Raw genomic sequence first — 288358 nt, forward strand, 5'->3', positions numbered from 1 at the left:
CTTGTCTTTTACATGAACATCAGATCAAACCAACTACCTCCATACAGCATTGTGTTATTTTGGGAGGTACTTCTTTATTATCAATACTGATTTGTATTCTCCTGGTAACCTTGTTACATAGTGATGAACAAATTCAAGATGGAAAATAGATTTTTTTATGCTTCTTCATCAGAGTACAGTATGTAGAGTTAGTGTTGTTTTGTCTTCTTCATCAGAGTACAGTATGTAGAGTTAGTGTTGTTTTGTCTTCTTCATCTGAATACTGTTTGTGGAGTTAGTGTTGTTTTGTCTTCTTCATCAGAGTACAGTATGTAGAGTTAGTGTTGTTTTGTCTTCTTCATCAGAGTACAGTATGTAGAGTTAGTGTTGTTTTGTCTTCTTCATCTGAATACTGTTTGTGGAGTTAGTGTTGTTTTGTCTTCTTCATCAGAATACTGTTTGTAGAGTTAGTGTTGTTTTGTCTTCTTCATCTGAATACTGTTTGTAGAGTTAGTGTTGTTTTGTCTTCTTCATCGGAATACTGTTTGTGGAGTTAGTGTTGTTTTGTCTTCTTCATCAGAGTACAGTATGTAGAGTTAGTGTTGTTTTGTCTTCATCAGAGTACAGTATGTAGAGTTAGTGTTGTTTTGTCTTCATCAGAGTACAGTATGTAGAGTTAGTGTTGTTTTGTCTTCATCAGAGTACAGTATGTAGAGTTAGTGTTGTTTTGTCTTCTTCATCTGAATACTGTTTGTAGAGTTAGTGTTGTTTTGTCTTCTTCATCGGAATACTGTTTGTGGAGTTAGTGTTGTTTTGTCTTCATCAGAGTACAGTATGTAGAGTTAGTGTTGTTTTGTCTTCATCAGAGTACAGTATGTAGAGTTAGTGTTGTTTTGTCTTCATCAGAGTACAGTATGTAGAGTTAGTGTTGTTTTGTCTTCTTCATCAGAGTACAGTATGTAGAGTTAGTGTTGTTTTGTCTTCATCAGAGTACAGTATGTAGAGTTAGTGTTGTTTTGTCTTCTTCATCTGAATACTGTTTGTAGAGTTAGTGTTGTTTTGTCTTCTTCATCAGAGTACAGTATGTAGAGTTAGTGTTGTTTTGTCTTCATCAGAGTACAGTATGTAGAGTTAGTGTTGTTTTGTCTTCTTCGTCAGAATACTGTTTAGTGTTGTTTTGTCTTCTTCATTAGAATACTGTTTGTAGAGTTAGGGTTGTTTTGGCTTCTTCATCAGAGTACAGTATGTAGAGTTAGTGTTGTTTTGTCTTCTTCATCTGAATACTGTTTGTAGAGTTAGTGTTGTTTTGTCTTCTTCATCTGAATACTGTTTGTAGAGTTAGTGTTGTTTTGGCTTCTTCATCTGAATACTGTTTGTAGAGTTAGTGTTGTTTTGTCTTCTTCATCAGAATACTGTTTGTAGAGTTAGTGTTGTTTGGTAAGTTTAAGATGTAGTGTTTAGATAGAGACGCTGGGATATATTTTTGTCATTGGGGGGATTTTTAAGAGGATTTGGAGAGGCTAGACAAGACAGAAGGATAATTCATACTGATTGAGAAACCACGGGAAGTGAAGCATCTCATTTGCATATCAGGCTAATTAACTACTTTAAAAACTACCTCGTTAGTGAGGAACAAACCTAACTCAACTCTGAGTCCAGGAGAGAAGTGACCATGGCAACCCTTTATTATTGTTAATGTATTAACATGTTTAATTATTTTTTATGACACGATTAAAATCTTTTCGACTGAATTGCAAAAGAGCGTAATTTATTTCACATCACCTTACAAATGAATATGTTTTCATGTGAAGTAGTAGGGTTAGGAGGAATACAACAAGTGTTATTAGAATATGTCAAAACCGTAACTATGTCACTATAAGGACTTAGTTATAACCTATGCTGACATACTACTTACAGTATGTCACTATAATGACTTAGTAAGATCCTATAATGACATACTACTTACAGTATGTCACTATAAGGTCTTAGTTATAACCTATGCTGACATACTACTTACAGTATGTCACTATAATGACTTAGTTATAACCTATGCTGACCTACTACTTACAGTATGTCACTATAATGACTTAGTTATAACCTATGCTGACATACTACTTACAGTATGTCACTATAAGGACTTAGTTATAACCTATGCTGACATACTACTTACAGTATGTCACTATAATGACTTAGTTATAACCTATGCTGACATACTACTTACAGTATGTCACTATAAGGACTTAGTTATAACCTATGCTGACATACTACTTACAGTATGTCATTATAATGACTTAGTTATAACATATGCTGACATACTACTTACAGTATGTCACTATAATGACTTAGTTATAACCTATGCTGACATACTAAATCAAATCAAATCAAATTGTATTTGTCACATACACATGGTTAGCAGATGTTAATGCGAGTGTAGCGAAATGCTTGTGCTTCTAGTTCCGACAATGCAGTAATAACCAACAAGTAATCTAACTAACAATTCCAAAACTACTGTCTTGTACACAGTGTAAGGGGATAAAGAATATGTACATAAGGATATATGAATGAGTGATGGTACAGAGCAGCATAGGCAAGATACAGTAGATGGTATCGAGTACAGTATGTACAAATGAGATGAGTTTGTAAACAAAGTGGCATAGTTTAAAGTAGCTAGTGATACATGTATTACATAAGGATACAGTCGATGATATAGAGTACAGTATATACATATGCATATGAGATGAATAATGTAGGGTAAGTAACATTATATAAGGTAGCATTGTTTAAAGTGGCTAGTGATATATTTACATCATTTCCCATCAATTCCCATTATTAAAGTGGCTGGAGTTGAGTCAGTGTCAGTGTGTTGGCAGCAGCCACTCAATGTTAGTGGTGGCTGTTTAACAGTCTGATGGCCTTGAGATAGAAGCTGTTTTTCAGTCTCTCGGTCCCAGCTTTGATGCACCTGTACTGACCTCGCCTTCTGGATGATAGCGGGGTGAACAGGCAGTGGCTCGGGTGGTTGATGTCCTTGATGATCTTTATGGCCTTCCTGTGACATCGGGTGGTGTAGGTGTCCTGGAGGGCAGGTAGTTTGCCCCCGGTGATGCGTTGTGTACACCCTCTGGAGAGCCTTACGGTTGAGGGCGGAGCAGTTGCCGTACCAGGCGGTGATACAGCCCGCCAGGATGCTCTCGATTGTGCATCTGTAGAAGTTTGTGAGTGCTTTTGGTGACAAGCCAAATTTCTTCAGCCTCCTGAGGTTGAAGAGGCGCTGCTGCGCCTTCTTCACAATGCTGTCTGTGTGAGTGGACCAATTCAGTTTGTCTGTGATGTGTATGCCGAGGAACTTAAAACTTGCTACCCTCTCCACTACTGTTCCATCGATGTGGATAGGGGGGTGTTCCCTCTGCTGTTTCCTGAAGTCCACAATCATCTCCTTAGTTTTACTACTTACAGTATGTCACTATAATGACTTAGTTATAACCTATGCTGACATACTACTTACAGTATGTCACTATAATGACTTAGTTATAACCTATGCTGACATACTACTTACAGTATGTCACTATAATGACTTAGTTATAACCTATGCTGACATTGCAGACATATTACAAAGACGCCAGTAAATGACTTCTCTATATCTTTAAGTTGCGAGGCATTGTTTGCATATTGCATCTTAAAGAACCCAGGATGTCAGGTTATTTCACATGTTTGACCAACTAAGCCACCAAAGACGTGCATATTTCCCAAGGCAAGGCAATGCCATGTCTCTTTGTAGGATTATGACATATTCTCCACTAATGATATAGGATTGTGACATAAGCCAACTCTGCAGGGAGTGAAAAGCTGTCTCATTTGCCTGGAATAAAATTGTTTACATTCTGTGGCAGCTCAGTGACGAGAACTGATTCATTACATCGAACACCAACTCTGAGATAATTGCTGTTGCTTGTGATCTTGACAAAAACATCCAGCCATCTTGTCTTCTACCTAGCATAAGGTTACAGAGGCGTTAATGAGTGTTCAGAAAACAGGCCTCTGTTTGCTCCTCACACACGCACAATACACACACACACAATACACACACACACACACACACACACACTCGCACAATACACACACACACACACACACACACACACACACACACACACACACACACACACACACACACACACAGACAGTTATTGAAAAGACAGGAAAAACTGTATCTTGAACTGAACCTCCTCTGCAATTGATTGTTTTTTTTTCTAGTTGTTTAAGATAATGACTTTGTTGATGCATGGGCAGTCAGCGACCTCCACCTTTCTCTACACTAGGCTTCCAGCAGAATACTGCCACAAAACAGCTGGGGCCATGTTTTATATGCAACAACACATTCAGAATTTAATATACCTGTACATGAATAGAGAACTTATGATTGGCTCAATTTTTTTTTTTTAACCTTTATTTAACCAGGCAAGTCAGTTACGAACAAATTCTTATTTTCAATGACAGCCTAGAAACAGTGGCTTAACTGCCTGTTCAGGGGCAGAATGACAGATTTTCACCTTGTCAGCTCAGGGATTCGATTTTGCAACCTTTCGATTACTGGCCCAACACTCTAACCACTAGGATATCTGCCACCCCATATGACCTCAATCCTATCCATTAGGGGAAATCCACAACAAGTGAGACAAAATGGATGTGCTGATTTTCTTAACGGGAGAGTGTTTGAGTTGACTGTAGAAAGATGGCTATAGCTGGTATCTTGCGGCAGACTGGTGCTTAGAAAGTTGGTGCAATGTATCCAAGGGTTAATATGAAGCCAGTCCAGACATAAGCACTGATGTGAGGTAAGGAGAGAGAGAGAGAGAGAGAGAGAGAGAGAGAGAGAGAGAGGGTGAATGTGTGTGTGAGAGAGAGAGATATATGGAAACAGCAATAGAGAGAGAAGGGGAATGTGGGAGAGAGGGAGAGAGATATGGAAACAGCAATAGAGAGAGAGGGGGAATGAGGGAGAGAGAGAGAGGGAGAGAGGGAGAGAGACAGAGGGGGAATGTGGGAGAGAGAGAGAGTGAGGGGGAATGTGTGAGAGAGAGAGGGGGGGGGATATGGGAGAGAGAGATGGAAACAGCAATAGAGAGAGAGGTGGAATGTGGGAGAGAGGGAGAGAGAGATGGAAACAGCAATAGAGAGAGAGGGGGAATGTGTGTGAGAGAGAGAGAGAGATATGGAAACAGCAATAGAGAGAGAGGGGGAATGTGTGTGAGAGAGGGAGAGAGGGAGAGAGGGAGAGAGAGAGATATGGAAACAGCAATAGAGAGAGAGGGGGAATGTGTGTGAGAGAGAGAGAGAGAGAGAGAGAGAGAGAGAGAGAGAGATATGGAAACTGCAATAGAGAGAGGGGGGAATGTGTGAGAGAGGGAGAGAGAGCGAGAGAGAGAGCGAGAGATGGAAACAGCAATAGAGAGAGAGGGGGAATGTGTGTGAGAGAGAGAGAGAGAGAGATGGGGAATGTGTGAGAGAGGGAGAGAGAGAGAGAGAGGGGGAATGTGTGAGCGAGGGAGAGAGGGAGAGAGAGAGAGAGAGAGAGAGCGAGAGAGAGAGAGGGAGAGAGAGAGAGGGAGAGAGAGAGAGAGAGAGAGAGAGGGAGAGAGGGAGAGAGAGAGAGGGGGAATGTGGGCGAGAGAGAGAGTGAGGGGGAATGTGTGAGAGAGAGAGAGTGAGGGGGAATGTGTGAGAGAGGGAGAGAGAGAGAGAGAGAGAGAGAGAGAGAGAGAGAGAGAGAGAGAGAGAGAGAGAATGAAAGATAAAAAAGAGAATGGAAGAAAGAATCCAAAAGAAAGGGTGAACATTTTAAAGGCTACACTTCTGAAACTCCAATAAAGCCAGCTGGCTTTGGGCTGTGTTGGAAAATGGAAAATGTTCTTTAAGTGTTGGAGGAGAGCAGAGGCCAGTGGAGCGGATGGAGAGGGAGGAGTGCCCAGCAGCAGAGCTAGACCATAGCCATTCGACCCAGTGTGCTCATTTACCATGTTTAAGATTGTGTGACCAGGGGCTCAGCAGGACTTGAGCTACACAGTAAAAACTATTGAGCTAGTTATACTTAAAAAAAAATGAGGCAACTACATCTAACGTTAACTGCATGAGCTTTTTGAGTATTTCCAACATGAGGTATTTAAAAAATCTATATTATAAAATAATAATATATAATTATAATATAATGTCCACAAACACCAACATATTAAGTCCAGAATAATAAAAATGGCTAAGATCCAACTTAATTTGATCAATTCCAAAACTGTTATTAATCGATAAATGTACGTCATCTTTCTGAAGTCCATTTCAGTTGTCTTAATGCTTAACATTATTTAAGGTTTTGATGATTTGCCATTTTAGCCCACATTAGCAGGCATTGTTGGGCACAGTGTTCATTCCACCAGCAATAACTAGAGGTAGAACTGAAGTTTGCTGTGTTTGCCTGTGTCATTACTGTGTTTGCCTGTGTCATTACTGTGTTTACCTGTGTCATTACTGTCTCTTGACAACAAGGTTGATGAAATCCGAGCAAGGGTAGCATTCCAGAGGGACATCAGAGACTGTAACGTTCTTTGCTTCACGGAAACGTGGCTTACTGGAGAGACGCTATCCGAAGCGGTGCAGCCAACAGGTTTCTCCACGCATCGCGCAGACAGGAAAAAACATCTTTCTGGTAAAAAGAGGGGCGGGGGCGTATGCCTTATGACTAACGTGACATGGTGCGATGAAAGAAACATACAGGAACTCAAATCCTTCTGTTCACCTGATTTAGAATTCCTCACAATCAAATGTAGACCGCATTATCTACCAAGAGAATTCTCTTCGATTATAATCACAGCCGTATATATCCCCCCCCAAGCAGACACATCGATGGCTCTGAACGAACTTTATTTAACTCTCTGCAAACTGGAAACAATTTATCCGGAGGCTGCATTCATTGTAGCTGGGGATTTTAACAAGGCTAATCTGAAAACAAGACTCCCCAAATTTTATCAGCATATCGATTGCGCAACCAGGGGAGGAAAGACCTTGGACCATTGTTACTCTAACTTCCGCGACGCATATAAGGCCCTGCCCCGCCCCCCTTTCGGAAAAGCTGACCACGACTCCATTTTGTTGATCCCTGCCTACAGACAGAAACTAAAACAAGAGGCTCCCACGCTGAGGTCTGTCCAACGCTGGTCCGACCAAGCTGACTCCACACTCCAAGACTGCTTCCATCACGTGGACTGGGAGATGTTTCGTATTGCGTCAGATAACAACATTGACGAATACGCTGATTCGGTGTGCGAGTTCATTAGAACGTGCGTTGAAGATGTCGTTCCCATAGCAACGATTAAAACATTCCCTAACCAGAAACCGTGGATTGATGGCAGCATTCGTGTGAAACTGAAAGCGCGAACCACTGCTTTTAATCAGGGCAAGGTGTCTGGTAACATGACCGAATACAAACAGTGCAGCTATTCCCTCCGCAAGGCTATCAAACAAGCTAAGCGCCAGTACAGAGACAAAGTAGAATCTCAATTCAACGGCTCAGACACAAGAGGCATGTGGCAGGGTCTACAGTCAATCACGGACTACAGGAAGAAACCCAGCCCAGTCACGGACCAGGATGTCTTGCTCCCAGGCAGACTAAATAACTTTTTTGCCCGCTTTGAGGACAATACAGTGCCACTGACACGGCCTGCAACGAAAACATGCGGTCTCTCCTTCACTGCAGCCGAGGTGAGTAAGACATTTAAACGTGTTAACCCTCGCAAGGCTGCAGGCCCAGATGGCATCCCCAGCCGCGCCCTCAGAGCATGCGCAGACCAGCTGGCCGGTGTGTTTACGGACATATTCAATCAATCCCTATACCAGTCTGCTGTTCCCACATGCTTCAAGAGGGCCACCATTGTTCCTGTTCCCAAGAAAGCTAAGGTAACTGAGCTAAATGACTACCGCCCCGTAGCACTCACATCCGTCATCATGAAGTGCTTTGAGAGACTAGTCAAGGACCATATCACCTCCACCCTACCTGACACCCTAGACCCACTCCAATTTGCTTACCGCCCAAATAGGTCCACAGACGATGCAATCTCAACCACACTGCACACTGCCCTAACCCATCTGGACAAGAGGAATACCTATGTGAGAATGCTGTTCATCGACTACAGCTCGGCATTCAACACCATAGTACCCTCCAAGCTCGTCATCAAGCTCGAGACCCTGGGTCTCGACCCCGCCCTGTGCAACTGGGTACTGGACTTCCTGACGGGCCGCCCCCAGGTGGTGAGGGTAGGCAACAACATCTCCTCCCCGCTGATCCTCAACACTGGGGCCCCACAAGGTTGCGTTCTGAGCCCTCTCCTGTACTCCCTGTTCACCCACGACTGCGTGGCCACGCACGCCTCCAACTCAATCACCAAGTTTGCGGACGACACAACAGTGGTAGGCTTGATTACCAACAACGATGAGACGGCCTACAGGGAGGAGGTGAGGGCCCTCGGAGTGTGGTGTCAGGAAAACAACCTCACACTCAACGTCAACAAAACTAAGGAGATGATTGTGGACTTCAGGAAACAGCAGAGGGAACACCCCCCTATCCACATCGATGGAACAGTAGTGGAGAGGGTAGCAAGTTTTAAGTTCCTCGGCATACACATCACAGACAAACTGAATTGGTCCACTCACACAGACAGCATCGTGAAGAAGGCGCAGCAGCGCCTCTTCAACCTCAGGAGGCTGAAGAAATTCGGCTTGTCACCAAAAGCACTCACAAACTTCTACAGATGCACAATCGAGAGCATCCTGGCGGGCTGTATCACCGCCTGGTATGGCAACTGCACCGCCCTCAACCGTAAGGCTCTCCAGAGGGTAGTGAGGTCTGCACAACGCATCACCGGGGGCAAACTACCTGCCCTCCAGGACACCTACACCACCCGATGTCACAGGAAGGCCATAAAGATCATCAAGGACATCAACCACCCGAGCCACTGCCTGTTCACCCCGCTATCATCCAGAAGGCGAGGTCAGTACAGGTGCATCAAAGCTGGGACCGAGAGACTGAAAAACAGCTTCTATCTCAAGGCCATCAGACTGTTAAACAGCCACCACTAACACTGAGTGGCTGCTGCCAACACACTGACACTGACTCAACTCCAGCCACTTTAATAATGGGAATTGATGGGAAATGATGTAAATATATCACTAGCCACTTTAAACAATGCTACCTTATATAAATGTTACTTACCCTACATTATTCATCTCATATGCATACGTATATACTGTACTCTATATCATCGATGGTATCCTTATGTAATACATGTATCACTAGCCACTTTATACTATACTATGCCACTTTGTTTACATACTCATCTCATTTGTACATACTGTACCCGATACAATCTACTGTATCTTGCCTATGCTGCTCTGTACCATCACTCATTCATATATCCTTATGTACATATTCTTTATCCCCTTACACTGTGTACAAGACAGTAGTTTTGGAATTGTTAGTTAGATTACTTGTTATTACTGCATTGTCGGAACTAGAAGCACAAGCATTTCGCTACACTCGCATTAACATCTGCTAACCATGTGTATGTGACAAATAAAAATTTGATTTGATTTGATTTGATTTGTTTGCCTGTGTCATTACTGTGTTTGCCTGTGTCATTACTGTGTTTGCCTGTGTCATTACTGTTTGCCTGTGTCATTACTGTTTGCCTGTGTCATTCCTGTGTTTGCCTGTGTCATTACTGTGTTTGCCTGTGTCATTACTGTGTTTGCCTGTGTCATTACTGTGTTTGCCTGTGTCATTACTGTTTGCCTGTGTCATTACTGTGTTTTCCTGTGTCATTACTGTGTTTTCCTGTGTCATTACTGTGTTTGCCTGTGTCATTACTGGGTTTGCCTGTGTCATTACTGGGTTTGCCTGTGTCATTATGAGTGCTGATGGTTGGAATGGGTGGTATCATGAATCAATTTGTCTGACGGTTTTAATATCCGTTCATCATGATCCATTACACCTCATTGTCTTTCTTCCAACATGCCTACAACATTATGTAAAAGTATCATAAAGTCCCCCAAACATTTTTACCACATTCCTTTAAAAACAGCCACCTGGCAAGTTGTTGCAAGAAGTAAACATGATTTAGTTGAAATAAATAGATAGAACATTTTGCAGTTGTTTTGACACACAAATACTTGTTTCGATTATGCATTTATCATCTGTAGATTTCGTTTTTTGGATTTCAGTTTGGTAAACAACTGAAGTAAAGTACTAATTATAGTAAAGTAATGAGATGACATCTAGATTTTTGAATGTTAAAATAGATATATTTTCAAGTATAATTTACTAACCGACTGATTTTTTACAGACTATACAGTTGGTCCTCTAGCCCTGTCATCATCTCTGGGCTTATCCAGAATCTCCACCACTTCTTATAAAGTATGTATAGCTCATTCCAATAGGAATAATTAATGATTTCCTAGTGCATCATAGTGTATTATATTTACAGCTATGCTTCCATATTTGTATTGGAAGCAACTGCAGCCTATGTGTGTGTAGTCCTATGTAGTACAAAGGGCTGTATAAACAGTATGGGGAAAACTCATTGGCGGTTATGTGTCTCTTGGGTGATGGTATGACGAGGAAGCAGCCACGGTGATGGTAAACCCTCTTCCAGAGCTACATACACACACACACATACACACGCACACACAACCCTTCTCCCCCACCCCTGCGGTAATGACAGTAGCCGCCCGATGTGGCGTCCCTCCCTGCTCCTCTGAGCTGCAATATTAACATCCTGGCAGAAAATGATGCGAAGACCTGGGAAGTGCCTCGGACTGCGATATTCCGTGTTACCCCGGTAATCCCTGCGCGCCAGACTAGTTTACCGTAGCCTCTAGGCTTATAGCAGCCCAGCCATGCTTATACCTCCTGTTGACCCCCTTGACAAGTGACACACACACAAACACAGACACAGTTCAAATACACTTAAATGAGAAGAGTGTAGTACTATTTCACCTGAGTGAATGATAAATCCCCACAGCCCCTCTCAGTAGGATGAATCTCCAAGGCTTGGCAAAGGGTAGACAATCGGGTTCAAATAGCATTTGTTTTCTTTCAAATACTTTAGTTGGGCTTGTTGTCCCAATTGAATGAATAGAGTGGTCCCAAAAGTGCAAATCCAATTCATCTGGCACTCTAGTCATTTTCAATGCAACGGTCAAAGTATTTGAAAGAAAACAAACACTATTTGAACCCAAGTCTGGGACGGGGTGGTAGGTAGCCTAGTGGTTTGAGTGTTGGGCTAGTAACCGAAAGGTTGCTGGATGGAATCCCTGAGCTGACAAGGTAAAAACCTGTAATTTTGCCCCTGAACAAGGCAGTTAACCCGCTGTTCCCCAGTAAGCTGTCATTGTAAATAAGAATTTGTTTTTAACTGACTTGCCTAGTTAAATGAAAAAGCACAGGGCTGGTGCATAACTGGCATCATTGCACCATAGTAGAGTACACAGTGCCAGAGAGATAGGTGATGCAATACTATTCTGACCAGTAAAGAGTGAATGTAGTATGGTGAGTCATAGCATCGGTCTGAGAGTCCATGCTATGCTATTGAGAGATTGGCCTCACCACCTCTCAGCCATAAATTATAGATACAGTCATTATGAAGTGAATTTATCTTGTTAGGGTCCAAGCCATGGCTCTGTGTTTTGCTGTAGATCTTCTGCTCTGCTTGTTAAGTAGTCAGGGGGAAGGAGAGGGCCTTGCCAAAAGAGGCTGGCGGGATGATGTCTGCCTGAAAATCGACATAAACGCAGCAAAAAAAGAAACGTCCCTTTTTCAGGACTGTCTTTAAAAAGATAATTGGTAAAAATCCAAACTACTTCACAGATCTTCATTGTAAAGGGTTTAAACAGTGTTTCCCATGCTTGTTTAATGAACCATAAACAATTAATGAACATGCACCTGTGGAGCGGTCGTTAAGACACTGCTTACAGACAGTAGGCAATTAAGGTCACAGTTATGAAAACTTAAGACACTAAAGAGGCCTTTCTACTGACTCGGAAAAACACCAAAATAAAGATGCTCAGGGTCCCTGAGCATGGTCTGGGGTGATGTGTCACAGCATCTTCGGACTGAGCTTGTTGTCATTGCAATCTCAACGCTGTGCGTTACAGGAAAGACATCCTCCTCCCTCATGTGGTACCCTTCCTGCAGGCTCATCCTGACATGACCCTCCAGCATGACAATGACACCAGCCATACTGCTCGTTCTGTGCGTGATTTCCTGCAAGACAGGAATGTCAGTGTTCTGCCATGGCCAGCGAAGAGCCCAGATCAAAATCCCATTGAGCACGTCTGGGACCTGTTGGATTGGAGGGTGAGGGCTAGGGCCATTCCCCCCTGAAATGTCCAGAAACTTGCAGGTGCCTTGGTGGAAGAGTTGGGTATCATCTCACAGCAATAATTGGCAAATCTGGTGCAGTCCATGAGGAGATGGTGCTGGTGGCCACACCAGATACTGACAGTTACTTTTGATTTTGAACCCCCCCCCCCTTTGTTCAGGGACACTTTGTTCCATTTCTGTTAGTCACATGTCTGTAGAACTTGTTCAGTTTAGGTCTCAGTTGTTGAATCTTGTTATGTTCATACAAATATTTACACATGTTAAGTTTGCTGAAAATCAACACAGATGACAGTGAGAGGACATTTATTTTTTTGCTGAGTTTATTTATTGCGGCATTGTCAAGCATTGGAATTGTATAGAGAATGTGTTTGGCTTGCATCAAATGCATTCACACAGACACATACACACACTATAAGGAGTATAACGACACCAAGATGTTGTCTGGATCATGTACAGATCATAAGGTCTGACAGGAAACATGTATAGGTCTAAAAAGGGCCTAACATGGCCACTCATTCAAATAAAATACAACTTTATTAGTCACATACACATATTTAGTAGATGTTATTAGTCACATACACACACTATAAGGAGTATAATGACACCAAGATGTTGTCTGGATCATGTACAGATCATAAGGTCTGACAGGAAACATGTATAGGTCTAAAAAGGGCCTAACATGGCCACTCATTCAAATAAAATACAACTTTATTAGTCACATACACATATTTAGTAGATGTTATTAGTCACATACACATATATAGCAGATGTTATTAGTCACATACACATATTTAGTAGATGTTATTAGTCACATACACATATTTAGTAGATGTTATTAGTCACATACACATATTTAGTAGATGTTATTAGTCACATACACATATTTAGTAGATGTTATTAGTCACATACACATATTTAGTAGATGTTATTAGTCACATACACATATTTAGTAGATGTTATTAGTCACATACACATATTTAGTAGATGTTATTAGTCACATACACATATTTAGTAGATGTTATTAGTCACATACACATATTTAGTAGATGTTATTAGTCACATACACATATTTAGTAGATGTTATTAGTCACATACACATATTTAGTAGATGTTATTAGTCACATACACATATTTAGTAGATGTTATTAGTCACATACACATATTTAGTAGATGTTATTAGTCACATACACATATTTAGTAGATGTTATTAGTCACATACACATATTTAGTAGATGTTATTAGTCACATACATATATTTAGTAGATGTTATTAGTCACATACACATATTTAGCAGATGTTATTAGTCACATACACATATTTAGCAGATGTTATTAGTCACATACACATATATAGCAGATGTTATTAGTCACATACACATATTTAGTAGATGTTATTAGTCACATACACATATTTAGCAGATGTTATTAGTCACATACACATATATAGCAGATGTTATTAGTCACATACACATATTTAGCAGATGTTATTAGTCACATACACATATTTAGTAGATGTTATTAGTCACATACACATATTTAGTAGATGTTATTAGTCACATACACATATTTAGTAGATGTTATTAGTCACATACACATATTTAGTAGATGTTATTAGTCACATACACATATTTAGTAGATGTTATTAGTCACATACACATATTTAGTAGATGTTATTAGTCACATACACATATTTAGTAGATGTTATTAGTCACATACACATATTTAGTAGATGTTATTAGTCACATACACATATTTAGTAGATGTTATTAGTCACATACACATATTTAGTAGATGTTATTAGTCACATACACATATTTAGCAATGTTATTAGTCACATACACATATTTAGTAGATGTTATTAGTCACATACACATATTTAGTAGATGTTATTAGTCACATACACATATTTAGTAGATGTTATTAGTCACATACACATATTTAGCAATGTTATTAGTCACATACACATATTTAGTAGATGTTATTAGTCACATACATATATTTAGTAGATGTTATTAGTCACATACACATATTTAGCAGATGTTATTAGTCACATACACATATTTAGCAGATGTTATTAGTCACATACACATATATAGCAGATGTTATTAGTCACATACACATATTTAGTAGATGTTATTAGTCACATACACATATTTAGCAGATGTTATTAGTCACATACACATATATAGCAGATGTTATTAGTCACATACACATATTTAGCAGATGTTATTAGTCACATACACATATTTAGTAGATGTTATTAGTCACATACACATATTTAGTAGATGTTATTAGTCACATACACATATTTAGTAGATGTTATTAGTCACATACACATATTTAGTAGATGTTATTAGTCACATACACATATTTAGCAGATGTTATTAGTCACATACATATATTTAGTAGATGTTATTAGTCACATAAACATATTTAGTAGATGTTATTAGTCACATACACATATTTAGTAGATGTTATTAGTCACATACACATATTTAGCAGATGTAGTTGCATACACATATTTAGCAGATGTTATTAGTCACATACATATATTTAGTAGATGTTATTAGTCACATACACATATTTAGTAGATGTTATTAGTCACATACACATATTTAGTAGATGTTATTAGTCACATACACATATTTAGTAGATGTTATTAGTCACATACACATATTTAGCAGATGTTATTAGTCACATACATATATTTAGTAGATGTTATTAGTCACATACACATATTTAGTAGATGTTATTAGTCACATACACATATTTAGTAGATGTTATTAGTCACATACACATATATAGCAGATGTTATTAGTCACATACACATATTTAGTAGATGTTATTAGTCACATACACATATATAGCAGATGTTATTAGTCACATACACATATTTAGCAGATGTTATTAGTCACATACACATATATAGTAGATGTTATTAGTCACATACACATATTTAGTAGATGTTATTAGTCACATACACATATATAGCAGATGTTATTAGTCACATACACATATTTAGCAGATGTTATTAGTCACATACACATATTTAGTAGATGTTATTAGTCACATACACATATTTAGTAGATGTTATTAGTCACATACACATATTTAGTAGATGTTATTAGTCACATACACATATATAGCAGATGTTATTAGTCACATACACATATTTAGCAGATGTTATTAGTCACATACACATATTTAGCAGATGTTATTAGTCACATACACATATTCAGCAGATGTTATTAGTCACATACACATATATAGCAGATGTTATTAGTCACATACACATATTTAGCAGATGTTATTAGTCACATACACATATTTAGCAGATGTTATTAGTCACATACACATATTTAGCAGATGTTATTAGTCACATACACATATTTAGCAGATGTTATTAGTCACATACACATATTTAGCAGATGTTATTAGTCACATACACATATTTAGTAGATGTTATTAGTCACATACACATATTTAGTAGATGTTATTAGTCACATACACATATATAGCAGATGTTATTAGTCACATACACATATTTAGTAGATGTTATTAGTCACATACACATATTTAGTAGATGTTATTAGTCACATACACATATTTAGTAGATGTTATTAGTCACATACACATATTTAGCAAATATAAAACGCATGTCAAACATCCTTCCTCCCATGAAGTTTCTACGTGCCAGAACAACATGAGATATCAAAAATATGTTCCACTGCCGTTGGCGTGGAAACACCTTATTCCCTATATAGTTATCACCTACGTGGAAACACCTTATTCCCTATATAGTTATCACCTACGTGGAAACACCTTATTCCCTATATAGTTATCACTTACGTGGAAACACCTTATTCCCTATATAGTTATCACTTACGTGGAAACACCTTATTCCCTATATAGTTATCACCTACGTGGAAACACCTTATTCCCTATATAGTTATCACCTACGTGGAAACACCTTATTCCCTATATAGTTATCACCTACGTGGAAACACCTTATTCCCTATATAGTTATCACCTACGTGGAAACACCTTATTCCCTATATAGTTATCACCTACGTGGAAACACCTTATTCCCTATATAGTTATCACCTACGTGGAAACACCTTATTCCCTATATAGTTATCACTTACGTGGAAACACCTTATTCCCTATATAGTTATCACCTACGTGGAAACACCTTATTCCCTATATAGTTATCACCTACGTGGAAACACCTTATTCCCTATATAGTTATCACCTACGTGGAAACACCTTATTCCCTATATAGTTATCACTTACGTGGAAACACCTTATTCCCTATATAGTTATCACTTACGTGGAAACACCTTATTCCCTATATAGTTATCACCTACGTGGAAACACCTTATTCCCTATATAGTTATCACCTACGTGGAAACACCTTATTCCCTATATAGTTATCACCTACGTGGAAACACCTTATTCCCTATATAGTTATCACCTACGTGGAAACACCTTATTCCCTATATAGTTATCACCTACGTGGAAACACCTTATTCCCTATATAGTTATCACCTACGTGGAAACACCTTATTCCCTATATAGTTATCACTTACGTGGAAACACCTTATTCCCTATATAGTTATCACTTACGTGGAAACACCTTATTCCCTATATAGTTATCACCTACGTGGAAACACCTTATTCCCTATATAGTTATCACCTACGTGGAAACACCTTATTCCCTATATAGTTATCACCTACGTGGAAACACCTTATTCCCTATATAGTTATCACCTACGTGGAAACACCTTATTCCCTATATAGTTATCACCTACGTGGAAACACCTTATTCCCTATATAGTTATCACCTACGTGGAAACACCTTATTCCCTATATAGTTATCACCTACGTGGAAACACCTTATTCCCTATATAGTTATCACCTACGTGGAAACACCTTATTCCCTATATAGTTATCACTTACGTGGAAACACCTTATTCCCTATATAGTTATCACTTACGTGGAAACACCTTATTCCCTATATAGTTATCACCTACGTGGAAACACCTTATTCCCTATATAGTTATCACTTACGTGGAAACACCTTATTCCCTATATAGTTATCACCTACGTGGAAACACCTTATTCCCTATATAGTTATCACTTACGTGGAAACACCTCATTCCCTATATAGTTATCACTTACGTGGAAACACCTTATTCCCTATATAGTTATCACCTACGTGGAAACACCTTATTCGCTATATAGTTATCACCTACGTGGAAACACCTTATTCCCTATATAGTTATCACTTACGTGGAAACACCTTATTCCCTATATAGTTATCACCTACGTGGAAACACCTTATTCCCTATATAGTTATCACTTACGTGGAAACACCTTATTCCCTATATAGTTATCACCTACGTGGAAACACCTTATTCCCTATATAGTTATCACCTAAGTGGAAACACCTTATTCCCTATATAGTTATCACTTACGTGGAAACACCTTATTCCCTATATAGTTATCACCTACGTGGAAACACCTTATTCCCTATATAGTTATCACTTACGTGGAAACACCTTATTCCCTATATAGTTATCACCTACGTGGAAACACCTTATTCCCTATATAGTTATCACTTACGTGGAAACACCTTATTCCCTATATAGTTATCACTTACGTGGAAACACCTTATTCCCTATATAGTTATCACCTACGTGGAAACACCTTATTCCCTATATAGTTATCACCTACGTGGAAACACCTTATTCCCTATATAGTTATCACTTACGTGGAAACACCTTATTCCCTATATAGTTATCACCTACGTGGAAACACCTTATTCCCTATATAGTTATCACTTACGTGGAAACACCTTATTCCCTATATAGTTATCACTTACGTGGAAACACCTTATTCCCTATATAGTTATCACCTACGTGGAAACACCTTATTCCCTATATAGTTATCACTTACGTGGAAACACCTTATTCCCTATATAGTTATCACCTACGTGGAAACACCTTATTCCCTATATAGTTATCACCTACGTGGAAACACCTTATTCCCTATATAGTTATCACCTACGTGGAAACACCTTATTCCCTATATAGTTATCACCTACGTGGAAACACCTTATTCCCTATATAGTTATCACTTACGTGGAAACACCTTATTCCCTATATAGTTATCACCTACGTGGAAACACCTTATTCCCTATATAGTTATCACCTACGTGGAAACACCTTATTCCCTATATAGTTATCACCTACGTGGAAACACCTTATTCCCTATATAGTTATCACCTACGTGGAAACACCTTATTCCCTATATAGTTATCACCTACGTGGAAACACCTTATTCCCTATATAGTTATCACCTACGTGGAAACACCTTATTCCCTATATAGTTATCACCTACGTGGAAACACCTTATTCCCTATATAGTTATCACCTACGTGGAAACACCTCATTCCCTATATAGTTATCACCTACGTGGAAACACCTTATTCCCTATATAGTTATCACCTACGTGGAAACACCTTATTCCCTATATAGTTATCACCTACGTGGAAACACCTTATTCCCTATATAGTTATCACCTACGTGGAAACACCTTATTCCCTATATAGTTATCACCTACGTGGAAACACCTTATTCCCTATATAGTTATCACTTACGTGGAAACACCTTATTCCCTATATAGTTATCACCTACGTGGAAACACCTTATTCCCTATATAGTTATCACCTACGTGGAAACACCTTATTCCCTATATAGTTATCACTTACGTGGAAACACCTTATTCCCTATATAGTTATCACCTACGTGGAAACACCTTATTCCCTATATAGTTATCACCTACGTGGAAACACCTCATTCCCTATATAGTTATCACCTACGTGGAAACACCTCATTCCCTATATAGTTATCACTTACGTGGAAACACCTTATTCCCTATATAGTTATCACCTACGTGGAAACACCTTATTCCCTATATAGTTATCACCTACGTGGAAACACCTCATTCCCTATATAGTTATCACCTACGTGGAAACACCTTATTCCCTATATAGTTATCACCTACGTGGAAACACCTTATTCCCTATATAGTTATCACCTACGTGGAAACACCTTATTCCCTATATAGTTATCACCTACGTGGAAACACCTTATTCCCTATATAGTTATCACCTACGTGGAAACACCTCATTCCCTATATAGTTATCACCTACGTGGAAACACCTTATTCCCTATATAGTTATCACCTACGTGGAAACACCTTATTCCCTATATAGTTATCACCTACGTGGAAACACCTTATTCCCTATATAGTTATCACCTACGTGGAAACACCTTATTCCCTATATAGTTATCACCTACGTGGAAACACCTTATTCCCTATATAGTTATCACTTACGTGGAAACACCTTATTCCCTATATAGTTATCACCTACGTGGAAACACCTTATTCCCTATATAGTTATCACCTACGTGGAAACACCTTATTCCCTATATAGTTATCACTTACGTGGAAACACCTTATTCCCTATATAGTTATCACCTACGTGGAAACACCTTATTCCCTATATAGTTATCACCTACGTGGAAACACCTCATTCCCTATATAGTTATCACCTACGTGGAAACACCTCATTCCCTATATAGTTATCACTTACGTGGAAACACCTTATTCCCTATATAGTTATCACCTACGTGGAAACACCTTATTCCCTATATAGTTATCACCTACGTGGAAACACCTCATTCCCTATATAGTTATCACCTACGTGGAAACACCTTATTCCCTATATAGTTATCACCTACGTGGAAACACCTCATTCCCTATATAGTTATCACCTACGTGGAAACACCTTATTCCCTATATAGTTATCACCTACGTGGAAACACCTTATTCCCTATATAGTGCACTGCTTTTAACTGAAGCCCTGTGGAAATTAGTGCACTTTATATGGGACGCAACAATGGCCACTGTTCTGTCAATGCCTGTCTGTCATTATGAATGTGCTGCTGTCCATACTGTAGTTAACTGATGGGAGGTAAAGGGAATGAGCTAAATATGGAGTCGTCACTCAAGCACCTGTCCTTCTATCTCTCCTCTGCACTCCTCTCCCACCAAGATATTGGGGGTTTGAGAAAGCAGGAAAATATTTATACCACCTATTACACACCCCCATCTATGCATGAGTTTCAGGTACCCACACACTGTGTATAAGAGCATACACACACACGCACACACGCACACACGCACACACACAAACACCCACCTTCATCCAACTCTCCATTATCACACACCCTCCCCCTCTCAAAGTGCCAGGTGATCTTGTAGATAGCCCACTATCTCACCAATTACATTATGCAATCAGCCAGCTCAAATTCAGCACATTTTGTACCGGTGGTCATCTCAAGGTCCAACATTTAATGTAAATCTTCAGTTCAAATGCTCAGGGTATATGAAATGTTTTTTTTTTTTTTTGTGTGTGCGTGTTTGTTTTTGTATGTGTGTGTGTGTGTGTGTGTGTGTGTGTGTGTGTGTGTGTGCGTGCGTGCGTATGTATGTACAGAGCCTTAAGAAAATATTCCGAAAAAATATACTTTTTCCACATTTTGTTACGTTACAGCCTTATTCTAAAATGTATTAAATACAAAAAATCCCTCAGCAATCTACACACAATACCCCATAATGACAAAGCAAAAACAACAGGCTTTCAGAAATGTTTGCAAATGTAATAAAAAAAATTAAAAAAAATACTTACATTAGTATTCAGACCCTTTGCAATGAGACTCAGATTTCAGCTCAGGTCCATACAGTTTCCATTGATCATCATTGAGATCTTTCTACAACTTGATTGGAGTCCACCTGCGGTAAATTCAATTGATTGGACATGATTTGGAAAAGCACACACCTGTCTATATAAGGTCCCACAGTTGACAGTGCATGTCAGAGCAAAAACCAAGCCATGAGGTTGAAGTAACTGTCCGTAGAGCTCCGAGACAGGATTGTTTTGAGGCACAGTTCTGGGGAAGGATACCAAAAACTGTCTGCAGCATTGAAGGGCCCCAAGAACACAGTGGCCTCCATCATTCTTAAATGGAATAAGTTTGGAACCACTAAGACTCTTCCTAGAGCTGGCCTCCTGACCAAACTGAACAATCGGGGGAGAAGGGCCTTGGTCAGCGAGGTGATCAAGAACATGGTGGTCAATCTGACAGAGCTCGAGAGTTCCTCTGTGGAGATGGGAGAATCTTCCAGAAGGACAACCATCTCAGCAACCATGTTCAGAGTGCACATTCAGAGTGGATGTTCAGAGTGCACGTTCAGCGTGCACATTCAGAGTGGAAGTTCAGAGTTAATGTTCAGAGTGCATGTTCAGAGTTCATGTACTGTACGCCTCCACTGATGAGTTGTATGTTGACCAAGCTTACTTTTATCCTACCAAAGATAACTAACAAAGATAACCTACATGAAGATAACCTACATAAAGATAGCATAACATAAATATAACAAAACATAGAGATAACCTACATAAAGATAACAAAACATAAAGATAATCTACATAAATATAACAAAACATAACATAGAGATAACCTACATAAAGATAACATAACATAGAGATAACCTACATAAAGATAACATAACATAGAGATAACCTACATAAAGATAACATAACATAGAGATAACCTACATAAAGATAACATAACATAAAGATAATCTACATAAATATAACATAACATAACATAGAGATAACCTACATAAAGATAACATAACATAACATAGAGATAACCTACATAAAGATAACATAACATAAAGATAATCTACATAAATATAACATAACATAACATAGAGATAACCTACATAAAGATAACATAACATAAAGATAATCTACATAAATATAACATAACATAACATAGAGATAACCTACATAAAGATAACATAACATAACATAGAGATAACCTACATAAAGATAACATAACATAACATAAAGATAATCTACATAAATATAACATAACATAAAGATAAACTACATAAAGATAACATAACATAACATAGAGATAACCTACATAAAGATAACATAACATAACATAAAGATAATCTACATAAATATAACAAAACATAAAGATAAACTACATAAAGATAACGTAACATTACATAGAGATAACCTACATAAAGATAACATAACATAAAGATAAACTACATAAAGATAACGTAACATTACATAGAGATAACCTACACAAAGACAACATAACACAAAGATAACATAACATAGAGATAACCTACATAAAGATAACATAACATAGAGATAACCTACATAAAGATAACATAACATAGAGATAACCTACATAAAGATAACATAACATAGAGATAACCTACATAAATATAACAAAACATAAAGATAATCTACATAAATATAACATAACATAACATAGAGATAACCTACATAAAGATAACATAACATAACATAGAGATAACCTACATAAAGATAACATAACATAAAGATAATCTACATAAATATAACATAACATAACATAGAGATAACCTACATAAATATAACATAACATAAAGATAACCTACATAAAGATAACGTAACATAGAGATAACCTACACAAAGACAACATAACACAAAGATAACATAACATAGAGATAACCTACATAAAGATAACATAACATAGAGATAACCTACACAAAGATAACATAACATAGAGATAACCTACACAAAGATAAAATAACATAAAGATAACCTACATAAATATACAATAACATAAAGATAACCTACATAAATATAACAAAACATAAAGATAATCTACATAAATATAACATAACATAACATAGAGATAACCTACATAAAGATAACATAACATAACATAGAGATAACCTACATAAAGATAACATAACATAAAGATAATCTACATAAATATAACATAACATAACATAGAGATAACCTACATAAATATAACATAACATAAAGATAACCTACATAAAGATAACGTAACATAGAGATAACCTACACAAAGACAACATAACACAAAGATAACATAACATAGAGATAACCTACATAAAGATAACATAACATAGAGATAACCTACACAAAGATAACATAACATAGAGATAACCTACACAAAGATAAAATAACATAAAGATAACCTACATAAATATACAATAACATAAAGATAATCTACATACAGATAACCTACATAAAGATAACCTAACATAAAGATAACATTCTGTACATAAAGATAACATACATAAAGATAACATAGAGATAACCTACATAAACATAACCTAACATAAAGATAACATTCTATACATAAACATAACCTAACATAAAGATAACATTCTGTACATAAAGATAACATACATAAAGATAACATAGAGATAACCTATATAAACATAACCTAACATAAAGATAACATTCTATACATAAACATAACCTAACATAAAGATAACATTCTGTACATAAAGATAACATACATAAAGATAACATAAAGATAACCTACATAAAGATAACATAGAGATAACCTACATAAAGATAACATTCTGTACATAAACATAACCTAACATAAAGATAACATTCTGTGCATAAACATAACCTAACATGAAGATAACATACTCTACATAAAGATAACCTAACATGAAGATAACCTAACATAAAGATAACATTATGTACATAAACATAACCTAACATAAAGATAACTTAACATAAAGATAACCTAACATAAAGATAACATTCTGTACATAAACATAACCTAACATAAAGATAACATTCTGTGCATAAACATAACCTAACATAAAGATAACATTCTGTGCATAAGCATAACCTAACATAAAGATAACCTAACATAAAGATAACATTCTGTGCATAAACATAACCTAACATAAAGATAACATTCTGTGCATAAGCATAACCTAACATAAAGATAACATACTCTACATAAAGATAACCTAACATAAAGATAACCTAACATAAAGATAACATTCTGTACATAAACATAACCTAACATAAAGATAACCTAACATAAAGATAACATACTCTACATAAAGATAACCTAACATAAAGATAACATACTCTACATAAAGATAACCTAACATAAAGATAACATACTCTACATAAAGATAACCTAACATAAAGATAACATACTGTACATAAAGATAACATAACAAATATATATAACCTAATATGAAAATAACCTACATGAAGATAACATAACATCAAGATAACCAGACATGAAGATAACATAATTTAAAGAAAATGTACAGTAGGGCAGTTATGGGCAATAACCGTGAATTAAAAAGAAAATGGTCATAATCATCTTAATACCTTTATTTTATGAGGGGGGATAATAGTTTATTTTCAAGTAGATAGGTATAGTTACCCGAAAGCAGTTTTCATATTTACATGATGTGGGTAAAGATGATAATAAGGGACACCTAGTCCCTACAAGGAGCGGGGGCCCACGAGCTCTGGGGCCATTGCGCCTGTAATCAAATCGCCTCAGGACCTCTTGCCGTTGTCAAGGCTACAACGGCGCCAGCGCAATGAGTGGAGCTTACTCAGGTGTTTAAAAGTAGATATCAGACCAAGAGCCTATTGCTGTTTTATGATTTTTTTTTTTTTTTAAACGATCTCTCCGCAGAAGCGATTAGTTATAGGGATGATTAAAAACAGCTTGATTGCCATAGCAACATCAGGGAAACTGGGCAGAAGGGAGTGGTGCTTCAAATACAGCTGTTCTGCAACAACTTTAATTGAGCTTCTCATTCTCGTTAATTGCCGGCCTCAAAACATTATGGAAAGAGATTAACCGTACAGGAAGTTCTGGGGACAGGTTGTCTGGACACTAGACAGCCAATCAATTGGCAGACAACAGTTCTTAAGGGCTCAAATTAAAATATCTGTTTGCAAGTTTCTTCTTACTGGAGAACTGGTGTTTCAGTTGAGTGGTTGCAATGTGAACAGTCCCTTATCTCTGGTATATCTTGTCGTGCATCATTCAAGACTTAGTTTAAATTGTGTGCAGCGCGATGGACATATAATGCACAATGACTCAGGATGAGTTCAGAGGACCAGGGGAGTCTCTCAAGTTGGATTTCATTTCATTTACTTTGATTGCAGCCCATTTGTGAAGACATTTAGCCAGTCAAAACCTACTGAGTTCAACAATAAATAGTAGCTAAATGTATACTTAAGCTAAGGATTTTCCTCATTGTTAGGCTATGTGATGTGTATTTTTTTTATAACTCTATATAGTTATAAGTAGTAGGCTACACTGAATAATGAAACAATCCCTAGTAAGCTAGTGTTTTGAGGGTGGACTGACGGTATTATTTGGCATTAATAGACTGGTTTTACAGACAACTTCTATCCAGAGCACAACGATGGCTCATGTCATGCAGGTTCAGATAGGCTATACAGGACAGCTGTTGGGGGTTCCAGAGATACTGTGTTATGCCAGTGGAGAAGCTTCATTTACAAAAGTTCCCAGCAGTCAAAACAATTTGGGGTGTCAAACTACAATATTTCCAATATCACACCACAGTACCTTTGACCTCCAATCTCTTTGCTACTGTAGCTAGCACTATTAGTGCCACTGTCATTACAATAATTACTAGCTAGCACCATTAGTGCCACTGCTATTCAAATCATTCCTAGCTAGCACCATTAGTGCCACTGCTATTACAATAATTTCTAGCTAGCACCATTAGTGCCACTGCTATTACAATAATTACTAGCTAGCACCATTAGTGCCACTGCTATTCAAATCATTCCTAGCTAGCACCATTAGTGCCACTGCTATTACAATAATTTCTAGCTAGCACCATTAGTGCCACTACTATTACAATAATTACTAGCTAGAACTATTAGTGCCACTGTCATTACAATAATTACTAGCTAGAACTATTAGTGCCACTGTCATTACAATAATTACTAGCTAGCACTATTTGTGCCACTGTCATTACAATAATTACTAGCTAGCACCATTAGTGCCACTGCTATTCAAATCATTCGTAGCTAGCACCATTAGTGCCACTGATATTACAATAATTACTAGCTAGCACTCTTAGTGCCACTGCTATTACAATAATTACTAGCTAGCACCATTACTGCCACTGCTATTACAATAATTACTAGCTAACACCATAAGTGCAATGTCATTGCAATAATGACTTTCTAATTTAACTAAGCACGACAATAATCAGGATGAGGGTGATGATGGTAACTGTGAAGAAGATAATGATGATGATGGTGATGATGAGGATGATGAACAGAAAGAGGATAAATGAGAGGACAGTGTAGGAGATTGCAGAAAGATCAGTCTCAACTCTCAGAAGCTCTTTAAAAGGAACAGCACTGACATCTGGTGGAAACAGAGAGTACTATTGTACAGTCAAAGATGGTGGATAAATGAAGATGACACAAGACTGTTCCAGTCTGCTTATGGCCAGGCACCACACCCCAATAGGGTAATTGTTTGTCAATGAATCCCATCTCAATCAACTTTTTTCCTAGTAGAATGTAGACACAAATATAATACTTTTTTGTATTACAATTTTTCTGAAATATTTTATTAAAATGTGCAAATTAGGTGATATTAATGGCCCAAAATACAACCAAATTGATAAGTAGATGCAAAAATGTAATTTTAGCCTGTGGTGCCTGGTGTCTCTCCCATGGGTACCAATGCGATGCCAGCTGGGTCTGGTCTGCTTAGTTCACTGACTGTATATGAACCAGATACCAGCTGGTCTGGTCTGCTTAGTTCACTGACTGTATATGAACCAGATACCAGCTGGTCTGGTCTGCTTAGGTCACTGACTGTATATGAACCAGATACCAGCTGGTCTGGTCTGCTTAGTTCACTGACTGTATATGAACCAGATACCAGCTGGTCTGGTCTGCTTAGTTCACTGACTGTATATGAACCAGATACCAGCTGGTCTGGTCTGCTTAGTTCACTGACTGTATATGAACCAGATACCAGCTGGTCTGGTCTGCTTAGTTCACTGACTGTATATGAACCAGATACCAGCTGGTCTGGTCTGCTTAGTTCACTGACTGTATATGAACCAGATACCAGCTGGTCTGGTCTGCTTAGTTCACTGACTGTATATGAACCAGATACCAGCTGGTCTGGTCTGCTTAGTTCACTGACTGTATATGAACCAGATACCAGCTGGTCTGGTCTGCTTAGTTAACTGACTGTATATGAACCAGATACCAGCTGGTCTGGTCTGCTTAGTTCACTGACTGTATATGAACCAGATACCAGCTGGTCTGGTCTGCTTAGTTCACTGACTGTATATGAACCAGATACCAGCTGGTCTGGTCTGCTTAGTTCACTGACTGTATATGAACCAGATACCAGCTATGTCTGGTTGCTTAGTTCATTGACTGTATATGTACTAGAAAAAGTCTAGGGTACAGTACAATAATCCCCTTTGCATCATGGTCTGTGAATGACCTTTCACCTCTCTGTATCCTCTGACCTATGTGACCTCAATGACCTAGGTTAATACAGACCATGTAGACACACCTTTCCATTACAAATATGACCTGAGTTGCAATATTACACCAGTCTCTTAAGATTGCTTTTTAGAGGAATCTTGAAAGGGGAATAAATCAGAATAAAACGAAATGAAGGACAAAACAAATAAATATTAATGACCAGGTGAGGTATTTAGTAACATCAATATGATGTAATGAAGCTAAAATACTATACTTGTAAGTTAATGCAGATTCAGAGAAACAACTATTTTTGTTAAATTACTATATTGTTGAAGTCAATATAACGTCACAGAATATCCTAAATAATATTAGGGGAGCCTTCTCTGCTAAACTTCTAGGCTTCTTACAGCACTATAATAAGAGGCTGCGTCTGAGACCGTCGCCATGTGCAGTTGAACTTCAGGAACAACGATTATGTTGTGCTGAAACGGCACTGTTAGTTTATTCACTTACATTAGCTCTACCAGCGGACATTATACACTCATGACACTTGAGACAAAGTAACCACGTTAGTTGTCTGGGGATATTGCTGGGCTGTCTATCTCAAATGGGCAATTGGAATCAGATGGTGCAGTATTGCCTTCTGGACACTGGGTGACACTACTCTGTAAGTAAAGCCAGTGGCAATCCTGACCATTGAATAAATGATCAAAGTTGGCCCTCTCACTCCTTTATAGACGAACGCTGTTTTAACATAATCTCTACCACGTGTCTTGCGTGATTTTAGAATGTTATGTCTATAAAATCGCTCAGCCACAGCATGTATTATTAAATGGTCTGTATTGAGTGATGCCATATATAACAGGTCTTAGTCGTTTTAAATCTGAGGCTATTTCGTCTAGAACTGAACCCTTAGTATGGTCCTAATAGTTTTAGGTGCAGGGGCAAGTGAGTGGATATGTTGCACTGGGGAGTGGAGTAGAGTGAAGTTGCTCCTAGACGCTGATCTTGGGTCAGTTTTCCCCAGTGCTTTTTATTATCTTAAACCCTCAGTCATTATAGTGTTACTGATTCGGAACATTTGCTGATTCGGCACACATATCTGATTGGGAAACTGATTGCCCATATCAATAAAAAGTAATTGATTGAGCTGACCCCACTCTAGGAACTGAGATGGAGATGAGAGGGTAGACAGTGACTAGGCCACTGTCCATGCAAGGACATGGCGGAGTATGAATATGTCCACGTTTTATGGCCGTGCTTTATAGCTGTGTGAAGGAATAATTAATTGCATTGACCCTGGCCAGCCTGGTAGCCGGGACTGTAAATGGATTAGCTCTTGCCAGCGCTCTTTCATTTTACACAACATACATGTTTAGCACTTAAAACGATGGCATGTGCAATGTCAAAAAATTAAAAGTGGGCAAATTGACATTACGGCCTGCCGTGCCGCGGAAGAGCCCATGCGTTTAGTGCACCGTGACCAAAAGTGCCATGGCCGCTTTCTCGTCTCGGAGTGCTTATATAGGCTAGGTGACGGCCATACCTCTCTCTCTCCCCGACGCTGATGCAATGGCACAAGGTAGCAGATTGTCAAACTGCGGGCGAGTAGCCGCGGAGGGGACATGAACCCAATAATCGGTGCCACAGGGCCAACTATCAGTGCGGCTCCAGAACAGCAATCTGACATGGGCATACATGCGCACTGCAGTTTATAGTCAATTCGAGTCTCCTCCGACGGGAGCCACACGCAGCAGTGACTATTCCGACCTCAGCCTTCTCCAGGTCCTGTTTCCGCCGCAGCCTTTTCCACCCGATTTTGGACCAAAACATTGCCACTGCGTCAGACTCTAACTTCGTCAGGCCCCATCGCTCGGATCCCGCGGAAGCCTGGTGTGTCAAGTGAAGGTACGTGGTTTTTCTCTTCTGGGCTGGCGGTCTCCGTGCATGGTGAAACCGTAGTGAGGTGAGCTCCGGGCTCGGTCCATATTATTCCAGTCCATCCTTGCCTGGCCTGTTGACTGTGTCGCGTCTGCTCTTGAGTTCATGGTGACAGAGTAGCGGTCATGGTTGGAATGGCTGGTCCCTTTAACACCGTTCTGGCCGTGTGTGCTGTGTTAGGTCCTGCTCCGAGTAGCCTAAGCAAACAGTTGTTTCCATACGATCTGTGTTCAAAAACGTCGCATGCCAGGTGCACGAAAGAGAGTGCATGTCTAAAGCAGAAATCCACTTTAGGCTACAGTGTATCGTACAATGTATCGTGGAAAGTATCCATTGAATTGACTAACAGGGTAGGGTAGCAGGGTAGCCTATATCTGACATGCACATAATAAATTGTGAGGCATTTCAGATGTGAGAATGTTAACGTTCGGAGACCAGCTGCAGATGTGTTGTTGCTCATACGCTGCTGATGTTTGCACTATTGTGATGTTGTCAGGGAAACTCTTAGCTGCACACAGATGAACACTGGTTTAGAGGCGTAAATACAAAGTTAAGTGCTCTCATATCAGCTTCTGACCTCACCCCTGAAAACGTGAGAGAAATGTTATTGATACATGACATGGTCATATTTATATGACGGCGATATTCTACTGAATGGACAAACCCTGTTGTTGGAGGAGTGAATGCTGCTGATGCCGTAGCGCAATCATAATAGTTACCCTAATTAACATCAGAAATTACGTTGGACGCACATCTTCCGTGTACGCGTTAGACGCACAACTAGACAGACAGGGCACGGGCTCGTCGGGTTATTATTGGTTGATGACAGACAGTGGTTCGGCTAGCCTAAGGTGTCAAGGGAAGAGTCAACCTGGTCTCAGAGCATTTCGTAATATTCTGTACATAAATCTGAGGCACACCATTTAGTATGGTATATATTAATTTGTGATTGTCCATGATCCATTTCGCGTGATACATTATGAATTACAAATTGTATGATGAATACAAATTTGCAAAATGTACAATATGTTACGAATTTGCTAAATTTACAATATGTTATAAATTTGCAAACATATGATATGTTATGATTTCAAATTTGTTGTGGCTAACGTGGGCTAGGTGACTAACACTAAAGTTAACTAGCTGGCAAATTTTTAGGGTTAAGGTTAGGTGTTATAGGTTCAAGGGTTAAGCTAGGGTTAGAGTTAGGGGAAGGGTTAGCTAACATGCTAAGAAGGTTCAAAGTAGAAGAAAAGTTGCAAATGTCCTCAAATGCTATAGTTGTCCGTGATAAGATTAGAACACACAACCTTTGAGTTACTAGACGTTCGCATTTTACGCCTACCCATCCACCCCAACCAAACTCTTATTTACTTTTTTTGCCATAAGTAACCGTCTGTATTATGTACCCATGCCAAATGGAATGTATCATACTAATTTGACGTCTGGTCTATGAGACCAGGCTGGAAAAGGTGATTCTTCAACCCAGCCATCCATATGAGCACAAGATGTTGAAAATACCTCTTTCAACCAGTTTTGCTCACTGAGAAGCTTGGATCTGCATGTGATGCGACACGAGAATAACGAGCGGCCCATACTTCATATTGTGTGATCATTCAAGACACCGCAACACAGCCCTAGAAAGACTGAGAGCCTTGAGCTGCACACCGGATTCTGACTCAGTTTAATTCCCATTCAGATCCAGCCTTGTATATACTCACATTCTCTCTGAACATGCACATGGTTTAGATGTCATGTTGCTGTTGTTTTGCTAACTTGAGTTTGGGTTCATTTTGTGGTTACGGATGCATTCACAAGCAACATCATAATTCAATAGTCTATTGATCGATCTCAGTTGACATGGACTAAAGAGTAGGGTTGGAGCACACTATTCTGTTACATTGTATCATTCATTATGTAGCACGTCACTCAACTAGGGGCCTTGGAGCTATACACATCCCATCATGAAGCCAACTGGGAAGGGTCTCTGATGCTATAGCCTACACATCCCATCATGAAGCCAACTGGGAAGGGTCTCTGGGGCTATAGCCTACACATCCCATCATGGAGCCAACTGGGAAGGGTCTCTGAGGCTATAGCCTACACATCCCATCATGAAGCCAACTGGGAAGGGTCTCTGAGGCTATAGCCTACACATCCCATCATGAAGCCAACTGGGAAGGGTCTCTGAGGCTATAGCCTACACATCCCATCATGAAGTCAACTGGGAAGGGTCTCTGAGGCTATAGCCTACACATGCCATCATGAAGTCAACTGGGAAGGGTCTCTGAGGCTATAGCCTACACATCCCATCATGGAGTCAACTGGGAAGGGTCTCTGAGGCTATAGCCTACACATCCCATCATGAAGCCAACTGGGAAGGGTCTCTGATGCTATAGCCTACACATCCCATCATGGAGCCAACTGGGAAGGGTCTCTGGGGCTATACACATCCCATCATGAAGTCAACTGGGAAGGGTCTCTGAGGCTATAGCCTACACATCCCATCATGAAGCCAACTGGGAAGGGTCTCTGATGCTATAGCCTACATATCCCATCATGAAGCCAACTGGGAAGGGTCTCTGGGGCTATAGCCTACATATCCCATCATGAAGCCAACTGGGAAGGGTCTCTGGGGCTATAGCCTACACATCCCATCATGGAGCCAACTGGGAAGGGTCTCTGGGGCTATAGCCTACACATCCCATCATGAAGCCAACTGGGAAGGGTCTCTGGGGCTATAGCCTACACATGCCATCATGAAGTCAACTGGGAAGGGTCTCTGATGCTATAGCCTACACATCCCATCATGAAGCCAACTGGGAAGGGTCTCTGGGGCTATAGCCTACACATCCCATCATGGAGTCAACTGGGAAGGGTCTCTGAGGCTATAGCCTACACATCCCATCATGAAGCCAACTGGGAAGGGTCTCTGACGCTATAGCCTACACATCCCACCATGGAGCCAACTGGGAAGGGTCTCTGGGGCTATACACATCCCATCATGAAGTCAACTGGGAAGGGTCTCTGAGGCTATAGCCTACACATCCCATCATGAAGCCAACTGGGAAGGGTCTCTGATGCTATAGCCTACATATCCCATCATGAAGCCAACTGGGAAGGGTCTCTGGGGCTATAGCCTACATATCCCATCATGAAGCCAACTGGGAAGGGTCTCTGGGGCTATAGCCTACACATCCCATCATGGAGCCAACTGGGAAGGGTCTCTGGGGCTATAGCCTACATATCCCATCATGGAGCCAACTGGGAAGGGTCTCTGATGCTATAGCCTACATCTCCCATCATGAAGCCAACTGGGAAGGGTCTCTGGGGCTATAGCCTACACATCCCATCATGAAGCCAACTGGGAAGGGTCTCTGAGGCTATAGCCTACATATCCCATCATGAAGCCAACTGGGAAGGGTCTCTGGGGCTATAGCCTACACATCCCATCATGAAGCCAACTGGGAAGGGTCTCTGGGGCTATAGCCTACACATCCCATCATGGAGCCAACTGGGAAGGGTCTCTGAGGCTATAGCCTACACATCCCATCATGGAGCCAACTGGGAAGGGTCTCTGAGGCTATAGCCTACACATCCCATCATGAAGTCAACTGGGAAGGGTCTCTGATGCTATAGCCTACACATCCCATCATGAAGTCAACTGGGAAGGGTCTCTGATGCTATAGCCTACATATCCCATCATGAAGCCAACTGGCAAGGGTCTCTGGGGCTATAGCCTACACATCCCATCATGAAGTCAACTGGGAAGGGTCTCTGGGGCTATAGCCTACACATCCCATCATGAAGTCAACTGGGAAGGGTCTTTGGGGCTATACACATGCCATCATGAAGCCAACTGGGAAGGGTCTCTGGGGCTATAGCCTACACATCCCATCATGAAGTCAACCGACTACGAAGGGTCTTTATTTTCCTCTCGCTCATATTCTCTCAATCAGCTGTAGTCTACATGATTTATTTCATTGCTAGGGAACATACATTCTTTATTTTACTAGACACACAACATTTCAATCTATTTCAATCTAGGCACAAATGTGCATTTTATAACAGTTACTCAAGCAATTAAAAGGGATGCTGCCCATGCCTTTATATTAGTTACTCAACCATATAGGCCTACCTAAACCATTTGTTAGCTTGACTATTTTGAACAATAAGATTTGTAGCAACACTAGGCAGTTAAGATGATGAAATGGTCCCTCTGTGGAGAGGACAGCGAACCTCGACGCCTCTGCCCTTTGGACATCATTAATGCTTATCTAATACAGTGAAGCTTCGCAAATGGAAGCAAATTGATTGGGTAAGTAGCCTAAATCCCTCACTGAATAAGTAAACAGACATATATTGTGGTAACAGATACTGTCATTATTATCAGTCCGTTATCCCTGGCACGCAGGCGGGAGCACCATATTGAGGCCAGTCTTGAGATAGGCCTATTATTGGGCTTCAATAGACAATGGCTCTCATTTGTTCTCCGCAGCCAGGATAAACATTGGCTTTTGGATTTACAGGCCTACTGATGAAGTTGTAAAATGAGTGTAGTCTAATACATGTTTTAATAAAGTGTTTAATAACACCATTATCAATTATATACATTGCTGTTCTATCTTTATAATTTTGTAAAAACAAACCTATTTTTGATGGAATAGAAACTCTCTCTTCTTCTCTCTCGCTCTCGCTCTCTTCGGTTTGTAATTCAGACTTTAATCCTCTCATCCATAGCTTCATTCCACTTTCTGTCTATTTTCATTTTGAGACTAATCACTGAGGTTAGATGGGGTGGCATGAGGGTAGATGGGGTGGCATAATGTTAGATGGGGTGGCATGAGGGTAGATGGGGTGGCATAAGGTTAGATGGGGTGGCATAAGGTTAGATGGGGTGGCATGAGGGTAGATGGGGTGGCATGAGGGTAGATGGGGTGGCATAAGGTTAGGTGGGGTGGCATGAGGGTAGATGGGGTGGCAAGAGGGTAGATGGGGTGGCATGAGGGTAGATGGGGTGGCATGAGGTTAGATGGGGGTGGCATGAGGGTAGATGGGGTGGCATGAGGGTAGATGCAGTGGCATGAGGTTAGATGGGGGTGGCATGAGGTTAGATGGGGTGGCATGAGGGTAAATGCAGTGGCATGAGGTTAGATGGGGGTGGCATGAGGTTAGATGGGGTGGCATGAGGGTAGATGGAGTGGCATGAGGTTAGATGTGGTGGCATGAGGTTAGATGGGGTGGCATGAGGTTAGATGGGGTGGCATGAGGTTAGATGGGGTGGCATGAGGGTAGATGGAGTGGCATGAGCATAGATTTGGTGGCATGAGGTTAGATGGGGTGGCATGAGATTAGTTTGGGTGGCATGAGGTTAGTTCAGGTGGCATGAGGTTAGATGGAGTGGCATGAGGTTAGTTCAGGTGGCATGAGATTAGTTCGGGTGGCATGAGGTTAGATGGGGTTGCATGAGGTTAGATTTAGTAGTATGAGGGTAGATGGGGTTGCTTGAGAGTAGATGGGGTGTCTTGAGAGTAGATGGGGTGGCATGAGTGTAGATGGAGTGGCATGATGTTAAATGGGGTGGCATGAGGTTAGATTTGGTGGCATGAGGTTAGATTTGGTGGCATGAGGTTAGGTTTGGTGGCATGAGGTTAGATGGAGTGGCATGAGGTTAGTTCGGGTGGCATGAGGTTAGTTCAGGTGGCATGAGGTTAGATGGAGTGGCATGAGGTTAGTTCGGGTGGCATGAGGTTAGATGTGGTGGCATGAGGTTATGTTAGTAGTATGAGGGTAGGTGGGGTTGCTTGAGAGTAGATGGGGTGTCTTGAGAGTAGATGGGGTGGCATGAGTGTAGATGGAGTGGCATGATGTTAAATGGGTTGGCATGATGTTAAATGGGGTGGCATGAGGTTAGATTTGGTGGCAAGAGGTTAGATTTGGTGGCAAGAGGTTAGATTTGGTGGCAAGAGGTTAGATTTGGTGGCAAGAGGTTAGATTTGGTGGCATGAGGTTAGATGGGCTTTCAATAGTCCACAGTCACACAATCTGGATCAAATGACCAGGAACGATGATCTTCGAGGCTCACAGTTGTTTTTTTCCTAACAGGTAGTTTTGTCCCTGTGCCTTACATTGCTTTCTGAGCCACCTTGCTTCAGCTAAGAAGATTTCTCTTCAAACATCAGTTAGATTGTTTCCTCCGTTTGTTGCCGAGCCTGTCTACAAGCCTGCCTGTCCTCTATACAGTGGCGATTTTATGTAAATCTTGGTGGGGCAAAAAAAAAAAGTGGGATGCATGCCAGCAAAGCCACAACACAACACTAAACAGTACATTTAACTGCACTATAAAGGTGACCAACGGCCTACACAAAGCTGTCCCAACAGCTGTCCCAACACCTTACCACTGCTACACCTGGCTATCAGCAGAGCCTTGTCTGGCAGCGAAACAGTTCATTCAGCCTCATTTACTTCCTTTAAAAAAACATAGCTGATATGGCTGACTTTCTTAAACAAATGTGGTTTCTACTGACAGTTGAGAAGTACAAACTATGGCATAATGGGACGACAAGTGGATAAGAGGCAATCCGTAATTTTGATTAAGACATTAATGAGCGAGCTAGGACAGACGTAGTCAATGTAACTATTTGTTCAGCACTTTTGAAATGTACAGTGACAGAATTCAGAATGGGCCGTTCTTACAGTGTTCTCCCCGTACACTAATTTAGAACCGTAGGATAAATAAAGGGGGCATATAAGCGGACAATGAAAGCTCTTACAATATTCAATGATTACATTCCTCTAAAACAGGTTATAGGCTACATGTGCACCACCAACTCAGAACAGTAGGCAAATAGAGGGGTAAATAGACCAAATGATTTGGGTGAGGCACATGGTCTACTAACATCTTACTACATGACATACACTCAGTATTACTTTCTTAGGTACAGTACACATTATCTCCCTGGCATATTACATACATACAATACATTTTTGGACTCACATTGTTGTTCTGTGCTCACTTGAACAGGAACGTGGTGCGGCGGTCCTTCGTGGGCAAATTTAGTCATTAAAGTCTGGCATTCTCTGGATTTAATGTGCTTTTAAAACAACTGGGAACTCTGAAAAAAACAAGGTCAAATCATGATGACGTCATTGATCTTCAATTTGCAATTCCGAGTTGGATGACTGTTCAAAACGTATTTTCCCAGTCGGAGCTCGTTTATTCCCTACTTTCCCGTTGTCTTGAACTCACTGAAGTCAAGTTTTTACAGTTCTGACTTAACAGTTGTTTGGAGCTCAGCACAAATCATGCTTCATTGACAGCATGGTCAATGTTGAATGTTTATAATTTTAAACTTGGAAAAGAGCCCCTGAATCTCGGATTTGGAACAACACAGCCACTGTCACTAATTCCTTCCAAACCACTCATTGTTGAATTTGTGATTTTCAACTTGTGTAATTATGTCCAATGGCTGATTAGCACCGATACATTTTATCTGTAATTTCTCTTAATTATTTATCTTCATATGACAAGGATTTAAAAGGATTTGCCAGTAGATTGTTGACTTGATTCATGATGATGACTGATGATGATGACTAAGATTTTGAAAGTATGATGTTGACATGATCATTCCAATCAAAGCTACTGTAGATATAACATGATTTGATGTCATTTTATCTGTGGCCAATGACCTTGAGCCTTCTTGGATGGGCACTTATAAAGTAACTCTATGGCAACACCCAAAGGGCTAGAATTTTCGAGGTCTACCCTTAGACTTGGCGGTAACGTAGTGTCCAATCATGGTGCAACGCTCCATATTTTCTGCTGGCTTGCCCCACCACCACAGAAAGCACTGAGCTAGGCCGAAACACCTGCATTTTGGAGCTGCCTTACTCAAGAAAACAAAAAAGTGTTTGTAACGGGCTTTATTAACTCAATTATATATATATATATATGTATATAATTTTTTTTACATTGTTTACAAACTGATATTTGACACGTATTAATGCCAAAAAATATCATGCAAAACAGGCAAGCCCCCCCCAATTGTATTCTTATTATTTATTCCATTTTTTTTTATTTTTCTAAAAATGTGGGACTCAAAACAGGTGGGTCGCACTGCCTCTGTAGAACTTAACTAAACTGGTACCTTGTTCTTAGCACACCAAGATACTTTGTTCATTTCAAGCATCATAGTGCCGATTACACTACAGAAAAATAAGTGCTATCTAGAACCTAAAAGGATTATGTAGTTTGAAGAACTCCTTTCGATTCCAGGTAGAACCCATTTGAGTTCCATGTAAAACCCTTTGCACAGAGGGTCTACATGGAATCAAAAAGGGTTATTCTATGGGGACAGCCGAAGAACTCTTTTGGAGTGTATGCCGTGTTTGACTCAATGTTTATTGCCTTGATATAGGCTAAGTATACATCCGTTTTACATACCACTGTTTGCCCAGATATCTTAGCCTAGATTCCTTTATCAACACTGGAGGGATGACATGAGAGCTGAATAGAGTTCCCAGTTTACATGCCTCGTGTTACACAAATAAAGGCCCTGAGAGGGCGAGAGAGCATCACTGGTAGCTTCAGTAATGCCGCCAGGCAAGGCAGGATGTTAGCATTGTTTATACTCCCAGCTGTGTATTGCTTCCCAATTCCACTAATGCAGTCAATAGAGCCATGCTGTAGACAACAGGAAGTGCTGCTTTTCTGCTCTGACAACTATTTTTAAAACTCTTTAAAAATATAATCCTATTTTCTGACTGCGTGTGTGTGTGTGCCTTCGTACTTCCCTATGTGTGCATGTGTGAATTTAAGTGTTTGTGTACAGTACCAGTCAAAAGTTTGGAAACACCTACTTATTCCAGCGTTTTTCTTAATTTTGTACTATTTTCAACATTGTAGAATAATAGTGAAGACATCAAAATGATGAAAGAACACATATGGAATCATGTAGTAACCAAAAAAGTGTAAAACAAATCAAAATATATTCTATATTTGAGATTCTTCAAAGTAGCCATCCTTTTTCTTGATGACAGCTTTGCACAAGCATGTCATTCTCTCAACCAGCTTCATCTGAAATGCTTGAATGAGTTTCCACATATGCTGAGCACTTTTCCTCCACTTTTCCTTCACTCTGCGGTTCAACTCATCCCAAAGCATCTCAATTGGGTTGAAGTCGGGTGATTGTGGAGGCCAGGTCATCTGATGCAGCACTCCACAACTTTCCTTCTTGGTCACATAGCCCTTACACAGCCTGGAGGTGTGTTGGGTCATTGTGCTGTTGAAAAACAAATGATAGTCCCACTAAGCACAAACCAGATGGGATGCTGTATCGCTGCAGAATGCTGTGGTAGCCATGCTGGTTTAGTGTGCCTTGAATTCTAAACAAATTGTCACCAGCAAAACACCCCCACACCATCACACCTCCTCCTCCATGCTTCACGGTGGGAACCACACATGCGGAGATCATCCATTTACCTATGCTGCGTCTTACAAAGACACGGCGGTTGAAACCAAAGATCTCAAATTTGGATAGATTTTCACTGGTCTAATGTTGTGTTTCTTGGCCCAAGAGAGTATCTTCTTCTTATTTTCTTCTTCTTATATTGACTGACCTTAATGTCGTAAAGTAATGGTGGACTGTCGTTTCTCTTTGCTTATTTGAGCTGTTCTTGCCGTAAAATTTTACCAAAAAGGGCTATCTTCTGTATAACAACCCTACCTTGTCACAACACAGCTGATTGGCTCAAACGCATTAAGAAGGAAAGAAATTCCACAAGTTAACTTTTAACAAGGCACACCTGTTAATTGAAATGCATTCCAGGAAGCTGGTTGGGAATGCCAAGAGCTGTCATCAATGAAAGGGTCGCTCCTTTGAAGAAGCTCAAATAGTTTAAAACTTTTTGGTTACTACAGGATTCCATTTGTGTTATTTCATAGTTTTGATGTCTTGACTATTATTCTCCAATGTAGAAAATAGTAAAAATAAAGAAGAACCCTTGAATGAGTAGGTGTGTCCAAACGTTTGACTGGTACTGTATGCTTGCTCACCTTAGTCCACCTTAGTGGACGTAACCAGAAGTCCAGAAGTCCCCACAAGGATAGTAAACAAACAAAAATTTGACCAACTGGAGACATTTTGTTAGTCCCCATGAGGTCAAATGTTATTTCTAGGGGGTTTTGGGTTAAGGTTAGAATTAGTGTTAGGGTTATTATTACGGTATGGGTTAGGGTTAGGAGCTAGGGTTAGTTTTAGGGTTAGGAGCTAGGGTTAGTTTTAGGGTTAGGGTTAGGAGCTAGGTTTAGTTTTAGGGTTAGGGTTAGGAGCTAGGGTTAGTTTTAGGGTTAGGGTTAGGAGCTAGGGTTAGTTTTAGGGTTAGGGTTAGGAGCTAGGGTTAGTTTTAGGGTTAGGGTTAGGAGCTAGGGTTAGTTTTAGGGTTAGGGTTAGGAGCTAGGGTTAGTTTTAGGGTTAGGGTTAGGAGCTAGGGTTAGTTTTAGGGTTAGGTTAGGCGCTAGGGTTAGGTTTAGGGTTAGGGTTAAGGTTAGGATTTTGGGTTAAGGTTAGGGTTAAGATTAGGGTTAGGGGTTAGGGAAAATAGTTATTTGAATGGGACTGAATTGTGTGTCCCCACAAGGTTAGTTGTACAAGACTCTGTGTGTGTGTGTGTGTGTGTGTGTGTGTGTGTGTCCACACACTGATCTAGAGAGGGTCATAGAACAATCCCTGCATGTCCAGTAGTGGCATTTCACTGGCATTTTTTCTCTAAGGCTGGCATTCTCTCTGTCCCTTCACCTTCTGTCCTTGTCTTTTGAAGATGGTGGCAAAGAGAGATGAGGAATGATGGAGGAGCATCATCAGGACCCTCTGACCTTTGATGTGTGGCGGAACATTCTTATGATGTCCAACTAGCTTTCAGACAGACGGGTTATAGTTCACTAACTCCGAGATCGATTGCATGGTGTGTGTGTGTGTGTGTGTGTGTGTGTGTGTGTGTGTGTGTGTGTTTTTTGTTTTGTGCGTACATACGTGCGTGTGTGGTTTCCTTTAGGGTGTCATGAGAAAATCACTGATATTACCTCTACAGGGCAGAATCACTATGCAGACAAGGAAGAAAGCTCTGGGTAAATGTTTTTGCATGTTGTAAAACAGACTGTCTGTCTGCCTGTTGACACAGACACAATCACACAGCTAGTCTGGGGGCGGTTTCCATGGTGAAATGTTGTGAGGGACTAGGGAACTCAGCTCAGCTCGGGTTATCTCTGATCCATGGTGATATGATATGTACCGTTTTCCAGCAGCTGAAAGAAAAATACCTTGCGTTTACATGTGTGTTTGTTTTCTGTCCGTGTGTACATGCGTGCATGTGTGTGTGTGCGTTTGTGTGTGTGTGTGGGAAGTAAAATTCTGTATTTCATATTGCAGTACACCTACAGACCTATATCTATCCTACCCTGCATCTCTAAGGTCTTCGAAAGCCAAGTTAACAAACAGATCACTGACCATTTTGAATCACATCGTACCTTCTCCGCTATGCAATCTGGTTTCCGAGCTGGTCATGGGTGCACCTCAGCCACGCTCAAGGTCCTAAACGATATCATAACCGCCATCGATAAGAGACATTACTGTGCAGCTGTATTCATCGACCTGGCCAAGGCTTTTGACTCTGTCAATCACCACATTCTTATTGGCAGACTCAACAGCCTTGGTTTCTCAAATGATTGCTTCGCCTGATTCACCAACTACTTCTCTGATAGAGCTCAGTGTGTCATATCGGAGGGCCTGTTGTCCAGACCTCTGGCAGTCTCTATGCGGGTGCAACAGGCTTAAATTCTCGGGCCGACTCTCTTCTCTGTATACATCAATGATGTCGCTCTTGCTGCTGGTGATTCTCTGATCCACCTCTACGCAGACGACACCATTCTGTATACTTCTGGCCCTTCTTTGGACACTGTGTTAACTAACCTCCAGATGAGCTTCAATGCCATACAACTCTCCTTCTGTGGCCTCCAACTGCTCTTAAACGCAAATAAAACTAAATGCATGCTATTCAACCGATCATTGCCCGCACCTGCCCGCCCATCCAGCATCACTACTCTGGACGGCTCTGACTTAGAATACGTGGATAATTACAAATACCTAGGTGTCTGGCTAGACTGTAAACTCTCCTTCCAGACTCACATTAAGCATCTCCAATCAAAAAGTCGTGACAGCGTTTTATTAATTGATGGAAATACAATTGACCATCATGGTTATTGGTCTATAGATTGATTTGCATAATTTATTGAAATTAAATTAACCTGTGTGTGTTTTTGTTATTTATCATGTATCTTATTCATCCAACTCAACTATCACACGCGCATAGCTTACAGAGCTAGCTTACAGAGCTAGTTTACAGAGCTAGTTTACAGAGCTAGTTTACAGAGCTAGTTTACAGAGCTAGTTTACAGAGCTAGTTTACAGAGCTAGTTTACAGAGCTAGTTTACAGAGCTAGTTTACAGAGCTAGTTTACAGAGCTAGTTTACAGAGCTAGCTTACAGAGCTAGTTTTTTTCTTTTTCATATGAGCATTTTTGTGGAACAGCTTCATTTCAATAATAATGTTTTCGTTTCTCAATCATTGTGATGTGGTAAATCATAAAAATCGGATTTAAAATGATACAAATCGAAAAAATCCTGCTAATGCAAGAGCACTAGCCTTAGGTACACATCAGCACATCGTGATCCATTGGCGGCTAAAGAAATGAGCGCATGGAACTCATATCCTATAGGTCAATGAAGCAGTAGACCTATAACTCATTGCTCTTTCACACTGAGGATTGGTGATTATCGAGGGAGACATTGTAGAGACAAATAGCTTACTGTAAGGAACGATAGTTTAAAAACACAATTCGCAACGGATGTAAAAAAAAAAAAAAACTGTTCCTACATTTCTGCACAGCAGGCCAGGTACTTTTAAGCGTGCTCAGGCACTATCAGGACAGAGAAACCAGACGCATGCTCACTGCTCACTTAGATCACTCCAAACAAAATACAATGAAAACATCTAGAAATCTTGTCAATGATGGTTATGAAATAAGCCTAAACTTGTTTCTCACAAGTGTAGCAGATTCTGAACTCTGCAAACAACGTTTCAGCAAACAACATTTCCATTCCTAGAATAAGAATGATAAATGCCTGTAATTAATACATGAATTAATACATTAACAGAAATGAATGTAACCAAATGACGGCGATTAATGGTACATTTACTACAGGTGACATGCAGTGCATTCGGAAAGTATTCAGACCACTTGACCACATTTTCTTACGTTACAGCCTTATTCTAAAATGTATTAAATAGTTAAATGCACAGAGATACCGTGACGAGATCCTGAGGCCCATTGTCGTGTCCTTCATCCGTCGCCATCACCTCATGTTTCAGTCTGATAATGCATGGTCTCATGTCGCCAGGATCTGTACACAATTCCTGGAAGCTTAAAATGTCCCAGTTCTTCCATGGCCTGCATACCAGACATGTCACCCCTTGAGCACGTTTTGGATGCTGTGGATCAATATGTATGACAGTGTGTTCCATTTCCCGTGAATACCCAGCAGCTTAGTACAGCCATTGAAAAGGAGTGGAACAACATTCCACAGGCCACAATCAACAGCCTGATCAAGTGTATGCGAAGGAGATCTACATGAGGCAAATGGTGGTCACACCAGCTACCGACCGGTTTTCTGACCCACACCCCTACCTTTTTAAAGTTATCTGTGACCAACAGATGCATATCTGTAGTCCCAGTCTTGTGAAATCCATAGATTAGGGCCTAATGAATTTATTTCATTTGACCTATTTTCTTGGAGCTCTGTCGAGTTCTTGGTCACCTCCCTGACCAAGGCCCTTCTTCTTCTTCTGAACACAGTGGGTGGACGGTAAATTCAAATCTTCCTAGTCAGGTTGTACAGCGTCACTTTTTCCTAACGGAAACCCTGGTGTGCGTGTGTGTGTGTGTGTGTGTTTGTGCGTGTGTGTGTTTGTGTGTGTCTGTGTGGGCAGGCGTTTCCTAAGCTGTCCCTCATACTATTACATCATCATCATACCATCACGGTCACCTAATCATCCCCAGCTTACAATTGCCTCTTTCATCCCCCTCCTCTCCCCTGTAACTATTCCCCAGGTCGTTGCTGTAAATGAGAACGTGTTCTCAGTCAACTTACCTGGTAAAATAACGGTAAAATAAAAATACTAAAATAAAAAATGCCCATGAGGGATGCCACTGTTACAGCTAGGAAGTGGGTCTTGTGACATGGTCCGCTCTAAAGAGGGCATCCAGTGTGTGATTGCATGCACATGAGTGTTTGTGTGTAAGTGTAGAAAGGAGAGGGGACTTGGCATGCCCGGTGATCTCTGGTGATGCTTCTTCCACAAAGAACTGATTACTCAAAAACATGGAACCTCCAATACCTTTTTTAGATCTTTTTTAGTTTGTCATAAACCTACACTGCTGAGGGAGTCACTGCAGGGCAGGCTAGCTGAGGATCCAGGATAAAAACAGGCTCTGTAACCCTGTAGCTGAGTATCCAGGATAAAAACAGGCTCCGTAACCCTGTAGCTGAGTATCCAGGATAAAAACAGGCTCCGTAACCCTGTAGCTGAGTATCCAGGATAAAAACAGGCTCCGTAACCCTGTAGCTGAGTATCCAGGATAAAAACAGGCTCCCGAACCCTGTAGCTGAGTATCCAGGATGAAAACAGGCTCCGAAACCCTGTAGCTGAGTATCCAGGATTAAAACAGGCTCCCTAACCCTGTAGCTGAGTATCCAGGATAAAAACAGGCTCCGTAACCCTGCAGCTGAGTATCCAGGATAAAAACAGGCTCCCTAACCCTGTAGCTGAGTATCCAGGATAAAAACAGGCTCCCTTACCCTGTAGCTGAGTATCCAGGATAAAAACAGGCTCCCTAACCCTGTAGCTGAGTATCCAGGATAAAAACAGGCTCCCTAACCCTATAGCTGAGTATCCAGGATAAAAACAGGCTCCCTAACCCTGTAGCTGAGTATCCAGGATAAAAACAGGCTCCCTAACCCTGTAGCTGAGTATCCAGGATAAACATAGGCTCCCTAACCCTGTAGCTGAGTATCCAGGATTAAAACAGGCTCCCTAACCCCTTGGCTGAGTATCCAGGATTAAAACAGGCTCCCTAACCCTGTGGCTGAGTATCCAGGATTAAAACAGGCTCCGTAACCCTGTAGCTGAGTATCCAGGATTAAAACAGGCTCCCTAACCCCTTGGCTGAGTATCCAGGATTAAAACAGGCTCCCTAACCCCTTGGCGGAGTATCCAGGATAAAAACAGTCTCCCTAACCTCTTGGCTGAGTATCCAGGATTAAAACAGTCTCCCTAACCCCTTGGCTGAGTATCCAGGATTAAAACAGGCTCCCTAACCCTGTAGCTGAGTATCCAGGATTAAAACAGGCTCCCTAACCCCTTGGCTGAGTATCCAGGATAAAAACGTGGTTCTTTTTAGGTTTTTAAACGACTAATTGACCCGACATCGGTTAAATTATTTCTGTGAGCTCGATGCGCAGTTTCTTTATAGACAAATGAGATGAAGCCTGAACTGCGCAATGTAGTAGGGAGTTGTAGTTTCCAACAGGCCACTTCTCTACGTAGTTTAGCACAGAAAAGTTCCGGCGCCGACAGAGATGGCCGCCTCGCTTCGCGTTCCTAGGAAACTATGCAGTTTTTTGTTTTCTTACGTGTTATTTCTTACATTAGTACCCCAGCTCAGCTTAGGTTTCATTACATACAGTCGAGAAGAACTACTGAATATAAGATCAGCATCAACTCACCATCAGTACTACCAAGAATATGTTTTTCGCGACGCGGATCCTGTGTTCTGCCTTACAAACAGGACAACTGAGTGGATTCCATGCAGCGACCCAAAAAAAAAAAAACTCCGAAAAAGAGGGAAACGAGGCGGTCTTCTGGTCAGACTCCGGAGACGGGCACATCGTGCACCACTCCCTAGCATTCTTCTTGCCAATGTCCAGTCTCTTGACAACAAGGTTGATGAAATCCGAGCAAGGGTAGCATTCCAGAGGGACATCAGAGACTGTAACGTTCTTTGCTTCACGGAAACGTGGCTCACTGGAGAGACTCCATCCGAAGCGGTGCAGCCAACGGGTTTCTCCACACATCGCGCAGACAGAAACAAACAACTTTCTGGTAAGAAGAGGGGCGGCGGCGTATGCCTTATGACTAACGTGACATGGTGTGATGAAAGAAACATACAGGAACTCAAATCCTTCTGTTCACCTGATTTAGAATTCCTCACAATCAAATGTAGACCGCATTATCTACCAAGAGAATTCTCTTCGATTATAATCACAGCCGTATACATCCCCCCCCAAGCAGACACATCGATGGCTCTGAACGAACTTTATTTAACTCTTTGCAAACTGGAAAACATTCATCCGGAGGCTGCATTCATTGTAGCTGGGGATTTTAACAAGGCTAATCTGAAAACAAGACTCCCTAAATTTTATCAGCATATCGATTGCGCAACCAGGGGTGGAAAGACCTTGGATCATTGTTACTCTAACTTCCGCGACGCATATAAGGCCCTGCCCCGCCCCCCTTTCGGAAAAGCTGACCACGACTCCATTTTGTTGATCCCTGCCTACAGACAGAAACTAAAACAAGAGGCTCCCACGCTGAGGTCTGTCCAACGCTGGTCCGACCAAGCTGACTCCACACTCCAAGACTGCTTCCACCACGTGGACTGGGACATGTTTCGTATTGCGTCAGACAACAACATTGACGAATACGCTGATTCGGTGTGTGAGTTCATTAGAACGTGCGTTGAAGATGTCGTTCCCATAGCAACGATTAAAACATTCCCTAACCAGAAACCGTGGATTGATGGCAGCATTCGCGTGAAACTGAAAGCGCGAACCACTGCTTTTAATCAGGGGAAGGTGTCTGGTAACATGACCGAATACAAACAGTGCAGCTATTCCCTCCGCAAGGCTATCAAACAAGCTAAGCGTCAGTACAGAGACAAAGTAGAATCTCAATTCAACGGCTCAGACACAAGAGGCATGTGGCAGGGTCTACAGTCAATCACGGACTACAGGAAGAAATCCAGCCCAGTCACGGACCAGGATGTCCTGCTCCCAGGCAGACTAAACAACTTTTTTGCCCGCTTTGAGGACAATACAGTGCCACTGACACGGCCGGCAACGAAAACATGCGGTCTCTCCTTCACTGCAGCCGAGGTGAGTAAGACATTTAAACGTGTTAACCCTCGCAAGGCTGCAGGCCCAGACGGCATCCCCAGCCGCGCCCTCAGAGCATGCGCAGACCAGCTGGCCGGTGTGTTTACGGACATATTCAATCAATCCCTATACCAGTCTGCTGTTCCCACATGCTTCAAGAGGGCCACCATTGTTCCTGTTCCCAAGAAAGCTAAGGTAACTGAGCTAAACGACTACCGCCCCGTAGCACTCACTTCCGTCATCATGAAGTGCTTTGAGAGACTAGTCAAGGACCATATCACCTCCACCCTACCTGACACCCTAGACCCACTCCAATTTGCTTACCGCCCAAATAGGTCCACAGACGATGCAATCTCAACCACACTGCACACTGCCCTAACCCATCTGGACAAGAGGAATACCTATGTGAGAATGCTGTTCATTGACTACAGCTCGGCATTCAACACCATAGTACCCTCCAAGCTCGTCATCAAGCTCGAGACCCTGGGTCTCGACCCCGCCCTGTGCAACTGGGTACTGGACTTCCTGACGGGCCGCCCCCAGGTGGTGAGGGTAGGCAACAACATCTCCTCCCCGCTGATCCTCAACACTGGGGCCCCACAAGGGTGCGTTCTGAGCCCTCTCCTGTACTCCCTGTTCACCCACGACTGCGTGGCCACGCACGCCTCCAACTCAATCATCAAGTTTGCGGACGACACAACAGTGGTAGGCTTGATTACCAACAACGACGAGACGGCCTACAGGGAGGAGGTGAGGGCCCTCGGAGTGTGGTGTCAGGAAAATAACCTCACACTCAACGTCAACAAAACTAAGGAGATGATTGTGGACTTCAGGAAACAGCAGAGGGAACACCCCCCTATCCACATCGATGGAACAGTAGTGGAGAGGGTAGCAAGTTTTAAGTTCCTCGGCATACACATCACAGACAAACTGAATTGGTCCACTCACACAGACAGCATTGTGAAGAAGGCGCAGCAGCGCCTCTTCAACCTCAGGAGGCTGAAGAAATTTGGCTTGTCACCAAAAGCACTCACAAACTTCTACAGATGCACAATCGAGAGCATCCTGGCGGGCTGTATCACCGCCTGGTACGGCAACTGCTCCGCCCTCAACCGTAAGGCTCTCCAGAGGGTGGTGAGGTCTGCACAACGCATCACCGGGGTCAAACTACCTGCCCTCCAGGACACCTGCACCACCCGATGTCACAGGAAGGCCATAAAGATCATCAAGGACATCAACCACCCGAGCCACTGCCTGTTCACCCCGCTATCATCCAGAAGGCGAGGTCAGTACAGGTGCATCAAAGCTGGGACCGAGAGACTGAAAAACAGCTTCTATCTCAAGGCCATCAGACTGTTAAACAGCCACCACTAACATTGAGTGGCTGCTGCCAACACACTGACACTGACTCAACTCCAGCCACTTTAATAATGGGAATTGATGGGAAATGATGTAAATATATCACTAGCCACTTTAAACAATGCTACCTTATATAATGTTACTTACCCTACATTATTCATCTCATATGCATACGTATATACTGTACTCTATATCATCGACTGTATCCTTATGTAATACATGTATCACTAGCCACTTTAAACTATGCCACTTTGTTTACATACTCATCTCATTTGTACATACTGTACTCGATACCATCTACTGTATCTTGCCTATGCTGCTCTGTACCATCACTCATCATATATCCTTATGTACATATTCTTTATCCCCTTACACTGTGTACAAGACAGTAGTTTTGGAATTGTTAGTTAGATTACTTGTTGGTTATTACTGCATTGTCGGAACTAGAAGCACAAGCATTTCGCTACACTCGCATTAACATCTGCTAACCATGTGTATGTGACAAATAAAATTTGATTTGATTTGATTTGATTTGATTTTGAAAACATGGTAATTAACTACAATGACCATAATCCATTGCGCTCCTGCTTAAACTTGGCCAGTCTGTGCGAAGAGAAGAGAGAACGGGTGATCGAGATGAACAGAAAGCGGTTGCTTCGCTAACCTGAAAATACATGTGATTGATTGTTGTGATTGACATGTGATTGATAGTCTAAGTGATTGATAGTTGGCATTTAGCAGTCATAAAAGTATGCCTTATTTACTTTGAAGAAATATTAAAATTGTGATTTTGTCAGCATAGACATCAGCTCGAAAGAAATGAGATGATGGCTTTGAATGAAATAATAAAGTACTCAAATAAAACAAATATTTTATTAAAGTATGATAATGTTAATAAATTATAACAACCCCATATAGCCCAGTGGTGGACATAACAACCCTGCCTCCATCCAGGTTCAGAGTTAGAGAGATGGATGGATAGGATGATTAAACTGAAGGAGAGGCAGATGGGTGGGGAGGGATGAGGCAGTAAATGGGACAGTTGTGATGCAGGACCCCAGTCCAATAAAGAAACACGACCATATGCCTGGGCTTTACCATACTATATTGACATTGGCCCAAATCCACTCCTGCAAAACACACACACAACAGACAGGGACACACACAACAGACAGGGACACACACACACACACACACTCTCTCTCTCTCTCTCTCTCTCTCTCTCTCTCTCTCTCTCTCTCAGGAAAACACAAGCGTGAAAGTATGAGCTAAGCTGACAGAATGAGCACATTTCACACATTTTGTGGCGGAGTGTTAGACGACAGACCTCTCTCTCTGTGTGGGGAGAGTCACTGCCATGTCAAGTCCTACTAGGTTGTGTTCCAAATGGCACTCTATTTAATACTGTATGTAGTGCACTTCTTTTCACCAGGGCCCATAAGGTTGTGTTCAAATTAAGTGCACTATATAGGGAATACATTTGGGGATGTAGACCCTAGTCTATGTCCTCCTGAGGGCTCATAAATGCCCTCATGAAAGATCTTCATTGAAACACCTGGTCTTGGGGGGTAATATGTATTAATTGTAGAGGTCGACCAATTATGATTTTTCAATGCCGATACCGATAACGATTATTGGAGGACCAAAAAAAGCCGATACCGATTAATCGGCCAGTTTTTATTTATATATTTGTAATAATGACAATTACAACAATAGTGAATGATCACTTATTTTAACTTAATATAATACATCAATAAAAATCAATTTAGTTTCAAATAAATAATGAAACATGTTCAATTTGGTTTAAATAATGCAAAAACAAAGTGTTGGAGAAGAAAGTAAAAGTGCAATATGTGCCATGTAAAAAAGCTAATGTTTATAGTTCCTTGCTCAGAACATGAGAACATATGAAAGCTGGTGGTTCCTTTTAACATGACTCTTCAATATTCCAAGGTAAGAGGTTTTAGGTTGTAGTTAATATAGTATTTATAGGACTATTTCTCTCTATACCATTTGTATTTCATATACCTTTGACTATTGGATGTTCTTATAGGCACTTTAGTATTGCCAGTGTAACAGTATAGCTTCCGTCCCTCTCCTCGCCCCTACCTGGGTTCGAACCAAGAACACATCGACAACAGCCACCCTCGAAGCAGCGTTACCCATGCAGAGCAAGGGGAACAACTACTCCAAGTCTCAGAGTGACGTTTGAAACGCTATTAGCGCACACGCCGCTAACTAGCTAGCCATTTCACATCGGTTACACCAGCCTAATCTCAGGAGTTGATGGGCTTGAAGTCATAAACAGCTCAATGCTTGAAGCACAACGAAGAGCTGCTGGAAAAACGCACGAAAGTGCTGTTTGAATGAATGCTTACGAGCCTGCTGCTGCCTACCACCGCTCAGTCAGACTGCTCTATCAAATATCAAATCATAGACGTAATTATAACATAATAACACACAGAAATACGAGCCTTTGGTCATTAATATGGTCGAATCCGGAAACTATCATTTCGAAAACAAAACGTTTATTATTTCAGTGAAATACGGAACCGTTCAGGAATTGTATCTAATGGGTGGCATCCCTAAGTCTAAATATTCCTGTTACATTGTACAACCTTCAATGTTATGTCATAATTACGTAAAATTCTGGCAAATTAGTTCGCAATGAACCAGGCTGCCCAAACTGTTGCATATACCCTGACTCTGCGTGCAATGAACGCAAGAGAAGTGACACTATTTCACCTGGTTAATATTGCCTGCTAACCTGGATTTCTTTTAGCTAAATATGCAGGTTTAAAAATATATAATTCTATGTATTGATTTTAAGAAAGGCATTGGTGTTTATGGTTAGGTACAGTCGTGCAACGATTGTGCTTTTTTCGCAAATGCGCTTTTGTTAAATCATCCCCCAGCGTAGCATCGATTATATGCAACGCAGGACACGCTAGATAAACTAGTAATATCATCAACCATGTGTTGTTAACTAGTGATTATGATTGATTGATTGTTTTTTATAAGATAAGTTTAATGCTAGCTAGCAACTTACCTTGGCTTACTGCATTTGCATAACAGGCAGGCTCCTCGTGGATATGCAATGAGAGGTAGGGTGGTTAGAGCGTTGGACTAGTTAACTGTAAGGTTGCAAGATTGAATCCCGGAGCTGACAAGTTAAAAATGTGTAATTCTGTCCCCGAACGAGGCAGTTAACCCACCATTCCTAGGCTGTCATTGAAAATAAGAAGGTGTTCTTAACTGACTTGCCTAGTTAAATAAAGGAGTAAAAAATTTTTTTTTTGTCAAATCGGTGTTCAAAAATACTGATTTCAGACTGTTATGAAAACTTGAAATCGGTCCTAATTATTCGCCCATTCCGATTTAATCGGTCGACCTCTAATTCATTGACACGGTGTGCGTCCTAAATCACATCCTACTCTCTGTATAGTGCAATCTTTTTTCACAAGGGCCCTCAAAGTAGTCCAATATATAAGGAATAGGGTGTAATTTAGGACACTTGATGTTACCAGATTCAGGGCACGGTCATGGGCATACGTTGACACAGTGATACCAGATACAGGACATGAATATGGGCATCCTAGTGGCTGTTGGGACATCCAGGGTTCAGCCATGGTCCCCAGCCAGGGATAGAGCTGGAATCTGATGAAAGAGAGCCTTTATCTCTATCTGGCAGGGTTAATTAGGTCACTGTGGTGCCAGCCATTCAGCCATGCGTCCTAGGGGCTGAGGGTAAAGGCTCTCTGTGTGTGTGTATGTGTGTGTGTGTGTGTGTGTGTGTGTGTGTGTGTGTGTTTGAGTGATAGTTAGCGAAGCTGGGTACCTAGAAGAGAGAATTTGGATCCAGAGGGATTGGTCTGATTGTATTTCCTTAGCATGGAACATAACAGCAGGACCCCCCCCCCCCTACCCCTCACACGCAAACACTTACACTACACCGCCATCACTGACCAGTAGTGGCTCCTGAATCCTGAAGGACAGATAAGGACAGACCCAGAGGCACTGCAGAACACTGCTGCTGGATTGACCTGATTGGCTGGGGATAAAAGTAGTGATTTTTTATTTTTCTGCCAGCAATCAGACATATCTCCAGCTCAGCCAGCCGTATCCGGGGAGGAGAAGGGTAGGGAGTTGGCCCATATAAGCTTTTCAGCCCCTTGAGTCAGGATACACTGAGATAGAGGGAGAGTGACATGAGAGAGAGAGACATGAGAGAGGAAGAGATGAGAGAGAGAGAGGGAGGGAGAGAGATAGTGACGAGAGAGAGAGAGAGAGGGGGGGAGAGAGAGAGACATGAGAAGGAGATAGAGACATGAGAGAGAGACATGAGAGAGAGGGAGGGTGACATGAGAGAGAGAGACATGAGAGAGACATGAGAGAGACACATGAGAAGGAGATAGAGACATGATAGAGACATGAGAGAGAGAGACATGAGAGAGAGGGAGAGTGACATGAGAGAGAGGGAGAGTGACAGAGAGAGGGAGAGTGACATGAGAGAGAGGGAGAGTGACATGAGAGAGAGGGAGAGTGACATGAGAGAGGGAGAGTGACATGAGAGAGAGAGTGACATGAGAGAGAGAGAGAGAGACATGAGAGAGAGAGAGAGACATGAGAGAGAGAGAGAGAGAGAGACATGAGAGAGAGAGAGAGAGACATGAGAGAGAGAGAGAGAGACATGAGAGAGAGAGACATGAGAGAGAGAGAGATACATGAGAGAGAGAGAGAGAGAGAGACATGCGAGAGGGAGAGAGACATGCGAGAGGGAGAGTGACATGAGAGAGGGAGAGTGACATGAGAGAGGGAGAGTGACATGAGAGAGAGAGTGACATGAGAGAGAGAGAGAGAGAGAGACATGAGAGAGAGAGAGAGACATGAGAGAGAGAGAGAGACATGAGAGAGAGAGAGAGAGAGAGAGACATGCGAGAGAGAGTGACATGAGAGAGAGAGAGAGAGAGAGAGAGAGAGAGAGAGAGAGAGAGAGGGAGAGTGACACCCACTTATTATCACAATCCAGAAAAGAGCCATTAAATTCTACAACAACTTAAAAGGAAGCGATTCCCAAACCTACCATAACAAAGCCATCACCTACAGAGAGATGAACCTGGAGAAGAGTCCCCTAAGCAAGCTGGTCCTGGGGCTCTGATCACAAACACAAACACACTTGACACATTGGCTATTTGGCCCTAAACAGAGAGTACACAGTGGCAGAATATCTGTCCACTGTGACTGACCCAAACTTAAGGAAAGCTTTCACTATGTACAGACTCAGTGAGCATAGCCTTGCTATTGAGAAAGGCCGCCGTAGGCAGACATGGCTCTCAAGAGAAGACAGGCTATGTGCTCACTGCCCACAAAATGAGGTGGAAACTGAGCTGCACTTCCTAACCTCCTGTCCAATGTATGACCATATTAGAGACACATATTTCCCTCAGATTACACAGATCCACAAAGAATTTGAAAACAAACCCAATTTTGATGAACTCCCATATCAACTGGGTGAACAAACACCATTGTAAATACAACCCATATTTATGCTTATTTATTTTCCCTTGTGTAACCTTAACTATTTGTACATCGTTGCAACACTGTATATATACATAATATGTTGTAATAATATATTAATATATATATATATATATATATATTAATATTGTTTTGAAACTTCTGTATGTGTAATGTTTACTGTTAATTTGTATTGTTTATTTCACTTTTGTATATTATCTACCTCACTTGCTTTGGCAATGTTAACACATGTTTCCCATTCCAATAAAGCCCCTTGAATTGAATTGAATTGAGTGACATGAGAGAGAGAGGGAGAGTGACATGAGAGAGAGAGACATGAGAGAGAGAGGGAGAGTGACATGAGCGAGAGGGAGAGGGAGAGTGACATGAGAGAGATAGAGAGAGAGAGAGAGGGGGTGGAGTGACGGGAGAGAGAGAGAGGGGGTGGACTGACGGGAGAGAGAGAGACATGAGAGAGAGAGAGAGAGTGACATGAGAGAGAGAGACATGAGAGAGAGAGAGAGAGGGAGAGTGACATGAGCGAGAGGGAGAGGGAGAGTGACATGAGCGAGAGGGAGAGGGAGAGTGACATGAGCGAGAGGGAGAGGGAGAGGGAGAGGGAGAGTGACGAGAGAGAGAGAGAGAGAGAGAGAGAGAGAGAGAGAGAGAGAGAGAGAGAGAGAGAGAGAGAGAGAGAGAGAGAGAGAGAGAGAGAGAGAGAGAGAGAGAGAGAGAGAGAGAGAGAGAGAGAGAGAGAGAGAGAGAGAGAGAGAGAGAGAGAGAGAGAGAGAGAGAGAGAGAGAGAGAGAGAGAGAGAGAGAGAGAGAGAGAGAGAGAGAGAGTGAGATGACAGAGGGAGAGTGACATGAGAGAGCATTTAGAGGCATGCTAGGAAGTACTACACTTTGAAACATTTCAGGCTTCATGGTCCTTCCATGGTCATTCTCTTGTTTTCTGGCAAACTGAGTTTGTTTGTTTGACTTGCCTTTGATCTCTTAGCAATGCAAGCCAACTGAGGCTGAGGCACCCTCAACCTACTGCTCCCTACACGTCCTCTTCTATGTTTCCTCATGGCCATGGCGAGAGAACAAAAGAGAAAACGAGAGAGAGCTGTGTGTTTTTACCTTTCCTGGGACCATGAAGCCTGAAATGTTTCAAAGACTATTACTTCCCAGCATGCCTCCAAATATCCATAACTCCTCTCATCTGATCTAGAACACTGCTCCTCGTATCCTCGTATCCATAACTCCTCTCAGCTGATCTACAACACTGCTCCTCGTATCCATAACTCCTCTCATCTAATCTACAACACTGCTCCTCGTATCCTCGTATCCATAACTCCTCTCAGCTGATCTACAACACTGCTCCTCGTATCCTCGTATCCATAACTCCTCTCAGCTGATCTACAACACTGCTCCTCGTATCCATAACTCCTCTCATCTGATCTACAACACTGCTCCTCGTATCCTCGTATCCATAACTCCTCTCAGCTGATCTACAACACTGCTCCTCGTATCCTCGTATCCATAACTCCTCTCAGCTGATCTACAACACTGCTCCTCGTATCCATAACTCCTCTCATCTGATCTACAACACTGCTCCTCGTATCCTCGTATCCATAACTCCTCTCAGCTGATCTACAACACTGCTCCTCGTATCCTCGTATCCATAACTCCTCTCAGCTGATCTACAACACTGCTCCCCGTATCCATAACTCCTCTCAGCTGATCTACAACACTGCTCCTCGTATCCATAACTCCTCTCAGCTGATCTACAACACTGCTCCTCATATCCTCGTATCCATAACTCCTCTCAGCTGATCTACAACACTGCTCCTCGTATCCTCGTATCCATAACTCCTCTCAGCTGATCTACAACACTGCTCCTCGTATCCATAACTCCTCTCAGCTGATCTACAACACTGCTCCTCGTATCCATAACTCCTCTCAGCTGATCTACAACACTGCTCCTCGTATCCTCGTATCCATAACTCCTCTCAGCTGATCTACAACACTGCTCCTCGTATCCTCATATCCATAACTCCTCTCAGCTGATCTACAACACTGCTCCTCGTATCCTCGTATCCATAACTCCTCTCAGCTGATCTACAACACTGCTCCTCGTATCCTCGTATCCATAACTCCTCTCAGCTGATCTACAACACTGCTCCTCGTATCCTCGTATCCATAACTCCTCTCAGCTGATCTACAACACTGCTCCTCGTATCCTCGTATCCATAACTCCTCTCAGCTGATCTACAACACTGCTCCTCGTATCCTCGTATCCATAACTCCTCTCAGCTGATCTACAACACTGCTCCTCGTATCCTCGTATCCATAACTCCTCTCAGCTGATCTACAACACTGCTCCTCGTATCCATAACTCCTCTCATCTGATCTACAACACTGCTCCTCGTATCCTCGTATCCATAACTCCTCTCAGCTGATCTACAACACTGCTCCTCGTATCCTCGTATCCATAACTCCTCTCAGCTGATCTACAACACTGCTCCTCAGCAGTAGCAGCAGCCTCTTTTACTCTCCCTTCATCTCCATCTCTCCCAGTGGTTGTCAGAGTGGCAGGACTGGCATCCATCTATTGCTATTCTCTGGTACTACCCAGCATGAGACCTACTCTGTCTGCCTGCCGGCTGCACGTCCACCACCAAGCCCTGTACGCACACATCAAGCCCAGATGTATGGCAGGGATGGCAGGAGGGTGGCTCATCCTGATCACCATTCTTCATGTTGGCATGATCCCCACATTGTGTCCATGCAATACCGAGACCAAGGAGGGCAACTGGGGCTACCAGTGACAGGTACATCTCCTCAGTTAGTGGTCCTATGGCCAATGAGAGTGGTAGTTAAGAACATCCCAGTCCAGTCAGGAGGTACAGTGCCTTGCAAAAGTATTCATCCCCCTTGGCATTTTTCCTATTTTGTTGCATTATAACCTGTAACTTAAATTGATTTTTATTTGGATTTCATGTAATGGACATAAACACAATAGTTCAAATTGGTGAAGTGGAAAGAAAAAAATATATTTAAAAAATAGGGAAAAGTGTCGCGTGCATATTTATTCACCCCCTTTGCTATGAAGCCAAAAAATAAGATCTGGGGCAACCAATTACCTTCAGAAGTCACATAATTAGTTAGATTGCACACAGGTGGACTTTATTTAAGTGTCACATGATCTCAGTATATATACACCTGTTCTGAAAGGCACCAGAGTCTGGAACACCTCTAAGCAAGCGGCACCATGAAGACCAAGGAGCTCTCCAAACAGGTCAGGGACAAAGTTGTGGAGAAGTACAGATCAGGGTTGGGTTATAAAAAAAAAATCGGAAACTTTGAACATCCCACGGAGCACCATTAAATATGAAAGAATATGTTACCACAACAAACCTTTCAAGAGAGGGCTGCCCACCAAAACTCCTGGACCAGGTAAGGAGGGCATTAATCAGAGCAGTAACAAAGAGACCAAAGACAAGCCTGAAGGAGCTGCAAAGCTCCACAGCGGAGATTGAAGTATCTGTCCATAGGACCACATGAAGCCGCACACTCCACAGAGCTGGACTTTATGAAAGAGTGGCCAGACAAAAGCCATTGCTTAAAGTAAAAAAATAAGCAAACACATTTGGTGTTCACCAAAAGGCATGAGGGAGACTAACCAAACATATGGAAGAAGGTACTCTGGTCAGATGAGAAATTGAGGTTTTTATCCATCAAGGAAAACGCTATGTTTTCACGGAACACGCAAACCCAACACCTCTCATCCCCCCGAGAACAGTGAAGCATGGTGGTGGCAGCATCATGCTGTGGGAATGTTTTTTCATCAGCGGTGACTGGGAAATTGGTCAGAATTAAAGGAATGATGGATGGTGCTAAATACAGGGAAATTGTTGAGGGAAACCTGTTTCAATCTTCCAGAGATTTGAGACTGGGACGGAGGTTCACCTTCCAGCAGGACAATGACCCTAAGCATACTGCTAAAGCAACACCCGAGTGGTTTAATGGGAAACATTTAAATGTCTTGGAATGGCCTTATCAAAGCCCAGACTTCAATCCAATTGAGAATCAGTGGTATGCCTTAAAGATTGCTGGAAACCATCCAACTTGAAAGAGCTGGAGCAGTTTTGCCTTGAAGAATGGGCAAAAATCCCAGTGACTCGATGTGCCAAGCTTATAGAGACATACCCCAAGAGACTTGCAGCTGTAATTGCTGCAAAGGGTGGCTCTACAAAGTATTGACTTTGGAGTCACTGGGGAGTAAATAGTTATGTACACTCAAGTTTTCTGTTTTTTTGTCTTCTTGTTTGTTTGACAAAAATAAATATTTTGCATTTTCAAAGGGGCATGTTGTGTAAATCAAATGATACAACCCCCCCAAAACTCTATTTTTATTCCATGTTGTAAGGCAACAAAATAGGAAAAATGCCAAGGGGGGTGAATACTTTTGCAAGCCACTATAACAGGCCCTCATAGGACTGGTTGAGAGGACAAGACAGGACAGCGCCAGCCAGTCAGGAGGTAACAGGCCCTGAGAGGACTGGATCAGATGTCAGGATAGCACCAGCCAGTCAGGAGGTAACAGGCCCTGATAGGACTGGATTAGATGACAGGACAGAGCCAGGACCATTAGGGACACTGAGAGGGCCCTGTCAGACCTTGAGTGGGAGGAGAGAGGGTGGCATGGAGAGAGAGGAGGGGAGTAAGGAAGGAAGGGACGAAGAGAGCTATAGAGTCAGAAATGGAGAGATAGAAAAAAAGAGAGAGAGATGGGAGATAGAGAAAGATAGAGACCATGCTCTAAAGTTCCCTCAGGAACCAAAGGAATAGAAAAAGCGATGGTGGACAGGATGGAAGTTGAAGGATGATTGTGGTGTGTGTGTGTCCGGGGGTTGTTCTGTCCGTGTTGGTTCCTCTGAGGTGGACAGCCGTAGGGCTAGAGGACACATATTTATGGAACGCCATGCCGGGATAGAAGCTCGGCATTTCGCAAAATATAACCAGCAACAAAGAACCAGTGTGACAGTCAACAGCCAGCTACACTCCAAAAAAGATTTTTCAATTGTTTTATTTCGGGGTTTTCTTTGCTTTGATCTCGGTGATAAAAGCAACAACACAGAGGCCGAGGCGTCACCAAAGAAGAGGCCTAACCCACTACAAAGAAATCCAAACATTTCGGGAGGTTTTTTTTCTCTCTGGGCTTTGATTTCTGGTCTAAGTGGAGGATTAATTTGGATTAACCCAATGTTTTTGTCCTTCTTCCCCCAAAAATTGATGTTTAATCCAAAATGTGTAATTATGTAAGCCACCCTGAACTGTCATATTTATAGAATAAGATAGATTCAAGCATCCACCTTGTGAGAGGTTTTGATAAGCTAAGTACTGTTATCATTACTGCAGCACATTTATTATGGATCCCCATGAGTTCCTGCCAAGGCAGCAGCTATTCTTCCTGGGGTTTATTATGGATCCCCATTAGTTCCTGCCAAGGCAGCAGCTACTCTTCCTGGGGTTTTATGGATCCCCATTAGTTCCTGCCAAGGCAAAAGCTACTCTTCCTAGGGTCCAAACACATTAAAGCATTTACATCACACATAAAACAAAATATAAAACAATACATCATATAACATTATTACACCACTACAAATCTACAAAATGTATAATACCACCATACAACAATATTACAATGTACGTGTGTGTAGAGTGCGTGTGCTAGCCTGTATGTGTAGTATGCTTGTGTCTGTACCTGTGTTTGTGTCTCTTCACAGTACCTGCGGTTCCATAAGGTGTATTTGTATCTGTTTGTTTTTGCATCAGTTACATGATGTGGAATACAGTTCCATGTAGTCATGGTTCTATGCAGTACTGTGCACCTCCCATAGTCTGTTCTGGACTTGGGGTTTGTGAAGAGACCTCTGGTGGCATGTCTTGTGGGGTATGCATGGGTGTCAGCTTGTCAATACTTCTTACAAGTAGTGATGAAGTCAATCTCTCCTCCACTTTGAGCCATGAGAGATTGTTAGCTCTCCGTCGACATGTAAGGGCCATCCGTGCTGCCCTGTTCTGAGCCAATTGTAATTTTTCTAAGTTTCTCTTTGTGTTGAGTAATCCGCATACATAGTGTCATGGCAATGACTATTTTATTACAGTGCGAAAGTATTCGGCCCCCTTGAACTTTGCGACCTTTTGCCACATTTCAGGCTTCAAACATAAAGATATAAAACTGTATTTTTTTGAAGAATCAACAACAAGTGGGACACAATCATGAAGTGGAACAACATTTATTGGATATTTTAAACTTTTTTAACAAATCAAAAACTGAAAAATTGGGCGTGCAAAATTATTCAGCCCCCTTAAGTTAATACTTTGTAGCACCACCTTTTGCTGCGATTACAGCTGTAAGTCGCTTGGGGTATGTCTCTATCAGTTTTGCACATCGAGAGACTGAAATGTTTTCCCATTCCTCCATGCAAAACAGCTCGAGCTCAGTGAGGTTGGATGGAGAGCATTTGTGAACAGCAGTTTTCAGTTCTTTCCACAGATTCTCGATTGGATTCAGGTCTGGACTTTGACTTGGCCATTCTAACACCTGGATATGTTTATTTTTGAACCATTCCATTGTAGATGTTGCTTTATGTTTTGGATCATTGTCTTGTTGGAAGACAAATCTCCGTCCCAGTCTCAGGTCTTTTGCAGACTCCATCAGGTTTTCTTCCAGAATGGTCCTGTATTTGGCTCCATCCATCTTCCCATCAAGTTTAACCATCTTCCCTGTCCCTAATGAAGAAAAGCAGGCCCAAACCATGATGCTGCCACAACCATGTTTGACAGTGGGGATGGTGTGTTCGGGGTGATGAGCTGTGTTGCTTTTACACCAAACATAACGTTTTGCATTGTTGCCAAAAAGTTCAATTTTGGTTTCATCTGACCAGAGCACCTTCTTCCACATGTTTGGTGTGTCTCCCAGGTGGCTTGTGGCAAACTTTAAACAACACTTTTTATGGATATCTTTAAGAAATGGCTTTCTTCTTGCCACTCTTCCATAAAGGCCAGATTTGTGCAATATACGACTGATTGTTGTCCTATGGGCAGAGTCTCCCACCTCAGCTGTAGATCTCTGCAGTTCATCCAGAGTGATCATGGGCCTCTTGGCTGCATCTCTGATCAGTCTTCTCCTTGTATGAGCTGAAAGTTTAGAGGGACGGCCAGGTCTTGGTAGATTTGCAGTGGTCTAATATTCCTTCCATTTCAATATTATCGCTTGCACAGTGCTCCTTGGGGTGTTTAAAGCTTGGGAAATCTTTTTGTATCCAAATCCGGCTTTAAACTTCTTCACAACAGTATCTCGGACCTGCCTGGTGTGTTCCTTGTTCTTCATGATGCTCTCTGCACTTTTAACAGACCTCTGAGACTATCACAGTGCAGGTGCATATATGCGGAGACTTGATTACACACAGGTGGATTGTATTTATCATCATTAGTCATTTAGGTCAACATTGGATAATTCAGAGATCCTCACTGAACTTCTGGAGAGAGTTTGCTGCACTGAAAGTAAAGGGGCTGAATAATTTTGCACGCCCAATTTTTCAGTTTTTGATTTGTTAAAAAAGTTTGAAATATCCAATAAATGTCGTTCCACTTCATGATTGTGTGCCACTTGTTGTTGATTCTTCACAAAAAAATACAGTTTTATATCTTTATTGTTTGAAGCCTGAAATGTGGCAAAAGGTCGCAAAGTTCAAGGGGGCCGAATACTTTCGCAAGGCACTGTATATCAATTAACTATGTTTAATTATTACGTGATTAAATTAATCATGTAACAATTAACTCATTCATAACTTGGGGCACCATGGAAAAAAAATGGTTTAATGAGTTACCATTTTCTGAATTAACTAAAGAATATATCAGAATATATTATCATACCAGTCATCCATTAATCATTATTACCTCATATTAGCCTCATATCTGTACAAACCCTAGTCTAAAATGTATGATTTAGCGATGCACACATTGGCTTAATTATTTATTTACTAACTAAATAATCACACAGAAATACATAAACAAACACACACACAAGGATAACGTTGATTACTAACATAATGCAATGAGAAGTCCCTAGTTGACTAAACCAATATGACGGCTTGTTACAGGAGAAAAAAGGAGAAACAAAGAAATTCAACTATCGTACATACAGTTGAATAATACGCTCATCGTAAATATGTATATTTAGCACCCTAACAACCGCTCATTCAGATTTAGAAATGCAACATATATTTACACTTGTATGTCTTTGTCATCTCTCTGTTGAAACCTGGTCCGTCTATGGGGAGTAATTCGACAGAAGTCTCTGGTTTATCCGCCAGAGGTCACAATGTCCTTTGTAGTTGTAGGCTTATTTGTCTCTAATTATTTTTTAGACCGGGTCCTTTAGGTGTACGCGGTTGTCTTTGGTCAAGTTTACTAGACTAACAGCACTTAAACAGCTGCAACTGAATCTTCCGTCGTAGTCTAGAGATGTTCTTTTTTTCTCGTGTTGAGAGTTTCTAACCATTTCGTGACGTTCAGCTCACGATGTCAGTCATGCTGGTCTGTATTTAAATTGCAACCATTTCAACGTATTCAGCTTGCGCTGGTCTAATGTAAATTTAGTTAAAAAGTCCTTTTATGCCCTCTGGAAAAAGGTGCATTCCATCCTGTTGGCATAATGTCTGTGCTCACGTGGGGCTGGTTTCTGACTTGGTAAAACTTTATATGACAACAATTATCTCATTTAGAAGTCTAAAATCACATTGCCCTCTTTTCACAAATAGTTTCATATTTAACCTCTCTAGGACGCTACGGTCCCACCTGGCCAACATCTGGTGAAATTGCAGAGCGCCAAATTCAAAAACAGAAATACTCCTAATAAAAATTCATAACACATACAAGTGTTGTACATCAGCTTAAAGATTAACTTATTTTTAATCCAAACGTTGTGTCAGATTTCAAAAAGGCTTTACGGCGAAAGCATACCATGCGATTATCTGAGGACAGCGCAGCCTACCACACAAAACATTAAAAACAGTTACCAGCCAAGTAGAGGAGTAACAAAAGTCAGAAATAGCTATAAAATTAATAACTTTTCTTTGATGATGTTCATATGGTTGCACTCACAAGACTCCCAGTTACACAATAAATGTTTGTTTTGTTCGATAAAGCGCCCCTTTATATCCAAAAACCTCAGTTTTGTTGGCGCATTTTGTTCAGTAATCCATTGGCTCAAAGGCAGTCACAAAAGGCAGACGAAAAATCCCAAAAGTGTCAGTAAAGTTCATAGAAACATGTCAAACAATGTTTATAATCAATCTTCAGGTTGTTTTTAGACATAATAATCAATAATATTTCAACAATAGCTTCGTCAATATAAAATAAAAACAAGAAAGTCGTGTGCAGCAAACAGCTCTGGGACTTCTCAGGGTCCACTCACTCAGAGGCCTCTTACTCCCTTATTTTTCAGAATACAAGCCTGAAACAAATTTGAAAGACTGTTGACATCTAGTGGAAGCCATAGGAAGTGCAATCTGATTCCTAAGTCATTGGATACTGTTTTGGCAGTCAATGAAAAAAAATCCCACTTCCTGGATGGATTTTTCTCAGGTTTTAGCCTGCCATATCAGTTCTGTTATACTCACAGACATTATGTTAACAGTTTTGGAAACTTTAGAGTGTTTTCTATCAAAATGTATCAATTATGTGCATAGCCTAGCTTCCTAGCTTCTGGGCCTGAGTGACAGACAGTTTACTTTGGGCACACTTTTCACCTTGGGCACTGATATCACAAAACAATACATTTGACAGAATTTATTGTTTGGAACCCCACCAACCATTCCAAATGTTTGGATTTGAAAACTAGTGGTCCAATGTCCAATCTTTTGATCTTTGAAGTTTTTGCAAGAGTCTCTGTCAACACACAGGATTTTTTTTGACTCCATACTGCAGTGCAAGAGAGAGAAAGTTTACGACTGGTCGTTAAGTCATAAAACTGGCACATCTTTGATCCTCACCCAGGAGCGAGAGTCATGACAATAGACACACTAGCTCTACTCAAAACCAGTGGCATTTCATTATTAAATATTGAAAAAAGATAGGGGCCTGGACAGCTGCCCTGGAGAATTCCTGACTCTGGCTGGATTATGTTGAAGACGTTTCCACACTGAAGTCCCACAACATTTGTATAATCAATTTCTTTCAGCCAATCATCAGTCATTTGTGTGTATGCTGTGCTTGTTAAATGTCCCTCCCTATAAGCCTGCTGAAAGTATGTGGTCAATTTGTTTACGGTAAAATAGCATTGTATTTGGTCAAACACAATTTTTTCCAAAGGTTTACTGTGGGTTGGTAACAGGCTGATTGCACGGATATTTGAGCCAGTAAAAGGGACTGTACTATTCTCGTGTAGTGGAATGACTTTTGCTTCCCTCCAGGCCTGAGGGCATACACTTCCTAGTAGGCTTAGAATTAAGTTGTCCAAGTTGTCACACCAAGGTGGCTTGTCATTGTTGATAGACAACAATTATTGTTTCACTTCTTCTACACTCACTTTACGGAATTCAAAACGACAATGCTTGTCTTTAATTTGCTCACTTGTACATGGATGTGTAGTGTCGACATTTGTTGCTGGCATGTCATGCCTAAGTTTGCTAATCTTGCCAATGAAAAAAGGTAGTTGGCAATATCAGTTGGTTTTATGATGGATAAGCAATCTGATTCATTGAATGATGGAGCTGAGTTTGCCTTTTTGACCAAACTGTCATTTAATGTGCTCTAAAGCTTTTTACTATCATTCTTTATATAATGTATTTTCATAGTATAGTAGTATATTTTCTTATTCTTTTTACTCAGTTTGGTCACATGATTTCTCAATTTGCAGTACGTTTGACAATCAGTTGTGCAGCCAGACATATTTTCCATTCTTTTTGGCTCATCCCTTTCAACCATTCCGTCAATCCAAGGGGATTTAACAATTGTTACAGTCATAACATAACAGTTACAGTCATAACAGTAATAACAGTTTTACAGTCCTTTTCTTAATGGGTGCGTACTTATTAGTAACTGGAATAAGCAATTTCATAAATGTGTGAAGTGCAGCTTCTGGTTGCTCCTCATTGCACACCACAGACCAGACTAGCCAGTCAATATTGGCATTTCACACGTATTATCCAGATGCTGACTGTTAACACTTGGTGGTCTATAGCAGCTTCCATTAAGAATGGGCTTTAGGTGAGGCAGATTAACCTGTAGCCATGTTACTTCAACAGTTTTTAACATGAGATCTTCTTTAAGCTTTACAGGAATGTGTTTCTGAATATATACCGCAACACCGCCCCCATTGGCATTTATGTATTTTCTCTAGACGTTATAACCATGCATTTGCTACCACTGTATAATCAAAGGTATTATCTAAGTGAGTTTCAGAGATGAATATGAATGTCATCTGCTTTTCAGAAGTAGACATGCTCATGATATTTATGCTTGAGCTGATAGTACAGGGTGAGCTGCACACAGTGGACTTCCTACCAGTGAATACAGTGTAGTTGTATTGAATACAGTGAACATGCCTACAATGAATGTAGCTGTATTGACTAAAGTGAACACAGTAATGCTAATTGAGAAGAGTAAAGCACGTGTCAGTTGTTACAGTATAATTTACTCTAAAGGCATTTTATCCCTAATTACACGTTTGTTATTAAATGTTATTGCTGCCAAGTGTGGAGGTCGCTTTACACCAGAGAGGGTGAAGCAGATCCAGGTTTAAACTAATATGTTTACCCCCTCCATTTGAAACTTGACCCTTCCTCTTGGTCAGAATAATAAATATACTGAACGAAAATAGAAATGCAACGTGTAAAATGTTGGTCCCATGTTTCATGAGCTGAAATAAAAGATCCCAGCCATTTTCCATACCCACAAAAAGCGTATTTCTCTCAAATTTTGTGCACAAATTTGTTTACATCCCTCTTAGTGCACATTCCTCCTTTGCGAAGATAATCCATCCACCTGACAGGTGTGGCATATCAAGAAGCTGATTAAACAGCATGATCATTACACAAGTGCACCTTGTGCTGGGGACAATGAAAGGCCATTCTAAAATGTGCAGTTTTGTCACACAGCACAATGCCACAGCGTTTTGAAGGAGTGTGTAATTCGCATGCTGACTGCAGGAATGTTCACCAGAGCTGTTGCCAGAGAATTGTATGTTCATTTCTCTACAAACGCCTCACGTGTATGGCGTCGTATGGGCTTTATCTTGGCCAGGTCGCAGTTGCAAACGAGCCTACCAGGTTATATAAAGTTGAAATAAAATAAATAAAAAATGGGCAAGCGGTTTGCTGACGTCAACGTTGTGAACAGAGTGCCCATGGTGGCGGTGGGGTTATGCTATGCTACGGACAATGAACACAATTGCATTTTATCAATGGCAATTTGAATGCACAGAGATATCGTGACGAGATGCCCATTTTCGTGCCATTCATCCGCCGCCATCAGAATGATAATTCACGGCCCCTTGTCGCAAGGATCTGTACACAATTCTTAACGTCTCAGTTCCTACATGGCCTGCATACTCACCAGACATGTCCCCCATTGAGCATGTTTGGGATGCTCTGTATAGCGTGTTTGGGATGCTCTGTATAGCGTGTTCCAGTTCCTGCCAATATCAAGCAACTTCGCGCAACCATTGAAGAGAAGTGGGACCACATTCCACAGGCCACAATCAACAGCCTCATCAACTTTTTGCGAAGGAGATGTGTCACACTGCATAAGGCAAATAGTGGTCACAACAGATAATGACTGGTTTTCTGATTAACGCCACTCATTTTTTTTAAGGCGTTTGTGACCAAAATATGCATACACTATATATAAAAAAGTATGTGGAAACCCCTTCAAATTAGTAAATTTGGCTATTTCAGCCAAACCCATTGCTGACAGGTATAGAAAATCAAGCTCACTACCATGGAATCTCCATAGACAAACATTGGCAGTAGAATGGCCTTACTGAAGAGCTCAGTGACTTTCACCGTGACACTGTCGTAGGATGACACCTTTCCAACAAGTCAGTTTGTCAAATTTGTGCCCTGCTAGAGCTTCCCCAGTCAACTGTATGTGCTGTTATTGTGAAGTGGAAACGTCTAGGAGCAACAACGGCTCAGCCGCAAAGTGGTAGTCCACACAAGCTCACAGAACAGGACTGCAGAGTGCTGAAGCAAGAAGCCCGTAAAAATTGCCTGTCCTCGGTTGCAACACTCACTACCGAGTTCCAAACTGCCTCGAAGAAACGTCAGCAAAATAACTGTTTGTCGGGAGCTTCAAGAAGTGGGTTCACCACGCTCAATGCCAAGCGTTGGATGTAGTGGTGTAAAGCTCATTGCCATTGGACTCTGGAGCAGTGGAAACACTTTCTCTGGAGTGATGAATCACGCTTTACCATCTAGCAGTCTGTTAGACAAATCTAGAATTGGCAGATGCCAGGAGAACGCTACCTGCCTGAATTCATAGTGTCAACTGTAAAGTTTGGTGGAGGAGGAAAAATGGTCTGGGGCTGTTTTTCATGGTTCAGGCTAGGGCTCTTAGTTCCAGTGAAGGGAAATCTTAATGCTACACAGGGCTGTGCAATTCCAGTCCTTGGGGCCTGATTGGTGTCACACTTCCCCCCCCTCCCTAGCAAACACACCTAATTTAAACAAATTGCATTTTTAACTGAAGATCGTGATTAGTTGATTTTTGGAGTCAGGTGTGTTAGCTGGGACTGACAGGTGTGTTAGCTGGGACTGACAGGTGTGTTAGCTGGGTCTGGGGCAAAATTGTGACACCAATCAGGCCCCCGAGGACTGGAGTTGCCCAGGCCTGCCGGCTACAGCATACTAAGACATTCTGGACAATTCTGTGCTTCTAGCTTCGTGGCTAGAGTTTGGGGAAGGTGCTTTCCTGTTTTAGCATGACAATGCCCCTGTGCACAAAGCGAGGTCCAAACAGAAATGGTTTGTCGAGATCTGTATGGAAGAACTTGACAAGCCTGCACTGAGCCCTGACCTCAACCCCATCTAACATCTTTGGGATGAATTGGAATGCAGACTGCAAGCCAGGCCTAATCACCCAACATTAGTGCCTGACCTCACTAATGCTCTTGTGGCTGAATGGAAGCAACTCCCAGCAGCGATGTTCCAACATCTAGTGGAGACCTTCCCAGAAGAGTGGTGGCTGTTATAGCAGTAAAGGAGGGACCAACTCCATATTAATGCCCATGATTTTGGAATGAGATGTTCGACGTGCAGGCGTCCACTTTTGGTCTTGTATTGTATCTGTATTCTCAGTGATTTGAAATCCATAGATTAAGGCCTAATGCAATTATTTCAATTGACTGATTTCCTTATATGAACTGCAACTCAGTAAATTTTTTGCAATTGTTGCATGTTGTCATAGACTGTTCTCTCTGCTACCACACAGCAACCGGTACCGGAGCACCAAGTCTAGGACCAAAAGGCTCCTTAACAGCTTCTACCCTCAAGCAATAAGACTGCTGAACAATTCATCAAATGGCCATCCTGACTATTTACATTGACACGCTTCCCTTTGTTTTTACACTACTGGTACTCGCTGTTTATTATCTATGCATTGTCACTTTACCCCTACCTACATGTACATAATAACTTGACTAACTTGTACCCCTGTACATTGACTCGGTACCGGTACCCCCCCGTATACAGCCTCGTTATTTTTATTGTGTTACTTTTTAATTTAGTTAATTTAGTAAATATTTTCTTAACTCTTTCATGAACTGAATTGTTGGTTAAGGGCCTTACATAAGCATTTCACGGTAAGGTCTACCTGTTGTATTTGGAGCATGTGACAAGTAAAATTTGATTTGATGTTGCATCTAAATTTTTGTTCAGTGCATCTACACCATTTCCCATTAGAACACATATATAGAAGGAAAAACTACAACCTCCTCCTCTTTGTTGCTCTCGCTCGGAATCCATCCATCCATCCCTCCCTCCCTCCGTCCATCCATCCATCCATCCATCCATCCATCCATCCATCCATCCCTCCATCCATCCATCCATCCATCCCTCCCTCCCTCCCTCCATCCATCCATCCATCCATCCATCCATCCATCCATCCATCCATCCATCCATCCACGCCTTAATTGAGGCGCGCTCCAGCGATGTTTCGAGCAATGTTTATCACAGTGGTAACGTTGCTACCCCTGTGGATCATGATTGTGTTGTATTGCGTGATTAACATAACAACAGAGCGCCGGCTTTAGTTTTAATTCCGCTAACACTGGACCCGACTCTGCTTTGGCTCATTTTAACTGGGATTAGCAGGTGTGGGCAGGCAGCTAATGTCATCCCCCGCCTGAGAGGCTGATCTCTTCTGGGAGGACCCCCATCCGGACACTCCCTCTAAGAGGAGTCCCAGCGTTAGCCCTTAGTCTGTCATACCCCCCACAGTGGGTGTCCACCCAACCCCAGAGTGCCTGCCCTCCTACTGCTCGGCTAGCTAGCGGTTAGCGCTGTCCTTCAGGCTAATGTATAGGTGGGTCACTGTTGCTCATTGAGCGCCAGGCGGGCATGCTGCTGCTGATGGAACACTAGTCTATGCCTCTCAGTGGGCGCTTAATGGAATCTACAGCCCGGCGGGGCAACAAGGCTCCTTGGGGGTGTGGGGGGGGGGGCAGAGACAACATGAGAGAGCGTGTAAGAGGAAGCGACAACATGTCTGCCGACTCAGCTGAAAGAGAGCAGCGAGGGAGAAGGAGGAGGAGAGGAGGCATAGATGGATGTGGGCAGAAGAGATTAGGCAGAATAATAAAAGGATACTTGGCAGTGCTTAACTAATATGTTGGGTAATCTGAAGATGATGCACTGAGAGAGGAAATGTCAGCTGTGTGTGTGTGTGTGTGTGTGTGTGCAACTGCGTGACTATGCAGCTGTGTGTGTTTTCGTGTGTGTGTCTTAGTGTGTGTTTGCTGTAGTCAGGCCCACTGAAAGCAATCTAAAAGCCTCTTAAGCAAACAGTGGCAGAGCCGTGGAAAAGGAATTTCAAGCCTCTTTAAATGAATAGCCCGACTACTGACAGTGAGCGCCTGCTGGAGACTAATAGTCAGTAAAGTCTTGCTACACACATACAGTATATCACAAAAGTGAGTACATCCCCTCACATTTTTGTAAATATTTGAGTACATCTTTTCATGTGACAACACTGAAGAAATGACTCTTTGCTACAATGTAAAGTAGTGAGTGTACAGCTTGTATAACAGTGTAAATTTGCTGTCCCCTCAAAGTAACTCAACACACAGCCATTAATGTCTAAACCGCTGGCAACAAAAGTGAGTATACCCCTAAGTGAAAATGTCCAAATTGGGCCCAAAGTGTTAATATTTTGTGTGGCCACCATCATTTTCCAGCACTGCCTTAACCGTCTTGGGCATGGAGTTCACCAGAGCTTCACAGGTTTCCACTGGAGTCCTCTTCCACTCCTCCATGACGACATCATGGAGCTGGTGGATTTTAGAGACCTTGCACTCCTCCACCTTCCGTTTTAGGATGCCCCACAGATGCTCAATAGGGTTTAGGTCTGGAGACATGCTTGGCTAGTCCATCACCTTTACCCTCAGCTTCTTTAGCAAGGCAGTGGTCGTCTTGGAGGTGTGTTTGGGGTCGTTATCATGTTGGAATACTGCCCTGCAGCCCAGTCTCCGAAGGGAGGGGATCATGCTCTGCTTCAGTATGTCACAGTACATGTTGGCATTCATGGTTCCCTCAATGAACTGTAGCTCACTAGTGCCAATGAAGTCTAGCTCACTCATGCAGCCCCAGACCATGACACTCCCACCACCATGCTTGACTGTTGGCAAGACACACTTGTCTTTGTACTCCTCACCTGGTTGCCGCCACACACGCTTGACACCATCTGAACCAAATAAGTTTATCTTGGTCTCATCAGACCACAGGACATGGTTCCAGTAATCCATGTCCTTAGTCTGCTTGTCTTCAGCAAACTGTTTGCGGGCTTTCTTGTGCATCATCTTTAGAAGAGGCTTCCTTCTGTGACGACAACCATGCAGACCAATTTGATGCAGTGTACGACGTATGGTCAGAGCACTGACAAGCTGACCCCCCACCCATTCAACCTCTGCAGCAATGCTGGCAGCACTCATACGTCTACTTCCCCAAGACAACCTCTGGATATGACGCTGAGCACGTGCACTCAACTTCTTTGGTCGACCATGGCAAGGCCTGTTCTGAGTCGAACTTGTCCAGTTAAACCACTGTATGGTCTTGGCTACTGTGCAGCAGCTCAGTTTCAGGGTCTTGGCAATCTTCTTATAGCCCAGGCCATCTTTATGTAGAGCAACAATTCTTTTTTTCAGATCCTCAGAGTTCTTTGCCATGAGGTGCCATGTTGAACTTCCAGTGACCAGTCAGTATGAGGGAGTGTGAGAGCGATGACACCAAATTTAACACACCTGCTCCCCATTCACACCTGAGACCTTGTAACACTAACGAGTCACATGACACCGGGGAGGGAAAATGGCTAATTGGGCCCAATTTGGACCTTTTCACTTAGTGGTGTACTCACTTTTGTGGCCAGAGGTTTAGACATTAATGGCTGTGTGTTGAGTTATTTTGAGGGGACAGCAAATTTACACTGTTATACAAGCTGTACACTCACTACTTTACATTGTAGCAAAGTGTCTTACTTCAGTGTTGTCACATGAAAAGATAAACTCACATATTTACAAAAATGTGAGGGGTATTCTCACTTTTGTGATATACTGTACATACACGTACACAGACACACACACACTCATGCATGTACAGTAAGTACACACACAGTCTGCTGAGGATATATGATGGCTTGTGACTCTAATGCCTGGCCGATATGCCCAGTACAGTGGCTTGCAAAAGTATTCATCCCCATTCACATTTTTCCTATTTTGTTGCCTTACAACCTGGAATTAAAATATAATTTTTTGGGGGGGGGTTTGTATCATTTGATTTACACAACATGCCTACCACTTTGAAGATGCAAAATATTTTTTATTGTGACACAAACAAGAAATAAGACAAAAAAACTGAAAACTTGAGTGTGCATAACTACTCACCCCCCCAAACTCAATACTTTATAGAGCCACCTTTTGCAGAAATTACAGATGCAAGTCTCTTTGAGTATGTCTCTAGGCTTGGCACATCTAGCCACTGGGATGTTTGCCCATTCCTCAAGGCAAAACTGCTTCAGCTCCAGGTTCTGCAATACCTATTGGCCTGGACCCTTTTACTGCCTACACGGAGCCCTGCCGATCCAACACGACTGGTCTGCCGACGTAACCGTCCAAGGGGTCTACAACACACTTCTTCTGTCGCGACGTCCTGCTAAGGCCCTTCTGCTAGCTGTCTAAATCGCTGTGTCTCCAGCTTGCCTAGCTACCCACTGGTCCCTATGATCACTTGGCTACGCATGCCTCTCGCTAATATCAATATGTCTTTTCCATTACGGTCTTGGTTAGTGATTATTGTCTTATTTCACTGTAGAGCCTCCAGCCCTGCTCAATATGCCTTAGCTAGCTCTTTTGTTTCACCTCCCACACATGGGGTGACCTCACCTGGTCTAAATGATGTCTCTAGAGACAAAACCTCTCTCATTGTCTCTAGGTTTACCTCCACAGTTTTCACATCCTACCATTCCCTTGTCTGTACATTATGCCTTGAATCTATTCTTCCGCGCCCAGAAACCTGCTCCTATAACTCTCTGTTCCGAACACACTAGACGACCAGTTCTTATACCCTTGACCTACTCCTCCTCTGTTCCTCTGGTGATGTAGAGGTTAACCCAGGCTCTGTAGCCCCCTGTACTACACCTATTCCCCAGACGCTCTCATTTGTTGACTTCTGTAACCGTAAAGGCCTTGGTTTCATGCATGTTAACATCAGAAGCCTCCTCCCTAAGTTTGTTTTATTCACTGCTTTAGCACACTCCGCCAACCCTGATGTCCTAGCCCTGTCTGAATCCTGGCTTAGGAAGGCCACCAAAAATTCTGAAAAATCCATCCCCCAACTACAACATTTTCCATCAAGATAGAACTGCCAAAGGGGGTGACGTTGCAATTTACTGCAGAGATAGCCTGCAGAGTTATGTCTTACTATCCAGGTTCGAGCTTCTACTTTTAAAAATCCACCTTTCCAGAAATAAGTCTCTCACTGTTGCCACTTGTTATAGACCCCCCTCAGCACCCAGCTGTGCCCTGGACACAATAAGCAAATTGATTGCCCCCCCATCTATCTTCAGAGTTCGTACTGTTAGGTGACCTAAACTGAGGGGCCATCCTACCCCTCAATACTTTAAAACGCTCCCTAAAATACTTCAGTGAGCAGGCCTTTCTAATCGACCTGGCCCGGGTATCCTGAAAGGATATTGACCTCATCCCGTCAGTAGAGGATGCCTGGTTGTTCTTTAACCTCTCTTGGGTAGGGGGCAGTATTTTCACGTCCAGATGAAAAGCGTGCCCAAAGTAAACTGCCTGTTACTCAGGGCCAGAAGCTATGATATGCATATAATTGGTAGATTTGGATGGAAAACACTCTAAAGTTTCTAAAACTGTTACATTTATGTCTGTGAGTATAACAGAACTGATAGGGCAGGCAAAACCCAGAGGACAAACCATCCCCCCAAAAAAATATTCAGCCTACCACTGTTTTCAATGGCTGTCACATATATTATAAGGCAAAATCATCCCCGGTTGCAGTTCCTAGAGCTTCCACTAGATGTCAACAGTCTTTAGAAAGAGTTTCATGCTGGTTTTTGAAAAAATGAGCCAGAAATTGTAGTTTTTCTAGGTAGCTCCCATTTTGGCTGTAGTGTTTCCAAACGCGTGGAAGAGAGCGAGTTCTTTGGTTTTTCTCTCTGGTAAAGACAATAACGATTCTCAGTCTTACATTTTAGACTTTATTTGCGTATTAGGGTACCTAAGATTTGATTATAAATGTTGATTGACTTGTTTTGAAAAGTTTATTAGTAACGTTTGGGATTAATTTTGTATGCATTTTGATGGAGGGAAACTGGGTGGATTAATGACTGAAGCGCGAGCAGCTAAACTGAGTTTTTATGGATATAAAGAAGGACATTATCAAACAAAATGACCATTTGTGATGTATCTGGGACCTTTTGGAGTGCCAACAGAAGAAGATCATAAAGGTAAGGTATTTATTATATCGCTATTTCTGACTTTCATGGCGCACCTGCCTGGTTGAAATACGTTTTTCATGCTTTTGTACGCGGGGCGCTGTCCTTCGATAATCGCATGGTGTGCTTTCGCCGTAAATATTTTTTGGAATCTGACACAGCGGCTGGATTAACAAGAAGTTAAGCTTTATTTTGATGTATTACACTTGTGATTTTATGAAAGTTAAATATTTATAATTCTGGAGTTTGAATTTTGTGCTCTGCAATTTCACCAGATGTTGGCCAGGTGGGATGCTACCATAAGAACAGATATAGCCCCTGGTTCACGCGGCAGGGTAGCCTAGTGGTTAGAGCGTTGGACTAGTAACCGGAAGGTTGCAAGTTCAAATCCCCAAGCTGACAAGGTACAAATCTGTCGTTCTGCCCCTGAACAGGCAGTTAACCCACTGGCAATCATTGAAAATAAGAATTTGTTCTTAACTGACTTGCCTAGTTAAATAAAGGTAAAATAAAAAAATTTGCTTCAAAAAGCCCCCACAATATGCAACTTTTCAGGGAAGTCAGGAACCAATATACACAGTCAGTTAGGACAGCAAAGGCTAGCATTTCAAGCAGAAATGCTGCACTGAGGCTAGGAAACACTGTCACCACCGATAAATCTACGATAATCAAGAATTTCAATAAGGATTTTTCTACAGTCAGCCATGCTTTCCACCTGGCTACCCCTACCCCGGCCAACAACTCTGCACCCCCCGCAGCAACCTGCCTAAGCCCCCCCCCCCCCCCGCTTCTTCTTCACCCAAATAGCTGATTTTCTGAAAGAGCTGCAAAATCTGGACCCCTACAAATCAGCAGGGCTAGATCATCTGGACCCTCTCTAAAATTATCTGCTGCAATTGTTGCAAACCCTATCACTAGCCTGTTTAACCTCTTTCGTATTGTCTGAGATCCCTAAAGATTGGAAAGCTGCCGCGGTCATCCCCCTCTTCAAAGGGGGAGACACTCTAGACCCAAACTATTACTGTAAGGGTGCTGGGCTGGCACAACACGCCCTGGCTGGATGCCTACTCTCGCATGTCACAACCCAAAAGTGAAACCCAGGCTACCTAAGTATGATTCTCAATCGGGGACAACAATTGACTGCTGCCTCTGATTGAGAACCATACTAGGCCAAACTCAAAAACCAACATTGGAAAACAAACACAGACTGCCCACCCAACTCACACCCTGACTAATACTAAAACAAAGATATAATAACAGAGCTAAGGTCAGAACGTGACAGTTACAGACCGATATCCATCCTGCCCTGCCTTTCTAAAGTCTTCAAAAGCAAAGTTAACAAACAGATTTCGAATCATTAACAAACCATTTTGAATTCCAGCTACCTTCTCAGCTATGCAATCTTGTTTCCGAGCTGGTCATATTAAGCATCTCCAATCCAAAATTAAATATTTAATCAGCTTCCTCTTTCACAAAACAAAGCCTCCTTCACTCATGCTGCCAAACATACCCGCGTAAAACTGACTATCCTACCGATCCTTGACTTTGGCGATGTCATTTACAAAATAGCCTCTGACACTCTACTCAGCAAATTGGATGTAGTCTTTCACAGTGCCATCCGTTTTGTCACCAAAGCCCCATATACTACCCACCACTGCAACCTGTATGCTCTCGTTGGTTGGCCCTCGCTTCATAAACCCACTGGATCCAGGTCATCTATAAGTCTTTGCTAGGTAAAGCCCCGCCTTATCTCAGCTCACTGGTCACAATAGCAGCACCCACCCGTAGCACGTGCTCCAGCAGGTATATTTCACTGGTCATCCCCAAAACCAACTCCTACTTTGGCCACCTTTCCTTCCAATTCTCTGCTGCCAATGACTGGAACGACTTGCAAAAGTCACTGAAGCTGGAGTCTTATATCTCATCTCACTCCCTAACAATAAACATCAGCTGTCAGAGCAGCTTACTGACCACTGTACCTGTACACACCCCATCTGTAAATAGCCCACCCAACTTCCCCATCCCCATATTGTTATTTTTTTGCTCTTTCGCACCCCACTATTTAAAAAGATAAATTTTACCTTTATTTAATAAATCTTCTTAGGGCTAGGCCCCTTTTTTCCCCTTAATTTCCGCCTGAAAGACATGCCCAAAATAACCTGCCTGTTGCTCAGGCCCTGAAGCCAGGATATGTCTATAATTGGTACCATTGGAAAGAAAACACATTGAAGCTTGTAAATGTTGACATAATGTAGGAGAATGTAACACAATAGATATGGTAGGAGAAAATCCAAAGAAAAACCAACCAGATTTTTTTTTTTAGAGACCGTCCTCTTACAATGGCAAGTTTAAGGTCCTACTGAAAATTAGCTCCCTGGATGCAATTCCTATGGCTTCCACAGTGTGTCAGCAGTCTATGTTCAAGGTTTCAGGCTTGTAACTTCAAAAACAAATAAGAAATATCAGTTTTAGTACAGGGACACAGTCTTGGAAATTTGTGTTTGCCATGAAGACAGGACACACCTGCTAAAATCAGTTTCCTATTGAACATACGTAAGAAGTACGTTAAGTAAGAAATATTATAGTTTGATTACATTTGAGAGTATCTGCAGAGTAAATAGAAACGTATTTTGACATGTTGGATTACTCAAATCGATGGCAAAAACAGATTTTATCTAACAAAACAACACTACATGTTATAGCTGGGACACTTTGGATGACAAATCAGATAAAGATTTTCAAAAAGTAAGTGAATAAATATTTAATCGCTATTTGTGAATTTATGAAACCTGTGCCGGTAAAAACATATTTTGATGTGGGGCGCTGTCCTCAAACAATCGCATGGCATGTTTTCGCTGTAATAGCTACTGTAAATCAGACAGTGCAATTAGATTAACAAGAATTTAAGCTTTCAACCGATATAAGACACATCTGTACCTAAATGTTTCAATTCCATAATTTGTATTATTATTTATTTGAATTGGGCACCCTCCAGTTTCACAGGAAGTTGTCCTGCTTGCAAGACGCCTAGCTCTAACTAGGCAAGTCAGTTAAGAACAAATTCTTATTTTTAGTGGGAACAGAGTGTTAACTGCCTTGTTCAGGGGGAGAATGACAGATTTTTACCTTGTCAGCTCAGGGATTTGATATTGCAAACTTTCGGTAACTAGTCCAAAACTCTAACCACTAGGCCACCTACCCCCAAGTATCTCTACTTGCACATCATCGTCTGCACATCTATCACTCCAGTGTTAATGCTAAATTGTAATTATTTTGCCACTATGGCCTATTTATTGCCTTACCCCCCGAATCTGACTACATTTGCACACACTGTATATAGATTTTTCTATTGTGTTATTGACTGTATGTTTGTTTATCCCATGTGTAACTCTGTGTTGTTGTTTTTGTCGCTCTGCTTTGCTTTATCTTGGTCATGTCGCAGTTGTAAATGAGAACTTGTTCTGAGCTGGCCTACCTTGTTAAATAAAGGTTAAATAAAAATATATACAAAATATTATTTACATGAAGAATACAATTGAACAAAGCTGAATAAAATATAAATATTTTCTCCATACGATTTGAGGGAGTGCAGCTGTTCTGCGTTGAGCGGTTAACAAAGTAATAGGTACTCCAGATGCTTAATTTAGAGTTTTTAATGTAAATTTAGTTGTTATACAAACGGTGGGCTATATGTTTTGATTTTTAATACATTCTAAGCCTGCATGAAGAGACTGTAATAATGATTTGAAAAGTTGCTTGACAGGCATGAGCTCTGCTTTGTTTTTTGCGCAGGCTGTACACACTCCAATAGTCTCGCATTCACAATTTGATAATGCCTCGAATTTCACGGTGGCATCTCATTTGTGGCCGTAACGCAACTGCGCGCGTCCCTATCCAATTCCGAGGTGCACATTGAAGATATTGGAAGAACTGTTCAAGATGAGTACAGGATGAGTAGGCCTAACGAACAGCAAAAGCACTAACCTATGTCATTCTACTATCCCCCATAGTACAAAAGTCGACCTATTCCATTATGCGAGATAAATAAATATTCCAAACATGGTCTGGGACAGTTGTAGGGTGCGATAGATCCCAAGTTAATACAACCACTAGCATCAAAATGTGCAATACGTGACAGATCAGAAAGTGTAGCTTAAAACATTGATAAACTATTAGGCTTTCTTCCCATCATAAGCGCAGCAATGCACATATGGCAGTAGGCTATAAGCGTGAATGTTCCATTTGCAGAAAACACCATTATCAAACGTGACCTTAAAAGCAATTATGCATGTAATGCTTTTACTTTAAAGGTGCATTTTAATGGCGAAAATTATCTTCCCCAAACTTGAAACTCACGAGCTGCTTAGGCTCTACACCCCTTGTAAAGCTGATTTTAATTTTGCTCAAGTTTTTTGGCCACTTTAGTTGTGATACAAACCTTATTAAAACATATAGGCCTATTGTCATACCCTGATCTGGTTCACCTGTTCTTGTGATTGTCTCCACCCCCTCCAGGTGTTGCTTATTATCCCCGGTGTATATATCCCTGTGTTATCTGTCTCTCTGTGCCAGTTCGTCTTGTTTGCCAAGTCAACCAGCAGTTTTCCTTGCTCCTATTTTCCCCAGTCTCTGTTTGTTTCTAGTCCTCCTGGTTTTGACCCTTGCCTTTCCTGACTCTGAACCCGCCTGCCTGACCACTCTGCCTGTTCTGACTACCAACCTGCCTATCCCCTTGTTCTGTTTTGGACTCGCATCTGGTTTCTGACCCCTGCCTGGCCTGACCTCGAGACTGCCTATTGTCTGGTACTGTTTGGACTCTGACCTGGTCTATAAACTCTCGCCTGTCCCCGACCTACCTTTGCCTCCCTCCTTAGTTATTATAACAATCGGAGCTCAACCATCAATTGTCACCCATCAGACTATTCTTGTTTAATCTAGAATTTACATATACTAAATAATATGTGTGACATTAGTTTTGATTTAGAATGGACCATTATCATGCACCTGTATCGAAGCAAGGGAAAAAAATACATCTATGCACTTAAATAGCGAATGGAGGACGCTTTTACCCGTGGTTTATTTTCCTGCCAGCCAGGTAGGCTATACTCCTGTTGTAAAGAGAAGCAATGTGCTTAATATTATGAAAGTTCAGAAATAAATATAGTAGGCCTAGCCTATAGAAAGATTTTTGAATATGTTTGCATTGATGTCAGATTGATTAGAGGGACAATAGAGTGCTGAGTACCAGGCAGTTAGGAAGTTTGGTAGACCATTAGGCTTGGGGAAGCCTAATTGCTGTGACTAAACGGTCATGTGGAATTTGACTGCCTTCACAACTTGTGACCGTCAGTGTGGCGGTAACACGATCACCGCAACAGCCCTATTCGTGAGTTCTGTATGCTGCTACCAATCCTATATTATCTGAATTTCCCATTATATATTTTTCATGAACCCTCTAAATGGGATGATACATAATCCTCCCTCTCATCCCCGAGTCTCAAAAACAGAGAGAGAGAGAGAGAAAGAGTTAACATTCGCACTCCTTTAGACTTTCCCTCATTCTCTCCTTTTCATCCTTTTCATCCTTTCTGCTCCTCCCTTCCCTGCTTGGCCTCTGAGTCTCCTGATAAAACAAATGTATCCTGTGATGTCTTATCTTCTCTCATCTACCCAGGAAGGCAGCGCCTCAGTTTGTTTTACCTTTCCTGTCATTCCTGTGTGTGCGTTTTTGTCTGTGTGTGTGTGTGTGCTCCTGCCGCATTTGTGTGTGTGTTCCTGCCGTGTGTGTTTGAGTGTCAGCCAATGTATGTGTCTTCTCTTCCATCCCAGACTCCCAGCATTCCTTGCAATGGAACAAAGTTAATGGTGTGTTGATCCTGTACACGACCCCCAGTTTATCATACTCCATCATAGGTGGAGATTTTCACCCTAAAGAAGTGGAGAAATGTGTTGTTTCATATCAGGGATACAGCATTTCACTGCTGTGCTGACTGTCGCTGACTGAGTGTGTGTCCAAACCGTTTCTCTTGTCTGTGCTGGGGTAATGTACCTAACCCAGATACACCTAGCTCCAGTCAACATTTGAGTATGCTAGAGCGGTGTTGGTAGGGACTGGAGGGTGTGTTAATGTATGTGTATGTTCTGGTAGCCTGGCTGAGTCTCTGATCTCTAGATGGGCCATAGGCTATAACCCAACGTAACCCCAGACTGGGAGACCTACTCTACCCATCCTAACCCCAGGCTGTGAGACCTGCTCTGACCTACTAACCTCAGGCTGTGAGACCTGCTCTAACCTACTAACCCCAGGCTGTGAGACCTGCTCTAACCTACTAACCCCAGGCTGTGAGACCTGCTCTAACCTACTAACCCCAGGCTGTGAGACCTGCTCTAACCTACTAAACCCAGGCTGTGAGACCTGCTCTAACCCATCCTAACCCCAGGCTGTGAGACCTGCTCTACCCATCCTAACCCCAGGCTGTGAGACCTGCTCTAACCCATCCTAACCCCAGGCTGTGAGACCTGCTCTGACCTACTAACCCCAGGCTGTGAGACCTGCTCTAACCTACTAACCCCAGGCTGTGAGACCTGCTCTAACCTACTAACCCCAGGCTGTGAGACCTGCTCTAACCTACTAACCCCAGGCTGTGAGACCTGCTCTAACCCATCCTAACCCCAGGCTGTGAGACCTGCTCTACCCATCCTAACCCCAGGCTGTGAGACCTGCTCTAACCCATCCTAACCCCAGGCTGTGAGACCTGCTCTACCCATCCTAACCCCAGGCTGTGAGACCTGCTCTGACCTACTAACCCCAGGCTGTGAGACCTGCTCTAACCTACTAACCCCAGGCTGTGAGACCTGCTCTGACCTACTAACCCCAGGCTGTGAGACCTGCTCTGACCTACTAACCCCAGGATGTGAGACCTGCTCTGACCTACTAACCCCAGGCTGTGAGACCTGCTCTGACCTACTAACCCCAGGCTGTGAGACCTGCTCTGACCTACTAACCCCAGGCTGTGAGACCTGCTCTGACCTACTAACCCCAGGCTGTGAGACCTGCTCTAACCTACTAACCCCAGGCTGTGAGACCTGCTCTAACCTACTAACCCCAGGCTTAACCTTCAGGTGAAAGGCTGATACCCTGATATAATACTGAGTAAGAGACTCCCCAGAGGCAGAGAATGGGATAGATTATGCAGTCACACTTTCACTGCCCCGCCCCCCTTCATCATCACTATCTCTCATTGTCTATCATACCCTTTTCATTCTCACTATCTCTTATTCTCTCCTTTCAGCATGTGCTCTCATGAGTTGCCTGAATCAGCTGTGAGATCTACACAGATGCAGACACAGATATGCGTATGTTAGCACACAAACACGCTCTTGTGGTTAACCAGTAACCAATGCTCTCTCTCTCTTTCTCTCTCTCTCGATAGATAGATAGATAGGAAATCTGTACAGATCTTTCGATGACAGTCTACATGGCTAATTAAGTAGCCCATATGATAGCACAGCACCTTTAGACTAGCTCAGGAAAGCAGCTCCAACCTGAGTTAGTAAGTAGCCTATCTTTGGTAGAGCACATGCGGCTCACCTTGCTCCCTCCAACAGTCAAACAAACATGAAATGTTTTTTTTTAAATCTAATGAAGTAACGAAAAGTAATAGAACTAAATAAAATGGCGCCGGAAGAAATGGCAGCAGTTTGACGGGTGCCCAAACCAATTATTGAAAGGCCCCATAACTGGGGTAATTTGTGCCAGGAGACCACTTTATTTGGACAAGGTATCTTTTCAAAACTGTAATGTTTACATACATTCTGATTATTTCAAGGATACACAGCATCCTGAAATATATGTGGATATATTTGTTAGAAAGAATACTATATTTGTGACTTAGGTAGCAAAATTTGAAATTGTGTTTTTTACATTAGATAAAAGTAGAGACTCAGAGCTGGTTATGTGTGCCTTGAAATCTAAATAAATCAGACAGTGTCACCAGTAAAGCACCCCCACACCATCACACCTCATCCATGCTTTACGGTGGGAACCACAAATGCGGAGATCATCCGTTCACCTACTCTGCGTCTCACAAAGACACGGTGGTTGGAACCAAAACTATCAAATTTGGAATTACCAGACCAAAGGACAGATATCCACTGGTCTAATGTCCATTGCTCAGGCGGGAGACTCCGGCAGCGCCGGACAGGCGGGAGACTCCGGCAGCGCCTGATTGAAGGGCGATTCTGGCATCGCCGGCGTGACAGGCAGCTCTGGCAGCTCCTGGCTGACTGACGGCTCTGGCAGCTCCTGGCTGACTGACGGCTCTGGCAGCTCCTGGCTGACTGACGGCTCTGGCAGGTCCTGGCTGACTGACGGCTCTGGCAGGTCCTGGCTGACTGGCGGCTCAGGCAGCTCAGGACAGACTGCCGGTTCTGGCAGCTCAGGACCGACTGGCAGCTCTGGCAGCTCAGGACCGACTGGCAGCTCTGGCAGCTCAGGACAGACTGGCGACTCTGGCAGCTCAGGACAGACTGGCAGCTCTGGCAGCTCAGGACAGACTGGCAGCTCTGGCAGCTCAGGACAGACTGGCGGCTCTGGCAGCTCAGGACAGACTGGCGGCTCTGGCAGCTCAGGACAGACGGGAGACTCTGGCAGCTCAGGACAGATAGGAGACTCTGGCAGCACTGGAGAGGAGGAAGACTCTGGCAGTGCTGGACAGGCGGGAGCACCTGTAGGGAGAAGACAGTGAGACAGCCTGGTGCGGGGGGCTGCCACCGGAGGGCTGGTACGTGGAGGTGGCACCGGACTGACCGGACCGTGACTGGAGCTCTTGAGCCTGCCCAACCTTACCGTAGCCAGGCCAGTGTGGGCTATTCCACCTCGCCGCACTGTGCTGGCGAACCGGGGACACCATGCGTAAGGCTGGTGCCATGTACACTGGCCCGAGGAGACGCACTGGAGACCAGATGCGCTGAGCCGGCTTCATGGCACCTGGCTCGATGCCCACTCTAGCCCGGCGGATACGAGGCGCTGGGATGTACCGCACCGGGCTATGCACACGCACCGGGAACACCGTGCGCCTCATGGCATAACACAGTGCCTGCCCGGTCCCTCTCTCTCTCCGGTAAGCACGGAAAGTTGGCGCAAGTCTCCTACCTGCCTTCGCCACACTCCCCGTGTGCCACACTCCCTGTGTGCCTCCACCCAATACATTTTTGGGGCTGCCTCTCGGGCTTCCAGACGCGCCGCCGTGCTGCCTCCTCATACCACCGCCTCTCGGCTTTCGCTGCCTCCAGCTCAGCCTTGGGGCGGCGATACTCTCCGGCTGTACTCAAGGTCCCTTGCCATCCAGAATCTCCTCCCAAGTCCATGAGTCCTGCTATCGCTACTGCTGCCCGTTACCACGGTGCTTGGTCCTTTTGTGGTGGGTGTTTCTGTAACGGCTGTCGTCAGGAGAAAGAGAGGAGGACCAACGCGCAGCGTGGTAAGTGTTCATGATGTTTTTAATTAAAGAAAGCACTGAACACTGAATCAAAACAATAAACGATGACGTGAATTTACAAAACCGAAACAGTACCGTGTGGCCCAAACACACACACGGCAACAAACACCCACAAACCAAAAGTGAAACCCAGGCTACCTAAGTATGATTCTCAATCAGAGACAACTAACGACACCTACCTCTGATTGAGAACCATACTAGGCCGAACACAAAAACCAAACATAGAAAAACAAACAGACTGCCCACCCCAACTCACGCCCTGACCATACTAAAACAAAGAATAAAATAACAGAACTATGGTCAGAACGTGACAATATGTGTTATTTAATAGTTTTGATGTCTTCACTATTATTCTACAATGTAGACAATAGTCAAAATAAAGAAAAGTCCTTGAATGAGTAGGTGTGTCCAAACTTTTGACAGGTACTGTACATTCAAATGCCTCTCCTGTGAAGTAGTGACATGCAACATACACCTAGTTTCCTGAAACAAGTCACATTTTCATTGACCGAGTGATGCTGAATGTAAAAAATGGCTCAACTTACCCCTCTCCCCTACTCCATCACTCCAACTGGTTGTCCAGATGGCTACTCTATCAGAAGTAGATCTTTAGCCCACTACATCCCTCCCTCCCTCCATCACCTCCCTCCCTCCCCCCTCCATCCCACCTTCCACCTTCCTTCCCTCCCTCCCTACCTCCCTCTCTCTCTCCCCCCTCCCTCCTTCCTTCCTACACCCCTCCCTCTCTTCCTCCCTCAATTCTCTCCTTCTTTCCAAATTCCCTCCTTTTCCTCCTCCCCCTCTCTTTCCCCCGAATGCCAAATCGCTTACATTGGCTTAATCCATATTTTTTACCTCTTCTCCTCTTCTACCATTCACTTGTTATTACTCTGCGTTTCAACCGCTCACTCTCTACTCAGCACACCCATTCAATACTGTGTCCATTCAGTCATCACATCCTATACAATATTGTGTTCCTTCAGTCTTCACATCCTATTCAATATTGTGTTCCTTCAGTCATCACATCCTATTCAATATTATGTCCATTTAGTCATCACATCCTAATCAATATTATGTCCATTCAGTCATCCCTCTATTCTCTCTCTATTAATAGTTGCCATTCATTCCATCACTTTCTTGTTCATACTATAGGTTCCCTCTCTTTCTCTCTCTGTCTGCTAGCTCTCCATATTACTCTCTCTGCCTGCTAGCTCCTTCTCTTTCTCTCTCTGCCTGCTTGTTCCCTCTCTTTCTGTCTCTGTCTGCTTGTTCCCTTTTTCTCTCTCTGCCTGCTTGTTCCCTCTTTCTTTCTCTGCCTGCTATCTCTCTCTATTTCTCTATCTGCCTGCTATCTCTCTCTATTTCTCTATCTGCCTGCTATCTCTCTCTATTTCTCGATCTGCCTGCTATCTCTCTCTATTTAACTATCTGCCTGATAGCTCTCTATATTTATCTCTCTGCTTGCTATCTCTATCTGCTTGCTATCTCTCTCTCTATTTCTCTCTCTGCCTGTGCTCTCTCTATTTATCTCTCTGCCTGCTAGCTCTCTCTTTCTCTCTCTGCCTGCTTGCTAGCTCTATCTCTACCCTTTCTCTCTCTCTCTCTCTCTCTCTCTCTCTCTCTCTCTCTCTCTCTCTCTCTCTCAATTAATTTTAATTTAAGGGCTTTGTTGGCATTGGAAACATATGTTTACATTGCCAAAGCAAGTGAAATAGATAATGAACAAAAGTGAAATAAAGAATAAAAATCCACAGTAAACGTTACTCTCTCTTTCTCTCTCTCCATGCACTCCCTCCCTCTTGCAGGCGTGAGTCATCTTCTGCTCCCTCACATTTGTCTCAGTGTGTCTGCCCAGCCCAGCCACAGGGCCACAGCGCTAGCCCAGCTGACATGTGGCCACAACGGAGTACAATACAGCGTAGCCGTGGGAATTAGGGGTGCTGGAGGTTCTGCAGCACCTCTGGTGGTGAGATGGTAAAACTTCAAGAATTTGTGGTGTTGCAGAAAAAAATATAATTATTGCATTAATAGTCTTAATATATGGTCCCCATTCTTCACAGTGGATATGTACGATGCTCTCCACTGCTGCCAATAAGTTCTCAAGTTGAGGATTTTGATTCCTAAAGGATAGATTAGTCTTTTCATTGTCTTCTCTTTACATCAATAGCCATGTGCTTTCCAAACTATGTTTGCCCGCGATTGTGTTTGGAAATATTGCAGTCCCCGCCAATGAAAAACATCCCCACAGCATGATGCTGCCACCACCACGATTGTATTCTTGGGGTATTGAGAGGTGTTGGGTTTGCTCCAGACATAGCGTTTTCCTTGATGGCCAAAAAGCTACATTTTAGTACGTTCTTCCATATGTTTGGAGAGTCTCCCACATGCCTTTTGGCGAAGACCAAACATGTTTACTTGTTTTTTTTCTTTAAGTAATGGCTTTTTTTCTGTGGAGTGTACAGCTTAAAGTGGTCCTATGGACAGATACTCCAATCTCCACTGTGGAGCTTTGCAGCTCCTTCAGGGTTATCTTTGGTCTCTTTGTTAACTCTCGGATTAATGCCCTCCTTACCTGGTCTGTGAGTTTTGGTGGGCGGCCCTCTCTTGGCAGGTTTGTTGTGGTGCCATATTCTTCCCATTTTTTAATAATGGGTTTAATGTGCTCCGTGGGATGTTCAAAGTTTCAGATTTAAAAAAAATAATCCAACCCTGATCTGTACTTCTCCACAACTTTGTCCCTGACCTGTTTGGAGAGCTCCTTGGTCATCATGGTGCCGCTTGCTTAGTGGTGTCCCTTGCTTAGAGGTGTTGCAGACTCTGGGGCTTTTCAGAACAGGTGTAAAAATACAGTATACTGAGATCATGTGAAAGGTGGATTTTATTTAACTAATTATGTGACTTCTGAAGCCAATTGGCTGCTTATTTAGGGGCTTCATAACAAAGGGGGTGAATACATATGCAAGCAACATTTTCCCTTTTTTTTATTTTTTATAAGTTATTGTTTTTCATTTCACTTCTCCAATTTGGACTATTTTGTGCATGTCCATGTCTGCTGAGGGTGGTACGCGCAGCCGAAACCACCATTGGGTGCACCTTCAACATCAGGTTTCATAGGAAGGCCAGTAGTAGATCAGAGACCTCAGCCACCTGAGTCGTGGCCTGTTCTCCCTGTTTCCATCACACGGGCAGTACAGACGTGGGCAATACAGGAGTACCATGCCTAAAACTAACAGACTGGCCAATAGCTTCTACCCCCAGACTATCATGCTGCTGATTAGGCACCACTAGTCAGGTACCTGCTCCCCCTGTCCCCTTCCGGCCCTTCCGGACTTCCTACAAGCCCCCCCCCCCCCCTCCTCGCAGCTCGTTTGGACATTCCCAGAGCATGTCGTCAAAAATGTTATACTTTTGACTCATCTGTCCATAGAACAGTCTTCTAAGTGTCTTGATGATCATCCAGGTGCTTCTAGATGCTTTTTGTCAAACGTACCTTTTTGGGTGAGATGGGTCCCATTATGTTTTGTGAAAAACGAAATACTTCATTCCACAGTAAGAACCTCATACCAATGGGTCAAGCATGGTGGTGGTAGGGTGATGGTTTGGGGATGCTTTGCTGCCTCAGGACCTGGACGACTTGCCTTGATGGAAGGAACCGTGAATTCTGCTCTGTATCAGACAATTCTACAAGAGAATGTCAGGCCATCAGTCTGTGAGCTGAAACGGAAGTGCAGCTGGGTCATGCAGCAAGACCATGATCTAAAACACACAATCAAATCTACGTGAAAATTGTTAAAAAGCAACACATTTGACGTTTTGGAATGGCCTTTTCAAAGTCCAGACCTAATCCCAATTGAGATGTTGCGGCAGGACTTGAAATGAGCAGTTGATGCTTGAAAACCCGTAATTATTGCCAAGTTAAAGCAATGTGAGAAACTGCTCGACAACTAGAATTTGGTGGCAGTCATTGCAGCTAAAGGTGGCACAACCAGTTATTGAATGTACATTTTCACACAGGGGAAGTGGGTGTTGTTAATTAAATAAATAAAAGTATACACATTTTTGTTTATTTGTAAACTCCATTCCCCTTTATATAATATTAGGTTTGGTTGAAGATCTGAAAAGATTCAGTGTAAAAGATTTGCAAAAATAGAGAAAATCAGAAACGAGCCAAATATTTTTTCACGGTGCTGTACGTTTTGCGTCATTGTTTTTTGATGCTCTTCCCAGAGATCTATTTTAGACGACAGCACAGTTTTAGACCTTGTGTATGGTGCTGTTTTTCCTCACTTGAAATTATTGGCCTCTTCTGCGGAAAAGACATCTCATCAGCACTATTCTGTTGGAGTGTTCCCCTCAAACTGGCTCTGATGCTTTGCTATTGGCCTCTGCTTCAAACACAACTTAGAACTCCGAAGACACACATGCAGGCATCCACACACACACACACACACACACAAACACACACACACACACACACAGACTCTGCCCCCAACATCCTCCTTCGGTGGAAAGTTAATTCATGGTCTGTTCCTCTCCCCCATATATAAACATACTGACAAGCCAGGGGGAAATTTTGCATAAAAATGTCCTTCTATTTGTGGCTGGGTGAGCATGAATATTGGCTTGTAAAGATTGCCTTTATAACAAGCAATAACATGCAAATTACCCAACAACCCAGGGCTCATTAGAAAAAAACATGGGAATAAGGACAAAGTGTACTCCTGTAGCAAATTCATAATGATGATGAGAGCACTGGTTTAATGCAGTCGCTGGAGGAGTTGGGTGGGTTGGAAGTTTTGTCCAGCATGGATCCTCCATCCATTGAGAGGTGTATGGTTCTGTGTTGTACTGCAGAGAGGTGCCAGGGTATAGTCTGGTTCAACCAGACTGAACACGGCACTCATCATTGTTGAGAGTTTACCAGTCTAGTTTACTGGGCTTAGGGTCTGGGTGCAGAGAGAGAGATGGATACTGAGTGGCCAGGGAATGGACACATCCATCTAGGAGCCAGCAGCTCACCCGTTAGCAGAGCCAGGAGCCAGCTTATCTGTTGCCAAGAGTGACAGAGTGTAGTCCTTCAGAGGAGTGTGACTGTGATGGGCAGTGTTCATTAGTGCTCAAGCCCCCTGCTAAATGGAGTCCAACTAGGGGTGGTTCGCAGAGACGCACGTAGACACACACATAGACACACAATTTCGCTTGGTCAAAGAGTTGGTCAGAGTTGGTATTTTTGGGGGGCATGCTGGGTATTAGAGTAATACCCAGCATGCTTTGCAACCGTACAGCTGTACATTTACATTTTGGTCATTCAACAGATGATTTTATTGAGAGCATCTTTCGTCAGTGCATTCAACTTACATGCTGACCAGACCGGACATGTCGCGTGCGCGAGAATTGCAAAATAAATGTAGAAATCCATGTTATTCAATTAGCGCCAACGAGCGTCTGCGATGCCAAGGGCAAAAATAGAACTCCTTTCTATTTCTGACGCAGATCGAGCTGAAAGTCCTGCCTCCCCCATCTCCTCATTGGTTTATAGAAGCAGGTACCCACGTGCCATCTCCTCATTGGTTATACCCACGTGGGTGATAGAAAGACAAACTGTTTTGCCGGTAGTCGTGTTAATACTATGAACATTTAGATGCCTGCTGTGTTTGCTGCTGTGTTGAGCACACATTGAGTGCTTGAAAATAATGTGGATGTATCATAAATGGCCCCGTATTGCCTATATAGTGCATTACTTTTGACCAGAGTGTTATGGGTCCTGGTTAAAAGTAGTGCACTACATAGAGGACAGGGGGCCATTTCAGACGCATCCTCAGTATTTGTCACATTCCTATGGTGGTAGGCTCTGTCATTCAATTGTTTGCCTCCCAAATACCCGGCTGAAATGCTATCAGCAGTGTGTATTGACTGCGGGTCTGTTGGGTATGTGGTTGACTCAAGCAGTGGACAAACAGACTGAGTGGTCTGTCAACATTCGCCTTGGATTAGCACATCAAATCAGACTGGATGTCCTTGGACGGACGGACGGACAGACAGACAGACAGTTTTGATAATGTGTATTAGGAACAGTTGATGTAAGAATAACACTGGAGATGTTTTTCGGTAAAACTGGCTGAAAGATACCTACATAAAGACTTCATAACACATTCATAACCCAGATTTGGTCTCAGTTTGGCACGTGATGCTCCACACACACCAACTGCTCAGTTTTAGACCTTGTGTGCGGTGGTGGGTTGAAATTCTTGGCCCTCGGAAAAGACACCATCAGCACTATTCTGTTGGAGTGTTCCCCTCAAACGGGCTCTGATGCTTTGCTACTGGGCTCTGCTTCAAACACAACTTCGAACTCCCAAGACACACATGCATACGCACACACACTTACACCCCCCACACCCACACACACACTTACACCCCCCACACCCACACACACACTTACACCCCCCACACCCACACACACACTTACACCCCCCACACCCACACACACACCTCATTACCGCTCCACCATGCAAAACCAAACACAAATGAAAGCCCCCGACATCCTGCTTTCGTGGAAAATTGTAGTAATGATCTGTTCCTATCCCCAATATATAAACGCTGTTGGTCTCCCGAGTGGCGTAGTGGTCTAGGGCACTGCATCTCAGTGCAAGAGGCATCACTACAGTACCTGGTTTGAATCTAGGCTGTATCACATCCGGACTTGATTGGGAGTCCCATAGGGCGGCGCACAATTGGCCCAGCGTCGCCCGGGTTTGGCTGGTGTAGGCCGTCATTGTAAATAAGAATTTGTTCTTAACTGACTTGCCTAGTTAAATAAAGGGTAAATAAAATAAGAATAAAATAAGAATAAACATACATTTAGCATACCAAACACTATGGACACCTTCCTAACATTGAGTTGCCCTCAGAATAGCCTCTATTTGTTGGGACATTGCTCTTAATGTTTTGTATACCCTTTGTATATGCACTGAATGTACAAGACATGAAGAACACCTGCTCTTTCCGTGACAGAGACTGACCAGGTGGATTCAGGTGAAAGCTATGATCCCTTATTGATGTCACTTGTGAAATCTACTTCAATCAGTGTAGATGAAGGGTAGGAGACAGCTTAAAGAAGCCTTGAGACAATTGAGTCATGGATTGTGTATGTGTGCCATTCAGAGGGTGAATGGGAAAGACAAAAGATTTAAGTGCCTTTGAACAGTACTAGGTGCCAGGCTCACCGGTTTGTGTCAAGAACTGCAATGCTACTGGGTTTTTCACGCTCAACAGTTTCCCGTGTGTATCAAGAATGGTCCACCGCCCAAAGGACATCCAGCCAACTTGAAACAACTGTGGGTTGGAGTCAACATGGGCCAGCATCCCTGTAGAATGCTTTCGACACCTTGTAGAGTCAACATGGGCCAGCATCCCTGTGGAACGCTTTCGACACCTTGTAGAGTCCAATGCCTCTACGAACTGAGGCTGTTCTGACGGCAAAACAGCATATATGAACAATGTTACCAACCTATAAACACTGTTACACACAGAAAGACAGACAGGCACATCTGTAGGTTCCTATAGGTTCTATATTTGAGCTGCTTTTGAAAGGAAAAAGTCAAATTAAAAACATTTGGAATTGTTGAATTTGATTTTCATAATAGCAAGCTAGGATCGATGGTTTGGTTAGCTAAACTAGGAAGTCTGTTTGTTTGGTTACCAAGGCAACTACTGTAGCCATCCAGTAAACTGTCTAGCTACTTCAGTGGATGTTGAACACATTTATACATGCAAATGTGTTAAATTATAGCCATGGTATTAAAGGGATAATCAACTCGGGGCTCTATGCGTTCTCTGGAAAGTAATGCATCTCCGTGGAAGGTTAGCTCCACTCCGCTAACGTGTTGTGAAACACGCCTTCCACATTGTTCATTATTTTCCATAGAACGCATAGCCCCTTGTTGATTATCCCATAAATAACACATTCATAACCCACACATAACCCATTCATAACCCATTCATAACACATTCATAACCCATACATAAGTCATTCATAACCCATACATAAGTCATTCATAACCAACACATAACACATTCATAACCCATACTTAACACATTCATAACCCACACATAGCACATTCATAGCCCATACATAAGTCATTCATATCTAGTACATAAGCATATTATGTCAGCAACTTTTGGTTGATGTTAGCACTTATAAATGTTTAGTTACTGATTACGAAAGTCCTTATTTAGGAAACCTTCAAATAAAGCATTACGGATTATGGCTCCTCACACACACAGAGACAGACACACACAGACAGACACACACAATGGGCTAACCAATGGGCTAACCAATGGGTTAGCATTCCAGCCCTCCCACACACTTCTTTCATTTTGCTTATTTTCCCTCTCTCCCAGAGCTCCAGGGGCTATCAGATGATAGGCGAGACCACTCTGTCTTGTTAGATGAGCTTGTGTGTGTGTGTTGAACTACACGTGCGTGCTTGGGCCTCTCGCTCTCTCTCTCTCTCTCTCTCTCGCTCTCTCTCTCTCTCCCTCGCCGTCCGAGAACGAAAACAAGATTTGCCTTCCTTCCTCCAGTAGAGTGATCCATACTGGTCACTAATGAATTCTAGGAGGCTGAGCATGCTAACGAGTTCATTATTCCAGCCCGGTTTCTGGAGTAATTACCATTCTGCATCCCAAATGATTAAAGACAGGGCGCTCTTGTTAAACTAAGCGGAGCGTGAATTTGGATAAATATTTGCATAAGCGTGAGTGCCGCGTGACTGACTGTGTTAGGTTAGGCTAGGACGGCTCGCTTGGTGACAGCCGGAGAAATTAAATGGGAGTGGACTTGTTGATCTGTTGCCGAGCCGTTGCCAGGCTGTTGCCACGGCACTCACAGGAATAGCCCATCACCTCAGATATTAGTTTGTGTCGTTTGATTGGACCAGGAGGAGGAGGCTGGTCTCTGGCAGGGTGGATGATTGGTGGAAGATGATGGGTTTTCTCCATGGCTGTCTGCTGACAGGATGACTGACTGGAAAGATGTTGAACTACTGACCCCAACTGGTACTTGTCTCTTGCATCTTGTTAGTCCATGTAAAAATATAGCTTAACATGACTGACCAGGTGAATCCAGGTGAAAGCTATGATCCCTTCTTGATGTCACCTGTTAAATCCACTTCCATCAGTGTAGATGAAGGGGAGGAGACAGGGTTAAAGATGAAGGGGAGGAGACAGGTTAAAGATGAAGGGGAGGAGACAGGTTAAAGATGAAGGGGAGGAGACAGGGTTAAAGATGAAGGGGAGGAGACAGGTTAAAGAGGAAGGGGAGGAGGCAGGTTATTAAAGATGAAGGGGAGGAGACAGGGTTAAAGATGAAGGGGAGGAGACAGGTTAAAGAAGGATGTTTAGGCCTTGAGACAATTGAGACGGATTGTTGTAGGTGTGCCAAGACAAAATATTAAAGTGCTATTGAATGGGGCATCGTATTAGGTGCCAGGCACACTGGTTTGAATTTGTCAAGAACTGCAACGCTGCTGGGTTTTTCAGGTTCAACATACACAAAATATTCTAAATTGGTGAAGTGAAATGATAAAAATGACTTGTTTAAAAAATTCTAACAAATAAAAACGGAAAAGTGGTGCGTGCGTATGTATTCACCCCCTTTGCTATGTAGCCCCTAAATAAGATCTGGGGCAACCAATTACCTTCAGAAGTCACATAATTAGATAAATAAAGTCCACCTGTGTGCAATCTAAGTGTCACATGATCTGTCACATGATCTCGGTATATTTACACCTGTTCTGAAAGGCCCCAGAGTCTGCAACACCACAAAGCAAGGGGCACCACCAAGCATGCGGCACCATGAAGACCAAGGAGCTCAACAGGTCAAGAACAAATTTGTGGACAAGTGCAGATCAGGGTTGGGTTTTTAAAAAATGTCAGAAACGTTGTACATCCCACAGAGCACCATTAAATCCATTATTATAAATTGGAAAGAAATGGCACCACAACAAACCTGCCAAGTGAGGGCCGCCCACCAAAACTCACAGACCAGCAAGGAGGGTATTAATCAGAGAGGACACAAAGATACCAAAGATTACCCTGAAGGACCTGCAAAAGCTCCAGAGCGGAGATGGGAGTATCTGTCCATAGGACAACTTTAAGACGTACAATTCACAGAGCTGGGCTTTACAGAAGAGTGGCCAGAAAAAATCCGTTGCTTAAAGAAAAAAATAAGCAAACACATTTGGTGTTTACCAAAAGGCATGTGGGAGACTCCCCAAACATATTGAAGAAGGTACTCTGGTCAGATGAGACAAAAATTGAGCTTTTTGGCCATCAAGGAAAACGTTGTGTCTGGCGCAAACCAAGTACCTCTCATCACCCCGAGAATACCATCCCCGCAGTGAAGCATGGTCGTGGGACTGGGAAACTGGTCAGAATTGAAGGAATGATGGATGGCGCTAAATACAGCGAAATTCTTGAGGGAAACCTGTTTCAGTCTCCCAGAGATTTGAGACTGGGACGGAGGTTCACCTTCCAGCAGGACATAAGCATACTGAGCATACTGCTAAAGCAACACTCGAGTGGATTAAGAGCAAACATTTAAATGTCTTGGAATGGCCTAGTCAAAGCCCAGACCTCAATCCAATTGAGAATTGTTTGTTCGTTTCAACATAAAAATATATTTTGCATCTTCAAAGTGATAGGCATGTTGTGTAAATGAAATGTTATAAACCCCCTAATAAATCATTTTTAACTCCAGGTTGTAAGGCAACAAAATAGGACAAATGCCAAAGGTGGTGAATACTTTCACGAGCCACTGTACATCTGCAAATCCTTTTCTTTTTGTATTCATATAACTAATATCCTTCTTCATAAATAATGTGCACTTTACAAACACACATATGGCAATCAAAAAGGATTCAAAAATCTAGAATGAATGCCATTATTTTCATTCATCCCGCCCATCAGTCTTCCTGCTGTTTCTTGTATATACCGTGTGTAGCTAAATAAAGGTAAAATAAAATGGGCTTATACGACATTGTAATTGCTGTAGACAAATACAAGTATCAATATCTGTACTTACACATTTGTATTCCTACTGAAATGAAAACAATTGAAAAACAAAAACATTTCTATGATGACACAGGGTGAGACTCAGATGCAGACACAGGAGGCAGGTGGTTTGAGTCCCTGATATTTATTTAAATAAAAGGAGCAGGCAATAGGCAGGTCAGTTAACCAGGTCAGAGTCCAAAAGGTACAGGGCGGCAGGCAGGCTGAATGGTCAGGCAGGCTGAATGGTCAGGCAGGCTGAATGGTCAGGCAGGCGGGCGCAGTTTCAGGGCAGCCAGAAAACAGAGACTAGAATAACATGCTGGTAGGCGTGACGAGACAAGACGAACTGGCAACAGACACAGAGAGAACACAGGTATAAATACACTGGGGATAATGGGGAAGATGGGCGACACCTGGAGGGGGGTGGAGACAAGCACAAAGACAGGTGACACAGATCAGGGAGTAGCACTTTCAGTTAATATTCAGACCCGTGTATTTCAGGTTTGATAAACAGAATGTTTCTGGTGTTGAATTTCTACCGCTGAGAGTTGTAACAGTTTATTTCCACATGGAATGTTCTGGCTAATTCCACTTCCTCCCCGTCCCATCCCATCCCCGTCCCAATTTACCCCTCTACCCTGTGGCTTCCTTCCTAAAACCCAAGTAACACTGATATGTGCTTACCTAACACCGCCCCCATTTCCTCTGTGTTCAGATTTATGTTCCTGATATTTATAATCACTGAACTAATTGTATTTGCCCCCCCAAAAATAAGTGCATGTTTTCTGTAATAGCTTTGGCAGTTCTGCAGCCAAAGGCCCCTTCCTGAGTGTTGGAAGGATGGTTCTCATTTGGGGACTAACAGGGACTGCTTCCCAAACTGCACCCTGTTCCCTACATAGTTCCCCATGGGGTCCTGGTCACATGTAGTGCAATATGTAGGGAATAAAGTGCCATTTGGGACACACAGTCACTGTGGGTCTTTCAACGGGCTGCAGATTACTTGTGAGGGATAGGTGCATGGGTGCAGATGGGCAATGCTGTGACACAGAGGCTACATCCCAAATGGCAGCCTATTCCCTATTTAGTGCCTATTTTGGCCAAAAGTAGTGCACTATGTAGGGAATAGAGTGTCATTTGGGATATGTGACCGATGTCTCGCAATAACACAGAGTACACGCTGTACAGGGATTTTGTTTGGATTCTAATTTAGAGAAGGCAAGATTGTGGGGGACTGAGGCTTAGTTACCTAGAATCAAGATATCAACGATTGGACGTGAATGCTCAAACAATGTCCTGGCCTTTTCAAGTTGAACCTAGTTAGTTACCAGGATGTTGTTAATCTGAAGTGCGGTGGGGGTGGGGGTGGTGAGGTAGAGAGGGAGGGGGGGAGGGTTGTAAGGAGTATAATGAATTACATTTACATCTTAGTCATTTAGCAGACACTCTTATCCAGAGCCATTTACAATTGGTGCATTCATCTTAAGATCGCTAGGTGAGACAACCACACATCACAATGATACAGTATCATGTACATTTTCCCTCAACCAAGTATTTATCAGCAAAGTCAGTGCAAGTGGGAAAAGAGTTGGGGTCATCGAGTTATTTAAGATACTCTTCAAAGAAATAAAAAATACAAACATTTGAAAAAATGGCCAGGTACTCCACTGTCCTGACTTAGGGAGGGGTTTTGTCGTGGAAATTCTACACAGGGACAATCAAAGTCAATCTTAAAATAATCGTTATTTTATTAAAAGCCCCCTGGAGAGTTTCCAACAAACTTGATGCACTGTAGTACATGTCTGTCAGGAGCTCTCTCTGGGCAGTCCTGTTAGTTCTCTTATATACTGCAGACAAGTTATATTTGCATGATTTAGCTTATACATCATTCATAATTAATTCATCATTAAGGTTTGCTTTATTCATGTGACCGACCAATACTGGTTCATGCATTTGACAGACCAATACCTCGCAAGGCTTCTTCTCTCTAAGCTGAGACCTTGAAACTGAGATATCTTTCATTCTCAAAACAAGGGTCTGGGCGTACTGCCTAATTGCAGATACTGATAGTGAGGATTCGTTCAATCAGTCACTTGCATGAACACATAAATTGGTTATTAGAAAAGCACAAACATCACAGTTTGTTCCACCATTAGGATGCCAGGACAGAGAAGAGCTTTGACTGGGCTGAGCGGGAGCTGCCCTCCTGTAGGGGTGGGAGGTCCAAGAGACCAAAGGTGGCGGAACGCTGTGCTCGGGTTGGGATGTAGGGTTTGAGCTTGAAGGTTAGTAGGTGCTGTTCCCCTTGCTGCTCTGTAGGCAAGCACCAAGGCCTTGGAGATAATGTAAGCATCGACTGGAAGCCAGTGGAGTGTGCGGCGGAGCAGGGTGACATGGGAGAATTTAGGAAGGTTGAACACCAGGCAGGCTGCGGCATTTTGCATAAGTTGTAGGGGTTTGAGGGCACAAGCGGGGTGCCCAGCCAACAGAGAGTTGCAGTAGTCTAGACGGGAGATGACAAGTGCCTCTTTTAGGACCTGCTCCACTTCCTGTGTGAGGAAAGGTCATACTCCATCATCATTATCATCGTCATTATCACTTCTATCATCATCATCATCCTTCTCCTACTCCTCTTCCTCCTCCTCCACCTCCTCATCCTGCCTCTCCTCTTCCTCCTCCTCCTCTTCCTTCTCTTCCTCTTCCTCATCCTCATATCATGTTAATATCACATTTCCTTCTATTAGTAAGATATAGTATGTAAAGATAGCTACGTACACTGAGTATACAAAACATTAAGAACACCTGCTCTTTCCATGACATCAACTGACCAGGTGAATCCAGGTGAAACTATGATCCCTTATAGATGTCACCTGTTAAATCCACTTCAATCATGTAGATGAAGGGTAGGAGATTTATTTTATTTTGAGACATGGATTCTGATGTGTGCCATTCAGAAGGTGAATGGGCAAGACAAATGATTTAAGTGCCTTTGAACGGGATATTGTAGTAGGTGCCAGGCGCACCGGTTTGTGTCAAGAACCAACTAGCTCTCACAGTCTCACGTCAGACGTTCATCCATGTTTCTCAAATGTCAAATTTGGAAGTTTAAGGTTAAGTTGAGATATTAACAACGTATTTTTAAGGTTAGGGTTACGTTTAGGCATTAATGTTAAAATCTTAAGGTTAGACATTAACTCCGAATGGTTAACGTAAGGGTTAAGGTTTGGGATAGGCTTAAACTAAACTTTCTATTGCTGGATTTGAACATGTCACCTTTCCATCTCCCGACGTCCTCAGACATGGATGGACGTCGAATACTGACTTGTATCTAGGGTGACCAGGTTGAACTGCAACTCTGCTGGGTTTATCAGGCTCAACAGTGTCCCGTATATATCAATAATGGTCCACCACCTAAAGGACATCCAGACAACTTGACACAACTGTGGGAAGCATTGGAGTCAACATGGACCAGCATCCCTGTGGAACGCTTTCCACACCTTGTAAAGTCCATGCAACTCAATATTAGGAAGGTGTTCTTAATGTTTGGTATACTCCGTGTATATACTCAGTAATGAAGCCTTGGCTGCTCTCATAGATTACAGTAGCGCAGGAATGAAATAAACAGTATAGTTGAAATGATCATGCATGGTTAGTCACTGGTATAGTTTGTTCAGCCAGTCTAAACTCCTCTGCTGCTCTATCTGAAAACAGAGACGCAGCCACAGCACATACCGTGGCAACTGAGGTGTGGAAAGTGGGAGCTAGGCTCACAGGCGGCGGTAGAGCAACGTAGCTCAAGAGAAAGAAGCACTTGTGTTCCTGTATAGAGACGAATGGGGGAGAGAAGGAGGCATGGAGGGATGGAGGGAGTGATAGAGGAACGGATGGAGGGAGGGAGGGATGGATGGATCCCAGGTGGGAAAAAATGTTGGAGGAAAGCCAGACCAGCGCTGCAGTCAGTGGTTCATTTACATTCCACAGAGTCGACTAAGCGTGTCCGCGATCCTCCACGCTAACACACACACGCACACGAATACACACACACACACACACACACACACCACTATCACCTTACACTCATGCCTGCCTGCCTGCCTACTGGAATTAAAAACCATAGTCACAACAACCACACCCTCCCCACCACCACCCCGACCGCCACCCCTACACCCACCCCCCACCGCTACCCCTATACCCACCCCCACCGCCACCCAAACACACTGCCACTCCCACCGCCGACCCCTACCCACACCTCTGCCCCTACCCCCACCACCGCTCCTACACCCACCGCCACTACCACCCCCACCACCCCTACCCTCACCACCATGACTCCGACCACCACCCTACCCCCACCACCACCACCATGGCCACTTGGGATAACAACCATCAGTGTTCCTCTGCTGTACGGTGTAACCTTGGCGATGGTGTCACCTTTCCTAATGCTCATCTTGAGAGTCTGTGATGACACTCATATCCCGGGGTCTGATGAAACCACTGAATCAAATGAAACTCATTTCCTTCACCTCTCTTCTTCTGATGTCCTTGCCACCGACAGAGATATAAGAGGATCAGTTTGGGGCTCCCGAGGGGCGCAGCTGTCTAAGCCACTGCAGCTCAGTGCAAGAGGCATCACTGCAGTCTCTCGTTTGAATCCAGGCTGCATCACATCCGCCCGTGATTGGGAGTCCCATAGGGCGGCGCACAATTGGCCCAGCGTCGTCCGGGTTTGGCCGGGGTAGAACGTCATTGTAAATAAGAATTTGTTCTTAACTGACTTGCCTGATTAAATGAAAGTTAAACTTTTTTTTAAAAATAAATCAATCATTTACTGTTGCTTATCTTTTTCCTCAACAATTTCCCTTTATTTTTTATTGGAATGTTATTGCTGCTTTAATTAATCCACTTTATTCTTCCTGCTTGTTTTTCTTTTTTCTACCTTATTTGTTTTTTTTACTGTAAAGTGTGTTGCGATTTTAAATGGGCTTTAAATAAAGATTGATTTGATTTGAACATTATAAGGAACCCCACTAAACATGCCTAGCATAGAGCAGGGTCATTTTACAGCACATCAATACTGTTGTGTGTTGTTGGCTATGCCGGATTAAGTGATATGACATGCTATTCTATAAAATAATTTCTCCGTTATTAATATTATCTGATTGTGCTTATCATGTAAATATAATTAACGAGAGAGTCGGGGCACCACAAAATTATATTTATAGAGCTGTTATCTTCCGAATAAACTCTTAAAGACCTAGTAATATTTTACATCAATAGCAGTCAATATTAATTGTCACCTTAATTCAGTCTCATCTGAAAGTTGTAAATTCTTGGTTATCTGCACGAACCCTGGCTAACAATTTGAATCTGCAATACAAAATTGGGTTTAATTATTTATTTACTAAATACCTAACTAATCACACAGAATTACATATACACATAATTAAATCATAACTTGATTACAAATTACGTCATAAAGGAAAACGTCCCTAGCGGGCGGAACAGATATGACAGCTTGTTACATAAAAGAAAAGGGTCTGGGTTTGAGTGAAGGAGCGGGAAGACTGAGGAACAAAGGGAAGAAGCTGGGCTATCGTAAATACAGTATCTTATGCATTCTAAATTACCGCCCATTTGGAAAAGGAAAATGCAATAAATATTTACTCTGTGCTGTGCTTTGGTAGGTTGGTGGTAGATGGAAGGCCGTGTTGCCAAACCGAGTCCTTTGAAGAATGTCTCTGGTTGTCAATTGGATACGTTGTAGTAACGTTGTTGTGTGATAGACGGGTACTCTGTCTGTGCAACCCTCGTTGCATCTGCTGTTGCTAACTCGACGGCTAGGAGGTATCACTTCTGTAGTGAATAAGAGTTCAACGTTCATACTATTCGCAACCAAAGCTCATGCTGATGTTGGCTTCATTCTGTAGTTATTATCTGAACCATTCTGACATAGGACCGTCGTCCTCACATCGTTGAAACAGGAAATTCTATTGTCATCAAGGGCTTATATAGGAAGGAAGAGGAGGGCGTGTTTGAAAAGTTTTATAGCCCATGTCCCTTCACAGGGCGGGCCACTGATTGAGCAGCCCTATATTATGAAAACCACATCTCACATTTTAGAAGCTAAAATCACATTTCATCCCATCACAAATAATTTCATATTGAAACATTTAAATTGAACAACAATTCCATGTGAATCTGATAACTCTGATGTGTAGACTTTCCACTGTAGATTTTATGTAATCTTATCATTGATGAGAATGCCTCAGATGACAACCGAACTGACATCATATTCATTAAGTACCACCACATGTTACATTTTTCGGATTACCAGAATATAGTTCATTTCCCCCCACCTACTGATGTTCCCAGAATCTCTATGTTAACCAAGGGGTTTTGCAAATGTAACCTCAGTAGGGTAGAGAGAGGAAAAATGGGGGAAGATGTATTAATGACTGTCATTAACCTACCCCCAGGCCAACGTCATGACAATACACATTCAAATAATATACTGTATCTCAGTGACACGTGATGGACCCCCTATACATAATCATATCCCTACCTACCGCCTAGTTGAAAGAACCTGCAACCCACTTCCTCATTAATTTCCCTGCTAGACGTGTCTATGGGATTATAATGAGATGGCTCCAATACGGCTACGTACAGATCTGTGCTGGAGCCTCCGTTGCCTGTAGGGCTTCTTTTGTGATGGTTAGAAGGAAACAACGCCTGTATCTTGCAGCTCGTTAGCCAGGCGTAAATGGGTGACTTAGAGAGCGATGGATGGCGAGCGAGACAAACAGACAGATAGGCGGGCGGACGGAATGACGGACAGGCGGGCGGGCGGGCAGGCAGGCAGGCAGGCAGGCAGGCAGATAAAAAGACAGACCGGAACACCCCTGCCTGCAGGAACAGACACATGGATGGAACGGAGATCAACGCATGTCTGCCTGCCTGCCTGCCTGCCTGCCTGCCTGCCTGCCTGCCTGCCTGCCTGCCTTGCCTGCCTGCCTGCCTGCCTGCCTGCCTGCCTGCCTGCCTGCTCTTAAAGTTTGATGTGTGCTTGGAGCTTTCATTTCCATTTCTATGCCCTGACTTCAGACTCCTATTGTCAAGTGGAGCCTGGCAAATAAGGAACACCTCAAACACTTGCAGGGTCAAATTAAAGTTAAATCACTTATAACTTGGAACAGAAAGAGCATACTGTAAATATATACTGTAATAATATACATAATAATATACTGTAATAATCATAATGTAATATTCAGACTGTAATAATATACTGTAATATTATGCTGTTATAGTCATAATGTAATATTCAGACTGTAATAATATACTGTAATAATATACTGTAATATTATGCTGTTATAGTCATAATGTAATATTCATACTGTAATAATATACTGTAATAATATACTGTAATATTATGCTGTTATAGTCATAATGTAATATTCATACTGTAATAATATACTGTAATAATCAGAATGTAATATTCAGACTGTAATAATATACTGTAATGCTATACTGTAATAATATACTGTTATAGTCATAATGTAATAATCATACTGTAATAATCATACTGTAATAATATGCTTTATAGTCATAATGTATTATTCAGACTGTAATAATATACTGTTATAGTCATAATGTAATATTAATACTGTAATAATAAACTGTAATAATATACTGTAATAATATGCTGTTATAGTCATAATGTAATTTTCAGACTGTAATAATCATACTGTAATATTCAGACTGTAATAATCATTCTGTAATAATATACTGTAATAGTCATAATGTAATATTCAGACTGTAATAATATACTGTAATAATATACTGTTATAGTATAATGTAATAGTCAGACTGTAATAATTATACTGTAATAATATACTGTAATAATATACCGTAATAATATACTGTAATAGTCCATGTAATATTCATACTGTAATAATATACTGTAATAATATACTGTAATAATATACTGTAATAGTCCATGTAATATTCATACTGTAATAATATACTGTAATAATATACTGTAATAGTCATAATGTAATATTCAGACTGTAATAATAAACTGTAATAATATACTGTTATAGTATAATGTAATAGTCAGACTGTAATAATTATACTGTAATAATATACTGTAATAATATACCGTAATAATATACCGTAATAATATACTGTAATAGTCCATGTAATATTCATACTGTAATAATATACTGTAATAATATACTGTAATAGTCATAATGTAATATTCAGACTCTAATAATGAACTCGAAAGATTAGTGGAATCTGTGTGGGTAGCTGGACAGGTAGGATGACTGACAGTGAAGGTGACAGAGGAATGGATGAGAATGAGGCAGGAATTCCTTTAACCATAAAGTGGTATATTTACTGAGTAGTCTGTGCTGCATCACAAGGAAACAAATAACATGTATCCAATCAAATTCATAATCAAAGATCAAACCATATCATTCATTATTAACATCATTTAGGGAATTCAACAGTCCAGTTCATTAAGAAGTCAATAGTAATCATCCACGAGTCATTTAGGCTCGTAACTATTTATCATAAATTATGAAAGAATACAAACAGTGAATGGTTACACAATCTATAATCCCCATTATCAAAGTCAATCAGTTAGCAAACAATGACGTTTCTCATTTCACTCTTTCAATTGTCTTCATGTGTACATATAATTCATTTCAATACACATGAACCATATCGATTGCATAATTGGCCTATGAGGATCCGTAGGGCCGTGATCATTGACAATTCACATTACACAATATGTTTGAAGCTGCGCTCCAAGCCGCGCTCCGCGGTAATAACTATTAACAGTAACTGAATGGCCCACTCTCCCGATCGCCACAGATAATTCAGATGAAAGGTAAGAGTCGGTGGACTTACGTGGATTCATGGACGCACAGAACTTCTGGATCAGATGGAGTTAAGGAAGAGAAAGCAGCGAGATCAGGCGATGGCAATTTCCTCCTTTTATGGAGTTGAGATCTGTCGGACATTTCCACCTGACCTAATTAAAGCGCCCCTGGCCCAGCTGAGTAAATGGCAATGAATTAAAGGATTATTCCACCAACTCCATGGGCCTTTTCTACAGCCACTCCGGAAATTTGTTAAATTCCACACTCCTCAAAAAAGGCTCATTGCTCCCCGTCCTCTGTCATCTCAGGGAGAGGAATTAGTCGGGCAACTGGCCGGATATATGTCCAGTTCTTCACCTGGATCTCCACTGATCTAACACGACCATCGGTCCCAGGCATGGTCTTAGTTATACGGCCCACCGGCCAGGAGGCTCGAGGCAGCTGAGGGTCCACTATCATTACTACTTGGCCAGTTTCCAGGCTGGCCATTTCTCTCCACCATTTCCCTCTGTGCTGTAGACTTGGTATGGTAATCCCGAATGAATCGGGCCCAAAAATGGTCAGCTAAGATTTGGCTGTGTCGCCACTGGCGTCTGCCTACGAGGTTGGTATCAGCATACATGGCTTGAGGAAGTGACGCATCTCGGCGTCCCATCAAGAGCATTTTCGGTGTAACCGGATCGGGGTCAGCAATGTCTGCAGAGAGATATCCCAAGGGTTTGGAGTTCAGAATCCCTTCCACCTCCTCCCCTTCCTCTCCAGCCGGTGCTCTTGCCTCCGCTCTCCAGGAACTTGGTGAAGCCCTCCAGTGTCCTCTCACCATTGTAGTCGACCACCTTGTGCTGATCGCCTGTGAGGAAGAACTTGAGAGTGGGGAAGCTGTGTACTTTGACTGTCTCGATCTCGTTGGCTGTGGATTCCATCTTAGCCACGACGATATCGGCGCTGTCCTGGTACTTCTCGCCCAGTTTGGTCCAGATGGGGTCAAGCTGTTTGCAGTGGCCGCACCAGGGTGCATAAAACTCAACGAAGATCTTCTTTTTGGGGTCGAAGACGACCTCCTCAAAGTTCTTGCCAACCAGGAATCTGACGGGGTTCTTGTCCCAGTCTTCAGGGATGTCCTGGCTCATGAGGTGGGGCTTGAGTTTTCCCTCTGTGAAGAGTGTGCAGAAGGCGACGATGTTGTCGGCAATGATGGCCTCGCTCTCGGGCCTGTACTCTACAATACTGTAATAGTCATAATGTAATATTCAGACTGTAATAATCAGACTGTAATAATCAGACTGTAATAATCTACTGTAATAATCAGACTGTAATAATCAGACTAATAATCAGACTGTAATATTCATACTGTAATAATCAGACTGTAATATTCATACTGTAATAATATACTGTAATAATATACTGTAATAATATACTGTAATAGTCATAATGTAATATTCAGACTGTAATAATCAGACTGTAATAATCTACTGTAATAATCAGACTGTAATAACCAGATTGTAATAATCTACTGTAATAATCAGACTGTAATAATCAGACTGTAATAATCAGACTGTAATAATCAGACTGTAATAATCAGACTGTAATAATTAGACTGTAATAATATACTGTAATTATCAGACTGTAATAATCAGACTGTAATAATCAGACTAATACTCTACTGTAATAATCAGACTGTAATAATCAGACTGTAATAATCTACTGTAATAATCAGACTGTAATAATCAGACTGTAATAATGTACTGTAATAATCAGACTGTTATATTCATACTGTAATATTCATACTGTAATAATCCGACTGTAATAATCAGAAAGGTATATTCAGACTGTAATAATCAGACTGTAAAAGTCAGACTGTAATAATCAGAAAGGTATATTCAGACTGTAATAATCAGACTGTAATATAAAGAATGGACCCAAGACTGGATAAAAGCGTATGTTAAATAGCATATATTTTATGCTATTATATTCTATTATATTATATTTGATTTGATTTGATTGTCAGTAGATGACTGCTCTAATGCATTGACCGGCTTGTGAATTGTATGACTGTTTCATCCTCTGTCCTTCCTGGTGGATTGTATGACTGTTTCATCCTCTGTCCTTCCTGGTGGATTGAGGAGGAAGTTCACTGGCGTACTGACACACAAACGACATCCGCAGCAAGAGGAGATACCAAGCTACCTGGCTCTGTTCCTTTACCTTGCTCTCCCTGCCACGTCCGCCCGTTCTCCTCCAATTCTCTTACATCCCCGTGTCTGAGAAGAGATTCTCCCTTTGGCTGTGAGATGCCATCTTTTACGTGTACTGCGAACTTAGCAAAATATTATTGAAAATAAAAACTCCCACAGCCATTGTTTTCCATTATTGTAAGGGTTCAGTTGAATGGTACACAACGCTGGCTACAGTGTAACACAATAGCAGGGCTTTATTGATTCAGTTTATGATCTAACCTTGGTGTTCTTCGAAACCAAACCAAAGCTAAATGATGTTTCCCTTACCAATGCCTAATAGTGTCTCTTTTCTGATATAAGTTCAGCTCTTTTGTTTGCTCTGTGTGTGTGTGTGTGTGTGTGTGTGTGTGTGTGTGTGTGTGTGTGTGTGTGTGTGTGTGTGTGTGTGCGTGTGTGTCTGCATGCGTGCTCACATCCCTGAGCGCGTCTGTGTGCGCGTTTGTGTGTGTGTGGTCTTGTCAGGGTTTGCATGCCTGCAGTACCGATCTCAACGTTATAAATAGGCACCATCAATCACAGGAACGTCCTTCATTTGGCATGCGCCAGTCACTCCTGAGGCTAGGGAGAAATGCATATTCACAGTTAAACAATGAGTGTCACTCAACCAGCTCCCTGTAGACACATAGCAGCTGTGAAGGGTAGGCTGCTATTGACTTTCCAAGTGGAAGAACCCACTGAGTGAGTGGCGTGAAAGAAAGACCCCATTTTTATAAAAGAGCCAGATTAGTTAACTAGGGGAGAGAGAGGGAAGTGGAGGGGGAAAGAGAGAAAGGGGGAGAGATAGCGAGAGAGAGAGAGAGAGAGAGAGAGGGGGGGTGGGAGAAAAAGAGAGAGAAGTGTGGAGATAGAGTGACGAGCGAGCGAGAGAGGGAGGGGGTGGGTAGGGAGAGAGAGAGAGAGAGAAAGAGAGACTGTTAAGTGTCTAGTTGGAGAAAAATGAACAACCAGTCGTTCCCTGGTCCCTATGCTCAGTAGGCCAAATTCCTATTTAGTAAACTGCAACGTGACTTGGACAGAAAAGCCATGGGAGTTGTCTGCAGGCATTAACCTCCCAGGAGAATGAGGATAAAGGGTGGGAACAAGATTTGCCACGTTGAGATTTTATTTTCAATATTTTCCACCAAATAAACTTGAGATTGTGTTTATTAGGTGAGATTGCATTGGCCCTCTCCTGTTTAGGGCCTGAGCGGCAAAGCGGTGTTGAGTTTTCTCATTTTGTATGGTTAGTAAATTTGATTTGCCAACAGATCCATTTTTGTTGCGACATGAGGGAGAGAGGTCCAGGGCGAGAGGTCCAGGAAGAGAGGTCCAGGGAGAGAGGTCCAGGGAGAGAGGTCCAGGGAGAGAGGTCCAGGGAGAGAGGTCCAGTGCGAGAGGTCCAGGGAGAGAGGTCCAGGGCGAGAGGTCCAGGGCGAGAAGTCCAGGGCGAGAGGTCCAGGGCGAGAGGTCCAGGGAGAGAGGTCCAGGGCGAGAGGTCCAGGGCGAGAGGTCCAGGGCGAGAGGTCCAGGGCGAGAGGTCCAGGGCGAGAGGTCCAGGGAGCGAGGTCCAGGGAGCGAGGTCCAGGGAGCGAGGTCCAGAGAGAGAGGAAGAAAAGGCTTGGGACGGTCCAAATGGCACCCTGTTCTCTATATAGTTGCACTACTTTGACCAGGGCCCTTTGTAGTGCCATTTGGGACGGGCTGTATCTGTTGAGCCTGTTTTTAAATGCCGTATTTATAGGGGTCAGGGGACTGAGGGGAGATAGTGGAGCTCACTGTTTGGACTTTAATGACATTTGAGGAAAGTCTGTTTCCGGGGAGGCAAGGCTATTCAGCCTGGTTTCTTCTTCATTGTCCTCAGGGGCAATGCTGACTTAGAGTCAGGCTGGAACAGCTGGGAGGCTAGGAAATTGTCTGGGTGTGAACAAGCACAGAGGGGATTTCATTTTCGGTTTTATGGACGATCTTAGGAGTTCTTTCACATGTAGGTTTAAGAGAACTACAGGTATGAATGGTAAACCCAGACGAACAGGCACACAGCCACACACACAAAGGAGAGCAGAGAAAGGAAGTCAAGCAATGTGTGTTGACTATTGACCCAGAAAATGCTGTTTTGCAGATTGGCCCTCTAAATACCAACATGTCATGTGACATAGAGTATATGAGCAATAGGGAGAGGAGACAGGGTAAATACAGGGTGACATGATGGTGGAAGAGAGGGGAGATTAGAGAAGAGGGGTTAGAGGAGAGGGTGACAGGAGGGAGAACGTAGAGGGGTGAGAGGAGGGTGAGGAGTGACAGGAGTGAGAGTAGGGTGAGAGGAGGGTGAGAGGAATGAGAGTAGGGTGAGAGGAGTGAGAGTAGGGTGAGGTTAGGGTGAGAGGAGTGAGAGTAGGGTGAGGGTAGAGTGAGATGAGTGAGAGTCGGGTGAGGGTAGGGTGAGAGGAGTGAGAGTAGGGTGAGTGTAGGGTGAGAGGAGTGAGAGTAGGGTGAGGGTAGGGTGAGAGAAGTGAGAGTAGGGTGAGAGGAGTGATAGTAGGGTGAGGGTAGGATGAGAGGAGTGAGAGTAGGGTGAGAGGAGTGAGAGTAGGGTGAGAGGAGTGAGAGTAGGGTGAGAGGAGTGAGAGGAGTGAGAGTAGGGTGAGGGTAGAGTGAGAGGAGTAAGAGTAGGGTGAGGGTAGGGTGAGAGGAGTGAGGGTAGGGTGAGAGGAGTGAGAGTAGGGTGAGGGTAGGGTGAGAGGAGTGAGAGTAGGGTGAGGGTAGGGTGAGAGGAGTGAGAGTAGGGTAGTTTTTTTTATTGTATACTTTTTTCCACCCAATAAACTAGGCTTTTATTACTTTATTACTTCCTGTTTGAGCAGATAAAACTCCTCAGCACCCTTTTCTTCCTCTTCTGCTTCTCTTCCTCCACCACCCCACCACCAACTTCCTCTTCTCCTCTGTCCCTTCCTCCTCCTCCACCACCCCACTCCTCCATCCTGTCTCCTATGAGGGAAAAGTTATGTTTTCACCTTATTTGTTGGCTATGTAACAATTATTGACTTAACGAACAGTAAGATATTTCTGTCCTGATAATGCTGTGTTTTATGGTCTCCACTCTAGCACCCTGCAGTTAGTCTGGGTGTTGAGGACATGGGTTCTACTAGAGATAGTTTGAAGCTGATAATTGACTTGTGTTGGTCATAAAACCTAAATGCTAGCATTCATTAGACAAGATGTGGTGTGTGTGACTCGAGATAGAGAGTTGCCCAGATGCCAGGAAGATGAGACAAAGTAAAAGACCATCGAGTGTAGATAACCAAGATGGCTTATGGGAAGGTTAGAAGTGACTGACTAAGCAATCTTCGTATGAGCTATATAAAAACTGTGCATCGTCTGTAAAGGCTAGACTCTCAGCCTAACAGTCAGTCAAGACTGGTGGACTGACGGTCTCATTATTGCAATAATTAATGAATATTAAATAAAGATGATTGTTTGAAGAAAAGACCAAGTCTCTCTCAGTACTGAATTTCCACAAAATTTTTGGCGACGAGGATGGGATCTGCAACTTCACCTGTTGAAATCTCCTGATCTGGGTAAACTGTGCACAGGGGATCAGAAATTAGGATCTCGCGGTACACCATGCTCATTTTTATTATTGATCAGGTTTACCCGCCTATTATCTGAGAGGTAGCGGGCACAGGTGGATATCAGATCTCGAACAGAGTACTGAGAGAGGTAGGCTTGGACAATCTATCAATACGTGACGAAATTATAAATGTAAAAAATAAAAACAATTAAAGTCCCTGTTTAAGGGTACGCTCAGAACGAGGTCTTCCTCTCAGGGAACTCCACCCCCCCACCCCCCACACATTAACAAGTCCAATACCTCAAATGAAAGATAAACATCTTGTTCATCTACCCATCATGTCCAATTTTTTAAATGTTTTACAGAGAAAACACAACATATATTTATGTTAGACCACCAAATCAAAGGTAAAACGCAGCCATTTTTTCCAGCCAAAGATAGTCACAAAAGCAGGATTAGAGATAAAATGAATCACTAACCTTTTGAAAATCTTCATCAGATGACACTCATATGACATGTTACACAATACATTTATGTTTTGTTCGATAATATGCATATTTATATCCACAAATCTCGGTTTACATTGACGCCATGTTCAGAACTGCCTCCAAAATATCCAGAGGAATTATAGAAAGCTACGCCAGGTAACAGAAATACTCTTGACTAAAGGTACATGTTCTACATATAATGAAAGATACACTGGTTCTTAATGCAACCGCTGTGTCAGATTTTTTAAAAACGTTACGAAAAAAGCCTAACATTGCAATAATCTGAGACAGCGCTCAGACGTAAAAGTATTTCTCCGCCATGTTGGAGTCAACAGAAATACGAAATTACATCATAAATATTCCCTTACCTTTGATGATCTTTCATCAGAATGCAGTGCAAGGAGTCCTAGTTCCACAATAAATCGTTGTTTTGTTCCATACTGTCCAATACTAGTGTCCAAGTAGCTGCATTTGCTATCACTTTCAACTCACGTGCCCAAAAACTGACTGCTGGTCCAGGATAACTCGTACGAAAACTTCCACAAGATATATTCCAGGTCGAATAAACTGGTCAAACTAAGTAGAGAATCAATCTTCAGGATGTTATTATCATATATATCCAATAACGTTCCAACCGGATCATACGTTTTCAGCTGGAGCCAAATGGAACGACGGTGGCACCCACAGAGAAATGCGCCACAGGAAAATGGCATTCTGTCGGGACACTGACTATTTCCCCTCCCATTCAGTCAAAGTTCACAGGAAATGCTCCATTCCACTTTCTACTGAATGAGGACATCTAGTGGAAGGCGATGGAAGTGCTACCAGATTCATATCTTGTTGGGAAAGGAGGGGGTGATGACGTCAAAGTTGCCCCACATTCAGAATTTCACTTCTTGTTTGGAAGATTGCCTGCCCTATGAGTTATGTTATACTTACAGACATAATTCAAACAGTTTTAGAAACTTCAGAGTGTTTTCTATCCAATAGTAATAATAATATGCATATATTAGCAATCTAGGACAGAGTAGGATGCAGTTCACTATGGGCACGCAACTCATCCAAAGTGAAAATACTGCCCCCTATCCTCAACAAGTTAACAGGGCCACAGCTGAGGTAAACAGCAGGACTGAGTTCAGTTGATAAGAGTGTTCTTAAGTGAGGTATCCTTGTGCATGATTGTTAATTAGCCAGTTGCGGGCAACCAAAAGTATAATCCGTGGTACTGACTTGATCGCAGTAGGATGGTGAGGTTTGTGGGAACAAGGGACCAGGGCCTGGTGACACCCTGAGGGGGCACTAGTCCTGGTGAAGTTCTATTAGATGAGGGACCTGTGCCAGGTGACACCTGAAAGAACACTAGTCCTGGCGAAGTTCTATTAGACGAGGGACCAGGGCCCGGTGACACCTGAAAGAACACTAGTCCTGGTGAAGTTCTATTAGACGAGGGACCAGGGCCCGGTGACACCTGAAAGAACACTAGTCCTGGTGAAGTTCTATTAGACGAGGGACCTGTGCCAGGTGACACCTGAAAGAACACTAGTCCTGGCGAAGTTCTATTAGACGAGGGACCAGGGCCCGGTGACACCTGAAAGAACACTAGTCCTGGTGAAGTTCTATTAGATGAGGGACCAGGGCCCGGTGACACCTGAAAGAACACTAGTCCTGGCAGTCTAATTATAACGTGTTGTGTTTTGTTAAGTTAGGTAAACAGGTATGCCCTGGGTTGCTATTGGTAGGTGTTATTGTAAGTGTTTTGTTGTTCCTGATACTTAGGAAATATGAGGTAAGGTTGGATTTTTTTGGGACCGTGTTACATAGTTAGATAGGAGACATGGGTACTCTGTAGGTAGTTTTGCACATTTAGATAGACATAAGATCATCTATACAAGCGAGTGTGAGGGAAGTATGGTTTGGGAACAGTACTGTGTGAATGAGATACAAGAGAGTGTGAGGGAAGTATGTTTTGCGAACAGTACTGTGTGAATGAGAGTTTTGTGAGTCTAGAATTAAGTGTTCATCTTACATTTGGATAATAAAATATGCAGTGTTATCTTGAGGGTTCCGTTCTACAGTGCCCATCATAGAATATCACAGAGAGGTATTATTAAGTTCTAGATGTTATTCTATAATTTCTGGAAGACTACAGAACCGTTGAGGATTATTCCCATAGGGCAGCGTCCGAGTGTATGGGTGAGGAGTCGTGGGAAATGGAGTTTCATTAATGTGAGTACATAAGATTCCCTACGTTATCTATTGATTCTGTGAAGACATGAACACAAAAAAAGAATGATAAATTGTATGTGTGTATAATCGATCCCTCTCTCCCTAACTTCAGTCATCGCTCCATCATTCAGTCCAGCCCCTGGCCTGGAGGAATTAGAGCATTTTGGCACAGGCTATTTCTGGTCTCTGCCAGGTTACAATGGGAGTTAACCGCTGTCTGTAAAGTGAGGTTGGGAGTGGGGGAGGCTGGCTGCTTATTGCGCTGGGAACTTAACTTATTGCATGGGAGACTGCAGAGCCCCCCACCCTCTTCAATCATGCTTTTATTGGGAGATTACAAATCGGAGGCAGGGACGTTTTTTCTCTACTGTCTCCTCTCTACAGCTGCACCCCCCTAAACAGCACCAGCTACAGTCTCTCTCTGTATCTCACTTTGTTTCTTTCTCTTTCTCCCTCTGCCTCTCTCTAAATCTATCTTTCTGTGTCTCTCTCCCTCTCTCTCTCTCTGGCTGGTTGATTGGCTCGCTCTCTCTGTCTGTCATTATGAGGAACAGAGACTGGAATAGTGTGTGTATGTAACAAGCTCTCAAAATCTATCTTTCTGTGTCTCTTTCTCTCTCTCTCTCTCTCTCTCTGTCTGTCATATGGGGAACAGAGACTGGAATAGTGTGTGTATGTAACAAGCTCTCAAAATCTCACTGCAGAATCTACATTTGTCTATAAACGTCCCATTTCAAAGTTGAGTCATTAATTCCAGAGGTGAGGTTGGGAAAGGGTTACGACTGCCTAGCACTGGGATTAAACATACAACCCTCGGTTGGGAAAGGGTTACGACTGCCTAGCACTGGGATTAAACATACAACCCTCGGTTGGGATAGGGTTACGACTGCCTAGCACTGGGATTAAACATACAACCCTCGGTTGGGAAAGGGTTACGACTGCCTAGCACTGGGATTGAACATACAACCCTCGGTTGAGATAGGGTTACGACTGCCTAGCACTGTGATTGAACATACAACCCTCGGAGCCGGACCTTGCAGCTTCTGCCCATCCACCATCCCTGTTCACAACGCCCTGGTAAAACCGAAGCCTGCACCTTACCACACACCCACCCACCCACACACACATATACATTCATGCTACAACACATATCACATCTGCTACTACCAGACTCTTATTATGATTGGTAAATACTACACAATTTAAACACTTGCAACCAACACCCCTTCCCCAAAACGTGTAAATATTTGACTCAATTGTGCCTTCCTGTATTGTACTTAGGATAAAATGTGTATTCTATAAAAATAAAATAAAATACATTTTAAGTGAGAAGTAGGCATTGGTCTGAAGCTGAAAAATAAAGTAAAGTCACATGAGCACCAAAATGCCTACTTCACCCATGCTCTACCAAGGTTTTCCAGCACAGCTTTGACCTACTACAGTAGCTATGTTGGTCTATTGTACTTCCAATACATTTTAGGGGTTGATTAGGATTCAAAACTTCTCAAACAGTCTAATTCATACTCTGAGGAGGTGCTCCCAAAATAAAGTGGTTTGTACCTCATACAAGGTCATGTATTGCATTCTTCCCACCCCACGCTAAGACATTACCCAATTCCACTACCAAGCTTTTATTTTATAATTTAAAGCAAGATTTACTTTTATACTTATAACCCCATTTTTTATTTTCTTTATTTTTTTATTTATATCGGCAAGTCAGTTAAGAACTAATTCTTATTTACAATGACGTTCTACCCCGACCAAACCAGGACGACGCTGGGCCAATTGTGCGCCGCCCTATGGGACTCCCAATCACGGCCGGATGTGTTACAGCCTGGACCATCATGCTTGATTGAGCTGTTTTGTATTGTAGTAATGTGGTGCCAGCCTATATTTCCTTAAATATTTATTTTACCAATACATGTTGTCATGACGTTGGCCTGGAGGGTAGGTTTATGACAGTCATAAATACCTCTTCCCCCCTTTTTCCTCTCTCTACCCTACTGAGGTTACATTTGCAAAACCCTTGGTTAACATAGAGATTCTGGGAAGATCAGTAGGTGGGGGGAAATTAACTATATTCTGGTAATCCAACCAATTGAACATATGCGGTGGTACTTAATGAATATGATGTCAGTTCGGTTGTCATCTGAGACATTCTCATCAATGATAAAATGACATAAACTCTACAGTGGAAAGTCTACACATCAGAGTTATCGGATTCACATGGAATTGTTGTTCAATTTAAATGTTTGAATATGAAATTATTTGTGATGGGATGAAATGTGATTTTAGTTTCTAAAATGTGAGATGTGGGTTTTCATAAGATAGGGCTGCTCAATCAGTGGCCCCGCCCCTGTGAAGGGACATGGGCTATAAAACTTTTCAAACACGCCCTTCTCTCTCTTCCTATATAAGCCCTTGACGACAATAGAATTTCCTGTTCCAACGATGTGAGGACGACGGTCCTATGTCAGAATGGTTCAGATAATAACTACAGAACGAAGCTAACATCAGTGTGAGCTTTGGTTGTGAAATGGTATGAACTTTGAACTCTTATTCACTACAGAAGTGATACCTCCTAGCCGTTGACTTAGCAACAGCAGATGCAACGAGGGTTGCACAGACAGAGTATCCCGTCTATCACACAACAACGTTACTACAACGTATCCAATTGACAACCAGAGACGTTCTACAAAGGACTCGGTTAAATATTTATTGCATTTTCCTTTTCCAAATGGGCGGTAATTTAGAATGCATAAGATACTGTATTTACGATAGCCCAGCTTCTTCCCTTTGTTCCTCAGTCTTCCCGCTCTTTCACTCAAACCCAGCCACTTTTATTTTGTGTAACAAGCTGTCATATCTGTTCCGCCCGCTAGGGACGTTTTCCTTTATGACGTAATTTGTAATCAAGTTATGATTTCATTAGGTGTATGTGTAATTCTGTGTGATTAGTTAGGTATTTAGTAAATAAATAATTACACCCAATTTTGCATTGCTGATTCAAATTGTTAGCTAGGGTTCGTGCAGATAACTAAGAATTTACAACTTTCAGATGAGACTGAATTGAGGTGACGATTGATATTGACTGCTATTGGTGTAAAATATTTTTTATTTGGAAGATAACAGCTCTATAAATATTATTTTGTGGTCCCCCGACTCTCTAGTTAATTACATTTACATGATTAGCTCAATCAGGTGATATTAATTATTATTAATTATTATTTTATAGAATAGCATGTCATATCACTTAATCCGGCATAGCCAAAGACACAACAATGTCATTGAAAAATAAAAGTGTTTTGGTCAGGAGGTACCCAACAGAACATAACTACAGGAGGTAGGGTAGTATAGATTATAGATTCCTGATTTCTGTAACCGCTAGTTTACCTGTGAAATATTGACATAAGCACAGAACCACTTGTTTTTCAAACATGGTCCTGTTTTATCAATTACTGTGCTGGACAATGGACAGTTCATAACCTGTCAAATGACTATGTAGCTTAAAGTTATGTGTGCATTTGTATTTATTTTCACAATTAAGATGATGACGCTACAATTATACACATTTACAATAGGCCTATATCTACAAAAACATACACATACAGTGCCTTGCCAAAGTATTCGGCCCCCTTGAACTTTGCGACCTTTTGCCACATTTCAGGCTTCAAACATAAAGATATAAAACTGTATTTTTTTTGTGAAGAATCAACAACAAGTGGGACACAATCATGAAGTGGAACGACATTTATTGGATATTTCAAACTTTTCTAACAAATCAAAAACTGAAAAATTGGGCGTGCAAAATTATTCAGCCCCCTTAAGTTAATACTTTGTAGCGCCACCTTTTGCAGCGATTACAGCTGTAAGTCGCATGGGGTATGTCTCTATCAGTTTTGCACATCGAGAGACTGAAATTTTTTCCCATTCCTCCTTGCAAAACAGCTCGAGCTCAGTGAGGTTGGATGGAGAGCATTTGTGAACAGCAGTTTTCAGTTCTTTCCACAGATTCTCGATTGGATTCAGGTCTGGACTTTGACTTGGCCATTCTAACACCTGGATATGTTTATTTTTGAACCATTCCATTGTAGATTTTGCTTTATGTTTTGGATCATTGTCTTGTTGGAAGACAAATCTCCGTCCCAGTCTCAGGTCTTTTGCAGACTCCATCAGATTTTCTTCCAGAATGGTCCTGTATTTGGCTCCATCCATCTTCCCATCAATTTTAACCATCTTCCCTGTCCCTGCTGAAGAAAAGCAGGCCCAAACCATGATGCTGCCACCACCATGTTTGACAGTGGGTATGGTGTGTTCAGGGTGATGAGCTGTGTTGCTTTTACACCAAACATAACGTTTTGCATTGTTGCCAAAAAGTTCAATTTTGGTTTCATCTGACATCATCCCACTTGTTGTTGATTCTTCACAAAAAAATACAGTTTTATGTCTTTATGTTTGAAGCCTGAAATGTGGCAAAAGGTCGCAAAGTTCAAGGGGGCCGAAAACTTTTGCAAGGCACTGTAGTCACACACATACTGTAAATATATATATATATATATATATATATATATATATATATATATATATATATATATATATATACAGTGTCTTGCGAAAGTATTCGGCCCCCTTGAACTTTGCGACCTTTTGCCACATTTCAGGCTTCAAACATAAAGATATAAAACTAAATTTTTTTGTGAAGAATCAACAACAAGTGGGATGATGAGCCACATGAATATGAAGGACTATCAACATCTTGCTGTATACACATTTAATACATCTCTCCCCCCTCTCTCTCTCTCTCTCTCTTCCTCTCCCTTTTCGGAGTGTTACCTACAACCGAGTGCTCTATCAACCTCTCTGCCTCTCCCTGCCTCTCTCTGACTCTGTCATTCTCTCTCTGTCTGTCTCTGCCTCTCTCTGCCTCTGTCATTCTCTCTCTGCCTCTTTCTGCCTCTCTCTGCCTCTGTCATTCTCTCTCTGCCTCTTTCTGCCTCTCTCTGACTCTGTCATTCTCTCTCTGCCTCTCCCTGCCTCTCTCTGACTCTGTCATTCTCTCTCTGTCTGTCTCTGCCTCTCTCTGCCTCTGTCATTCTCTCTCTGCCTCTTTCTGCCTCTCCCAGCCCCTCACTGCCTCTCCATGCGTCTCTCAGTCTCACCCTGTGTCTCTCTGCCTCTTCCAGCCTCCCTCTGCCTCTTCCAGCCTCTCTCTGCCTCCTCTCTCTGCGTCTCCCAGCCTCTCTCTGCCTCTCCCTGTCTCTCCTAGTCTCTCTCTGCCTCTCCCAGCCTCTCTCTGTCTCTCCCAGTTGCTCTCTCTCTTTGCCTCTCTCATTCTCTCTCTGCCTCTCCCAGCCTCTCGTGGCCTCTTCCAGAATCCCTCTGCCTCTTCTAACCTCTCTCTTCCTCTTCCATCCTCTCTCTGCCTCTCCCAGTCACTCTCTGGTCCTCCGGGTTGTTTGGATTTACGAGCGAGTACTTGACCACGTCTGAGCCCCTCAGATTCACCGTCACTCGTCAGGGAGGCAGATTGGCCCCGCAGCCTGGCAGGTGGGGCCCATACCAAGCCTACTGCTGCAGCTCGCTTTTATTTGGACATAAAAAGTAATGAAACAGGGGAATGATACGAGTGTTTTACTGCTAATCATGTGTCCCTTTGTCCCTATTAAAGCCTTGTTTGCATAACAATCTACACAAACACACTCCCTCTTCCCACCATCTGTCTGTCTGTCTGTCTCTTCCTTTTCTTTCTCTCTCCCCCCTCCCTCTCTCTCTCTCTCTTTCTCTCTCTCTCTCTCTCCCTTTCTCTCTCCCACCCCTCTCGCTCTCTCTCTTTCTCTCCCCCCCTCTCTCTCTTTCTCTCTCTCTCTCTCCCCGCTCTCTCTCTTTCTCGCTCTCTTTCTCTCTCTCCCCTCTCCCCCTCTCCCTCTTTCTCTCTCCCCCCTCTCCCCCTCTCTCTTTTTCTCTTCCCCCCCTCTCTCATTCTCTCTCCCTATCTCCCTCCTTCGTCTCTTTCTTTCCCTCATTATTTTTCTCCCTCCTTCTTCCTCCTCTTTCGTTCCTCTGTTTGTCTTTCCTTCTATGTTCCTCTATGGTTTCCATACCCAGATATCTCAGTGTGCTCTGTGCCATTTAAGTTAATGGACTCAGCCTGGAAATGTTGTCAAGTAAACAGCAACTCATGAAATATGCAGCTGGCTCCTGTATGTGCAGCCAACCATGCCCGGCCCAGCCCCGGTGGCCTCTGCACCAGCCAGCAGCACACACACACACACAGACACACACCATCGAGACACACACACACAGATAAATAGACACACGCCTCCGCTACACCCCAGAAAATCAGCCCGTTCTGCACTTTCCCCAAAACTAGGTGAAATGCAGCATGCTAACTGAATAGGCTGTAGACTACTCCTAAGGATGAGTCAGTATGAGGTTTACATACGGGTCTATTTGCTGTATTCAACCACAGGTCTACTTCTTGTTTCTCTTTATATGAGCCAGCGCACTCATCATCCCCTCCATCTTGTTCTTAGCCGGGGGGGTGATTCTGTCCCCCCAAGATACCTACTGCAAAGGTAATACCAGGAGCAGACCAGGACTTTTCAAGTACTCATGGTAGTCACTTATCATTTATATAGCGTTTACACTAAAAGGTAACTATGTTCTATGATATCAAATACAGGTCTCAGAAAAACAAATCATACTTGAAGGTATTTTGAAAACCTTTCAGAAAACCAAATATTATTTGAAGTTATTTGAAAACAGAAATATATTTATTTAACTGCTGCCAAATATTTGATGAAGAACCAAAAACTACAACAGTTAGTTGAATTAGTCTAAATATAAGATCATAAGCACATATGCATCTTAAATATAGCCTCAAATGAAATCCGACGGACTTGGATGGAATCCGCTCAACATTAGACCACTTTTACAGCTTCAAAATGACTAACAAATATATTTCCATAATGTGTGAGACATACAGTAAGGTAATACAGTACAGTAATACAGTAAGGTAATACAGTACAGTAATACAGTAAGGTAATACAGTACAGTAATACAGTACAGTAATACAGTAAGGTAATACAGTAAGGTAATACAGTACAGTAATACAGTAAGGTAATACAGTACAGTAATACAGTAAGGTAATACAGTAAGGTAATACAGTACAGTAATACAGTAGGGTAATACAGTAAGGTAATACAGTACGGTAATACAGTACAGTAATACAGTAAGGTAATACAGTAGGGTAATACAGTACAGTAATACAGTAGGGTAATACAGTACAGTAATACAGTAAGGTAATACAGTACAGTAATACAGTACAGTAATACTGTAGGGTAATACAGTACAGTAATACAGTAGGGTAATACAGTACAGTAATACAGTAAGGTAATACAGTACAGTAATACAGTAAGGTAATACAGTACAGTAATACAGTAACACTTGACAAACTGTAACTTTGTGATCATTACAGTAGCAACCTTGCTGTTACATAGGACTTTGGAAATTATTTTAGAATTGCATAATAATGGAGTTATTACATAAGTGGAATAAGGAACAGTCACTATTACTCTTGTGTACAGTAGTTACAAAAACTCTCAGATCATCGCTATGCAATTAAATATCAATTACCAACATTTTATGTAACATCATGCTAATAAAATGTTGCTCCAAAAGTATTTCCAGTTGTATTACATAGGCACAATAACAGTTTAATGTTAAGTGATACTGAGAATGCTCAGTAGTAAAGATCTATGGCTATGGCGAAAGGAAACTAAACATCCCAAAATTGTCTTCTTAAATCAACTATCAACTAGGCTGAAAATCATGTTAGTTTGTATTCTGAATAAACTACCCCTTTATAGACGTTATAGTGTGTGTTTGAAACAAGAACACTTACCTTCAGATGGACAAATCATTTCTTAGTTGTTTTTTTCTAGGCATCCAACTTGCTCTATCTATGCAATGTTTGTCAATGGCATTAAATTACTCTACAGTATTTTCAGGTATCATACAATTAATTGCAGCTTTCAACCTTTTCAGTGGCATGTTGAAAGAGCCACACGGTAGTTGAGCATCACAACATATTTATAATTATCTGTACAAAATCTAATTTGTTCATTTGTTTGACTTGGTTATGTACACCTGGAGCAATGGACATTCAGGAGAATGGATATTTACAGAATTATCAGATAGAAATGTAACTTAAGAACGGGAAGAATACAAATAGCAACATAGAACAGATCTACTGCTGCTTAGATTTGCTTTCAATGAAAATGACAGATCTGTAACTCAAATTTCTACGTGAATTATGACGGGTCGCCCAACAAGTTACATGTTGCAGCATTAAAACTATAATTATTCCAGGTATGACCAGGAGTACACGCTAATATGCACTCATTCATGTAACCACACACACACACACAAACACACACACACACACACACACACAAACACACACACACACACACACACACACACACACACACACACACACACATACAGAAGCACACACACACACACAAAATAAATACAGTCCTTGAGTCTGAAAGCCACTAAAAGTGTAATATAAGTCCTCTTCTACAGTACAGCATCGTGCATTATTCAATAGAGTGGCTTTCATCCCAGTGCTTATTGCTTGGTGACTATGGCCTTGTGATATAGATGACCTCTCCTTGGGCTTCATGTCTAGCTCTTCTAACTCTACGTTCTCTCACCCCTTTCACAACGACAGTATCCTGGTGGTCCTATAGTTTCTCTGTGTGCGTGTGTGTGTGTCTGTGTGTGTGCGGTTACATGAGTGTGATGATGTCATCTCCCAGTCTTGGCAGTACTGTGAGTTAGTCAACTCAAAGGTCACGCATCATATGAGCAGCGGCGCTTCCCTGCTGCGGTTACCGTGACTGCCAGGGGAAAGGTATTATGGGTAGAGGGCGGCGTTAAGGTAGGGGAGTGAGGGTCGGTGAGAAGATTGGCGAGATGGCAGGCTATTTGGCGTTGCGAGTCAATCCACTTACGAAGAGCACTGCGCTCTTCATTCCCTTCTATTCCCTCCAGTCACAAGAGTGCAAATTCAAAAAGTAGCCATCGCATATTGCATTTAGGCTGGAATCGCTGGCGCTTCACTTTCAATCAGGTTGCTCTTTTTTGGAGAGGAAGAGAAGAGGGGGAGGAAGGGGGACAGAAAATAGCAGTAAACGGCCAACTTGTATAAAAATGTCAATGCTGTCAGCAAAACCGCCTCACGGTCCTTCCTCCGGTATCGAGGCAGATACATTTTGTTTTTATCTAGACCTGATATTATTATCATTTTATTGTTGATAGAAAGTGCCTTGTGGAGCCTTATTCGCAGCAACTCAAGGACATTGTATATTCAAGATATGAGAAAATGCAATGTAGTACAGTGTTGCCCCTCCTATCACCTCATATTCACATCAACGATGTCTGTATTGAACCCTTAAATCACAATAACAGACAGCCTGCCATTTCACTTTCAGATCTAGTTTCCAATTCCAACTATTTTATTGAAGTCATTGTAACCTACTGTGTGTTATAGACGGTACATGCAAAGAAACATTGTCCTGTGCTGGTTAACTATGGCCCTGAGTTTAGCTGTTTGTTGTTTCAATTGGGATTATTTGGTATTTTATTAGGATCCCCATTAGCTGTTGCAAAAGCAGCAGCTACTCTTCCTGGGGTACATAAAAAACATGAAATATGACATAATGCAGATCATTAATAGACAAGAACAGAACTACATATTTAAAAACACAGCCTACATATCAATACAAACACACAAACTATCTAGGTCAAATAGGGGAGAAGCGTTGTGCCGTGATGTTTCTTTATTTGTTTTTTGAAACCAGGTTTGCTGATCATTTCAGCAATATGAGATGGAACAATAATGGCTCTATATAATACTGTACGCTTTCTTGAATTTGTTCTGGATTTGGGGACTGTGAAAAGACCCCTGGTGGCATGTCTGGTTGGGTAAGTGTGTGTGTCAGAGCTGTGTGTAAGTTGACTATGCAAACAATTTTGGATTTTCAACACAATGTTTGTTATAGCAGGAGTTCATATAATTTAGCCTGGTCCCAGACCTGTTTGGAGTGTTTAGCCAAGTCATTGTCTTGCCAGAGAGCACAAACACATCCATAAGGGCCATGTCAGGACAAACACTAACCTGGCTTCAGATCTGTTTGTACTGTACAGTACCAGTCAAAAGTTTGGACACACCTACTCATTCAAGGGGTTTTCTTTAGTTTTACTATTTTCTACATTATAGAATAATAGTGAAGACATAAAAACTATGAAATAACGCATGTGGAATCATGTAGTAACCAAAAAAGTGTTAAACAAATCAAAATATATTTTATATTTGAGATTCTTCAAAGTAGCCACCCTTTGCCTTGATGACAGCTTTGCACAGTCTTGGCAATCTCTCAACCAACTTCACCTGGATTGCTTTTCCAACAGTCTTGAAGGAGTTCCCACATATGCTGAGCACTTGTTGGCTGCTTTTCCTTCACTCTGTGGTCCAACTCATCACAACCATCCCAATTGGGTTGAGGTTGGGGGATTGTGGAGGCCAGGTCATCTGATGCAGCACTCCATCACTCTCCTTATTGGTCAAATAGCCCTTACACAGCCTGGAGGTTTGTTGGGTCATTGTCCTGTTGAAAAACAAATGATTGTCCCACTAAGCTCAAAACAGATGGGATCGTGTATCGCTGCAGAATGCTGTGGTAGCCATGCTGGTTAAGTGTGCCTTGAATTCTAAATAAATCGCAGACAGTGTCACCAGCAAAGCACCCCCACAACATCACACCTCCTCGTGCTTTACGGTGGGAACCACACATGCGGAGATGATCCGTTCACCTACTCTGCATCTCACAAATCACAGCGGTTGGAACCAAAAATCTCAAATTCAGATTTGCACCTGTCTAATGTCCATTGCTCGTGTTTTTTGGCCCAAACAAGCCTCTTCTTCTTATTGGTGTCCTTTAGTAGTGGTTTCTTTGCAGCAATTAGACCATGAAGGCCTGATTCACACAGTCTCCTCTGAACAGTTGATTGTTGAGATGTGTCTGTTACTTGAACTCTGTGAAGCATTTATTTGGGCTTCAATCTGAGGTGCAGTTAACTCTAATGGATCTTCCTTTCCTGTGGCGGTCCTCATGAGAGCCAGTTTCATCATAGCGCTTGGTGGTTTTTCCGACTGCACTTAAAGAAAGTTCTTTAAATGTTCCGGATTGACTGACCTTCATGTCTTACAGTAATGATTGACTGTCATTTTCTCTTTGCTTATTTTAGGTGTTCTTGCCATAATATGGACTTGGTCTTTAAAACCTGTTGTGATTAGGGGGCAGTATTTTCTTTTTTGGATAAAAAAACGTTCCCGCAGTGAGCGGGATATTTTGTCAGGACAAGATGCTAGAATGTGCATATAATTGACAGCTTAGGATAGAAAACACTCTAAAGTTTCCAAAACTGTAAAAATATTGTCTGTGAGTATAACAGAACTGATGTTGCAGGCGAAAGCCTGAGAAAAATCCAATCCGGAAGGGCCTCATGTTTTGAAAGCGCTGCATTCCAATGAGTCCCTATTGAGCAGTGAATGGGCTATCAACCAGATTACTCTTTCTCCGTATTCACGAAGGTGTCTACAGCATTGTGACGTAGTTTTACGCATTTATGTTGAAGAATATCCGTAAGCGGCTACATTGCGCAAGTGGTCACCTGATGCTCCCAGAGAGATTCTTGCGTAAAATACAGAGGTAGCCATTACTCCAATCGGTCCTACTGAAAAACGAATTGTCCCGATGGATATATTATCGAATAGATATTTGAAAAACACCTTGAGGATTGATTATAAACAACGTTTGCCATGTTTCTGTCGATATTATGGAGCTAATTTTGAATATTTTAAGCCTTTTTCGTGACTGCAATATCCGGGCGATTTCTCAGCCAAACGTGAAGAACAAACGGAGCTATTTCGCCTACAAAAATAATATTTTTGCTATCTAACTGGGAGTCTCGTGAGTGAAAACATCTGAAGCTCATCAAAGGTAAACTATTTAATTTGATTGCTTTTCTGATTTCCGTGACCAAGTTAGCTGGACAAAATGCTATGCTAGGCTATCGATAAACGTACACAAATGCTTGTCTAGCTTTGGCTGTAAAGCATATTTTGAAAATCTGAGATGACAGGATGATTAACAAAAGGCTAAGCTGTGTCTCAATATATTTCATTTGTGATTTTCATGAATAGGAATATTTTCTAGGAATATTTATGTCCGTTGCGTTATGCTAATTAGTGTCAGGCGATGATTACGCTCCCGCATGCGGGAAGGGGAGTCACTAGAGGTTAACCAGATAGGGATATCTTCTGTATACCACCCCTACCTTGTCAAAACAGCTGATTGGCTCAAACACATTAAGAAGGAAAGAAATTCCACAAATTTACTTTTAACAAGGTTAATTGAAACGCATTCCAGGTAATTACCTCATGAATTTGTTTGAGAGAAAGCCAAGAGTTTGCACATCTGTCATCAAGGTTAAAGGGTGGCTACTCTGAAGAATCTCAAAAATAAAATAGATTTTGATTTGTTTAATGCGTCTTTGCTTACTACATGATTCCATATGTGTTATTTCATGGTGTTGATGTCTTCTACAATGTAGAAAATAGTAAACATGAAGAAAAACCCTGGAATGAGTAGGTGTGTCCAAACTTTTGACTGGTACTGTATATCAAAAGCATACTGTAAGAGATGGCTATAAACAGATCTGGGACCAGTGCTAGTCTCGTGCTCACCCTGACATGGACCACTGAACACAGTCTTCATTCATTACTGCTCCAGCCTGCCAGCCAGCCTGTATCCCTCTAACACGGTGAAGAGTTATTCACAGTACCCCTCCACCAAGCAAATGCATTAGCTGGCAACACGTAGCTACCCCTCTCGCTGCTTTCTTTTCATAATACAACCACAGATCAGCATACCACTGCCCTACATATAGAACATCAACCTGTCCTTATGTCAGCTCGTGTTAGTCACAGCAACAGTGCAGAGCCGCCACGGAGCACAATAGCACAATATCACGATGGCTCTCAATAGCAGGCTAGAAGGAGTGGTCCGCCATTACGGCTTGTTGTTTGCATGAAACAGGAAGCAGGGCCTCTTTGAGCCGACACGGTGCACAGTGGCACAATATCACGATGGCTCTCAATAGCAGGCTAGAAGGAGTGGTCCACCATTACGGCTTGTTGTTTGCATGAAACAGGAAGCAGGGCCTCTTTGAGCCGACACGGTGCACAGTGGCACAATATCATGGTGATAGATCAATAGGAGGCCAGAAGGACAGCTAGTTGTGTGTGAGCCGCAGCTGTGTTGAGGGGTGTAAGTCAGTAAAGCATGAAGGGTCTCTATGGAATTACATGGCACCAATTACATGTCCTTACATACCAACTGCTCTGCATGTTCCACAATCCACACGCTGACGTACACTGGCAGAACAGTTAACTTACCTTTTACTACGCTAGCCCGAAGCGATACTGTCTCACACGTACAAGAATATGCATGCAGAACCAAAGACACATGCAGACTTAAAAACGCACACATGCACGCAAGCACCCACCCACACACACAGAGAAGGCCTATAAGACCACCCATGATAACACTGGCCATCAGCCAATCCCATACTCCACACAGACACATGAGGAACTTGATATATCCCTAGTAAAGCCACACAGGCCATTCCCTATTATGTCTCAATGCACTCTATACACAGCATCTCAACTCTATACCCAGCATCGCAACTCTATACCCAGAATCTCAACTCTATACCCAGAATCTCAACTCTATACCCAGCAGCTAAACTCTATACCCAGCAGCTAAACTCTATACCCAGCATCTAAACTCTAGACCCAGCATCTAAACTCTATACCCAGCATCTAAACTCTATATCCAACATCTCAACTCTATACCCAGCATCTCAACTCTATACACAGCATTTCAACACTATACCCAGCATCTAAACCCTAACCCAGCATCTCAACTCTATACCCAGCATCTAAACTATATACCCAGCATCTCAACTCTTTAACCAGCATCTAAACTCTACACCCAGCATCTCAATCCTACACACAGCATCTCAACTCTATACACAGCATCTCAACTCTATACCCAGCATCTCCAAGTCAAACACTTTGATGGGGTTAGGAGTTGATAGATAAGGTGTGTATTCTCATTAACCCGGCAGCGCAGATCCATCTCTCTCTCTCTCTCTCTCTCTCTCTCTCTCTCTCTCTCTCATATATATATACATATATCTCTCTCCCTCTGTCTCTCACAATTCAATTCAAGGAGATACATTGGCATTATTTAACGTTGCCAAAGCAAGTGAAGTGGATAATATACAAATGTCAAATAAACAAAAATGAACAGTAAACATGACACTCACAGAAGTTCCTTCTCTCTCTCTCTGTGTATAGTAAACATGACACTCACAGAAGTTCCTTCTCTCTCTCTCTCTATGTACAGTAAACATGACACTCACAGAAGTTCCTTCTCTCTCTCTCTATGTACAGTAAACATGACACTCACAGAAGTTCATTCTCTCTCTCTGTGTACAGTAAACATGACACTCACAGAAGTTAATTCGTCTCTATCTCTGTGTACAGTAAACATGACACTCACAGAAGTTCCTTCTCTCTCTCTCTCTGTGTACAGTAAACATGACACTCACAGAAGTTCCTTCTCTCTCTCTGTGTGTACAGTAAACATGACACTCACAGAAGTTCCTTCTCTCTCTCTCTGTGTACAGTAAACATGACACTCACAGAAGTTCCTTCTCTCTCTCTCTGTGTACAGTAAACATGACACTCACAGATGTTCCTTCTCTCTCTCTCTGTGTACAGTAAACATGACACTCACAGAAGTTCCTTCTCTCTCTCTCTCTATCTCTGTGTACAGTAAACATGACACTCACAGAAGTTCCTTCGTCTCTATCTCTGTGTACAGTAAACATGAAAATCACAGAAGTTCCTTCTCTCTCTCTGTGTACAGTAAACATGACACTCACAGAAGTTCCTTCGTCTCTATCTCTGTGTACAGTAAACATGACAATCACAGAAGTTCCTTCGTCTCTATCTCTGTGTACAGTAAACATGACACTCACAGAAGTTCCTTCGTCTCTATCTCTCCCTCTGATGATACAATCTTCCTTCTCTCTCTCTCTCTCTCTCTCTCTCTGTGTACAGTAAACATGACACTCACAGAAGTTCCTTCGTCTCTCTCTCTGTGTACAGTAAACATGACACTCACTGAAGTTCCTTCGTCTCTATCTCTCCCTCTGATGATACAATCTTCCTTCTCTCTCTATCTCTGTGTACAGTAAACATGACAATCACAGAAGTTCCTTCGTCTCTATCTCTGTGTACAGTAAACATGACACTCACTGAAGTTCCTTCGTCTCTATCTCTCCCTCTGATGATACAATCTTCCTTCTCTCTCTATCTCTGTGTACAGTAAACATGACACTCACAGAAGTTCCTTCGTCTCTATCTCTGTGTACAGTAAACATGACACTCACAGAAGTTCCAAAATAATAAAAACATTAAAAATGTCATATTATGTATATATACAGTGTTGTAACGATGTGCAAATGGTTAAAGTACAAAAGGGAAAATAAATAAACATAAATATGGGTTGTATTTACAATGGTGTTTGTTATTCACTGGTTGCCCTTTTCTTGTAGCAACAGGTCACAAATGTTGCTACTGTGTGGCACACTGTGGTATTTCACCAGTAGAGGAGTTAATCAAAATCGAGTTTCTTTTCAAATTCTTTGTGGATCTTTGTAATCTGAGGGAAATATGTGTCTCTAATATGGTCATACATTTGGCAGGAGGTTAGGAAGTGCAGCTCAGTTTCCACCTCATTTTGTGGGCAGTGTGCACATAGCCTGTCTTCTCTTGAAAGCCAGGTCTGCCTTCGGCGGCCTTTCTCAATAGCAAGGCTATACTCACTGAGTCTGTACAGTGTCAAAGCCTTCCTTACGTGGGGGTCAGTCACAGTGGTCAGGTATTCTGCCACTGTGTACTCTCTGTTCAGGGCCATATAGCATTCTAGTTTGCTCAGTTTTTTTGTACATTTTTTCCAATGTGCCAAGTAATTATATTTCTTGTATTCTCATGATTTAGTTGGGTCTAATTGTGTTGCTGTCCTGGTCTGTTTGTGTTTGTGAACAGAGCCCCAGGACCAGCTTGCTTAGGGGAATCTTCTCAAGGTTCATGATGGCTTTGTTATGGAAGATTTGGGAATCGCTTCCTTTTAGGTGGTTGTAGAATTTAATGGCTCTTTTCTGGATTTTGATAATTATTGGTTATCTGCATGCATTATTTGGTATTTTACGTTGTACACAGAGGATATTTTTGCAGAATTCTGCATGCAGAGTCTCAATTTGACGTTTGTCCCATTTTGTGAATTCTTGATGGGGGAGTGGACCCCAGATCTCACAACCATGAAGGGCAATGGGTTCTATAACTGATTCAAGTATTTTTGCCAGATCCTAATTGGTATGTTGAATTTTATGTTCCTTTTGATGACATAGAATGCCCTTCTTGCCTTGTCTCTCAGATCGTTCACAGCTGGAAGTTACCTGTGGCGCTGATGTTTAGGCCAAGGTATGTATAGTTTTTTGTGTGCTCTAAGGCAATGGTGTCTAGATGGAATTTGTATTTGTGGTCCTGGCAACTGGAACACCATTATTTTGGTCTTACTGAGATGTACTGTCAGGGCCCAGGTCTGTCAGAATCTGTGCATAAGATCTAGGTGCTGCTGTAGGCCCTCCTTGGTTGGTGACGGAAGCACCAGATCATCAGCAAACAGTATACATTTGACTTCAGATTTTAGTAGGGTGAGGCCGGGTGCTGCAGACTGTTCTAGTGGCCTCGCCAATTAGTTGATATATATGTTGAAGAGGGTGGGGTTTAAACTGCATCCCTGTCTCACCCCACGGCCCTGTGGGAAGAAACGTGTGTGTTTTTTGCGTGCATGGATTTTATAATATTGTATGTTTTTCCTCCAACACCACTTTCCATCAGTTTGTATAGCAGACCCTCATGCCAAAATGAGTCAAAAGCTTTTTTGAAATCAACAAAGCATGAGAAGGCTTTGCCTTTGTTTTGTTTTGTTTGTTTGTCAATTCCGGTGTGCAGGGTGAATTTGTGGTCTGTCGTACAATAATCTGGTAGAAAGCCAATTTGACATTTGTTTTCACTGAGTACATTGTTTTCACTGTGGAAATGTACGAGTCTGCTATTAATGATAATGCAGAAGATTTTCCCAAGGTTTTTGTAGACACATATCCCACGGTAGTTATTGGGGTCAAATTTGTCTCCATTTTTGTGGATTGGGGTGATCAGTCCTTGGTTCCAAATATTGGGGAAGATGCCAGAGCTAAGGATGATGTTAAAGAGTTTTAGTATAGCCAATTGGAATTTGTTGTCTGTATATTTTATAATTTCATTGAGGATACCATCAACACCACAGGCCCTTTTGGGTTGGAGGGTTTTTATTTTGTCCTGTAAATCATTCAATGTAATTGGAGAATCCAGTGGGTTCTGGTCGTGTTTAGTAGTTGATTCTAAGATTTGTATTTGATCCTGTATTTGTTATATATGTATCTGTTTGTTCTTTGTTATAGAGTGGTTTAACCATACATCTCCATTTTGGATAGATAATTCTTTGTGTTGTTGTTTGTTTAGTGTTTTCCAATTTTCCCAGAATTGGTTAGAGTCTATGGATTTTTCAATTATTGAGCTGATTTCTGACGTGCTGTTCCTTCTTTTTCCGTAGTGTATTTCTGTATTGTTTTAGTGATTTACCAGAGTGAAGGCGTGGACTCAGTTTTTCTGGTTCTCTATGTTTTTGGCTGGACAGGTTTCTCAATTTCTTTCTTAGATTTTTGCATTCTTCATCAAACCATTTGTCATTGGCGTTCATTTTCTTTGGTTTTCTGTTTGACATTTTTAGGTTAGATAGGGAAGCTGAGAGGTCAAATATACTGTTAACATTTTCAACTGTCAAGTTTACACCTTCACTATTACAGTGGAATGTTTTGTCCAGGAAGTTGTCTAGAAGGAATTGAATTTGTTGTTACCTAATGGTTTTTTTGGTAGGTTTCCACACTACATTCCTTCCATCTATAGCATTACTCAGTTCCTGTGGCTTTGTTGCCTCATGATTGAGTATTGCTCTGTTCAAGTAGACTGTGATTTTGCTGTGGTCTGATAGGGGTGTCAGTGGGCTGACTGTGAACGCTCTGGGAGACTCTGGGTTGAGGTCAGTGATAAAGTAGTCTACAGTACTACTGCCAGGAGGTGTACCTACAGTAGGAGTCCTCTCGAAGCCTACCACTGACTATGTACATACCCAGCATGTGACAGAGCTGCAGGAGTTGTGACCCGTTTTTGTTGGTTATGTTGTCATAGTTGTGCCTAGGGGGGCACATGGGGGAGGGAATGCTGTCACCTCCAGGCAGGTGTTTGTCCCCTTGTGTGCTGAGGGTGTCAGGTTCTTGTCCAGTTCTGGCATTTAGGTCACCACAGACTAGTACATGTCCCTGGGCCTGGAAATGATTGTTCTCCCCCTCCAGGATGGAGAAGCTGTCTTCATTAAAGTATGGGGATTGTAGTGGGGGGATATAGGTAGCACACAGGATGACATTCTACTCTGTTAATTAAGATAATTTCCTTTTGAATTTCTTGCCAAATGTAAAATGTTCCTGTTTTGATTAATTTGATGGAGTGAGTTAGGTCTCCTCTATCCTCTGTACCCCTGAGTCCCTTCCCTGTTTCACACCTGGTAGTTTGGTGGATGGGACTAGCAGCATCTCTCTCTGTATCGCTCTCTCTCGCGCCCACTCTCACTCTCTCTCTCTCTCTTTCTGTCTCACTCTCGCTCTCTCTATCTCTCTCTCTCTCTCTCTCTCTCTCTCTCTCTCTCACTCTCTCTCTCGTTTTCTCTCTCGCTCTCTCTCTCTGTATCTCTCTCTCTCTATCTCTCTGCATATCTTTCTCTTTCTCTCTCTCTCTTTCTCTCTCTCACTCTCTCTCTGTCTCGCCCTCTCTCACTCTCTCTCTCTCCATCACTCTTTCTCTCACTCTCTCTCTTTCTCTCTCTCTCTCCTCTATCTCTCTCTCTCTCTCTCTCTCTCTCTCTGTCTGTCTTTCTCTTTCTCACTCTCTATCAATTCAATTCAAATCAATTCAATTTACTTTATTGGCATGACATAACAATGTACATATTGCCAAAGCTTACTTTGGATATTTAAAATATGAAAATAAGAAGAATCAAAATTGTCGATGGGACAACAGTAACAACAATAACCAAGGGTCAAAATAACCATAACAATAACAATAAGCATATAGTAGAGTACATGTGCAGGTTGATTGGTCTGTCAGACACTGTCCCTCATCTTATGGCAGGCAGCAATATAGTGCGCTGCCATCCCACAGCTCTCTGCGTCCTCCCCCAACAGGACGGGTAGCCTACTCTCATCAGAGAGGTCTTTGAAACCTTGAATAAGGGTTTCAAATTTGGGGAAATGACACTCTCTAATTGTTTATATTTTTTACATTTTGTCAGGAAATGCAGCTCCGTCTCAGGTTCTGCTGTTGTGAGGTGGTTGCACAGCCTTTCCTCTACAGGCAGCCAGGTTTTCCTGTGTCTATCCTTCTCAATGGCAAGGCTGTGTTCACTGGGCCTGTACTTTGTCAAGGTTTTTCTAAGGTTTTGATCAGTAACCATGGTCAAATAGTTAGCCACAGTGTACTGTCGATTTAGGGCCAGATAGCATTGCATTTTGCTTTGTGCTTGTGTTTCCCAATAAGCAATGTAGTTTTGTTTTGACTGTGTTGTAATTTGGTTTATTCTGATTGATTGGATGTTCTGGTCCTGAGGCTTCAGTGTGTTAGTAGAACAAGTTTGTAAACTCAGCCCCAGGACCAGCTGGATGAAGGGACTCTTTTCTTTGCTCAGCTCTTGGCATTGCAGGGCTTGGTAATGATATGAGAGGGGGTCACTGTATTTTAGATGTTTCCAAAACTGAATTGCTCTTTTTTGAATTTGTATTATTAGTGGGTATTGGCCTAATTCTGCTCTGCATGCATCTTACAGAACTCTGCATGCAGGGTTTCAATGGGTGTTTGTCCCATTTGATGAAATCTTGTTTTGCAAGTGGATCCCACACCTCGCTGCCATAAAGTGCAATTGGTTCAATGACACATTCAATTAGTTTTAGCCAAATTTTCATAGGTATTTCAATTTGATTTTTTTTGTAATGGCGTAGAATGCCCTGCTTTCTCTTTCAGTTCACTCACTGCCTCATTAATATGGTGTCCAGTTAAGCTTATTTTTAAACCTAAGTAATTGTAGTGTGTGCAGTACTCTATGTATACAGTGGGGAGTACAAGTATTTGATACACTGCCGATTTTGCAGGTTTTCCTACTTACAAAGCATGTAGAGGTCTGTAATTTTTATCATAGGTACACTTCAACTGTGAGAGACGGAATCTAAAACAAAAATCCAGAAAATCACATTGTATGATTTTTAAGTAATTAATTTGCATTTTATTGCATGACATAAGTATTTGATACATCAGAAAAGCAGAACTTAATATTTGGTACAGAAACCTTTGTTTGCAATTACAGAGATCATACGTTTCCTGTAGTTCTTGACCAGGTTTGCACACACTGCAGCAGGGGTTTTGTCCCACTCCTCCATACAGACCTTCTCCAGATCCTTCAGGTTTCGGGGCTATCGCTGGGCAATACGGACTTTCAGCTCCCTCCAAATAATTTCTATTGGGTTCAGGTCTGGAGACTGGCTAGGCCACTCCAGGACCTTGAGATGCTTCTTACGGAGCCACTCCTTAGTTGCCCTGGCTGTGTGCTTCGGGTTGTTGTCATGCTGGAAGACCCAGCCACGACCCATCTTCAATGCTCTTAATGAGGGAAGGAGGTTGTTGGCCAAGATCTCGCGATACATGGCCCAATCCATCCTCCCCTCAATACGGTGCAGTCGTCCTGTCCCCTTTGCAGAAAAGGATCCCCAAAGAAGGATGTTTCGACCTCCATGCTTCACTGTTGAGATGGTATTCTTGGGGTTGTACTCATCCTGCAGGATTTTAATCCATGACTGCGTAGTGTGTTACTAATGGTTTTCTTTGAGACTGTGGTCCCAGCTCTCTTCATGTCATTGACCAGGTCCTACCGTGTAGTTCTGGGCTGATCCCTCACCTTCCTCATGATCATTGACGCCCCACGAGGTGAGATCTTGCATGGAGCCCCTGACCGAGGGTGATTAACTGTCATCTGGAACTTCTTCCATTTTCTAATAATTGTGCAAACAGTTGTTGCCTTCTCACCAAGCTGCTTGCCTATTGTCCTGTAGCCCATCCCAGCCTTGTGCAGGTCTACAATTTTATCCCTGATGTACTTACACAGCTCTCTGGTCTTGGCCATTGTGGAGAGGTTGGAGTCTGTTTGATTGAGTGTGTGGACAGGTGTCTTTTATACAGGTAACAAGTTCAAACAGGTGCAGTTAATACAGGTAATGAGTGGAGAACAGGAGGGATTCTTAAAGAAAAACTAACAAGTCTGTGAGAGCTGGAATTCTTACTGTTTGGTAGGTGATCAAATAGTTATGTCATGCAATAAAATGCAAATTAATTACTTAAAAATCATACGTGATTTTCTGGATTTTTGTTTTATATTGTTTTATATTCCGTCTCTCACAGTTTAAGTGTACTTATGATAAAAATTACAGACCTCTACATGCTTTGTAAGTTGGAAAACCTGCAAAATCGGCAGTGTATCAAATACTTGTTCTCCCCACTGTATATATACCAATTGAGAACTTTGGTCTAATTCCCTGAGATCTGGATCTTCTCTGGAAAATCATTATTTTAGTCTTTTGGGGGTTTACTGCCAGGGCCCAGGTCTGGCAGTACTGCTCTAGCAGGTCAAGGCTCTGCTGTAGGCAATGTGCTGTGGGTGACAGCAGGCATAGGTCATCTGCGAAGAGTAGGCATTTAACCTCTGAATTGTGAAGACTAACAACAGGGGCTGAGGATTTTTCTAGAATAGTGGCGAATTCAATAATGTAAATATTGAAGAGTGCAGGGCTCAGATTGCAACCCTGGCGAAGGCCCCACCCCTGGTTAAAGAATTCTGTTATTTTCTTGCAAATGTTAATGCTGCACGTATTGCCAGTATAAGTTGATTGAATAATGTCATATGTATTACCCCTTACACCACTTTCAATAACTTTGTAGAACAGTCCTGTATGCCAAATAGTAACAAATGCTTTTTGGAAGTCGATAAAGCAAGCGTATATTTTGATATTATTTTGGTGGACATGTTTATCTATCAGGGTGTGTAGGTTGTAAATATGATCAGTCGTGCAATGTTTTGGTATAAATCCAATTTGGCTTTTACTCAAGACATTGTGCTTATTAAGGAAGTTTAAAACGTACATTTATAATACTACAGAAAACCTTCCCGTTTCTCTCTCTCTCACACTCTGTCTATCTATATTTCTCTCTTTCTCGCTCTATTTCTCTCTGTCTGTCTTTCTCACTTTCTCTATCTCTGTCTCTCTGTCTCTCTTTCTCTATTACTATTTCTCTCTCTCTGTCTCCCTCTCCCTCTCTCTCTATCTCTGTCTCCCTCTATCAATTCAATTCAATTCAATTCAAGGGCTTTATTGGCATGGGAAACATGTGTTAACATTGCCAAAGCAAGTGAGGTAGATAATATATAAAGTGAATATATAAAGTGAAATAAACAATACAAATTTACAGTAAACATTACACATACAGAAGTTTCAAAACAATAAAGACATTACAAATGTCATATTATATATATATATATATACAGTGTTTTAACAATGTACAAATGGTTAAAGGACACAAGATAAACTAAATAAGCATAAATATGGATTGTATTTACAATGGTGTTTGTTCTTCACTGGTTGCCCTTTTCTCGTGGCAACAGGTCACAAATCTTGCTGCTGTGATGGCACACTGTGGAATTTCACCCAGTAGATATGGGAGTTTATCAAAATCTCTGTCTCCCTCTCTCTCTGTTTCCCTATCTCTCTTTCTCTCTTTCTCTCTCGCTCTGTCTCGCTCTCTCTCCCGCTCTCTTGCTCTCGCTCTGTCTCTCTTTCTCTATCACTCTTTCTCTGTCTCTCTCACTCTTTCTTTCACTCTCTCTTTCTCCTTTTGTCTCTCTCTCTTTCTCTCTCTCTTTTCTCTATCTCTCTCTCCCTCTTTCTCTATCACTCTTTCTCTCTCTTGATAACTCTTTCTCTCTCTCTCTCGCTGTCTTTCTCTCTGTCTCCCTTTCTCTCTCTTACTCTCTGAGAGGGAGAGTAAGAGAGAGACCCTGAACATAGACACCAGACCCTGAACATAGAGTCGACACCACAGCAGAACAGTCCACACCAGACCCACCAGACCCTGACCATAGAGTCGAAATCACAGCAGAACAGACAAATGAAGAACCCCAAGCCCAGAGGCTCTCACCCCCTCTGAGCACCCCCCCTGTCAGCCACCCTGATAGCCCTTTTGACAACCCCCCCACACCCACTGAGGACAAACACAAGACACAGATTGTACTACTTATGGACTCAAATGGGAAATATATAGAAGAAAAAAAACTTTTTCCCAAACACAGTGTGTCTAAACTCTGGTGTCCAAACACCCAGCGTGCCCTCGACCTTCTGTCTGAGGCCAAACTAGGCTCACCCAGCCACATAATAATACACACAGGCACAAACGACCTGAGAGCACTGCAGGAAAGAGTGGCCACAGCACTGAAGAGAGTGATTGAAAAGGCTTCTTCTACTTTCCCCAACGCACAAGTGGTTATCTCCACCCTGCTACCACGAAAAGACTTCCACCCTGCCACAATACAGCGGGTAAATGCAAGTATTTCCCGTGACTGTGCCTCAAAACCAAACGTTTTCCTGGCCCACCACTCCACCCTGGACTTGAACAGCCTCTATGACCAGGTCCACCTCTACAAGGCAGCAGTGCCCACCTTTGCCCGAACTCTAAAGGACATCGCTCTCAAACGTATCCCCAACACTTCACACAGGAGCAACAGATCAATAGACACCCCATCCAGACCAGCGAGACACCCTCCCAGATCTGCAGGACCCCCCCCTGGACCTACACATAGAGGACCCACGCCAAGAGGAATTACATCCAGACCACAGTACACCCAGACACATCCACACCCCCACCCCAACCAATCAACACCCCCCCACGTCAACCATGCCCACACCCCATTTAGGCCCACCCAGGTCAGACCTATGCCACTCCTGCCCACCCCATGCACCCCACCCCCGCAAAGAGGGCCTCAACATGGAAGCCACACATACGCCCAGGTAGTGAGCGGGCAAACAGTCCCAACCCCCACTCTCACACTCGCCGAAGCCAATGGCATGTACCAGATGCTCAGCAGGCTCTGCTCACACTTACTGGCCTGAGGCCAAACCACGACCAACAACATTGGACACTCTATGGAACAAAAAGCCTTCACTATATTATCATGGAATATCCAAGGCCTGAGGTCATCTGCCTTTGGCCTAAAGAGCAGAAACCCGGACTTCACCAAAGAAATCGGTAATACAGACATTGTCATCCTGCAAGAAACCTGGTATAGAGGAGACGGACCCACTGGTTGCCCTCTAGGTTACAGAGAGCTGGTAGTCCCATCCACCAAACTACCAGGTGTGAAACAGGGAAGGGACTCAGGGGGTATGCTAATTTGGTATAGAGCAGACCTAACTCACTCCATTAAATTAATCAAAACAGGAACATTTTACATTTGGCTAGAAATTCAAAAGGAAATTATCCTAACAGAGAAAAATGTCCTCCTGTGTGCTACCTATATCCCCCCACTAGAATCCCCATATTTTAATGAAGACAGCTTCTCCATCCTGGAGGGGGAAATCAATCATTTCCAGGCCCAGGGACATGTACTAGTCTGTGGCGACCTAAATGCCAGAACCGGACAAGAACCTGACACCCTAAGCACACAGGGGGACAAACACCTGCCTGGAGGTGACAGCATTCCCTCCCACATATGCCCCCCTAGGCACAACTATGACAACATAACCAACAAAAACGGGTCACAACTCCTGCAGCTCTGTCGCACGCTGGGTATGTACATAGTCAACGGTAGGCTTCGAGGGGACTCCTATGGTAGGTACACCTATAGCTCATCTCTTGGCAGTAGTACTGTAGACTACTTTATCACCGACCTCAACCCAGAGTCTCTCAGAGCGTTCACAGTCAGCCCACTGACACCCCTATCAGACCACAGCAAAATCACAGTCTACTTAAACAGAGCAATAATCAATCATGAGGCATCAAAGCCAAAGGAACTGAGTAACATTAAGAAATGCTATAGATGGAAGGAATGCAGTTTGGAAACCTACCAAAAAACAATTAGGCAACAACAAATTCAATCCCTTTTAGACAATTTCCTGGGTAAAACGTTCCGCTGTAATAGTGAAGGTGTAAACTTGGCAGTAGAAAATCTTAACAGTATATTTGACCTCTCAGCTTCCCTATCAAATCTAAAAATCTCAAATAGAAAACCGAAGAAAATTAACAATAATGACAAATGGTTTGATGAAGAATGCAAAAATCTAAGAAAGAAATTGAGAAACCTGTCCAACCAAAAACATAGAGACCCGGAAAACCTGAGTCTACGCCTTCACTATGGTGAATCACTAAAACAATACAGAAATACACTACGGAAAAAGAAGGAACAGCATGTCAGAAATCAGCTCAATGCAATTGAAGAATCCATAGACTCTAACCACTTCTGGGAAAATTGGAAAACACTAAACAAACAACAACAAGAAGAATTATCTATCCAAAATGGAGATGTATGGGTAAACCACTTCTCCAATCTTTTTGGCTCTATAACAAAGAATAAAGAGCAAAAACATATACATGATCAAATACAGATCTTAGAATCATCTATTAAAGACTACCAGAACCCACTGGATTATCCAATTACATTGAATGAGTTACAGGACAAAATAAAAACCCTCCAACCCAAAAAGGCCTGTGGTGTTGATGGTATCCTCAATGAAATGATCAAATATACAGACAACAAATTCCAATTGGCTATACTAAAACTCTTTAACATCATACTTAGCTCTGGCATCTTCCCCAATATTTGGAACCAAGGACTGATCACCCCAATCCACAAAAGTGGAGACAAATTTGACCCCAATAACTACCGTGGAATATGTGTCAACAGTAACCTTGGGAAAATCCTCTGCATTATTATTAACAGCAGACTCGTACATTTCCTCAATGAAAACAATGTACTGAGCAAATGTCAAATTGGCTTTTTACCAAATTACCGTACAACAGACCATGTATTCACCCTGCACACCCTAATTGACAACCAAACAAACCAAAACAAAGGCAAAGTCTTCTCATGCTTTGTTGATTTCAAAAAAGCCTTCGACTCAATCTGGCATGAGGGTCTGCTATACAAACTGATGGAAAGTGGTGTTGGGGGTAAAACATACGACATTATAAAATCCATGTACACAAACAACAAGTGTGCGGTTAAAATTGGCAAAAAACACACACATTTCTTCACACAGGGTCGTGGGGTTAGACAGGGATGCAGTTTAAGCCCCACCCTCTTCAACATATATATCAACGAATTGGCGCGGGCACTAGAAAAGTCTGCAGCACCCGGCCTCCCCCTGCTAGAATCCGAAGTCAAATGTCTGCTGTTTGCCGATGATCTGGTGCTTCTGTCACCAACCAAGGAGGGCCTACAGCAACACCTAGATCTTATGCACAGATTCTGTCAGACCTGGGCCCTGACAGTAAATCTCAGTAAGACCAAAATAATGGTGTTCCAAAAAAGGTCCAGTCACCAGGACCACAAATACAAATTCAATCTAGACACTGTTGCCCTAGAGCACACAAAAAACTATACATACCTTGGCCTAAACATCAGCGCCACAGGTAACTTCCACAAAGCTGTGAACGATCTGAGAGACAAGGCAAGAAGGGCATTCTATGCCATCAAAAGAAACATAAATTTCAACATACCAATTAGGATTTGGCTAAAAATACTTGAATCAGTCATAGAGCCCATTGCCCTTTATGGTTGTGAGGTCTGGGGTCCGCTCACCAACCAAGACTTCACAAAATGGGACAAACACCAAATTGAGACTCTGCACGCAGAATTCTGCAAAAATATCCTCCGTGTACAACGTAGAACACCAAATAATGCATGCAGAGCAGAATTAGGCCGATACCCACTAATTATCAAAATCCAGAAAAGAGCCGTTAAATTCTACAACCACCTAAAAGGAAGTGATTCACAAACCTTCCATAACAAAGCCATCACCTACAGAGAGATGAACCTGGAGAAGAGTCCCCTAAGCAAGCTGGTCCTGGGGCTCTGTTCACAAACACAAACACACCCTACAGAGCCCCAGGACAACAGCACAATTAGACCCAACCAAATCATGAGAAAACAAAAAGATAATTACTTGACACATTGGAAAGAATTAACAAAAAAACAGAGCAAACTAGAATGCTATTTGGCCCTAAACAGAGAGTACACAGCGGCAGAATACCTGCCCACTGTGACTGACCCAAAATTAAGGAAAGCTTTGACTACGTACAGACTCAGTGAGCATAGCCTTGCTATTGAGAAAGGCCGCCGTAGGCAGACATGGCTCTCAAGAGAAGACAGGCTATGTGCTCACTGCCCACAAAATGAGGTGGAAACTGAGCTGCACTTCCTAACCTCCTGCCCAATGTATGACCATATTAGAGAGACATATTTCCCTCAGATTACACAGATCCACAAAGAATTCGAAAACAAATCCAAATTTGAAAAACTCCCATATCTACTGGGTGAAATTCCACAGTGTGCCATCACAGCAGCAAGATTTGTGACCTGTTGCCACGAGAAAAGGGCAACCAGTGAAGAACACACACCATTGTAAATACAACCCATATTTATGCTTATTTATTTTATCTTGTGTCCTTTAACCATTTGTACACTGTTAAAACACTGTATATATATATATAATATGACATTTGTAATGTCTTTACTGTTTTGAAACCTCTGTATGTGTAATGTTTACTGTTAATTTTTGTTGTTTTTCACTTTATATTTTCACTTTGTATGTTGTCTACCTCACTTGCTTTGGCAATGTTAACACATGTTTCCCATGCCAATAAAGCCCTTGAATTGAATTGAATTGAAACGAGAGCTAGAGAGAGAAAGAGAGAAAGAGAGAAAGAGAGACAGAGAGAGAGATAGGGAGAGAGTGAGAGAGCGAGAGACAGAGAGAGACAGAGAGAGACAGAGAGAGAGAGAGAAAGAGAGAGAGAGAGAGAGAGAGAGAGAGCGAGAGAGAGAGAGAGAGAAAACAGAACATCCCAGTCTCTTTGTTTTCTCATCACAGCGCATTGTGGCTCTTGGAGCGTTGTACATCACGGTGGAAATGTAAATTGCAGTGTCATGCTGAACAATCCTGTGGGGTTGCTGAGCCTCGGCTCTGTCAGGGCCAGTCACACAATGCCCCCACTGTTACAGCCAGCAAGCCTTGTTCCTCTGAGCTGCGTCTGTCCTTCTCTGGGAGTTTGGCTCTGTTGCTCAGCTCCCCTGGCATCTGTCTGTCTATGTGGGTCCGTGTGTGTGTCAGTCTGTCCATCTGTCCATCCATCAATCCCTTTGTCTTTCTGTCTGTTTGACTAGCTCTCTTTCTCTCTCTGTCCCCAAAGGAGCCAGGCCAAACACATGAAGTAAGACAGGAGGACGCTAGAGGAAGTGGTGACACGTACAGACCAGGGGGGACCAGCAGGGGGCTAGGAGTGGAGTGGAAGGCGACACAGTCACAAAGAGCAAGAGGTGGAGACCCTAGCAGGACAGGGCTGGAACAACAGCAAGGGGCGTCGGTCATGCTCTAGCACACGGAGAGGAGGCTAAACCTCACCAGAGATACACTGCCCCAAAAACCCTCCTCTCTCTCACCACCTCCCTCCCACTGCCCCTGCACTGCGGTGCCAGTGAGGATGCCCAGGCGGCTATTGTGACGGGTCGCGACGGTGTGTGTAGGTGGGCAGCCTGAGCTACGATGCGGCCCTGGGCGGGCTCCTGGCGCTGGGTTACCCTGGTACTGCTGGCGTGGGGCACGCTGCTATTCTACATCGGGGGCCACCTGGTGAGGGACAGTGAGCACCCAGAGAGATCCAGCAGAGAGCTATCCAAGATCCTTGCCAAGCTGGAACGCCTCAAGCAGCAGAACGAGGACCTACGACGCATGGCTGAGTCCCTCAGGTAACTACCTACCTGAAGGGAGATGTGTGTAGAGGGTTAGAGGTATGGGGGAGGTGGGATTGTGTGTGTGCGTTTGTGTGCGTGTGTACTTCCATGCGAGTGTGTGTGTGTGTGTGTGTGTGTGTGTGTGTGTGTGTGTGTGTGTGTGTGTGTGTGTGTGTGTGTGTGTGTGTGTGTGTGTGTGTGTGTGTGTGTGTGTGTGTGTGTGTTTCCTTGCATGCGTGTGTGTGTGATGGCGTACGTGCTTGCATTAGTCATAAGTCCAGCCATAGGTGCAGCTTTCATTTCCCCCCTGTGATATCCTCAATTGCTTTGGAAAACACACACACACACACACACACACACTTCGGACAGCTGGTCTCCGATTAAATCCCTTGCTTTTGTAATTATTCAATATTGTCTGGAAAACAAAGGTAGGATTCATGACAGACACTGTCCAGATGGGTCTCAGTCAGAGACAGTGTTTGTTGTTGAAGACATCTTTCAGACAGACACTGTCCAGATGGGTCTCAGTCAGAGACAGTGTTTGTTGTTGAAGACATCTTTCAGACAGACACTGTCCAGATGGGTCTCAGTCAGAGACAGTGTTTGTTGTTGAACACATCTTTCAGACAGACACTGTCCAGATGGGTCTCAGTCAGAGACAGTGTTTGTTGTTGAAGACATCTTTCAGACAGACACTGTCCAGATGGGTCTCAGTCAGAGACAGTGTTTGTTGTTGAAGACATCTTTCAGACAGACACTGTCCAGATGGGTCTCAGTCAGAGACAGTGTTTGTTGTTGAAGACATCTTTCAGACAGACACTGTCCAGATGGGTCTCAGTCAGAGACAGTGTTTGTTGTTGAAGACATCTTTCAGACAGACACTGTCCAGATGGGTCTCAGTCAGAGACAGGGTTTGTTGTTGAACACATCTTTCAGACAGACACTGTCCAGATGGGTCTCAGTCAGAGACAGTGTTTGTTGTTGAAGACATCTTTCAGACAGACACTGTCCAGATGGGCCTCAGTCAGAGACAGTGTTTGTTGTTGAAGACATCTTTCAGACAGACACTGTCCAGATGGGTCTCAGTCAGAGACAGGGTTTGTTGTTGAAGACATCTTTCAGACAGACACTGTCCAGATGGGTCTCAGTCAGAGACAGGGTTTGTTGTTGAAGACATCTTTCAGACAGACACTGTCCAGATGGGTCTCAGTCAGAGACAGTGTTTGTTGTTGAAGACATCTTTCAGACAGACACTGTCCAGATGGGCCTCAGTCAGAGACAGTGTTTGTTGTTGAAGACATCTTTCAGACAGACACTGTCCAGATGGGTCTCAGTCAGAGACAGTGTTTGTTGTTGAAGACATCTTTCAGACAGACACTGTCCAGATGGGTCTCAGTCAGAGACAGTGTTTGTTGTTGAAGACATCTTTCAGACAGACACTGTCCAGATGGGTCTCAGTCAGAGACAGTGTTTGTTGTTGAAGACATCTTTCAGACAGACACTGTCCAGATGGGTCTCAGTCAGAGACAGTGTTTGTTGTTGAAGACATCTTTCAGACAGACACTGTCCAGATGGGTCTCAGTCAGAGACAGTGTTTGTTGTTGAAGACATCTTTCAGACAGACACTGTCCAGATGGGTCTCAGTCAGAGACAGTGTTTGTTGTTGAACACATCTTTCAGACAGACACTGTCCAGATGGGTCTCAGTCAGAGACAGGGTTTGTTGTTGAAGACATCTTTCAGACAGACACTGTCCAGATGGGTCTCAGTCAGAGACAGGGTTTGTTGTTGAAGACATCTTTCAGACAGACACTGTCCAGATGGGTCTCAGTCAGAGACAGTGTTTGTTGTTGAAGACATCTTTCAGACAGACACTGTCCAGATGGGTCTCAGTCAGAGACAGTGTTTGTTGTTGAAGACATCTTTCAGACAGACACTGTCCAGATGGGTCTCAGTCAGAGACAGGGTTTGTTGTTGAAGACATCTTTCAGACAGACACTGTCCAGATGGGTCTCAGTCAGAGACAGGGTTTGTTGTTGAAGACATCTTTCAGACAGACACTGTCCAGATGGGTCTCAGTCAGAGACAGTGTTTGTTGTTGAACACATCTTTCAGACAGACACTGTCCAGATGGGTCTCAGTCAGAGACAGTGTTTGTTGTTGAAGACATCTTTCAGACAGACACTGTCCAGATGGGTCTCAGTCAGAGACAGGGTTTGTTGTTGAAGACATCTTTCAGACAGACACTGTCCAGATGGGTCTCAGTCAGAGACAGTGTTTGTTGTTGAAGACATCTTTCAGACAGACACTGTCCAGATGGGTCTCAGTCAGAGACAGTGTTTGTTGTTGAAGACATCTTTCAGACAGACACTGTCCAGATGGGTCTCAGTCAGAGACAGTGTTTGTTGTTGAAGACATCTTTCAGACAGACACTGTCCAGATGGGTCTCAGTCAGAGACAGTGTTTGTTGTTGAAGACATCTTTCAGACAGACACTGTCCAGATGGGTCTCAGTCAGAGACAGGGTTTGTTGTTGAAGACATCTTTCAGACAGACACTGTCCAGATGGGTCTCAGTCAGAGACAGTGTTTGTTGTTGAAGACATCTTTCAGACAGACACTGTCCAGATGGGTCTCAGTCAGAGACAGTGTTTGTTGTTGAAGACATCTTTCAGACAGACACTGTCCAGATGGGTCTCAGTCAGAGACAGTGTTTGTTGTTGAAGACATCTTTCAGACAGACACTGTCCAGATGGGTCTCAGTCAGAGACAGTGTTTGTTGTTGAAGACATCTTTCAGACAGACACTGTCCAGATGGGCCTCAGTCAGAGACAGTGTTTGTTGTTGAAGACATCTTTCAGACAGACACTGTCCAGATGGGTCTCAGTCAGAGACAGTGTTTGTTGTTGAAGACATCTTTCAGACAGACACTGTCCAGATGGGTCTCAGTCAGAGACAGTGTTTGTTGTTGAAGACATCTTTCAGACAGACACTGTCCAGATGGGTCTCAGTCAGAGACAGTGTTTGTTGTTGAAGACATCTTTCAGACAGACACTGTCCAGATGGGTCTCAGTCAGAGACAGTGTTTGTTGTTGAAGACATCTTTCAGACAGACACTGTCCAGATGGGTCTCAGTCAGAGACAGTGTTTGTTGTTGAAGACATCTTTCAGACAGACACTGTCCAGATGGGTCTCAGTCAGAGACAGTGTTTGTTGTTGAACACATCTTTCAGACAGACACTGTCCAGATGGGCCTCAGTCAGAGACAGTGTTTGTTGTTGAAGACATCTTTCAGACAGACACTGTCCAGATGGGTCTCAGTCAGAGACAGTGTTTGTTGTTGAAGACATCTTTCAGACAGACACTGTCCAGATGGGCCTCAGTCAGAGACAGTGTTTGTTGTTGAAGACATCTTTCAGACAGACACTGTCCAGATGGGTCTCAGTCAGAGACAGTGTTTGTTGTTGAAGACATCTTTCAGACAGACACTGTCCAGATGGGCCTCAGTCAGAGACAGTGTTTGTTGTTGAACACATCTTTCAGACAGACACTGTCCAGATGGGTCTCAGTCAGAGACAGTGTTTGTTGTTGAAGACATCTTTCAGACAGACACTGTCCAGATGGGCCTCAGTCAGAGACAGTGTTTGTTGTTGAAGACATCTTTCAGACAGACACTGTCCAGATGGGTCTCAGTCAGAGACAGTGTTTGTTGTTGAAGACATCTTTCAGACAGACACTGTCCAGATGGGTCTCAGTCAGAGACAGGGTTTGTTGTTGAACACATCTTTCAGACAGACACTGTCCAGATGGGTCTCAGTCAGAGACAGTGTTTGTTGTTGAAGACATCTTTCAGACAGACACTGTCCAGATGGGTCTCAGTCAGAGACAGTGTTTGTTGTTGAAGACATCTTTCAGACAGACACTGTCCAGATGGGTCTCAGTCAGAGACAGTGTTTGTTGTTGAAGACATCTTTCAGACAGACACTGTCCAGATGGGTCTCAGTCAGAGACAGTGTTTGTTGTTGAAGACATCTTTCAGACAGACACTGTCCAGATGGGCCTCAGTCAGAGACAGTGTTTGTTGTTGAAGACATCTTTCAGACAGACACTGTCCAGATGGGCCTCAGTCAGAGACAGTGTTTGTTGTTGAAGACATCTTTCAGACAGACACTGTCCAGATGGGTCTCAGTCAGAGACAGTGTTTGTTGTTGAACACATCTTTCAGACAGACACTGTCCAGATGGGTCTCAGTCAGAGACAGTGTTTGTTGTTGAAGACATCTTTCAGACAGACACTGTCCAGATGGGTCTCAGTCAGAGACAGTGTTTGTTGTTGAACACATCTTTCAGACAGACACTGTCCAGATGGGTCTCAGTCAGAGACAGTGTTTGTTGTTGAAGACATCTTTCAGACAGACACTGTCCAGATGGGTCTCAGTCAGAGACAGTGTTTGTTGTTGAAGACATCTTTCAGACAGACACTGTCCAGATGGGTCTCAGTCAGAGACAGTGTTTGTTGTTGAAGACATCTTTCAGACAGACACTGTCCAGATGGGTCTCAGTCAGAGACAGGGTTTGTTGTTGAAGACATCTTTCAGACAGACACTGTCCAGATGGGTCTCAGTCAGAGACAGTGTTTGTTGTTGAACACATCTTTCAGACAGACACTGTCCAGATGGGTCTCAGTCAGAGACAGTGTTTGTTGTTGAAGACATCTTTCAGACAGACACTGTCCAGATGGGTCTCAGTCAGAGACAGTGTTTGTTGTTGAAGACATCTTTCAGACAGACACTGTCCAGATGGGTCTCAGTCAGAGACAGTGTTTGTTGTTGAAGACATCGAGCCGTTGCTCTGGGTCCAGTCAGTCTAATTTGTTGTAGCAGTAGGGTTGTTCCTTTTGCGTCTGGGCCTTTAATCATTTAAGAAGAAACCGTGCACTTTAAAAGCCTGTAATATTAAATAGAGGGCCCTTTAATATAGACAGAGAATTCAATGCATCTGATTTTTAATATGAATAATGACTTGCTAAATTACCAAAATTATGCATTTTGCATCTGTCAACCCTGTGTCACTTCTAGGAAGATATTAATCCACATTATCCCAAAGGTTTTCACTATCATTGTAAAGCCCTCGTTAATTTGTTGCTATGACAAAGTCATCTCTGGAGATGATTATTCATTTAATGTGAACAGTGATTCATTTCCGTCTGTCCCTCAGTTTAAGGTCAACCCTTGTCATGTGAACTGAACTCTCGTTTTAATATGATGAAACTATTCCTTTAAAAAAAAAACTTTTTCAAAAGAAACATCTAGTCAAATCAGGTGAGCTGGTTCGACTCTTTTGGGACATTTTCTGGTGTTTTGTGGTGGAAAACTGAGCAGGCCATGCATAAAGTGTCAACCCTGTTAACCATACAGTACAGGCAGCACTGGAGGCTGCTGAGGCGAGGACGGCTCATAACAATGGCTGGAATAGAATGGCATCAAACACATGGAACCTTCAGTATGTGTTTGATGTATTTGATACCATTCCACTGATTCCATTCCAGCCATTCCCATGAGCCCGTCCTCCCCAATTAAGGTGCCACCATCCCCCTGTGATAGACAGGCTAGAAGTGTTTTTTTTTTTTAGCTTGCATTCAATTGTCCCTTCCTGTTGCACACAACAAGCTTCCATTCCTCCTGTCAACAGGGGATTTATGGCTGATTTAATAAGAAATCATCAACCCTGTTACGGTCATCCCTGTTAAGGTCAACCCTGTTATGGTCAACACTGTTATGGTCAACACTGTTATGGTCAACCCTGTTATGGTCAACCCTGTTAAGGTCAACCCTGTTAAGGTCAACCCTGTTATGGTCAACACTGCTATGGTCAACCCTGTTATGGTCAACCCTGTTATGGTCAACCCTGTTAAGGTCAACCCTGTTAAGGTCAACCCTGTTATGGTCAACACTGTTATGGTCAACACTGTTATGGTCAACCCTGTTATGGTCAACCCTGTTAAGGTCAACCCTGTTAAGGTCAACCCTGTTATGGTCAACCCTGTTATGGTCAACCCTGTTATGGTCAACCCTGTTATGGTCAACCCTGTTAAGGTCAACCCTGTTATGGTCAACCCTGTTAAGGTCAACCCTGTTATGGTCAACACTGTTATGGTCAACCCTGTTATGGTCAACCCTGTTAAGGTCAACCCTGTTAAGGTCAACCCTGTTATGGTCAACACTGTTATGGTCAACCCTGTTATGGTCAACCCTGTTACTTACTATTGTAATGTTTTTATTTAACCTTGAGATGAGAAAACTACTTTTTATGAAATAGAACATGTGCTCTTTATGACAGTGAATGAAAATGAGGTGAAATCCAAAGTTTTTTTGGGCAAAACTACAGTTCTCAAAAGGCACCGATTTCCGATTTGGTGGAAGGGCCCTGTACAGGAGCAGTGTTACCATACAGTGTCATAATGGTACTGCCTTTCTTGCCTGTGTGTGTGTGTGTGTGTGTGTGTGTGTGTGTGTGTGTGTGTGTGTGTGTGTGTGTGTGCGCGCGCGCGTGCGTGACTATGATCATGTCACTGTGAAGTGGATGACATGGCACACAACAAGAATCAGCATCACCTTTATTAGGTCATTACACATACATTTGCATGTAAAGAAGTGTTACTCAGTAAAATGCTGCTACCACAATAAACAAAATACAGACAGACGAGAAACGGGATGAACAGACTAAATGTATAGACGCAGAATGTACACAAACACACATAGCATGTACACTATCGGCATTGTACAGTAGATGGGCCTGAGGAGGAAGGCAGCCATTTACTCAATATCTCATACCTTCGCTCCATGAACTCCCACACTCAGCATCCCCCTCCCTGATTTGAGTGACAGGCCAACAGCCCACCCACCACCAGTCACCCAGCAGCACTAATGATTTGGGTGAATACAGGGTCGGTGTGGCGATCCGCCTCTGGGCTCCGCCCTCTCCACAGCTGTCAATCACCTGGAGATGATGACACACGCAGGCCAGATGGCGTGACGGGCGAAAGAGAGATAGATAGAGAGAGAGTGTGTGTGTGTGTGTGTGTGTGTGTGTGTGTGCGTGACATCCGGCCTGAGGGATGAGGGCCTGATCAATCCCCAGGCATGTGGATGGAGGGAGGGAATGAGGGATGGATTGATGGAAGGAGGGAGTGAGGGAGGGAGGCGAGGGATGATGGACGAGGTGAGTTCTGGACCATGCAGAGATTTAAGGGGTGGTGGAAGGGGGAGAGCAGTGGAGGCCACCATGATAGAGGTTTTAGGCTGGGTTTTCTGTATAAGCACTTTGTGACATCTGCTGGTGTAAAAAGGGCTTTATAAATACATTTGATTGATTGATAAATTGATTGACTGATAAATTGATTGATTGATAGGGGGTTAACATGGGCAGAAGGGAAAGAGAGTGCAAGGAATAACAAATAGGAATGAAGAGCGATAGAAAGACAATAAGAAAGAGCTGAATGGTTTCATTGGTTTTTCTCCACAGTGTCTATTGACCGTTATCTGTCCATTAGACAGTCTCCTCCCAGTGAGGTGTTATCTGTCCATTAGACGGTCTCCTCTCAGTGATGTGTTATCTGTCCATTAGACGGTCTCCTCTCAGTGATGTGTTATCTGTCCATTAGACGGTCTCCTCTCAGTGATGTGTTATCTGTCCATTAGACGGTCTCCTCCCAGTGATGAGTTATCTGTCCATTAGACGGTCTCCTCTCAGTGATGTGTTATCTGTCCATTAGATGGTCTCCTCCCAGTGATGTGTTATCTGTCCATTAGACGGTCTCCTCTCAGTGATGTGTTATCTGTCCATTAGACGGTCTCCTCTCAGTGATGTGTTTTCTGTCCATTAGACGGTCTCCTCCCAGTGATGTGTTATCTGTCCATTAGACCGTCTCCTCTCAGTGATGTGTTATCTGTCCATTAGACGGTCTCCTCTCAGTGATGTGTTATCTGTCCATTAGACGGTCTCCTCCCAGTGATGTATTATCTGTCCATTAGACGGTCTCCTCTCAGTGATGTATTATCTGTCCATTAGACGGTCTCCTCTCAGTGATGTGTTATCTGTCCATTAGACGGTCTCCTCTCAGTGATGTGTTATCTGTCCATTAGACGGTCTCCTCCCAGTGATGTAGGCCTAATAGAGTCCACTGGCTGAGAGACACCGTCTGCCTCCGCTGGCTGAGAGACACTGTCTGCCTCCGCTCCATATTGTAAATGTGCTTCTGGAACTGACCCTGTATATAGTATGTTTACACGTGTTCTTCTTATTTATTATATCTAGCGTGTTTTCGTTTTACCTTGTTATTTTTAGTACTACATTGTTATTGATTACTGCGTTGTTGGGGTTTGAGCTGTCAAGAAAGGCATTTGACTGTAATTGTGGCATTAAAACTTTAAACTGAAACTTGGCTGAGAGAGACTGTTTGCCTCCGCTGACTGAGAGAGACTGTTTGCCTCCACTGGCTGAGAGAGACTGTTTTCCTCTGCTGGCTGAGAGAGACTGTTTTCCTCTTCTAGCTGAGAGAGACTGTTTGCCTTTGCTGACTGAGAGAGACTGTTTGCCTCCTCTGGCTGAGAGAGACTGTTTGCCTCCACTGGCTGAGAGAGACTGTTTGCCTCCACTGGCTGAGAGAGACTGTTTGCCTCCACTGGCTGAGAGAGACTGTTTTCCTCCACTGGCTGAGAGAGACTGTTTTCCTCCGCTGGCTGAGAGAGACTGTTTACCTCCACTGGCTGAGAGAGACTGTTTGCCTCTGCTGGCTGAGAGAGACTGTTTTCCTCCGCTGGCTGAGAGAGACTGTTTACCTCCGCTGGCTGAGAGTCACTTACTGGGCTCATTTACTGGGTACTATCATTAGCCCAGCATGATTCCACTGAACAGACACTGCATGCTACTGCTGCCTCCAGACTGAACTCCCATCGACCTGGTTGTCTCAGGGAAGGCAGGGGGCCTGACACTAACACTAGCCCCATTGTGAGAGCTGTCTGTGGGCACGACAGGTCATTCAGCCTGGCCTGGCCTGGAGAGATGAGCTGGAGAGTCTGGCTGTGGATTAGCGCCGACTCCTCGCCTAGTCAATTAGGGAATCTGAAATGTCTGCTGTGGTTAGTGGAATATCTAACAGAGGAATAGGTTTGAAGTAATAGGTTATCAAGTACCAGCTGGGATTTTAACGCTACACTACCTTTAACACTAGGGGATAGTCAGAGAGACCGTCTCTTTCACATGCTCTCTCTGTATCTGTCTCCCTCTCTCTCACACACATACACCCCCTCCACACACACACACACACACATGGCCCCAGGCCTCTTTTCCATAAATGTTCCTCCTTGATGTAACAGTAATTGCGTTTTTGTAGCACCATGTTCAGCTGCAGGATCCCAGTAGTATGTCTTTAAAAAAAAACAGAAAAAGTTTGTGAAATATTTTTCACAGGAATATGTATGCAGTTTCCTACCAATTTATACAAACTATTTCACATTTCCAAAGTGAAAGAAAATATAGAGACATTTTTTGACGATGTCTTGACTGCATGTATCTTCACACCCCAGAGTTAATCCTTTTTGAAGCACCTTTGCCAGCCATTACAGATTCGACCAACTTTGACCAATTCGTAGGACAACATATATCCATTGTTTTTGTCAATACATATTGCTTACATATGGTTGGGAAACACTGATGGACAGCAATATTAAGTCAGGATTGTGACTGGACCATTCAGGAAGCATCAACACCTCATGGAAAGCCATTCTGGTGTGTCTTTGTCCAGCTGAAATATACATCTCTATGTGAGGATTTAAGAAGACTGAGAAAAGGGGATGGGGAAGGGGATACCTAGTCAGATGTACAACCGAATGCATTCAACTGAACTGTGTCTTCCACATTTAACCCAACCAACCCCTCTGAATCAGAGAGGCGCGAGGGGGGGAGGGGGGGGGGGGGCTGCCTTAATTGACATCCATTGGCGTCCAGGGTTTCCTCCAGCTTTTTACCTGGGCTATGTTCCTTTAACATTTATTTAGATCCTGGCAAACTTTCCAGTCCCCACCATTGCTTCGCTGATAATGGTCTTGGCTGTGTTGTATTGCGTGTGTTTGTCTTGTATGGTCATGTACCTCCTCCTCAGTTTGTTATTGTTGTCTTGTCACTGTCCTTATTGTCTTGTTTTGTATTTTGTTTAACAATAAGAGATCAGATAAAATAAAAATATTCATATTCTATCAAAGCCTACATGAATGTCTATCTGAACATTCTGCATGTTGCATCAACCTGAGCAAGCCTCCAGTTCTCTCCTGGGATATGATGAATAAATGAAGGCCCTTCTGCCTGTGTGATCCTGTGATGAACAGTAAGACGGTGGGCTCTGGGAGTTTCCTTTCATTGTCTTGTCACAGCACAGCTAGAACTGGGGGTGTGTTCAGTAGGGTGAAACTTTTTCAGAATGTTAAACATATCCATTTTATGAATAGGCTTGATTGTTTCTAACGGAACGTTCTGTAACAATACACACTTCTGACTGAACTGACCGCTGATGGTCTTCCTCACAGTAATATCACAGGGGATTTTCTAAAGGTTAACCTTGTCCCTTCTTCACTGTCATTCATCAGTCTGTCATTTATCAGTCTGTTATTCATCAGTCTGTCATTCATCAGTCTGTCATTCATCATTATGATGTCTGTGTGTCTCTGTGTGTATGTGTATGTGTGTGTGTTTCTGTGTGTGTTTCTCAGTGTATGTGTGTGTATGTCTCTGTGTGTGTGTCTCTGTGTGTCTCTCTCTCTGTGTGTGTGTGTGTGTGTGTGTGTGTGTGTGTGTGTGTGTGTGTGTGTGTGTGTGTGTGTGTGTGTGTGTGTGTGTGTGTGTGTGTGTGTGTGTGTGTGTGTGTGTGTGTGTGTGTGTGTGAATGTATGTGTGTATCTGTGTGTGTTTTCTAAATGTTAACATTGTCCCTTACTCACTGTTATTCATCAGTCTGTTATTCATCCTTCTGTCATTCATCCTTCTGTTATTCATCCTTCTGTTATTCATCCTTCCCTATTCATCCTTCTGTCATTCATCAGTCTGTTATTCATCAGTCTGTTATTCATCCTTCTGTCATTTATCAGTCTGTTATTCATCCTTCTGTCATTCATCATTCTGTTATTCATCAGTCTGTCATTCATCCTTCTGTTATTCATCCTTCTGTTATTCATCCTTCTGTTATTCATCCTTCTGTTATTCATCAGTCTGTTATTCATCCTTCTGTCATTCATCCTTCTGTCATTCATCAGTCTGTTATTCATCCTTCTGTTATTCATCAGTCTGTTATTCATCCTTCTGTTATTCATCAGTCTGTTATTCATCCTTCTGTCATTCATCCTTCTGTCATTCATCAGTCTGTTATTCATCCTTTTGTTATTCATCAGTCTGTTATTCATCCTTCTGTTATTCATCAGTCTGTTATTCATCCTTCTGTTATTCATCAGTCTGTTATTCATCCTTCTGTTATTCATCAGTCTGTTATTCATCATTCTGTTATTCATCAGTCTGTCATTCATCCTTCTGTTATTCATCAGTCTGTTATTCAACCTTCTGTTATTCATCAGTCTGTTATTCATCCTTCTGTTATTCATCCGTCTGTTATTCAACCTTCTGTTATTCATCAGTCTGTTATTCATCAGTCTGTTATTCATCCGTCTGTTATTCAACCTTCTGTCATTCATCAGTCTGTTATTCATCAGTCTGTGTTTCTTAGCTTAGTTCCCAACTGAGAGGAGAGGGTCAAGGGAGGGGAAGCTGCAAAACAGTGTGTGTGTGTGAGTGTGTGTATGTGTGTGTCTGTGTGTATGTGCGTGAGTGCATAGTATGTGTGCATGAGTGTGTGTGTGTACATATGGGGTGGTGAGGGTAGCCTAGTGGTTAGAGCGTTGGACTAGTAACTGGAAGGTTGAAAGTTCAAACCCCCGAGCTGACAAGGTACAAATCTGTCCTTCTGCCCCTGAACAGGCAGTCATTGAAAATAAGAATTTGTTTTTAACTGACTTGCCTAGTTAAATAAAGGTAAAATAAATTTAAAAAAAGTGTGTGTATTATAATGAAGATAAGGTTATAAGGTTATTTCTGCATGATGTTCCCCACTCAGGGAGCAAATTGAGTTTGCATGCCTTGATGACTCATTAGCCTTTGTCTCTCTTGATGCATGTACTTAGAAGCTATTTATATTTTCTTATAAATATGAATGTATTAGATAACGTGTGTGTGTGTGTGTGTGTGTGTGTGTGTGTGTGTGTGACTGTCCTCATGGGTACCGAAAATACCTAAAAGTCCCCACAAAGATAGTAAAACAAGGAAAATTACAAAGGCCATTTTAAATTTAGGGATTAGGGTTAAGGGTTAAGGTTAGGGTTAGGTTTAGTGTTAGGAGTTAGGATTAGGCTTAATAGTTAATGTTAGGAGTTGGGATTAGGGTTAAGGTTAGGGTTAGGTTTAGTGTTAGGAGTTAGGATTAGGCTTAATAGTTAATGTTAGGAGTTGGGATTAGGGTTAAGGGCAGGAACAGATTGGGAATGAAAAATGGCCGGCTAGAAGGAGCACATATTGGCACAATGGCTCTGGCATCAAGGTGGCAAGGATCTCTGGAACCATCTGACTAGTAAAACAAATAATACAGGAAGACATGTGTTGGTGAAAAGACTGGTGAGCAGGCAAGTCCTAGAATAAAATTAAAATAAACATGTTTCCTACCTCCTTAAATTAGCAGTTTCTGCAGCAGCTCACTTCTCTCAGCAGTGCCATCTATAACCAGGTCACGGTCCAGGGCCATTAAAGCATCTCGCTCAGTAGCCATGAGCATAAAAGCCTCCAGGTGTTGTTGAGATAGAGTGCTCCTGAGCTTACTCTAGATGAATTTCAGAGTAGGGAAGCTCCGCTCGCAAGCTACTGTACCTGAGTTACTGACAGGGTAAGTATGAACTTGTAAGCAAGACCCAGGATGTGGTATGCGTCCATCAATAGGTTGTACTGACTAAGAATACGGTAGCAACACAGTGGACAGTCCTTGCAAGATGAACAGCTCTTGTTCACCATCTCCACCATCTCTACCTTGTCTTCATTTCATTCAGGCCCATGATCCTCCATAGTCCTGGTTGTGTATTCTTCAAATCCCCATTGTTTTAACCTAGTCCACTGTTCTGCCAGACTCATGAGCTCACTCTGTAAATTGGCCACCGTTGCTCTGCTGTCAAATTTGATCAAACATTTGCTTAGTTCTTGATGGGCTCTGTGTAAGGCCATTGGCACTGGATGTTAACTGACTAAAGTTCTTAGGGTCCAGAAGAGCCATACAAAGTGCCATTACTCAGAAATCGCAGATGGATGGTATCTATAACTGTATCCAGAATTTGATTATGGACACCAATCATGTATGCACTCTCTGCCCCAGTAAACGTCTAATCTAGTGCCATCTCTCCAGGCGTGATTTTCTTCTTTCGAGCCCTTTTTGGCAGAGTGGTCTCTAACTCCATCTCTGTTTCCTCATCCCGTTCCTGCAACTTCCTGTCTGAAGCTGCCTTGACTTTTTCAAAATCTCTAGCCATTCCTTTCAGCTGCTCTTCTGTAGACACAACCATACGATGCGCAGACGGAATGTCCATTTCACTTGTTTGAAGATATTTTGAGACTGGTGAGGTGACCTGAGGTGACCTAAGTCATATCTGAGCTGTAAGTATTGTTTCATACTTCAGCAACCCCTCAAAGTATCCCCGTGCCTTGACCCGTGCAGTGGTGTTGATGTTTTTCTGATATTGTATGGTTGAAAGAGTGAGAAGGACATCAACATACAGACACTCATCTGGATTTCCAAAAGCTCCAAAGACCTTCTTTAACTTCTTTAAGGCACTGTCTTCAGCCCACCAGCGTGTCTTACCAGTTGGAGCAAGACGTCTGTGTCAGGCATTTCCAAATACCTGAAGGTACCACGTTCATCTGTACAAACAATAGTACGCAAGTATAAACACCATGGGACCACGCAGCCGTCATTCCTCTCAGGAAGGAGATGCGTTCTGTCTCCTAGAGATGAACGTACTTTGGTGCGAAAAGTGCAAATCAATCCCAGAACAACAGCAAAGGACCTTGTGCTGGAGGAAAGAGGTACAAAACTATTGTCGTGGCTAATGTATTAGTTAATGTGATGACTGTTGCTCATCGAATGATTAAAGGTTTCTAATTGCGTGATTAACTGGATCAAGCAATTATTAACTCATTAACCTGGGGCACCATGGGAAAATTAGTTTTGATTGAGTTTCTATTTCCCAAATTAGCTCAAAGAATATCAGAATATCGATTATACAAACAGTCGCTAATTAATCAATTTCCTCTACAATTTCATTCTGAACGTCACATAATCTGGGAATCTGCACGGACCCGGGTCTCACCAATGAGTTCATACCACACCAATCTTAGTTGAGTTTTTATTTACTAGAAAGCTAAAATGATGATAAAAGATACACATACACAAAAACACATTATAGACTATTGATTAGGACTTAGTATAATGGGCCAACACACTATGGCGCGAGTTACCCACAATGGGGATTTAAAAGAGAGAGAAAAATAGAAAGTACACGGGATAAATATACATTTGGGTGCATTTGTCATCTATGCTTATTTTAACCCTAGCCTTGCCCAGAATTGCCGCTCTTATGGGTCAGAATATAATGATGTAATTACGTGTTGGAGGTCTCAGAGGGGAAGCTCTGCGTGGGTCGTTTAGGCTTCTCAATGACGCACTTCTCCGGTGCAATTCTCTGGTTGTCCTCACGATGTCAGTGTCCTTTTGGCTTAGGGGTCTGTTCCCTCGTCCTTGCTCTGGAAGGGGTCTTCTGAGGACAGACAGCTCTATAGTTCAGAGCTCACAGCGTAGGAATGAAACAGTGTAGATACCCCGATTCGATGGAGAGGCTAGGTGGTCCGGCTTGAATTCACCCGCTTAGACATGGGTAGAATTTTTTTTTCTTTGTCTTCAACCTTGTGTTGCGTTTTGGGTTCATTGACTTTTTAGACCTTGGCTGCAGCTTGGGTCCCTTAGTCTGATATGTTCATTCTTAAGCCATTTTGCCACAGTTTTGACTAAGGTGTATGTAAACTTCCGACTTCCACTGTAGCTAAATAGCCAGCTAGCCAAACCCAAGCATTGCTTATCTTATCCCTATTGTCTTCGTTCTTACCGCTTCAGCTGCAAAACCTTGACTAACAGTTGAACTGGTTCACTGGGCTCAATGGGCTGCTCTCTCTGCTCTCTGCTGCCAGTGCCTCCAGGCTCACTAGGCTGAGATGATTGACTGGTACCGGCAGCAAATGAATAATTTGTTATTTTAAAACATTTGGCTGCATCAGCCTCAAGGAACTTCAACCTCTTCTCTCTCCGCTTTTCAGCACCACCTTTACATTTTTTCTCTTTTTGTTTGTCCACCTTGCTCCACTCCACTATTTATCCAAATGTCACCACTTAACAGAGATTGGAAAGGGGCAGGGCTCAGGTAAAGTTAGAATGGACTGGACCAAAAGTAATTGGCTGGGAGAGAGAGGCTGACATATGTAATACCCAACGGCAGTGGGCCAACAGCCCACTCTCCTGGGCCAGTCAGACACACAGCACTTGGTTATTTTTATTTTAGCGGGGGCTGGGGTTATTTATATTTTGCGTTGCATCGGCCCCAATTGTCAAGCGGCCCACCGGGAAAAGTCCCGCTGTTCCAGATGGCCATTCCATCATTGGTCAATGGTTAGGGTTAGGGTTAAGTGTTAAGGTTAGGGTCAGGGTTAAGGTTAGGGATTGGGATTCGGGTTAAGGTTAGGGTTATGATTAGCATTAAGGGTTAAGGTTTGGGGTTAGGATTAGGGTTAAGGATTAAGGTTAGGGGTTAGGATTAGGGTTAAGGTTAGGGGTTAGGTTTAGGGTTTAGTGTTCAGGGTTAAGGTTAGGTTTAGTGTTAGGAGTTATGCAAAATAGGATTTTGAAAGGAAATCAATTTTAGGTCCCCAAAAGGATAGTAAAATATATTGTGTGTCTACGTGTTTAATTATACTTGTGGGGACCATAGTAAATAAACTAAATTTGACCAAATGGGGACCCACAAAATGTCCCCAATTGGTCAAATGTTGGTTATTTAGGAGCTAGGGTTAGTTTTAGGTTTAGGAGCTAGGGTTATTTTTAGGTTTAGGAGCTAGTGTTAGGGTTAGGGTTAAGGTAAGGGTACGGGTTAGGGTTAAGGGTTATGGGAAATAAGATTTTGAATGGGACTGAATTGTGTGTCCACACAAGGTTACTTGTACAAGACTGTGTGTGTTCTTGCACGCTTGCATTTCGTTTGTGTGCACACCTGTGTTATAATGAACAGGTCAACATTTGAGATGTTCAGGAAATAAAAATGGAATGAAGAGAGATGTTACTGTTCACTATAGCACACTATAAACAATGAAACAGGGTAGAAATACAGCTTTGTAGGGTTCATTATACTTTACAAATACTCATTAGTGAAAAAAACGCAATGAGCATTTTAAATGTACCAAAAGGACGCCCAAACATCATTTAGACTCTAATTAGCAATTAGGCTTTGTAAGATATTCAGCTGCAAATCTGCTCACCAAAATAATGTTCTATTGAACGGAGTGCTCTTTGATTTCTGCTCACATTTAATCAAGACAGACACACACACACACACACACACACACACACACGCACGCACGCTCTCACACACACACACACACACACACACACACACACACACACACACACACACACACACACAGAAAGACACACACACACACAGAAAGACACACACACACACACACTCTCACACACACACAGAAAGACACACACACACAGAAAGACACACACAGACACACACACACACACACACACACAGTAAAAGAGCTCTGACTCATATACTAACACAGCTAACAAAGATGTAGAAAAACAAACACACTCATCCCCACTCTGATACCCCATTGCTCTCTCTCTATTCCCCCCTGTCTCTTGTGTTAGGATACCTGAGGGCCAGGTAGAAGAGGGAGGGGCCCTGGCTGTGGGGAGGCTACGCTCCCTGGAGGACCAGCTGACCAGAGCCAAGCAGAAGATACACAGCTTCCAGAGACTGACCGGAGATGGTGAGCAGGCCAGGGGGATCAGGGAGGCCAGGGAGGGATGTATGGGGGCAGAGGAGGTGGAAGCTCCAGAGTCCCAGAGAGTAAGGAGGTAAGGCGGTGGGTCAGATAGCCTAGGATTATGGATTATTAGCCTGGTCTATGTTAGTAGCTAAACTCATCTGACAGGGAAAACATGTGTGTTTTTGTGTGTGTTTTTGTGTGTGTTTTTGTGAGTGCTTGCGTGTGTATGTGTCTAAGAGGTGCGTGTCAGAGGGTTGGCTGCTAGGTGGAATAGAAGTAGTGTCACAGGAAGAAAGGAAGAGAGAGAGCATGTGTGTGTGTGTGTGTCTGCCTGTGTTAGTCTCTGTGTGTGTGTGTGTGTGTGTGTGTCTTTGTGTGTCTCTGTGAGTGTGTCTCTGTGTGTGTGTCTCTGTGTGTGTGTGTGTCTCTGTGTGGACATAACAGATGCATTAAAACTCTTATGAACAAATGTACATGAATGGAGTCAAAGCATCACATTGGGAGAGAGAGAGGTTGAGCGGGAGAGATTAGTATTGACAGACGATCCAGTCTTCTCCTAAAACTCCCATGTGTTCAATGACAGTTACCTTTCTGCCCATCGTTCTTTATTTCACCCCCCCCTCCTGCCTCCACCACCACTCAGGTCCGGGCCCCACCCAGGAGGAGCTGAGGCGGAGGGTAGAGAACGGTGTGAGGGAGCTCTGGTACTTTGTCAGCAGCGAGGTGAAGAAGCTGGGCCATGTGGAGGCTGGGGAAAGGCCCAGACAGGCTGACACCCTGATACAAGACCTGGGACACCAGCAGAGGTCAGAGACACATGCACACACGCTCTCTCTCACACACACATACATCTATAAACCCTTCCACAGGCTGTCCGCCGACATACACATACACAGAAACACACACACCTTCCCTTACCACTCTCCCAGGTGTCTTCCTCTGTGTTGGCTTCAGCCCAGAGGTCAGAGAGAGCAGAGAGAGGTTGCGACATGAGTCACACGTTTATGTAGTTCATCGGCCCTGTAATACAGCAGTGGCCCCGGCTCTCTTCCCTACCTACCTCCTTCCTTCCCTGTCTCCCTCCCACCCTCTCTACTGCCTCCGTCCGCCTGCCTGTTGAATTATGGGGTAATTGTAAATGGGACAGTAATTGCCCAACAATTGGAGCGGGTAATCAGTACTCAGGGCCACTCAGTTTAGCCACCCGTCAACTAAACCCCCATCTCCAGCCTGCAGCCTCCAGTCGCATTAAACCGCTGGGCCGGGGAAACCCTCACAGGCTTCATAGAAGGACACACACTCACACACACACACACACACAATCACTCACACACTCACACACACACACACACACACACACAATCACTCACACACTCACACACACATGCAATCACTCAGACACTCACACAAAAACACACACACACTCACACGCAATCACTGAGACACTCACACAAAAACACACACACAAAAACACACTCACACGCAATCACTGAGACACTCACACAAAAACACACACACATTCACACACACTCACACACACATTAACAACCAACCGCAGGAGAACTAGCCTCACGCTCCTCTGCCAAAGCACAGAGGGTCTGTCTGCCTATTCTCCCATGTTAACTCAGCGGCTAACAGACACTTGTAGTTCTCACACAGGGAGACTGTGATAGGTCCACGGTGGGTCCTGGGTAAAGGAGTATGACACGGTTTCGCGTTGTGGTTTAGGATAAAAAATGCTAGAGAACGTGTGGAAGTGTTTCTGTGTGTGTGTGTGTGTGTGTGTGTGTGTGTGTGTGTGTGTGTGTGTGTGTGTGTGTGTGTGTGTGTGTGTGTGTGCGTGTGCGTGTGCCATACATGACTATGCGTATTTTAAAGTTAGAGTTTTTATTGTGTTGATTATTTTCTTGTGCATAGGGTTTTTATTTAAATTGTGTAAAATAATTATGCACCGGCTGCCATTGATACTTTGTAATGTAATGTCAAAATTGTGGCATGAAGCATTCTTTATACTATATGTGTGTGTGTACTAATGTGCTTGTGCTCAGGTGGTTTCCCACCCTGAGAATGTGACTGACGTGGGTTACTAAAATGATTTGAGGCGTGCTGGTTTTCAGAGCTATTACCCCTGCACATTGATCAGGTACTCTCTGTATATAGCCATTACCCCTGCACATTGATCTGGTACTCTCTGTATATAGCCATTACCCCTGCACATTGATCTGGTACTCCCTGTATATAGCTATAACCCTGCACATTGATCTGGTACTCTCTGTATATAGCTATTACCCTGCACATTGATCTGGTACTGGTACTCCCTGTATATAGCCATTACCCCTGCACATTGATCTGGTACTCTCTGTATATAGCCATTACCCCTGCACATTGATCTGGTACTCTCTGTATATAGCTATTACCCCTGCACATTGATATGGTACTCTCTGTATATAGCTATTACCCCTGCACATTGATCTGGTACTCTCTGTATATAGCCATTACCCCTGCACATTGATCAGGTACTCTCTGTATATAGCCATTACCCCTGCACATTGATCTGGTACTCTCTGTATATAGCCATTACCCCTGCACATTGATCTGGTACTCTCTGTATATAGCCATTACCCCTGCACATTGATCTGGTACTCTCTGTATATAGCTATTACCCTGCACATTGATCTGGTACTCTCTGTATATAGCTATTACCCTGCACATTGATCTGGTACTCCCTGTATATAGCTATTACCCCTGCACATTGATCTGGTACTGGTACTCTCTGTATATAGCTATTACCCCTGCACATTAATCTGGTACTCACTGTATATAGCTATTACCCCTGCACATTGATCTGGTACTCCCTGTATATAGCTATTGCCCCTGCACATTGATCTGGTACTCTCTGTATATAGCTATTACCCTGCACATTGATCTGGTACTCTCTGTATATAGCTATTTTATATAGCCCCTGCACATTGATCTGCACATTGATCTGGTACTGGTACTCTCTGTATATAGCTATTACCCCTTCACATTGATCTGGTACTCTCTGTATATAGCTATTACCCTTGCACATTGATCTGGTACTGGTACTCCCTGTATATAGCTATTGCCCCTGCACATTGATCTGGTACTCCCTGTATATATCTATTAACCTTGCACATTGATCTGGTACTCCCTGTATATAGCTATTACCCCTGCACATTGATCTGGTACTACCTGTATATAGCTATAACCCTGCACATTGATCTGGTACTGGTACTCTCTGTATATAGCTATTACCCTGCACATTGATATGGTACTGGTACTCTCTGTATATAGCTATTACCACTGCACATTGATCTGGTACTCTCTGTATATAGCTATTACCCCTGAACATTGATATGGTACTCTCTGTATATAGCTATTACCCCTGCACATTGATCTGGTACTGGTACTCACTGTATATTGCTATTAACCCTACACATTGATCTGGTACTGGTACTCTCTGTATATAGCTATTACTCCTGCACATTGATCTGGTACTCCCTGTACATAGCTATTACCCCTGCACATTGATCTGGTACTGGTACTCCCTGTATATAGCTATTACCCCTGCACATTGATCTGGTACTCTCTGTATATAGCTATTACCCCTGCACATTGATCTGGTACTCTCTGTATATAGCTATTACCCCTGCACATTGATCTGGTACTCCCTGTATATAGCCATTATTCCTGCACATTGATCTGGTACTCGTACTCCCTGTATATAGCTATTACCCCTGCACATTGATCTGGTACTCTCTGTATATAGCCATTATTCCTGCGCATTGATCTGGTACTGGTACTCCCATATCTAACTATTACCCCTGCACATTGATCTGGTACTCCCTGTATATAGCTCCATTCTTGTGTTACATTTTTTAATTTCTATTATTTCTTAAAACCGCATTGTTTGTTAAGTGCTTGTAAGTAAGCATTTCACGGTTAAGTCTACACCTGTTATATTCGGCGCATGTGACATATACAATTTGCCCTGATTCCATTTTTGTGTGTGTGCAGGTCCATCATGACAGACCTGTATTACCTCAGCCAGGCTGACGGAGTTGGCGACTGGAGAGTGAAGGAGGCCAGGGACCTGTCTAACCTGGTGCAGAACAGGATCACGTACCTACAGGTATACACACACTCACACAAACACATACACAAACTTTTGCGTTCACGCATGCACACACACAAATGCACACACCGACGTATGCGTGCATACACTCTTAATCTTCTTTGGCTGTCCCCATAGGAGAACCCTTTGTAGAACCCTTTTGGGTTGCAGATGTAACTATTTTGGATTCCATGTAAAAAGCCTTTCTACAGAGGGTTCTTTATTACCGTATAGTATTATATTATACTACATTATATGGACTGGGATTATGCACCTCGTTCAAACCACCATAAAGCTGAGAGAACATGCGATTCTGGTGCTATAAGGGCACAAGGCGAGACCCAAATGCAGACACAGGAGGCAGATGGTTGAGCTCCGATATTTATTATAACAAGAGAGGGTAGGCAAAAGTCAGGTCGGGTACAGGCGAGAGTTCATAAACCAGGTCAGAGTCCAAACGGTACAAGACGGTAGGCAGGCTCGAGGTCAGGGACAGGCAGAGTGGTCAGGCAGGCGGGCTCAGAGTCAGGACAGGCAAGGGTCAAAACCAGGAGGGCGAGCAGAGAGAGTCTGGGAAACGCAGGAGCTGAGACACAAAAAAGCTGGTTGACTTGACAAACAAGACAAACTGGCACAGAGAGACAGATAACACAGGGATAAATACACCGGGGATATTAAGCGACAACTGGAGGGGGTGGAGACGAGCACAAGGACAGGTGAAACAGATCAGGGTGTGACAGGTGCAGCACATGCGGCCCACAAAGTTACAAATATAGGCTAGCGAATTTGATTTTAAAATGTTAAATATAATAGGGCTTTCTTGTATAATAAGTAGGCTGACGTATACATACTGTACTTTTCATAATATTTCCTCAAATGTTATTACCCCTCTTTCTCTCTATATTGTTCCCTCATTCCTTAACATTTGTGGTAGTGGTGGAGTAGGGTTCTGAGGGCACACAGTGCTGTGAAGTCTGTGAATGTATTGTAATGTTTTTAAAATTGTATAAACTGCCTTCATTTTGCTGGACCCCAGGAAGAGGAGCTGGGGGGGGGGGGATCCATAATAAATACAAATACAAATTCCTTCCTCACTTTCGACAGTTCATTTAAATAAGTTATTATCTTCATCTTTCCAAAGACATCCTTGAATAACATAGAATTAATATTATGGAATTAGGTGCAGATGGCTTTCACTTCACAAAGATTGAATGGCTATAGTCTGAATAAATAACTGCCATAGCCTACAACCATCACATGTTCACTCTGCTTTCAAACTACCAGTGCGTTGGATTGGCTGCTGTATTTAATGTTCAGAAAACAAAAAACAATGTCCAGCAAGACTTGAAGATCTAAGGAGCGTTTTGTAAGGGAAAAAACCATCGGAGCACAGGTCCCTGCCTATTGCGCAAGAGACAGAGGCTAGTTAGAAGCTTATAATGCATATCCCATCATTCATTAGATAAATATAAGGCTAATGCAGCATCACATGTACCGTTGTGGCCAAAAGTTTTGAGAATGACACAAATATTAATTTTCACAAAGTTTGCTGCTTCAGTGTCTTGAGATATTTTTGTCAGGTGTTACTATGGAATACTGATGTATAATTACAAGCATTTCATAAGCATTTAATATATATATATATATATATATATATATATATATATATATATATATACAGTGCCTTGCGAAAGTATTCGGCCCCCTTGAACTTTGCGACCTTTTGCCTCATTTCAGGCTTCAAACATCAAGATATAAAACTTTGTGAAGAATCAACAACAAGTGGGACACAATCATGAAGTGGAACAACATTTATTGGATATTTCAAACTTTTTTAACAAATCAAAAACTGAAAAATTGGGCGCGCAAATTTATTCAGCCCCTTTACTTTCAGTGCAGCAAACTCTCTCCAGAAGTTCAGTGAGGATCTCTGAATGATCCAATGTTGACCTAAATGACTAATGAGGATAAATACAATCCACCTGTGTGTAATCAAGTCTCCGTATAAATGCACCTGCACTGTGATAGTCTCAGAGGTCCGTTAAAAGCGCAGAGAGCATCATGAAGAACAAGGAACACACCAGGCAGGTCCGAGATACTGTTGTGAAGAAGTTTAAAGCCGGATTTGGATACAAAAAGATTTCCCAAGCTTTAAACAACCCAAGGAGCACTGTGCAAGCGATAATATTGAAATGGAAGGAGTATCAGACCACTGCAAATCTACCAAGACCTGGCCGTCCCTCTAAACTTTCAGCTCATACAAGGAGAAGACTGATCAGAGATGCAGCCAAGAGGCCCATGATCACTCTGGATGAACTGCAGAGATCTACAGATGAGGTGGGAGACTCTGTCCATAGGACAACAATCAGTCATATATTGCACAAATCTGGCCTTTATGGAAGAGTGGCAAGAAGAAAGCCATTTCTTAAAGATATCCATAAAAAGTGTAGTTTAAAGTTTGCCACAAGCCACCTGGGAGACCCACCAAACATGTGGAAGAAGGTGCTCTGGTCAGATGAAACCAAAATTGAACTTTTTGGCAACAATGCAAAACGTTATGTTTGGCGTAAAAGCAACACAGCTGAACACACCATCCCCACTGTCAATCATGGTGGTGGCAGCATCATGGTTTGGGCCTGCTTTTCTTCAGCAGGGACAGGGAAGATGGTTAAAATTGATGGGAAGATGGATGGAGCCAAATACAGGACCATTCTGGAAGAACCTGATGGAGTCTGCAAAAGACCTGAGACTGGGACGGAGATTTATCTTCCAACAAGACAATGATCCAAAACATAAAGCAAAATCTACAATGGAATGGTTCAAAAATAAACATATCCAGGTGTTAGAATGGCCAAGTCAAAGTCCAGACCTGAATCCAATCGAGAATCTGTGGAAAGAACTGAAAACTGCTGTTCACAAATGCTCTCCATCCAACCTCACTGAGCTCGAGCTGTTTTGCAAGGAGGAATGGGAAAAAATGTCAGTCTCTCGATGTGCAAAACTGACATACCCCAAGCGACTTACAGCTGTAATCGCAGCAAAAGGTGGCGCTACAAAGTATTAACTTAAGGGGGCTGAATAATTTTGCACGCCCAATTTTTCAGTTTTTGATTTGTTAAAAAAGTTTGAAATATCCAATAAATGTCGTTCCACTTCATGATTGTGTCCCACTTGTTGTTGATTCTTCACAAAAAAATACAGTTTTATATCTTTATGTTTGAAGCCTGAAATGTGGCAAAAGGTTGCAAAGTTCAAGGGGGCTGAATACTTTCGCAAGGCACTGTATATATATATATATATAGTCATTAAAACTCGTATATATATACAGTTGAAGTCGGAAGTTTACATAAAGAAGTTTTAATGTCTCCAACCTAAATGTTTCAACCACTCCACAGATTTCTTGTTAACAAACTATAGTTTTGGCAAGTCGTTTAGGACAGCTACTTTGTGCATGACACAAGTCATTTTTACAACAATTGTTTACAGACAGATTATTTAACTTACAATTCACTGTATCACAATTCCAGTGGGTCAGAAGTTTACATACACTAAATTGACTGTGCCTTTAAACAGCTTGGAAAATTCCAGAAAATTATGTCATGGCTTTAGAAGCTTCTGGTAGGCTAATTGACATCATTTGTGTAATTTGGAGGTGTACCTGTGGATGTATTTCAAGGCCTACCTTCAAACTTAGTGCCTCTTTGCTTGACATCATGGGAAAAGCCATGACCTCAGCAAAATAAAAGTAGACCTCTGCAAGTCTGGTTCATCCTTGGGGGCAATTTCCAAACGCCTGAAGGTACCACGATCATATGTACAAACAATAGTACGCAAGCACAAACACCATGGGACCACGCAGCCGCCAAACCACTCAGGAAGGAGACGCATTCTGAGATGAACGTACTTAGGTGAGAAAAGTGCAAATCAATCCCAGAACAACAGCAAAGGACCTTGTGAAGATGCTGGAGAAAACAAGTACAAAAGTATCTATATCCACAATAAAAACGAGTCCTATATCGACATAACCTGAAAGACCGCTCAGCAAGGAAGAAGCCACTGCTCCAAATCCTCCATAAAAAAGCCAGACCATGGTTTGCAACTGCACATGGGGACAAAGATCGTACTTTTGGGGGAAATGTCCTCTGGCCTGATGAAACAAAAATGGAACATAATGACCATCGTCATGTTTGGAGGAAAAAGGGGGAGGCTTTCAAGCCGAAGAATACCATCCCAACCGTGAAGCACGGGGGTGGCAGCATCATGTTGTGAGGGTGCTTTGCTGCAGGAGGGACTGGTGCACTTCATAAAATAGATGGCATCATGAGGAAGTAAAATTACGTGGATATATTGAAGCAAAATCTCAAGACATCAGTCAGGAAGTTAAAGCTTGGTCGCAAATGGGTCTTCCAAATGGACAATGACCCCAAGCATACTTCAAAAAATTGTGGCAAAATGGCTTAAGGACAACAAAGTCAAGGTATTGGAGTGGCCATCACAAAGCCCTGACCTCAATCCTATATAAAATTTGAAACTGAAAAAGCATGTGTGAGCAAGGAGGCCTACAAACCTGACTCAGTTACACCAGCTCAGTCAGGAGGAATGGGCCAAATTGACCTAACTTATTGTGGGAAGATTGTGGAAGGCTACCCGAAATGTTTGGCCCAAGTTAAACAAGGCAATGCTACCAAATACTAATTGAGTGCATGTAAACTTCTGATCCACTGGGAATGTGATGAAAGAAAAAAAGGTGAAATAAATAATTCTCTCTACTATTATTCTGAAATTTCACATTCTTAAAATAAAGTGGTGATCCTAACTGACCTAAGAGAGGTCATTTTTACTAGGATTAAATGTCAGGAATTGTGAAAAATGGAGTTTAAATGTATTTGGCTAAGGTGTGTGTAAACTTCCATCTTCAAATGTATATATATCAATCTTGAACAGGACTATCTATTTTGCCGTTTCAATGGAATTGATGAAGAGAGAGGAAGACCGCTCAGGGTGCTCCGATTTAAAGCATCGATATTCGAGTGATAGGCTGTTTCAAAACTCATCGATATTCCAGTGATAGGCTGTTTCAAAACTCATCGATATTCCAGTGATAGGCTGTTTCAAAACTCATCGATATTCGAGTGATACGCTGTTTCAAAACTCATCGATATTCGAGTGATAGGCTGTTTCAAAACTCATTGATATTCGAGTGATAGGCTGTTTCAAAACTCATTGATATTTGAGTGACAGGCTGTTTCAAAACTCATCGATATTCGAGTGATAGGCTGTTTCAAAACTCATCGATATTCCAGTGACAGGCTGTTTCAAAACTCATCGATATTCCAGTGATAGGCTGTTTCAAAACTCATCGATATTCCAGTGATAGGCTGTTTCAAAACTCATCGATATTCCAGTGATAGGCTGTTTCAAAACTCATCGATATTCGAGTGATACGCTGTTTCAAAACTCATCGATATTCGAGTGATAGGCTGTTTCAAAACTCATTGATATTCGAGTGATAGGCTGTTTCAAAACTCATTGATATTTGAGTGACAGGCTGTTTCAAAACTCATCGATATTCGAGTGATAGGCTGTTTCAAAACTCATCGATATTCGAGTGATACGCTGTTTCAAAACTCATCGATATTCGAGTGATAGGCTGTTTCAAAACTCATTGATATTCGAGTGATAGGCTGTTTCAAAACTCATTGATATTTGAGTGACAGGCTGTTTCAAAACTCATCGATATTAGAGTGATAGGCTGTTTCAAAACTCATCGATATTCGAGTGATACGCTGTTTCAAAACTCATCGATATTCGAGTGATAGGCTGTTTCAAAACTCATTGATATTCGAGTGATAGGCTGTTTCAAAACTCATCGATATTTGAGTGACAGGCTGTTTCAAAACTCATCGATATTCGAGTGATAGGCAGTTTCAAAACTCATCGATATTTGAGTGACAGGCTGTTTCAAAACTCATCGATATTCGAGTGATAGGCTGTTTCAAAACTCATCGACATTCGAGTGATAGGCTGTTTCAAAACTCATCGATATTCGAGTGATAGGCTGTTTCAAAACTCATCGATATTCGAGTGATAGGCTGTTTCAAAACTCATCGATATTCGAGTGATAGGCTGTTTCAAAACTCATCGATATTCGAGTGATAGGCTGTTTCAAAACTCATCGATATTCGAGTGATAGGCTGTTTCAAAATTCATCGATATTCGAGTGATAGGCTGTTTCAAAACTCATCGATATTCCAGTGAAAGGCTGTTTCAAAACTCATCGATATTCCAGTGAAAGGCTGTTTCAAAACTCATCGATATTCGAGTGACAGGCTGTTTCAAAACTCTGCAGCTGCAATAAAAAAATACCTCTACTATAAAAAATGAATGTGAGCTGCAAAAGCCTGATGGAGAGTGGTAAATTAAGACACTCATTCAGTCCTTATATTAGTGTAGCATAGGCTATGCTGCAGCAAATGTAGGCCTACCTGTCAGAAGGAAAACCCTGTACCATGATGAGATGATAGGTCTACATGCATTGTGAACTGCACTCCGTACTGAGATGGTCTGTCTCCACCATGAGCGTTGATGATTAATCACGCTGAGAGCAGAGAGAAGGCCATAGAGAAGCTATATTTAGACATTGCATATGATTTATCAGTTCCATTTCACGTCATACTGTTGATATAAATAATTTATTACAATTGACTGGTTTCTCGCCGTTATTTATCCTGTGAAAAGGGAGTGGTTTTGGGGCGGTAAATCTCAGTAACCGGGTTCCCACCATTCAACCCTATCTGCTAGTGTTAGCTTCTGCATAAGTAGACCTGCTAGCCTCTACCTGCGATGGTGTTTCATCAATCTTAGGTAATTTGTCACGAGCGTGATCAGATGCGTTTCAAGTTTAAATGTTGCGTGCACATGTAGTGAAATGCCTTTCTTGCCACCTCTAAACCCAACAATGCAGTTCAATATAATCATAGTATTAAAAATAACATAAGGTAGAACAAATTCGTACTACTCGTTATCATTTGATTTGTAAGTAAGCTACAGTATATACTGGGTCAGTTCCAATACCATATTTACAATGTTCAGGGATACTAGAGTGATAGAGGTAGATATGAAAAGGGGTTAGGTGACTAGGCATCAGAATATACAGCGGGGCAAAAAAGTATTTAGTCAATTGTGCAAGTTCTCCCACTTAAAAAGATGAGAGAGGCCTGTAATTTTCATCATAGGTACACTTCAACTATGACAGACAAAATGAGAAAAAAAATCCAGAAAATCACATTGTAGGATTTTGAATAAATGTATTTGCAAATTATGGTGGAAAATAAGTATTTGGTCACCTACAAACAAGCAAGATTTCTGGCTCTCACAGACCTGTAACTTCTTCTTTAAGAGGCTCCTCTGTCCTCCACTTGTTACCTGTATTAATGGGACCTGTTTGAACTTGTTATCAGTATAAAAGACACCTGTCCACAACCTCAAACAGTCACACTCCAAACTCCACTATGGCCAAGACCAAAGAGCTGTCAAAGGACACCAGAAACAAAATTGTAGACCTGCACCAGGCTGGGAAGACTGAATCTGCAATAGATAAGCAGCTTGGTTTGAAGAAATCAACTGTGGGAGCAATTATTAGGAAATGGAAGACATACAAGACCACTGATAATCTCCCTCGATCTGGGGCTCCACGCAAGATCTCACCCCGTGGGGTCAAAATGATCACAAGAACGGTGAGCAAAAATCCCAGAACCACACGGGGGGACCTAGTGAATGACCTGCAGAGAGCTGGGACCAAAGTAACAAAGCCTACCATCAGTAACACACTACGCCGCCAGGGACTCAAATCCTCCAGTGCCAGACGTGTCCCCCTGCTTAAGCCAGTACATGTCCAGGCCCGTCTGAAGTTTGCTAGAGAGCATTTGGATGATCCAGAAGAAGATTGGGAGAATGTCATATGGTCAGATGAAACCAAAATATAACTTTTTGGTAAAAACTCAACTCGTCGTGTTTGGAGGACAAAGAATGCTAAGTTGCATCCAAAGAACACCGTACCTACTGTAAAGAATGGGGCTGGAAACATCATGCTTTGGGGCTGTTTTTCTGCAAAGGGACCAGGACGACTGATCCATGTAAAGGAAAGAATGAATCGGGCCTTGTATCGTCAGATTTTGAGTGAAAACCTCCTTCCATCAGCAAGGGCATTGAAGATGAAACGTGGCTGGGTCTTTCAGCATGACAATGATCCCAAACACACCGCCCGGGCAACGAAGGAGTGGCTTCGTAAGAAGCATTTCAAGGTCCTGGAGTGGCTTAGCCAGTCTCCAGATCTCAGCCCCATAGAAAATATTTGGAGGGAATTGAAAGTCTGTGTTGCCCAGCAACAGCCCCAAAACATCACTGCTCTAGAGGAGATCTGCATGGAGGAATGGGCCAAAATACCAGCAACAGTGTGTGAAAACCTTGTGAAGACTTACAGAAAACATTTGACCTCTGTCATTGCCAACAAAGGGTATATAACAAAGTATTGAGAAACGTTTGTTATTGACCAAATACTTAATTTCCACCATAATTTGCAAATACATTTATAAAAAATCCTACAATGTGATTTTCTGGATTTTTTTTCTCATTTTGTCTGTCATAGTTGAAGTGTACCAATGATGAAAATTACAGGCCTCTCTCATCTTTTTAAGTGGGAGAACTTGCACAATTGGTTGCTGACTAAATACTTTTTTGCCCCACTGTATATGTATGCCCTTCATAAAATACTTTTTTGCCCCACTGTATATGTATGCCCTTTCATCACCCATTGCAGTATTTCCCCCCACAGTTACATTCTGAAGAGGAGTACCCAAAATCATACTATCTTTTGTGGTTAACTGTCCATCTGACGATCTCTCCATTTCTTTCCTTTTGGTTCTGGTCGTGGCAGTTTCCATGTACGTTCGACAAGCTAGTTTTTGAGCTAGCTAGTTTATCAGGCTAACTTAGTTTTAGAGGTGAATAACTTGCAGAAAGTAATCAATTACTTTGGTAAATAAACTAAACCATATTCATACAAGGTTTTATGACCGTAGAAATAATCCAATGGTCATAATTGGGTAAGGAAATCCAATAATTCCTTCAGCTACCAAAACAAATGATCTGCACTGAACGCCATCTTGCACGCGCCATCTAGCTAGCAAGCTATATGTCTTAAGATAAAGTGTACTGTTAGCTAGCTAGCTATATGTCTTAAGATAAAGTGTACTGTTAGCTAGCTAGCTAACGTTAGCTGGCTGGCTTCCTAGCTGACGTTATTATTTGTTTCCCAGAGCCGTGTGCTGTTCTAGTTAGAGCCTAATAGCTAGCTAACATTGAACATGGTTGGTTAGCTCCCAGCACTGTGCCATTGTTGGCATTGTTTATTGTTTAACTAGCTAACGTTGGCTTGCTCGTTAGCTAACGTTATGTGATGTATGTACAACACCTGTTGAATATAGCTGGTGTCAGTGAACGTCTGCAAAAAAGCACAATGAAATTGTTGCCAGCAGAGCTGGTTAGGCTGTGTTCATGTTATCCAGAGGTAAGCAAATTATCAGCTAGAGCATCAAGTGTGCGCTTTGAGAGCGAAACGAAATTGGTGGGGCTAAAGCTTTGGGTGAGGGTGTGAACAATGTTGAATGGGTTTACGCAAAGAAGAGCTCTTCACTAGAGAGCAAAACATTCAAATGTGATTTTCTCAAAAGTGAGTTTATAAATTTATCAACTTTCAAAGCAGAATTACTTTCACATTGTCCCTCAAATGCAGTGTTTGATATACCATTTTGTAGCTCCGAGTCTATACTTCTATATAATGTAAAAAACATCATTTCTAATTTTACTACAAAAGACCGAATCCAGGTGTTGAGTAACATTTTACATTGACATTTCAGTAATTCGGCAGACACTCTTATCCAGTTACTTAAAGTTAATGCATTCATCTTAAAATAGCTAGGTGGGACAATCACATACCTCAGGCATAGTAAGTACACTTTCCCTTAATGAAGTAGTTATCATCAAAGTCACAGCTGGAAGGGGGAAGTGCAGGTGTTGGTTCAGGAAAGTATTTAAAAATATATGTTATTATTATATTTTTGGGGGTGGGGTGAGGGGGATTATTTAAAATACGCTTTTAAGAGGTAGGGTTTCAGGTACATTCAGAAGATGTCCAGGCAGTCTGCTGTCCTAGCTTCAGGGGGAAGCTGGTTCCACCATTGGGTTGCCAGGACAGGGAACAGCTTGGACTGAGTGCGAACTGCCCTGCCGTAGGGATGGAAGGGCAAAGAGACCCGAAGTGGCAGGACAAAGAGATCAGGTTGGGATGTTAGGGTTTGAGCATAGCTTGAATGTAGGGAGGGGCAGTTCCTCTTGCTGCCTCGTAGGCACTACCGAAGGTAGTGAGTACTGCCCAGTACATCACTGGAGCCTGCCATCCAAGACTTTTATACCAGGCGGTGTCAGAGGAAAGCCCTAAAAATTGTCAGACTCCAGCCACCCAAGTCATCGACTGTTCTCTCTGCTACCACATGGCAGGTCCAGTTTATTATCTATCTTGTTGCCAAGTCACCCTTTCTCTCTGCATTGTTGAGAAGGGCCTGTAAGTAAGCATTTCACTGTTAGTCTACACCTGTTGTTTACGAAGCATGTGACAAATAAAATTGGATTTGATTAGATTCATACCTCCATACCCCCACCGCCATACCCCCTGGAGTCCCCCCTCAGCCATCCTACCTTTCCCAGTTTGGGTGCAGCGGGTTTGAGGTGGGGCTGTGCGTTGCTGGGCCTTGCAGCATTAATGAGCCTTGGTGTTTGATGAAGACAGCCAGAATGAGTGTGGCTTGATGGAGACGCCATGTATAACAGCTGCTGTCACCATCGCTGAGGGATCAAAGAGCTCCACCGGCCGCCATCCCTAATTCATTACTCACACACATACTTCAGAGCCGCACACGCACACACCCAGTACCCCCTCCAATGTCAGCCTTCTACTTTTTTTTACAGTGCCTCATCAGTTCTGAGTATAGGTCATGCAGTAGATTAGTCTCTCTCCCCCTGTCTCTCTCTCTCTCCCCCTGTCTCTCTCTCTCTCTCCCCCTGTCTCTCTCTCTCTCTCCCCCTGTCTCTCTCTCTCTCTCTCTCTCTCTGTCTCTCTCTCTCTCTCCCTCCCCCTGTCTCTCTCTCTCTCTCCCTCCCCCTGTCTCTCTCTCTCTCTCCCTCCCCCTGTCTCTCTCTCTCTCTCCCCCGGTCTCTCTCGCTCTCTCCCCCTATCTCTCTCTCTCTCCCTGTCTCTCTCTCTCTCCCCATGTCTCTCTCTCTCTCTCCCCCTGTCTCTCTCTCTCTCCCCCTGTCTCTCTCTCTCTCTCCCCCTGTCTCTCTCTCTCTCTCCCCCTGTCTCTCTCTCTCACTCCCCCTGTCTCTATCTCTCTCCCTGTCTCTCTCTCTCTCTATCTCCCCCTGTCTCTCTCTCTCTCTCCCCCTGTCTCTCTCTCTCTCTCCCCCGGTCTCTCTCTCTCTCTCCCCCTGTCTCTCTCTCTCTCTCTCTCCCTGTCTCTCTCTCTCTCCCTCCCCCTGTCTCTCTCTCTCTCTCTCCCTCCCCCTGTCTCTCTCTCTCTCTCCCTCCCCCTGTCTCTCTCTCTCTCTCCCCCGGTCTCTCTCTCTCCCCCTGTCTCTCTCGCTCTCTCCCCCTATCTCTCTCTCTCTCCCTGTCTCTCTCTCTCTCCCCATGTCTCTCTCTCTCTCTCCCCCTGTCTCTCTCTCTCTCCCCCTGTCTCTCTCTCTCTCCCCCTGTCTCTCTCTCTCTCTCCCCCTGTCTCTCTCTCTCACTCACCCTGTCTCTCTCTCTCCCTGTCTCTCTCTCTCTCCCTGTCTCTCTCTCTCTCCCTGTCTCTCTCTCTCTCCCTGTCTCTCTCTCTCTCCCTGTCTCTCTATCTCCCCCTGTCTCTCTCTCTCTCTCCCCCTGTCTCTCTCTCTCTCTCCCCGTCTCTCTCTCTCTCTCCCCCTGTCTCTCTCTCTCTCTCTCCCCCTGTCTCTCTCTCTCTCTCCCCCTTTCTCTCTCTCTCCCCCTGTCTCTCTCTCTCTCTCCCTCTCCCCTGTCTCTCTCTCCCTCTCCCTGTATGTCCCCATCTCTCTCCTTCACTCACTGTGAACACACACATTTTCAATCTACTGTATTTCAGTCTACTACGGCTTTTGAAGGACTACTTAAACTATAGTAGTAAGTGGGAGCCTTTTTTGTATTCCACCTGCCCTATAATTACCATTAAACTCTGTCTGCTGGCACTTCTGTATTGCATTAACCTATCATTTTAAAAGGAATGAAAGTAGTTCAGAGCTTGTACTCTTATGGTTGTTTGTCGTTCTCATTTAACACCATGCTCTGAAAGAGGCACTCTGGGGCTCGCTGGTGTAAAGCTGCCATTCAAGTCTTTGTTGTCGAGACTCGAGACAACACACCAGATTATTAGCATGTATATCAACTGTAATTGTTATACCTTTGGGGCCAATGCGGATAATACAGGAGCAAAATTTCACAAATGCACACATGCACGCAGGCACACACACGCACACATACACACTCACACAAACACATGTGCACGCACACACACACGCACACAAACTGATTCCTCAAAGTGGCTTGTTTGTTCCTTGTGTTGTTCACGTTATTATTGAACACTCATTATTGCACATCGGCGCAATTACGTTTTGAACATTAAGGAACGTTAGCTCTCTTCTAGGTTTTAAACAGACGAGCATTGTGATATGTTAGCGCTTGCCAGATGCCATTTTAGCCTTGATAACTGACAAATATATACAGCTTTGACAACCTAATGAGTGAAATATTCGCATTGCTTCTCAAACTTATATTTAAGCGTTTGTTCAGGTGAAGACTCTGGAGATGACTGGCGACGACATTTGGTGAAGATGCCGGTTCGACAAACAATTGCTTATTACTCCTGAAATCCTAGAATAAAACTAACATGATCTGTAATTGTCTCTTTTATACGTGGACATGATTTTTGTTGGTGAAAGGGATGAACATGGCATTGCTAGCTGGCTTCTGACTTATTCATCCTACTTTACTAACAACTGTCAAACTGTATCAGGCAGCTTTAGATGCGAGGGGAAAAACGAATAGCTAGCTATATTTGCTAAGCTATCCCTCTGATTGAGAAAGTTGATTTTAAAAAATGCCATTAGCTAGCTAGCTGGATTGAAACTGCTGGAGGAAATTTAGATAACGTTTCCTGACTCTCACCACCTAAGTGGACTGTTGATAAGATTTCCAGAAAATAACAACTCTATATTTGCTAGCTATAATGCTGACTATTTTGAACACTTGTTTTCAAACTACTTTGTTCCCCTGACTGTGTATTGATGCACTGGTGACTGAAGAAGAAGACATTTCACCAAATAGGCTGTTGTTTTAGTATGATTTGTCTGAAGAGGCTCGTGCCCATTTACATTACTGTTTCATTAGTTAACTTAATTAGTGACTGACTAGGATCATTCTTATTCATGTTTTAGGTATTGTTGAATTAGAAAGCAGCATGCAGACAGACATAACAGGGCTCGTATACACGAAGCATCTCAGAAGAGGAGAACTGATTTTAGGATCAGTTTTGCCTTTTAAATCACAATGAATGATCACATTGACAAGGGGGAGCTGATCCTACATTTCTATTCCCACTCTGAAGACGCTTTGGGAAGAAAGCTGTTACCCAATACTTTGCACAGCTGTCTTTCATCACAGGACCCTAGAGGTATTACAGACAATGTTTATTACCTGGACATTTGTCAACAAAATAGTTGAATTGTTCAGCAACATGTGCAGTGAACATGGCTTTGGTGATGAAAGGTAAATAATGCATTTGTCATCTCCCTAGCAAGCCACTGCATGCTGTGACCTGGGTATGGATAGTGGCACACATCTTCTTCAAGCTTTCTGACTGAATACTTGTGTCTTCAGTGGTTCCAGAAGCAAGGGCCTTACATAGGGGCACAGCAACAGTCTCTCTTTCAGTCTCACAGTCATTCTGTCAACATGTACAGTATGCAACCACTCAAATTCATACAAACTGCTACGGATGCAAATACCGACTTATCACTTTGTCCCATTCTTTAATCTTGTCAGAGATATATATTTTAGCTGAGACACCTGTATGATATACATGAATTACAAATGTATTCACTCTGGACATGACTTATTTTAGATCTTTTAAATAATACGTGTATTTGTCTGGATGTTTACATAAGTTGATACAAATTTAAAAACCAACATAACAAACATGCTATGAAAAAGTTATTGTTTTGTAATCTTTTTTTAATTTACATTTTTTTAAATATACATACAAAACTATAGCATTTGTTCTTACCCAATATGTGGCCGTTGAAAGTCTGAGGATAGCTGGCAACAGGGTAGCAGGTTTGTTGAGCTCCACGCTGGCTACCTGTGTTTTACACTTAGCTAGCTAACCAACTAGCAGTTATCAAAGACACTAACTGTAACTTACCATACTTTTCAGACCAACTAGACATTACTTTAGGCAACCTTCTACCGACTCCTTCTTTCTTACTCCGGTCCATAAGTCTTAGGTTCAAAACGTTATGGCTGTAGTCTAAAGAAACCCACTAGCACACAGCCATCTATCTGGTGCAGTCAATGGCTCAGTGTTACAAAAGTATTCAACTGAATCTACAAGCTTGGACAGTATTATATTTCATATTTTTATGGAGCCAGAAGTATATTGTCGATTATATCTCCAATTTACAGCGTCGGTTTGAAAAAAAAGATTAAAACATATATGAACTAGTCATTATTGTTTGGTTTAAAACAAAAGTGAAACATGGCCTTTAAAGTTGGCACTGTGTCATATTGTGATTTAAAGGTGGCATGGTGTCTCATCTTGATTTAAAGGTGACATGGTGTCACCTCGTGATTGTAAGGTGGCATGGTGAACTGCCATGATTTAAAGGTGGGACAGTACACTGTCACCGCTCTCTCTGTGTGTGTTTCTCTCTCAATTCAATTCAATTCAAGGGGCTTTATTGGCATTGGAAACATATGTTAACATTGCCAAAGCATCTGAAGTAGATAATATAAAAAAGTGAAATAAACAATAAAGATTAACAGTAGACATTACACTCACATAAGCTCCAAAAGAATAAAGACATTACAAATGTTGTATTATGTATCTCTCTCTCTCCTCCCGCCTAACCAGAACCCCCAAGACTGCAGTAAGGCCAGGAAGCTGGTGTGTAACATCAACAAGGGCTGTGGCTACGGCTGTCAGCTGCACCACGTGGTCTACTGTTTCATGATCGCCTATGGCACACAGCGCACCCTCATCCTGGAGTCCCACAACTGGCGCTACGCCACAGGCGGCTGGGAGACTGTCTTCCACCCCGTCAGCAACTCCTGTACTGAGCGTACCGGGGTGTCTACAGGGCACTGGTCAGGTAGGTACGGTGAGCACTGTCTGGTGAGTTGTGTATTTAGAGAGCTGGGCCCTGTTCTATATCTATGGTTGGGCCAATGTGGTTTCTGCATTATGATGCATTTACATGACACTAAAACATTCTATGGCAGCCATGTTAGCTCCCCATTAATATTACATCAGGAATATTTAAATAATGCTATGTAACTGAATTCTTTGAATTAGAACAATATTTACAATTCTAAAAGTTGGCCCAACTCTCTAAATACATGGCTTTGGTGACCACTATCTATACCTCCTTGACCAGGCCAGGGCAATTCCAGTCCTCGGGGGCCTAATTGGTGTCCACTTTCCCCCCCTCCCTAGCAAACACACTTGATTTAAACTAATTGCATTTTTAACTGAAGATCGTGATTAGTTGATTATTGGAGTCAGGTGTGTTAGCTGGGTCTGGGGAAAAAGTGTGACAACAATCAGGCCCCCGAGGACTGGTGTTTCCCAGGCCTGTCCTAGACAGTGATTCTTACGGTACATCCATTGTCTTACGTCAGATAGCACATCGGTTCTGCCTGAACTGATCTGTCTCGTATCTTGCAAAGGGTCATGGGCTAGATGGAAAGTAATCCGGCAACATGGGCTGCCGCAACATTGAAACATATTACCTACAGTAGGTAACATCATCTGCTGAACCCCATTTCTGCCTCAAAACTGTCTGATTAATCTAAGCTAAAACAATAAATATGTCAATAATGTTTATGTTTCTTTGGTGAGGAAGTCTCCCCATTTTACACCTAGCTAAGGATTGTTGTGCTTCAATGAGCAGTATTTCTTAAGTTATGGGCACAAAAGCTATCATGGATTTGTAAGAACAGCTGAGCCAGTCACTGAAATCATCTTTGACTGAAACAATGCTGCTAACAAACCATCTACCTACTTAGTGCTGCACACACAATGTTGAATCTTCCAACAAAAGCTAGCTAGCAAGCTACTGTAGCTAGTAGTGCTAATGCTTACATTATTGTGAGTTTTCATGAAGCAGCTGTTGTTCTGTCACGAGTCATTGCAGTAGCCTCCCGAATCAGCTGCTGTGCTCAGCTGACCCAACAATACGATCGCAGAGAAACATGCTGATCTATGGACTGATTTCTGAAGACAACGTATATGATTTATTGTCACATACACCGGATAGTTGCAGTGAAATGTGTAGTTTTACAGGGTCAGCCATAGTAGTACGGCACCCCTGGAGCAAATAAGGGTTAAGTGCCTTGCATAGTCATTTTCTCTGAACTTCAGGGTAATTTACACTGGCTAAGCAAGCTTTTATGTTAGTGAAACCAGAGCTACATAACTAGCTAGCTATCTAGCTATGTCAGTAAGCTGGCTAGCTACAACAGTTAGCTACACAGGTGAGGTCACTGCACTGGGTCACTGCACTGGCAAACAACATCCTTAAAACAGAATTTGTGCAGGAGATAGCTTTCAAGTGTTTTTTTTTTGTATTGAAAACTATTAAATCACTGTCACACCATTTGTGATAATTTAGCTATCTAGTTCGTAATAATTTAGCGCAGTGATATCAAAAATTAGGAACTATGTTTCCATTTTTTGAATGGCGGATGCTCAATATTCAAATTTGAATATGAGTTCCACGTTCACAAAACAGATTGGATGAGGGACGAGAGTCACGGAGGGGTGAAGCCATCTGACGTGAGACAATGTTGCTGTTTTAGTCAAAACCTGACAGTTTCACCCACACACTGAATGCTCCATCCAACCAAACATTGACCGCTCCACCCAACCAAACATTGACCACTGCTGACCGGTCCACCCATAGACATGGTCTCAGCACCAGGGAAGTGATAGTGGTTCAGACTGGTTGTCGAGACATTTAGTGTAGCAAGCAATATTCTGTTTCATACATTTATTATAGGCTAGCTATTTTTTTCTCTTTCCTTTAATAATCTTCAGCTTCCTTGTCCCCCCCATCTCCCCCGCAAACACATACACACACGCATACGCCCCTCTGCCTCTGGCTGCAACTATCTTAGACTTCCTTTTCCTATTTATCTTGCTGTTCCCGTCTTCTTTTCCATCTTGCATACCCTAATGCATGGCCTCCTTGCCTTCCTACCGATTGCCCCTGCTTGCTCTTTGTGTAGTGAGTTCATTTCACGGGTTCACCGCTCGTCTGACCTGGACCCATTAGGAGCCGAGGCACCAATAGAAAAATGCATTCTGGGTGAAATCTCATCTCCCTTCCCGCCTCAAACTGTGAATTAGCTAGAAGTTAAGTAAAAATGTTAAGTTGTTGCAGCACCTATTTGCAGATTGCAGAGGTTGAGTTAAAATGTGTACTCTTTGTGTCCTCATTAGGAAGCTCTGGGAGGGGGAAGGAGTGCTTAACTGTGCAATTGTGGCAAGATGTGTAGGCGTCGAACCCCCCCCCCCCCCCCCCCCCCCCCCCCCCCACTCCCAGTTCCCCTCTCCGTCCTGCAAAACCTGCCAATGATGTTGTAAGCAAAGAGAAAGAGCTTGGGAAAAATGTTTCTGTTTAATATTTCATGCTTTTGCCAATTTATATTGAGCTCACGCTCCATGGTGTACACATGCCCCGAGGCCCTGCCTTTTCCATTTTTCTTTATTATTATTTTATTCCATTTACTCTTATTTTGAATGGGCATTTCTTTATGAGTAATTATACCATTTGTTTGACAGTCAGTGGCATGTATTCATGGATGCCAAGGGAAACCAGTCTTCCCCCAAAAAACAAATAAACATACAATAATCAATTTAGTCTCTCTCTGTTTCATCACTTTCCTTCAATTTGCAAGAGGCTGAATGTATCTCACGGGAGAATCATCCAAGCGAGCGAAACAGCGCCCCTTTGTCTCTGTATGTGTAGGCCATCTATCTGATGCTATCTGGTCCCAAAGAGTATGACATTGTTGTCGCCCATACCATTGAATGCAAGGGAAGCTAGTGAGAATTGGACTCCCTTCATAAAAAAGTTTAAAATATAAGCCAATCAGCATTGAGCTAAACTGAGTGAGCTCAACTAGTTGTATTAGTCCCACTGGATGGAAGGAGTCACTGTAGTTGTATTAGTCTCACTGGATGGAAGGAGTCACTGTAGTTGTATTCGTCTCACTGGATGGAAGGAGTCACTGTAGTTGTATTAGTCCCACTGGATGGAAGGAGTCACTGTAGTTGTATTCGTCTCACTGGATGGAAGGAGTCACTGTAGTTGTATTAGTCCCACTGGATGGAAAGAGTCACTGTAGTTGTATTAGTCTCACTGGATGGAAGGAGTCACTGTAGTTGTATTAGTCCCACTGGATGGAAGGAGTCACTGTAGTTGTATTCGTCTTACTGGATGGAAGGAGTCACTGTAGTTGTATTAGTCCCACTGGATGGAAGGAGTCACTGTAGTTGTATTCGTCTCACTGGATGGAAGGAGTCACTGTAGTTGTATTAGTCCCACTGGATGGAAGGAGTCACTGTAGTTGTATTCGTCTCACTGGATGGAAGGAGTTACTGTAGTTGTATTAGTCCCACTGGATGGAAGGAGTCACTGTAGTTGTATTAGTCTCACTGGATGGAAGGATTCACTGTAGTTGTATTAGTCTCACTGGATGGAAGGAGTCACTGTAGTTGTATTAGTCTCACTGGATGGAAGGAGTCACTGTAGTTGTATTAGTCCCACTGGATGGAAGGAGTCACTGTAGTTGTATTAGTCCCACTGGATGGAAGGAGTCACTGTAGTTGTATTAGTCCCACTGGATGGAAGGAGTCACTGTAGTTGTATTAGTCTCACTGGATGGAAGGAGTCACTGTAGTTGTATTAGTCTCACTGGATGGAAGGAGTCACTGTAGTTGTATTCGTCTCACTGGATGGAAGGAGTCACTGTAGTTGTATTAGTCCCACTGGATGGAAGGAGTCACTGTAGTTGTATTCGTCTCACTGGATGGAAGGAGTCACTGTAGTTGTATTAGTCCCACTGGATGGAAAGAGTCACTGTAGTTGTATTAGTCTCACTGGATGGAAGGAGTCACTGTAGTTGTATTAGTCCCACTGGATGGAAGGAGTCACTGTAGTTGTATTCGTCTTACTGGATGGAAGGAGTCACTGTAGTTGTATTAGTCCCACTGGATGGAAGGAGTCACTGTAGTTGTATTCGTCTCACTGGATGGAAGGAGTCACTGTAGTTGTATTAGTCCCACTGGATGGAAGGAGTCACTGTAGTTGTATTCGTCTCACTGGATGGAAGGAGTTACTGTAGTTGTATTAGTCCCACTGGATGGAAGGAGTCACTGTAGTTGTATTAGTCTCACTGGATGGAAGGAGTCACTGTAGTTGTATTAGTCTCACTGGATGGAAGGAGTCACTGTAGTTGTATTAGTCTCACTGGATGGAAGGAGTCACTGTAGTTGTATTAGTCCCACTGGATGGAAGGAGTCACTGTAGTTGTATTAGTCCCACTGGATGGAAGGAGTCACTGTAGTTGTATTAGTCCCACTGGATGGAAGGAGTCACTGTAGTTGTATTAGTCTCACTGGATGGAAGGAGTCACTGTAGTTGTATTAGTCCCACTGGATGGAAGGAGTCACAGTAGTTGTATTAGTCTCACTGGATGGAAGGAGTCACTGTAGTTGTATTAGTCCCACTGGATGGAAGGAGTCACTGTAGTTGTATTAGTCCCACTGGGTGGAAGGAGTCACTGTAGTTGTATTCGTCTCACTGGATGGAAGGAGTCACTGTAGTTGTATTAGTCTCACTGGATGGAAGGAGTCACTGTAGTTGTATTAGTCCCACTGGATGGAAGGAGTCACTGTAGTTGTATTAGTCCCACAGGATGGAAGGAGTCACTGTAGTTGTATTAGTCCTACTGGGTGGAAGGAGTCACTGTAGTTGTATTAGTCTCACTGGATGGAAGGAGTCACTGTAGTTGTATTAGTCCCACTGGATGGAAGGAGTCACTGTAGTTGTATTAGTCCCACTGGATGGAAGGAGTCACTGTAGTTGTATTAGTCCCACTGGATGGAAGGAGTCACTGTAGTTGTATTAGTCTCACTGGATGGAAGGAGTCACTGTAGTTGTATTAGTCTCACTGGATGGAAGGAGTCACTGTAGTTGTATTAGTCCCACTGGATGGAAGGAGTCACTGTAGTTGTATTAGTCTCACTGGATGGAAGGAGTCACTGTAGTTGTATTAGTCCCACTGGATGGAAGGAGTCACTGTAGTTGTATTAGTCCCACTGGATGGAAGGAGTCACTGTAGTTGCAACTTCATTAAATCCAGTGGTGGTGGTCTCAGTTTATTTTAGAAACTGTAAAAACCATTTTCTCTGGTTTAAGACTGGATGTCTGCCAAACATATCCCTTCTGGGAGATGATATTAGACCAAAAAAAGATTGTGTGTGTGTGTGTACGCGTCCATGCGTGTGTGTGTTCCTCCACTTCCGTGTGTGTCTACACGTGCACACATGCGCGTGTATGTGCCCTTGCCACTCGTACTGAGGCTTAACACCCAGTCTCCCAGGTGGAAAGGCTATAAGGAGCACAGAGATGATGACCTTCCTAATCAGCCCAACTCAACCGTCTCTGCCCACTGTGCCCAGGGCCCATCTAGAGGACACCTTCTTGGAGCAGCTGGGGCCAGCCCCTGTACCATGGAAGTGGATGGGCTCACCATGGCATTTAAAGAAGGACAGCCAAAGAGCAACTGTCACTCAGGAAGGAGTGGGGATAAAGACAGAGGGAGAGAGAGACAGAAAGTGAAAGATCAAGATAACAAATGTGTATGTCAGACAGAAATATTGAAAGAGGGAGGAGGAAGAGAGAGAAACACAGAGAGAGTGTTGTGGAGATCGAAACAAAAAAGATTTGGAGACAGTTTGAAAGACAACCAGAGCGAAAGAAAGAGTTTTATAAAACTTCAACAGAGAGAAACAGACAAAAAGGGACAGAGAAACGGCAAGAGGATTGTTGTTTTGAATGAACATGACTTTCTCCTTCCCTCACTCTATCTATTTGGCTGGCTTCAATTCAATTCTGTACCATTTTCCCCCAGTGTGCACTTGTTCACTGTAACCTATTGGATGGTATAGATCCAGTGGAGTACTTTGATTTCAATAACGATTTAATTTATGAATATAGAAAACATATATTTGGCACATTTTTCAATATATTGTTGTACATAATATATTCAACTTGCATGTCAAAATCAAATCAAATCAAATCAAATCAAATTTTATTTGTCACATACACATGGTTAGCAGATGTTAATGCGAGTGTAGCGAAATGCTTGTGCTTCTAGTTCCGACAATGCAGTAATAACCAACAAGTAATCTAACTAACAATTCCAAAACTACTGTCTTGTACACAGTGTGAGGGGATAAAGAATATGTACATAAGGATATATGAATGAGTGATGGTACAGAGCAGCATAGGCAGATACAGTAGATTGTATCGAGTACAGTATATACATATGAGATGAGTATGTAAACAAAGTGGCATAGTTAAAGTGGCTAGTGATACATGTATTACATAAGGATACAGTCGATGATATAGAGTACAGTATATACGTATGCCTATGAGATGAATAATGTAGGGTGAGTAACGTTATATAAGGTAGCATTGGTTAAAGTGGCTAGTGATATATTTACATCATTTCCCATCAATTCCCATTATTAAAGTGGCTGGAGTTGAGTCAGTGTCAGTGTGTTGGCAGCAGCCACTCAATGTTAGTGGTGGCTGTTTAACAGTCTGATAGCCTTGAGATAGAAGCTGTTTTTCAGTCTCTCAGTCCCAGCTTTGATGCACCTGTACTGACCTCGCCTTCTGGATGATAGCGGGGTGAACAGGCAGTGGCTCGGGTGGTTGATGTCCTTGATGATCTTTATGGCCTTCCTGTGACATCGGGTGGTGTATGTGTCCTGGAGGGCAGGTAGTTTGCCCCCGGTGATGCGTTGTGCAGACCTCACTACCCTCTGGAGAGCCTTACGGTTGAGGGCGGAGCAGTTGCCGTACCAGGCGGTGATACAGCCCGCCAGGATGCTCTCGATTGTGCATCTGTAGAAGTTTGTGAGTGCTTTTGGTGACAAGCCGAATTTCTTCAGCCTCCTGAGGTTGAAGAGGCGCTGCTGCGCCTTCTTCACAATGCTGTCTGTGTGAGTGGACCAATTCAGTTTGTCTGTGATGTGTATGCCGAGGAACTTAAAACTTGCTACCCTCTCCACTACTGTTCCATCGATGTGGATAGGGGGGTGTTGTTCCCTCTGCTGTTTCCTGAAGTCCACAATCATCTCCTTAGTTTTGTTGACGTTGAGTGTGAGGTTATTTTCCTGACACCACACTCCGAGGGCCCTCACCTCCTCCCTGTAGGCCGTCTCGTCGTTGTTGGTAATCAAGCCTACCACTGTTGTGTCGTCCGCAAACTTGATGATTGAGTTGGAGGCGTGCGTGGCCACGCAGTCGTGGGTGAACAGGGAGTACAGGAGAGGGCTCAGAACGCACCCTTGTGGGGCCCCAGTGTTGAGGATCAGCGGGGAGGAGATGTTGTTGCCTACCCTCACCACCTGGGGGCGGCCCGTCAGGAAGTCCAGTACCCAGTTGCACAGGGCGGGGTCGAGACCCAGGGTCTCGAGCTTGATGACGAGCTTGGAGGGTACTATGGTGTTGAATGCCGAACTGTAGTCAATGAACAGCATTCTCACATAGGTATTCCTCTTGTCCAGATGGGTTAGGGCAGTGTGCAGTGTGGTTGAGATTGCATCGTCTGTGGACCTATTTGGGCGGTAAGCAAATTGGAGTGGGTCTAGGGTGTCAGGTAGGGTGGAGGTGATATGGTCCTTGACTAGTCTCTCAAAGCACTTCATGATGACGGAAGTGAGTGCTACGGGGCGGTAGTCGTTTAGCTCAGTTACCTTAGCTTTCTTGGGAACAGGAACAATGGTGGCCCTCTTGAAGCATGTGGGAACAGCAGACTGGTATAGGGATTGATTGAATATGTCCGTAAACACACCGGCCAGCTGGTCTGCGCATGCTCTGAGGGCGCGGCTGGGGATGCCGTCTGGGCCTGCAGCCTTGCGAGGGTTAACACGTTTAAATGTCTTACTCACCTCGGCTGCAGTGAAGGAGAGACCGCAAGTTTTCGTTGCAGGCCGTGTCAGTGGCACTGTATTGTCCTCAAAGAGGGCAAAAAAGTTATTTAGTCTGCCTGGGAGCAGGACATCCTGGTCCGTGACTGGGCTGGATTTCTTCCTGTAGTCCGTGATTGACTGTAGACCCTGCCACATGCCTCTTGTGTCTGAGCCGTTGAATTGAGATTCTACTTTGTCTCTGTACTGACGCTTAGCTTGTTTGATAGCCTTGCGGAGGGAATAGCTGCACTGTTTGTATTCGGTCATGTTACCAGACACCTTGCCCTGATTAAAAGCAGTGGTTCGCGCTTTCAGTTTCACACGAATGCTGCCATCAATCCACGGTTTCTGGTTAGGGAATGTTTTAATCGTTGCTATGGGAACGACATCTTCAACGCACGTTCTAATGAACTCGCACACCGAATCAGCGTATTCGTCAATGTTGTTGTCTGACGCAATACGAAACATGTCCCAGTCCACGTGATGGAAGCAGTCTTGGAGTGTGGAGTCAGCTTGGTCGGACCAGCGTTGGACAGACCTCAGCGTGGGAGCCTCTTGTTCTGTCTGTAGGCAGGGATCAACAAAATGGAGTCATGGTCAGCTTTTCCGAAAGGGGGGCGGGCCAGGGCCTTATATGCATCGCGGAAGTTAGAGTAACAATGATCCAAGGTCTTTCCACCCCTGGTTGCGCAATCGATATGCTGATAAAATTTTGGGAGTCTTGTTTTCAGATTAGCCTTGTTAAAATCCCCAGCTACAATGAATGCAGCCTCCGGATAAATGGTTTCCAGTTTGCAAAGAGTCAAATAAAGTTCATTCAGAGCCAACGATGTGTCTGCTTGGGGGGGATATATACGGCTGTGATTATAATCGAAGAGAATTCTCTTGGTAGATAATGCGGTCTACATTTGATTGTGAGGAATTCTAAATCAGGTGAACAGAAGGATTTGAGTTCCTGTATGTTTCTTTCATCACACCATGTCACGTTAGTCATAAGGCATACGCCCCCGCCCCTCTTTTTACCAGAAAGATGTTTTTTCCTGTCTGCGCGATGCGTGGAGAAACCTGTTGGCTGCACCGCTTCGGATAGCGTCTCTCCAGTAAGCCACGTTTCCGTGAAGCAAAGAACGTTACAGTCTCTGATGTCCCTCTGGAATGCTACCCTTGCTCGGATTTCATCAACCTTGTTGTCAAGAGACTGGACATTGGCAAGAAGAATGCTAGGGAATGGTGCACGATGTGCCCGTCTCCGGAGTCTGACCAGAAGACCGCCTCGTTTCCCTCTTTTTCGGAGTCGTTTTTTTGGGTCGCTGCATGGGATCCACTCCGTTGTCCTGTTTGTAAGGCAGAGCACAGGATCCGCGTCGCGAAAAGCGTATTCTTGGTCGTACTGATGGTGAGTTGACGCTGATCTTATATTCAGTAGTTCTTCTCGACTGTATGTGATGAAACCTAAGATGACCTGGGGTACTAATGTAAGAAATAACACGTAAAAAAACAAAAAACTGCATAGTTTCCTAGGAACGCGAAGCGAGGCGGCCATCTCTGTCGGTTCCACCGTCTCTGCTAGTATTAAAGTTATGGCCCATTTTACATAGAGAAATTTGCATAGTAGGCAATGTAACCAATCACAGCCTTCCTTTTACTCGTACCGGCAAGATGGCGCCAACAGACATGGCAGCTCTGCTTCTAGCTCCTAAGAAACTTTGCAGTATTTCGTTTTTTTGTGTGTTATTTCTTACATTATTAGCCCAGAATGTTTTTTGTGTTATTACATACAGATGGAAATACCTTTTGGATAACAGAGAGACGGTAACTCACCAGCATTACATCCAGGAATACGACTTTCCTGAATTGGATCCTTTGTTCATACACCCTAGGGCAATTGAACTTATCCCAGAGGCTGCTCCAAGACGCCGCCTGTGGAGACGAGGTATTCTGAGTGGACTTCTAGTCCAACTCAGGAGGCAGGCACACCATCCACCGCTTCAGAGTATATTACTTGCTAATGTTCAGTCTCTGGACAATAAAGTAGACGAGCTCTGGGCGAGGATCTCCTTCCAGAGAGACATCAGGGACTGTAACATGCTCTGTTTCACGAAATCATGGATCTCTCTGGATATCCTTTCCCTGTCCATCCATCCAGCTGGGTTCTCAGTTCATCATGCAGACAGGAATGAAGAACTCTCCGGAAAGAAGAAAGACGGGGTGTATATTTCATGATAAACTACTCATGGTGTGATTGTGATAACATACAGAAACTCAAGTCCTTTTGTTCTTCAGTTGTAGTCACAGCCGTGGATGTTCGTCCTCAGGCAGATACCACGATGGCATCAATCGACATCGTGGTCCGCGACGGGGCTGGCTTTTCAAAAGACATCGTGGTCCGTGACGGGGCTGGCTTTTCGTTCGCCTCTTCAAACTCAGGATGCTTAAGAAAAGGATTACAATTTGTGAAAATACCCCAAATTATGGTATTTTTTGTCTGGGTTTCATGAGGAATCAGAAACTGTCTAGTTTACACCAATCCAATGATTGTATATTCATGAGGGTTTAAGTATAAGGCCACGTCTCAATAGTTTAGAATGGCTTCCCCCTCTCAGTTCATCTCATCCTTATCTTCTCTGATCCGACAACATTGGATGAGTAGAAGTAATACAGCAGAAAGGTTATTTGGATATCAACTCTCACCTATCTTTGTTTTTAGATCTGCTTAAACTAAGGAAAGGACCCAAGAGGTGGTCATTTGGGTCAAAGAAGGGTGAGTGTAGTCAATGTGTAATAGCTAGCTAGTTAGTGCTAGTTAGCTGTGTGTGCTAGACCAACGTCCATTGTCCTCTAGACCAACGTCCATTGTGCGCTAGACTAACGTCCATTGTGCGCTAGACCAACGTCCATTGTGCGCTAGACTAACGTCCATTGTGCCCTAGATTGTGCAGGTGATATCACCCCACTCTGATACATAGCAGTCGTTGTTTCCGTTGCTCTCCCATAGCTTTTGTGGAGTGACAGGTAACATTGTTGTTAGTAACAGCAGATTGCTAGTTTGATGCAACCTAACTGGTATGTTACACTAGCCCAGCTCCTATTCATGCTAAATAAACAGGGGCATAACCAGTGCAGCTCAGCATAACATTACGCTCTGGTTCTATTTTCAAGAATTTGACATGGAGCTCACGAGAACGCGAACACTTGAAGTGGGCTCTGCTCACGCTCTGTTCTGCACTGGCCAAAAGTTGCGCATCCAGTGTAGCAGGTTAAAGTCCCAGTGTTTTCTCCACACCCCAGTGTAGCAGGTAAAATACCTGTGGTTTTCTCCACACCCCAGTGTAGCAGGTAAAATACCTGTGGTTTTCTCCACAACCCAGTGTAGCAGGTAAAAGACCCAGTGTTTTCTCCACGCCCCAGTGTAGCAGGTAAAATACCCAGTGTTTTCTCCACGCCCCAGTGCAGCAGGTAAAAGTTATTGTGTTTTCTCCACACCCCAGTTCAGCAGGTAAGCGTTCTGGTGTTTTCTCCACACCCCAGTGCAGCAGGTAAACATTATGGTGTTTTCTCCACACCCCAGTGTAGCAGGTAAAATACCTGTGGTTTTCTCCACACCCCAGTGTATCAGATAAAAGACCCAGTGTTTTCTCCACGCCCCAGTGCAGCAGGTAAAAGACCCAGTGTATTCTCCACACCCCAGTGTATCAGATAAAAGACCCAGTGTTTTCTCCACACCCCAGTGTATCAGATAAAAGACCCTGTGTTTTCTCCACACCCCAGTGCAGCAGGTAAAAGACCCAGTGTTTTCTCCACACCCCAGTGTAGCAGGTAAAAGACCCAGTGTTTTCTCCACACCCCAGTGTATCAGATAAAAGACCCAGTGTTTTCTCCACGCCCCAGTGCAGCAGGTAAAAGACCCAGTGTATTCTCCACGCCCCAGTGTAGCAGGTAAAAGTTATTTTGTTTTCTCCACACCCCAGTGTAGCAGGTAAAATACCCAGTGTTTTCTCCACACCCCAGTGTAGCAGGTAAAAGACCCAGTGTTTTCTCCACAACCCAGTGCAGGAGGTGAAAATTCTGGTGTTTTCTCCACGCCCCAGTGTAGCAGGTAAAAGACCCAGTGTTTTCTCCACGCCCCAGTGTAGCAGGTAAAAGACCCAGTGTTTTCTCCACGCCCCAGTGCAGCAGGTAAAAGTTATTGTGTTTTCTCCATACCCCAGTGTAGCAGGTAAAATACCCAGTGTTTTCTCCACACCCCAGTTCAGCAGGTAAACGTTCTGCTGTTTTCTCCACGCCCCAGTGTAGCAGGTAAAAGACCCAGTGTTTTCTCCACGCCCCAGTGTAGCCGGTAAAAGACCCAGTGTTTTCTCCACGCCCCAGTGTAGCAGGTAAAAGACCCAGTGTTTTCTCCATGCCCCAGTGTAGCAGGTAAAAGACCCAGTGTTTTCTCCACACCCCAGTGCAGCAGGTAAAAGTTATTGTGTTTTCTCCACGCCCCAGTGCAGCAGGTAAAAGACCCAGTGTTTTCTCCACGCCCCAGTGTAGCAGGTAAAAGACCCAGTGTTTTCTCCACGCCCCAGTGCAGCAGGTAAAAGACCCAGTGTTTTCTCCACGCCCCAGTGCAGCAGGTAAAAGTTCTGCTGTTTTCTCCACACCCCAGTGCAGCAGGTAAAAGTTCTGCTGTTTTCTCCACGCCCCAGTGCAGCAGGTAAAAGTTCTGGTGTTTTCTCCACACCCCGGTGCAGCAGGTAAAAGTTCTGCTGTTTTCTCCACGCCCCAGTGCAGCAGGTAAAAGTTCTGCTGTTTTCTCCACGCCCCAGTGCAGCAGGTAAAAGTTCTGGTGTTTTCTCCACACCCCGGTGCAGCAGGTAAAAGTTCTGCTGTTTTCTCCATGCCCCAGTGTAGAACATAAAAGACCCAGTGTTTTCTCCTAAGTAACTCTCTTCCCTCCGTCTCTCTAGGTGAGACCCATGACAAGGATATCCAGGTGGTGGAGTTACCCATCGTGGACAGCCTTCAGCCCCGCCCCCCCTACCTGCCCTTGTCCATCCCTGAAGACCTAGCCCAGCGCCTCCACCGGCTCCATGGTGACCCATCCGTGTGGTGGGTGTCACAGTTCGTCAAGTACCTGGTCCATCCTCAGGCCTGGCTGGAGAAGGAGATCCTGGATACCACAGCCAAGCTGGGTTTCAGGCATCCCATCATAGGGTACGTACTCTTTTTTTTTTGTCTGTCTCTTATGATTTTCAGTTTCCGTTGTTCTCTTTCTTTGTTCTTTTTTGTCTGTTTCTCCCAGTCTGTCTTTCTGACTCTCTCAGAGGAGGGAGGGAAGGCTTGGTTTTGGTGGTGTAAGAGGAGGATGGAGAGAGCGCTGTGGGGAGAGAGTATAAAATAGAGGAGGCTAGAGAGAGCTGTGGGGGGAGAGTATAAAATAGAGGAGACTAGCGAGAGAGCTGTGGGGAGAGAGTATAAAATAGAGGAGACTAGAGAGAGAGCTGTGGGGAGAGAGTATAAAATAGAGGAGACTAGAGAGGGAGCTGTGGGAGAGAGTATAAAACAGGAGAATAGAGAGAGAGAGAGAGAGAGAGAGAGAGAGAGAGAGAGAGAGGGAGAGGAGGAAAGTGAGGGGGGCTTCAGAGGGTGAGTGAGTGTAGGAGGTGTCTCTGAGGTAAGGAGATGGATTGGGAGCCAGACTTTTGGCTACAGTCTCCCTGCATCTCCCCGTCTCTCCACGCTCCAGCCTCAGACCCAGACCCAGCTGCAGTCCCAGCTCCAGACCCAGCCACAGCTCCAGCCACAGACCCAGCCCCAGCCACAGACCCAGCAACAGACCCAGCCCCAGACCCAGCCACAGACCCAGCCCCAGACCCAGCCACAGCTCCAGCCACAGACCCAGACACAGCTCCAGCCACAGCTCCAGCCACAGCTCCAGCCACAGCTCCAGCCACTACTCCAGACCCAGCCACAGACCCAGCCACAGACCCAGCCACAGCTCCAGTCACTACTCCAGACCCAGCCACAGACCCAGCCCCAGACCCAGCCACAGCTCCAGCCACAGTTCCAGCCACAGCTCCAGCCACAGACCCAGCCACAGACCCAGCCACAGACCCAGCCACAGCTCCAGTCACTACTCCAGAACCAGCCACAGCTCCAGTCACTACTCCAGACCCAGCCACAGACCCAGACCCAGCCACAACCCCAGACCCAGCCACAGACCCAGCCACAGCTCCAGCCACAGCTCCAGTCACTACTCCAGACCCAGCCACAGACCCAGACCCAGCCACAACCCCAGACCCAGCCACAGACCCAGCCACAGCTCCAGACCCAGACCCAGCCACAGACCCAGCCACAGCTCCAGCCACAGACCCAGCCACAGACACAGCCACAGACCCAGCCACAGCTCCAGTCCCAGCTCCAGACCCAGCCACAGACCCAGCCACAGACCCAGCCGCAACCCCAGACCCAGCCACAGACCCAGCCACAGCTCCAGTCACTACTCCAGACCCAGCCACAGACCCAGACCCAGCCACAACCCCAGACCCAGCCACAGACCCAGCCCCAGCTCCAGCCACAGACCCAGCCACAGCTCCAGCCACAGACCCAACCACAGACCCAGCCACAGCTCCAGACCCAGCCACAGCTCCAGACCCAGCCACAGCTCCAGCCACTACCCCAGACCCAGCCACAACCCCAGACCCAGCCACAACCCCAGACCCAGCCACAGCTCCAGCCACAGACCCAACCACAGACCCAGCCACAGCTCCAGCCACAGCCACAGCCATAGAGGACGTGGTGGAAGAGGATGGTGGGATTCACTACTCAAATGCCGCTTGACGCTAAGCACCCCAGCACGGCCGTTTTGTCTGCCAACGAACAGGCGGCGGGATAAAGGGAGAGAAAAGAGAGACAACGAGACGACAAACAAAATAGGAGGAGAGATGTAAGGAGAGAGAAAGCAGGAGAAAGAGAGAGAGACATGGCAGAGGGAAGAGAAGCGGAGGAGAGACGGAAACCATGGCTGAGAGATGAGATTTGGGGAAGCGGAGAATGGAGAGACTCGCAGTCAAGAGTCCCATCACAGAGAGCGAGAGATGGAAAGAGAGAGAAGGGGGTAGAGATGAATAGAGGGATAGACTGAGAGAAAGATGAAGAGAATCCCTCTGTCCCAGGACTCTGTACCCCTCCCCTTACCCCTTTCAATCCTCGTTCCCTTTTTCTCTCTGATCCAGCAGTGTGTACAGATATAATTTGCAGGGTAGATAAAGGTGTTTGTAGCTCCAGTGAGCATCCTGAGGACTAGGCTGAATGATCTTAGGACAGTTCTGGTAATTGGGCTCACTGTGTTTTTTTTCTTCTCTCGTTCTCTCGCTTTCCTTTTCTTTCTCTCTCTCTCTCTCTCTCTCTTTCTCTCGTTCCCTCTCGCTCTCTTGCACGCCAGTTCACCCGATCTCTCCCTTTCTTTCTCTCTGTCTCTCATTCCCTTTGTCTCTACCTCTCTCTTTTCTGAACCCTAGATAGATGTGTTGTGTAATGAGGGATTATTAAACAAAGAAAGCACTCAGTTTCACAAACACATGCAGCACTGCTCTTTATTCCTTTGTTTGCTTCTTTCTCGTTCAAACCCCCTCTCTTTCTGCCTTTCTTTTTCACTCATTACTCCTACATTGACAAATTTGTTCTTTCTATCTTTCTTCTTTCATTCTTTCTTTCTATCTGTTTTTCTTATTACATTTTTTCTTTCTTTCTTTCTTTTCTTGTCTCTCTCTCTCTGATTATCGGCAAGACTAGCAAGGGCACAATGATGCTGCTTAAATAATTACAGTGGTAGCTGATAGTGAACGTATTGATTGAAAGTGTTGCTCTCCCTCCCTCTCTCCCCCTCTCTCCCTCTCTCTGACCCTCTCTCTGGCCCTCTCTCTCCCTCCCATATCTCTTCAATCCTCTCCCCATCTCCCTCCCTCCCTCTCCCCCTCTCTCTCCCTCCCATCTCCCCCCTCTCTCCCTCCCTCTCCCCCTCTCTCTCCCTTCTTCTCCCTCTCGCTCTTCCTCCCTCTCCCCCTCTCTCTCCCTCCCTCTCCCCCTCTTTCCCTTTTTCTTCCTCCCTTTCTCTCTCCCTCCCTCTCCTCCTCTCTCTCCCCCCCTCTCACCCTCTCTCTTCCCCTCTCGCCCTCCCTCTTCCCCCCTTTCCCCCCTCTCTCTCCCTCCCGTCTCTCTCCAATCCTCTCCCCCTCATCTCTCTTCCTCCCTCTCGCCCTCCCTCTCCCCCCCTCTCCCCCTCATCTCTCTTCCTACCTCTCTCTCCCTCCCCTCCCTCTCCCCCTCCCTTTCCCCTTCTCCCTCCCTCTCTGTAGGGTCCATGTTCGGAGGACAGATAAGGTGGGGACGGAAGCAGCATTCCACCCTATAGAGGAGTATATGGTTCACGTGGAGGAACAGTTCCAGCACATGGCCCGACGTTTCCACGTGGACAAGAAACGAGTCTACCTGGCAACAGATGACCCTTCACTACTGCAAGAGGCTAAGACCAAGTGAGAAACCACCAATACCCTAATAATGAATAATGAAAGGGGAGTGTGTGTGTGTGTGTGTGTGTGTGTGTGTGTGTGTGTGTGTGTGTGTGTGTGTGTGTGTGTGTGGGTGCATGGGTGGGTGTGTGCATGGGTGTGTGTTTACATGCATGTATGATTGTATTTCTGTTTGTATGTAGAAGGCCATATAGTATGTGCAATGCTGTGTCCGTCAGGTACCTAGACTATGAGTTCATCAGTGATAACTCTATCTCGTGGTCGGCCGGTCTGCACAACCGCTACACTGAGAACTCTCTGAGAGGAGTGATCCTAGACATACACTTCCTGTCACAGACTGACTTCCTGGTCTGCACCTTCTCCTCACAGGTAGGGGTGCCATATCCGACACAACACCATTTATGGGAATATACAGTACATTATTCAATAACATATATTCTTACCTACCTGAATAGCCAACTCATATTGTCATTGTCATGTTAAACAAGGGCCATAAGAGATGGCATGACAACTGTGGTGGTTAATTACTTTACAATAAAATGAGGAGAAGTCTGAAGTCACACAAGTCTGAGTTATAATTAAGCTAAATCTTTATTCACATATTAATAAGGGAGCAGGTCAGTACAACACACACACATACAATGTGAATCGATTGAGTGCTCTACGATAATGATGTCTGGTCGACGAATCACCCACAGATGATTCCCGAGCCCCGAGACAAAGAATACAACACCTTTTTATAACAAAGTACATCCTCCTGAATATTCCCTGACAAACAACAGATGCATGGAATGGGTCACAAGGTTAAGATTTGCATGAAAGATACTAATAATTCACAGCAGACAGTATCTGCTGTAAAGACTGTTCTCATTGTGTAGAAACCAGGGTTTGGCCCCGAGCCCTGGTACCTCATAGAACAGAAACACCAACTTGTTCTATGGAATGTGGTCTTGTTAGGTTCATCACCCAAGGCATCGTAAATCTTCTGACAGCATTAAGCCCCTAGAGGCCCATTCTCAGAAGAACATACACAGATGAGATTGTTCTAATAACCCCCTATTATGTTGCATAAAACAACCATTTGATGCAATTACAGTATTATAACATAATCTTGCAATCTTGCTCTCATACAACACAAACAGATCTGGGACCAGGTAACTTTTTCATCTGAATAAATCTAAACAGCCATATACACGGAATGTAATTAAGTTAACATGATTCTTCACACTTCCTGGTCTCACTTCCTGTTTCCTGCATACCTACCTCCTGTTTCCTGTAACCCTGTACCAGGTGTGCCGCGTGGCCTACGAGATCATGCAGACGCTGCACCCGGATGCCTCCTCCTTCTTTCACTCACTAGATGACATCTACTACTTCGGGGGCCAGAACGCCCACAACCAGATCGCCATCTACCCCCACCACCCCCGCAGCCCAGAGGACGTACCTCTGGAGCCTGGTGACGTCATCGGCGTGGCAGGGAACCACTGGGACGGCTACTCAAAAGGGGTCAACCGTAAAATGGGGCGCACCGGTCTCTACCCATCCTACAAAGTCAAGGAGAAGATCGAAACCGTAAAGTACCCCACGTACCCCGAGGCAGACAAGCTGCTCTCAAACTCTCAACGGAAGTGAAGAAGGAAGGGAAGGATGAAAATAAAAAGACAGAGAGACACTCTGAATCAGTTAGACTGCACATGTTGTGAACAGAGAGAACAGTGGGAAAGGGAGAAAGAGATGGAGGTGATTAGACTGCACTGAGAGTGTGTGGGCCTGCCTGTGGGCATTTACTTGTGTGTGAGTGTGTATATCTGGATGTGAATCTGTAAATTGCGGAATCTTGCACCTGCCACCACCCTGTCCCGGTGCACACAGATGGGTTTTATAGAGAAATAGGAAGGAACATTGATTTCAAACGAGCCTGAAAACAATTAAAGGTCCGTAGCCGACAACACTCACTCTCCAAGGCAGACTGGGAATGGGACTATCCAACTGGGACTATCCAATCAGGGCAAGCCTTGGATCGATAAAAAAATAATATTTAAAAAGCCTTGGATCGATGACTGGAAAACAATTATAAACAAGAAAAAGTTACTTGTTTTAATTTTTATTAAATTATTTTGGTGGTTTAAATTGTATTCTTGCCTTCTTTTGTCTCTCCTTTGTTCACTGAATGTTTCTGGTATCTTCCTCTTTCCATATTCACTCACTGCGTTCCTCCCTTCTCCTTTCGCTCCAACAGTCCTACATCTCCAACAGTCCTACATCTCCAACAGTCCTACATCTCCAACAGTCCTACATCTCCAACAGTCCTACATCTCAACAGTCCTACATCTCCAACAGTCCTACATCTCCAACAGTCCTACATCTCCAACAGTCCTACATCTCCAACAGTCCTACATCTCAACAGTCCTACATCTCCAACAGTCCTACATCTCCAACAGTCCTACATCTTCAACAGTCCTACATCTCCAACAGTCCTACATCTCCAACATCTCAACAGTCCTACATCTCCAACAGTCCTACATCTCCAACAGTCCTACATCTCCAACAGTCCTACATCTCAACAGTCCTACATCTCAACAGTTCTACATCTCAAGAATTCTACATCTGTAACAGTCCTACATCTCAACAGTCCTACATCTCAACAGTTCTACATCTCAACAGTTCTACATCTCCAACAGTCCTACATCTTGTATCCTCATGTGCAATTCTTTTTATTCCACCTTAATGTGCTTTTTAACATGTTTGTGTCAGGTGCTGGTGCGTTGTACTGTATATGATGTGTGTGTGAAAGATTATGAGTGTGTGTGTTTGTGTGTGTGTGCTCTATGGTGACCTATGATGACCTTTGAACTATGGTGACCTATGATGACCTTTGAACTATGGTGCACACAGAAGCCCTCTTCAGGCTCACCAATGGACTCCACCGAGCTAATGTCCTTTTCACATCTCTACGTCTGTTCAGTCCGTCTGTTTGTTGTTGTTGTTTTTTAGTTCTAACATTCATGTTTCAAATAAATTAGGAAAAAAAGAGATGCCTATGTTGACAATGCTATGTTATTAGAGGTTTGTAGTCGATCGTGATGAAGACCTCTATGCTTCCATTGAGCTTCCTCTATGCTTCCACCTCTATGCTCAACCACCACCCCGCCCCAAAAAATATCCTCTTAAATGTGTAATGAAGGTTGTTATGGATGATACTGCTACTCTCATGAAGGTCGTTATGAATTCTTCAATAAGAACCTACTAATGTCAATAAAGATGGTGGATAAATGAAGATAGTTCACTCAAGAGGTTTACCATAGTAAAGAATATTCAAATGTTCCTGTAAGTGGCGTTCCCTCTCTCGGGTGAGCATGCGTGAGAGGGAACCAGTGTGAGGGAAAAACGAGGGTGTGGAATGTTTCGCTTTCTCTACCGTCTCTCTGTCAGTGTCTCAAATCAAGATGGCCTCCTAGTAACAACAGTTTTTTTACCCCGTTTTCTCCACAATTTCGTGGTATCCAATTGTTTTAGTAGCTACTATCTTGTCTCATCACTACAACTCCCGTACAGGCTCGGGAGAGACGAAGGTTGAAAGTCATGCATCCTCCGATACACAACCCAACCAAGCCGCACTGCTTCTTAACACAGCGCGCATCCAACCCGGAAGCCAGCCGCACCAATGTGTCGGAGGAAACACTGTGCACCTGGCAACCTTGGTTAGTGCGCACTGCGCCCGGCCCGCCACAGGAGTCGCTGGTGCGCGATGAGACAAGGATATCTCTACCGGCCAAACCCTCTCTAACCCGGACGACGCTAGGCCAATTGTGCGTCGCTCCACGGACCTCCCGGTCGCGGTCGGTTACGACAGAGCCTGGGCACAAACCCAGAGTCTCTAGTGGCACAGCTGGCGCTGCAGTACAGCGCACTTAACCACTGCGCCACCCGGGAGGCTATCAGATGAACATCAGCTAACCAGTCATGAGTCACCTGACCCCATCAAGATGACCAACAAGTGCACACCAAACATTTCAAGGGCTCAGCCTGCGGTCCAAACACTTAAAAGACACACCCTACCCACCAGCCCTCAAATTAAGTGGACACTTCTGATGACATATCATGACGTCTGACGTGTATACACTTGCAGGGCAATGGGCGAGGGAGGAAGTAATGATTTTTAAATGGACCACCCTTGGCCCGGAAATTCAACACTTGTTCATCCCGTCTATGCTGCTCTATGCTGGTCTGTGCTGGCCTATGCTGATCCATGGTGGTCTATGCTGCTCTATGCTGGTCTGTGCTGGCCTATGCTGATCCATGGTGGTCTATGCTGCTCTATGCTGGTCTGTGCTGGCCTATGCTGATCCATGGTGGTCTATGCTGCTCTATGGTGGTCCATGCTGGTCTATGCTGGTCTATTCTGATCCATGGTGGTCTATGCTGGTCCATGCTAGTCCATGCTAGTCTATGCTGGTCAGTGCTGGTTGGATGCTGGTCAAGCTGCAAATGGCTAAAATGTAAATGTTGGTTATGCTGGTAAATGTTGGTTATGCTGGCAGACCAGTATGGTCTAGATGGTCAAGCTGGTCTGACCAGCATGGTCTAACTGGTTCTGCTGGCAGATAAGTATGTCTAGCTGGTCAAGCTGGTCTGACCAGCATGGTCTAGCTGGTTATGTTGTGTTTTCGCTGGTGACCAGCCTTCATTGTGCTTCTGCTGGAGGCCAGCCTTCGCTGTGTTTTGGAAACTGCTGACCAGCATAGGCTAAATCAAAACCAACATCAAGTCACATTATGCTGTCTTGCAAAGTGATGTTGGAATCCAGCCAGTGAACAAAACATACATTATGTTACCATAAATTACAAAGACACTTTGGTGTAACATTACATTACTGTAAAGAAAGCACTTCTTCACAGTAATGTACGGTAAACCAAACATTATTTTGAAGTTATGGTAACATACTGTTTTTTACAGTAACTTAAAGGTAACTGGCTTCCAGTAAGTTACTGTAAAAACAAGTTAAGGTTTTTTTATAGTGTATCATAAAGATTGTTAAAAGATTAGAACCAATCGGCATTATGTCATTTGTCCCTATGGGGGAAACCTTTTGGGTGACACGTAGAACCCTTTGAATTGTTCCTGTAGGTGAACCATTTAGAATTGAATTTAGAACCCTCTCATGAACAACCAATGACACGTTCTACAGTTATACTTATAGGATACAACAGAAATACTTATGGCACGCACAGTAAAAAATGACTTGTCATTTGACAGTAAGTTACTGGCTACTGAGTTGCAGTAAAAATACAGTACTTTTACAATTGAATAAAGGTGTTATTGTTGTAAAATGACTTGTTGCTTACCTTACGTTCACTGCACTTTGAAATGAAAGTAGCTTTTGTCAATCTGTATCGCTGAATTGCACGAAAGAAATGTAAAGGTCATTTTCTATTGAGCCAACATCTGTCTACGCTAACACAGGAACCTTAGCCTTTACATTTCAATCCCGCTGTAACGAAGAATTTCCATGATTTAGTGGTGAATTTCCATGTTAGCGGTGTTGTAACCGTTTACGTGGTTTTATTGTTATGTTGAAGGTTGAGCACCTAATTTGTCTACTCCAAAAGCAAAAGAAGTGCTCAGCCTTTGACAACATAACCATCAACCACTTAAACTGATTCAACACTTCCACTGACGGTTGGCACAAATACACATATGTATAAGATCACGCCCACAAATAAGCTAATACACTGCACAGGTACGTTGACCCATCTACATTTCAAAGGGCAGTGATGATTACACCTTATATTCAAAATATTGGGTTGAAAAATTGTACTTTTATACAATTATACTAGATTATATTCACATGTACCCTAAAGAGAACCAGTACCATGTGAACCTTTGACGTTTTTGTACTTTAGGGAACAACACTGTTGCCTAATTTTGAGAGTATGTGGATACAGTGCATTCGGAAAGTATTCAGACCCCTTGACCTTTTCAAAATTGATGTTACATAGTCTAGTCTAGTCTAGTCTAGTCTAGTCTAGCCTTAGTCTAAAATGTGTTAAATGTTTGTCTTTCTCATCTACACACTATGACACATAAGGATCTCTCTGTACATTGCTTCGCTCATCTGTCCCTTTTATTTATTTATTTTATTTTACCTTTATTTAACCAGGCAAGTCAGTTAAGAACAAATTCTTATTTTCAATGACGGCCTGGGAACAGTGGGTTAACTGCCTGTTCAGGGGCAGAACGACAGATTTGTACCTTGTCAGCTCGGGGGTTTGAACTCACAACCTTCCGGTTACTAGTCCAACGCTCTAACCACTAGGCTACCCTGCCGCCCCTTAATTGTGACTAGTCTCCCAGTCCCTGCAGTTGAAAAACATCCCCACAGCATGATGCTGCCACCACCACACTTCACCGTAGAGATGGTGCCAGGTTTCCTCCAGACGTGACGCTTGGCATTCAGGCCTAAGAGTTCAATCTTGGTTTCATCAGACCAGAGAATCTTGTTTCCCATGGTCTGAGTCCTTTAAGTGCCTTTTGGCAAACTCCAAGTGGGCTGTCATGTGCCTTTTAATGAGGAGTGGCTTCCCTCTGACCACTCTACCATAAAGGACTGATTGGTAGAGTGCTGCAGAGATGGTTCTCCCATCTCCACAGAAGAACTCTTGAGCTCTGTCAGTTTGACCATCGGGTTCTTCCTGACCAAGGTCACCTTCCTGACCAGGGCCCTTCTACCCAGATTGCTCAGTTTGGCCGGGCTACCAGCTATAGGAAGAGTCTTAGTGGTTCCACATGTCTTCCATTTAAGAATGATGGAGGCCACTGTGTTCTTGGGAACCTTCAATGCTGCAGAATCTTCCTCAGATCTGTGCCTCGACACGATCCTATCTTGGAGCTCTACGGACAATTCCTTCGACCTCTGGTTTTTGCTCTGACATGCACTGTCAACTGTGGGGCCTTATACACACAGTTGTGTGTCTTTCCAAATCACGTCCAGTCAATTGAGTTTACCTCAGGTGGACTCCAATCAATTTTAGAAACATCTCAAGGATCATCAATGGAAACAGGATGCACCTGAGCTCAATTCCGAGTCTTATAGAAAATGGTCTAACTAATTATGTAAATAAGGTATTTCTGTTTTTATATATATAGGTGTCCTTTGAACATGGCCCATCTAGCCTGACGCGGATTTAGTCTCTTCGCTGCCCGGATATACTCGAGATTACGATGGTCAGTCCAGATGAGAAAAAGGGTGCTTAGCCCCCTCAAGCCAATGTCTCCACACCTGCAGAGCCTTGACTACAGCTAACAACTCCCGGTCCCCCACGTCATAGTTTCGCTCCGCCGGACCGAGCTTCCTCGAAAAGAAGGCACAAGGGCAGAGCTTTGGTGGTACGCCCGAGCGCTGGGACAGCACAGCCCCTAACCCAGCCTCGGACGCGTCCACCTCCACTATGAACACTAAAGAGGGTCCCGAATGCGCCAACACGGGCGCATTGGTGAACAGCTCCTTCAGACGACTGAAAGCTCTGCCCGCCTCTGCTGACCAATGCAAGCGCACCGGTCCCCCCTTTCAGCAGTGAGGTAATGGGAGCAGCCACCTGACCAAAACCCCGGATAAACCTCAGGTAGTAATTGGAAAACCCTAAAAACCGCTTCACCTCTTTCACCGTGGTCAGAGTCGGCCAATTACGCACGGCTGTAACGCGTTCACACTCCATCACCACCCCGGAGGTGGATATACGATAACCGAGGAAGGAAACGGCCTGTTTGAAAAACTCACATTTCTCGGCCTTGAAATACTGGTCATTCTCCAGCAGTCGCCCAAGTACCTTACACACCAGAGATACGTGCGCCACGCATGTGGCAGAATAGATCAGGATGTCATCGACGTACACTACCACTCCCTGCCCGAGCAGGTCTCGGAGAATCTCGTCTACGAAGGATTGGAAGATGGCTGGAGCATTCTTCAACCCATATGGCTTGACGAGGTACTCATAATGGCCAGATGTGGTACTAAATGCGGTTTTCCACTCATCTCCTCCACGGATACGCACCAGATTATACGCACTCCTCAGGTCCAGTTTTGTGAAGAAGTGCGCCCCGTGAAATGATTCCACCGCCGTAGCGATGAGAGGTAGTGGATAACTAAAACCCACTGTGATAGAATTTAGACCTCGATAATCAATGCACGGACGCAGACCTCCCTCCTTCTTCTTCACAAAAAGGAAGCTTGAGGAGACGGGTGATGCGGAGGGCCGAATGTACCCCTGTCCCAGCGATTCAGCAACATATGTCTCCATAGCTACTGTCTCCTCCTGGGACAATGGGTACACTTGACTCCTAGGAAGTGCCGCATTCTCCAGGAGGTCTATCGCGCAGTCCCCTCGACGATGGGGTGGTAATTGGGTCACCTTCCTTTTACTGAAGGCGATAGCCAAATCGGCATATTCAGAGGGAATGCGCACGGTGGAAACCTGGTCTGGACTCTCCACCGTAGTCGCAGCAACGGAAACTTCTATACACCTGCCTGAACACTCCTCTGACCACCCTTGAAGAGCCCCCTGTCGCCAGGAAATCACCGGGTTGTGATGAGCTAGCCAGGGAATTCCCAACACTACTGGAAATGCAGGTGAATCGATAAGGAATAGACTAATCCGCTCCTTATGACCCAGCCTGCGTTACCATGTCCAGTGGCACCGTGGCCTCTCTGACTACTCCTGACGCTAATGTTCGGCTATCTAAGGATTGCACCGGTCGGCCGTGTGTCCTCGCCGACCACAACTGGTGCGGTCCCCCTCGATGCAGACCCCCCTAACTCCATGGGGATAGGAGCAAGAGGGCCGGGAGGTGGAAACATCAGGTTGTCAATGGACATGTCTATCTGTCTATAAGTTCATCCAAACTGAGGGTGGTGTCCCGACACGCTAGCTTCCTGTGGTCGTCCTCCCTGAGGCTACAGCGGTAGTGGTCTATCAAAGCCCTGTCGTTCCACCCCGCTCCTGCGGCCAAGGTCCTGAACTCCAGGGCAAAGTCCTGCACGCTCCTCTTCTCCTGTCGCAGGTGGAACAGCCATTCATCTGCCGCATGACCCTCTGGTGGGTGATCGAACACGGCTCGGAATCGGCGGATGAACTCGGGGTAATGATCCCTACCCGAGTCTGGGCCATTCCACACTGCGTTAGCCCACTCCAGGGCTCGTCCCGTCAGACAGGAGACGAGGACGCTCACGCTCTCCTCCCCGGAGGGAGTAGGACGGACGGTCGCCAGGTATGGTTCCTGTTGGAGGAGGAACCCCTGACACCCAGCCGCCGTCCCATCATACTCCCTAGGGAGCGCCAGACGCAGAGCCCCGGAGCCGGATGCTATAGCAGGGGTAGGAGGTGCTGGTGGGGGGGTTGCTGGAGATGAGGTGGGAAGGCCATTCCTCTCCCATCGGTCCATCCTCTCCATCATCAGATCCATGGCCGATCCTATACGGTGGAGAATGCTGGTGTGATGGAGGACCCTCTCCTCCATCGACTGGAGAGGAGGTGCGGCTGCTCCTGCTGATTCCATTTCCAAAGAGGTGCAGGATTCTGTCACGAGAAACTAGGGGCATGAGGAAGAATCAGGCGCAGAGAGCATATAGTTCCACAGGAAGAAGTGCACTTTAATATCGCACCGAAAACAATGCCCACAACACAGGGCGCAGAAAATATGGACCAACCCAAACACACAGGGTACCAGGTCCGGAGCACGAACACCAAAATCATACACACGTAACATAAGAGTAATCCCGCACAAAACAAGGGCGGGTAGCCTAGCTATAAATAAGGAAGCCCATCAAGCAAACACCAAAAGACACAGGTGCAACTAATAAGACAAAACAAACAGAAAATGAAAAAAGGGATCGGTGGCGGCTAGTAGGACGGTGACCACGACCGCCGAGCACCGTCCGAACAGGCAGGGGAGCCAACTTCGGCGGAAGTCGTGACAGTGTGTAGATTTATGGGGGGGGGAAATGATTTAATAAATTTTAGAATAAGGCTGTAACGTAACAAAATGTGGAAAAAGTCATGGGGTCTGAATACTTTCCGAAGGCACTGTGTATGTTGTAGTGTTAATTTTTTGAACCCTTATTTTTCCAGGTACATTTACTGAGAACACATTCTTATTTCCAGCAACAATCTGGTGATTAGTTACAGAGGAGAGAAGGGGGATGAATGACCAAATTGAAAGCTGGGGATGATGAGGTGGCCTTGATGGTGTGATTGGGAATTTAGCCAGGACACCGGGATTAACACCCCTACTCTACAATGAGTGTCATGGGATCTTTAGTGACCACAGAGAGTAAGGTCACCCATTTAACATCTCATCCAAAAGACAGCACCATACACAATGTCCCCAATCATTGCCCAGGGGAATTGGGATATTTTTCTTACTGAGCCTCCAACACCACTTACAGCAGCATCTGGTCTCGAATTTAGGGACTGACCAGGACCAACCCTGCTTAGCTTCAGAAGCAAGCCAGCAGTGGGATGCAGGGTGGTATGCTGCTGGCTAACTAAAGATGGACCTGCTGGCACTTCTGAAACATTAATTCACTTCTGCCCAAAAGCTTGTAAGTTCAAATCCCCAAAGGATTTATGCACACTTTAAATCAAGTGTCCCTGAGCAATGCAAATTTTTACGTTGGTGTTGTCGGATAATCTGAAAATTATTGACTTGATTCTGGGCAACTTTTAGTAAAGTGTAGAAATGTATTCTTGGCACTAAATCTATGGCCAATCTCTGTCATGCCCACAGACCTGGTGGCATAGCAGGAAATTCAAGTCATTAGCAATCAAGATCTTGTGAGGTATAGTCTCAAGTAAGCGGCATTCAGCAGCATAATGTCATTTTACACTGTGGTGTAAAATGTTTAAGTAACAATAATTGAAAGTAATATTTAAGTCATTTTTTAGGGTATCTGTACTTTACTTTTACTTCACTACATTACTGAAACCCAAAAGTACTAGTTACATTTTGAATGCTTATCAGGACAGGAAAATGATCCAATGTACACACTAAAAGAGAACATCCCTACTGCCTGTGATCTGGTGGACTCACTAAACACATGCTTCATTTGTAAATGATGTCTGAGTGTTGGCCGTGCCCCTGGCTATCCTTAAATGAAACAAAACAAGCAAATAATGCCGTCTGGTTTGCTTAATATAAGGAATTTGAAATTAATTATAGTAGGAGTATAACTTTGATACATAAGTATATTTTAGCAATTACATTTACTTTTAGTACTTATGTATATTTAAAAACAAATACAAGTGGGATTTTATTGGGTGACTTTCACTTTTACTTGAGTCATTTTCTATTAAGGTACCTTTACTTTTACTCAAGTAAGACAATTGGGTACATTTTCCATCACTGCTTTTAGCGCAATAACACCTTCATTCAGCTGTAAAAATTATATAACTTGTTGTGGTGTACCTTACTTTCACTAAAACAAGTAGCCCGTAATGTACCACAAAATGACAGGAACTGTTTACAGTGTAACAATAAAAGGTGAACATGGTGGAGAGGGAAAGAACAGGATGCTTCTTCACAATCATTACAGCTGTAAAGAACCCTTCCTGATATGCAAAGAAAGTCCCTCAAGAACCTATTTTTTGTGTATGCTGGTCCAGCATGGTCTGGTCAAGCTGGTCTGCAAAACCACGCCCATCATTATCATATTTCCCAGTATGCTCTATTGCAATTAAAGTTTTAGATGTTTGGTTTAATATCTATGCGTGTGCTACACAAAGTTTAAATATAATTTTACATCACAATCCGGCAAAATGTGACTTGATGCTGTTTTTGCCGGTGACCAGCACGCAGTGCATTCTGAAAGAATTCAGACTCCTTCACTTTTTCCACATTTTGTTATGTTACAGCCTTATTCTAAAATTGATTTTAAAAAATGAACAATCTACACACAATACCCAATAATGACAAAGCGAAAAATAAAAGATAGAAATATCTTATTTACATGATTATTCAGACACTTTGCTATGAGACTCGAAATTGAGCTCAGGTCCATTGATCATCCTTGAGATGTTTCTACAACTTGATTGGAGTCCACCTGTGGTAAATCCAATTGATTGGACATTATTTGGAAAGGCACACACCTGTCTATATAAGGTCCCACAGCTGACAATGGATGTCAGAGCAAAAACCAAGCCATGAGGTCGAAGGAATTGTCCATAGAGATCCGAGATAGGATTGTGTCGAGGCACAGATCTGTGGAAGGGTACCAACATGTTTTTGCAGCATTGAAGGTCCCCAAGAACACAGTAGCCTCCATCATTCTTAAATGGAAGAAGTTTGGAACCACCAAGACTCTTCCTAGAGCTGGCAGCCCTGCCAAACTGAGCAATCGGGGGAGAAGGGCCTTGGTCAGGGAGGTGACGAAGAACCCGATGGTCACTCTGACAGAGCTCCAGAGGTCCCCTGTGGAGATTGGAGAACCCCCCAGAAAGACAACTATATCTGCAGCACTCCACCAGGCCTTGATGGTAGTGGCCAGATGGAAGCCAATCCTCAGTAAAATGCACAAATGCACATGACAGCCCACTTGCAGTTTGCCAAAATGCACCAAAAGGACTCCCAGACCACGAGAAACAAGATTATCTGGTCTGATGAAACAAAGATTGAGCCTGAATGCCAAGTGTAAGGTCTGGAGATAACCAGGCACCATCCCTACGGTGAAGCATGGTGGTGACAGCCTCATGCTGCGGGAATGGTTTTCTGCAGCAAGGACTGTGAGACTAGTCAGCATCAAGGGAAAGATGAAAGGAGCAAAGTACAGAGTGATCCCTGGGGCGAAGGTTCACCTTCCAAAAGGACAATTACCCTAAGTACACAGCCAAGACAACGCAGGAGTGGCTTCGGGACAAGCCTCTGAATGTCCTTGAGTGGCCCAGCCAGAGCCCAGACATCTTTGGAGAGACCGCTTACACGGGTCACCAGTGTCCAAAACACAGCGAAGGCTGGTCACCAGCAAAAACACAACAAAGGTTGGTCATTAGTGAAAACACAACGAAGGTAGTCACCAACGAGACCACAATGCTGGTCTATGCTGAGGTTTTTTCAGCGGGGTTCTCAACCGTATTGGAAGAGAAGGTCCAATGTCCCTCTGTGGACCTTCTTCTCCAATCCTTTTTGAGAAAGAGGCGAGGAGAGAGGACGCAAGCAATAAAGGAAAGATTCATTGAAAAAGAAGCATCAGAGAACTACAACCAGTATGCGTTCATGACATAAGTGGTAGTTTAGTTGGTAGAGCCATGATGCTTGTAACGCCAGGGTAGGGTATTTTTTACGTATGGACCACCCACATGTAAAATGTATGCATACATGACTGTAAGGTGCTTTGCATAAAAGTGCCATATATTATAAGTGAGTGTCATATGTTACTTTAAACCTCTAAAAGTCTAAGCCGTTGGGGGTGGTCTAATAAGCTAACATATGGCTGTAACGATTGTCGTCTGGGGAAGGAGAGGAGGACCAAGGTGCAGGGTGGTAAGTGTTCATATTTTAAATATTTTAATGAACACTGAAAACAAAACAATAAAAAACCAACTGTGCAACACAACACTAAACAGAAAATAACCACCCACAAAACACAATGGAAAACAGGCTACCTAAATATGGTTCTCAATCAGGGACAACGATTGACAGCTGCCTCTGATTTAGAACCATACCAGGCCAAACACCGAAATAGAAAATCATAGACAAACTAACATAGACAACCCACCCAACTCACGCCATGACCATACTAAAACAAAAGACAAAACAAAGGAACTAAGGTCAGAAAGTGACAATGGCATTGTTTTAAGAAGGTCAAACCATGGATCATTTAGCTGTTTGATTTTGAATTTTAGAAAATACATACAAAATGTATTTGATCAAATAAAGAACTTGGCCTTTAAATGGCATAAAGACAAAATAAAAATCATAAGGATTACGTTTTTGAAGTGTCTTTCCTTAATCATGGAGATATAAGAAAGCTCAGTGAAAAGAAACGTTTTTGAGACACATATTTAACCCCTTGCTTTTGTTGGCACAAAACTACCTCCATACTTTCATTCATTTGTATGGGTTACCGTCAGACGAGTCCTGTGGCACTTGTGTGTCTCATCTTTCCATAGAGTGGTCATATTAGTTTGTATGCCAATCCGTTCCAATGCTACAGACGTTTTCGTGAGAAATCAATTTTCGGGAAGTCTCATGGTCTGACAAACACAGCTGTAGCTTGGCCACCATCCACCGCAGATGTGGAAGTTAGACATAGGCGGATGTGGTGGATTGAGACACCGCCCAATTCAAACAAATATCTTTACCTTAAACTGACAGATTTTGATGGGGATATTTTATTATGTTAACTTAGATTGACAAATAAGTGTTATGTGTTATAAATACCTTATGTATAACCCTTCATGTAAAGTCCCCAGCGAGGCCCAGCGATAACCGATTGTGGCTCTAGATACTGCTGTAAGTCTACAGGAGTTGATGAATCAACCCACTGAACAAATCTGCCACCAGAGGACAGAGATGAAATTCTATGCCATTTAGCAGACACTTTCATCCACAAAGTGGAAATCAAACCCAGAACCCTGGAAGTGTAAGCGCCTTGCTCTACCTACTGAACCACACAGAACCATGTGAAACAGGATGTCATTGTACATAGTACTTCCCTCCTCTCTCACATCAACTGTTCTACTTCCTACAACGTCTGAGATGTTTATTATCTCTTTTTATATGTCTTATTTATGTTGTATCCTTGTCTACCCAGGACCGGCGGTGTATTGGAGCTTCATTACATAGTCCTCCTAATTCCATCAGTGATCTGCATGCTTCATTGGGCAGCCACAAGATAAAGCACCGTGCTAGTGGGGAGATGAGTTTTGTGCGTACGACGGAGAAAATATGTTTTTATTGCTTTTCCCCTTTCTGACAACAATTCGGAACAAATTGAGTCTGGGCTGATAACCACACACACACACGGAGTGCACACACACAAACACATTTTTTCTCCTAGCCCAGAGCGTTTCAATGAACAGCTCTTTCAATGGGTAAGAGGGGCCTCCTGGGCTTTCTAAATGCACTAGCTAAGTGGAGGGCAGTTTAATTTAAACAAACGCAACGCTGTTGTCGCACTCTCAGTTATTTAAGAAGTTAGTTCAGTTAATTATTCTGTTAATTGGCCAGCGGTCCCCGGGTGGGGGTGCATTCAGGTTTTTAACTGGCCGATTCTCCTCTCTATTTACTTGTGGACTAATTGTTTAAACTATTGTAACTCTCAGAGAAAACACGTGGTTATTGTCTTGTAAGGTGCACCCACAGATGTTTTTTTAATGTTTACTCTTGGGTATGATATGAATATGATTCACCCATGCTATAAACCTCCGTAACAGGTCTCAGTCTTAGATGGGTTTAGTGAGTGAAACACCGAGAGAGGGGTTTTTCCACAGGGCAAATGCATTGGGTGTTGTCAGTCTCTTTTGTCTGAAGTTCAGCTTGTGTGGTGTCGCCCTTTTTCTTGAGGCAAGTCGAAGTTCCGTAGCCAAAGTCTGCGGCCCTTTGTCTGGTCAACAGTACTATCCTTAGTTAAATGTAAAATTGCGCGACTAAGACTTCCTCTGCTAAATCTTCTAAATTAACGAAAGATTTCTTGATTTATCTTAGATGAATTCGAACTATTTTGAGGAAGTGTTACTGGGTATGTTGTTGCTACGGTGGCTCAAGAGGGGTAAACAACGGCAATATTGCAGTTTTTCTTTCTGGTTTTCAAGCGAAGGTCTATAGGGTGTATGCGAGCACAGACGTTCATTTCACCGCCGAATTCTGCTAGAAACAAACCAAACCTATGTATGCCGACGCCTTGAAAGTCCACTGATCTTCGCACACTCAGTAGATGAGCTCTAGAATGGGTCACCCTCTCAGAATGCTCGTATCCCTCTTCACCCCCTTCTCCAGTCTTTTCCAGGTTTCCTATGAGGTCATTCCTGAACATGCCCCCTGATTCCTTCCCTTCCACTCCATTCTGCCTTGCCACAGCGTTTGGCCATATTGAGCCTGTGAAAGGTTCCCCACTTGGCACAGATGTCAATTCAATGTCTATTCCACGTTGGTTCAACCAGTGTGTGCCCCGTGGGACGTCACCACTCAGTGGAGCAAAAGGTGTTTTGTTTGGCACACACAAGAAGGTGATCCTTGTCTGCAGATCAGATGAATCAATCACTCAGCTCTGAACCAGTGAGAAAGACAAGCCTGCAGCAGGCTTTTCCAGATATTCCAGGAAGAAAGATGGGCTGCTAATGGCTTTAAAAAGTATTTGATTGGTTTTGCCTGTTAGAAATGTTCTGATAGACAAACTTAGTGATAGGTGTGGTCATAAAGAAAGAAAAGTGTGATGTCACAGAGTTCATGTGCTTCAAATCTTTGACATAATGACTGTTACGCACGCCTCTATGAAGAGGGAACGCAACACCCTGCTACAACTAAACTCTCTGTGAAGTGAAAAAGGTATGGACTGTAGGTGCGAGTAAGGATGACAACAGGCAGAATGTGGTACCGTTTACAAGGACTTTATTCCTTTACACAGTAATATGGGGAAAAGGGGCTGGACGGAACCAAAGCAAAGAAAGTAAATCTCAAAGCCCCCCCTCTCCTATCTTACCTGCCTACCCACTACTTACCTAATTTAGCACCACCTGGTGCCCTAACCAAAATACAGGGGGTGGTCCGCCCAGGTCTTACCTAGTGTGCCTAGACAGTGAATATACTACGGGTATATGTATGCCCGCGGGCCTCTTGCCTAAACACTCCCAAGGTGCCTTCCCCTTCCCCCCTGGGAACAAATGAAACAGGATTTTAAACAATTTCAAACTAACAAAGGACATCAAATAAGCTCTATCTGAGCAACAAACTCATAGAACATACCACTTCCCAGCAATGAACTCCCAACAAAATCAACCTCTAGCAAAAACTATCACAAACAATCGCTCTGCAATGACCTCAGCAAAATCTCTCTAGCAAAATCTCTCAGCAATCCCTACCTCAAATCTCTCTATGCAATCCCTACCTCCAAAAATCTCTCTAGCAAAATCTCTCTCAGCAATCCCTACCTCCAAAATCTCTCTATGCAATCCCTACCTCCAAAAATCTCTCTAGCAAAATCTCTCTCAGCAATCCCTACCTCCAAAATCTCTCTATGCAATCCCTACCTCCAAAAATCTCTCTCCTGAGCAGAACACTGGCTTTTATATAGCTTCAGAATGAATGTAACTGGAGACAGCTGTGTCTTGACGAGGGGGCGGGGTCAGCTCTCCAATTAGCCCTGGAGTCGACCAATCAGCTGCTTGAGGATTTCAGGAAGCCATTTCCTGAAATAAAACACATGCAAATACACAAACTACAACACAAACTGGGGAACGTAACAATGACACCGGAGGAGATGGCTGCCATTTTACGGTCCCCAAACCAATTGTGCTATTGTGTGTGTATTTTCGTGTTATTTGTAACTTATTTTGTACATAATGTTTCTGCCACCGTTTCTTATGACCGAAAAGAGCTTCTAGATATCAGGACAGCGATTACTCACCCCGTACTGGAAGAATATTTTTTCTTTAACGAGTCGGACGCAAAGGATTCACTCCAGACACCCAAAAAGGCCCTCATCCCAGTCATTCACATGACAAAGAGACAGAGATATCGGGGGTTTAGGTCTGGTTGCCTTGTAAGGATCAGACGGCGAGTGGGTAATCTGCCTTAACCATCGGTCCTATAAGCCAATGTACAATCACTGGATAACAAAAATTGACAAAGGTCGGGCGCGAAGGATTCGGCACCGAATACAACAGGTGTAGTAGACCTTACAGTAAAATGCTTACTTACAAGACCTTCACCAACTACCCTCTGTAGTGCCTTGCGGTCGGAGGCCAAGCATTTGCCATGTGATGCAACCAGTCAGGATGCTCTAGATGGTGCAGCTGTAGATCTTTTTGAGGATCAGAGGACCCATGGCAAATATTTTCAGTCTCCTGAGTGGGAATAGGCTTTGTCGTGCCCTCTTCATGACTGTCTTGGCGTGTTAGGACCATGATAGTTTGTTGGTGATGTGGACACCAAAGAAACTTGAAAATCTCAACCTGCTCCACTATAGCCAGGTTGATGTTAATGGTGGCCTGCTCGGTCCTCCTTTTCCTGTAGTCCACAATCATCTCCTCGGTCTTGATCAAGTTGAGGGAGAGGTTAGTATCCTGTCTCCACAAGGCCGGGTCTCTGATCTTCTCCTTATAGGCTGTCTCATCGTTGTCGGTGATCAGGCCTACCACTGTTGTGTCGTCGGCACTCTTAATGATGATGTTGGAGTCATGCCTGGGCATGCAGTCATGGGTGAACAGGGAGTACAGGAGGGGACTGAGCACACACCCTTGAGGGGCCCCCGTTTTGAGGATCAGCGTGGCATATGTGTTGTTACCTACCCTTACCACCTCGGGGCGGCCCTTCACGATTTCTACGATCCAGTTGCAGAGGGAGGTGTTGAGTCCCAGGGTCCTTAGCTTAGTGATGAGCTTTGAGGGCACTATAGTGTTGTTGAATGCTGAACTGTAGTCATTGAATAGCATCTCACGTAGGTGGTCCTTTTGTCCAGGTGGGAAAGGGCAGTGTGGAGTGCAATAGAGATGGCATCTGTGGATATGTTGCGTTTGTGTGCAAATTGGAGTGGGTCCAGGGTTTATGGGATAATGGTGTTGATGTGAGCCATGACCAGCCTTTCAAAGTACTTCATGGCAACAGACGTGATTGCTACGGGTCGGTAGTCATTTAGACAGGTTACCTTAGTGTTATTTTGCAGAGGGATTATTGTGGTCTGCTTGAAACATGTTGATATTACAGACTCGGACAGGGAAAGGTTGCAAATGTCAGTGAAGACACTTGCCAGTTGGTCAGCTCAGAGTACACGTCCTGGGAATCCATCTGGCCCTGCGGCCTCCTGAATGCTAACCTATTTAACCTTTTTGGGATAGGGGGCAGCATTTGCACTTTTGTATGAATAGCGTGCCTAGAGTGAACTGCCTCCTACTCTGTCCCAGATGCTAATATATGCATATTATTATTAGTATTGGATAGAAAACACTCTGAAGTTTCTAAAACTGTTTGAATGATGTCTGTGAGTATAACAGAACTCATATGGCAGGCGAAAACCTGAGAAAAATCCAATCTGAGGTTTGTCGTTTTTCAAAGTTTGGTTTACCGAATACACAGTGTCTATGGAGTCAAGTTGCACTTCCTAAGGCTTCCACTAGATGTCAACCGTCTTTAGAAACTGGTTTGACGATTCTACTATAAAGGAGGGGCTCATGAGACCTGTTTGAGTCAGTGGTCTGGCAGAGTGTCTCAGGCTTGTGACGCGCGCTCCCAACAGAGTTAGCTCTCGTTCCAGTGCTTTTCTTCAGACATAGTAATTCTCCGGTTAGAAGCTTATTGATGTTTTATGTTAAAAACATCCTAAATAATGATTCCAGACATCGTTTGACTTGTTTCTACGACCTGTAAAATAACTTTTAGAGTTTTTGTCTGGACGAAGTGCTTGCGCCTCATGAAGATGGATTACTGGGCTGAACACGCTAACAACAAGTGGCTATTTGGACATAAATGATGGACTTTATGGAACTTTATGGAACAAATCAGTCATTTATTGTCGAACTGGGATTCCTGGGAGTGCTTTCTGATGAAGATCATCAAAGGTAAGTGAATATTTATAATGTTATTTCTAACTTCTGTTGACTCCAAAATGGCGGATATTTCTCTGGCTGGTTCAATACAGGACTAAGATTGAATCATACTATGCTTTCTCCGTAAAGTTTTTTTGAAATATGACACAGCGGTTTTATTAAGGAAAAGTCTATCTTTAATTCTGTAAATAACACTTGTATCTTTTATCAATGTTTATTATGAGTATTTCTGGAAAATCACCGGATGTTTTGGAATCAAAACATTACTGCACATAACGCGACAGTGTAAACTGAGATTTTTGGATATAAATATGCACATTATCGAACAAAACATACATGTATTGTGTAACATGATATCTATGAGTGTCATCTGATGAAGATCATCAAAGGTTAGTGATTAATTTTATCTATATTTCTGCTTTTTGTGACTCCTATCTTTGGAAAAATGGCTGTGTGTTTTTTTGACTTGGCGGTGATCTAACATAATCATATGTTGTGCTTTCGCTGTAAAGCATTTTTGAAAGAGGACACGATGGGTAGGTTAACAAGAAGTTTATCTTTCATTTGCTGTATTGGACTTGTTCATGTGTGAAAGTTACATATTTCTAAAAAAATATTTTGGAATTTCGCACACTGCCTTTTCAGCTGAATTTTGTCGAGGGGTGCCACTAGCGGAACATCAGCTACGGAGAGCGTGATCACACAGTTGTCCGGAATAACTGTTGCTCTCATGCATGCTTCAGTGTTGCTTGCCTCAAAGCTAGCATAGAAGTCATTTAGCTCGTCTGGTACGCTCGTGTCACTGGGCAGCTCGCGGCTGGGCTTCCCTTTGTAGTCTGTAATAGTTTGCAAGCCCTGCCACATCCGACGAACATTGGAGCCGGTGTAGTATGATTCAATCTTAGTCCTGTATTGATGCCTTGCCTGTTTGATGGTTTGTCAGAGAGTATAGCAGGATTTCTTATAAGCGTCCCGGTTAGAGTCCCATTCCTTGAAAGCGGCAGCTCTACCCTTTAGCTCAGTGCGGATGGTGCCTGTTATCCATGGCTTGTGGTTGGGGTATGTACGTACAGTCACTAAGGGGACTACGTATTCAATGCACTTATTGATGAAGCCAGTGACTGATGTAGTGTCTTCCTCAATGCCATCGGAAGAATCCCGGAACATATTCCAGTCTGTGCTAGCGTAACAGTCCTGTACTGTAGCTTAGCATCTATGTCATCTGACCACTTCTTTATTGACCGAGTCACTGATGGTTCCTGCTTTAGTTGTTGCTTGTATGGGGAATCAGTAGGATAATATTATGGTCTGATATGCCAAATGTACGCCTCTCTGCGTGTGGTGTAAAGGTGGTCTAGTTTTTTTCCCCTCTGGTTACACATCTAAGATGCTAGTAGAAATTAGGTAAAAAATGTCCCTGCATTAAAGTCCCCGGCCACTAGGAGTGCCACCTCTGGATGAGCATTTCCTGTTTGCTTATGGCCGTGTACAGCTCATTGAGTGTGGTCTTAATGCTATCATCAGTATGTGGTGGTAAATAGACTGCTGTGAAAAATATTAATGAAAAATCTTGGTAGCTAGTATAGTCAACAGTGTACTCTACCTCAGGCGAGCAAAACCTTGAGACTTCCTTAATATTAGATTTCCTGCACCAGTTGCTGTTTCCAAATATACACAGACTGTCACCCTTTGTCTTACCGGAGGCAGCTGTTCTATCTTGCCGATGCAGCGTTAAACCCGCCAGCTGTATGTTATCCATGTCGTTGTTCAGCCACGACTCAGTGAAACATAAGATATTTTCAATGTTCCGTTGGTAGGATATTTGTGATCGTAGCTGGTCTATTTCGTTATCCAATGATTGTACATTGGCTAATAGGACTGATGGTAGAGGCAGCTTACCCACTCGCCGTCCGGATCCTTACAAGGCCCCCTATATCTTTGTCTCTTTCTCATGCGAATGACGGGGATGTGGGCCTTGTCGGGTGTCTGAAGTAAATCCTTTGCATCCTGCTCGTTAAAGAAAAATCTTTGTCCAGTACGAGGTGAGTAATCACTGTCTTGATATCCAGAAACTCTTTTCGGGCATACGGGATGGTGGCAGAAACAATATGTACAAAATAAGTTACAAATAACGTGAAAAAACACACACAATAGCACAATTGGTTTGGAGCCCGTAAAACGGCAGCCAACTCCTCTTGCGCCATTGTACATAGAAGCATTGTTCATGTGCTTGTGGTCATAGAAGCAGAGCATTGTTATGTCACAGAGTTCATGTGATGAAGTCATAAAAACAGAGCATTGTGATATCATAGAGTACATGTGCTTGTGGTCATAGAAGCAGAGCATTGTGATGTCACAGAGTTCATGTGTATACAGTAGATATCCGTAGCAGTTGTGGTGACAGTACTGTATATTAATTTAACTTGACTACATTGATACCACAGTGAGTTTTCATGTTAAACCAATAGCGCTAACCATTATGTGTCCTGCGTTTAAAGATGTCCCCTCACCTCCCTCTCTCCCCTCTCTCACTCACCCCCCTCTCCCGCTCCACCCCCTCTCGCCTCTCGCGCCCTGTCCCTCCTCCCAGGTTTCCACCTTGCTGTGGTGATGACCATTAGTGTGTTGCTGCAGTCTGCAGCCTGCAGAAGATAACAGGTGATTTAGTGGCCCTGCTTCCCGCCACAGGCAGAGTGAAATGGCTGCCCACCGCTTATCTTCCCCTCTCCGCCATACTCCACACACTTTTACATTAGGCTGCCCCATTCACAGCCATTTGTCTTCCTAGTCAGAGTTTGATTAAGGAGACATCTTGGTCGTGTTCAGTTTGCACGAAATAGAAGAAACTGGTCCGGAATGCAGTGAAATGTAACTTGTCCAATAACTGGCCCAATAACAAATGCTCACTTTCATTTGCTACAATGTGAGCTAATGAACACAACACAGGACAGGACATAGCTGGAATGTCTGTATCGAACAATTATAGTCACGTCGGTTGGTATGCATTGGTTGAAGCTCAATGTTAAATTAAAATCTTCCTACCATAATACCTATATGACACCAATGTTAATGAACATTTGCAAATCGACTTGATTGGATGTACACAATACACTCCGCACATCTCATCATGATCCTTCTGGTTGTTACCGAAAACCACTATACCAGATTTTTGACAGGGTCTTTAGCATAAGGGTCTGCAGACAATTTTTTCCCAGACCTAGTTCAGATTCTAGACATTGGATTAAAAAGAAGGTACAGTATCCATAAGGTGAACATTAGACTTAGATCCATTTGGATTGAATATGTTTGTAGGAGCAAAAGATTTTAATCAATTCAAAATTTCCCACTCTCATGTGTACATTACTGCCCAATAAAAACGATGTATTCGTGATCGTAGCTGGTCTATTTCTTATCAGACGAATCTCAGAATCCTAAAACAAGGTGCAACTTGATTGCTGCACAACAGTAGCAGCTAGCTAGTAGAAGGCTAGCAGCTGTAGCTAGCTAGCTAACACCAATTGGATGCGAAGCAAAAAGAAGGTAGCTAGTTAGATCCAGATCCAGTGGCTTTCGAAAGTATTCAACCCCCTTGGCATTTTTCCTATTTTGTTGCCTTACAACCTGTAATTAAAATGGATTTTGGGGGGGTTTATATCATTTGATTTACACAACATGCCTTCCACTTTGAAGATGCAAAATATTTTTTATTGTGAAACAAACAAGAAATAAGACAAAAAAAACAGAAAACTTGAGCATGTATTCACCCCCTCAAAAAGTCAATACTTTGTAGAGCCACCTTTTGCAGAAATTACAGCTACAAGTCTCTTTGGGTCTAGCCACTGGGATTTTTGCCCATTCTTCAAGGCAAAACTGCTCCATCTCCTTTGGATGGGTTCCGCTGATGTACAGCAATCTTTAAGTCATACCACAGATTCTCAATTGGATTGAGGTCTGGGTGTTGACTAGGCCATTCCAATACATTTAAATGTTTCCCCTTAAACCACTCGGGTGTTGATTTAGCAGTATGCTTAGGGTCATTGTCCTGCTGGAAAGTGAACCTCCGTCCCAGTCTCAAATCTCTGGAAGACTGAAACAGGTTTCCCTCAAGAATTTCCCTGTATTTAGCGCCATCCATCATTCCTTCAATTCTGATCCGTTTCCAAGTCCCTGCCAATGAAAAACATCCCCACAGCATGATGCTGCCACCACCATGCTTCACTGTGGGGTTGGTGTTCTCGGGGTGATGATAGGAGTTGGGTTTGTGCCAGACATAGCATTTTCCTTGATGGTCTCATCTCATCACCAGAGTACCTTCTTCCATATGTTTGGGGAGTCTCCCTCATGCCTTTTGGCGAACATCAAACGTGTTTACTTATTTTTTTATGTTATGGGAGCCTTTTGTTTCGTCAGGAATTGTTGAGTGGAGAGTGGAGAGACCAACTCTCAAACTCTCATGGAAGAAGTCGTTGTCCTCATCGGTCAGATGCAAGCCATCCCTACAGTGCATCCCCAGGGACATACTGCTTAATGGCAGGGTGGAGTATTGAGTGGATACACTCATGCGTACACCAGCTGATTGACTGTGCGCCGGGCCATCTCTACGTGCCACATTCTGTAATTTGAGAAACTAAGAAATGTGTCAGGCTGGCCCACGTGGAGCTGACAAAAATACGTATGCTTATTCATATACACACAATACATTGCACACTATCAGTAGCAATTATGTATGTTCTCTTCCATCTGTTTTCATATGTATACTACCATTTATACATGTGGGAATGTGTGCTCTTTGACTGGTGTTGGAGCGCTGTGTACAGCATTACTAAGAACATTTGTTGCTGAAGGATTTAAACCACCTATTTAATGTGCTCCGGTACCACTTGACCAATCTGAAATGGATTACTTTTACCAATCGCAACACAGTCAGTAACCATGTTTCCATCCACAGTTTTCATGCGAGTAAATACTGCATTATTTATTTTTTTATGACAGCTGTGATGGAAACAGGAAGTTTTGGTACAATTGGTTACGTTCCTGCAGATAATTTGTTCATTTGACATGGTGGGATCTTTTTGTGTTGGTCAAATATATTATGCGAGAAATGGCGGTGGAAACGCCTGAAATAATAACCATCATATCGATGTCACATGATTATATAGTGTGTAATCTTCCCACTAGGACTCGGGAAACCATGCAGTTTATTAGCCTACAGATGAAATGCGTTATTATGAACTTCATAGTGTGTTGAAAGAGCACGCTGTGAGATTGATGCTCCTTTCTAATAAATATTGAACGTCTTATTCTGGTGATGCTTGACTGCCATTTGACAAATACAAATATTCTCGCTCTTATCCATAATAATCTCATCATGTAGACTAACCTACCCTCACAGCCTACACGCACTGTAGTTTTATTTGCGAACTGTTGGCAATAGGTCATGTGTCTAGACCAGAGTAGGTACATTTGCTATTTAACGCAACAATTTTTTTGACAGAGATATTGATACAGTTGAATATGCATTGGAAACACATTGAACTTACATTTTTTTATTCAGTACATGAAAATTTAAGCGAAAAATTATATTTTGTGCGCATTATGTCATCACGCACACATTTCTTTCTGCAACAAGTCAGTTTGATGGAAACACACCACTGGAGGGAAAATGCATTTATTTGCTTCATGAGGATTATATAATATCCACATGAAAATCTGTTTCGCCAAATGGATGGAAACCTAGATACTGAAAATAAACGTCCATTAGCATAATACACGTGTTAAAACAAGAATAATAATTGCCTTCAAGTTGTCAAGCTATTCATCGCTCAATAGTTGCACAATGGGTTAAGATGAATTCATCACACAAAATAATAACATGTAATTTTTCCTGAAGTCGTTTGTTCTTTCTACCTGGTGAATTCCACTTGTGATGGTGGAAAGTGATTGGCTTCTAGAGATTCAACCGCAACAACGCCGCATTGTGATTAGATCTTAATTCCTGAACAGCTGTCTGAACCTCCAGCTGCCATGTAAAGAGGATTAATTCTGCCTGGTTGAGTGCATGTGCATCAGACCTGGGTTCAAAAACTATTTCAAATCATTTCAAATACTTTTATCTTCTTTTTTTGCCTGCCTGGAGTGCCGCATGTTCGGGGTTTGAATTATATTGGTTAATTCACGCTGGGCAAGCTCAATCAAGCCCAGCTAAAGTAATTTAAAATGATTTCAAATTGTATTTAAACCCAGTTCTGATTGCATGCGCATATGGAACAAAACAGGACCTAACTTCATTCTGAAGACAGAACATAAAAGCCCTGATAAAAGCCATAGTATCTAGCCAAACAGATTCCCATGTGAATCAACAGAAGACTGCTAGCTCCCGAGCTTCCTAGGAAGAAAAAGGAGGAGCGTGACATTCTGATGTGGCGCTGTCAGTGTTTAGTGGTTGTTCTGTAATGACGAAACCAACATGCTGATTTGTGATTTATCTTTGGTGGTGGCTTGGCGGAATGGAGAGTGGAACCTTTCAGGGTCTTTTGTTTGGACCCTGGTCTGTTATTAGGTGTCATTGTATGACAGGAGAATGGAACTGGAATGAGGTGGTGAACTGCTAGGGGGATAGCAAGGTGTCTGGTGTATAGACGCACGCTGGGAGAGAAAAAGGGACATGTAATTTGGGATTGAGGTCTCTGGTTCTCTGAGATTCTCTCTCTCTGTCTTTCTCTCTCACTCTCTCTTGCTTACTCCCTCTCGCTCTCTCTCGCTCTCTTTACACTACTGGTCAAAAGTATTAGAACACCTACTCATTCAATCGTTTTTCTTTATTTTTACTATTTTCTACATTGCAGAATAATAGTGAAGATATCAAAACTATGAAATAACATGTATGGAGTCATGTAGTAACCAGAAAAGTGTTAAACAAATTAAATATATTTGATATTTAAGACTTAGCAAATAGCCACCCTTTGCCTTGATGACAGCTTTGCACACTCTTGGCATTCTGTCAACCAGCTTTATGGTGTAGTCACCTGGGAATGCATTTCAATTAACAGGTGTTCAATCTTGTTTTCATCAGACCAGAGAATCTTGTTTCTCATGGTCTGAGAGTCTTTAGGTGCATTTTGGCAAACTCCAAGTGGGCTGTCATGTGCCTTTTACTGAGGAGTCGTTTCCGTCTGGCCACTCTACCGTAAAGGCCTGATTGGTGGAGTGCTGCAGATATGGTTGTCTTTCTGCAGGGTTCTCCAATCTCCACAGGGGACCTCTGGAGCTCTGTCAGAGTGACCATCGGGTTCTTTGTCACCGTCCTTTTCCCCTGATTGCTCAGTTTGGCCGGGCAGCCAGCTCTAAGAAGAGTATTGGTGGTTCCAAACTTCTTCCATTTAAGAATGATGGAGACCGCTGTATTCTTGGGGACCTTCAATGTTACAGACATATTTTAGTACCCTTCCTCAGATCTGTGCCTCGACACAATCCTGTCTCTGAGCTCTACGAACAATTCCTTCGACCTCATGGCTTGGTTTTTGCTCTGATATGCACTGTCAACTGTGGGACATTATATAGACAGATGTGTGCCTTTCCAAATCATCTCCAGTAAATTGAATTTACCACAGGTGGACTCCAATCAAGTTGAAGAAACATCTCAAGGAGGATCAATGGAAACAGGATGCACCTGAGCTTAATTCTAAAAACTTGTTTTCACTTTGTCATTATGGAGTATTGTGTGTAGATTGATGTGGATTGTTTTTCTTTAATCCATTTTAGAATAAGGCTGTATTGTAACACAACGTGGAAAAGAAGGCACTGTATACTGTATCTTCTTGTGTTGCCTCTCTCCTTCTCACATATTTCTCTCTCACTATCTCCCCCTCCCCCTCTCCTTCTCCCAAGCTTTCTGTTCCCTCTATACCTCTCTCTGTCTCTTCCCTCTCTCCCTCTCCCTCCTAACCCCCTCTCTCCCTCCCTGGCCCCTGTCTTTTTGATCCTGATGACCATGCAGAAGTGAACTGTTCCTATGTAATTAGCTGTGTTGCTACAAATTCCCCGTCAGTCAGTCAGTCAGTCTCTCTCTCTCTCTCTCTCTCTCTCTCTCTCTCTCTCTCTATCTCGTCTGTTTACAGACTATAGGCTTAAAACTTTTGAACAAAATTCACTCATCACCCCTTTTTGTTTCTAGCTATTTGCTATTTACAGTACTGTCTTTAGTCATTGATATTAAGCAGGTCTCTGCAAAAAAAAATTCAGTTATATATTGATTATTTTTCCAAGGAATGTGCTATTATGAGTCTTATTGGAAATAGAAATGTGCATATCTTTCTCTCTTTTGAAGATGCACCTCGTTTGAGTGTAGTACATGTGCATTCTAATTCATAGCAGGCTCTGGCATGTGGTTGAGTGAAATGGGCTTGGATTAGACATTCTGCTAGATTACTGCCTGCAGCCTCAGACTCCCTGTGTTTATGACTTTACCCTTGACCTGACTCTTACCTGCAGCTGCAGCTGAAGCTGGATAGAAATGTGTTAATCAACATCCCAGGGGAGGTGGGTGCATTGTGTGTGTGTGTGTGTGTGGTGTGTGTGTGTGTGTGTGTGTGTGTGTGTGTGTGTGTGTGTGTGTGTGTGTGTGTGTGTGTGTGTGTGTGTGTGTGTGTGTGTGTGTGTGTGTGTGTTTAGCTAGGAATCAGCTAGCATGCTAGCTGGACGCAGAGACATAAATATGCTATCCACGAGTTCATCTGACTCTGGGGAAGTAGATAATGGGATTCATGACAAAAATCCAGAAATATCCCTTTAAATTGTCTATTCTTGCCCTAGCCAGCTCTTATTTCAGAGTGCATGTCATGACCAAGTGGTGGGATCAATGCTCTTTCTCCGCTCTCTGTTGAGAACCTATTGAGACATTAAAGGACCCTCTTGTGTTTTTATTACCTTTCCCCCTTCATAGTAATGAAGGTTTAGTGCCATGTGGTGTAGGGAATTCTCTCTCTCCCTCACACACACAGACCCACACACACACACATGCATGTACACACACACAACGCACACACCCATGCATTACCACACACGCTACCATCACGCACACACCCTAATAGCCAACCTTTAATTAAACACACAATACAGAACAGTAAGCCTCCTGTCCTGACTGTTTATTATGAAATGTGTTAGGAATTCTGGAAGTATTTATTGGGATGTCTGGGCACGACATTCATCAACGACATCAAAGGGATTAACATTCCATTATTCCACTATTCTATCCCCAAGTTGATCCAATTCATATTATCAGTCATGGTTGCCAATTTACCACCATTTATCACCTGTAATACCCTAAAGCAAACAGCAAATAAAGCAAAGCCCATCCCCAGCCAATCACAGGTCATTCAGAAAAGAGATAATACACTTTCACTTCTACTTATGCCAGGCGGCATTTCCATCCAGACAGATTGACATGGTAGCTCGTTAAGAAGACAGTCAGGATGTGCAGATTGCCATGGTAGCTCGTTAAGAAGACAGTCACGATGTGCAGATTGACATGGTAGCTCGTTAAGAAGACAGTCACGAAGTACAGATTGACATAGTAGCTCGTTAAGAAGACAGTCAGGATGTGCAGATTGACATGGTAGCTCGTTAAGAAGACAGTCAGGATGTGCAGATTGACATGGTAGCTCGTTAAGAAGACAGTCAGGATGTGCAGATTGACATGGTAGCTCGTTAAGAAGACAGTCAGGATGTGCAGATTGACATGGTAGCTCGTTAAGAAGACAGTCAGGATGTGCAGATTGACATGGTAACTCGTTAAGAAGACAGTCAGGAGTTCCAGATTGACATGGTAGCTCGTTAAGAAGACAGTCAGGATGTGCAGATTGACATGGTAACTCGTTAAGAAGACAGTCAGGTGTTCCAGATTGACATGGTAGCTCGTTAAGAAGACAGTCAGGTGTTCCAGATTGACATGGTAACTCATTAAGAAGACAGTCAGGTGTTCCAGATTGACATGGTAGCTTGTTAAGAAGACAGTCAGGATGTGCAGATTGACATGGTAACTCGTTAAGAAGACAGTCAGGTGTTCCAGATTGACATGGTAGCTCGTTAAGAAGACAGTCAGGATGTGCAGATTGACATGGTAACTCGTTAAGAAGACAGTCAGGTGTTCCAGATTGACATGGTAACTCGTTAAGAAGACAGTCAGGATGTGCAGATTGACATGGTAGCTCGTTAAGAAGACAGTCAGGATGTGCAGATTGACATGGTAACTCGTTAAGAAGACAGTCAGGATGTGCAGATTGACATGGTAACTCGTTAAGAAGACAGTCAGGATGTGCAGATTGACATGGTAACTCGTTAAGAAGACAGTCAGGTGTTCCAGATTGACATGGTAGCTCGTTAAGAAGACAGTCAGGTGTTCCAGATTGACATGGTAACTCATTAAGAAGACAGTCAGGTGTTCCAGATTGACATGGTAGCTTGTTAAGAAGACAGTCAGGATGTGCAGATTGACATGGTAACTCGTTAAGAAGACAGTCAGGTGTTCCAGATTGACATGGTAGCTCGTTAAGAAGACAGTCAGGATGTGCAGATTGACATGGTAACTCGTTAAGAAGACAGTCAGGTGTTCCAGATTGACATGGTAACTCGTTAAGAAGACAGTCAGGATGTGCAGATTGACATGGTAACTCGTTAAGAAGACAGTCAGGATGTGCAGATTGACAGGGTAGCTCGTTAAGAAGACAGTCAGGATGTGCAGATTGACAGGGTAGCTCGTTAAGAAGACAGTCAGGATGTGCAGATTGACATGGTAACTCGTTAAGAAGACAGTCAGGATGTGCAGATTGACAGGGTAGCTCGTTAAGAAGACAGTCAGGATGTGCAGATTGACATGGTAGCTCGTTAAGAAGACAGTCAGGATGTGCAGATTGACATGGTAACTCGTTAAGAAGACAGTCAGGATGTGCAGATTGACATGGTAGCTCGTTAAGAAGACAGTCAGGATGTGCAGATTGACATGGTAACTCGTTAAGAAGACAGTCAGGATGTGCAGATTGACAGGGTAGCTCGTTAAGAAGACAGTCAGGATGTGCAGATTGACATGGTAGCTCGTTAAGAAGACAGTCAGGATGTGCAGATTGACATGGTAACTCGTTAAGAAGACAGTCAGGATGTGCAGATTGACAGGGTAGCTCGTTAAGAAGACAGTCAGGATGTACAGATTGACATGGTAGCTCGTTAAGAAGACAGTCAGGATGTGCAGATTGACATAGTAGCTCGTTAAGAAGACAGTCAGGATGTGCAGGTAAAGGATGATGTTAGGGGGTTCTCTTATGATGATGGACAATGGTATATGACAACTGCAGCCTGATGGTGATGCGTAGTCTCCCCCTGACTGGCTGACCGGTTCTAAACTTGGACAGGGCCTGGAGTGAGAGTCTCATTTTCAATGTGACTGCTATGCAGTGACATGATGCAACACTTTTTTCATAAGCTTGCCCCACAGTACGTTTCAGAGGGAAACTTCATTTTGCTGGCACTTCATTTAGATATCTTCGTTGTTTATTTTTATTTAATTATAATGAATTTGGATGATCTTTTGTTGTTGTATTGTTTATTGAGACGTGTTCAGATACACTTTAAATGAATTGTGATTTGATATGATTTGATGGCACTTCTGTACGTGCAACCAATTGCCATCTAGCGATTCTCCCCAAGCCACACTCATGATGGCGCCTGCAGGAGTTGTAGACTCCAGACTGCAAGCTGAAACTCCTAGTCAGTCTAACCGTCCCATATGAGGTCCTACTCCACCCTCTGGGTGTCTGATGAAGCTTCAGCTGCGGACCGCAGCCAACACATCAAGGTGTCATGATAAATATTCCTGAGAGCGCCCGCCGAACGGGCCTCTGAGATGGAGCAAAGTCAGATCTTATCGTGTGGAAGTGTGTGTGGAAGTGTGTGAATGTACGTGTGTGCGCACACAGCACACACACATGATACAAACCTAGTGAAGATCCAGTCACCATCAGAGATAAATGGAGAGGATATGCTGTGAATAATTTACACCCAGACAAAATAAGAATCAAACAGCTGTTCCCTCTCCGAGCCCCAGATAGATGAGTCTCCTGTCCACCCAGAGGGCCTGCTGAGCACTGAGGTAGGGGGCTCAACTAAGAGCAGGGAGGGGGAAGGGGGTACAATTGTATGTCCTTGATTCCTTGAATTCTCTCTCCTTGCTTCCTTCTCAAAAATGATTGGAGGAGAAGATCAGAGAGGGATGAACCGAGGATGTTCTCCTCCAATGCGCTTTGAGTAGAAGGTGAGGAGAGGACACGAGGAATCAAAAATCCCCAAAATGAAATCCAATTTTATTTGTCAAATGCTTCGTAAATAACCTTTCTAGGAACGGGGTTCCCCTCGCCAACAGCCAATGAAAATGCAGGGCGCCAAATTCAATCAACAGAAATCTCATAATTCAAATTTCTCAAACATACAAGTATTTGACACCATTTTAAAGATAAAATTCTCCTTAATCCAACCACAGTGTCCGATTTCAAAAAGGCTTTTCGGCGAAAGCAGAACATGTCATTATGTTAGGTCAGCAACTAGTCACAGAAAGCATACAGCGATTTCCAACCAAAGAGAGGAGTCACAAAAAGCAGAAATAGAGATAAAATGAATCACTAACCTTTGATATTCTTCATCAGATGACACTCCCGGGACAACTGTTACACAATACATGTATTTTTTGTTCGATCAAGTTCATATTTATATCCAAAAACCTCTGTTTACATTTGGCTTTGCCTCCAAAACATCCCGTGAATTTGCACAGAGCCACATCAATTTACAGAAATACTCATAATAAACATTGACAACAGATACAAGTGTTATTCACAGAATTAAAGATATACTTCTCCTTAGTGCAACCGCTGTGTCAGACTTTTTAAAAACTTTATGGAAAAAGCAAATCATGCAATTATCTGAGTACGGTGCTCAGAGACCAACACAACCCAAAAAGATATCCGCCATGTTGGAGTCAACAGAAGTCAGAAATAGCATTATAAATATTCACTTACCTTTGATGATCTTCATCAGAATGCACTCCCAGGAATCCCTGTTCCAAAGGAGAATTCCTTTGGCTGTAGAAAAGAAATGGAACGCAAGTTAACTTTCACATGAACGCGTGTCACGAGCTCGTGGCTCTCTGCCAGAACTCTGACTCATTCCCCTCTCATTCGGCCCCACCTCACAGTAGAAGCATCAAACAAGGTTCTAAAGGCTGTTGACATCTAGTGGAAGCATTAAGAAGTGCAAAATGACCCTACAGACACTGTATTTGATAGGCCATGTGTTGAAAAACTACAAACCTCAGATTTCCCACTTCCTGGTTGGATTTTTCTCAGGTTTTTGCCTGCCACATGAGTTCTGTTATACTCACAGACATCATTCTAACAGTTTTAGAAACATCAGAGTGTTTTCTATCCAATACTAATAATAATATGCATATATTAGCACGTGGAACTGAGCAGCAGGCAGTTTACTCTGGGCACGCTTTTCATCGAACCGTGAAAATGCTTCCCCCTAGCCCAAACAAGATAAGAGGTGTAGACTAACAAATCAAATGTATTTATAAATCAATCAAATCAAATGTCTTTACAGTATATAGCCCTTCTTACATCAGCTGATATCTCAAAATGTTGTACAGAAACCCAGCCTAAACCCCAAAGAGCAAGCAATGCAGGTGTAGAAGCCCGGTGGCTAGGAAAAACTCCCTAGAAATGCCAAAACCTAGAAATCTAGAGAGGAACCAGGCTATGAGGGGTGGCCAGTCCTCTTCTGGCTGTGCCAGGTGGAGATTATAACAGAACTTGGCCAAGATGTTCAAATGTTCATAAATGACCAGCATGGTCAAATTATAATAATCACAGTAGTTGTTGAGGGTGCAGCAAGTCAGCACCTCAGGAGTAAATGTCAGTTGGCTTTTCATAGCCGATCATTAGAAGTATCTCTACCACTCCTGCTGTCTCTAGAGAGTTGAAAACAGCAGGTCTGGGACAGGTAGCACGTCCGGTGAACAGGTCAGGGTTCCATAGCCGCAGGCAGAACAATTGAAACTGGAGCAGCAGCACGGCCAGGTGGACTGGAGACAGCAAGGAGTCATCATGCCAGGTAGTCCTGAGGCATGGTCCTAGGGCTCAAGTCCTCTGAGAGAGAGAAAGAAAGAGAGAAAGAGAGAATTAGAGAGAGCGTACTTAAATTCACACAGGACACCGGATAAGACAGGAGAAATACTCCAGATATAACAAACTGACCCTAGCCCCCCGACACATAAACTAATGCAGCATAAATACTGGAGGCTGAGACAGGAGGGGTCAGGAGACACTGTGGCCCCATCCGATGATACCCCCGGGCAGGGGCAAACAGGAAGGATATAACCCCACCCACTTTGCCAAAGCACTTCCCCGACACCACTAGAAGGATATCTTCAACCACCAATGTAGGATCCTGAGACAAGGCCGAGTATAGCCCACAAAGATCTCCGCCACGGCACAACCCAAGGGGGGGCGCCAACCCAGACAAGAAGATCACGTCAGTGACTCAACCCACTCAAGTGACGCACCCCTCCTAGGGACGGAATGAAAGAGCACCAGTAAGCCAGTGACTCATCCCCTGTAATAGGGTTAGAGGCAGAGAATCCCAGTGGAGAGAAGGAAACCGGCCAGGCAGAGATAGCAAGGGCGGTTTGTTGCTCCAGAGCCTTTCCGTTCACATTCACACTCCTGGGCCAGACTACACTCAATCATATGACCCACTGCAGTAAAGACTTAAAGGTTGAGACCGAGTCTGCGTCTCTCACATGGGTAGGCAGACCATTCCATAAAAATTGATCTCTAAAGGAGAAGGCCCTGCCTCCAGCTGTTTGCTTAGAAATTCTAGGGACAATTAGGAGGCCTGTGTCTTGTGACCGTAGCGTCAGTGAGATGCTTACTCAAGGGTCCTTGTCACATCTTCCGCCGGAGTCGGTCCCTTCTTGTTCGAGCGGCGTTCCGCGGTCGACGTCACTGGCCTTCTAGCTATCACTGATCCACTTTTCATTTTCCATTTGTTTTGTCTTTGTTTTTTACACACCTGGTTTCAATTCCCCCATTACATGTTCATTATTTAACCCTCTGGTTTCCCCCATGTGTGTGTGCGTGTTTGATTTATTGTAAGGCTGTATCTGACGGCTGGGTTTAGTTATTTACGCCCGTTTTTTTCTTGGTTCCGGTATTTTTCCAGCACCATAGTATTGTGTTTGTACTGGTGTTTTCTTGAATGAAATACCTTGTCCACGCATCTCAGCTCTCCTGCGCCTGACTCCTTTCACTAGTTACCCACACCCTTGGCAGTCCCTTTTCAACAATGCAGAGTAAAGGAGAAATGGTGACAATAGGAATAAATACACAGTGAATAACAAATATTAATAACGAGTAAAAATAACACTGATTGTCCAGAACATTAGGAACAACTTCCTAATATTGAGTTGCACCCCCTTTTGCCCTCATAACAACTTAAATTCGTCAGGGCATGGACTCTATAAGGTGTCGAAAGCGTTCCACAGGGAAGTTGGCCCATGTTGACTCCAGTGGTTCCCACAGTTGTGTCAAGTTGGCTGGATGTCCTTTGGGTAGTGGACCATTCTAAATACACACAGGAAACTATTGAGTGTGAAAAATTCAGCAGCATTGCAGTTCTTGACACACTTAAACCGGTGTGCCTGGCACCTACTACCATAACCTTTTCAAAGGCACTTAAATATTTTGTCTAGCTCGTTCACCCTCTGAATGACACACATCACAATCCATGTCTCAACTGTCTCAAGGCTTAAAAGTCCATCTTTAACCCTGTCTCCTCCCCTTCATCTACACTGATTGAAGTGGATTTAAAAAGTGACATCAATAAGGGATCATAGCTTTCATCCTGATTCAGCTGGTCAGTCTGTGTGCCCTTGAGCAAGGCACTTAACCCTAATTGTTCCTGTAAGTCGTTAAGAGTGTCTGGATAAGAGTGTCTGCTAAAATGTATATAAATCTAAACCTATGTCATGGAAAAAGCAGGTGTTCCTAATGTTGTGTACACTTAGTTTATACAGGGAGTAGCAGTAACGAGTCGATGCAGGGGTACGAGGTAATTTAGGTAGATACGTACATATAGCTAGCTGTGTGTGTGTGTGTGTGTGTGTGTGCATGTGTGTGTGTGCACGTGTGTGTGCGTCTGTGTGTTTTTCAAATCCTTTCACATTTTATTGGTCGCATACACATATTTAGCAGATGTTTTTAGTCACATACACATATTTAGCAGATGTTATTAGTCACATACACATATTTAGCAGATGTTATTAGTCACATACACATATTTAGTAGATGTTATTAGTCACATACACATATTTAGCAGATGTTATTAGTCACATACACATATATAGCAGATGTTATTAGTCACATACACATATTTAGCAGATGTTATTAGTCACATACACATATTTAGCAGATGTTATTAGTCACATACACATATATAGCAGATGTTATTAGTCACATACACATATATAGCAGATGTTATTAGTCACATACACATATATAGCAGATGTTATTAGTCACATACACATATATAGCAGATGTTATTAGTCACATACACATATTTAGCAGATGTTATTAGTCACATACACATATTTAGCAGATGTTGTTGCATACACATATTTAGCAGATGTTTTTAGTCACATACACATATATAGCAGATGTTATTAGTCACATACACATATATAGCAGATGTTATTAGTCACATACACATATATAGCAGATGTTATTAGTCACATACACATATTTAGCAGATGTTATTAGTCACATACACATATTTAGCAGATGTTATTAGTCACATACACATATTTAGCAGATGTTATTGCATACACATATTTAGCAGATATTATTGCATACACATATTTAGCAGATATTATTGCATACACATATTTAGCAGATATTATTGCATACACATATTTAGCAGATGTTATTGCATACACATATTTAGCAGATATTATTGCATACACATATTTAGCAGATATTATTGCATACACATATTTAGCAGATATTATTGCATACACATATATAGCAGATGTTATTGCATACACATATTTAGCAGATGTTATTGCATACACATATTTAGCAGATATTATTGCATACACATATTTAGCAGATATTATTGCATACACATATATAGCAGATGTTATTGCATACACATATATAGCAGATGTTATTAGTCACATACACATATTTAGCAGATGTTATTAGTCACATACACATATATAGCAGATGTTATTGCATACACATATTTAGCAGATATTATTGCATACACATATATAGCAGATGTTATTGCATACACATATATAGCAGATGTTATTAGTCACATACACATATTTAGCAGATGTTATTAGTCACATACACATATTTAGCAGATGTTATTAGTCACATACACATATATAGCAGATGTTATTGCATACACATATTTAGCAGATATTATTGCATACACATATTTAGCAGATATTATTGCATACACATATATAGCAGATGTTATTGCATACACATATATAGCAGATGTTATTAGTCACATACACATATTTAGCAGATGTTATTGCATACACATATATAGCAGATGTTATTGCATACACATATATAGCAGATGTTATTAGTCACATACACATATTTAGCAGATGTTATTGCATACACATATATAGCAGATGTTATTGCATACACATATATAGCAGATGTTATTAGTCACATACACATATTTAGCAGATGTTATTGCATACACATATATAGCAGATGTTATTAGTCACATACACATATTTAGCAGATATTATTGCATACACATATTTAGCAGATATTATTGCATACACATATTTAGCAGATGTTATTGCATACACATATTTAGCAGATATTATTGCATACACATATTTAGCAGATATTATTGCATACACATATTTAGCAGATGTTATTGCATACACATATATAGCAGATGTTATTGCATACACATATATAGCAGATGTTATTAGTCACGTACACATATTTAGCAGATGTTATTGCATACACATATTTAGCAGATATTATTGCATACACATATTTAGCAGATATTATTGCATACACATATTTAGCAGATATTATTGCATACACATATTTAGCAGATATTATTGCATACACATATTTAGCAGATGTTATTGCGGATGTAGCGAAACACTTGTGTTCCTAGCTCCAACAATGTAGGAGTATCGAACAATTCACAACAATACACACTAATCTAAAAGTTAAAAAAATGGAATTAGGAAATACAGTGCCTTGCGAAAGTATTCGGCCCCCTTGAACTTTGCGACCTTTTGCCACATTTCAGGCTTCAAACATAAAGATATAAAACTGTATTTTTTTGTGAAGAATCAACAACAAGTGGGACACAATCATGAAGTGGAACGACATTTATTGGATATTTCAAACTTTTTTAACAAATCAAAAACTGAAAAATTGGGCGTGCAAAATTATTCAGCCCCTTTACTTTCAGTGCAGCAAACTCTCTCCAGAAGTTCAGTGAGGATCTCTGAATGATCCAATGTTGACCTAAATGACTAATGATGATAAATAGAATCCACCTGTGTGTAATCAAGTCTCCGTATAAATGCACCTGCACTGTGATAGTCTCAGAGGTCCGTTAAAAGTGCAGAGAGCATCATGAAGAACAAGGAACACACCAGGCAGGTCCGAGATACTGTTGTGAAGAAGTTTAAAGCCGGATTTGGATACAAAAAGATTTCCCAAGCTTTAAACATCCCATTGAGCACTGTGCAAGCGATAATATTGAAATGGAAGGAGTATCAGACCACTGCAAATCTACCAAGACCTGGCCGTCCCTCTAAACTTTCAGCTCATACAAGGAGAAGACTGATCAGAGATGCAGCCAAGAGGCCCATGATCACATGGATGAACTGCAGAGATCTACAGCTGAGGTGGGAGACTCTGTCCATAGGACAACAATCAGTCATATATTGCACAAACCTGGCCTTTATGGAAGAGTGGCAAGAAGAAAGCCATTTCTTAAAGATATCCATAAAAAGTGTTGTTTAAAGTTTGCCACAAGCCACCTGGGAGACACACCAAACATGTGGAAGAAGGTGCTCTGGTCAGATGAAACCAAAATTGAACTTTTTGGCAACAATACAAAACATTATGTTTGGCGTAAAAGCAACACAGCTCATCACCCTGAACACACCATCCCCACTGTCAAACATGGTGGTGGCAGCATCATGGTTTGGGCCTGCTTTTCTTCAGCAGGGACAGGGAAGATGGTTAAAATTTATGGGAAGATGGATGGAGCCAAATACAGGACCATTCTGGAAGAAAACCTGATGGAGTCTGCAAAAGACCTGAGACTGGGACTGAGATTTGTCTTCCAACAAGACAATGATCCAAAACATAAAGCAAAATCTACAATGGAATGGTTCAAAAATAAACATATCCAGGTGTTAGAATGGCCAAGTCAAAGTCCAGACCTGAATCCAATCCAGAATCTGTGGAAAGAACTGAAAACTGCTGTTCACAAATGCTCTCCATCCAACCTCACTGAGCTCGAGCTGTTTTGCAAGGAGGAATGGGAAAAAATGTCAGTCTCTCGATGTGCAAAACTGATAGAGACATACCCCAAGCGACTTACAGCTGTAATCGCAGCAAAAGGTGGCGCTACAAAGTATTAACTTAAGGGGGCTGAATAATTTTGCACGCCCAATTTTTCAGTTTTTGTTTTGTTAAAAAAGTTTGAAATATCCAATAAATGTCGTTCCACTTCATGATTGTGTCCCACTTGTTGTTGATTCTTCACAAAAAAATAAAGTTTTATATCTTTATGTTTGAAGCCTGAAATGTGGCAAAAGGTCGCAAAGTTCAAGGGGGCCGAATACTTTCGCAAGGCACTGTATATAAATATTAGATTGAGCAATGTCGGAGTCTGGAGCAAAAATGTTCTCATATACAGTATATATTATGCCTTTTAGGGGGTGGATCAGCTTTAATATTGAGGATAGATTACTGCTTCCGTCAATGTAATTGTCTGCATCATTTCCAATCCCCCATATATTTTTGTGGTAAATATACTGTATATATCCATGTACATACATGTCACGACTTCTGCCGAAGTCGGTTCCTCTCCTTGTTCGGGCGGTGTTCTGCCGAAGTCGGTTCCTGTCCTTGTTCGGGCGGTGTTCTGCCGAAGTCGGTTCCTCTTCCTTGTTCGGGCGGTGTTCTGCGAAGTCGGTTCCTCTCCTTGTTCGGGCGGTGTTCGGTGGTCGACGTCACTGGTCTTCTTGCCATCGCTGATCCATTTTTCATTTTCCATTTGTTTTGTTTTGTCTTGTTTTCCCACACACCTGGTTTTCATTCCCTCATTACATGTTGTGTATTTAACCCTCTGTTCCCCCCATGTCTTTGTGTGGTATTGTTTATTGTAAGTGTTTGTGCACATGTCGACTGGACCGCTAACGGGTTTTGCAATTAAACTGCTCCGGCTATTACCTAGTTCTGCTCTCCTGCATCTGACTTCCCTGCTACTGGTTACAATACAGTTGAAGTTGAAAGTTTACATACACCTTATTCAAATACAAATTAACTCAGTTTTTCACAATTCCTGAATTTGAATCCTAGTAAAAATTCCCTGTCTTAGGTCAGTTAGATTCACCACTTTATTTTAGGAATGTGAAATGTCAGAATAATAGTAGATAACGATTTATTTCAGCTTCATTTTCTTTTTACAGATTCCCAGTGGGTCAGAAGTTTACATACACTCATTTAGTATTTGGTAGCATAGCCTTTAAATTGTTTAACTTAAGTCAAACATTTCGGGTAGCCTTCCATAAGCTTCCCACAATAAGTTGGGTGAATTTTGGCCCTATTTGTGAAGTGCCCCAGTCCCTCCTGCAGCAAAGCACGCCCACCACATGATGCTGCCACCCCCGTGCTTCACGGTCGGGATGGTGTTCTTCGGCTTGCAAGCCTCCCCGTTTTTCCTCCAAACATTAAAATGGTCGTTATGGCCAAACAGTTATATTTTTGTTTCATCAGACCAGAGGACATTTCAGGTTATGTCGATATAGGACTTGGTTTGTCTGTGGATATGGATACTTTTGTACCTGTTTCCTCACAAGGTCCTTTGCTGCTGTTCTGGGATTGATTTGCACTTTTCGCATCAAATTACGATCATCTCTAGGAAACTCAACTAAAAAAAAGAAGCATTTTGCGTGTGTACGAAATGTGGGTGTATATTTTTTTTCTATTTTTTCCCCAGTTGTTTCCCCTCCTTCCTGAGCGGTATGACGGCTGCGTGGTCCTATGGTGTTTATCCTTGGGTATTATACTTGTTTATCCTTGGGTACTATTGTTCGTACAGATGAATGTGGTACCTTCAGGCGTTTGGAAATTGCTCCCAAGGATGAACCAGACTTGTGCAGGTTTACAATATTTTTTCTGAGGTCTTGGCTGATTTCTTTTGATTTTCCCATGATGTCAAGCAGAGAAGCACAGAGTTTGAGGGTAGGCCTTGAAATACATCCACAGGTACACCTAAAATTAACTCAATTGATGTCAATTAGTCTATCAAAAGCTTCTAAAGCCATGACATTATTTTCTGTAATCTTTCAAGCTGTTTAAAGGCGCAGTCAACTTAGTGTATGTAAACTTCTGACCCACTGGAATTGTGATACAGTGAATTATAAGTGAAATAGTCTGTCTGTAGACAATTGTTAGAAAAATTACTTGTCGTCATGTACAAAGTAGATGTCTAACCGACTTGCCAAAACTATAGTTTGTTAACAAGAAATTTGCGGAGTGGTTAAAAAATTAGTTTTAATGACTCCAACCTAAACTTCCGACTTCAACTGTATGTACAAAAGCTTTTGCCAGCAAGGAGGCCTACAAAACTCGCCGTCAATTATACATACACAGATGCATATACAGCTCTGGAAAAATTAAGAGACCACTGCAACATTATCGGTTTCTCTGGTTTTACTATTTATAGGTATGTGTTTATGTAAAATTAACATTTTTGTTTTATTCTATAAACTATTGACAACATTTCTCCCAAATTCCAAATAAAAATGTTGTCATTTAGAGCATGTATTTGCACGAAAAATATGACGACTGGACAAAATAACAACAAATATGCAGTGTTATCAGACCTCAAATAATGCACAGAAAATAAGTTCCAATTCATTTTTAAACAACACAATAGTAATGTCTTAACATAGGAAGCGTTCAGAAATCAGTATTTGTTTGGAACCCTGATTTTCAATCACAGCTTTCATGTGTCTTGGCATGCTCTCCACCAGTCGTTCACATTGATGTTGAGTGACTTTATGCCACTACTGGTAAATGGTGAAATAAGTATAGCCAGTTATAATTGTAATGGCTTAGCAGATAATAAGAAAAGACCACCAGTGTTTACCTGGCTAAAAGAGAATGATTATAGTATCTGTTGTTTACAGGAACCTCATTCAACAATTTTAGATGAAGTTTTGTGGAAAAAGGACTGGGAGGCGAAATATATTTCTCCCATGGGCAAAGAAATTCAAAAGGTGTGACAATATTAATTAACAGTAATTTTGATACAAATGTTGAAATTGTCCAAACAGATCCTCAAGGTAGATGGATGATTTTAAATATGTTATTGGACCATAACCAGATTTGGCTTATTAACCTATAGGGTCCAAATAATGATAATCAAAGCTTCTTTGAAAATATATATAAGAATTGATCAACTCGACAAGCAAAGTAACCTCTGTTATTATGGTGGGAGATTTTAATACTGTTTAAAATACCTCTATGAACCGTAAAGGAAATTACACTACAAACTATCACCCACATGCACGTAAGGAAATCATGAATATCATGGATATATTGGAATTAGTGGATATATGGAGACTTAAATACCCTGACCTAGTGAGATATACATGGCGGAGCTTTAATCAAGCTAGTCGTCTTGATTGCTTTCTTGTGTCATTCTCTCTGGCACCAAAAGTTTAAAAAGTGTTGATAGGGGACAGAATGCGGTCGGACCATCAAATAATTGGCATATATAGTACTCTTACAGAATTTCCACGTGGGCAAGGATATTGGAAATGTAACCAAAGCCTACTGGGTGATAACTTGTTTTTTAACTGGAACAGAATAATTATAACTGAGGTTTTCTTACATAACATAGATACAGCAGATCCCCTTATGGTACGGGAGGACTTTTAAATGTCCCTTTAGAGACCATGCAATTCAGTACTCATCTATAAAACAAAAGCATTTTAGTTCAATCGAGTCCATATTAACAAAGGAAATTGAAGGACTAACAGTACAGATGAATGGCAATAAAAACTGTACCATAGAGGCACATAATAAGTTAGAGGAAAAACAAAAGGAAATGGAGGAACTTATTCAAGAAAGATCCCGTGTAATATATAATAAACATAAAGCAAACTGGATGGAATATGGGGAAAATGCACAAAATAATTTTTCATAGAAATGCTACCAAAAAAAATGTATTGAAACTTGTTAGAAATTATGGAGTCGCTCATGATTCACCGAACTATATCTTGAAAGAGGAAGTGAAGAACTTTAAGGATATGTTTCAGTTTCAGTCTCCTCCATCTCCACTAACCAAAGTTTAATTGTTTGGATTTTTTTCCTGTTAATAATTTAAAATTAACATCTCTACAGAAAGACTCATGTGAAGACCAAATTACAGAGGAACTTCCTGATGCAATTAAAGCCTTTAAGTCCAGGAAAACTCCAGGGCTGGATGGCATACCAGTGAAAGTATACCAAACTTTTTATGATATACTCAGAGAACCATTATTAGCATGTTTTAACCATTCTTATATAAATGGTAAATTATCAGACACGCAACAAGAAGGTCTGATTTCATTATTGCTGAAACAGGATCCAAGTGGTATATATAAAGACCCAGTCCATTTAAACTTCAGTGTTGTGATGCAAAAATTCTAGCTAAATGCTTTGCGCATAGATTTAGAAATGTTTGGTCAGATATTATTCATCCTAATCAGACAGGTTTTTTACATGGACAATACATCGGAGATAATATAAGACAAGTACTGGAAACAATAGAATACTATGAAATATCGGGGAAACCAGGCATGGTTTACATAGCTGATTTTGAAAAGGCTTTTGATAAAGTACGACTGGAGTTTATGTACAAATGCCTTGAATATTTCAATTTTGGAGAATCTCTTATAAAATGGGTTAAAGTTATGTATAGTAACCCTGGGTGTAAAGTAGTAAATAATGGCTGCATCTCAGAAAGTTTTAAACTGTCAAGAGGAGTAAAACAAGGTTGTCCACTATCGGCATATCTATTTATTATTGCCATCGAAAAGTTAGCTGTTAAAATCAGATCCAACAATAATATTAAGGAATTACAAATCCTTGGCTTAAAAACAAAGGTCTCATTGTACGCTGATGATTCATGTTTTCTTTTAAAACCACAATTACAATCCCTCCACAGCCTCATAGAGGATCTTGATACTTTTTCTAACCCCCTGGATTAAAATCAAATGAGGATAAGTTTACTATATTATGTATTGGATCACACAAAAAAATGCAACTATTGAGTTACCGTGTAGTTTACCAAATTAAATGGTCTGACGGGGATGTGGACACACTCGGTATACAAATCCCAAAAGAAAGAAATGATCTCACTCCATACATTTTTTATAGAAAGTTGGCAAAAATAGATACGATCTTGCTACCATGGAAAGGAAAAATACCTGTCCATTTGTGGAAAAATCACCATACACCTAGTGAACTGCTTTAAAAATTAAATGGACAAATTTTTTTATATATTTTTTTTTAGTTTGTGACTGTAAAATGTGAATAGTATGTATAAACTGAAGGTAGAAGCCTAAGTGTTTTGTTTATTATTTTACTCCTATTGAGGGCGGGGTTTCGGGGAATAATAAAGGTATATATATGTACAGCTCTGGCAAAAATGAAGAGACCACTACAACACTATCGGTTTCTCTGGTTTTACTATTTATAGGTATGAGTTTGGGTAAAAGTAAAAATGTTGTTTTATTTTATAAACTACTGATAACATTTCTCCCAAATTCCAAATAACAATAAAAGTCATTTAGAGCATTTGCTGACGTTGGCAATTTCTCGCATGGAGTAGCCTTCATTTCTCAGAAGAAGAATAGACTGATGAGTTTCATAAGAAAGTTATTTGTTTCTGGACATTTTGAGCCTGTAATCAAACCCACAAATGTTAATGCTCCAGATACTCAACTAGTCTAAAGAAGACCAGATGTATTGCTTCTTTAATCAGACAACATAATTGCAAAAGGATTTTCTAATGATCAATCAGCCTTTTAAAATGATAAACTTGGATTAGCTGACACAATGCACCATTGGAAGACAGGAGTGATGGTTGCTGATAATGGGCCTCGGTTCGCCTATGTAGATATTCCATAAAAACTCAGTAGTTTCCAGCTACAATAGTCATTTACAACATTAACAATGTCTACACTGTATTTCTGATCAATCGGATGTTATTTTAATATTTGTAGTAATGTAGGCAGTTTATGCAAATTACTCAGATTCTCAACAGTTGCACCATCCCAGGGCCCAACTAAAAAAAGGTATTGATTTACGAATGCATATACAGTTGCAACTGTATGTGAAGGCCTGCAACACTGATCAAAAAATGGGAAGAAATGGGGAGATTTGATTAACCATTGTCACGTTCTAGGTGATGGATTTTTTTTTTCTTCATCAATCTACACACAATACCCCATAATGACATCACAATACCTCATAATGACATCGCAATACCCCACAATGACATCACAATACCCCATAATAACAAAGCAAAAACAGGTTCTTAGAAATCTTTGCTAATTTATTACAAATTAAAACTGAAATATCACTTTTACATAAGAATTCAGACCCTTTGCTCAGTACTTTGTTGAAGCACCTTTGGCAGCGATTACTGCCTTGATTCTTCTTGGGAATGACACTACAAGCTTGGCACACCTGTATTTGGAGAGTTTTTCCCATTCTTCTCTGTAGATACTCTCAAGCTCTGTCAGTTTGGATAGGGAGCACTGCTGCATAAATATTTTCAGGTCTCTCCAGAGATGTTCAATCGGGTTCAAGTCCTGGCTCTGGCTGGGCCATTCAAGGACATACAGAGACTTGTCCCAAAGCTACTCCTGGGTTGTCCTGGCTGTGTGCTTAGGGTCATTGTCCTGTTGGAAGGTGAACCTTTGTCCCAGTCTGAGGTCCTGAGTGCTATGGAGAAGGTTTTCATTAAGGATCTCTGAACTTTGCTCCGTTCATCTTTCCCTCGATCCTGACTAGTCTCCCAGTCCCTGCCGCTGAAAAACATCCCCACAGCATGATGCTGCCACCACCACGCTTCACAGTAGGAATGGTGCCAGGTTTCCTCCAGACGTTACGCTTGGCATTCAGGCCAAAGAGTTCAATCTTGTTTTCATCAGACCAGAGAATCTTGTTCCTCATGGTCTGAGAGTCTTTAGGTGCCTTTTGGCAAATTCCAAGTGGGCTGTCATGTGCCTTTTACTGAGGAGTGGCTTCTGTCTGGCCACTCTACCATAAAGGCCTGATTGGTTGTGTTCTGCAGACATCTTTGTCCTTCTGGAAGGTTCTCCCATCTCCACAGAGGAACTCTACAGCTCTGTCAGAGTAACCATTAGGTTCTTGGTCACCTCCCTTACCAAGGCCCTTCTCCCACGATTGCTCAGTTCGGCCGGGCGGCCAGCTCTAGGAAGAGTATTGGTGGTTCCAAACTTCTTCTGTTTAAGAATGATGGAGGCCACTGTGTTCATGGGGACCTTCAATGATGCAGAATTTATTTGGTACCCTTCTCCAGATCTGTGCCTCAACACTCCTGTCTCTGAGCTCTACGGACAATTGCTTCGATGTCATGGCTTGGTTTTTGCTCTGACATGCACTGTCAACTGTGGGACCTCATGTAGACAGATGTGTGCCTTTCCAAATCATGTCCAATCAAATGAATTTACCACAGGTGGACTCCAATCAAGTTGTAGAAAAGCAGGTAGTCATTTTATTAGCTATTTAGCAGTCTTGTTTAGAAGCTGATCAGGGTCCTGTTGGTTCCAGACTTGGTGCACTGGTAATGCTTGCAGTAGGGTAGCAGAGAGAACAGTCTATGGCTTGGGTTGCTGGTGTCTTAGACCATTTTTTGGGGCCTTTCTCTAACATAGAGGTCCTGGAGGGCAGGGAGCTCGGGCCCAGTGATGTACTGGGCCGTACTCACCACCCTTGTAGCGCCTTGCAGTCAATGGCAAGGGAATCCCTTCCTATGGGGACAGCCAAATAACCCTTTTAGGTTCTAGATAGAAAAAAGGTGCTAAGAGTCTAGGTGCTGTAATGGATTAAGGATGAAGAGAATGAACCTTGATTATTGATTTAAGAAATGAATATATCTCTCTCTCTCTCTCTGTGGTATCTGCTGAGTGTGGAAAAACAGCAGGGCATTCTGCTGACAAATGGGAATTCATTTATTTGAAGTGTGGGGAAGTGCTGACTTCAACTGCTGCAGGGTGGATCCCATAGTCCTGGCTGACTCATTGACTGGTTGATGGACAGACGGACAGACTGCCTTGCTGACTCATTGACTGGTTGATGGGCAGACGGACAGACTGCCTTGCTGACTCATTGACTGGTTGATGGATAGACGGACAGACTGCCTGGCTGACTTATTGACTGGCTTGGCTGGCGGTCTGACTGGCTGGTTTTCTGGCTTGCAGGATGGCTGGCTAGCTGTCTGACTGACTGACTGGCTGATTAGCTGGCTGGCTGTTGGACAGATGGACGGACAGACTGATTTGACTGACTGGCTGGCTTACCCACTGACTAGTTGACGGATGGACGGATTGCCTTGCTGACTTACTGACTGTCTAGAGGTCTGACTGGCTGGCTGGTTTACTGGATGGCTGGTGGTCAGACTGACTGGCTGGCTGACTGGCTGACTGGCGGGCGGACAGACAGTCTGGCTGACTGACTGCTGATTGGTTGATGGACAGACTGCCTTGCTTACTGACTGACTGGTTGACGAACGGACAGACTATCTTACTGACTGGCTGGCTGGCGGTGTGAATGACGGATGGACAGATTGATTGACTGACTGACCTACTGGCTGACTGACTGACTTACTGACTGGATGGCTGGCGGTTTGACTGGCTGGCTGGCTGTCTGGCTGGCTGGTCTGACTGACTGACTGAGGCAGAGTGGGTAGATTAATTATTGGTGGTTTGGGATCACAAAGGGAATGGACACATATCGATGGAGAAGGATTGCTGGACCTCAGGGCACACTAAATGTAATCATAGAAATATGATTTGAAACGAGAGGATGGATTATTGGATTGATGGAAGATAGAAAAGGTTCTATGGGGACACAGCACTCTCGACTGACATACACTTCCAAGAGTAATGTCAGTATTGGTAAAAGAGTAGTCATTTGATCTGACTGGTATGCCACACTGTTGTCATGACAGCTAATGGCATTGTGGTCATTACCTCTTGTCTAGCCCTCTCCACTCAGCAAACCTCTGGCCCCTCCATTTCCACCTGTCAGAGCACTATATAGGGAATACGGTGCCATTCAGGATGCAGCCCGTGTCTACTCTTCATCTCATGTAAACATTGGGCCTTAACTGAACTCCCTTACCTTATATGGCAAACCTTCCCCCACTCTTCCTCTGTTTGACGAGATAGCAGGTAGATGTTATCACAACCTGAGAGGCTGTTAACTCTTAGTGTTATCACAACCTGAGAGACTGTTAACTCTTTGTGTTATCACAACCTGAGAGGCTGTTAACTCTTAGTGTTATCATAACCTGAGAGACTGTTAACTCTTAGTGGTATCATTACCTGAGAGGCTGTTAACTCTTAGTGTTATCACAACCTGAGAGACTGTTAACTTTTAGTGTTATCACAACCTGAGAGACTGTTAACTCTTAGTGTTATCACTTCCTGAGAGACTGTTACAGGTAGATGTTATCACTAACTGAGAGACTGTTAACTCTTAGTGTTATCACTACCTGAGAAGCTGTTAGTGTTATCACTACCTGAGAGACTATTAGCTCTTAGTATTATCACTACCTGAGAGACTATTAGCTCTTAGTATTATCACTACCTGAGAGACTGTGTTATCACTACCTGAGAAGCTGTTAACTCTTAGTATTATCACTACCTGAGAGACTATTAGCTCTTAGTATTATCACTACCTGAGAGACTATTAGCTCTTAGTATTATCACTACCTGAGAGACTGTTAACTTTTAGTGTTATCACTACCTGAGAAGCTATTAGCTCTTAGTATTATCACTACCTGTTAACTTTTAATCAATCAATCAGTATGGAAAAAAAGCCCTTTTTACATCAGCAGATGTCAGAATGTGTTTATACAGAAAACTAACCTAGCAAGCAAGCAATTTATTTATTTACCTTTATTTAACTAGGCAAGTCAGTTAAGAACAAATTCTTATTTTCAATGACGGCCTGTTCAGGGGCAGAACAACAGATTTGTACCTTGTCAGCTCGGGGGTTTGAACTTACAACCTTCCGGTTACGAGTCCGACACTCTAACCACTAGGCTACGCTGCCGCCCCAATGCAGATGTAGAAGTGGTGACCTAGGAAGGAGCGTATAGTGGAACAAGGCTTTGAGGGTTGGCCCGTCCTGTGCCGGTTGAGATTATAAGAGTATATGTCCATTAAGGCTAGAACGTTCTTCAAGATGTTGAAACATTTATAGATGACCAGCAGGGTCAAGTAATAATTACAGTGGTTATAGAGGGTGCAACAGGTCAACACCTCAGGAGTAAATGTCAGTTGGCTTTTCATAGCTGCGCATTCAGAGGTTGAGAGAGAGAGGTCGAGAGATAGAAGTTGAGAGAGAGAGAGGTTGAGAGAGAGAGAGAGAGAGAGAGAGAGAGAGAGAGAGACATGAGAGAGAGAGAGAGAGACATGAGCGAGGGAGAGGTTGAGAGAGAGGATGAGAGAGAGAGGTTGAGAGAGAGGTTGAGAGAGAGAGGTTGAGAGAGAGCGAGAGAGAGAGAGAGAGGTTGAGAGAGAGAGAGATAAGTTGAGAGAGAGAGGTTGGGAGGTTGAGAGAGAGGTTGAGAGAGAGAGAGAGAGGTTGAGAGAGAGGTTGAGAGGTTGAGAGAGAGGTTGAGAGAGAGAGAGAGAGAGGTTGAGAGAGAGGTTGAGAGAGAGAGGTTGAGAGAGAGGTTGAGAGAGAGAGGTTGAGAGAGAGCGAGAGAGAGAGAGAGAGGTTGAGAGAGAGAGAGATAAGTTGAGAGAGAGAGGTTGGGAGGTTGAGAGAGAGGTTGAGAGAGAGAGAGAGAGGTTGAGAGAGAGAGAGAGAGAGGTTGAGAGAGAGAGGTTGAGAGAGAGGTTGAGAGAGAGGTTGAGAGAGAGAGAGAGAGAGGTTGAGAGATAGGTTGAAAGAGAGGTTGAGAGAGAGAGGTTGAGAGAGAGGTTGAGAGAGAGAGAGGTTGAGAGAGAGAGAGGTTGAGAGAGAGAAGTTGAGAGAGAGAGAGAGCGGTTGAGAGAGAGAGAGAGAGAGAGGGGTTGAGAGAGAGAAAGAGAGAGGTTGAGAGAGAGAGAGAGGTTGAGAGAGAGGATGAGAGAGAGAGAGGCTGAGAGAGAGAGAGAGAGGTTGAGACAGAGAGAAAGAGAGAGGTTGAGAGAGAGAGAGAAAGGCTGAGAGAGAGAGAGCGAGAGAGAGAGAGGTTGAGAGAGAGAGAGGATGAGAGAGAGAGAGAGAGAGACAAAGAGACAAAGCCACAAGAATTAGCCATACAAGATGTAGGAATTTGGAAAACTTACTTTGATAATCTATACAAAAACATCACACAAAAAGACTTACAACAGAACCAATTAGAAATTAAGGAAAAATTGAACATCCTGGAATCAGTCATTAAAAACAACCAAAATCCATTAGATTACCCAATAACCCAACAAGAACTAAATGAAAATGAAATACCTGCTATATGCTGATGACTTGGTACTTCTATCACCAACCAAAGAAGGTCTTCAACAAAACATTAATATTCTGGAGCAATATTGCCATAATTGGGCCCTGGCAGTAAATTTCCAAAAAACTAAAATCATGATTTTCCAAAAAAACCCCAGATGTCAGAAACACAAATGTAAATTCACCCTGAACAACACCTTAATTGAACACACAAAAAATTACACCTACCTTGGTCTGACCATATCTGCATCGGGAAACTTGAATATGGCAGTGAAGGCACTCAAAGAAAAAGCCCGCAGAGCAATGTATACAATAAAAATGAAATTATTCAAAATCAACATCCCAATTAGAATTTGGACTAAAATATTTGACAGTGTAATCCTACCAATAGCACTTTATGGAAGTGAGGTTTGGGGGCCACTCAATAAACTGGATTTTAAAATGTGGGACAAACATCCAATTGAAGCCCTACATGCAGAATTCTGTCGGAAAATTCTACAAGTCCAGAGAAATACACCAACTAATGCATGTAGGGCAGAATTGGGCCGTTTTCCAGTAATAATGAAAATACAGAAAATATCATTACAATTTTGGCTACATCTAAATTCAAGTCCAAATTCGAGTCTGCAATTTAAAGCACTTCAAGCCCAAGAGCTGAGCCCAGAAACGAGCCCTCTCAGTCAGCTGGTGTTGGACCTCACCAACCAAGCTGACTCCAGCACTGCTTCAAAAGAAAGAATTCCAATAAGCAAAATCATGAACCAATCAAAGGAATCATATTTACAATACTGGAAAAACAAAACAAAATCCCAAAGCCGACTAAATTGCTATCTGACCCTAAACAGAGAATATGAATTGGCTGATTATCTCTACTCTGTCAGAGATACGAAGCAGAGACAGATCCTTACCAAGTACAGGCTGAGTGACCACCGATTGGCAATAGAAACCGGCAGACATAAAAAGACATGGCTACCCAAAGAGGAGCGTGTATGTGGTCACTGCATGACAGGGGAGGTAGAGACAGAGATGCACTTTCTCCTTTACTGTGATAAATATTCCTCACAAAGAGATTCATTATTCACAGAAATGACTACATATATTCCAAATTTTTACAAAATGAACCCAGAGGAAAAACTAAGAATACTCATGGGCGAAGGAGCAATGGCTCCTCTTGCAGCCAAATATGTATTTTCCTGCCATAGCCTGAGGGACACTGAATAATAACATCTGCATAGTAAACAGTAACTTACTTATTATTATTATTACTATTATTACTATAATTATTAATGTTTATCATCCCAAATATGGGTGGTAATGGTAGTGATAACAGTTTAGTGATGGTAGTAGTAGTCGTAGTAATGATGATTGTAGTTGTAGTACTGATATAAAGAAGAAGATGACCGTTATTTAGTTATAAGTTAGTTATAGTTTCATTTTCCATAATTTGATTTTATATTTATTACATTTCTACTATTGACTGTTACCATTTTATTGTATTTATTTTTGTATTTAATTTTGTATTATTATTTACTACCATTTTATATTATTATTTGCTATCATTTATAATTTTGTTACAATGTATATTGTATACATTGTTGCTTTGGCAATATTGACACAATGTTTTTCATGCCAGTAAAGCAGCTTGAATTTGAATTTGAGAGAGGTTGAGAGAGAGAGAGAGAGAGAGAGGTTGAGAGAGGTTGAGAGAGAGGTTGAGAGAGAGAGAGAGGTTGAGAGAGAGAGAGAGAGAGAGAGAGAGAGAGGGGGGGGAGAGGGAGAGAGAGGGGGAGAGGGAGAGAGAGAGAGAGGGAGAGAGAGGGGGAGAGGGAGAGAGAGAGAGAGAGAGAGAGAGAGAGAGAGAGAGAGAGAGTTGGGGGACACTGTGGCCCCATCTGACGATTCCCCCGGACAGGGACAACCATGAAGGATATCCTAGTGTTATCACTAACTGACAGGCTGTGATTTCCGGTAGATCCGCTCACCACCACCACTAGCTCACAGGCATACACACAGGTATTTCCGCTACACTGCCTTCCATCTATCCTGTGACAGGTCCGCTCTCCCCGGCTCTCCTATGATTACATTGTTCTGGGGGCGTCATGTTGAGTCACACAGTGCTGGTGGACATAATCAACACTGTCATGACTACCCTACTCCTAGCTGATCATTCGCCATCACCTACAACAACCAATCAATACCTCATCTGCAATCCTCCTCTCACTCCCTCTCTTTCTCTCTCTGTTGTCTCATCCCCACTCCTTGGAATACTGCCAGAATGCCGCCAGAATTCTCGTCTCCCGTGATTTCAGAACGTTTTCTCCGTCACTTGTCTCTTCCCTCCTCCCAGGAGGCAGGTGGATTAGGAGTGGCTCTGGATAAGGATGCAGATTTATGGCACATAAATCAGGAGTAATATTCTAACGGAATCTGTGAATTCCGGAGGCAATTAAACATCACAGTGATCAACATAATCTGTGCCTGGTGGTTAATAAGATGAAGAGGGGGGAGAGGGGCTGTAAAAAAAACCCTGATGGATGGGATGGGATAGATGGGTCTGGGGTCTGGGGCGGATCAGGGAGTAACTTCTTCTCTGTTTGACATGCACATACATGTAAAGATTCAAACACACACAGTATATACGCACGTACTGTAGGTACACACTTAGTCCTTGCCTGGATGATGAGAGTGTAGAGGAGGAGAGGTCCGCAGAGACTGTGACAGTGCAGAGGGTGTCTTTATAGTTCCACATCTAGGTGGTTATGGGTTAGCAGTGTAGAATCTTAACTTGAGATGTGCATACATAGTTTGATGACCGTGTGAATCATGCGTTGACTGCAAAACTTCTGGCTCCAGTGTTCCTCAGTCCTGGTCATGGAAATTAGCTAGGTATGCAGGGTTTTGTAGTAGCTCAAGATTTAAGTGTTATTTTGGTGTTCTTCATTGGGAAAAAAGGGTTATACTTAGAACTTAAAATAGGTTCTCCTACAGGTCCAGCTGAAGAACCCTGGTTCTAGATACAGCACCTTTTGCTGAAAAATTAAGGAGAAAAAAAAAAAACTGAAATAAGGTAGAATACAAGAGTGTATTCCACAATGCACAGCCACCCTACCGTATAGGACTTTAGCCTACATACAGATAAAACGGACTTGATATAAGATTCTGAGGAGACTACCTTCAAAGACACATAAAAACACTCTGCCATAATTTACAGTCATGAATCAATAATCCCCCGATGGGATAAAAGAGAGAAAAACTGAGGCTTAATATTTGGGTCATTTCTACGTTAGGAAGCCCCAATCTTCATTACTCACCGTGAAATGCATCAACGTGCAGGAAGAGAGTTTTCATCTCCCAATTTATGGGGGCTTTTTATTCGCCCCTTAGCTATAACTTATCAAAGGGTTGACAGAAAACAATGTTCTCCACGCCAGCATCTAGTACTTGCAGGCGGGATCCTGATGTCTGTGCCTGGAATACAGAACAGAGTAAGACCATCTTTATGGTGCAAACCCACCCCCCACCATTCCCTACTCTCATACTGGAGAAGAATAGTTTGTCTGTGGGGAGTTGGCCTATGCTGGGATCTAAGGGCCTATGCTCTGATCTAAGGGCCTATGCTGGGATCTAAGGGCCTATGCTCTGATCTAAGGGCCTATGCTCTGATCTAAGGGCCTATGCTCTAATCTAAGGGCCAATACTCTGATCTAAGGGCCTATGCTCTGATCTAAGGGCCTATGCTCTGATCTAAGGGCCTATGCTCTAATCTAAGGGCCAATGCTCTAATCTAAGGGCCTATGCTCTGATCTTGGGGCCTATGCTCTGATCTAAGGGCCAATGCAGTGACAGTGGAGAACGCATAAAACATAACATTTTAGAACCACTCCCCCTCCCCCTACTGTATTACCTCACACTGCACCTCCCATTCACTGAACCTTCTTCCAGCCAGGACAATGGCAATAGAGACGATATACACAAATCAACCGTTTTACTTCATAACTATCAGCTAGCTACATGTGAATCATAATAATCTATCTAACCAGATAGTTTAACAGGCAAAGGTGACCTAAAACTAATCTTATGCAAGGTAGATGTCAATTATTCGTGAGTAGCTAGCTAGCTAACAATTAGTTTAGGCTATCTGGCTAGCAAACACTAGTAGCTAGCCAGTTAGCCCTATTGATTTACAATGGGATTGAGATCTAAGCACATTATGGGTATTGTAGGCAGGTAAACATGCCAAAGTTACACAGTGTGTATTTATTAACGTATAAAGATAAAATCTTGTAGTCAGGCAACATTTAATTCCAAAGTCAGAGTTGAGTTTCTCTCGCTTCTGCTCAAATAGTGTCCGCCATTGATTTCAATAAATGTTACGTCATTTTTTTACATGGCTGCGTCATATTTCTGTGCATGCTTTCCATTGAAGTTTACATCAACGCATGCTTCAAAAATATGTACAACCGGAGAACGCATTCGAGAAGTGCCCTTCGTTTTGCATGCTTTGATTTGAACTCATACTCTCCCAGGCCTTAATTTGTGTGCTCGGGACACGGCAGCAAGCTTTTTGAGAAACAGCCACTGATTCAGCTCTGCAGACCTGTTGATTGTAGTGATACCCCACTCCCTCACACACGCACACGCACACACACACATACTTCAGACCAACAGACATTCCAAAATGGATTCTACATTACCTGTTTCCATGGCAACCGTCCAGTAATAATGCTCTGTTGTTTCTACTGCCAATCTAGGGGCTAATTTGTAATAAAACGAGAGCCTTGGAAGATTAAGAAAGACAGGTTGGTAGGATTTACATAATGAATGGCTATGCCATGCTAGATCAGTCACCGGCGAGTCACTGCTGATTGCTTTTTGATTGAGTTTCTTGCCATTAAGTGTTTAGTTGCCATAGTGTTCCCAGTGTTCCCATTGTCCATTGAGCACCACACACAAGTGTATATACCAACGCAACCTCCAAAGGAAATTGAGACAATTGCCATTACTACAGGCAACAGAGATTATGGACAATGTTGATACATTGACACACATCCTTGGTGTGGATTAACACTGTAAGTAGTCTACTTGTATTATATTTTCTGAAGGGTACTTAGTCCCATGGTCTAGACAACAATACATAGCACAGGGACAGTCTGTGGTTAATACTGATAATCTGATCTGCCCGCAAGCCAAAACCGTCCCGCAAGTGAATATTTTTGTAATTTTTGTGTCAGAAAAGACTCACACGGAATTCAGCTAAAAAAACGTGTTTAATTTAGGAAACACGTTCCCAAGTATTCCCACGAATAAAAAGAGACGTGATCGTGTCTCAGTGTAATCACAGAGCGCTATTTTCAAAATGCAATCTCTTTTTTGGGCTTAATTGTGGTCAATTTGCAGTGTCAAATTATTATAATTATGTTCTGCTCCCCCCAACCATTCACGCCGACAAAAATTGACCCACAAGGCTGAATCTAGTTTCCTACCCCTGCCCTACGATAAACTTCCAACCCAACCTGAACTTCACACTGTGTCAGAACCATTCATTTGGCTTCTCCACTCTCACAGTTATCTTCCTTCTGAGTGTGAACTGCCCTCTGACAAATATCAGGATGGTGTGTGTGTGCTGGGGTGGGGGACTCGAGTTTAATCACATCCTGACAGATGTCCCCCAGGGAGGTACTCTGTCAGAGTGACCTTCCCACAGGGTACCACCCCAAACACACATCTTGGTGTGTGTGCGTGTGTTAGTGTGCGTATATTTTACCTTTATTTAACTAGGCAAGTCAGTTAAGAACAAATTCTTATTTTCAATGACGGCCAAGTAACAGTGGGTTAACTGCCTTGTTTGGGGGCAGGACGACAGATTTTTACCTTGTCGGCTCAGGGATTCGTTCATGCAACCTTTCGGTACCTAGTCTAAAGCTCTAACCACTAGGCTAACATGCCGTGTGTGGGTGTGTTAATGTGTGTGTGTGCGTACGTGTATGTGTGTGCCTGTGTGTGTGTTGAATGCGTCTTTATCGGTTTGACACAAAGGTGAACCTTGAGGCTCTTTCTAAAACACTTTACCACTCCCTTTACACCGGGGAAATGTGTAGCTGTCCTCTTACAAATGTAAATGGTCTATTTCTTCTTTTAGAGAAAAAAAAAGCCTTATGAATAAACCAAACTTGTGTGTGCTTCACGTTTCAGAGCACCCACAACACCACACAGTCAGCACAATAGAGAGAAGGGAGGGAAGCACACAGGGAGGGAGAGAGAGAGGAGGAAAGGAGAAAGAGATGGAGAAAGAGAGGGAGTGTTGAACAGAAAGAGGGTAGAAGGGATAGAGGGAGTTACATTAGAGGAAATGACAGATCGCTGTAGAAGGGACTCATCTGAGCCAATGATGAACACCCCCCTAATGAACCATGCCCTATTAACCTCATTGGCTGGGAGAACCATTACTCTCTGGGATGTGGGGTTGTAATTGTGCTGATGGATTACTGTAGGTTTGAATATTGTGTGGCCAGAGAAGGAATGGGCATAGGGCAGTTCTGGCAGATGCCAGGTAAACTAGGTAAACTGTTGACGTTACACTGTTTTCATAATAACGTCATCTATTAACCTTTAATAACAAAACAAAAATGACATACATTTTCATATTCCATCTATCGTCATGGCCACCATTATGGCTGACTGAAACCATTGTTCCAAAGTCCCTTTATTTCATGTTTAATGTTCTGAGGCTGGTTCTCCATATTGAGGGGACACAGGAATGTTGTGTGGCCTAAGATTTACCAGGGACGTGAGGGGTCGTAAAACCCCCACATCTTCAGACCCCTAGATCTCTCCTCCTCTGTTGGGGTTGAGAGATAATCTGTAGGGTTGTGGTCTCCTGTAACCTGACCTGATCAGGACTGTCATGACACTACCCACTAGCTATGATTAGCTGAGATAATGAGTGGGCTGGACAAGCTGAGAGATGACTTTTGGTCTGCCATGTAGGACGCTTCTGTTTATTTGAGCTGGTCAGTATGTGTAGGTAATCCTGTCTAACGCTGCTTTAAAAAATAGATATTGCGTAGTAGAACTGCACTTTCTGGAGGATCGAGTTTTGAAATTAGTGGATTTAGAGTATGATAGCTAAGATACTAAGTAAGGGCAATTTTTTATTTATTTAACCTTTATTTAACAAGGCAAGTCCGTTCTTACACACATTTTTATTTACAGTGACGGCCTACCCTGGTCAACCATGGTATCCATGACAGGGAGAAGCATCCATTCCATGTATATGGGTAAGATAGTCTAGCTAGCTACAATATCAGATGTTACAGGTTTTATAATTTTGACAGAAAGTCATTTTCATTTCAAGTGTACTGTTAACTAGCTAGCTAACGATACACGTATGATCTGTGTAGTAATATTATTCATATCTCGGAGCCATTTGCTTTGCTAATTATAGCCTAATGTTCGCTAGCTAACACTGATCCTGGTTAGTTAGCTATCTGCAGATTCATGCAGGGTAGCAACGTCATGAGATTATGGTTCATTGTTTAGCTAGCTAGCTAAATGTCTTAACAAAAGACTCCACTATGCAAGTAACCATTTCAGTAGAATGTCACTGAGACAACTGTTGATAGACGTAGCTGGTAAATTCGCTCTGGCTATTACTCCGATTTCAGAGCACTGTCATCTGAGTGTGCCAGGGCACAGAAAAACGGACGAATTTAGGAACGCTCAACACCCATTGAATATAGCCGGTGTCAGTAAACGTTGACAAAAACGCGTAAAATGTTGCCAGCAGCACAGTTGCAGTCACCAACGCTCTGGGTAACATTAAAACAGCCTAACCACCTCTGCTAGGGCGAGTAAAATGGTCAGTGAGCTGTTCTCTCATTTGTGTCTGGAAGTAGCTAACAAGCTAGCCAACGTTAGCCAGTTAGCTTGGGTGCTTGACTGCTGTTGTTAGGACAGAACGTCCGGATCAACCCCTAAAGAGATGGGTGGGGCCAAAGCTTAAGAGGGTGTGAACAATTCTGAATGGGTGTCAACAAAGAAGGGCTTTCCAGTAGGTATCACAACATTCAAAGGCCATTTTCTCAAAAGTGTATATATCAACTTTCAAAGCAGAATTACTTTCCCATTGTTCCTCAACTGTAGTGTATAATATACCCTTTTCTAAATTTGAATCTCTTCTTTTATCCAATATAGAAAACACCATTTCAAATGTTGCTGCATAAGACAGAATAGAGGTGGGTCTCATTTAGTCTGCAAATCTACCAGAGCACTTCCATCCAATCATAATGTCAAGATAGTTGTAGTCATCTCTTAAATAATTATATATTGTGACACATGACATGGTTCGCACGTGCCACACACACACGCATACACACACACAAAAATAAGAGCCTCTGGAATACTGTCGCTCTGTCAGCCCATTAGTCAAACCATGACAGATAAAAGTTTGTGACCAACACACTCAAATCAAATCGAATTTTCTGTGTCACATGTTTTGTAAACAAAAGGTGTAGACTAACAGTGAGATGCTTACTTTCTCATTCATTGAATGTGTATGCATTGGTCGGTAAAACTGTTTCTGTGAATACACAAGGTGTGAGTGCGTGAGTGTATGTGTGCGTGTGTGTGTGTGTGTGCATGTGTGCATGTGTCTGTGTGTGTGTCTGTGTCTGTATGTGCGTACACTTCACATTGTGCATGTATGAGGATTTTTTTTCTGTACACTGTGACCTTTGATTAACCTGTATCTGTACATGAATAGAATGAAAAATACCAAACAAACATTTAAGCCTACATATTCTTGTCCATTCTCACCAGCCAGGGCCTGAGACCACCAGTTCCCAGTTGTCTAACTAAACCACCATCTTTCTACATGCGTCCACTCCTTCTCTCTGACCCTTGTCATTTATTCTGAATGCAAGACACAAGGTCAGCACAGGGAAACTCCACACACACACACGCATATACACTGCTCAAAAAAATAAAGGGAACACTAAAATAACACATCTGAATGAATTAAATATTCTTATTAAATACTTTTTTCTTTACATAGTTGAATGTGCTGACAACAAAATCACACAAAAATGATCAATGGAAATCAAATTTATCAACCCATGGAGGTCTGGAGTCACACTCAAAATTAAAGTGGAAAACCACACTACAGGCTGATCAAACTTTGATGTAATGTCCTTAAAACAAGTCAAAATGAGGCTCAGTAGTGTGTGTGGCCTCCACGTGCCTGTATGACCTCCCAACAACGCCTGGGCATGCACCTGATGAGGTGGCGGATGGTCTCCTGAGGGATCTCCTCCCAGACCTAGACTAAAGCATCCGCCAACTCCTGGACAGTATGTGGTGCAACGTGGCGTTGGTGGATGGAGCGAGACAGGATGTCCCAGATGTGCTCAATTGGATTCAGGTCTGGGGAAAGGGCGGGCCAGTCCATAGCATCAATGCCTTCCTCTTGCAGGAACTGCTGACACACTCCAGCCACATGAGGTCTAGCATTGTCTTGCATTAGGAGGAACCCATGGCCAATCACAACCAGCATATGGTCTCACAAGGGGTCTGAGGATATCATCTCGGTACCTAATGGCGGTCAGGCTACCTCTGGCGAGCACATGGAGGGCTGTGCGGCCCCCCAACGAAATGCCACCCCACACCATGACTGACCCACCGCCAAACCGGTCATGCTGGAGGATGTTGCAGGCAGCAGAATGTTCTCCATGGCGTCTCCAGACTCCAGACTGTCACATCTGTCACATGCTCAGTGTGAACCTGCTTTCATCTGTGAAGAGCACAGGGCGCCAGTGGCGAATCTGCCAATCTTGGTGTTCTCTGGCAAATGCCAAACGTCCTGCACGGTGTTGGGCTGTAAGCACAACCCCCACCTGTGGACATCGGGCCCTCATACCACCCTCATGGATTCTGTTTCTGACTGTTTGAGCAGACACATGCACATTTGTGGCCTGCTGGAGGTCATTTTGCAGGGCTCTGGCAGTGCTCCTCCTGCTCCTCCTTGCACAAAGGCGGAGGTAGCGGTCCTACTGCTGGGTTGTTGCCCTCCTACGGCCTCCTCCACGTCTCCTGATGTACTGGCCTGTCTCCGGGTAGCGCCTCCATGCTCCAAAAGTGACCAAAACATCAGCCAGGAAGCATAGGAACTGAGAAGTGGTCTGTGGTCATCACCTGCAGAACCACTCCTTTATTGGGGGTGTCTTGCTAATTGCCTATAATTTCCACCTGTTGTCTATTCCATTTGCACAACAGCATGTGAAATTTATTGTCAATCAGTGTTGCTTCCTAAGTGGACAGTTTGATTTCACAGATGTGTGATTGACTTGGAGTTACATTGTGTTGTTTAAGTGTTCCCTTTATTTTTTTGAGCAGTGTACAAACACACACACACAGAAACCGGTTCCTGTGCCTGTTCCTGTGCCTGTTCTTCTATAGGAAGAGAGGCTGCAGATTCTTTCAAGCAAAAATTTTATTATAAGATTACAAAAATGAAGCAATCAACCATCACTAAGAATGGTCAGAGTTGAAAGTTCAGTTTTTATAGAAAAGTCCAACCTCTTTGTCTATGTGGCAGTTAGCAGATGTTTGCCAACAGGGGTGGGGGACATAGTGTATAAAAGGTGTTGAGCTTGTCTGTGCAGATTAAGATAGCTGACGTTGCCACCATAGTCTGGTCCTTCCTGCAGGTAGTAGAAACGGGATGTCACATACTGAGGTTGTCTTATCTGTACGCCCAAATTATGACTAATTCACACAAGACAAGCCTGCATCAGCAAAAAAAAACTAGCAAATAACAATGGACAATTCTCTAAGTAAAAACAGCATAGTATGTGTAATTTTGTTATTTTCCATGACATTTCCTCCCTTTTGAGACCAAGTCTCAACTTAATGGAAAATGACATAAGCATTTTCATCAAACAAGTATGATTTGGAACGAGGGGAAAGGAAAGACTTTCTTACACTTAATGTATTACAATTGTAAATTACCTCTGTTGTCATTGAGTTTAAAACATTCACTTCTTGACGCTACCCATCCCTGTCACGGGATCATTTTCGTCAGCAACCGCTGAAATAGCATAGCGCATAACAGTCAAATAATATTACAAAAAAAATCATATTCATGAAATCACATGTGCAATATTGCAAAACACAGTTTAGCCGTTTGTTAATCCGCCTCTAGTCTCAGATTTTTAAATTATGCTTTACAGCGAAAGCAATCCAAGCGTTTGTGTAAGTTTATCGATAGCCTAGCATAGCATTATGTACACTTAGCATCAGGAAGCTTGGTCACGAAAATCAGAAAAGCAATCAAATGAATCGTTTACCTTTGATGATCTTCGGATGTTTTCACTCACGAGACTACCAGTTACACAACAAATGTTCCTTTTGTTCCATAAAGATTATTTTTATACCCAAAATACCGACGTTTGTTTGTCGCGTTATGTTCAGAAATCCACAGGAAAGAGCGGTCACGACAACGCAGACGGAAATTCCAAATAGTCTTCATAATGTCCACAGAAACATGTCAAATGTTTTTTATAATCATTCCTCAGATAGTTTTTAAAATATATATTCGATAATATTCAATAATATATCAACCGAGTGTGTAGGTTTTTCAATAGCAGCGGGAGGAGCAATGGCGGCTTTACTCTGTAGCGCAAAAACTCACTCTGAGATACCCCACCTATCCACTTATGCAATCTGATCTTTCACGCTCATTTTTCAAAATAAAAGCCCGAAACTATGTCTAAAGGCTGTTGACACCTTAGGGAAGCCAGAGAAAAAGGAATCTGGTTGATATCCCTTTAAAGTGTTTAGGGTGTTTTCTATCCTAATCTGTCAATTATATGCATATTCTAGCATCTGGTCCTGAGAAATAGGCCGTTTACTTTGGGAACGTTATTTTTCCAAACATAAAAATAGTGCCCCCTAGCTTATTAACATAGTACAATTCATTCTCAGAAAGGGTAAGGAACATATGTATTAAACATCAGTACACACTTCATCACCACACACAAGGCAATCCTTTCGTTTGGTGTTCATTTGCGAGATCACTGTTGAGCTCTTTCAGTTTTCACTGCAATTGTCAAGTTACCCTCACCCTGGGGTATGAATGTACAGCAATGGTCAAATACTAATTGGCACACTCTGCGGGAGATTTGATGCTACTACTAGAGCGAACTTACCTTCCGGTGAGGTGGCCTCCTGTATACTGGGATCTATGTGTCACGCCTGCTCCTGCTCCCCCTCACTGGCACTCGAGGGCGCCAGGCAGCCCATCATTACACACACCTGTCACCATTGTTGCACGCATCAGCGTTTCATGGGACTCACATGGACTCTATTGCTTTATAGATTGCCTCCCCTATATCTGTCCTTACACCATGGCTATTCTTTGTACCTTCTTTAACAAACCCTTAACTGAAATTTTACAAAAGTGTCTGAAATGACAACACTGTCTCTGCTAGAATCTGCAACTAACACCCTTATGCAAACATTCTGTCTCAAAAACATTCCCTGAATGTACTTAGCCTCCGGTTTGCACACTATTACTTTTGGAATATTTGGAACCAAGGAATGATCACCCCAATACTCAAAAGCGGAGATACATTTGACCCCAATAACTACCGGGGGATATGCGTCAACAGCAACCTTGGGAAAGTCCTCTGTATTATCATTAACAGAAGAAGCACGGCCAGGTGGACTGGGGACAGCAAGGAGGCATCATGCCAGGTGGTCCTGAGGAATGATCCTAGGGCTCAGGTCCTCTGAGAGAGAGAAAGAAAGAGAGAAAGAGAGAATTAGAGAGAGCATACTTAAATTCACACAGGACACCGGATAAGACAGGAGAAGTACTCCAGATATAACAAACTGACCCTAGCCCCCCGACACATAAACTACTGCAGCATAAATACTGGAGGCTGAGACAGGAGGGGTCAGGAGACACTGTGGCCCCATCTGAGGACACCCCCGGACAGGGCCAAACAGGAAGGATATAACCCCACCCACTTTGCCAAAGCACAGCCCTCACACCACTAGAGGGATATATTCAACCACCAACTTACCATCCTGAGACAAGGCCAAGTATAGCCCACAAAGATCTCACAACCCAAGGGGGGGCGCCAACCCAGACAGGAAGATCACATCAGTGACTCAACCCACTCCAGTGAAGCACCCCTCCTAGGGACGGCATGGAAGGGACGGCATGGAAGAGCACCAGTAAGCCAGTGACTCAGCCCCTGTAATAGGGTTAGAGGCAGAGAATCCCAGTGGAAAGAGGAGAACCGTCCAGGCAGAGACAGCAAGGGCGGTTCGTTGCTCCAGAGCCTTTCCGTTCACCTTCCCACTCCTGGCACAGACTACACTCAATCGTATGACCCACTGAAGAGATGAGTCTTCAGTAAAGACTTAAAGGTTGGGACCGAGTCTGCGTCTCTCAAGTGGGTAGGCAGACCATTCCATAAAAATGGAGCTCAATAGGACAAAGCCCTGCCTCTAGCTGTTTGCTTAGACATTCTAGGGACAATTAGGAGGCCTGCTTCTTGTGACCGTAGCGTACGTGTAGGTATGTACGGCAGGACCAAATCAGAGAGATAGGTAGGAGCAAGCCCATGTAATGCTTTGTAGGTTAGTAGTTAAACCTTGAAATCAGCCCTTGCTTTGACAGGAAGCCAGTGTAGGGAGGCTAGCACTGGAGTAATATGATCACATTTTTTGGTTCTAGTCAGGATTCAAGCAGCTGTATTTAGCACTAACTGGAGTTTATTTAGTGTCTTCTCTATGTGCACACTGCCCACAAAATGAGGTGGAAACTGAGCTGCACTTCCTAACTTCCTGCCAAATGTATGACATGACCTGTTGCCTCATGAAAAGGTTAACCAGTGAAGAACTAACACAATTTGCACACAATTTGTTACAACTCTGTATATAGCCATAATATGACATTTGAAATGTCTCTATTCCTTTGGAACTTCTGTGAGTGTGATATTTACTGTTCATGTTTTGTTAGTTATTTATTATTTGTTAATTACTTTTGTTTATTATGTATTTCACTCACTTTGACAATGTAAACATATGTTTCACATGCCAACAAAGCCCTTTGAATTGAATTTAATTGAGATGGAGAGAGACAGATACAGAGAGAGAAATAGAGTTAGAAAGTGAGAGTGAGTGAGAGAGAAAAAGAGAGAGGAGCAGAGAGAGAGACAGAGGCTCCACTTTCACTTATGTCATGCCAATGAAGCACCTTGAAATGGAATTGAATTGAGAACCATGTGGGGGGGGGGGGGGGGCAGTGGAGATTAACAGAGATGGGGGGGGGGGTGAGAATGTGTGGGGTTTACAGTTGAAGTTGGAGGTGTACATACACTTAGGTTGGAGTCATTAAAACTTGTTTTTCAACCACTCCACAAATTTCTTGTTAACAAATTATAGTTTTGGCAAGTCAGTTAGGACATTTACTTTGTGCATGAGACAAGTAATTTTTCCAACAATTATCTACAGACAGATTATTTCACTTATAATTCACTGTATCACAATTCCAGTGGGTCAGAAGTTTACATACACTAAGTAGACTGTGTCTTTAAACAGCTTGGAAAATTCCAGAAAATTATGTCATGGCTTTTGAAGCTTCCGATAGGCTAAATTACCTCATTTGAGTCAATTGACATCATTTGAGTCAATTAGAGGTGTACCTGTGGATGTATTTCAAGGCCTACCTTCAAACTCAGTGCCTCTCTGCTTGACATCATGGGAAAATCAAAAGAAATCAGCCAAGACCTCAGAAAAAATATTGTAAACCTCCACAAGTCTGGTTCATCCTTGGGAGAAATTTCCAAACGCCTGAAGGTACCACGTTCATCTGTACAAAAAAAATAGTTTGCAAGTATAAACACCATGGGACCATGCAGCCGCCATACCGCTCAGGAAGGAGACGCGTTCTGTCACCTAGAGATGAACGTACTTTGGTGCGAAAAGTGCAAATCAATCCCAGAACATCAAATGACCTTGTGAAGATGCTGGAGGAAACAGAAACAAAAGTATCTATATCCACAGGAAAACGAGTCCTATATCGACATAACCTGAAAGGCTGCTCATCAAGGAAGAAGCCACTGCTCCAAAACCTCCATAAAAAGACAGACTACGGTTTGCAACTGCACATGGGGACAAAGATCGTACTTTTTGGAGAAATGTCCTCTGGTCTGATGAAACAAAAATAGAACTGTTTGGCCATAATGACCATAGTTTTGTTTGGAGGAAAAAGGGGGAGTCTTGCAAGCCGAAGAACACCATCCCAACCGTGAAGCACAGGGGTGGCAGCATCATGTTGTGGGGGTGCTTTGCTGCAGGAGGGACTGCTGCACTTCACAAAATAGATGGCATCATGAGGTAGGGAAATGACGTGGAAATATTGAAGCACCATCTCAAGACATCAGTCAGGAAGTTAAAGCTTGGTCGCAAATGTGTCTTCCAAATGGACAATGACCCCAAGAATACTTGCAAGCAAAGTTGTGGCAAAATGGCTAAAGGACAACAAAGTCAAGGTACTGGAGTGGCCATCACAAAGCCCTGACCTCAATCCTACCGAATACTAATTGAGTGTTTGCAAACTTCTGACTCACTGAGTGTCACTCCCTGACCTTAGAGTTCCTTATTATTTTCTATGTTTGGTTAGGTCATGGTGTGACTCAGGTGGGAAAGTCTAGGTTTTCTATTTCTTTGTTTTTTGCCGTGTGTGTGTGTGTGTTTCCCAATCAGAGGCAGCTGTCCATCGTTGTCTCTGATTGGGGATCACATATAAGTTGTAATTTTCCTTTTGGGTTTTGTGTGATCTTGTTTTCTGTATAGTTTCTTAGTCTTACAGAACTGTGGGATCTTGTTTTCTGTATAGTTTCTTAGCCTTACAGAACTGTGGGATCTTGTTTTCTGTATAGTTTCTTAGCCTGACAGAACTGTGGGATCTTGTTTTCTGTATAGTTTCTTAGCCTGACAGAACTGTGGGATCTTGTTTTCTGTATAGTTTCTTAGCCTGACAGAACTGTGGGATCTTGTTTTCTGTATAGTTTCTTAGCCTGACAGAACTGTGGGATCTTGTTTTCTGTATAGTTTCTTAGCCTGACAGAACTGTGGGATCTTGTTTTCTGTATAGTTTCTTAGCCTGACATAACTGTGGGGTCTTGTTTTCTGTATAGTTTCTTAGCCTGACATAACTGTGGGATCTTGTTTTCTGTATAGTTTCTTAGCCTTACAGAACTGTGGGATCTTGTTTTCTGTATAGTTTCTTAGCCTGACATAACTGTGGGATCTTGTTTTCTGTATAGTTTCTTAGCCTGACAGAACTGTGGGATCTTGTTTTCTGTATAGTTTCTTAGCCTTACAGAACTGTGTGATCTTGTTTTCTGTATAGTTTCTTAACCTGACAGAACTGTGGGATCTTGTTTTCTGTATAGTTTCTTAGCCTTACAGAACTGTGGGATCTTGTTTTCTGTATAGTTTCTTAGCCTGACAGAACTGTGGGATCTTGTTTTCTGTATAGTTTCTTAGCCTGACAGAACTGTGGGATCTTGTTTTCTGTATAGTTTCTTAGCCTGACAGAACTGTGGGATCTTGTTTTCTGTATAGTTTCTTAGCCTGACATAACTGTGGGATCTTGTTTTCTGTATAGTTTCTTAGCCTTACAGAACTGTGGGATCTTGTTTTCTGTATAGTTTCTTAGCCTGACATAACTGTGGGATCTTGTTTTCTGTATAGTTTCTTAGCCTGACAGAACTGTGGGATCTTGTTTTCTGTATAGTTTCTTAGCCTTACAGAACTGTGGGATCTTGTTTTCTGTATAGATTCTTAGCCTGACAGAACTGTGGGATCTTGTTTTCTGTATAGTTTCTTAGCCTGACAGAACTGTGGGATCTTGTTTTCTGTATAGTTTCTTAGCCTTACAGAACTGTGGGATCTTGTTTTCTGTATAGTTTCTTAGCCTGACAGAACTGTGGGATCTTGTTTTCTGTATAGTTTCTTAGCCTTACAGAACTGTGGGGTCTTGTTTTCTGTATAGTTTCTTAGCCTTACAGAACTGTGGGATCTTGTTTTCTGTATAGTTTCTTAGCCTTACAGAACTGTGGGATCTTGTTTTCTGTATAGTTTCTTAGCCTGACAGAACTGTGTGCTTTGTTTGTTGTATTTGTTTGTTGCAGGTTTAGCGCTACAAAGTTTTACATTCGTTGTGTTGTTTATTGGTTTTTGGTGGAACATTTATAAAGAAAATGTACGCCTACCACGCTGCAACTTGGTCCGGTCATCTTCCAAACGAGGAGCGTAACACTGGGAATGGGATGAAAGAAATCATAGCTGAAATAAATAATTCTCTCTACTATTATTCTTACATTTCACATTCTTAAAATAAAGTGGTGATCCTAACTGACCTAAAACAGGGATTTTTTAATTGGATTGTATGTCAGGGATCGTGAAAAACTGAATTTAAATGTATTTGGCTAGGGTGTATGCAATCTTCCGTCTTCAACATTATGTGCCAAGGCCATCGGAAAGATGATTATCATAGCATGAACCCAACTGTGTGTGTGTGTGTGTGTGAGTCAACACCCCCCTCCCAGGCCCTGATGTCTCTTAATTCTCTCCCTCACCGTTCTCTCCCCCTGCCTGTTTATCCTCCGTGACCCTCCTCCCTCTCTCTCCCATTCCCCCTCCATCCCTCCCTTCCTCTACATTTACCATTTACCATTGTGTCACTCGTTAGTTGGGTTTATGCAGCTGATCGGTAGGGAGGCCTGTGGATGATACAACGCTACGGCGAGCGCCCCACTAGCTTCCCACCTGCTGTTCTTTGTGGATGTTACGATGCTTATATGCTACGATGCTAACTATAGCTACTGGCCCTGCTTCTGGCTACCTGCTGGTGGCTTAATTCTTCAGCACTGCTGCTAGAGCTTCTGCCCTGGTATGCTGGTAACCTTGTGCTAGAGAAACAGAGGGGAGAGGGGTGGGTGAGAGAGAACGAGAGAGACATGTTAGAGACACATATTTCCCCCAGATTACAGAGACCTAACATAGATTTCCAAAGCAAATCCAATTTTGATATACTCCCGTATCTATTGGGTGAAATCACTTTTTATAGCTGCTGTTTACAGGCTTCCTGGGCCATATACAGTGTTCCTCACTGAGTTCCCTAAATTCCTATCGGACCTTGTAGTCATATCAGATTATATTCACATTTTTGGTGACTTTAATATTAATATTCACATGGAAAAGTCCACAGATCCACTCAAAAAGGGTTTCGGAGCCATCATCGCCATCATCAACTCTCTAGAGACAGCAGGAGCAGTAGAGATACTCTCAATGATCGGCTATGAAAAACCAACTGACATTTACTCCTGAGGTGCTGACCTGTTGTACCCTCGACAACTACTGTGATTATTATTATTTGACCATTTATGAACATTTGAACATCTTGGCCATGTTCTGTTATAATCTCCACCCGGCACAGCCAGAAGAGCACTGGCCACCCCTCATAGCCTGGTTCTTCTCTAGGTTTCTTCCTAGGTTTTGGCCTTTCTGGGGAGTTTTTCCTAGCCACCGTGCCTCTACACCTGTATTGCTTGCTGTTTGGGGTTTTAGGCTGGGTTTCTGTACAGCACTTTGAGATATCAGCTGATCTAAGAAGGGCTGTAAAAATACATTTGATTTGATTTGATTCGATTTTAAATACCACAGTGTGCCATCACAGCAGAAAGATTTGTGACCTGTTGCCGCACGAATAGGGCAACCAGTGAAGATGCAATTGTAAATACAACCCATATTTATGTTTATCTATTTTCCCTTTTGTACTTTAAAACCTCATTGGAATAGGCGTGCCGCTAGCGGGACACCTCGACAACATCCGGTGAAATTGCAGAGCACAAAATTCAAATTAAATTACTAGAAAAATTTAACTTCCATAAAATCACAAGTGTAATACATCAAAATAAATCTTAACTTGTTGTTAATCCAGCCGCTGTGTCAGATTTCAAAAGGCTTTACGGCGAAAGCAAACCATGCGATTATCTGAGGACAGCACCCCACATACCAACACATGAAAAACATATTTCAACCAGGCGGTTGTGACACGAAAGTCAGAAATAGCGATATAAAAAATACCTTACCTTTGATGATCTTCTTCTGTTGGCACTCCAAAAGGTCCCAGTTACATCACAAACGTTCCTTTTGTTCAATAATGTCCTTCTTTATATCAATAAAAACTCAGTTTAGCTGGCGCGCTTCAGTCAATAATCCACTCAGTTTCCCTCCATCAAAATGCATACAAAATGAATCCCAAACGTTATTAATAAACTTTTCCAAAGAAGTTAAACAACATTTTTAATCAAACCTTAGGTATCGTAATACGCAAATAAACAATAAAATTTATTTACGGAGAATAGTATGTTCATTACCGGAGATAAATAAGAACACACTTTCCTCCACGCACTTGTAAACACTACAGCCAAAATTGGAGCCACCTAGAAAAACTACAATTTCTGGGTCATTTTACCAAAAACCAGCCTGAAACTCTTTCTAAAGACTATTGACATCTAGTGGAAGCCCTAGGAGCTGCAATTTGGGAGGACTTGGGCTTATAATTATAGTACTAGCCATTGAAAACAGTGATAAGCTGATTGTTTTGGGGGGAGGTGGTTTTTCCTCGGGGCTTCACCTGCCATTTCAGTTCTGTTATACTCACAGACATAATTTTAACAGTTTTAGAAACATTAGAGTGTTTTCTAACCAAATCTACCAATTATATGCATATCCTAACTTCCGGGCATGAGAAACAGGCAGTTTACTTTGGGCACGCTTTTCATCAGGGTGTGAAAATTGTGCCCCCTATCCCGATGAAGTTTGAACTATTTGTGCATTTGTGCAACACTGTACATAGACATAATATGACATTTGAAATGTCTCTATTCCTTTGGAACCTCTGTGAGTGTAATGTTTACTGTTCATCTGCGACGGCAGGTAGCCTAGTGGGTAGAGCATTGGGCCAGTAACCGTCACTGTAAATAAGAATTTGTTCTTAATAACTGACTGAATAACTGAATAACTGATAAAGGTTCAATTTAAAATGTTTTTTTTTTTTTTTTGAATTTTACCCCTTTTTCTCCCCAATTTTGTTGTATCCAATTGTTGTAGTAGCTACTATCTTGTCTCATCGCTACAACTCCCGTACGGGCTCGGGAGAGACGAAGGTTGAAAGTCATGCGTCCTCCGATACACAACCAACCAAGCCTTAACACAGCGCACATCCAACCCGGAAGCCAGCCGCACCAATGCGCCGGAGGAAACACCGTGCACCTGGCCACCTTGGTTAGCGTACACTGCGCCCAGCCCGTGCGCGATGAGACAAGGACACCCCTACCGACCAAGCCCTCCCTAACCCGGGCGACGCTAGGCCAATTGTGCGTCGCCCCACGGACCTCTCACAGAAATAAATGATACATTCATCCAGCTGGAGGTAAGGCAGGTCGAGCTGGAACAGTAGGTGAACACACTCCATACAGCACAGACCCAGACAACAGTCCACACAACAACACCCCCTCAACCAGACCAGGGGAGCTGGAGGTGGAGAGAGACAGATCTGCACTCCGGACTTTGGTGAGACAACTTCAACAGGGGAAATAGCAGGAGCGGAAGAAGGAGGCCCAGCGGCAGGAGAAGATGAGACAACTAGAGGATAAGGTGACATAGCTGGAGGAGAAGGTGAGAAAGATGACATGTGACAGAGAACAACCCATGAGAGAGCTGGCCACCCCCACAGAGAAGCCTGCAGAACAGCCCACCTCAGATCCTGACCAATGTCTTGACACCATAGCAGAGCAGTCCACCCCAGACCCTGACCATAGCCTCAACATAACAGCAGGACAGATGAATGAAGAACCCCAAGCCCAGGGGACCTCACCCCCATCCTAGCATCCCCAATGATAGCACTCCTGACAAACCCCCCACACCCAATAAGGACACACACAAGCCACATATTGTACTCCATATGGACTCAATTGGGAAATATATACAAGAAAATACACTTTTTCCCAAACTCGCAGTGTCTAAACTCTGGTGTCCAAACACCCAGTGCACCCTAGACCTTCTGTCTGAGGACCAACTCGGGTCACCCAGCCACATAATAATACACACAGGCACAAAGGACCTGAGCATACAACAGGAAAGGGTGACCACAGCACTCAAGGGAGTGATTGAAAAATACTCCACCATGCTACCAAGAAAATACTTCCACCCTGCTCGCGCTGTATGGGAGCAGGGTGGAAGTCTCCAACATTTCCTCAGTGAAAACAATGACAGACCACGTATGTACACCCTTATTAACAAACGAACAAAAACAAAGTATTTTCATGCTTTGTTGATTTCAAAAAAGCTTTTGACTCAATTTGGCATGAGGGTCTGCTATACAAATTGATGGAAAGCAGTGCTGGGAGGAAAACATGTGACATTATGAAATCAATGTACACAAACAACAACTGTGTCGTTAAAATTGGCAATAAACACAATGATTTATTTCCTCAGGGCTGTGGGGCGAGACAGGGATGCAGCTTGAGCCCCACCCTCTTCAATATATATCCTAGGACACGACAGCAGTCTGCAGCACCCGGCCTTACCCTACTGGACTCCGAAATCAAATGTCTACTGTTTGCAGATTATCTAGTGCTTCTGTCCCCAACCAAGTAGGGCCTACAGCAGCACCTAGATCTTCTGCACAGATTATGCCAGAGTTGGGGTCTGACAGTGATTCTCAGTAAGACCAACATAATTGTGTTCCAAAAAAAGGTTCAATAGCCAAGTCAAAAAATATAAATTATAGCTAGACACTATTGCCCTAGAGAAGATAAAGAATTACACCTATCTCGGTATAAACATCAACACCACAGGTAACTTCCACAAATAAATTATCTAAGAGACAAGACAATAATGGCCTATAGAAGAGTTCCCTCAGCCAGCTGGTTCTGGTGCTCTGTTCACAAACACAAATATACCCCATAGAGCCCCAGGTTAGAAATACATTTAGACCCAACCAAATTATGAGAAAGCAAAAATAAACTATTTGACACACTGGAATGAATCAACCAAAAACCAAAGCAAATTGGAACGCTAACTGGCCCTAAACAGAGTGTACACAGTGGCCAAAAACCTGACCACTGTGACTGACCCTAAATTAAGAAAATCCTTGACTATGTATAGACTCAGTGAGCATTGCAATTGAAAGAAGCTGCCATAGGCAGACCTGGCTCTCGGGAAGTGACAGGCCATGTGCCCACTGCCAACAAAATGTGATAGAAACAGAGCTACACTTCCTACCCTCCTGCCAAATGTATAACCACTTTAGAGAAACATATCCCACAGATCACAGACCCACAAAGAATTTGAAAACAAACCCAATTTTGATAAACTCCCATATCTATTGGGTGAAATACCACGTGTGCCATCAAGCAGCAAGATTTGTGACCTGTTACCACAAGAAAAGGGCAAGAAGTGACGAACAAACACCATTGTAAATACAACCCATATTTATGTTTATTTATTTTCCCTTTTGCACTTAAACTATTTGCACATAATGTGACATTTTAAATGTATTATTATTTTTGGAACTTTGTGAGTGTAATGTTAACTGTTCATTTCTTTATTGTTTATTTCATTTTTGTTTATTATCTATTTCACTTGTGTTGGCAATGTAAGCATATGTTTCCCATGCCAATAAAGCCCTTGAATTGAAATTGAATTGAGAGACAAAAGTCCTCAAGGTCAGAACAGCCTGTGTAGAAGGTTAAAATGGACAAAGGTCTATTTCAGTGTCAGTGTTTATACATCACAAATCAAATAACAGATCCAGAGTATTGGAATACTAACATGGTATTGCTTATTTACCATTTATTCTGACATTCCACTGTGCTTGAGAAAACACACACAACGCTCTTCTAAAGACACAAACACACCCTCACACACATACACAAACACACCCTCACACACATACACAAACACACCCTCACCCTCACACACATACACAAACACACCCTCATCCTCACACACATACACGAACACACCCTCACACACATACACGAACACACCCTAACACACATACACAAACACACCCTCAACTTCACACACATACACAAACACACCCCCACACACATACACAAACACACCCTCACACACATACACAAACACACCCTCACACACATACACAAACACACCCTCACACACATACACAAACACACCCTCACACACATACACAAACACACCCTCACACACATACGCAAACACACCCTCACACACATACACGAACACACCCTCACACACATACACAGACACACCCTCAACTTCACACACATACACAAACACACCCCCACACACATACACAAACACACCCTCACACACATACACAAACACACCCTAACACACATACACAAACACACCCTCACACACAAACACACCCTAACACACATACACAAACATACCCTCACACACATACACAAACACACCCTCACACACATACACAAACACACCCTCACACACATACACAAACACACCCTCATCCTCACACACATACTCAAACACACCCTCACACACACTGGATGCTTATTAGCCTCATAGGTAACCAATTTGTCCCTGTCTTCTTGATCAACAGTCACCTATAATTCAGCCATGGCCCATTAGCTTTGTGATAAATGCCAGTCTGCAACTTAAAGGGGAAATCAGCAGTTGCTACATCCATTTTTGGACTTAAAAATGAATAATATGTACCCAATGATTCTGGAAGAATGGAACTTATAAATGTCTCATGAGTCAACTGTTGTACCCCATCAGAACCCAAAATATAAGCTTGTTTTATTCCAATGTTTGTAACCAAAGTGCAGGTAAACAAACAAAACATGGTTAAAAACATGATTAAAACTATAATTTTTTTACAGACATCTGGAGCAAGCTCAACCTTGACGGATCCATGTTAAAGAGCTAGCTAGGTACTTAGCTACAGCACTTCATGGTTATACTTCATATCAGCAGCGTATCGCCTCTAACAACCTACCTAACATTTGCATCAATTCAAATCACTCCAGAGCTTAACAATGTAATCGTTGGTGCTCCCGAGTAGTGCAGCGGTCTAAGGCACTACATCTCAGTGCTAGAGGCATCACTACAGACCCTGGTTTGATTCCAGGCTGAATCACTACCGGCCATGATTGGGAGTCCCATAGGGCGGAGCACAGTTGGCCCAGCATCGTCCGGGTTAGGGTTTGGCCAGGGTGGGCCGTCGTTGTAAATAAGAATTTGTTCTTAATTGACTTGCCTAGTTAAATAAAGGTTCAATAAAAATACAAATCTGAACAATACATTTTAGTCCCTCCAAGTGTCAAATCAGGGCCCGTGTTCTTAAAGAGTCTCAGAGTGCTGATCTAGGATCAGTTTGGCCTTTTCGATCATAATAAATAAGATAACATGGACAGTGGGGACGTGATCCTAGATCAGCACTCCTACACTGAGAAGCTTTATAAATATGGGCCCTGAGTGGTATATCTCACTGATCCAGCTCATGAAATGTGACGGTGTTGTAGTAACACTCAGCATCACCACATTCCGATGTAATTTGCACCCACATGCACACACACACACACACACACACACACACACACACACACACACACACACACACACACACACACACACACATGCACACTCTCTCTCTCTCTCTCTCTTTCGCTCTGCCTCTCTCTCTCATGCTCACCCTCCCCCTTTTCCTCACTCTCTCTCTCTCCCCCCTATCCCCTCTCGATTCAATTCACAGGGCTTTAATGCCATGGGAAACATATGTTTACGTTGTAAAAACAAGTGAAATAGACAGGAAATTAACAAGGGAAATAAATAATTAAAAACTAACAGTAAACATTACAATCACGAACATGTTAAAATAATATAGACATTTCAAATTATTGTCTATGTACAGTGTTGTAACAATGTGCAAATAGTTGAAGTATGAGAGGGAAAATAAATAGACAGATAAATATAGGTTGTATTTACAATGGTGTTTGTGTTCCACTGGTTGCCCTTTTCTTGTGACAACGAGTCAAGAATCTTGCTGCTGTGGTGGCACACTGTGGTATACACCCAATAGATATGGAAGCTTATCAAAATTGGATTTGTTTTCAAAATCTTTGTGAGTCCTCTCTCTTTGCCAACTATTATTTCAGTGACAGCATTGTCAAAATCATTGCCGTGGTTGTCATTGCATGTCAACCACACCCGTGGGATGTGCTGCTTCACTTGGCAAAAAGCACCTGTTCTTCAGCATCAAGCATCAACTGTCATTGAGTTACATCTGGAGTAAGAGAATGATGTAGTCATGTTAAAGGAATCCAATTTCTCTTCTGGTAGGTATTAGGTGGTTAGCCCGTCCTGGTTCTATTTTATACAATCTCAGCCTGACCAGAGGTCTCACGACAAACTCTCTCTCAATTAAATTTAAATTCAATTTAGGGGTTTAATTGGCATGGGAAACAGTATGCAGTATACAGTATGTTAACATTGACAAAGCAAGTGAAGTAGATAAGACATAAAGGGAAAATAAATAAGCATAAATATGGGTTGTATTTACAATGGTGTTCGTTCTTCACTGGTTGACCTTTTCTTGTGGCAAAAGGTCACAAATCTTGCTGCTGTGATGGCACACTGAAATTTCACCCAGTAGATATGGGAGTATATAAAAATGTACAATAAATTAATTATTTGTGGGTCTGTGTAATCTGAGTGAAATATGTGTCTCTAGTATGGTCATACATTTGGCAGGAGGTTTGGAAGTGCAGCTCAGTTTCCACCTCATTTTGTGGGCAGTGGGCACTTCGCCTGTCACCAGAACCAGAATAGCCTGTCACCAGAACCAGAATAGCCTGTCACCAGAACCAGAATAGCCTGCCATCAGAACCAGAAGAAAGATGGAGCTGGAGGGGATGGCTGCCGTCTTATCGGCTCTTAACCAACCATGCTATTTTGTTTGTTTTTCGCATTGTTTGTAACTTTTGTACATGATGTTGCTGCTATCGTCTCTTATGACCAAAAAGAGCTTCTTGTCATCAGAACTGTGATTACTCACCTCAGATTAGACGGAGAGTTTTTTCAATGAGTCGGACGGGAAGGAAATACTACAGACACCCGACCAGGCCCAGATCCCCAGCTTTCGCTGGAGAAGGAAACTGAGATTTTGTGTAAAAAGATTGAGATTTCGTGGGAAAAGATTGGGGTGCCTTGTTAGGATCAGGCGATGAGTGGCTAATCTGCCTTTGCCTTCCATCCTGCCAGCTACCGTTTAATCGCTGAAAAATACATGGGATGAACTGAAAGCATGTATATCCTACCAACGGGACATTAAAAACTGTAATATCTTATGTTTCACTAACAACATACAGCTGGAGGGTTATACACTCTATTGGCAGAATAGAACCGTAGCCTATGGTAAGACATGGGGTGGGGCCTATGCATATATGTAAACAACAGCTGGTACAGGATATCTAAGGAAATCTCAAGGTTTTGCTCGCCTGAGGTAGAGCATCTCATGATAATATGTAGACCACAATATCTACCCAGAGAGATTCATCTGTATTTTTTGTAGCTGTCTACATACCACCACAGACCGATGCTGGCACTAAAACCGCACTCAAAGAGCTGTATACCGCCATAAGCAAACAGGAAAATGCTTTTCCAGAGGTGGCTCTCCTAGTGGCCGGGGACTTTAATGCAGGGAAACTTAAATCAGTTTTACCTCATTTCTATCAGCAGGTTAAATGTGCAACCAGAGGGGGAAAAAACCTTTACACCACACACAGAGACATGTACAAAGCTCTCCCTCTGGGCCACCTTTACTCCACACACAGAGACGTGTACAAAGCTCTCCCTCGCCCTCCATTTGGCAAATCTGACCATAATTCTATCCTCCTGATTCCTACATACAAGCACAAATTTAAGCAGGAAGTAGGCCTGATCACAACAGTGATCACCGACAACGATGAGACAGCCTATAGGGAGGAGATAAGAGACCTGACCATGTGGTGCAAGGACAACAACTTCTCGCTCAATGTGATCCAGACAAAGGAGATTATTGTGGACTACAGGAAAAGGAGGACAGAGCACCCCTCCATTCTCATCAACAGGGATGTAGTGGAGCAGGTTGAGAGCGTCAAGTTCCTTGTCATCCACATCACCAACAAACTAACATGGTCTAAGCACACCAAGACAGTCGTGAAGAGGGCACGACAAAATCTATTTCCCCTCAGAAGACTGAACAGATTTGTCTTGAGTCTTCAGATCTTCAAAAGGTTAAAACTTCTTCGGGATCTGTGTCCCTTCCACAGGACGGTTGAGCTAACGTAGGCTAATGCAATTAGCATGAGGTTGTAAGTAACAAGAACATTTCCCAGGACATAGACATTGAGGACATAGTGGCAGAAAGTTTAAATTCTTGTTAATGCAACTGCACTATCCAATTTACAGTAGCTATTACAGTGATTGAATACCATGCTATTGTTTGAGGAGAGTGCACAATTTTGAACATGAAAAGTTATTTATAAACAAATTAGGCACATTTGGTCAGTCTTGAGACAAATTTTTTCAACAGAAATGCAATGGTTCATTGAATCAGTCTAAAACATTGCACATACACTGCTGCCATCTAGTGGGCAAAATATAAATTGCACCTGGTTGGAATAATACATTGTAGCCTTGCTCTTGCATTAGATGTCAACAGTCTTTGTTCGAGGTTTCAGGCTTGTTTCTTCCAAAACGAGGAAGAATTTGGAGTTTGGGTACAAAGAGTCACAGTGGAAAATCAATCTGTGGGCACAGGACAAAGAAGACGCGCACTTGCTAATTTGACTTTTCTATTGAACATGCTTCTTTCCGTATGAAATATTATAGTTTATTTATTATTTTCGGGTAACTGAGTGTTGAATAGAAATGTAGTTTGACTTGTTTGAACAAAGTTTAGCGGTAGCTTTATGGATTCCTTTGTCAGCATGTTGAATGAGTGGATTGCTGAAATCAATGGATTGTAGCTGGGACCCTTGGGATTGCAAACAGAGGAAGATTTTCAAAAAGTAAGTGATTATTTAATCACTATTTGTGATTTTATGAGGCCTGTGCTGGTTGAAAAATATGTTGATGTGTGGCGCCGTCCTCAAACAATTGCATGGTATTGTCATGACGTTGGCCTGTGGGTAATGTTTATGACCACCCATAAATACCTTTCTCCCCTCTCTCTCTCTCTTGACTTTACTGAAGGACTCTTGAATAGCCTTTGTTAAACATAGAGAGTCTGGGAACATCAAACCGTGGGGGGAAAGGGACCATATTTCGGCAGTCCAACCAATGGAAAATATGTGTTGGTACTTAATGAATATGATGTCAGTTCGGTTGTCATCTGAGACATTATGACTGATGACAGGACGACATAAACTGTATCTGGGAATGTCTAAACATTCTAGTTATCAGGTTCACATGGGATTGTTGTGCAATTTAAATGTTTAAATATAAAACTATTTGTGAAAAGATTCAATGTAATTTTAGCTTCCAAATGAGAGAATTCAGTTTTTATGACGGTTAGAGCTCTGCTCAATCATTGGCCCGCCCCTGTGAAGAGACATGGGTTATAAACTATGAAACACACCCGTCTCTCCCTCCACTATATAAGCCCTTGACTAAAATGTAACCTCCTGTTCTGGGTACATTAGGACGACGGTCGGATGTCAGAAGGATTCAGAAAATAACTACAGAATGAAACCAACCTCAGAGTGAGCTTTGGTTGCGAATGGTATGAACTTTGAACTCTTATTTGCTACAGAAGTGATTCCTCCTAGCCGTTGAGTTAGCAGCGGCCACTGTAAACGTGGGCTGGGAGAGGACAGACAGAGTATCCCGTCTACCACACAACGACAACACTACAACGTTTCCCGTTCACCACCAGAGACACTCTTCAAAGGACAAAGGACTCTGTTGGGCAACACGGCCTTCCATCTACCACAAACCTATTGAAGCGCAGCTCAGAGTAAATATTTATTGCATTTTCCTTTTCCAAATGGGTGGTAATATAGAATGCATAAGATTCTGTATTTACGATAGAGTAGCTGCCTACGGCCCGATAGAGACAAAGCTTCTTCCTTTGTTCTTCAGTCTTCCCGCTCTTTCACTCAAACCCAACCCCCTTTTCCTTGTGTAACCAGCTGTCATATCTGTTCCATCCGCTAGGGACGTTTTCCTTTATGACATAATTTGTAATCAAGGTATGATTAATTCTGTGTATATGTAATTCTGTGTGATTAGTTAGGTATTTAGTAAATAAATAATTAAACCCAATTTTGTATTGCTGATTCAACTTGTTAGCCAGGGTTTGTGAAAATAACCAAGAATTTACAACTTTCAGATGAGACTGAAACAAGGTGACGATTAATATTGACAGCTATTGATGTAAAATATTACTAGGTCTTTAAGAGTTTATTCGGAAGGTAACAGCTCTATAAATATTATTTTGTGGTGCCCCGACTTTACAGTTAATTGCATTTACATGATTAGCTCAATCAGGTAAGGATTTTATAGAATAGCATGTCATATCACTTAATCCGGCATAGCCAAAGACACAACAGTATGCTTTCGCTGTAAAGCCTATGGTAAATCGGACAATGCAGTTAGATTAACAAGAATGTATGCTTTTAACCGATGTAAGACACTTGTACGTTCATAAATGTTTAATATTGCGATTATGTATTTGAATTGCGCGCCCTCCAATTTCATTGTTGACAGGTGTCCCGCTGACGGGACGTCTATCCCTAAATGTATTGTATAGTGTGTATGGCTGGCTTACAATAATGGAGAAAAAAAAACATTTGAGAGTCCGCAGACCCCAGTGCAAGAGGGGTTACGCAGCTGGAGGTTGAATGTTTGAAGGGGTACGGGACAAAAAAAAGTATGGGAACCACTGCTCTAGGGCAACAGTGTCTAGATGGAATTTGAATTTGTGGTCCTGATGACCGGTTCTTTTTTGGAACACCATTATTTTTGTCTTACTGAGGTTGACTGGCCCAGGTCTGATAGAATCTGTGCAGAAGATCTGGGTGCTGCTGTAGGCCCTCCATGGCTGGGCACAAAAGCACCAGATCGTTAGAGAACAAATCTGCCCTACACCCTACAAATCTGCTCGATTCTAGCCTTGCTGAAGCACGCCCAGATCGTCCCCGATCCTCCACAAAATTTCACAGTGGATGCGTGAAATTCGGTGGAGGATCGGTGATGATCTGGGGTGCTTCAGCAAGGCTGGAATCGGGCAGATTTGTCTTTGTGAAGGACGCATGAATAAAGCCACGTACAAGGTTGTCCTGGAAGAAAACTTGCTTCCGTCTGCTCTGACAATGTTCCCCAACTCTGAGGATAGTTTTTTTCCAGCAGGACAATGCTCCATGCCACACAGTCAGGTCAATCAAGGTGTGGATGGAGGACCTCCAGATCAAGACCCTGTCATGTCCAGCCCAATCTCCAGACCTGAACCCCATTGAAAACCTCTGGAATGTGATCAAGCGGAAGATGGATGGTCACAAGCCATCAAAGAAAGCTGAGCTGCTTGGATTTTTTGCGCCAGTAGTGGCATAAAGTCACCCAAAATCAATGACTGGTGGAGAGCATGCCAAGACACAGCTGTGATTGAAAATCAGGGTTATTCCACCAAATATTGATTACTGAACTCTTTTGAAGTTACAACATTAGTATTGTGTCGTTTAAAAATGATCATGAACATATTTTCTTTGCATTATTCGAGGTCTGACAACACTGCATTTTTTTGTTATTTAGACCAGTTGTCATATTTTTTAAATAAATGCTCTAAATGCTCTAAATGACAATGTTTTTATTTGGAATTTCGGTGAAATGTTATCAGTAGTTTATAGAACAAAACAACATTTTTAATTTTACCTGAACACATACCTAAAGTCAGCAAAAAAATAATTGTCCTCTCACTGTCAACTGTGTTTATTTTCAGCAAACTTAATTAAAACCTCTTAAGTCTACCCCCTCCTTTTTCGAACATTCTGTTAAAAATCGCGCAACATTTCAGCGTCCTGCTACTCATGCCAGGAATATAGTATATGCATATGATTAGTATGTGTGGATAGAAAACACTCTGAAGTTTCTAAAACTGGTTAAATCACGGCTGTGACTATAACAGAGCCTGTGTTTCATCGAAAAGCTCAAGAAAAACTGGTCACTGAAAGCTGAAAATAATATCCATGCGCCACTTTCATGTATTGTACCAAATTAAATAGGGCCTCGGATGCAATTCCTACAGATTCCACACGATGTCGCCATTGTCGTCATTTTCCTGAGAGTTATTTCTTAGTCAAACAAAGGAAAGACATTCCATTTCTTCCGGTCTCCGACAGGATGTTTTGGAGTCGAGATTTTCGACCATGATTTGAAGACGTGGAGCTATTGAATACACATCGCCCCGTGATCATTTTGATAGATTATAAACGTTTACTAATACCTAAAGTTGGATTACAAAAGTATTTCGAAGTGTTTTGTGAAAGTTTATCATCAACTTTTTTAATTTTAAAAAATGACGCACCGTTTTGAAACAATGTTTTTTCTGAATTACACAGTTTCCATAGATGGCTATTTTGGGTATATATGGACCAATTTAATCGAAAAAAAGACCCAATAGTGATGTTTATGGGGCTTATAGGAGTGCCAAGAAAGAAGCTCGTCAAAAGTAATGAATGTTTTATATTTTATTTCTGCTTCTTTGTGTAGCGCTAATTCTTTTGTTTACGTCGCCTTCAGGCATTTTGGGGTGTTGCATGCTATCAGATAATAGCTTCTCATGCTTTCGCCGAAAAGCATTTTAAAAATCTGACTTGTTGGCTAGATTCACAACGAGTGTAGCTTTAATTCAATACCCTGTATGTGTGTTTTAATGAACGTTTGAGTTTTAACGAGTACATTTAGCATTTAGCGTAGCGCATTTGCATTTCCAGGTGCCTACTTGAGACGTCTGCGTCTCAAGTAGGATCAACAGGTTAACATGTGTAAATATTTGTATGAACATAACAAAATTAAACAACTGAGACATGAACTGAACAAGTTCCACAAACATGTGACTAACAGAAATTGAATAATGTGTCCCTGAATCAAGGGGGGTCAAAATCAAAAGGAACAGTAAGTATCTGGTGTGGCCACCAGTTACACCAAGGCACCTGCAAGTTCCCAGACATTTCTGGGGGGCATGGCCCTAGCGCTCACCCTCCGATCCAACAGGTCCCAGACGTGCTCAATGGAATTGAGATCCGGGCGCTTCACTGGCCATGGCAGAACACTGACATTCCTGTCTTGCAGGAAATCACGCACAGAATGAGCAGTATGGCTGGTGGCATTGTCATGCTGGAGGGTCATGTTAGGATGAGCCTGCAGGAAGGGTACCACATGAGGGAGGAGGATGTCTTCCCTGTAACGCACGGCGTTGAGATTGCCTGCAATGACAACAAGCTCATGCCGATGATGCTGTGACGCACCGACCAGACCATGACAGACTCTCCACCTCCAAATCGATCCCGCTCCAGAGTACAGGCCTTGGTGTAATGCTCATTCCCTCGACGATAACCGCAAATCCGACCATCACCCCTGCTGAGACAAAACCGCAACTCGTCAGTGAAGAGCACTTTTTGCCAGTCCTGTCTGGTCCAGCGACGGTGGATTTGTGCCCATAGGCGATGTTGTTGCCGGTGATGTCTGTTGAGGGCCTGCCTTACAACAGGCTTACAAGCCCTCAGTCCAGCCTCTCTCAGTCCAGCCTCTCTTGGACAGTCTGAGCACTGATGGAGGGATTGGGCGTTCCTGGTGTAACTCAAGCAGTTGGTGTTGCCATCCTGTACCTGTCCCACAGGTGTGATGTTCGGATGTACCGATCCTGTGCAGGTGTTGTTACACGTGGTGTGCCACTGTGAGGACAATCAGCTGTCCGTCCTGTCTCCCTGTAGCGCTGTCTTAGGCGTCTCACAGTACGGACATTGCAATTTATTGCCCTGGCCATATCTGCAGTCCTCATGCCTCCTTGCTGCATGCCTAAGGCACGTTCACGCAGATGAGCAGGGACCCTGGGCATTTTTCTTTTGTTTTTTTTTCAGAGTCAGTAGAAAGGCCTCTTTAGTGTCCTAAGTATTCATTACTGTGGCCTTAATTGCCTAGCGTCTGTAAGCTGTTAGGGTCTTAACGTCCGTTCCACAGGTCCATGTTCATTAATTGTTTATGGTTCATTGAACAAGCACGGGAAACCGTGTTTAAACCCTTTACAATGAAGATATGTGAAGTTATTTGGATTTTCACAAATTATCTTCGAAAGAAAGGGTCCTGAAAAAGGGACGTTTCTTTTTTTGCTGAGTTTATAAATAGTAAAACCAGAGAAACTGTTTTTTTACAGTAGTCTCTTAATTTTTTCCAGATCTGTATACTGTTTAGATTTTCAACTTCCAAATTTACACCTTCACTATTACAGTGAAACATTTTGTCCAGTAAGTTGTCTAAAAATAATTGAATTTGATGTTGCCTCATAGTTTTTTGGTAGGTTTCCACAATAATTTCCTTCCATCTATAGTATTTCTTTATATTACTCAGTTCCTTTGGCTTTGATGCCTCATGGTTGAGTATTACTCTGTTCTAGTTGACTGTAATTTTGCTGTGATCTGATAGTGATGTCAGTGGGCTGACTGTGAACACTCTGAGAGACTCTGGGTTGAGGTCAGTGACAAAGTAGCCTACAGTACTACTGCCAAGAGATGAGCTATAGGTGTACCTACCATAAGAGTCTGTCCCATCCCCCACACACACACACGCTTGGTCTCTAGGCCCTGATAGGTCATCTTAAACCTCTTATGGCTGCGATCCCCGCACAGGGATCAACATCGGGGGGAATTTCAGAGTGATTTGTGTGTGTATTGTTTGTTTGATGGTTTGTTTGGGTGTGTGTGTGTTTGTGTGTGTGTGTGTGTGTTTGTTGGTTTGTTTGGGTGTGTATGTGTATATGTATGTGTATATGTATGTGTGTATATATATATAGATATGTCAGATATATATATTTTCCATTTTTTATTCAAATGGAATGGAGTAGAACAGCAAACACACACATGCCACTGCGCCTGCTACTCCGCTTCATTTCCATATGAATTAGCCATTGGGTGCTGTTCAGGGGAGGGCAGGCCCACAACAATGGCCGGAGTTGAATGTAACAGCACTTCACCTTAGTGACTGTTCCCTCTGCTCTATACAATACATATTTGTTTATTTTATGTGATGATAGAATTGCTTTTTGATATGTTGCATATAGTTATTTGCACTGTTGTATATAGTTATAGGTCATTTCTCCAATTCGGCCACTTGGGTACATTTGGGCAACTTGTGTGGGACACCTGGGTAACTTCATGCTAAATGTCATGTAGCTCACCCATTCCTAAAGTCATCAGTCTGAAACTTTGCACACCTACAGTTGCCCTCTTGTGTTATCCATCAAAATTATCTCCAGCATCCTATCTGACTGTGTGGCTATTCTAGTACATGTGAAAGATGATGGTACAACAATAAAAAACAGAAAACGTATGCTCTTTCTTTCTCTTTTCTTCCACCAGATCTACTGTGTTATATTCTCCTACATTCAATTAACATTTACACAAACTTCAGAATGTTTCCATTCAAATGATACCAAGAATATGCATATCCATGCCTCTGGGGCTGAGCTACAGGCAGTTAGATTAGGTTATGTCTTCAGGCGGAAATTGAGAACAAGGGATGCAAGGGATGCAGCCATTACAGGTTAAGGCCAGTACATTGATTGCCGTTATCCCCTGTGAACTACAGCACAGACCTTGTCCTTCCTTCTCATACTTCCCTCTTTAGCTTTTTAGGTTTTTGTTTTCCCCTGGCTTTTGGGTTATGGGTACTGATGTTCCTTTGTCTTTTCTGATGATGCACGAAGGTAAGCTCCTTTCTGATGATGCACATGGCAAAGGTAAGCACATGGCGAAGGTAAGCTCTTTTCTGATGATGGCGAAGGTAAGCACATTGCGAAGGTCAGCTCTTTATGTTTGGTTGCTGCCCTAACAAATTAATTTCTTCTTAAGGATTGGTGAGGTACACTCTTAGAAAAAAGGTTCCAAAAGGATTATTTGACTGTCCCCATAGAGGAACCCTTTCAAGAGCCCTTTTTAGTTCCAGGTAGAACCCTTTTTAGTTCCAGGTAGAACCCTTTTGGAACCCTCTGCGGCAAGGGCAGTCATATGAGCACACACAAGCACGAAAACACACACACACACACACACACACACACACACACAATGATTAAGGAATAATTTAGTCTGTGCTGACACACACACTAGCTCTCTCTCTCACACAGACACACATGCACACACACAACCCCCTCACCCCACACATACAAACCCTCCAACTCAAACTGCCCAAACTCCCGGCCAGCGCAATTATATTCCTCATGCTTCCCCATGCACACACAGACATTAAAACCCTGCAATCAACATCATTACCACAGTGAGAAAATATCAACAAGTTGTGTTGAATTATGATTAATATGGCTTCCGACAGGGCGTGTTCCCCATCTGCCAGCTCAAAAGCCAACATTATGTTTTCTTGCTCCGCCCATGCCCCCCACCCCTCCCACTGTTGCCTGCTGCCCACTCACAATCTCCCAAACACTTGCTGTTGGTAGGGAACTTGATTGGTGGATCTGCTTGTTACAGCTTTTCTGGTACTCTGTTCTTTTTTTGTAAATTGGATTAATTGCAATAATAGGAGATTGTTGCACCCTTGCTTCCATGCCTTTTATCTCCCCCTAATTATTCTCTCCCTCAATCTTTTTCTCTCCCCCGCTCTTTCTCTCTCTAACAACTCGGTCTCTCTCTGCTGAATCTTCCTTTTCCCTTCCTCTTTCTCTCTCTCCCTCTCCTTACCTTCCACCCTCCCTCCCTCTCTCCTTCTCCTTCCTTCCTTCCTTCCTTCCTTCCTTCCTTCCTTCCTTCCTTCCTTCCTTCCTTCCTTCCTTCCTTCCTTCCTTCCTTCCTTCCTTCCTTCCTTCCTTCCTTCCTTCCTTCCTGTCTCTCCTTCTCCTTCCTCCCTGCCTCTCACTCTCCTTCCTCCCTGCCTCTCACTCTCCTTCTCTTCCTCCCTGCCTCTCCCTCTCCTTCTCTTCCTCCCTGCCTCTCCCTCTCCTTCTCCTTCCTCCCCCTCTACTTCACTTCCTCCATGCCTCTCTTTTTCTCTGCTGTCTCTTTCTGCCTCTCTCTCTCTCCCTAACCCTCTCTTATCCTTCCTATTTGAAATCTGGTCTCACTCTTTTTCCTCCTTCTGTGTTACAATGCAGGAAAATGAATGCCGCTGTAATTTCAAATGCAATTTCATCCTATTCGGATCAAAGAAGTGCCACAGACAGTGGATAGAAGAGATACATAACATCAACAAGGAGTAATAGTTGGCTATACACTCAATAGTTGGCTATACACTCAATAGTTGGCTATACACTCAATAGTTGGCTATACACTCAATAGTTGGCTGTAACACTCAATAGTTGGCTATACACTCAATAGTTGGCTGTAACACTCAATAGTTGGCTATACACTCAATAGTTGGCTATAAACTCAATAGTTGGCTATAACACTCAATAGTTGGCTATAACACTCAATAGTTGGCTGTAACACTCAATAGTTGGCTATAACACTCAATAGTTGGCTATAACACTCAATAGTTGGCTATAACACTCAATAGTTGGCTATAACACTCAATAGTTGGCTATAACACTCAATAGTTGGCTATAACACTCAAAAGTTGGCTATACACTCAATAGTTGGCTATACACTCAATAGTTGGCTATACAGTCGTTGCCAAAAGTTTTGAGAATGACACAAATATCAATTTCCACAAAGTTTGCAGCTTCAGTGTCTTTAGATATTTTTGTCAGGTGTTACTATGGAATACTGAAGTATAATTACAAGCATTTCATAAGTGTAAAAGGCTTTTATTGACAATTACATGAAGTTGATGCAAAGAGTCAATATTTGCAGTGTTGAACTTTCTTTTTCAAGACCTCTGCAATCCACCCTGGCATGCTGTCAATTAACTTCTGGGCCACATCCTGACTGATGGCAGCCCATTCTTGCATAATCAATGCTTGGAGTTTGTCAGAATTTGTGGGTTTTTGTTTGTCCACCCGCCTCTTGAGGATTGACCACAAGTTCTCAATGGGATTAAGGTCTGGGGAGTTTCCTGACCATGGATCCAAAATATCGATGTTTTGTTCCCCAAGCCACTTAGTTGTCACCTTTTCCTTATGGCAAGGTGCTCCATCATGCTGGAAAAGGCATTGTTCGTCACCAAACTGTTCTTGGATGGTTGGGAGAAGTTGCTCTCAGAGGATGTGTTGGTACCATTCTTTATTCATGGCTGTGTTCTTAGGCAAAATTGTGAGTGAGCCCACTCCCTTGGCAGAGAAGCAACCCCATACATGAATGGTCTCAGGATACTTTACTGTTGGCATGACACATGACTGATGGTAGCGCTCACCTTGTCTTTTCCGGACAAGCTTTTTTCCGGATGCCCCAAACAATCGGAAAGGGGATTCATCAGAGAAAATGACTTTACCCAGTCCTCAGCAGTCCAATCCCTGTACCTTTTGCAGAATATCAGTCTGTCCCTGATGATTTTCCTGGAGAGAAGTGGCTTCTTTGCTTCCCTTCTCGACACCAGGCCATCCTCCAAAAGTCTTCGCCTCACTGTGTATGCAGATGCACTCACACCTGCCTGCTGCCATTCCTGAGCAAGCTCTGTACTGATGGTGCCCCGATCCCTCAGCTGAATCAACTAGGAGATGGTCCTGGCGCTTGCTGGATTTTCTTGGGCGCCCTAAAGCCTTCTTCACAACAATTGAACTGCTCTCCTTGAAGTTCTTGATGATCTGATAAATGGTGGATTTAGGTGCAATCTTACTGGCAGCAATATCCTTGCCTGTGGAGCCATTTTTGTGCAAAGCAATGATGACGGCACATGTTTCCTTGCAGGTAACCATGATTGACAGAGGAAGAACAATGATTCCAAGCACCACCTTCCTTTTGAAGCTTCCAGTCTGTTATTCGAACTCAATCAGCATGACAGAGTGACCTCCAGCCTTTTCCTCATCAACACTCAACCTGTTTTAACGCGAGAATCACTGACATTATGTCAGCTGGTCCTTTTGTGTCAGGGCTGAAATGCAGTGGAAATGTTTTTGGGGATTCAGTTCATTTGCATGGGAAAGAGGGACTTTGCAATTAACTTCTTGACGCTACCCTTTAGGGGTATCCCTTTAGCGGGATAACTGTCATCAACAACCGCTGATTTGCATAGCGCCACATTCAAATAATATTACTAAAAATATTATATTCATGAAATCACAAGTGCAATATAGCAAAACACAGCTTAGCCTTTTGTTAATCCACCTGTCATGTCAGATTTTGAAAATTTGTTTGTGTAAGTTTATCGATCGCTCGACAAAACATTATGTACACCTAGCATCAAGTAGCTTGGTCACGAAAATCAGAAAAGCAATCAAATTAATCGTTTACCTTTGATGATCTTCGGATGTTTTCACTCACGAGACTCCCAGTTACACGATAAATGTTCCTTTTGTTCCATAAAGATTATTTTTATATCCAAAATACCTCTGTTTGTTTGACGCGTTATCTTCAGAAATCCACAGGAAAGAGCGGTCACGACAACACAGACAAATTCCAAATAGTATCCGTAATGTACACAGAAACATGTCAAACGTTTTTTTAAATCCATCCTCAGGTGGTTTTTAAAATACATAATTGATAATATATCAACCGCAACTGTCTTTCTCAGTAGGAGAGGGAAAGGCAATGGCTGCCCAAACTCTGTTGCGCCAAGCAAAACGCTGCTGGCACCCGGTCATACAATGACGCGATGTTGTCTTTCTCGCTCATTTTTCAAAATAAAAGCCTGAAACTATGTCTAAAGACCGTTGACACTGTCACGGTTTTCTGTATGGGAAAGAGAGTCAGACCAAAATGCGGCGTGGCTATTGCGATCCATGTTTAATAAAACAAGGTAAACACGAATCAAATACAAAAACAATAAACGTAACATGAAAACTGAAACAGCCTAATACTGGTGCAAAGTAACGCAGAGACAGGAACAAGGACAATCACCCACAAACACACAGTGAAACCCAGGCTACCTAAATATGGTTCCCAATCAGAGACAATGACGAACACCTGCCTCTGATTGAGAACCATATCAGGCCAAACATAGAACTAGACAAACTGGACATGTAACATAGAATGCCCACTCAGCTCACACCCTGACCAACCAAAACATAGAAACATACAAAGCAAAACATGGTCAGGGTGTGACAGACACCTTGAGGAAGCGATAGGAAAAGGAATCTGGTTGATATCCCTTTAAATGGAGCAAAGGCAGGCTATGGAACATGGAGTTTTCAAAATAGAAGCTACTTCCTGGTTTGATTTTCCTCAGTGTTTCGCCTGCAATATCAGTTCTGTTATACTCACAGACAATATTTTGACCGTTTTGGAAACTTTAGTGTTTTCTATCCTAACCTGTAAATTATATGCATATTCTAGCATCTGGTACTGAGAAATAGGCCGTTTATTTTGGGAACGTTATTTTTCCAAACATAAAAATAGTGCCCCCTAGTGTCAAGAGGTTAATTGCAATTAATCTGATCACTCTTCGTAACATTCTGGAGTATATGCAAATTGCCATCATACAAACTGAGGCAGCAGACCTTGTGAAAATGTATATGTGTCATTCTCAAAACATTTGGCCACGACTGTACACTCAAACACTCGTCACTTTCATTCCAATTAAGATTTTAAAGAAGTATTGTGGTGTGTTACCACTAGAATACACTTACTTTAAAATACTCTGGATCAGAGACGTTGGAATGTAAATACACAGTGCATTTGTAAAGTATTCAGATCCTTTGACTTTTTCCACATTTTGTTACGTTACAGCCTTATTCGAAAATGGATTACATGAAAAAAAAAATCCTCTGCAATCTCCACAGAATACCCCAAAATGTGAAAGTGAAAACAGGATTTTAGAAATGTTTGCTAATTCATGTATTTTTATTTTACAGAAATACCTTATTTACATGAATATTCAGACCCTTTGCTATGATGCTCAAAATTGAGCTCAGGTGCATCCTGTTTCAATTGATAATCCTTGAGATGTTTCTACAACTTGTATGGAGTCCACCTGTGGTAAATTGAACTGATTGGACATGATTTGGAAAGGCACATACCTGTCTATATAATGTCCCACAGTTGACTGTAAATGTCAGAACAAAAACCAAGTTTGGAACCACCAAGACTCTTCCTAGAAGTGGCAGCCCGGCAAAAGTGAGCAATCAGGGGAGAAGGGCCTTGATCAGGGAGGTGACCAAGAACCTGATGGTCACACTGACAGAGCTCTATCTCTGCAGCACTCCACCAATCAGGCTTTTATGGTGGAGTGGCCAGACAGAAGCCACTCCTTAGTAAAACGCACATGACAGTCTGCTTGGAGTTTGGGCATCTAAAGACTCTCAGACCATGATGAAACCAAGATTAAACTCTTTGGTCTGAATGGCAAGCGTCACATCTGGAGGAAACGTGGCACCATCCCTACGGTGAAGGATGGGGATGGCAGAATCATGCTTTGGGAATGTTTTTCAGCAGCAGGGAATAGGAAACTAGTCAGGATCGAAGCAAAGATGAATGGAGCAAAGTACAGAGAGATCCTTGATGAAAACCTGCTCCAGAACTCTCAGGACCTCAGACTTGGGCGAAGGTTCATCTTCCAACAGGACAAAGACCCTAAGCATACAGCCAAGACAACTCAGGAGTGGCTTCTGGTCAATTCTCTGAATGTCCTTGAGTGGCCCAGCCAGAGGCCGGACTTGAACCCAATCGAACATCTCTGGAGAGACCTGAAATAGCTGTGCAGCAATGCTTCCCATCCAACCTGACAGAGCTTGAGAAGAATGGGAGAAACTCCCCAAATTCAGGTGTGCCAAGCTTGTAGCAACATACCCAAGAAGACTCAAAGCTGTAATCCCTGCCAAAGATCCTTCAGCAAAGTACTGAGTAAAGGGTCTGAATACTTATGTAAATGTCATATTTCAGTTTTGTATTTCTAATAAATTAGCTAAACAGTTTTTGCTTTGTCATTATGGGATGTTGTGTGTAGATTCATGACGGGGGGGGGGGATAATTTAATCAATTTTAGAATAAGGCTGTAACCTAACAAAATGTGTAAAAAGTCAAGGGGTCTGAATACTTTCCGAAGGCTCTAGAATGTCAACAATCTAAAAGTGCTGTATCACGGTGTCATTGTGCCGTGTGCTGTGCTATGTCTCTCTCTCTCTCTCTCTCTCTCTCTCTCTCTCTCTCTCTCTCTCTCTCTCTCACCCCCCTCTTTCTAAGATATGCTTGCTTCAGGGAAATTATAGAGAACAGTAGCAGACTGTATTACCACCAGGTATAGACAACCTGGATGAGAAACTATAGAGAACAGTAGCAGAATGTATTACCACCCCTATTTTCCATGTCTTTAACCAACACCTAAAGGAGTGTATGTGTTCACAGGCGTGGAAGGAAGTTAAAGTAATTATACTTCCTAAAAATAGTAAAGCATGCTTTACTGGCTCCAACAGCCGACAAATCAGATTGGTGCCTGTTCTTAGTAAACTGATGGAAAGAAAGGAAAGGGGGGGATACCTAGTCAGTTGTACAACTGAAGGCCTTCAATTGAAATGTGTCTCCCGTATTTAACCCAACCCCTCTGAATCAGAGGTGCGGGGGGGGGGGGGGGGGGGGGGGTGCCTTTATCGACATCCACGTCTTCGGCGCCGGGGAACAGTGGGTTAACTGCCTTGCCCAGGGGGCAGAACGACAAATTTTTACCTTGTCAGCTTAGGGATTTGATCCAGCAACTTTTCGGTTACTGGCCCAATGCTCTAAGAACTGTGATTAAACAAATGCAATGCCATTTTTAAAAGAACAGGTTAACTGTTGACTTTCAGCATGCATATAGGGAAGGGCACTCCACTTGCCTGCACTGATTCAGATTGACAGATGATTGGCTAAAATAAATGGATAATAAGATGATAGTTGGAGCTGTGTTGTTAGATTTCCGTGCAGCCTTTGATGTTACTGATCACAAATTGCTATTGAAAGAACTCACTTGTTATGGCTTTACATCACCTGCCGTCACATGGTTGGAGAGTTACTCACTCCTGAAGAACCCAGAGAGTGTTCTTCAATGAACGCTTCTCTAACATCAGATGATATTTGGAGCTGTGTTGTTAGAGTTCAGTGCATACATCAGATATGTACAGTGTGGTGTCCCTCGGTGCAGTTGCCTTGGGCCGTTAGTCTTCTCCATTATTGCAAATGATTTGCCACTTGTCTTACAAGAAGCTAAAATGATAATGTATATGCTGATGATTGAACACTACACATCAGCACCTACAGCCTTT

At 42.8% G+C, this 288358-nt stretch overlaps 1 protein-coding gene and 1 pseudogene across 1 annotated transcript; one reads left to right on the top strand and one right to left on the bottom strand.

The window, feature by feature from the left end:
* Positions 1 to 29143: 29143 nt before the first annotated feature.
* On the top strand, positions 29144 to 197951 carry LOC110521089 (alpha-(1,6)-fucosyltransferase). The gene is made up of 10 exons (XM_036976164.1): positions 29144 to 29752; positions 140953 to 141508; positions 158549 to 158670; positions 159314 to 159476; positions 162709 to 162823; positions 178048 to 178285; positions 191355 to 191601; positions 194745 to 194921; positions 195137 to 195287; positions 196209 to 197951. Exons 2-10 carry the CDS (start codon positions 141306 to 141308, stop codon positions 196548 to 196550), a joined length of 1758 nt encoding a protein of 585 aa, XP_036832059.1. The 5' UTR covers positions 29144 to 29752; positions 140953 to 141305; the 3' UTR covers positions 196551 to 197951.
* On the bottom strand, positions 97279 to 105891 carry LOC110521088 (annotated as a pseudogene).
* Positions 197952 to 288358: the final 90407 nt, after the last annotated feature.

This window comes from Oncorhynchus mykiss, chromosome 4, assembly GCF_013265735.2.
Source record: "Oncorhynchus mykiss isolate Arlee chromosome 4, USDA_OmykA_1.1, whole genome shotgun sequence".
NCBI lineage: Eukaryota > Metazoa > Chordata > Actinopteri > Salmoniformes > Salmonidae > Oncorhynchus > Oncorhynchus mykiss.

Coding starts and splice junctions, on each gene's coding strand:
- LOC110521089 (XM_036976164.1), top strand. CDS start 141,306: ATGCGGCCCTGGGCGGGCTCCTGGCGCTGGGTTACCCTGGTACTGCTG. Junction 141,509..158,548: donor CGCATGGCTGAGTCCCTCAG/GTAACTACCTAC, acceptor CTCTTGTGTTAG/GATACCTGAGGGCCAGGTAG. Junction 191,602..194,744: donor TTCAGGCATCCCATCATAGG/GTACGTACTCTT, acceptor CCCTCTCTGTAG/GGTCCATGTTCGGAGGACAG.